The sequence below is a fragment of the Capra hircus genome, chromosome 24 (genome assembly GCF_001704415.2).
Source record: "Capra hircus breed San Clemente chromosome 24, ASM170441v1, whole genome shotgun sequence".
Lineage (NCBI taxonomy): Eukaryota > Metazoa > Chordata > Mammalia > Artiodactyla > Bovidae > Capra > Capra hircus.
Window position 1 is genome coordinate 57,772,052 of NC_030831.1, and position 288,358 is coordinate 58,060,409.

Below are 288,358 nucleotides of genomic sequence, written 5' to 3' on the forward strand. Positions count from 1 at the left end.
CCCACTCGCTACTGTGACAGGAAACCACTGCGTGAGTGAGAGCCGACATCCGAGCCCCTGTGAAAGCCTCTGTATCCAACAGCCACACTGAGAGTGGATCACAGCTTGTCTAAACGCTAGGTCTGTTCTCAGACTGCAAGGTTGCCCCCGGTTACTGATGAGGGACTGGGGTAGATGGTGAGGAAGAGAGGCAGGGGGGAGCCAGGACTCCAGGCGCATTATTACCATTGATGATGTTGCCTTCCACTAAGTATTTGTTTTCTAAAATCAGGTCCCACGAGGGATTCTTCCTCTCTCTTCGCCCTTTCAGAAAATTGATGCGAACAGATTTCCCATCCATTTCCGCAGGCAGTCTTCCTTCCCGGTGCGGGTGGTCGCAGATCACAGGCAACAGATCCCTTTATTAGCGTGTCTGTTCCACAAGTCCAACATCTTTATTTCTCTCCATTGCTCAAGATGTTCCCGACCTGTTATCCCTCTTTTTTGCTTTGTTCAGGTCTCTCCATGAAACTGACAAGATTCTCTGATGATGCTCAGAGACTCTGGTGGAAGACGGAGGTGAAATCAACACTTCCACGGCTACCCATTTCCCTTAGCAGAGCTGTGGAGTGTGACAATGGTGTTTGTGTCCAAACTATCAAACGCCATTATCACACTAAATAGCTACTGTTAGGCAATCCTTCCCGCTCCCTGAAGGTGCTGACATCTGCTTGGTGTGGGCAGGAAAGGCCATCTCAGAGCAGCGCTCCCAGTCCTGTGTCCTTGCTGAGAAAATTCTGGTCCTTTGTGCTCATAACCAATATGTCTTGTGAATGTTGTCTCTTCTCATGCTGTTGTTTTAAATAATTTAGTTGATTTTGAGTCTTTGTGTTTTCCCAAGTCAATAAAACGATTGCAGCGTCCCCCAGAGCACCCAAGCACCAGGTTAGTCTCGTGGTAATTGTTCAACCCATGCTTACTGAGCTGAAATGGAGAGGAAAATGGTAGATGCAGAAAACCAAAATCGGTTTAAATCTAGGGTTTGTAAACCACATGCTTATAGGTATGAGGTATGAAGGTATGACGATCTTCTACTTGTCATCATGAAGACAGCTTTCCAATAAACTTGTACATGGCTTAAATGAGCTTTCAGAAATTCTAGAACATGTCTGATTCCTACTGACTTTGCTCAGTCACCAGGCTGACGACTGAATTTGTATGCTAGGTCCTTCTTCCTTATGTTTCAATGAGTTTCCATCAGGAAATTACATAAACTACATATGGGCTGTCATAGCTAATCTGAGCATTTTAAACCCGGCGTCGAACCTGGGACACTTGGCCAACCGGGTGGCCTGGTCTGAAACATGTTCTTTCTGTGAGAAGCATTTAAAGTAAAAAGTAGGCTCTGTCTATGCCGGGCTAAAACTTCTCTCCTGTGACTTGGCTAAATGAACACATATATGTTTAATCAGGGGCTTCCCTAGTGACTCAGTGGTAAAGAATCTGCCTGCAATATAGATGAGGGTTTGATCCCTCAGTCGGGAAGAACCCCTGGAGAAGGAAATGGCAACCCGCTCCAGTGCCAGGCCCTGGGAAATCCTACAAACAGAAGAGTCTGGTGAGCTAGAGTCCACGGGGACGCAAGAGTCAGATTCAACTTAGCAACTAAGCCACCCCCAGGTTTAGTCAAGTTGAAAGGGACTGGAGTGACCATCAGAGGCCAGTTCCGATTTATTTATTTACCCCTCATTCATCAAGTAAACGTATTGAGAGGCTACCATAGGCCAGGCACTGCCCTAGGCACTGGGGAGGCTTTTAAATTAATGGGCTCACGACTGTCTGAGACTATTCTAATTGTTTCAGTTATGTTTTGGGAGGGAATCAAATGAACAAAACTTTGCCAAAGAGTTCCAGGTTCCTTGCTGGAAAGGACCACGTGAGTCCAGTACACATGTCTGTGTACACAGCACAGGTCCCGAGGGAACCATCCGGAGAAGAGGAGGGTCCTTTCCTGTCTGACCCCCAGCTCCTTCCCCTCCCATTTCCTCCCTCCTGACATTGTCCACACTCAAGAGGGGAGCCAGACCCCCCTGAAATGATTCACACACTGATACCTTTTTTGTGTGTTTTTCTGGAGAGTAGACAGAGAGCGCGACTATTACACGAGTCACCCCGTGCACAGTATTTCACTTGACCAGACAACACAGAACAAAGCTGCCAGGATTGGAATCCACAGAGACTCGGTATCCACTGGGACCGGGCGTGGTTCTGCAATGGTCTGGTCACGCGAGTACAGCTCACGCGGGTCTCCTGAATCTAAGATTCTGTCTCTTAGCTATTATCCTTCCTTGACCTTGTGGTTATTCCACACAGCCTCATGCTTCACCACTGAGGCTGCGTGGAAGCTGGGTTAACATCCTGGTATTGGGTCAGTATTCTCAGCCCCTGTCTGCTTTCTTGGGGATCTGTGGGAAGCCCCTAGGATAGGGGAGGGGGGTAAGTCATAGGACGATCTTTCCCTGTGAGGTCTCCAGATGCAGAGAAAGCCAAATATCACGAAACCCTGAAACCGGGAAGTCAAAGATAAGGGTAGAGAAGGAACATCTAAGCAGTAGTTTGGGATCAGGAAGCAGGTGGCCAAACTATTCAGACAAAGACCAGCAAACGGGGACCCAGCTAACCACGAGGCACTGCCAGCCCCAGAGTGCGCTCACAGGCTCAGCAACAATTCAGGCTGGCCTCATGCGTTCCTCCTCACTCGCACTCACCCTGAGGTTTTGCTTGTGGGTGCATGCTAGGTCACTTCAGTTGTATCTGACTCTTGGCAACCCTATGGACTGTAGCCCACCAGGTTCCTCTGTCCATGGGATCCTCCAAGCGAGAAGACTGGAGTGGGTTGTCATTTACTCCTCCAGGGGATCTTCTCCATCCAGGGATGGAACCCGTGTCTCTCATGTGTGTTGGCAGGTGGGTTCTATACCACTAGAGCCACCTGGAAAGTTTGAGATTATACCCAGATGGAATTAACCAGGGAATCCCAAAAAAGGACAACCTGCGTCCTTTCCGCCAGGTTGTCGCACATAACAGCTCATTGCAATTCCTGCCTGAGTTTCTGCCGCATTCAGGGCTGGCGACCCATTCTTCCTGCAGGTCCATGAGGAGCACACGTAGTGAGGCCACGTCTCCTCCAGCCTGACACCCACATCTCTAATCACAGCCTCCTTCGCCAGCCCAGCTTGCATCTCTCCAGCTCCCACTGGGATGATTACTGCTAGTTATCTGCAAAAAGCATCCCAGGGACACTTACTGACTCTGAATGTCATTTGCAAGATGAAAGGATTCACTTGGAAGTGCTGTTAAAATCCCACGTGGGCAGACAGCCCAGGCAGCCACGTTAAGACGTCTTCTTCCCCCAGGAGATAGGCCTGTACTTTGCGAGGCGAATCCTTTCACCTTAGAACAGTGGGTACCTGGAACGTGCCTGTTGCCACTGAGGGCCTGCCCAGTGTTCCATCCAGCCCCAAGGAGGGCCTGTGAGGTGGCATAAGAGTTACCATATATAGATAGCTATTCTACTCTTGTTTTTTCAATGCTTCTTAAATCTATGTTTTCTGCTTGGTTACTTCCTTGAATCAGAAGACAGTATATTATTAGAACTAGAAACCCATTTCCTCTTTGTTTCCATGAGTAAATGGAAGCCCAGAAGGTTAAGGTCTATGCTCAGGCCATCATCCCATCTGTCTGTGGCCGAGGTGGACGCTGGCCTGGCCGCTTCATCCCCGTGGTGGTCTGTTGAGTATCACCCGCCAAGAGTGGGCACAAATGGGAGTCAAGCGGCGCTTGCTGACTGAGTCGCAAGACGCCATGTCAGGTCCCCCACTCTTGTGTTCATCTGAGAACTGTCTTCCTCAGGCTTCAAGGAGACCCCCCTCCCAGGTTTGGTACTCTAGACTTCAGAGGACAGTCTGACGACACGCTCTCTCTGCATCCTTCCCATTCCCTGGACAGACAAGGCTTGTGCGGTGACTGTGTGGCTGGTATTGTCCTGGGCTCTGGGGACACAGGGAAAAAGGCCCCATCCCTTTCCCCAGCTGCTCTCCATCCAGGAGTTGTTGGGTAGTCACCCAGATGAAGGCACAGAGGCCTTAGGGCACCAGATACCATCACGGAGCCCCAGACAGGGCACCACAGACTTTAGTTATGCCCTCCATGTCTTTTCAGATGGAAAAACCCTGAATGTTTGAGGTTTTATATATATATTTTAGTTACTGTTGGGAAAATAATCACTCATGTATTTTGATGAGGCTGCTTGCCAACAGGTTGTAGGTCCAGGGCGATTTGTCGGGTTGGGCGGCAGGGCTGCGAGGGAAAGGTCTGGCTCTCCTTACTCCAGGCGCCAGCTTCAGGGGCAGCTCGGGATCTGCTGCAGGACCCGAGGAGGAGTTGGGGGCAGGATTCCAGTGCTCTTCAGTTACATGCATGAAGAACAGTCCTCACAGGAGCTCAGTGAGCTGTGAGTTGGTTCTTCCACGATGCAGCCTGGGTGCCTGTCACAGCACCCCCGCCTCTTTCCCTGTCGTGAAGAGCCAGCCCGAGACCAGCAGTCAGACGCCCATCTGCCCGTCCATTCCCCCTCCTTTGGCAGGGGCTCAAGGAAGCCACTGGGGGCAAAGCCATGGCGGGCGCCCCTAGGGCCTGTGGGGAGGAAGACTGGTGGGGGCATCCACTGTCTTCCCTTGAATATTCAATTTCCTTCTGGCTTTCTGAAGGAAAAGGAGGTTGCAAACTGCACAGAAGCTCACCAATGTGGATGGCTACTGAAATTCATTCCCAAGGGTCCGCTCATAAGATAGCCTATTTAGAAAGCAGGTCACTATGCGTTCTGGGAAAGAAAAATAAAAGGTTTGTGATGCATATGTATCATATACTTAGAATATTCAAACACTCTGCATGGGATTCCAAGATGAAGACATTCATTCAGCCAACATCAACCGTGCGTTCCTACTACACGTCAGGTGCCAAGCCGGTCACTGAGGCAGAGCTGAGGTAGTCGCCCAGGGTATGGAGGGTAGACTAGGCCGTCTGGTGAGAATGCAGCCAAATGAGGGCAGAGCTGAACTGCAGACTCTGAAGGAAAGAGAAGGGATACGGGGGCGGGGCGGGGAGGAAGAAGGACGAATCGCCATCCGCGGTGTGAGAGAAAGGCACGGATAAGGGTGAACACAGCACTCGGGGGCTTCAGGCAGCCACCCGATTAAAGACAATTTCAGTCGTGACCTTGACACGTGAAGTGTAGAAGTTTTCAGCTTGACAGAGGTTGGGTTACCTTTTGTCTCCAAAACGTTTCCGGGCAGTTCCCCAGAAAGCAGTGGAACTACGAACCTGGGATTTATCGGGGGGGGGGCGGGGGCGTTCCCCTCTCAAAAGTACAGCCAAACAGCCTCAGAAAAAAAGGCCACCTTTTAAGTGAAAGGAACACGTCTTACTATTTGGCAGGGGAGTGTGTGTCTGTGTGCACACCCATGCGTGCTTGTATATGTGTATTTATAGTGCACGTGTATGTGAGAAATTTTAAATGTTGCGGGAGCGAGGCAAAATTCCTTTAAAATCTCATTCAACTGGGACTTTTCCTTCCTTTCTAGAATGCCAGTGCGAAGACCTCCGACTAAAGAGATCAGGGGAGCATCCCCCATTCCCAGCTGTGAGCCCGGGACCGCTCTCTTCTTGCAATACTGCCCCCTACAGGCAGGACTTGTCCCTGCCCATCACAACCGCTGCGGTTGGCGAGGATTTCATTACCTGAGTATTCCAAATTAATTCATTCGGAGCTGCCTCAGAAGGGAGTCACCTGCTCCAATCGCATGAAATATTTCCTGGACCCTGTCTCCATAAACTGTGGGCACAACTTCTGCTGTCCCTGTCTGAGCCTTTGCTGGCAGACCAGAACTGACCACGACCCCAGCTCTGAGGAGCAGATCTGTGTAACGTACTAGGAAGCCAAAGGCCTCTTCTGTGAGGCTGACCAGACCCTGCTCTGAACGCCCCGAGCACGCAGCTCACAGCCACAGGGCGATACACAGGGCCTGCCGAGGAATCCCGGGAGAAACTTCTGGAGAGAATGGGCTCTTTACAGAAAATGAGAGGAGAAATGCAAATTCTGAACCAAGAAGCTGGAAAAATTCAGTCATTTAAGGAATATGTAGCCTTAAGGAAGCTCATGATTACAGCTTGATACCAGAGGATATACATTTTGCTTCAGGAGGAGCAGCAGCTGCCTCTGGAGGCCCTGAAGAAAGAAGCTAAAGACATTCGTCTATAACTCAAGGAGAGTGTGTTCAGGACGACTCAGAGAGAGAGGCTGAAAGAAATGTACAGAGAGCTAATGGGATGTGCCGCAAGCTGGACACGGAGCTGCTCCAGGGCTTGGAAAATGCGCTGAAAACAACTGACTTGGCACAGATGCAGAAGCCGCAGCCTGTGAACCCAGAGCTCCCTTCCTGGCCTGTCTCTGCATTCCTGCACGTGCCGAACACCTTCAGTGTGAATAATCTTCTGAGTCGGACAGCGACCGTTCACCATGCGATCCTCGATGATGCAAGTGTGATGTCTGAGGATGACCACCCCGCAACATCCAGACAGTCCTGGGGGCCAGGGGCGGCGTGTGCCATGTCCTGGGGGGACTTGGGCCTTCACCTCCGGGAGGCATTACTGGGAGCTGGACGTGGCACAGTCCTCAGCTGGGTTCTGCAGGTCTGTAAAAGCATCTTGACAAGTGATACCAGCATCAGTATTGGTGCTGAAGAAGCATTTTTTCTATATTCTACAAAGGTATGTTCTGTCCACCACCTCCCCACCCTTAGTTCAGTTTGTGAAAAGGCCTCCGGGTAGGATTGGAGTGTTTCTGGATTATGACAATGGAGCTGTGAGCGTCTCTGATGTTTTTGGAAGTTCCCTTCCTTCTGCCTTCTCCTCCCCTCTGATACCATTCCTTTGCCTTAATCTCCATGAATTGTCCATTTCTCAGACCATTTATTGAAGCTTCTTCTCTGGGGATATTGCTGCCTATCACTTCATGTGAGGCCACAGGATACCCAACTGTGTCCAAGCACATTGTTATTTAATGTGACATAGTGATTGCATTGGAGAAGGCAGTGGCGACCCACTCCAGTGCTCTTGCCTAGAAAATCCCATGGATGGAGGAGCCTGGTGGGCTGCAGTCCATGGGGTCGCTAGGAGTTGGACACGACCAAGGGACTTCACTTTCTTGCATGGAGAATCCCAGGGACAGGGGAGCCTGCTGGGCTGCCATCTATGGGGTCGCACAGAGTCGGACACAACTGAAGCGACTTAGCAGCAGCAGCTGATGGCAGAATCTAGCTTTAATTTTGATAAAATGAGTTTTCAAAGGCTTGCGGCAGAGGGAGAGGAGTGGAAGAGCTTGTTCGATTGAGTGTCTGCTGACCCATTAAACATGCCAGATGAGAACTAATCTTATTCCACCTGGAGAACCAGTCTCTTCACTTTCCTGGCACATTTAGCCCAGTTAAGAGCCAATTAAAGTCCTTCTCATTTCTTAAGGCTGCCTGTCTTCCGGACAGCATGTTCTGTCTTCCACTTGGCTCTCAATAACTGCTGGATACAAAGAAGTGAGAGATTCTCACCCACCCTTTGGATGGGCAGCTGCTGTATTTAGGGTCCCCCTCCCAGTGCCCTACCAACCTGTACCCGAGATTTTTTTTGGGCTCCACAGGTGGCTCAGTGGTAAAGAATCTGCCTGCCAATGCAGGGGATGCAAGAGACCCGGGTAAGATCCCTCGGTTGGGAAATCCCCTGGAGAAAGACATGGCAACTCACTCCAGTATTCTTGCTTGGAAAATCTCAGGGCAAAGGAGCCTAGTGGGCTGCAGTCCATGGGGTTGCAAAGAATCAGACGCGACTGAGTACACACACACCCGTGTCTCTCCACGAGCTCAGGCTCTTCCAGATAGGATCCTTTGCTCAGCAATTACAGCGATCGATGTGCTGAACTGTGGAAGACATGGAAAGAGCCCTACATTCATCCCCAAGAAAGTGGATACAGATCATGACCTCAGAATGTAAGTGGTGTGGCAGGAAGTTTTGATTGCAGGAAGCAGGTTTTTTTTGATTATCTCAAGTGATGAGATTCTTACACATTTCACATCACACACATACCTGCTATGTGTAAGGCGCTGAGCTGGGGAGAGCTGTTTTGGAAGGAGCTACATGGTGGTCAGAGGACAGGAATCACACGGAAGCCCCAAACAGTCATAAGGCAAGGCCTTGCAGGGAGTGGAAAGATAGTCAGGATTCAAGAGCACCCCAGAGCCTGGCGAGTCTGGTCGCCCCGCAGGCTGTAGCTATGAATCAAGTCTCAGTCATCATAACGGCTGCTCTCCCTGCTGCCTTTTCTGCCTCCATCCTCGCCTCCAGCTTCTGCTCAACCGTAACTACTGCTTACGCCTATGTTCTGCTTCTCTGGGGTCTCATGGCCCTACCGCTTCATGGTTTCTGCTTGCCTGCCTCCATGGGGCGTCTTTTCAATTTCTTCTTATGCTACGAAGTGACTTCTCCTTTCCCGTATCTCAGTTTGGATTCCTGAGCCAGAGAACTGGTTGTATTCCTACTGGAGCGTCTTTCACTCCAGCCCGGGACACAGGCTGCTGGTCAACCTTGGGGCAGAAAAAGCAAACGGCATGTGAATGAGAGAGTCTAAAGCAGAGAGTAGTATGTAACTTTCACTCTGAGCAGGAGCTATTCCTTCTCCAGATGAAAATGTAGGGGAAGAATTCCCAGGAAAAGGGGGCGGCACATGTCAAGTCTTCAAGCAGAATGGAGTCTGGAATAGACAAAGACCCTGAAGCCAGCTGGTGCGGCAGGAACATGGGGACCTGCAGGGGATGGGGCTAGAGACGCGGGCAGGGGCTGGGGTCCCTGGTGGCCCGATGGAGGGGGAACACAGAAGGGCAGGTGTACCTGGTCATGCCTGTCACTGACGGGTCCTCAAGGCCAGGGGTTGCCAGCCTACAGCCTGTGGGTCAAACGCAGACTTTTTGTGTGAGCGAAGCAAGGCTTTTATGTTTTTTTAAGTATTGGGGAAAGGATTAAAAGAATATTATTTCATGATATGTATAATATACACAGAATGTAAATTTCAGCATTCACAAAGGTTTCTTGGAATTTGCCAGCCATCCCCACTTGCCCACATTATCTCAGCTGAGCTAAGAGGCGACTCTTAGATCCCGGAAAACCCCTCAGTCCCAGGCAGGTTGGGATGGCTCATCCCCTAGAACATGGCCAGGGTCATTCATTTACCTGCTGCCAATGGCTGTTTTCAAGCTCCAAAGGCAGAGCAGAGTAGAGATGGCAGAGGCCATATGGTCCACAAAGCCTAAAATATTTACTATCTGACCATTTACAGAGAAAGTTTGCTGACCCCACATCAAGATCGAGGAAGAGTGAATAACTTATCTGACAAAGCAAGAGAATATGACTATTAATATTATCACGAGAATGTTTACCATGCCCATTCACTTTCTCCACTGGCACTCAGTTAATTTTAAAAACCTAAATGAGATCATGTTACTTCCCTGCTCACGATCCTTTAATGGCTTCTCATCCCACTGAGAACAAAACCCAAAGATCCCATACCTCCCTTGCAGACAGACCCCATCTCCTCCTGCTCTCCCTCTTGCTCACTTCACGGCACACCCACCAGCTTGCTGATCCTCAAACGTGCCAAGTGTGCTTCTGCCCCAGGACATGTGTACCTGCTGCTTCCTGTCCAGAACCTTTCTCCCAGACACGTGCACACTTCACTCCTTCACACTATTCTTGTATCTGCTCAAAGCTGTCATTTCAGTGAAGCCTTCCCCCCTCGTTGTAACACTCTTCACCACCTGACTTGTTTATTTTCCGTGTCCAGCCTGGAAGGTCAGGCAAATAAGGACAGGAACTTTGTTGTATCCTCAGCTCATACACAGTGGGTTTGTGATAAATATTTGTTGGCTACATGAATAATTGGTAAAGCCAAGAATTGCATGCCTGGCTCCAGGGACCTGTCCCCACTCACTGGACCATATAATTGCTAATCAATATTTCATTTTGGCCAATATCCATACTGTTACAATTATGCGGCTGCCTCTCTCATCCACTGGCCTCTTTTCCTGCCAAACACCTTGTCTTTAATCATCTGAACATCTGCTCTGTGGCTATCTCATGCCAGATGCCAGCCTGAGATGCTGGCACTTCTCTGGTCCTGAGGATGGATGCATTAAATCCCGAGTCCAGGGATGCAGCTAGAGTGATCCTCCAGCCCCTCGAAGTTGACAATGACCTTTTATGCATAGATGCACTTTCCTAGGGTGAGGGTCCAGAGCTGTCATCCAACCGTCACGAGGGTCCTTGACCCTCTGAGGGCTAAGGAGCTCTGACTTGAAGCAATAGTCATTCGCCTAAGCATACACCGAGCCCTCTAGTCTGCGCTTCAGGCCCTCCTGTGGGCATCCTTTTGCTCTCCAGTATCTTGTGATAGACATGTGTGTTCTTAGTGCTCAGCTGGTTCTCCTGGGATGTTCTCTCTGCATCTCTGGAGGGATCCTACCTTCTACACTACACTCTGAAATCTTGGAGACAAACCACAGCCTCCTCTGAGGCCCCTGGGCCCCCGGGGGCGGCCCCACAGAGGCTGATTTCTTCTGAGTGGCGAGGAGCGCTGCTCTGAGCCCCATACACCACGACGTGGGTCAGAGAAGCTCTTCTGAAAAGAGCTGCCAGCCAGGATCTGGCAGAACTTCAGGGCGCTTCTTCGTGAGCTCGCCCCGCCCGGGATCCATTTCCTGCCAGGGTTCCCGCCCCTTTCCCAGAGCCACTGAACTGAGGCCTCGCAGCGATGGGGCAGAGGCTTCAGTTCCCAAGGGTGCCCAGGCATGGTCCTTCCTGAGACCGTCTCTGCCAGTTCCTCGGCTCTGTGAGGCTTCTCCTTCCCAGCAGCTCTCCTACAAAGACGGTGCTGTCCCTCCGTCTCCGAGGTGCCAGCTCCGCTCAGCTGCCCCTGAGCCCGGGAGGGCGTGCCTCATGCACCTCCGGCCTCAGCTCAGAATGACTGCCGTCATCCCCACCATCACCAGCCTGAGGATTCTCAGCTGTGCCGGTGAAGACCCCTTCAGCCCACCCCCAGGAACTGTTGTGTTACAGACTGACCGGCACTAACCAACCCACCCAGCACTGGGCCAAGGGCAGAGGGGCCTCTCCACTCCCGGGGAGGCCTTTGAGGGGAAGGGTCTCTCAGCCTCGGCACTACTGACCGTTTGGGCCAGAGGATCCTCTGTTGCTGGTAGCTGTACGAAGGATGGAGGACATTGAGCCACGTCCCTGGTTTGGACCCGGTAGAGGCCGGTAGAGCCTCCCAGGTGTGACAACCAGAAATATCTCCAGAGGTGCACAGAGCCCCCAGTGGGGGGCAAAATCACCCCCAGGTGAGCATCACTGTTCTAAGCAACGACTCCAGGACCTGGAACTTCAGAACAAGAGGCAGAAAGGGCAGGAGGCTTTTGGTGCCGGCAAGACAACTTCTGCCGAGCGAAATAACACTGACAGTCCCCAAAGCAAAGTGTGTTTGGACTGTGAGGAAGACAGAGACCAGGGCAGTTAAGTCACTCAGTCACATCCAACTCTTTGAAACCCCATGGACTGCAGCACGCCAGGCCTCCCTGTCCATCACCAGCTCCCAGAGTTTGCTCAAACTCATGTCCATTGAGTCTCTGATGCCATCCAACCATCTCATCCTCTGTTGTCCCCTTCTCCTCCTGTCCTCAATCTTTCCCAACATCAGAGTCTTTTTCAATGAGTCAGCTCTTTGCATCAGGTGGCCAAAGTATTGGAGCTTCAGCTGAATCCCAGGCATAGAGAAAGCTTTATTTCTGTCTTAGGAGAAAAGGGATTCAACAAGGCAACTGCACTCAAGTGCAAAGAGACAGAGGGACCAAGGCCTCTGGGAGCACAGATGTGGGGGCTGAAAGGAAGACTTCCTGGAGGAGGTGACCTCTGAGTGGAAACCTGGAAGACAGTGAAGGTTTTTTCAGACAGAGGAGGGAAGGGTCTTGGCCTAAGCTTCTAGGGTGGTACTGCCTAAAAGTCCTTTCCGAGGGAGCAAGCTAATGTTCTGCTTTCCAAGGAGGGCACAAGAGTAGAGCAAAGCAGCACGTTCAGGGCCCAGAGGGGTGGCAGAGCAGGAAGGGCCTGGGAACGAAAAACAGATTCCTGGTTTTATTGCTCTGGCCCCTCACTACCACATCGACATCCTGGGAGCTTGTTAGAAATGCAGATTCTCCAGCCCACCCCAGGCCCCAAAGCTCTGGGCGCGGGGCCAGCAACCTGTGCTTTAATCAGCCCTGCAGGTGATGCTGATAAACCTCTGGGCTACGGACATGGTCCACCACGGTGCCCATTAGTGTTTAATGAGAGCAGAAGGAATCAATTAACCAATTATTCTTGGCTTGGAAACTAGAACAGCAGAGTTTTGGGACCCGCGGCTGGCTGCACATCATAATCACCCTGAGAGCTTTAAAAATCCTATTGCCTAAGGCTCTGCCCCAGACCGATTTACCTAAGGATCTCTGAGGGGGACCCAGGCCCTGACATTTTTAAAGCACACCAGGTGACAATAAGGCACAGCCGGAACTGAGCACCCCTGCTGCTGTTCAACGACATGTGCTGTTTTGAATGACTTTGGGAGCTTCATTTTTTGAGGAACATCTTATATAAAAGGATGTATCAAGTAAGAAGTCATTTAGACAAAAATGAAGTTTTTTTTTTCCCCCTCTCTCCTTTAGTTAAAAATCAGGAGGTAAAGCGCCTGGGGCTGGCGCAGCGGGATTGTAGTGTCTTCAGCAATTTATGTCTTTCCGGGTGTCCATCCTGCTCTGTCCTCAGGGTCGCAACATGATTACTAGAGCTCCAGCTATCAAGCTCATGTTCCAGGAGGGAAAGTCTTAAAGGATGAAGGGCCCAAACTGCAGTTGGACTCTAACTGAATCCGCTTTAAAGAAAGTTCCTGGAAGCCCCACCTCAGTGAGTACTTAGGCCTCCTTGGTCAGAACTGTGAGCCAGACTATGCTCCACTGCAAGGGAGTCTGGGAAACAGTATTTTAACTAAGCACTTTTCCTCTCTGAACAAAATTGGGTCCTGATTCTAGAGAAGAGGTAAAGAATCTGCCTGCAATGGGGGAAACCTGGGTTCGATCCCTGGGTCGGGAAGATCCCCTGAAGGAGGGCATGACAACCTACCCCAGTATTCTTGCCTGGAGAATCCCATGGACAGAGGAGCTTGGCGGGCTAACATCCACGTGGTCACAGAGTCGGACACGACTGAGCAACCGACACACCTTTCTAAAGGAGAAGAGGGAACAGATGGAGGGTGCTTTCTTTTTTCTCTCTTCCCGGAATGGACTGTCCTGGGGGAGTGGGGAGGCAGATGTGATGCAGCCTCGAGGACAAATGGATCGCTATACTAGGAACAGGAAACAAAGGCAAAATGAAAGTACAGTTTTTAATGCTTTCCCCCCAGACAGGCCTTTTAGAATCAAAGGAAAAAGGCTGGCCAGTTTTCTTCTCCCACCCAGGGAGGAGGGAGAGGGAAGGCTATCAGGCTGGAAGAAGCATGTGGACACACCCCAGCCCTTTCAGTGGCTACTGTGACAGTAACCTTTTCAGACAGAAGGGTGACCCCTGAAGCTGCAGTGGGTGCATAGAAGGTGAAGCCTGGGCTCTGGAGAGTGGCGGGAGCTCCCCACCCAAATCCCAGCCTAGACTAAGTATGAGGGGAGTCTGGTGGTCAGAACCAGCATCCTGGTTTTTACGAAACTGGGGAAGGGATGACTCACAACTTTGGGAGAACACAGAGTGACCTGCGAACCGCCCGCTCACAATTTATTGTGTATCTATAAATGGTGTAATCATATGCATATATTTGCACAAACTGTGGCCGTTCTTTTGCATTGTTACAGGATACAGATAGAAAAATAAAAATAGAACAGACTAAACTTATTTGCTGAAGCATCTTATAAGCACCCTGAGAAGTCAATGCTGACAAGCGGAGTGGCCCAGCCGGGAGGTGTTTCCGTCTCAGGAAACGTGCCGGAAGCACTGAGGCCTGAGACCCCGAGGCCAGCTTGGGGCGGTGATAGCAGGACCCCAGCACTGAGGCCTGAGACCAGCTTGGGGTGGTGATAGCAGGACCCTGGCACTGAGGCCTGAGACCCCGAGGCCAGCTTGGGGCGGTGATAGCAGGACCCCAGCAGAGTGGAGGGAAGGGCAACCAAGCTGGGCCGGGGGCCCCTTCTGCTTTCCCATTGCTTCGGTATTCCTCTTGAAGGTTGCTGAGGCTCAGCTCAGCGAGGGCTTTAGGGCTTCTCTTGGGGTATGCAGGGGTATACAGAGAGCAGGGTGGTAGTTACTAGAGGGAAAGAAGGTGGGGGAGGGCGACATGGGCACAGCAGCTCAAGTGCATGGTTGGAAACTGGACATGACAGTGAGCACACTGCAGGGCATACAGAAGGCAGACTCTCACGGTGGACACAGGGAGCCTGGAGACGGGGATGGCCGTCCACCCCAGGATTCTCGCCCAGGAGATTCCGTGGAGCCTGGTGGCTGCAGTCCATGGGGTCGCATGAGTCAGACACGACTGGCTGACCAACACATGAAACTTACGTCACGTTACAGATCAACGTCACCACAATTTTAAGAAGATTGCTGGCTCGGGTGCTGTGTCATAAACAGCCCCAGTAACTCACGAACACCTCCTCCACATTCAGTTTCCTTCTTGAGAAAAGGGGGATCCGGACGCCACGTGACTCTCCTCCTAGACTGTCATCAGGCATTAATGATGTCACCCACCCTTTGAAGACATCAACAGCGCTATGCACAGGGTGGCATCATTCTGCCCCATTGCCAGACTCCCTTCCGGCTTCCTACGCGAAGAGATGACAACCTGTCTGCGTTGTATCTTGAAAGGCAACATTCTCAAAGGAAGACTAACTTCCTGGGTGCGAGACGAAAGATGAAGAAAGTGTTCTGTGACAGAAGAACCTTTGGGTCTCCTGACCTCAGATCACGTGGGCAGAGGTTTAGCGTCCCTGCGATCAGGGCTGGACCTGTAAGGAGCACAGCTCCTCACTTTTAGAAACTGGTGCTTACATTTCTCAGCACCACTTGCAATTCGGTAGAACTGGAAGTTGCAGAAGCAGCTGCCTTCCTTTTCCAAAGCTCTCCACCTGGAGTGCCCCCTTGGTGATTTGGCCAAGTCCTAAGGGCAGGCATTCCGAGATGCCCTTGAGTGAGTTGTACAGGTCTTGTGTGCCGCTATACCTCAGGGACAGGAGATGAGCTCCTGCGAAGCTCTGCCCATAGCTCTGGGCAACTTTGTGATATTGTGGCTTATACAAAGTATATATTTCATCCTTGTCCCCATTCCTGCCGCAGAGCTTCTAAAACCCTTTTTAGCATTTCCCTAAGCATTGAGAGCTATAAAGGTGTCTTTTGTTATGTTAGCAAAGTGACTTTGGAAAGTTCTTAGGTAACCTAAGGATGGGGTTGGGTTGCCAGGGGTTCAACCCTGTGATTAGGTGAGAATGCTCAGCACCCCTCCACCCAATCTCTGGGGTGGGGAGAGAGGTAGGGGGTTGGAGATAAAGTTTAATCACCAATGGTCTTTGACTTAACCAGTTGTGCCTATGTGATAAAGCCTCATAAAGGTCCCTTCAAAGAAAAGCATCAAATCTATCAAAGTAACTAAAACTCAGTCCAAAAGTCCCACTGCCCACAGTATACCCCGGACCAGTTCAGTCAGAAGCTCTGGGGTGGGACCTAGAAAGTGAAAGTCGCTCAGTTGTGTCCGACTCTTTGTGACCTCATGGACTATACAGTCCATGGAATTCTCCAGGCCAGAATACTGGAGTGGGTAGCCCTTCCCTTCCCCAGGGGATCTTCCCAACCCAGAGATTGAACCCAGGTCTCCTGCATTACAGGCAGATTCTTTACCAGCTGAGCCACAAGGGAAGCCCGGGACCTAGAAAGCATCAATGTTTTCTGAAGGTTTCTGGTATTCCAAGGCACAGTCAAGACTGAAAACGCCTGGCTTAGTGGGCTGGAGGCCTGGGGGGATACCCTGAGAGGGTGAATTCTGAGTAGAGGTCTCAGAAAAGGTGTGAAGGAGAGCGCCAACAGAAGTGGTTTGAGGGGAAACCGCCAGTGAAAGGTGAAGACCGAGGGAATTACTCCAGTAACCACGGATGCCCTATGTGCCTCCTAACAATCATCATTCTTTAGGAAACACTGGCCTTAAGTATCTAAGTTAATGCCCATGTCCTCAGACATGGAAGCATCCAGAACTTCAACATTCCAATCAACTACAAGGATTCTTTGTTATTTTTAAGAAAGAGCTTTCTACTTCCCCCAGGATACTTAAAATTGGACTTGATGGAACAGGATTTTGCTTGATTGGGGTTTTGGGGACCCCCTGTGCTGCATAAAGGGACTGTCTGGAGGACTGGAACTCTAGAGGGGGCACGGTGAGTGCAGAGAGCAGGAAAGCAGAAGCCCTTGGCTCAGCTCAGTGCATCCTCGGGGGTAGAGGTGGGTTTTCTTGTTTATCGCAAGCGCGTCCCTGGGAAGGAGCATGGAGGAAGATGACTCATGGGCACAGGATCACATCTAATTCACACCCTCAGGTTGCTGCAGCGAGGGCGCTTTTCTTTCCCTGTTTATGACTTTTTTGGATAGTGAGGGGATGGAAGCAGAGAGGGGCTTGATTTACTGGCTCCTAGTAACGCAGATCTGGAAACAGCAGCAGAGACCGTTCTGATCTTCACGACCGCATCCCGGACTCTCTGAAGAAGACGTGGATAGACACACTGACAGGACAGTGCGGCCTCCTGGAAGCCGCAGCAGAGCCAAGTGAATCGGTTATCGAGGGTGAGCTTTTCCACGGTCTGTCAATTCTGAGAAACACGCTGAGCTCCCCGCAAACAGCAGCTGCCTCTAATGAACTGCAGTTGCCAGGATCTCCCCACCTCAGTTGGTTGCTGTCCTTCCAGGGGGAGGAGACCCGTGTGCTGGGCTGACCCCTGCTCTGTAGAGCCCTGGGAAGAGCTGCATTGGGAAGGAAGTTTCCAGGTGTGGAAATGGGACTGCCCGTTGGGCTTCTGCCTTGCCCTCACGTCTCCTTTCCATCTCTGGGCCCCTCCAGGCTGCCCATGGCTTGCTTCTGACCCCCTTAGGATGCCGTGTCTTTATGGTTTCCGGGTCCCCTCCCGGCTGCTTGTTGGCCCAGAGATGCTTTGTGTGGCAGGGAGCCCATCCCTCTGCTTCTCCAGCCTGCCTTCTTCTTGGGCAAGCACGACCTTCTCCATATTCTAGCCACTCAAGCTGTGTCTGTGCTAAGCCTCCAGCAACACGTAGAGTCACAAAAACAAGTCAATCTCTGACCAGTCAGCAAAGGCCCTCTGCTCCATCGTGCCCCCTGAGACCGCAGCTTTTCTCTCCCTATTCAGTGGAAGCCCCCTGTGTTTCCAGGCAGATTTGCTTGCTGTCATCCAAGGATGCTCTTCTGCTTGCTTCCGAACCCTGGCTCTTAAGATTCTCCCCACGGGACTGCCTTCCTTTCTTCTCTGTTCACCTGTCACTTCCTTTCATGATCTGTTCAAAATTCACCTCTTCCAGAAAAAAAGAAAGATGAAAGGGGAACTGGTGGTTGGAAGTGCTTTGATCAAAGCTGGCTTATCTAAAAGAAAACAGCAGGAAGGTAATGCAGCTGGGCTTGTCAGCAATTTCTGGACCAATTTTTTAGGCAGTGAAGGCTCCTTGATGCTTGAAATTGAGGATTTTTAAGAGACATGCAGAAAATTATTAAGACTTTGCTCAACCCCCTTAGTAGTAGGACTTTGTAGCCCACAATCAATAAAAAAACATGGTGAAATGACTTGAAAAGTGAACTCTGAAGAAAATACATATGACATGATTTCTTCTCATTTTTCTCTTTTCTCAGTAAGAAAAAATAGAATTTTTATCACAGTTGTAGGTCACTTTAGGTGCTGTTTGACTGTATTGTTTTCCCCTAGTAAAGAGTACAATGATTCATGAAACTCATTCCTCTATTATGACTAAGATACAGATATTTATAACTAACTTCAAGCTGGAAAGTATTTCGAAGCTTGGAAGTTGTAGTGATGGTTTGTATTTATTGACTGCCACCCTGTGTCAGCCATCTTTCTATGTAAATTAATTCTCACATCCTTGCAAGTTAGGTGTCATTCTCATTTTGTCACCAAGAGGGCCTTGCTGTGCCCTCTGCCTCTTGTCTGTGGAAAGACCTGAGCCTCCGAGGCCTTCCCTGAGTTCCAGAGAGCAAATTTAATCAGAAAAGTAAGGAAACACAGGAACAAAAGAAAAGAGTGAAGCAGGACAAAGAGCTTAGCCACAAAGCAAAGTCAAGGACCTTCAGTTCCCCTTCAAGGGCTATAGATGATATTCTGAACTGTATCCTCGGGTTGTTTAGCAGAGTCGGAAATCCCCAACAGGGGGAAGAAATCAGCTGCATGCTGACCCCAAGCACGCAGACCCTGGAGAGGCTGGAGCCGGAAAGCTGATGTTGGCGCTCAATCACCTCCCCAGGAAATCAGCAAACCATTCCCGGGCTGCTCATCCCTCCCTTACCCTGAAATCCGTCAGGAGCTCAGGCCTTTCGAGCACAAGCTACCTGCGCTTGTTGCTTGGCCTTGCAAGACAAGCTGTACTTTCCTCCACCACAACCCAGTGTCAGGAGACTGGCTTTATTGCAGGAGGGCGAGGGGACCCAAGTTTGCTTCAGTAACCACTTTTCTGTGAGGGAGTAGGTTAAGTCATTCTTTAAAGCTCACACAGCTGGTAAGTGTTAGAAGCCAAACTGGAACCCCCAGTCTCTGGAGGGGCAGAGACTGGATGCCACGTTGCTCACCACACTGCCTTCCTGCTTTAGAAGGTTTTCAGACCTAACAGTCTCACACCAAGGTGTCCAGGGAAGTTAGGTTTGTCTTATCACATTGACATACGTAAAAATGCCTTACAGGGATTTCCCTGGTGATCCAGTGCTTAGGAATCCACCTTGCAGGGCAGGGGACGCAGGTTTGATCCCACATGCCTCAGAGCAATTAAGCCCACACCACGACTACTGAGCCCAACTCAGCCAGATAAATAATTTTTTTTAATGCCTTATTTCTCAGAGGTGTTCGTTCTGTGAACAAATCTTTACATCACAGGGTCCTCTCTGTGCCAGGAATCTGGTATAGGTCTTGGGATGCAGCCGTGAATAAACCAGAAAAGAAAAATTCTTCCCTCAGGGGACTTACAGTCTGATGCAAAGGGGAAGAGACAACTGTAAAAACAAGTAAAATCTATATTATGTCAGCTGGTGGTAAAAGTCAGAGTTATAAAGCTCAGAGGGGAGTAAGGGGAAGCGGGAAGGGGGCTTGCAAGTTAGACTCTTTGGTCAGGAAGGACTCTCTTAGAAGATGACTTTCAGCAAAAACTTGAAAAAGGTGCCAGATTTCGGGAGAGCAACGTTTCAGATGGAGAAACGGGAAGTGCAAAGGCCCTGGGGCAGGAGTGTTCAGAGAACGACCTGAGTGAGCAAGTATGAGATGAGGTAAGAGGCATCTGGGGGACAGGGCGGGGTCTTGTCGGCCTTTGTAGTGGGTTTGGCCGTTACTCTGCGGGAGCAGAGATGCTGTGAGAGTGTTGGACATTTCTAAGACAAGCAGCATCTTACTCCCATTTTTGGTATTGACAGGACCACTCTGACTGCTCTGCTGAAGTAGGCTGAAGTGGGAACAAGGCCAGAATTCAGGAGACGAGGTAGGAAGCTTCTGCCGAAAGTCAGAGGGGTGGTGGCGGCGCCTTGGCCCCAGGAGGGAGGGACAGAGGCGATCGTGGGTGCGCACAAAGGAAGGGAACGGGACTGGACGGTGCCCTGGATGTGGTTCGTGGCGGCAACAGAAGGCACAGGGATGACTGCTGGGTTTGGGGCTTGACGGGCTGGAGGGCTGGAGCTGCCATCTTCTGAGATGAGGAAGACGGTGGAGAAACAGATCTGGGGAGAGTCCCCACCTTAGTGTTGTGTAGACCAGGTTTGAGGCTCACGGGAATATTACTCAGCCCCAAAAAAGAATGAAATAACGTCATTTCCAGCAACGTGGATGAACCTAGAGATTACTGTACTAAGTCAAAGAAAGACATTGTATGACATCCCTTATATGTGGAATCTAAAAGAAATGATACAAAGGAACTTACTTACAAATCGGAAACCGACTCACAGCCTTGGAGAACGAGCTTATACAGTGTGTGGGGAGGGATGAGGGAAAAGGATAGTTGGGGAGCTGGGAGGGACATGTAATCACTGTTATATGTAAAATGGATAACCAACAGGGACCTCCTGTATAGCGCATGGAACTTTGCTCCATGTTGGTGGCGGGCTGGATGGGAGGGGACTTTGGGGGAGAATGGATACATGTATATGCATGGCTGAGTCCCTTCGCTGTTTACCTGAAACTGTCACACCGTTGTTAATCGGCTATACCTCAATACCAAATAAAAGTTTTTTTTTTTAATATGTGGTTTTTGAGAAAAAGTCTGAAATGATTTCTACCTGGGTCCATGTGGGCCTCTCAGAAAGAACGGATTTTAAACAATTCTTGGTCTAGTGGCACAATCTGCTGCCCAGTCTCTCTGTCATGTCCGACTCTCTGCAGGTACAATTTGTACTTTAAATATTTGTTCATTGCATGTCAGGCTGAAGTCTGCTCACGTGACCACACAGATGAACCTGGGGTCCATCTTGCCTTTCAGCTTTCACAGGAGGATTGAGAACAAGCTGGTTTTCAGAGGATTTAGGAGCTGCCACCGCAGAGAGCTGGAAAACATACCCTTTGCAGGAAGGCAGAGAGGTTTTTGTGTCTCTGGCTTTTCAGAGCTCTAAGCCCAAGTGGCATCTGCAGATCTAACTGGAGGAGAAGCGCCCATCTGTTCCCCTTTGCACACGCTGGGCCGGCGGAGCAGAGCGTAGACAAAGGAAGCCAGCCAGGATGGGGCCAGGCCAGCGCCTCCGTCTGCAAATACTTGAACACGTGCCCAACACACACACAGAACAGGATGCATATTTAGAAGCAAGAACACTTTATAATTAGAAAATAATTGTTACTTCTTTGGGTATTCTTATTAAGAATCTATTAAAACCCTTTGCTATTAAGAGGCTCATCAGAAACACGGTCAGGGAGGCGCTGCGACAAGATGCTGTGAGATATTCACACGGGCTGGGCAGCCCTGTGTCCCAAACCATATGTCACCAGGACAGGATGCCAGCGGCAGCAAGTCCTCATCTGTCCACCATCCTCATGAAACCAGCTGTTGAAGCACAAGTGCGTTTGAATGAGGTGCTCATTTATTGTCATGTGTCTACCCATCACGGAGCTCCACTGCCGAGCCCTTTAGGAAAAGGAGATGCTTCCACGTGTATGACCACCCTGTGGGCATCAGGCACAAAATCCCCAGCTGGACCCACCAGGCTGTCCCAGCTGGGTCCCGGGTTGAGCATTTGTTGTGTTTATAGACCTAACAGCTCACACTTCCGGAGACAAACGGGGGAAAAAACAAAAACGGAGAACTGGATGTGATGCAAACTAAGCTAGAATAATGGCAATGGGCGGGGGCATTTCTGAGACCTTGGAACAACCAAGAGCTCATGGCACACACACCCTGTTATTTGACTGTGTGAGGAAAACGGCCTTTCATCTCAGAACAGAGGGTTAGGGTCTGGGTGGCTGGACAGACAGCCACACAGCCCACAAAGGCCATCCCCGGGCGCGCTGGCTGAGACAAACCCCACTGCAGGCACCCTTCTGTCCCTGGTCCTCCAAATGTTTATAGACAGACGAAATCAGATTCCAACAAACAATAAAGGCACTTTGAAAAATAATCTGAGCATCCATAAAAGGAAACAGGGCAGCTCCATCCAAGCCTCCCCGTGGGCTGCCTGCAAAATGCCAAATCTGGGAGGAAATCCTTTCCCTTCAACTGTCTCCAAGTCCAAATTCAAAGCCAGCTGGAGGGCAGGAAGGTTACTGGATGACCTCGGCTTTTCAGTTTGCACCTTTCCAGAGTTTTCTTGAATGCTTGTGTTGATATATTTTTTTAAATATTTATTTTTTGGCTGTTTCAGGTCTCAGCTGCATCATGTGAGATCTCTCCTTGTGGTGCACAGACTCTTTAGCTGTGGTGCAGGGCTTAGCTGCTCTGAGGCATGTGGGATCTTAGTGCCCCAGCCAGGGATTGAACCCACGTCCCTGGCATGGCAGGGCAGATTCTCAACCACTAAACCATCAGGGAAGTCCCAGTACTGATATTTTTATAGTTACAAATTACCAAAGAGAGGGCCCTTAGGTCACACGCTGACATACATGCACTATCTTCAATCAAAATGTGCCTTGTGCCCTGTTACCATGGAACGTTCTAGAACTTCAGTACCAAATACATCCACAGGATCTCCGTGGGGAGAGCAGGCTGCAGGCAGCCGTGTAGAAAAATGAGCATTTTGTAATCTGTAGCTGGGGGAATCATGTCAGAAGAAGAGCTGGAGAGAGCAGATTTTCTGAAAAGAGGAGCTGCGGCTAGCTGCAGTGTCTGCTCCTTCAAATCTCTTTTCAAAACAAGAATCACATCTATGCTGTCTTTTTGTTTTAGCTAAACCCCATGCGCAGGGGGAGCGTTTTCAAGCTGAAGCAGCCTGGAGACTCTACGGAACCCGAGCGAGGCCAACACGGCAGACCCCGCCCTGTGATCACTGCCGTTTCTGCCCTGCCCCAGGCCGCCGCCTCCCAGAATCCAAGGAGCTGGGGGCCTCCTCCAGCCGACTGGCCTGGGGAACTGTAGGTCTCGCTACTCCTCTCACCATTTCAGGATCCTCCTCCTTGTGATCTAGAAGCCCCCCATGCCAACAAGTGTGGTCCCCACCAGCATGCAGATTCCCGGGAAAGGTGATGGAAGTGCAGCCCCCAGCATCAGAGCCTGTGTTTCCACAAGACCCCAGGGCGTTCGAGTCCGATTTCAGTTTGAGGAGCCTCCTCCTCAGAGGAGGCCTAACCATCCTGCCAGATACAGTCAGGGAGTGGCTGAATCCTCTTACACAACAGCCAGTTGTCTGAAAAGGATAATCTCTCCCAGGGCTCCTCCTATGTGACCTCCGGTAAAAGCAAAAGTACAGAGACAGTAAAACCACCAGTGGCTCCCAGGAGCCGGGGCTCGAGGGAAGGAGGCAGGAATGGGCGGAGCGCAGAGGATGTTCGGGGCAGTGAAATGACCCTGGGTGTGCTGCACACGCGTCATCATGTGGGTGCCAAAACCCAGAGAGTGTGAGCACCAAGCGTGGACGGAAGTGTAACTATGCACTTGAATGAGTTGTCACGAATCAACATCGGTTCCTCAGTTATAACAAAGGTATCACACTCATGTAAGAAACTAATAATAGGGGGAAATATGGAATGGGGGAACAGGCCATACCGGACGTGTCCATGCTTCCCACTCATTTTCATACACTTAGAACGGCTCTAAAAGTAGTCTGTAATTAGTAACATGCTGCTGGGGCCTGAGGCGTTCTCACTCCGGGCTGAGCGAGCTGTCTTCAGAGCATCTCCTCTTGCCCAATGGGGTCAGCGGGAGCCACTCTGCTCCAAGTTGGGCAGGACCCAGACTGGCAGGAAGGAGCCCACTTGCCACCCCGCCCCCATGCTGAGAACGAGCCGTAGGCGCTAGAATCCTGTGAGCTTGTGTACCCCAGCCAGGATTTGTACACATCTTCCAGAAAAATCCCACATAGGGCAGGCAGCCCTTAGATTTAGAAAGCAAGGTAGGAAGTGCATTAACCTGGAAGCAGTGCTTATAAGAACAGGGAGAAAACACAGATGAAAATAGTTTGTGCTCCAGTAGACATTAGGAAAGTACTAAATTACTAATCCTGGGGGAAGGCCAAATACAGCACACATTCTGAAGAACAAGGGTCTGGGTGAATACATGCGTCTTACACTTTGTATCTAAAGATGAGTTTAATTAAACAGAACGTTATAATGGGATGTGTGAGTGCTGATGGGAAATGGCCTGACGTTTCGAAAGCCCCCTCCAGCTACAACAGCATCGTCCACGTCAGTGCGACAGCTCGGCCCAGGGACGGAATTCACATTTTCTGTCAGTGTGGCAGTTGGATGTGTCTGGAATCCTCGACGTTAGAAGGCGGTTGGCGAGGGACAGGGCTGTGGACAGAGTCTGCAGGGGGGCAAGTCCGCCATATGGCAACCACGTACAGATACACAGACACGTAACGTGAGGGCGTGCAAAGGCTACAAAGAGGGAATTCTTTGAGACGGACAGTGGATCCAGTCTCCCGTAAGTCTGGTCACCAAGCCGGCTCTGAACCCATAAAAGGGAAGACAGCAAGTGATAAACCATAAAAGGGAAGACAGCAGGTGATGCTTTTGGAAGCAGCTCGGAGAACAGGCGGGAGGGAAAAAGACGGTCACATCACTCTGCAGGCTGTGCGTTCCCTCCAGCGTGTTTTTAGATTTCTCGCCACGAGGCAGTGCGCTGCCAGCCAGTGACCGTTAGTTAACAGGGGACGTTAGCTCTTCTTTTCTGCCGGGCTCCTGGAGGCCGCCTTCTTCACGGCTGGGGCGCTGGGCTGAATCTTGCTCCGCCCGATGCTCGGCTTCTTCTGCTTCTGGCTGTTGTCCTGAAGCGACTTCAACCCCAGCATTTTACAGTACTTGTTACACTGGTGGAGGGCTTTAAACTGATCAATGAAGGTCATGGAACAGTTGCCTTTAAATCCTTTGTACCTGTGAGTTTGGGTGGAAGGGAACAATTATTAAAAAAAAAAAAAATCAGGCCCCTTCACCAGTATTAAAAGAAACATTTCAATGAGGAAACTCCTGGTGTGCAGAAAATATATTTTATTTCTGTGTGTGTGTGTACTAAGTCACTTCAGTTGTATCTGACTCCTTCGACCCCATGGACTGCAGCCCGCCAGGCTCCTCTGTCCGTGGGAGTCTGCAGGCAAGCAGACTGGAGTGGGTTGCTGCACCCTCCCTCCCGGGGATCTTCCCAGTCCAGGGATCGAACCTGCGGCTCTTAAGTCTCCTGCACTGGTAGTCGGGTTCTTTACCACTAGCGCCACCTGGGAAGTCCATATTTATTCCCACCGTAGGCCAGAACGGCCAATGGTTGACACGACTTGATAGAAGAAACAAGAGCTGTGCAGTGGAGTAAAGACCTCAAGCCGCTGGCGCGGGCAGTAAAGACCGAAGATTGTGATGAGACGGATGTCCTAGGGGCTGACCGTTCTGCTGTGTCAGCATCTTTAAGATTTTAATTGGAGGATAATTGCTTTTCAGTGGTGTGCTGGTTGCTGCCATTGGACACCAATCAGCCGTGAGCATATGCTTATCCCCCTCATCCTCCCCTCCAGGTCACCAGAGGGCACGGAGCTGAGGTGACCGAGCTGAGCAGCAGCTTTCCACGAGCTCTTTTACAGGCGACAGTGTATGCGTGTCCACGCTCCGCTCTCAGTCTGTCCCACCCTCTCCTCCCCCGCTGTGCCCACGAGTCCATGCTCCACATCGGAGTGTCTCTATTCTTGCCCTGCAGCTAGGCTCATCAGCGCCACTTTTGCAGATTCCATACACAGCCCTTTGCTTTTTAGTCGGAGTGACCAGTGCTGGATCATCTCCATAAAAATCTGAAGATCTCTTGGTGATCTGAATCACCCCTCCATCCCGCCCAGAGGTTCTGAATGAAGACATCTTGGAACTTTGCAGCTGGAAGAAATTGAATTTAGACCCTGGAGAAGGAAATGGCAACCCGCTCCAGTATTCTTGCCTGCAGAATCCCATGGACAGAGAAGCCTGGCGGGCTACTGCCCATGGGGTCACGAGAGTCAGACACAACTTAGGCTCTTCCTCTTAGCTGGGACATTTCATATTCAAATCATCAAAGACTACGCTCTCACAACTCGATTGTGGGAGGTGAGTGTCCTCCTGGATGGACAAGTCCCCAGGCCCTCACAGACCCTGAAGATCCAGCAAGAGTGGGCTGAAGGGCTGCTGAGAGGAGGATGAGAGGAGAAAATCCATACAAACCACCCAGGGCAGCGCATGACACGCAGAGGATGCTATTCCATTGATGTCGGCCAGGCTGTGTTATAATTGCCAGTGTTCTAACTGGTGCAGCTGGTGGGGGCTTTGTGTGGAGGCGATGCTGGAGCTGAGATGGAAAGATCTGAGATTTGCTGAGGGAGGCAGGGGCGTGGGTGGCAGAGGAGACCATCGACAATTCGCAGGGCCCAGTGCAAACTGAGAACACGGCTTCCCTGGGCAGTAATTAAGCCTTTCAAGATGACAACAGCCGCACATGCGTTAAGCGAAGCTCAGCGCCCCTCTGAGAGTGGGGACTTGGGCAACCGCACAGGCTGCCTGCCTAGGGAACTGGTCCTGCTGGGTGTGAGTGAGTTCTAGCCGAGTCTGATTAATCAGGCCAAACACAGATCGGCAGAAGGAAGCCTGCAAGGGCTGGCTTCATGCTGAGTCTGTAGCTAATACGATTCAAGAAGCTGGGCCTCCTCCATTTGCGGGCAGAAACCATAAAGGGCAACAAACTGAAATGAATGGGCTGGGCTGGTGTCTTCTTCCCCAGGAAATCCAAGCTGGGTTTTAAGCTGTTTGGGGCGTGAAAGGTTTCTTTTTATTTCTGAAGCTGAAGCATCAGTGAGTCGTTCCATTCAGCCTGCCCCTTCTTCCTCCCTGTGGGGGGACTGGCTCTTCCCTGCCTCCCTGGGGGCCCACAGTCTATTTTCTTGTGAAAAAATGACTCCGTTTTTAAAAGCCAAGCTCCTCTATTGGAAGAAAAGTCAGCCCAAGACAGGTGCTGACTCTAGCAGGGTAGGAAAAAAAAAAAATGCCACTGCCAACCATGTCATCTGGCCTGAGTTTCCATGGTGCCTGAACATCCATCCCCTGGAGGGATGCAAGGTCCCCCTGACCTGTGACTGTCAGATGGGATGCTCGTCTCATGGTGATAAACTGAGCTTCCCAAACTGGAATGATCAAAGCCAAGAGCAGCTTCCCTCGTTAAGCACGTTGGAAACAAGTCACAGTCATCTGTCTAAGGCTGTCTCGAGGCTTGCTTGTAAACACTGACAACACCTACTCTCTGCAGAGAAGAATCACTAATTCATACCGTGACCTCCCAGAAAAGTCGCTAGTCGCTTCAGCCCAACCTGGCAGCCAAGTGTGTGATGCTGTGTAACAAGCCCGCCCTTATAGCAATATAATGGTTCCCACCCTTGAGATGGGAAATGGCTGAGTCTGAACAAAGGAGCTGAACTTCTGGGCAGCCCAGCTCTGTCGGCCTTCTTGAGTACCCCCGGGAGCCCCACTATCTTCCCAGGAATGTCTAACCTTCTTTAGAGTCCTTGGGGAAAGTCAGAGTAGGCAGGAGAGACTGGGGCTGATTTTATTTGCAGAAGGCCACGTGCAGGCAGGGCATGACTCTAGCATGAAAGCAGCTGTGCTCAACCAAGGAGCCCCTTACTCAGTCCCCAACTCCTTTCAAGCCCCAGCTTGAGTGCACGTCTGCGGAGCCTCCCTGGCCCTCTGACACCATGAGACGACATCTCCCCAAACTTTCCTTCTATCTCGTGAGAACTACAACCAGTTCTCAGAATTCAGGGTACACCCTTCTGTGTACAGAGTGTGATCTCTCCCAGGACACTAGTTTATGCTCAGAATACCTGTCGGGGGAGGCTTTCCAATAAAGGTCCAGGGGACGGATGAATGGATGCTGGCCCCATCCTCAGAGCTAACTGACCTCAGCCCAGGGCGTCTCCAGATCGCATTGCTAAACTTCCCATTCTCTCTCCATCTAATTTTGGACCCTCACCTGGGCCTCCCGGGTAATACAGGATGTCCCACCCCTAGCCATGTCAGTTCGTCTATTTTTGCTGCCTAGCATCTGCAGGCCGAAAAGGCAATGGCACCCCACTCCAGTACTCTTGCCTGGAAAATCCCATGGATGGAGGAGCCTGGTAGGCTGCAGTCCATGGGGTCATACAGAGTCGGACACGACTGAAGCGACTTAGCAGCAGCAGCATCTGCAGGATTAAAAGCCTGTCTCCTTTTACAATTTGGTCTTTATCTCAGCCAGGGATGCTGGGCTTCTATTTGACCTCTTTCTCTCAGACGTAGTTTCTTAGGAGAAAAATAAGCAAAAAAATAAAATAAGACTTAGTTGCTTAGGGGAAAAATAGGGCCACATTCTTTATGTTTTTAGACTGCTGAACCCAAAGGTTTTCAAAGGACATGAGTTCAATCACTGCAAGCAGGTGTACACCCAAGAGGTAGAAGTACAGGCTCTCCTGCTTGTGGCCCACCGGCGGCCCTGTGTGCCAAACGCCCCCCTCGGCACTGGGGGGGCCACACTTCTCATCACCACACCTCCCTTGTCAGGTTCCCGGGGCAGACACTCGCCACTATTGTTCTTGTGGGATGGATGTAGTGGGGTAAACAGTACCCTCCTAAGGTCATGTCCTTCCTAGAACCTCAGGATAGAGCTTTATTCGGAAACAGTGGCATCACAGATGCCATTAAGATAAGGTCATTCCGGGGAAGAGTGGGGCCTTGATCCCATATTCCTGGTGTCTATTGAGAAGATAGAGGCACACTGGGAGAGCAGCAAGGGGCAAGGCAGGCAGGACGGGGGCCGCATGCCTACAAGCCAAGGAATGCCGAGGACGGTGAGACTCTGGACCAAGGAGAGAGGAGGGGACCTTCTCCCTCAGGGCTCTGGGAGAAACCAGCGCAGCCGATGCCCCGATTCTGAACTTAAGACTTCAGAGCCAGGAAAGGACACATTTCTATTGTTTCAAGCTCCCTGGTTTGTGGTTGACTCATCACAGAAGCCCAAGGAATCCAACACAAGGAAAAAATAATAGCCTTGCACTTGAGAACTCTCTCACACGTTTCTACTTTTAGACACCTTAGTCCTATTGAATTTTATTAACCGAATCTTCTTTATCCTTATCCTCAAATCAGTATAATTTTCTGTCCGTCACTTTAGCTCATCCATCTTCTCTCTCATGATCTCCAGGCATGGAACAATTATTCTGCTGAACATCACCCGATAAGAGTCTTTTCTTAAATATCTTGCCCCTTGGATGGAAGTGGGGCATACAGATCACTCAAGGGCCGTGTTCACGTGCTGGTTTGGATTCAGCAGGTCTGGGTGGGGTCCGAAATCCCGTGTTTCTATTAATAACTAGCTCTGAACTCCCACTGATGCCACTGGCCCAGGGTCCCCTTTGGAGGAGCAAGGAGATAAACCAAAGTGCGAATGATCTCACATCATCCTCAACTTCAGAAACATCTTTAAATTGGAACACAGATCTCTTTCACTCCTGACATTTCTTTCCTGACATTTCCTCATAAACATCACTCTGTCATGATCCACTTCCAGAGGAGCTAGGAAGCTGTTTATCCCTATGTCCTGCCTGTACTCCACACAGCCTTATCCCGCACTTCCCCATTTAGTACTGTGCCGGCCGTGGGTCTGTCGTGAAGGGCTCTTAACGTGTTGAGCTGTGTTCCCTGCACACCCACTTTGGCAAGAGTTTCTTTTTAATCATGAAGGATACCGAATTTTATCAAATGCTTTTTCTTCATCTATGATCATGTGTCTTTTGTCTGACATGGACTCGTTTGCATATGTTGAGCCATGCTTGTGACCCTGGAATGACCCCAACTTGATCGTGGTGCCTGATCCTCCTGACAGCTTGTGGGATTTGCTTGGCTAGCATTTTGTTGAGGGTTACACAGATTAGTTCAACACTTCCTATGTGTAGGAATCATGCTAGGCTGACTTCCTGCTTAAAAACAATTCCTCTTTTTTCTCATGTTGATTATGGATGGTGCGGCCTTCCAGGCTCATACCAAGTCGACAGCAGAGCCGGCTTCTCCTTCGACTTAGCAGGACTTCCCTGTGCAATTTTCTGCCTCCAAACACCTGGAGACGGGAGAGGGGCGGAGCCAAGCTGCAGAAACCCCTACCCCTGGCTGAGCGGAACAAATTAAGGTTCTTGTCGGGCTTGATAAAGGACTCTTCTAAAGACGATTTGGCGAGACAAGAAAAACCTACAGAAAATTCCCACAGGTTGGTAACCCCTTTAGAAGCCAGCCAGAGCTATTTATAACAGAGGCTTTAGTTTGAGAGCCTTTCTGAAGAAGGGTTTAATTTTTTAAGGAACGGCTAGGAGGACAGGATGGAGAAGGAAACGGCAACCCGCTCCAGTGTTCTTGCCTGGAGAATCCCGTGGACAGAGGAGCCTGGCGGGCTGCCGTCTATGAGGTCGCACAGAGTCAGACACAACTGAAACGACTTAGCAGCAGCAGGAGGACATGACACGCAGGCTGAGGATGTAGGGAAAGAACTGAAATAAAACCCTAGTTGGAGGCAGGGGAGCGTCTGTGTGTGAAATGAAACCAGGGCTGATGCACAAACAGGCGGAACAGACTGTCGCCCGCGAGTAAAAGGAGGGACACCAGGGGGCGCCCACGGGAGCCATCTAGCGATGCCTGCCGCTCCATCAACACCCTCCGTGTCTTCACATGTGTTCCTTTGCTTCTTCACTGGGCAACAGCTGCCTGGCAGACACTGCAGGGCGTTAAACAGGATTAAATAAAGGGTCGTGGCTCTTTCCCAGAGAGCTGGCTATTTTTCATAGGAAACAGAAGTGTGAACAAATTAAAAAATATTATGCTGTGATAAAGGGCTACATAAGGCAGGGGTATGATTTTCCCCCCACTGCCTGGTGGGTCCTAAGGCTGCCGCGGAGGACTAACAGCTCTGGCTTTATCTGGCGAGGGGATGGGTGAAAGTTCAGAGAATGTTCTGAGCAAAAGCAGGCATCCTGGGGAGATTTGAGGCCAGAGACCACTTGTAGAAGGTCATAAGCCACACTATGTTGTTCATCCTGTGAGAAGTCAATGCTTCCCAAAGTATGTTCCTAGGGTCTCACAAGATGCTTTAAAAAAAAAAATCTGGTGTAAATATTATGAAAAATGCCATATACTCTCTCCCCTTGCCTCCTGGGCACTCGAAATACACTACACATCAGCTCTGTAAAGACCCTGTGAAGTCTCACACTGAAGACACTACCTTTATTTATCCAAGTCAGGGTTTCCCCAGATTACTTGACAACGGCAATCTGTGAAAAATGCTGCTGTAAAACTGGTTTCTTTGAGGTTGCGGATGGGTGGCTCAGCTGGTAAAGAATCAGCCTGCAATGCGGGAGACTGGGGTTCGATCCCTGGGTCAAGAAGATCCCCTGGAGAAGGGAAAGGCTACTCACTCCAGTTTTCTTGGGCTTCCCTGGTGGCTCAGACGGTAAAGAATATGCCTGCAATGCGGGAGACCTGGGCTCCATCCCTGGGTCCGGAAGATCCCCTGGAGGAGGGCATGGCAACCCACTCCAGTATTCTTGCCTGGAGAATCCCATGGACAGAGGAGCCTGGTGGGCTACAGTCCACGGGGTCGCAAAGAGTCGGACACGACTGACCAAGTAAGCACAGGGCACACACACGTGTAACAGAGCTGAACCCGTTTCCCAGGCATTTCATCCTGCGCTGGTCTCCAAGCTGCCCTCTTCCCTCCGGACCTCAGCACCCACCCCCTACAAACACCTCGTCCAGCCACCCCGTCCCCCGCCTGTCAGAGCCTCCGGGGGTCATTCCTGCTTCTCCTAGGCCCGGGGTCTCCTGGCTGTCCCTGAGCTCACGGCCACACAGGCGGGAAGGCCCCGCGCCCCTGGGAACGCAGGCCGGCTGCTGCCCTCGGGGCCGCCCCGCCCGCTGCCCTTCTGGCGCCTCCGCAGCCTCCCTCGGGCTGCTGCTAGAGCAAGAGCCACGCTGCCTCCATGGAAACCAGCCCAGGCACTGTCTTCCCTGATGCCCAACCCCGGCTGGGGGAAAAGCGGAAGCTCATAGGGGAAAGGGGGCTGCAGCCACCCCCCATCTGGTTCTCTGCTGCTGGTGGGGCCGGCGAGCAGCCGCGCTCACGAGGTGCCTGTGTGGAAGGGCTCGGAAGGGCTTCCTGGGGCAGGCCCCGGAGCCCCCTGGGGTGGGGATCCTCTCCTCCCCTCGGCCTGCGTTCTGCAACGCTCCCCCACTCCCCCCTGCCCCAGGCGCCTTCCCCGCAGCCTTCAGACCCACTCACACCCCACGCCTCTTTCCAGCAGCAGCTCCCTCCTCCACCCCCGAAACCAGAGCCGCATCACTGCTGTTTGCTTAGACCCTCCAGGAGACACCGCGAGTTCCTTCCAGACAGTCCTGGTCTTCACCCAGCCCTATTGGCCCAGGCGCTGTGACCCCAGCTCTCTTAGCCATCACCTCCTCCTGGCTCATTCCACCCCCCTCCAGCATCCACCCACTGATCTGCGGGGGTGATCTCGAGTCCAATCTCTCCATATCTTTCCGTGCAGACTTGTCTTTCCATCTGGAAATGACGAGGAGCCTGGCTGTGCTCCTCCGGTCCTGAGCCTAGGGACCAGGCAGTGGGGTAACTAGTGCACAGAGCTGGGGAGGGGGCGGAGCCCTCTGGTCCAATTCCAGTCACTCCACGGTCCTTTACAAGGTTTTGGGGGAGGCTGCTGGACTGCCAACGTTACTCCCGCTCTGTGGATGGAGTCTGGGTCCTCCTGGCTGACTTCTCAGCCCAGGAGACTCTCAACACACACTAGGACTGCTGCTCGTGCTGATGCTGGCAAAAAAAAAAAAAAAACCTGTGAAAATAGGTGTTCCTGTCGGGCCTCCAGGCCACCTTGATGGCAAAGACTGGCCAAACAGGTCAGACGCTGGCCACCTAGCTCTGCTACATAAGGGCTTGATCGGATTTGGGACGGGATTCAGGCTGCTTTCCAGAGGAGGAGACCATGGCGGCAGGACCCAGTGGCAGGTGTCTGGTATCCAGGGTGTGTGAAAGCGCCTTTACCAGGCCCCTTAGGCCTGGGAGGCTGGTCCTCTGAAGCCTGGCACTGGGGAGTCAGCAAGACCACCAGGATCTACAGCAATGCGGCCTGCTGCGCAGAACAACGAGGTCAGGGGAGTGTGGTCTGAGCCCCTTGTTCCTCCCCCTCCTGGCAGACTCACGCATTGCAGTAGAGAGTCTGCCCAGTCACCGCACACGCACACGCACACGCACACCCACCCACACCCACACCCACACCCACGACCCCATACCCGTGTGACCACACCCCCAAGCTCGTTCTGAGTGTGTTTCTCCCGTGTCAGAGCCCACCCCCTTCCTCCCTGGGCACCAGGGTGTCTCGGGATTGAGTCTGGGTTAAGCACCCCCAGGTGGCATCACCCCCAAATGCAGAGCTCCCCAGGGGCTGCTCTTAGCTGGAGGGCGGGAGGCTGTGCTGATTTTTCGGGCTCCATGGCTCACGGGGCGTCACACTGACACCAGGAGGGCCTGGTTCCCTAAGGGAACTGCCCTCACCGTGCGTCCACCGCGATACGGGGGCCTTGTCCCCCCACGGCTGCCCCTCTGCAGGAACAAGCCATTCGTGATTCTGCCCAGCCCAGGCTCCCGGGTCAGGGACTGACACACGCTACGATCCTGCGGGCCTGACACTGGCTGACGGCCTGGTGGCCACAGAGAGGGGGTCGTCTGTGCCTATTTATAGCGACCCTAGTTTAGTTCAAGGCTCACTGCCTCCGAAGAAATCTGTTCAGGGTTCTTTTCTTTGTCTTTCACCAACATGAAGCGGGCTTTGGGGCAGAGATCACAGAGGACAAAAGCTTGGCTCTGCCGCCCTCTACTGGCTGGACGGCAATATTGCCTTCTCCCCAGAAACAGTGGGAGGACTGGGGCCAGGTGTGCGTTTGCCGGACCCACTGAGACAGCTGCGGCTCTGTTCCCAACAGGTGTTGGTTTACACGGACTTTGATTAGGTTAACTTTCTGAGTCTTATATTACGGAATTAGGCATTTTTCCTTCTCGCCCTTCAGAGAACTCTAAATGGCTGAACAATTTTCAAATCAGAAATATGTTCGACAGTGGGGTTAGTATCTTTTGTTTACCTAGAAGATGGATTATTAGATGTTGAAGCAATCCGACTTGCCACACGTTGTAACATGAAGTTTTGGTACTCAACATTGCTGAAGGAGTGTGGGGGTATGAAGTATTCCAGGAGAATATTCCATACTTCAGTGTTAAGGAGTTGCATCGGAATAAGCCATAATGGTCCCCTATTTTCTTTTCTATTATAAGCAATCTTAAAATACTCTCACACTTCCTGGCATCACTAAACAAGAGAATAAGTCAGGTCTCATTTACTGAGGTGTCTACAGCCAAACATATGGTTCTGGTTGAGACATAGGGACTTTCTTTTAATGAGCTAGTAGTTCCTCTTTCTGCAAAAGATCCTGACCACCAGCCAAGAAAGCGTGGAGCCCAAATTGGGAGACCTTTTAAGCTTCTGGTTTAAAGGTATTATTGATCATTGTTAAAGTCAGATTTGCCTCGTCACTGTTTCTCCCGCCCATGTCTGGGGTTCTTTTCAACGTGATTAAAAGAACACGTGTAACGATGCCCACACGAAGCACTGCTTCTCAGGATGGGGGTGCCCGTCCCCAGGCTTCAGTAGAGCAGGCAAACTGGCCGTCTGCCGCACGGATGCAGGAAGCCAGCCCTGGGGGCTAAGAATAAAGAGAAGGTGCCAATGGCACCCCACTGCAGTACTCTTGCCTGGAAAATCCCATGGATGGAGGAGCCTGGTGGGCTGCAGTCCGTGGGGTCACAGAGTCGGACACGACTGAGCGACTTCACTTTCACTTTTCACTTTCATGCACTGGAGAAGGAAATGGCAACCCACTCCAGTGTTCTTGCCTGGAGAATCCCAGGGACAGGGGAGCCTGGTGGGCTGCTGTCTATGGGGTTGCAGAGTCAGACACGACTGAAGTGACTTAGCAGCAGCAGCCTGGGGCCTGGCCACGTCTACCTACTCTCTGGAGCCTCTGACACCCGCCAGGCTCCCCAGCCTTTCTCTCCCCGATTTGAGATCATGTCCCACATGGACTTCTGTCTGTCTACGCTGCCTTTGTGCTTGAAACCCTTCCCTGAATCTCTCGCGTTGACTGCCCAGGCTCCCTTCTGCAGCTCTGACTTTTCCCCGAGTTCCTTCAGCAGAATCTCACGTCCTGGCCCTGGGGACCCCTTGCAGCCTGTGGTCAGGGAGCCCCCTTTCCCTGCACCTCCTGCTCTACCCTTGGGAAGAAAGACGACAGGATGGACACAGCCCCCAGGGACCTCCAAAGAGATCTCCCAAACCGCACGCCTTGTACTCTGATCAGAGAAGATTCCTCTTTTGTTTTTTCAAGCTGAGCTAAGAAACATTTCTTTAGAGAAAAATAGTGACTGCAAAAGTTTGAATAAAAGGTTTTTAAAGACACAACGGACAGGATGATCTAATACCCCTAATAGCTAATATTTCTTAGACATTTCAGAATTCCCTTCTCTCCCACCCCCTCTTTAGGGAGGAGGCAATAAGTAACACTTAAGAGACAACATTTTGCACTGGGTGCCAGCTCTCGGCTCTAATGGGTGCTGGGCAGCTGTCCCAGGCCAGATAAGTCACATTAAAGCTGAGGACAAAACCAAAGGGATTGAATTTCTTTTTTAAATTACGAGAAAAAAAAAAAAAAAAAAACATGGCCCAGGTTCCTGGAAGTTGTTAAGATGCTTTTTAAAAGACATCTTAAATCATCACTCTTATGCTTGTCTTAGTTTTTGAAACTTCTTGGGCAGGTTTCTGCTTTGTTTTGGTGGAAAGTGGTTCCAAGTAATGGTATGGAATTCGCCTACTCTGAGGTCAGGCTGGGGCGTGAGCTGAGGAAGGAGACCCAGCGTTAATCAAGCACGTGCTGAGCCTCAGGGACAGGATGCAGATGAGCTGGGGGATTCTCAGGACCAGCCTGGGTCCCCATCTGTGCGCCTCAGTGGCTTTGAGAACGTCAGGGTTCACGTCCATAGAGCCGGTGAGACAAGAACCCGGCACTCAAAGCAGGTCTGCATGATGCCTGGATCTGCCATATCCTACAAAGGACATGAGGCCTGTGAAGGAAGGCTCTAACTCAGGAAATTCTTCTGAGGTCCAGGAAAATCTCTTCGTAAATAAATAAATAGGGGCACTGTCCATTTTCTGAGCGGGGAAACTTGCTCAGGACAACTAACTAGATGGGATGCTAGGATGGCAGGCATGAAATGATGCTGCCCTGGGCAAACCAGGATGCCCTGTCGTCACTTTCATCACTGGGGTCAAGTGTCTATGATGCCAAGAAGCAAGGTTACCAATAGGAGAATCAGAAGCAGGTGGCAGGACCAAGATCTGACCCAAGTCTTTAAAAAAAAAAAAAAAATCCCTGCTCTCACTACATCATAGCCACCCCCCACGACATACGCTCTTGACAAGCCTACAGCCAGGACCCACGTCCCTGACTCGTAGACAGGTCAGCAGTGGGGGTGCAGCACGGAGATCTTTCTACCGCAAAATGCTATTATCCTGAGCAGGAACACAGTCAAGCTGCTTCTTTGTTCTAAAGCCAGATTAAAAACGTCTGTGTAGTTGCTGAAAACTTCATGAATCAGACTGGTTGATCTGGAGGTTAGAAGAGTGTTCCCCTTTCTACTTTTCTCAAATCCCTTGTTCTCTCCATCCTTCATACACTAATTGAAAACTGTACTTGTTAAAGGACTGCTGATGCCAATGGTCTGAAATCACCAGAAAGCTTAAGTAAATGCGTTGCTCCCAGCTGTAGGAGAGTAAGCTATGTCAGTTCTGCTGTTTGATCGTCTGTGTTTCTGATGCTTTGAGATCTGCAGCTCTGCAGGCCCTATGGTGGCTCCCCCTGCCAGAGTCAGCCAATTCCTAGAGACAACGACTGGCCTTCTAGAATGCCTCGCATAGGACGGCTAACCAGCCTGCAGCCCACTCCCACCATCTGCTCTACCAGGTCTCACACTCTGGGCCCCCTGCCCCAGTCACCACAGGGCAGGCACCAGGCAACGCCACCCAGCCCCACACCCCAGAGCCTCCCGGAAGTTTACAGACGACCCAAGTCCAAGCTCTCGCCCAGGTTTTCCCCTCCCCTCCTTCTGCCTGACTGACCCTGGGGCCTCCCTGTCTGGCCCCCCGCCATGGTCTGGCAAGCCCCTTCCTCTCGGGAACTGAGTAACAAACTCTCTTCAGTGGCGACTGTCTCCTGATCTGTCGGCTTCATCATGCCTGAACCATGAAAGAGCCTCGTTGTAAAACACAAGCCACCCTTCTAAAGCTCACTTGCCCCCACCCCGTGTCCCCTCCTTACAAACAGTCCTAGTCCACGGGGACATCAGCAGTGGGAGAAAGCCTGGCAGTTGCAACCCAGAGCTCTATTTTCACAAAGCAGCACAGACAGACAGCTTTCTCCTCACTGGTGGTCAAGCAAAGCAGAGAAGAGAGACCACTTTTTCAAGAAATACCCCAGTAAAACATGATCTTAGGGCCACCTGGGCACTGCTCACCCCATAGTGAGCAAAGCGATACCCGAAGTTAGGAAATCAACACCACTGATAACAAACCAGAGTCATCAATCACAGCCCTTCCATAGCCATCTGCCCTTTAATCAGTCACCACCATGGGAGTTTGGGAGCTGCCTAAAATACTCAGTATTTGGTGCAGAGTACAGGGGAAAAATACAGGTTTCCCAGGTGGCACTAGTGGTAAGGAGACATAAGAGATACGGGTTCCATCCATGAGTTGGGAAGATCCCCTGGAGAAGGGCATGGCAACCCACTCCAGTGTTCTTGCCTAGAGATTACAGGGAACAGAGGAACCTGCCAGGCTTTGGTCCATAGGGTTGCAAAGAGTTGGACATGACTGAAGCAACTTAGGACACATGCAGGGAAAATACATTAAAAATATACAAGTTGAATTCACTGCACTCAACTGCACAAATTTTTAAAAGAAGTTAATAGTCAAAATATTAAGTTTGGAAAAATGGAATATTCCTAGTGAAAAAAAATTCCCAATAATGCTGGCGTTCCCCTCCCCCCATTGCACTCCTGCAGATCATTAATTTTGAAATATATTCAGTTATTTGTTTCAAAGTTAGGAAACCACATGTGTCTCCTCAGGAGAATGAAGTCCATAAATATTTTAGGTAAGTGAGAGAAGTGAACGAATTCATCCCACGAGCATCTGTCATCCACGGTTGGGACACAAAATCGCCTCTGCCAGACGGTGTTTGGAAATCCAGAGTTGAGTGACAGGCACTAGATTTTTTTTTTCTTTCTACTCACCCTTTAGCCTCTGTTGCTATGCCAACGTCGGTTAACTTCATGCCTACACCTACAGGAACAGAGAGCAGAGACAGCACGTGTTACCCGAGGCTCCTCGGAAGAGAGGGACCACGCATTCACGGGGTGGAGGGGCAATCCCAGCCCCGTCTTGTCCCTTCCTGCAGAAACGCTTCCCTTCTTGTTTCCCTCAGTAGCAGCGGATAGCATCCCAGGCGTGCCTCCAGCCTATGGGGCCACAGTAGGGAAGGTGGGCTTTGGGGGCAGCCAGCCAAAGCACACACCCAGGGACGCTGTCCTCTGCCTGCCTGGCCCACATCTCTGCTGGAGCAGGGGGCCTGGCACCAGCCCCGGAGGTCTCTCCCCAGAGATGCTCTGCTGTGGGCCTAGGTCTACTCCGTGCTCTTCAATGAGAGTGGAAGCCCTTGTCCAATAGGAAGTGGGCTGGGTGTGGCCTGGGCGGACCAAGTTCAATAGTGAGGGTTCAAGACAGGCATCTGTTCAGTTCAAGGCCAGGCTCCGGACCTACACCTTCCCATCTCCATAAAGACAGCATCTGATTCAGGATAGAAGGTTTATCTGGGCCGGCTTTAGATCCAGGGAAAACCTCTTGAGTTATGTGTAGACTTTTTAGCCACTGGACTGGAGATGCAGACATGTGTCACCCATGGTCTAACCCTTTGATGCTTTTCCTAACTTCTATCCATTCAACCAGGGGTCCCCAACCTCCAGGCCATGGACCAGCACCAGCTGTCAGATCAGCGGTAGCATTAGATCAGAAATAAAGTCCACGATAAATATAATGCTCTTGAATCATCCTAAAACCAACCCCCACCCACGCAACCCCTGGTCCATGGAAAAACTGTCTTCCATGAAATTGGTTCCTGGTGCCAAAAAGGTTGGGGGCCGCTGCATTAAAGCATCGGAAGTTGGGCGAAGACGGGTGGAGCAAACCAACACCACAGCTCTGAGCATCCCACCCTGGGTCAGTGAAGAGCTCTGGGCATCCTTATTAGAATCCTAAACACACAGGAACCTTCTTCCTCTCCCCCAACCCCCAGCAGGAGCAGCTGGGACAATGGCTCGGGAACCGGGGATTCAAACAGAATGAAAGTCCTGTTGTGTTGCAAGGAGGAAAAGAGCAAGATTTCCGCCTTCCACCGTGGCGGGGTAGGGGGTGGGGAGTGCCTCTCTCTCAAGCACCACCTTGTCTGGAAGGCAGTCCTCTGATGCCCAGAGTGTGGGTAACCTATGGCCTTTCCAGAATCTCCTTTCCAGACCAGACACCAACCCTGTTCCTTCCTCTGTAGGGTGGTGGCTGTGGGTACAGCTCCAGCTCCACAGACCTCTGCCGTAATCTCACCCATGCCACCTGATGGCCGGTCCTTAACAGCAGGGCATGGGGTCCACGGACCCTGGAGGGCTACAGTCCACAGGGTCACAGAGCGGACACGACTGAAGCGACCTGGCATGCACATGTGGGCTCCGTGGTGCCATGCCACCTGGGTCTCGCCTTCTCGTCTCTGGCCCCTGACTCGCCCCGGCCAGGCCAGGCTGTGGCTAGAGGAAAGGTCTGGCCGGATGGCAACCTAGTTCCACGGTCTCCGTTCCTCGGAGTACTGCTCCCTGAGGCTCAGAAAAGCAACGGCTAAAGGGTTCGAGCTCTGATCCAGCAACACCTGCCTGGGCCGCGGTGAAGACACAGGCCGCGTGGCTGCTCAGGCTGGTCAGATAGAAGCAAAGAGCCGCGCTTTCCTGCAGGGCGCCTGGGAGCTGAGTTAGACACAGCACTTTGAGGCTGCCAGTAAGCATTCTAAAAGCCTCTTTCACTGTTGGCCACTAAAATGTGCCTCGTGCTTTCAAAGCTGTTAACAACGAAAACATATGTAGAAATGCTTCCCACGGTTTTTGTCATAGGAACTGTACTTGGGAAGGAAAAACACTAATCGCAAAAGCCCTCTCTGGACATTTTGTTTCGTAGAAAATGTTGTATTTAAAAATTACAGCTCTAAGCTGCAGAAAAGTCCAATTTTAAAGTCATTTGGCAAAAAGGTCCTTGAGCTTGGGAATTGCTTTTCCTCGAGTCCCACAATTACCAGCTGTCACCGATGCTGGAAAAACAATATGATTTTCAAAAAGAAACCTCTCTCTCACTCGGCTTAATGATTTGCCAACAATTCAACCAAAGTTATTAAGGGTCTCTATAGGACGCTAATTTGGATTATGGTGTGCAGTTATTAAAGCGTGTCGGGGATGACAGTCATCTATGGGTTGTTTCCGAGGGAAGGCAGAAGGCGGCAGTATCACAAGAACCCAGAATTTGAGTCCTCGGATTATCGGGCTGACAGCTTCTTAGGAATCACAGTGGTTTCAGTGCCTGTGGGCCTTGGGGCTAAATGGCAGGCTCACCTTTCGCCCCACAAACCTGCAGGACTCGCCACAATCCCATCACCACGTGAAGGCAACCAGGGAGAAAATAAGAGTCAGAAAAAGCAATATTTGAGCTTGGGTTTGTTTGGGATTTTTAAAATCCTAATTCCAGAGTCTCAGCAAAACGATAAAACGTGGGACTCGCTTAGAGAATAGGTGTTACCTAGGGCCACAGCGAAGATGATGGAAATCTTCCCCAGTAGCAGAGAGTAAAACACCCTTATGAGATACCATGCCGACACTTTAAACCACACATGCCACCATAAGGTGATGTAAGGTTCCCCTATAGCTGTTTACCGGTGCCTGGAAGAAAAGTTATGAGCAACCTAGATAGCATCTTCAAAAGCAGAGACATTACTTTGCCGACTAAGGTCCGTCTAGTCAAGGCTATGGTTTTTCCCGTGGTTGTGTATGGATGTGAGAGTTGGACTGTGAAGAAGGCTGAGTGCCGAAGAATTGCTGCTTTTGAACTGTGGTGTTGGAGAAGACTCTTGAGAGTCCCTTGGACTGCAAGAAGATCCAACCAGTCCATTCTGAAGGAGATCAACCCTGGGATTTCTTTGGAGGGAATGATGCTAAAGCTGAAGCTCCAGTACTTTGGCCACCTCATGCAAAGAGTTGACTCATTGGAAAAGACTCTGATGCTGGGAGGGATTGGGGGCAGGAGGAGAAGAGGACGGCAAAGGATGAGATGGCTGGATGGCATCATTGACTCGATGGATGCAACTCTGAGTGAACCCCGGGAGTTGGGGATGGACAGGGAGGCCTGGCGTGCTGCGATTCATGGGGTCGCAGAGAGTCGGACACGACTGAGTGACTGAACTGAACTGAAGCAAAATTAGCCATGCACGAGGCTCCCAGGGCTGCTTTCCCCAGTGTAACAACCATATTTGACACAAAGTTTTTAACTCAGAAGGACAAACACAGGCGAGTCTGAGAGTGGCGTGGACAGTTTGGGTGAGACAGCTGTCTGAAGACCATGTTTTGAGTGCACAGCAGCAGCGTCTCTTCACGAGTGAGTGGTTAGGGCTGTCTTCAGCTTGCAGGTCAGGCTCCCCTTCAAGTCTGAACACCACACTCTCCGGCTAGCCTCAGCGGAGCCCCTCACAGCAGCCTTCAACATTAAGGGATACCTGGGAAGCCTTGCAAATTTGTAAGTTTGAGTTTTCGTGGAGAGCGCTTGGGGTTCAGAAATAGCATGCTGCAGCGGGGAAAGGAGAGGGTGGGACAAGTAGAGAGAGAGAGTGGCGTTGCTGTAAACACACCATCACGTGTCAGATAGTTAGTGGGAAGCTGCTCTATACACAGGGAACGCAGCCTTGCCCTCTGCAATGACATAGAGGGGTGGGAAGGAGGCTTGACAGGGAGGAGACGCACGTATGCTTAGAGCGGGTTCCTGTGGCTGTCCAGCAGACACCAACAACATTGTAAAGCAATTACTTCGATTTAAAAAACAAACAGGGATGTCTGGCACTCAAAAAAAGAGTGGGTTGGAGTCTGGGACCCCTCTTAGCAGCTGACTGACAGCCATGATTAGATCCTTAACTCCCAGCCTCTGTTTTTCCATCTGTAAAATGGGGATCATGATGTCTCTTTGGCAGAGCTATCAAGACGAAACAAAACCAGGGGAAAATGAAAGCAGGCAAAAACTGATGAACTCCAAGTTAGGTCTATAGACTTGTTACATTGTGCTGATGTCAACCTCCTGGCAGTGTTATGGCTATGCAAGGCGCTATCATTAGGCGAAGCCGGGTGAGGGGTACCTGGAGACCCTCTCCACAGTCTTGCAACTTCCCATCCCCGTGGTTATTTCAGAAGATTTTAAAAATAGGGAACACCATGTCAGCGCTGTGCTAAACGTCTTCCTCTCTCGCGTAATCCTCACAGACACCCGCTGTGGAAAGGGCTGAGACACAAAGGTGAGCGGCCCGCTCAAGGCTGGGACGTGGAAGTGCAGGGGCGTCTCCTCACCGCCAGGCTCCAGAGCTCGGGGTCCTTGCGTGTGACAATGTCTGATATTAGCAGGTACCCAGTTATAGGTCAGGTTTTTCCTAAAGCATTGTCATCTGGGAAGGAAAAGGGAGGCCCCCGTGGCCGAAGCTGCTGGGGCGGCAGCCCATTGCCCTCCCTTCATGCGTGTGCATAGCTATACCCCCCACATGCCTCCACTAGCCTCTCTTGGCCTGAGAGCCTTTCTCGGGTCACACGCCCTCGCTGCGCTCAGCAGGGCTGGCCCACGTGCCGGCAGCAAACCCAGGGGAGTTCACCTCCCCCCTCGCAGTATAAACACCCCTGCTCCTCGAGTGTGATCTTTGCTGAGAAGCTTGTCCTGCTCAGCCTCCCAGACTTTCCCCACCGGGCTTCAGCTTCAGGAATTCACAGCGGTGACTGGCTATCAGACGCCGTATCGACTTTCTTTCCCTTCGCCTGCCACACTTTCTCAATCTCCTACCAGCATTTCCTGGGGTCCCCTCCCAAATACTTGCACTGGAACATTTGTGTGCGATAGAAGATGAACTTGGCCTAAATAAAGGATTTGTTTCTGCCCAGCGTTTTGGAGATAACTGCTAAGCTCTGGTAAGTCAGAGAGACTTCCCTGGTGGTCCGATGGCTAAGGCTCCATGATCTCAATGCAGGGGGGCCTGGGTTCAATCCCTGATCAGGGAACTAGATCCCACACTCCATAACCAAGACCTGGTGCAGCCAAATAATTTTTTTTTAAACTGTCCGAAGAGGCTAGAGGCTGAGGTCATCCCACGGGCAAGCAGTGATGGGTCCCTAAACAAATCTTGGCTGAACATTTCTGGATGGCAATGCTCCATGCACACCCCTCCCCGCCAGAAAGGGGCACTGACCCCTGGCTCCACCAGGAGGGGACACCTGGAAACTCCCACCTGGTCTCCCCTGGACCCTTCCCCAAGTGCCTCTTCCCTTTACTGATTTGAGTCTGTATCCTTTCACTGTAATAAACCGTAATCACGAACATAATGCTTTTCTGAGTTCCATGAGTCCTCCCAGAAAATCAGTGAACTGCAGGCTGGTGGTCTAGGGGAAACCCCAAACTGCAACTTGTCTCAGGGCCCTCTCTGTGAGAAATCTAATGATGACATCCCCATTTCATACACCAAATGCATTCCCCATGAGGTGGGTATAAATGGGAAACGTGCTGTAAATTCACCAGGGGAGCTTGAAAGCTCAAGCACCCGTGAAAGACCCTTTCACCTATTACAAATGAATTCTTACATTTTAATTAATCTTTTGGTATGTGTGGATTTTCATATATTCATGTATTCCTGATTTTGTGCCTATTGACACAGAGCATCAATTTTTGGTTACCTCTTATAATGGGAAGGCATTATGAATAATTATAATTGGAATGAATTATTAAAGTGTACTTTGTTACTCCATTGGCTGGGTCATTTCACGCTCCTTTGTCACTGTTTCTCATGAGACATTAGTAACACTTTCTGCTGGCGAAGATGCTGACAGTCTGCACCCAGGAGATCGCTCCTTCCGCCTCCCCTCCGCCCCCAGGAACGTTCCAGACCCAGAGCACCCCTGGAACCCAGGCCAAGCTGCTCTGCTCACCCTGCATGTCTGTGACCAGCAGGCAGCCACTTGTTTTCTGGTAGACCCAGTGCTGGAAGGTGCAACACTTCTGCCCAGCCTCCGACTCTCTTCTCAAGAAGTTTATCTCCTTCCCATCCCTGATGGAATACTTCACGAATTCTCCAATCAGCTCTTCCTCTACGGTTGCGTACGGGATGTTATTCTCAGGTCGATGGATGAGGAAAATAGGAATGATCCTGGAAGGAAAGAGAACATGGGCAGGATTGCATTGTCACATGGGAATAAAGACATGGGGACATTCTACCCAACCGGGAGGAGCAGTGGACTGCAGGATAAACCCCCGGGTTCCATCAGATGTAGACTAAATATCTGCCAGTGATTATTTAATAGGGGAGAAAGGGGGGGTGTGTGTTCCTTTTATTTGTTCCTAGAGTTGATGAGAAACTCTTCCTCCGATGGAGTTTAATTGCTCCTGTAGAAATGAATGTCTTTATAGCCATCGTTAGAGTCCATCACTGACCCACGGGTCAGGTGACTATGCATCCAGCCAGCCAGCATATATGCACCCTTGTATCCACCCTTCCTTTTATTCCATCAGCAAATATTCACTCAGCGGCTTCTATGTGTCAGTCTCCCTCCCAGATGTCCTTCTAGAAAACACTGAAGACGATGGAAGCTCCACTCTCAAGGATCTTACATTTAAATGCAGGCGCCAGGCAGCAAACAGGTGCAGCGCGCTCTGTGCTCTATAAGGAACCAGAGCAGTGGGGGGGAGGAGGCAGCCCAAGTGGGCTGTGATTTGATTTAGGAAGGTTGGAGATGGCCTCGAAAATAAGGAGCATTTGAGCAGACAGGCCTGTAGGAGGTGGGGCTTGCGGGGGGAGCCATGAGGGTGTCTCGGCAGGAACATTCCAAGTGGAAGGAACAGCAAATGGTGAGGTTCTGGGCGGGGGCCTGGGGGACGGCGTGTCTGGAGGGTGGCGGTGGCCGAGCAAGGCCAGGAGGGAATGGGGCGGGACTGGGGGCCCTGGGCCACTTGGGAGACTCCACCCTTTGTACTGGGCGGGGGTGAGAAACGTTGGAGGGTCTTGGAGGAGGAGGAGATCAAACTTGCATGCGACAGGGGCCGCTCTGCACCCCTGGTGGCATGTGTGAGGCTGGACGGGGCGGGAGAGGCAGCAGGGAGGCCAGGCAGCAGCGATGCGTGGGGGGGGGGGGGGGGGGGGGGGCGGGGGCGGCGGTCAGACCCTGCCCCGCCCCACCGCCCCACCGCCCAAGGGAATCCACCCAAGCCTGACCCTCCCTCCTCCAACCTCCCCCAGCCTCACTCTACGCTGAGCACCCGGCTTCCTGGTTGGACCGGGAAAAACGGAAACGCTGAGAGAGCTTCTAAAAGCTGCCACCACCACGCGCTCCCACCCCCGAGGACCAGCCCTTCTGGCTGCGACCCGAGCCCTCGCCCCACCGGCGCCCTGGATTCCCGGCCCCTCCCCGAGGCTCGAGGACACTCCGGCGGGAGGGGGCCCACTCTCCTGCATGACCGTCCCCCTGCAGACTCCTTCCCGGTGGGCACGCTGTGATGACTCCACAGCCTGCGGACCCCGCAGCCCACTCCCACCCCGACTCGCCATTCCCATCAAAACCCAAATCCGCCTACAACCCTTTCCCCCTCCCAGTCTCTCCTGAACCCAAAGCGGCCTTTCTGCTGAAAGAAACCTCGGTCTGGGGCACCACGTTGCCCAGCAGAGCAGTCCCCCTTTCTCCGCCCTCATCTGACTCGTTCTCAGTGGCACTGAAGAGTCGCTCTCATTTGTTTCTAAGACATCTTCCCCCGCCCTCCAGAAACTCACTTCCTTTTGGTTTCCTTTCTGCTTGCCTGGCTACTTCCTGTCTGCCTGCTTTGCTGGTTCCTTGTTTCTCCCCATCCTTTACGCCCTGGCACATCCTGGGACAGGTCTCCTTTGCTCTGCACTCAGTTCTCTAGTTTTAAATTCCCTTGCTTTAAATACAGTTTACGAGTTGACAGCTTCTGCATTTACATCAGCAGGCCCAGACCTCTCCCTTGAAATCCTGACACGTCTCCAGCCAACTGACTCTCCATCTACACTTGATGTCTAAAAGGCGTCTCGAATTTAACATGGCAAAGGCTGAACTACTTATTTACCCCAAGTCCAACATCTGTAGAGTCTATTGGCAACTGTACCTTTGCATTCTTTCCATTCAACAAAAAAAAATCAACTGGATAGCTTGTGCCTGTGCAGAGTGATCCATCTGCCATACACCTACACGAGTCTACCCCGCCTTCACTGTCTTCAAGGGGCCACTTCGTCTGCCCCGTCTAAGTGAAAGCGGCTCAGTTGTGTCCAACTCTTTGCGACCCTATGGCCTATCCCAGCCCGCCAGGCCCCTCTGTCCATGGAATTCTCCAGGCCAGAATACCAGTGTGGGTAGCCTTTCCCTTCTCCAGGGAGTCTTCCCAACCCAGGGATTGAAGCCAGGTCTCCTGCATTGCAGGCGGATTCTTTACCAGCTGAGCCACAAGAAGTTCACGTCAGGCTCCTCTCCCTTTTTGCTTCCTCCATGTTGTTGTTCTTGTTTAGTCACTAAGTCGTGTCCGACTCTTTTGCAACCCCATGGACTGTAGGCCCCCAGGCTCCTCTGTCCATAGGATTCTCCAGGCAAGGATACTGGAATGGGCTGCTATTCTCCAGGGGATCGTCCTGCTCCAGGGGATCGTCCTGCTCCAGGGGATCGTCCTGCCCCAGGGATCAAACCCGCATCTTCTGTATTGCAGGGGGACTCTCTATGGCTGAGCCATCACGGAAGCCCGGCTCCTTCCGTAAGTCTGATTAAACACACCTACCCCCGGAAAGTCAGGCAAGCCTGTTCTCTCAAACTCCCCACGCCAGAGGCTTAGTTCCACCGTCACTGCCCCCTTTTGGGGCTGTAGCAATCACTTGCAGACTGGTCTCACTGCATCCAGCCTCTGGGCCTTGTCCTTGGACATCCATTGCCCCAGGCAGATAGCTGTAAGAGCCGCATCGATGCAGAGGACTTTCAGGGCAACGAAACTACTCTATATGGTACCATATAACACATCAGTAGACAGTTGTCCAAGCCCACAGAAGGCACAACCTAATGTACGCTGTGGGCCTGCAGTGATGTTATGTCAATGGAGATTCATTGTGACAGACGTTCCGACCTGGTGAGGGGTGTGGATGGCGGGCGAGGTGATGGGGTGTGGAAATCTGTCCCCTCCATTCAATTTTGCTGTGAACCTAAAACTGTTCTGAAGATAAAATTATTGACATGTCTGCTCTGTGGCTCGTTTGCCCTGCTAAAGCTCCTGGTTAACCCCTGCCTCCTCCTCACCCCCGAAGCCAAGAGAACACTTTCCAAGCTCATCAGCTGAGCATTTAAAGTCCTCTGCATTCTGGCCTCCTGGCTTCCCGCCTCTTACCCTGCCCCCCCCCTTTTTTTCTGCCTCCCAGCACGCTAGATCTGCTGAACTTTTCCCGTCTCCTTGGAAACCTTCTTTCACGGCTCTTCATCTCTTTGGACATGCTGCCCCCTTTGCTTGCTAGTCTCCACCCTTGCCCTTCATCTGGAAGACTCCGACTCATTCTTCAACACCCTCCTCTTGGAAGCCTTTCCAGACCCCTCCTCCCTCCTCCGTGTCCCCATAACTCCTTGCACTCGACACAGTGGGCTTTGTCCTACATGCCTCACACTGCTGGCTGTGAGGAGCAAGAACCTGCTTCATTTTCTTTTTATCCTTTAAGCGCCCATCACCTAGCTTGGAACAAAGCCTGGCTCATAGTAAATGCTCAGTGTCTGGGGGAGAAGAGAATATGTATACAGGACAAAGTTTGAGTCTCGGCACGGACATCTGGGACCAGGCAATTCTTGGGCGGTGACTGTCCTGTGCATTATAGGATGTTAGCAACATCTCTGGCTGCTTCTACCAGAGGCCCGGAGCAGCCCTCCTAGTCACGACTGATACAGGATACGACCTGACAGTCAAGGAGAGGTCATCTCATTCAAGTCTGACCACAACAGATGCCGTTTTCGAGGGCTTAAAAGCAGAAATTATGATGGCCACCCTGAGGAAGAGGTAAGATGCTAATTTTCGATGTTTGTTAACATGAAGAATATGTTTAGTACAGATCGAACGGATAAACAGGAACCTGCATTAGGGACTTACACCTAACAACTATTAAGGCTTTCAAAGGCTCAGAAAGGAGGCTTCTGGAAGGGCCTAAGTGCCAGAATAAAAAAGTGATGGTGTGACAGTCCCCTGCACCAATGATGGTGACCGGGCGGGAGGCTGGGGTCAGCTGTGTTAGTAAGACCACACACAAGCCCTACGGTGAAGGCCTCGGAAGAGCCCCGGGTTTTCAGCCAGAATCTCTACAGGTAAGCACGTAGAACAATCCTGTGCGACGCCATGACCACAGCCAAGCTTAGGAAGAGTCATGCGGGCGGCAGGGCGGGGCCTCCTCCCCCCAGAGATGCCGTCACAGGCACCACCACCATCCCCACCTCCCTGGGGACCCGGGGCAGGTCCTCCCGCAGTGAGGTGAGACTTCAGGTCGGTCTCTCACGAGGAAGGGTTCCCTGGGCAGGTCTGCACTTGCACAGCATTGCGGGGGGCTGCTTCCCCAGCAGTGAAAGCAGAGCTGGAAGGATCTCCCAGAGCACCGAGGACACGTGGGCTCCACCCACGACCTGCCCTCTCCCAGAGTCCAGCTGGAGGCTACCCCCAGGTGTCGAGTCAAAGATCGTAGAGAAAACGTCAGCAAAGTGGGAGGAAGGATGCAACACTCAGTTGAGTTTTAAAAGACGCAAAACATAATGTTCCAAAGAAAGCCTTCTGCAGGCAACTCGGCCTTTGGCAGGTGCATTTTACCCCCTTCTGCCATTTATGAGTATTTCCTTAAAAAAAAAAAAAAAAAAAAACGAGAAGCGCACCTCCCCTCTTCCCCACCCAATTTCAGATGGCAGAGCACTTCTCTCAGGAGCAGGATCTAGACCAGGACACAGTCCTGAGACACCACGTGGGCAACCCTTCCACCACGGATGCTGAGTGCCAATCCCATGCTTGGGGAAAGACTGATGCTGAAGCTGAAATTCCAGTGCTTTGGCCACCTGATGTGAAGAACTGACTCATTGGAAAAGACCCTGATGCTGGGGAAGGCTGAGGGCAGGAGGAAAAGGGGACGACAGAGGATGAGATGCTTGGATGGCATCACTAACTCAATGGACATGAGTTTGGGTAAACTCCAGGAGTTGGTGATGGCCAGGGAGGCCTGGTGTACTGCAGTCCATGGGGTCGCAAAGAGTCAGACACGACTGAGCAACTGAACTATCCCTCCATATCCTGCCCTTGTCTATGAATGAGGTCAAACTCTCCCACAATAAGGAAAGGTATCTGGATTCCAAAACATGCACAGCCATTTCCAGAGCAGTGGCAGATTTGCTGGAAGCTGATTAAGCCTAAGTCCTTCACCCTTTCCAAGTCCCTGGCCGTATCTTGATATTCATAATTGTGTTCTTTTCCTTAGAGAAGCCCCCAAGTCCTGTATGAGTCAGTTCTCACAAAGCTTGGGTATGTCCCTGCAGGAGGGCACTTCGGTGCCACGCCTGGTGGACTGATTACTGGGTGGACTCTTCCTCAACCAGGAACTATAGAGAACAGAGCAGCAAGAGGGGCTGAAGAACGGGCTGAGCTCTACAGACGGCCCAGTCCAGACTACCTCAGTGCACTGAACAGAAAAGCAACTGAGAGTGGTTTTCTTTGCAGTATGTTCATTTTTCTTGAAGTTGCTGAGAATTGCTTCCCAGGTGGCACTAGTGGTAAAGAACCCGCCAGTGCAGGAGACGTAAGAGACGCAGGTTCAGTCCCTGGGTCGGGAAGGTCCTCTGGAGGCAGGCATGGCAACCCACTCCAGTGTTCTTGCCTGGAGAATCCCATGGACAGAGGAGCCTGAAGGGCTACCGTCCACGGGGTCTCAAAGGGTCCGGACACGACGGAAGTGACTCAGCAGGCGTGCACCGAGGACACAGGCAGACCTTGAAGAGCAGCAGGCATGAGACTCTGTATGGGGTGTGCCCGACGCACCTGCTCAGGAAGGCGATTTCTCTTCCATTTTGCGAGTTCAGAGATGACGCGGATAAGAAGCAGGCCCTTCCTGCTTTCCCCCCTTCCCCATTTGCACCGATGTGTAAACGGCTGCTCCGTCTGCAGTTTCCAACGGGCACTGGCACAGCCCCTTCTCTTCCCACGTGTGGTTTCAGCCAGATAAGAGATCAGTAAACACGAGCTCCAGACACTCCAGCATGCACATGGGCCAACAGATACTTGTCAGTGTAACTGACCTCAGTGGGTAAACACTGCACCTCCGTGTAGTGCTCCGTGGAGCAGGGACTACGCTCCTACTGCCCTGATTATCCAATTTGTTTTTCCCTGACGCACTCACCACTGTCTATTTCTTGTATCATAGGACTAAGTTTTTCACGATCTGTTCTGTTTATGCTTTAGACAACATAATACCCGTGAGTAGATACGTTTTCTATTTAACATGGTATACACGTTTATTGAATTATTCCATATATCCATACACTTTAATATTTCTCGATTATTTTTCTATAAGCCTCTGGGGACCCCAGGAAGAGCAGGGTGGCAGCCACATGTGCCCTCTTGGAGCTTACAGACCCGCTGAAACGCGCCCTGTTTCTCCCCAGCCTCTCATCCCTCCAGCCCGCCCACATCCCCAAGTCAGAGCTGGGCCAACCCAAGGGGGAAACACTTACTCAGGCACTTCCCCGAAGCCTTCCAGAGGCTGGGCTTCCGCGGCGTAGATCTGGGCATAGTGTCTGGCGGTGTTCTGCACGTAGCATTCCTAAATCACCCAAACACACAGGAAACCCCAGGGGTGAGAAGAAAGTCAGAGCGTTGCCCAGTGAGACTCAGATTTCCCAATGAGGTCGACTCAATGGATTTGCAATCCCATCCGGTGGTTGGGGGCACAGAAGCAATAATGAACGTAGCCCACAGTTGGTAGCTGCAGGAGCTCTGAGGCCTGCAGGAGCTCTGAGGCCTGAAGGAGCCGTGCAGGTGACGACCACATGGTCTCCAGGCGAGGTGTCCCTGAACTATGACATTTCTAGGACCCGTGTGGCTGAAGTTCACCTTGAGCTAAGGGGACTGGTCCCCAGACAGGGTTTCAGATGAAGCGTGGGTGGGGATGGTTGGGTTTCCCATGAGTTCTCTCAAGGTTCTTTTTTTTTTTTTAAAGGTATAACAAGCTGTAAGTAATGAACACCTTGCCAAGATTGTTGGCTTAGGAAAAGCAAACGGGATTCTGCTTTCCTACTCTGTAGGGCTTTTCTAAGTGGCATCTGGATGCTGGGGGATTTTCCATGACTGGACCAGCCGGTACTTGAGATGGAAGGAATACTCCCTGAAAGCAAACTGAGGAGGAAAGATTCGGAGGAGAAAGGATGTGTGTGGCAAAATCTTGTGCTCAGAGGAGACGGCTGTCTTCACAAGCACCAGGCCCACAGGACCATCGCCATGTCTGAGATAACCGCGGATGGATGATGTTTGAGAGCACCCAAGAGACCCGAGTCTGGCCTATTCATTTTATGGGTTAAAAAACTTAAGGGCCCCTGGTTTGTGAAAGAGCTACACCCAGCTCTCCTGAAAGCTCGGCCAGCCCTGGCATTGAGTGAAATTCATGGACTGGGTGGGGGTGATGCAGGGAAGCAGCCCGTGTTCCCCTCCCGCTCCCCTCTTGCCTCAAGGGTACCACCATGCAGCAACACAGGAAGGAACTTAGACTCAGCTCCATCTTCCTCCATAGCTTATGGGCAGATACTGAACATGACTCAGGAAGGCAGGAACCAGGACAAACGCTGACCCTTCGGACTGTACCCCAGCCCCCTTCTTCCCTAAAACCAACCAGAAGCCTCCAGAAATTACCCTTGACTTTGGCTGTCCTTTCCTGGAGAAGGAAATGGCAAACGTCACTCCAGTATTCTTACCTGGAGAATTCCATGGACAGAGGAGCCTGGCGGGCTGCCATCTATGGGGTCACTTTAGGCGTCCTTTGGGAATCCTGGCATCTAAGGTACCTTAGACACCCCACTCCCTGTACAATTCTGTGTCCAGGTAGATTCAAGACCCCGGGGATTTGATGGGGCTTCCTAGGAAGCCTTCCTGGAAGTGATCCCAGCCCAGGCAGAAACTGGCGAGACACCTCCACACACAGGCAAGTCCCAACTGGCTGGCACGGGGCCAAGACCAAGGTTTTGATTTCTCGCATTTGGCCTTGGTCTAGTAACCTCGGAGAAAGACACCCTTCTGGCAACGCTCGCATCAAGTTCTGAGTCGGACTTTCGTCTCGGGTTATCTGGGTCCGTCACCCGCCTCGAGGCACCCTCAGGACGGGCGGACCCACCTGCGCGGCGAGCCTGTAGTTCCTCTGGATGAGTTCGTCGTTGTTTCTGGTCCCGTAGGCGACAGCGTTGTGCACCTTGAGCACGCAGGCGTGGCCGGGCTTGAAGAGCGGCGTGAGGCCGCGCAGCACCTTGCTGCGGAACGCTCTCCGGTGGACCCCTTCCCCGAAGTGCAGCTCCTCCGTGGCGATCTGGCCGTGCAGGCGGCCCCCGAAGTAGCTGTCACGGAGGAAGTCCTCTCGGAAGATGAGCTGGCTGAATTCGATCTCTTCATATACTAGAACGCAACACAGCTTCCGTTGCACAGAAACATCCCCCAGCCCTGCTCACTGGCTGACGAGCATCCCCACACGGGCACAGCGAAGGACAAGGCTGACCCACTGACGCTGGGAACGGGAGCCACGCTAGTCTCCCAGCAGAGGCAGAGCTTGGTGGAGAGATGGGGGAGGTGGTCACTGAGGATAGAGCACAAGGCAAGGCCCCCAGGGGACTGGAGGAGAGGGGGGCAAAGCTGGGGAGGCCAGAATAAAGGACTGTAGACAGGTCTAGAAAGTGTGAACAGGCTCAGCCCAGGTGATTAAAGGCAAGTGGAAAAGATGAGCAAAATGTGGAAGAGGGAACAAGAACCGACAAGATCTGGCAGCTCCGTGCTTCCTGGGTTTCTTGTTTCATTATTGCCTCTTTGCAAGGATTCTTTTTAGCCTTCCCACCCCAATTGCTCCACATACGATGTGACTACCACAGAGGTGCTGTGTATCTGGTTATGTACCATATGTACGTATGTGCTTTATGAACAAAAATAAGTTTTTTGCCTCCCCAAGACCCAATTTTGTCTGCTTGTGGGTGTTACTGCCTCTTAAGGATGCCTGTAGTAGATTAAAGAAGTAGGCAGGTACAACCCAAAACAAGAAAAAAACGAGTTCCCTCTGAAGAGAAGCTGAAACACAGTAGAATCATCTTGGATCTCTCTGTAAAGTTTTCTAGCAGCTGTATCGTTCAGAGATGACAATGGCGCCCCACTCCAGTACTCTTGCCTGGAGAATCCCATGGATGGAGGAGCCTGATGGGCTGCAGTCCATGGGGTCACTAACAGTCGGACACAACTGAGCACCTTCACTTTCCCTTTTCACTTTCATGCATTGGAGAAGGAAATGGTACCCCACGCCAGTGTTCTTGCCTGGAGGATCCCAGGGACGGGGGAGCCTGGTGGGCTCAGTCTATGGGGTCGCACAGAGTCAGACACTACTGAAGCAACTTAGCAGCAGCAGCAAAGGTGAGGATGGGCAACTTCCCCTAAGGAAAGATACGTGACGAGCACGAACACGATTCTCAATAATCCTGTCCGTAACTTCCAGGAATGTCTACTTAGCCAGGAGAAGCTATAAGAAAGATGCATCTTAGGACTTCTCTCTGAAGCCCTGTGTACCGTCATTAAGTTGTTCTAGCTCTGAGTCATTCCTTTTGGGCTCTCCCACCAGCTTGGTTTTATTAGATTTTTAGTTAGAGATCAACTTTTTAAATTATGTATGCCTCTTCTGGAGATTTAGAGAAGGTGTCTAGGGGAGATTCCTCCACATGAAGTCACTTGACGCTTCTTTATCAGAAGGTACAGAGGAAGTTACGGCCTCCCCAGCCATAGAAATTGGACCCCTGGTCACATGGAGAAGGTGACGTCTTCAGGGTCCAGGCTCCCACCCAATGGTGGGAGTCATAGCGCTACACTTACAGAGACCAGTACCTCAGCCCCACTAGGGTCTCATTCCTAACTGGTAAAAGCCTTGAGAAACGAGTCTCTGCAAACCTAAATTGACGAGGTCAGAGCAAGAATCTGCGATGGGGAATGCCCACTGTTGCTAAGCAGTTTATGAGACAGAACCCCTTCTGAAGGTCATTTTTCTGATTGGAGTAAAGGATCTTCTTTTGCATGCTTAGACCTCTGGGGGATGGAGACAGATGTAGGGAGAGGACTATAAACTCACACAAGCATATGACACAGGTGTGCAGCATTTGAACGGTGAGGAGTTTGCATTTGAGTCTATTTTGGATAAGTCGCAACATTTAATAGACCGTTTAAGTCGAGATCCCAGCCCCTTGTCTTGAGTTACTAGATGTCACTGCATCTTGATGTCTGTACTGGCTTGTTTTCAAAGATCTCAGGATTTTAGTTGCCTTAGGGGAAGAAAAAAATCAGTACACATAGTAAAAATGGGCAGTGTAACCTTGGCCGTGGTGAGTGTCTGCATCACGGAGATTAGAAAACTACAAATCAGGGCCTCCCCGCCAGGCAGGTTGTGAGAAACTGGCCAGCAGGTGGCCAAGTGCAGCGGGCAACTGTCCCCAAGAGGAGACAGACACAAGGCCGCATGGGCATGACGGGCAGTCCTGGGGCAGCCTGTGTGTCGGGGGCGGCCGTTAGCTCGCTTCTACAGCAGCGGTGCGTTAGTGCCGTAGGAAAGCCCAGAAGTCCACCTCTCACTTCTACTAAGATGCAAATGAATGGACTTATTCTCCCAAATATGTGACTCTCTGAAAACCTGCTCAGCTAGTGCAACTGCTAGTCTGATTGAAAAGAAAAAAAAAAAGCAGAACGAAAATACACTGTGAAAGAGCCAGAGGCTGAAAAATCCCATGGAGATGGGCTGGATGCATAGCCGGTGCTTCACAGAGAAAGTTAAACCCCAACCCGCGCCCCGCTCCCCCCTACCACCACATGGTCCCAACAACAGCACCGCTATAATCAGTTCTTAAAAACACACGCTGGACACCTGTAGCCTAACCCATTAATCGTAGGCCCCGCAATTAGGTTGAAACAGCTTCTGAGTTATCTCTGGTTCTCCCAGGCAATTCCCGAGCCCTCTCCTGTTTCGTCAGAAGAGCTGATGGAACACTTGCTTCTGCCTTCATCTCTAGAAGCTCTATCTCATGATCTAGGGTGCACCCACTTCCGCTGGTGTTCGGCTCAGATTCGCTTACCTTTAGCATCTGGGTGACTTGAGAGCTGTTTGAGAACTGGAAGACAGGAGAGAGAGCCCTCAGCACCAGTGAGCGTCCCTGAGCTGCAGGGGCTAGCGGCTCTCACTGGGAATGGCGAAGCTGAGGTTTACCTTCGGCGGTGAGGTTAAACTCAGCGCTCACTTTCCCGTAGCTGTTCTTGATGCAGCAGTGATAGAGGCCCTGGTCCTTCTGGCTGGCTTGGAGGATGGCCACGCTCACCACGGAGTCGTCTCCTGCTCTGCAGTGGGGGACACGGACATGGGCAAGCATCATCGCTCTGAAGCTGCACTTTTAGGCAAAGCAGCTTTATTACAATCATAGCCCAGTTGAATTTTTTCTGGAGTGATGTTATAGAAACAAAACTAGAGTTCAAGTCTTCCATAGCTGCATCTGGAGCAGTTTACAAAGATGTGTTCCAAGCAGACAATTATACAGAAAACTGATTTGCCTCACTTTTTATGGAAAAGGAAATGGCAACCCACTCCAGTATTCTTGCCTGGAGAACTCCATAGACAGAGGAGCCTGGCAGGGTACAGTCCATGGGGTTTCAAAGAGTTGGACACAAAGACTAGGAGGTTAAGAACACTTGGGGAACTGAACTGGGATCTCTCTTGGCAGAAGCTTGTGAGGATTAAGTTAGACTGGTTTCCATAGAACCAGGGGATCTGTTTCTAGAAGGAGCCATATCTCCTCAGGTGCAACAGATGACTCCTGATTACCAGCTCACTTGAGCAAGCGTTTACTGCTAGAGAGGGGCTAATTTAGGGTGGGTAACTCTACCCGGGGGATTCTCGCCAACGATGCGTTTCACTCATCTCCCCCGCCCCATCTCCTCTAGTAAACCTGGGGCCCCAAATAGAAACTGGTATCTCCATCCTAGAGATGGCGGTTCTCCACCCTTGGGAGATGCCACTTTTCCATAAGCTCAGATTGGTTTTTCCTTTTGACTTACCTTAGCTTCATCTGAGCTTTTTGTCAGGTTAATGGGAATTTAAGAGGGCGGCAAGTTGCACTGGGCAATAGGAGAGTTCTTTAATCTTGGGACCACAGAGCCTCAGACTAGAAGATGATTGACAGGTTTCCCTGCTTCTAGAGGATGAAAGGGGTTCATGGCTGAGGCAGGGAGAGAGCCCTCTGCTCTTCCCTGTCTCTCTTCTTAGACACTGTGGGTGTGGAATTTCTGCTTTGACCTTCCTTCATTTCCTATGGTTTGCTGTTTTCCTTTAGAACCACGTTGTGAAATAAACTGAAAAGTGGCCAGGGCGGATAACGCACCTTCTCTGCACTTGGGCTATCGATCTTGAATCTTTCGTCCACGAGATGGTAGAATCTTCATGAATCTCTGCAAACTGGCAGCTCAATTTTACATTTCCAGAGTGGTCAGGGGACAGCTCAGCTTGGATCTTTTTCAGTAATACCGGAGCTGGAAAGGAGAGAACTGGTAGGCCGGTGTTCTTACGAGAAGTGCAGAAGAGCTTTTAGACTTTTCTGCTTTATCACATTTAATTCTCTCAACAAAGCCAAGAGACAGATCATTATTATCATCCTCCATTAATTGATGAGGAGACCTAGTGTCTGAAGGGAGATGTCGCTTTCCTAAACAGATAGGAAATGAACAGGTCAGTCTAATAGGAAACTCCCTTTTCAGCCCTCCCAATCCCGTGGACAGAGGAGCCTGACGGGCTACAGTCCATGGGGTCGCAAAGAGTCGGACAGGACTGAGTGACTAACACTCACAAACACCTTGGCATGCTCAGAGCAGACACGGAATTTGCTTTGAAAGTGTTAAGGAGTGATAAGCATGCTTTCCAATTTTGAAAAGGTCTTGGTGTAGTTAATCCTGTCAGGCAATGTGGAATGGCTGCCTATCAAACACTGCTCTCTGAAACACATCTACTTTAATGTGAAACAGAAAGTGACTCTTCCGTGATCATTAGGATTCTGTTTCTAATTTTGACGTGTGCCACCTTTTAAACAGTGTTGCTTCTAGTTTGGGAGAAATCGTGTAAGCCCTAATGTCTGAGGAAGCAATGAAGACTCCATTTTGAAAATTTCTTCTCTGCTCTTAGAAGATGAAGCAATTGTAGCATCTATTTACCACTAAACACATGCTAAAAGACCCTTGGCTTTATCTGAAGGTTCCTCAACCTCTTAATTTGTCAAGTTTCTGGTTTTGTAAATTTATTAAAGACAGCTAGTATAATTTGGATATGAGCTCTTAAAAAAAAAAAGTCCCACTTTTTGCTACCTAAAATTCCTTGAGCTCTGCAATGCACAAGGTGAAAAAGAACTTGAGATTAAAAATAAGGATGGGAAGGAGGGCTGTCGACACCTAGTGTACAGAACCTGGCCAGACTAAGATGCTGAGAGATGACAACCAGGTCAACGTCAGAGCTGGGGATTAGGGAGGAGGATGAAACCTGGACCAGCCAAGCAGCCTGGCTAAGCGCCAGGCACAAAAGGCATCTCAACAATAAGTTATTTGCTGGGGTCTTCCCTGGGGGTCCAGTGGTTAGGAATCAAGCCTACCAATGCAGGAGACACAGGTTCGATCCCTGGTCCGGGAGGACCCCACATGCTGAGGGGCAACTGGGCCCTCAAGCCACAGTTAGTGCGTCACGTACCACAACGAAAAGATCCCTGCGTGACACAAGCAGGCGTCCACATGGTGCAACTAAGACCCGACACAGCCAGATAAGTATTTTAAAAAAACAAACAGTAAGTTATTTGTTGAAGAACATTCATCCATCTTGCTCTTTGATCACAGTTGTCTTTGCTGAAGATATCCTAATGGATTTCAGTGATGTCTGCTATCAATTAGCAGAACTGTCTACCTGAATCACATAGGAGCAATACAGAAACAACTGCCAGGGGTTAGGTGACATTCAGTGTTCTTTGAATGTCACCTTTGAAAATCATGGATGATCATGTGTGTCTAAAGGTAGATTATCTAATTCATTCTAGACTTGATATTCTATTTTTTGCTGAAACTGTTTTTAGTAGTGAACTTATAATCCTCATTTTTTAGAAATTATAACAGGAGTAGGAATGTTAATGGGCTTTCCTGATAGCTCAGCAGTAAAGAATCCACCTGCCAATGCAGGAGACACGAGTTTAATCCCTGGGTGGGGGAGATCCCCTGGAGAAGGAAACAGCAACCCATTCCAGTATTCTTGCCTGGGAAATCCCAAGGAGAGAGGAGCCTGGTGGGTTACAGACCATGGGATCGCAGAATCAGATACACAACTTAGCCACGACAATGTGTATTAATAAATATCCATCCCTCTCAGGAAATTGTGATCTTGAAGAAAACCAAACCAGGGAGGAGAGCTTGGCACACCGGGTGAACATGTAATTACTCAGGGTAGCCACTGGGCAGCAGCATAGACCAGAGGAGGATGGCTAACACCAAGTGGTCAGAACAGGGCAGGTAGTGAGGTTACTGGACATGTCCGGGGTGGTCTATTACGCACCAAGTTCCACAATTACACAGCCGTGGTTGTGTTATATAATCCACAGCCAAAAGTCATCAACACGGAGGTGGTTTGCTCTGTTGCCTCAGATTCCACTGCTGTGAAATCTTCAGTGTGCCTCCCCTCTCTTGGCAACAGATTAGCTTGGCTATATAATGTGCATTTAAAAGCTAATTTTTCTTCCCAGGAACTAATATGGGATGCTCAGGTAATGAATTCTTCAGTTAGAGTGTATCTCCAGGCACTAACGATATTACGGGAGAAAGATGAGCTATACCGAGTCCTACGGATGACAAAACCCATCTGCAGGTGCCCTGACCCCCGCTGTCAAGATCTTGGCCCCAGGTCTTGACCACGCCCGTCGCCCCACTTGGGACACATTTCCTCCAGGACGCTTCATGGCGGATTTCCTGACTCCTAAGTGTTCCTAAGTCTGCCAGCCCTGTCCACAGCCTGCTGTGGGTTCTGAAGACGGAAACCGGGATGGGGGATTCAGGGCAAGGCATAATGTGGCCGGCTGAGCTGAATGAGGGTCACGGAGAGAGAGGCTTGATCAGGCGGCCACGGGGCTTTGGGAGAGGGCCCCCTTTTGTGTGGGATGGGTGGGGGGAAAAAACAGATGAAGGAGCTGAAACGAGGCCCAAGAGGGAAGCTGGGTTTATCTTCTGTGTATATTCTGGCCAAGGGTTGAGGGCAAAGGCTTGAGAAGTCCCCTGGTGACGATAAAGCTCTGGCTGCACTAAGCTTCGAGTGTCAAAGTGTACTCAGTTTGTCCTTTCCGTCATCCAAGTCATCCCTCACACCCAACACCGCCTCCCCGCCCCCAAGGCTGTGCTTCCTGGGGCTACAGCCCTTCGCCCCTGGGAGGTCGAGCAGCTCCAGATCAAACCCTCCGACAGCACCTGGTCGGTCCTCTCTCCCGCGGAGACAGACAATTCCAAATGTGACTCCCACCCACGCCGCCTCTGGGCTGAAACCACTCGATTCTTTAAAGCACAGTTCCACTCTATTTAAATGTTTTGAAACATATCACTAGAATACGGTTGGATACCTCTTTGGGAAGTCATTTCACGTGTGGTCCCTTTCTGCAGCCGAGGCTGCGGGCCCCTCTGACACGGATGGGGAGTGAGGTCTCCGCTAAGGAGCCTCTCCCTGGCGTTAGAGGGCTGCAGTGTTGTGCCCCAGTCCAGGGCTGGCGTGTTACGTCGCCACCATCTCTTCTGACTTTTACCAGGTTTTGTGGGAAAGAGCTCGGAAAGAGGTGGCTGCAATCTTGGGTTATGGGATGCAGTTTGGCATTGATGCGATTCCCCTAAGCAAAGCAAAGCTGACTGCAGTTACCAGGACTCTGAGCCCCCAGGAGTCTGAAACTTGAAACAGAGACCCCCGGGGACTTCAGACACAAAGGGCAGGGTGAGATGAAAATAAATTTTATACTTAAATTTGAAAGAAAACCCATGCCACTTTTAACAGAAACAAATGGTTACAGACTCCTGGATTGTACCTAAATGTTTTTCTGTAAATCTTCTTTAGCACGTGGTCTAATTATACCAGTCAGCTGCACTGGTTGATGTTTTGAATTTTTAATCTTATTTGAAGTAACATTATAACGGGCAGAAAGTATACAGCCACTCGCTATGCACTAAGGATTTCTTCTCACAGGGCCGCGACAGGTTCCGCCCAAGCTACCCGTCCCGGAGGACAGAGCCTCCTGGCCACGGGCAGCCCAGCCATCTTCTCCACCTTTTGACCTGCTCTGCCTCTGGAAGTGAGCACAGTGAAGAGCTGCAAGTGCAAGATACAGAATGCACTCTACACCAGAACCACTCCATCTCTTAAAACTGGCCTCGTCAACCTCCTTTCCAAATAAAGCTTTTCCCTCCCTCTCACCAAAACTCCGGCGTTTGGCTTCTCTGGTGGCTCAGTGGTAAAGATTATCCGCCTGCCAACGCAGGAGACACAGGTTCAGTCCCTGGTCCAGGAAGACGTCACGGAGCAGCTAAGCCCGTGGGCTGCAGCTACTGACGCCTGCACTCTGCAACACGAGAAGCCGCCGCACCGAGTAGCCCGAGAGCCGAGCTAGAGAAGAATTCTCGCAGCGGAGACCTCACCCAGCCAAAAATAGATGAAAAAATTTACAGCGCGTGTTGTCGTCTGTAACTGGGTTCAGATGTAACTATTCTTTTAAGTTAGAGACCTGGACTTGGATGATCAGTGTCCCTCTCCTCCTCTAAACCTAAGTCCAACCTTCTGCCTTTCAACAGCTCCTGATGCGGAAGTGCCACACAAAGGCTGAACACCTCTCTCATTGTGTCTGCAACACCTTCTTCCGTGGGAGTGAGTCAGTCTAGCAAACTCCTCCCCTCCCATCTCAGCAATCTTCAGCTCCCATTCAGACCTCCTTCTAGATACACTGCGCTCTGAGCAAACTTGGTTTCCCAAACTTTGGGGTCTGTTTTACCCCTAGAAATCGTTTTTAAACTTTCCCGCACCACGGAATTCCCATTCACCTCTCTGAGGGCCTCCAGTGTTAAAAGAACCAGCGAGCTCCTTGGTGGCTCAGCGGTAAAGAAAGCTCCTGCCGACGCAGGAGACACAAGAGATTTGGGTTTGATCCTTGAGTCAGGAAGATCCTCTGGTGTAGGAAATGGCAACCCACTCCATTATTCTTGCCTGGAGATTCCTATGGACAGAGGAGCCTGGCGGGCTACAGCCCATGGGGTTGCAAAAGAGACAGACCCAACTTAGTGACTAAACCACCACCAAGGCCATGACGCACCCAAGGGCACGTGCCCGTGTTGGTCGGAGTGACTGAAAGCTCAGTCCTTTTATATGCTGTGATACAGCCTCTTAGTACAAACCGTTTATTCATAACAAAGGAACAAGGCATTACAAAATTCACTGCCTCAAAAGACATCCAAAGGCTACATTAGAGATGGCATGAGCTTAATGTCAGTTACTAAAGTCCCCGAATTTCACGGCACTCCAACGACCACCTCGGGATCCCTGATGGCTGATACTGTGGTCCTTTCCCGGCCTCAGTGCTGGGCCCTGACACACTGCACACTTAAAAAAAGTTCTTTTTGGACTTTTTTTAAAAACAAAAACTAGCTCCTCCTCCAGTCTTCCTGTTTTAGTAAACAGCAACCCCGTAACTTAACAGTAGCTCAGGCTAACATCATGGAGTCACCCTTGCCTTCTTTCTCTCACAGCCTCCCTCCCATCCGTTAGTGGGTTCCCGTGGTTCCTACCTACAAAACTTCTACAGAATGTCATCACTAGTCACTGCTATGCATCGCTACCATCTTGGTCCAAGTCATCTCTCACCTAGATTACTGCAGGCTAATGCTTGTTTCTTTACTGTTTTTTGAAGGATAATTAAACAGGAAGCATCCTAACCACGTGCTCCCTCAGTTAAGCCCATCAACAGGCAGCCTGTACCAATGGTGCTCCCAGTAGGTCCCCAGGAGCTCAGTAGAAATGTACTTTCTCCTGAACCAGAAACTCTAGGTCAGGCTTCCCAGGTAGCTCAGCTGGTAAAGAATCCACCTGCAATGCAGGAGACCTCCTGCATCGGGAAGTTTCCCTGGAGAAGGGATAGGCTACCCACTCCAGTATTCATGGGCTTCCCTGGTGGCTCAGATGGTAAAGAATCTGCCTTCAATGTGGGAGACCTGGGTTTGATCCTTGGGTTGGGAAGATCCCCTGGAGGAGGGCATGGCAACCCACTCCAATATTCTTGCCTGGAGAACCCCCATGGTCAGAGGAGCCTAGAGGGCTACAGTCCATGGGGTCCCAAAGAGTTGAACATGACTGAGCGATCTGTCTAAAGAGCCCCCTAGGGGAGCCCAAGGTCACTCACGTTTGAGACCCACCAGCCTACACATCAGACGACTTGGTCCCAGCATCCAATGCCTGCCCAGCGGACACGCACCCTAAATACAAGGGCACAGGAGGATGCTCGAACTTGCCCTCAAGGTCAACAAATGCAAACTGTGATAGGAAGCAACAGCCCTCACCTCTCGCTTTGCTCTGGCAAGGTGGCCTCTGGGGCTCTCCTTTCTCATCTGTGCATGAGACTGACGTTTCAGGCTTAGGACTCTCAAAGACCGAGTTCTTTCTCACGTTCTCCTTCTCTTCCAATCTCAGCCTCAGGGCTGCCACCCTGGACAGAATTTTCTTCTTTACCCCCTCAGCTAAGTGTCCACTTCCTGGGGTTTTTTGCTTCTCCTTGACCTCCTGTGACTTCATCACTGCTGGCGGGGGTGGACAGCTAGCTTGGGCCACCATGGGGCCAACCTTCTCCTCCTCCCCCGACTTTTTCCCGTGGCCCAGGGTGGAGTCCTGTTGGTAGGGGTCCAGCAGCATCTTAGGAGCTTTCATTGAAGCACGTTCTCTGGAAACAGACGCCAGGGGCCCCGCCAGGGAACCAGATGTGCCTGTGGGTTTGGTTTCCCCAGCGGGGGGCTCCTCTGTCTTATGTTCCTCAATTCTGTGGCTTCTTGAAAAGTCTGTGATGCCTCTTTCAGGAGAGGGCGTAAAAGGCCCCCTGGTGAGACCACTGGAAGAGGGTGCTTGCTTCCACTCCCTCGTCATATCTCGCCTTTCCTCTGAGTCAGAAGAGGCACGCTCGTGGTTTCTGGGCTCCACGAAGTCCTCCTCATGGGGGTCACGACTCTGAGCTGTGAAGCTGTGAGTAGTGACTCCAACAGATGGGGGGGTCACCCTGGCAAGATGGCTAGAGAGAGCTAGAGCGGGGGAAACTAATGCTGCTCCGTTGCTTTTACTGGGTCCAGGCCCCCCTGAGCGCCTCCCCCTGCCTTCCTGTACTTGGCTTCTGATGCGTCCCCCTGGCATCACCTCCCCAGCCTGCACAGGGCCCGGGACTGCCAAGATGGCAGCACGCACGTCCCCCCTTGCTCCGTCCTGGCGACTTTGTCCTGCCCCCCACCCCACACGGTCCCCTTGGCTTTGGTTGGTGCCGTTCTCGTTTGGAGGGGTTTCCCCACTTTGCTGGGGACACGCAACTTGCACAATGGCAGGCTGGCCTTCCAGTCTCTGGTCCAAGTGTCCCCCCTTCGGTTTATTCTCCACTCTGGTGGCCCCCAGTGTGGACCCAGAAGGCTCTGGTGGCTCCATCCTGGCCCACCCCACACTCATTTCATCAGTGGGGTCCACAGAGGACTCCAAGATGTTAGGGCAGGACAGGAGCTGCTTAAAGAAAGTGGGGCGATCCCTCTTGAGTCGGTTTTCATCTCGATTTTGGCTCACATGGTTAGCATTTTCCTTCCTTCCGGTTCTGAAAGCCTCTGGGAGCAAGCCTGTGACACAGACTTTCTTTCCCTCTACAGGGTCCACAGAGGACTCCAGGAATCTGCGTTGGCTCAGATACTGGGAGGAAAGACAACTCCAACTTTTACAGCCAGCTCGTTCTTCCCTTCTATGGACTTTTCGGTTATTAGCAATTGCTGAGCTATACTCTACCTGAGGACTGCAGGCTGATGCTGTCTTAGAGGGGCCCGGTTTAGGCACGGCAGCACCCACCTTTAGAACATCAGGAATTGCCCGGATCCTGTCAGGAATGAGACCAGCGTCCATCCCCTTGAACCCAGAATCTGTCAGCTGTCCCACTGGCCAGGTTTCTGGAACAGAAGCCTCTAGAGTTATGATCTTCAGCTTTTTACCCGCTTCCCAACATCCTGGACTGCTCTCTTTCGACTCGTCCAGAAGGACGTTAGAGAGAGGGGGAACTTGGCTCAGAGGCTGACTGTCATCTTTCACTGTAGATTCAGCTACCACAGACACACGACTGCCCGAGCTCTGCCCTCCTCTCTCTGTGGAGCTGGCTGATGAGCAGTCCGAGGGCACCAAGTTTGTTTCCTCTTGTCCGACAGATGTCGTGGGCAAAGTTTCCTGGAAATTATCGTCAGGAGAACGCTGCTGGACCTGTGTTGTTTCACTTCCTTTTTCTTGGAAATTCTCTGCAAGGCTCCTGGTGTGTGCTCTGTGCCCAGTCTGGCTCTTCCTTCTAGACAGGTTACCAGTCTGAAGAGGGGAACTGCTACAGAAACCCTCTCCCTCTGGGAGTTGAGGAACTTGGACGTGGATTCCGGGTCCACTGAGAGCCATGTGTCCTAGCTCTCTTGAAGATTTGATTGTGGAGCCATTAAAAACATGAGCCAACTGTACATTGGAAGGAAGTTGAGAAGCATTTCCATCTGGTGCCAGAGGTGAACTCTCCTCAGGGCCACCTGCAGGGCTGACCCCAGCAGCTGAAACAGCAAGGGATTTGGGTGGGTGGCCTTTCGGGGCAACGGAAAAAGCAGATGTGTCCCCATTCGCCCCCGTCACCACAGCACACTCAACGTTAGCAGTTAGCGTTGTGGGCTTCTCCTGAGGAAACTTCGCTACTGAACTATGACCTGCCAGTATGTCTGCTGGGTCCGAGGCACCGGGGCTAGAGTTCTCGTCACCGCCCTCCTCTTTGGCCCAAACGGAAGAGTTGCTCTCTGGAGCTAGCGGCCATCTTTCCTCAAGGTCCCCTGAGTGGCTGGGGCTCAGCCTCTCCTGGCCAGCCTTCACTATGGAGGCCGGCGTGGAGGCAGAGCCCTCTATGTTGGCTAGATCCTCCCTGGTGGCACCGTTACTGGCTTTCTGTGAGATGTTCCAGGTGAAAGTGCTGATGAAAAGAGGGGAGTCGGGAGAAGTTCCCTTGTCACTGCTCCCGCACGTAGCCTGGGGAGGCTCAGGACCTCGTGTCTGAGAAAGAACGTCCAGAGTCTTGTCATCGGGAGGACATAAATCAGGCAGTTCACTTTGACCTGCCAGCTCTAAGTCCAGGGAGCACATTTCTTGAGGCAAATATTTACCGACTGGGGCTCCAACCGGAGAGCCCACGGTATCACATGCTCCCTGGTCACCTGCTTCAAGACGCTCCGAGCCACACGCGGCTGCTCCGTCCCCTGGCCCAGCGCACATGGTTTCCAGGGCGGGGATGGTGTGTGCAAATTCAGGGGACACAGAGGAAGCCTGGGGCTGGAGGGGAGGCCCCGACAGCTCACAGGGGGACATGGCTTCACTGCTGGCTTCTGGGATGCTCGGCGCACGCCCCATGTCTCCTGCAGAAGGTCTGAGCGTGTTGTCACCTCGGTTTTCTTCATGCCGTGCCCCTTGGGTACAGCCGTCTACCTCCGGGTGTTCCGCCAATGATGCACTTTCTTTGTCGATCCCTCCTAAGTTGGGGAGGGACTCTGTTGTGGTCCCAGGAAAAGTAGGCTCCTCCCCAGTAGGCTCCGAGAAAGCCGGCATGTGGCTGAGAGAGATTCGCTCCCTGACTGTTTCCTGAATTTGTACCTAGAAGATGAAAAGTGATATTAATAGAATTGTTCCTGGGAGATCCACAATAGGGCCTAAACTGCAATCCCAAGAGTGTTAATCCTCGATGACTCTAGTTAAAATTGAGATCTACGCAGTAATTCCCGAACTCTCTAGTCGTGAGACATCTGGAAGAAATGCAACTCTTGTGTTGCAAGGGATCCTCAAATTCCCCATTATAAGTAAAAGGCCACCTGACAATCGATTTTTTTTTCCTTCCCAGGAAAAAATACGGAATTTATGGTAAATTATTTGCTAAACTTTTAAGTCACAAGAGTTCATGTGAATCTTTTCAGAATGAAACTTCACATGATCATAAATAAAACATGCAGTGCCTGTAAAGTACCAAAGAGCAATTTTTAATTTTTCAATTGAAGGATAATTGCTTTACAGTATTGTCTTGGTTTCTACCAAACATCAGCATGAATCGGCCCTAGGTCTACACATGCCCCCCTGCCGCAAAGAGCAATCTTTGTCCCCTGAGGCCAGCTCGCTGGTTGATTACTGAGGAGGTGTGCCCTTGAACCCACCTCTAATGAGGCAGTGGCATTATGATTGGTCTTTGGCACTGCCCATCATTCCTGCCCCAGGTAGGTTAAAAAGTCTTGAAATACTGCTTGCAGCCACCAGTGATTCATCTTTTCTTGCCTTAAGGCTACCGTAAGTTAAATTTTCATTTACCTCAGATTTTACTGGTGTAGAAGTGCTAACTGAACAAGAAATTCTGTATGGCTTCCTATGCTATGAACTCCATGGGCGCTAGAACCATTCGTCGAGTCAACAGGCATTTAACAAACATCTCCAGGGTTGGGCTTCCCTGACGGCTCAGTTGGTAAAGAATCTGCCTGCAATGCAGGAGGCCCTGGTTCAATTCCTAGGTCAGGAAGATCCCCTGGAGACGGGAAAGGCTACCCACTCCAGTATTCTGGCCTGGAGAATTCCATGGACTGTGTAGTCCGTGGGGTCGCAAAGCATTGGACTGAGCGACTTTCACCCCAGTGTGTTAGAAAGAATCCCAGGTGACGGGGACATGTGACAGGCAAAGTGTCCATGTGCAGGGAGCGCCCGCTCTGCATTGAGACACAGGTTGTCCCTAGCAGGGGCTCCATAAGCATGTGAAGGAACCAGTATTGAACACCACACACCAGCTGAGTCAGATCTGCCCAACTTCACCCCGTTACACCTCTAAGTTTGAAAGACTTTGGGCTTTTGTCTGCTTCTGTTCTGGGGACAACTGTTTTAAGAGACTAACCACAAGCAGGGCCCACTGCTGGCTCACATCCTGGTGTTTCTATAGAGAAACAGTCTATATATTTTCCACTGTGATAAATGGAAGTGGGAAAAGAAATTTCCAGTAAGCAAGCAAGGTTTTTTTTTTGAGGTGTCCAGGAGTTTGTGTTCATGTTTTTCCCTCTATAATACCTATAACATGTAGAGAATGTTCTTTTCACTTACTAATTTGGTTCAGTTTCTGTGAGCTACAGCGCAAACCTTCTGAATGATTATGCATAGAACGTGTGGGCAGCTTCCCAGTCATGATTTGAGATGTGTAGGGAGATTATCTGATTAAAAACACCAAGACCCTCTTCTGAGCCTTCCTCCCCTGCCGGAGTTTCCACCACCTATGTCAGCCCTTTATTTTAAGATCTTGCCATCATCACAACGTCAGTGCCAGCCAGTTATGGATGGACTAGATGCCATGTGTAGAACTCCCTGCCAGGCACTGGACAGTTTTTTCCAAAGGGCTCCAGTTTAAAAAGCCACTGTGTTGTTCCCTGGCATGTTACCATACTTTCCTAGTTATCAGAGTTATGGGCAATAGCTAAGAGGCTAACGCCTGGGAAAGATGAACCTGGGACAAGCAAGCTTTGACTAGGATAGTTCGGTCCCTGGCATGTTGCAGCCATGGTGTGTCATGCCTTGATTTATGGAAGAGTCATGTTCCTACTTACTGCCATACACTCGTGCTCCTCTTGTCTACCTTTTAAAATAAAACCCTACTTCAAAATAGCCTAGTGAAGCCCCATATGTAGAGAAACATGGCAAATCCTTGACCATGTAGAATTCATCCACTGGAATATTTACTGAGCACTATGGTCATGTGTGGTTGTGAGAGTTGGACTGTGAAGAAAGCTGAGCAACGAAGAACCGATGCTTTGGAACTGTGGTGTTGGAGAACACTCTTGAGAGTCCCTTGGACTGCAAGGAGAGCCAAACCAGTCCATTCTGAAGGAGATCAGTCCTGGGTGTTCTTTGGAAGGACTGATGCTAAAGCTGAAACTCCAGTACTTTAGCCAGCTCATACGAAGAGTTGACTCATTGGAAAAGACTCTGAAGCTGGGAGGGATTGAGGGCAGGAGGAGAAGGGGATGACAGAGGATGAGATGGCTGGATGGCATCACTGACTCCATGGACATGAGTCTGAGTGAACTCCGGGAGTTGGTGATGGACAGGGAGGCCTGGCGTGCTGCGATTCATGGGGTCGCAAAGAGTCGTACATGACTGAGCGACTGAACTGAACTGATATACCAAGCTGCTCTAGGGACTGGAGAAGCATCAGCAAATAAGGACCGCTGGCCTTTGGGACGTTAGGTTCAAGCAACCGGCCATACAAACTGGTCCTACTACTGATGAACCATTTAGTCCATGTTGCAACCCATGGGATTTTTCTCAAAGTGGCACTTTAACAGCCCAATGCATACTTGCCGAGGCTCACAGCATCAGTTTCAAGGTCAGGCTCCTCGGAGCCCAGCTCAGAGAAAGGGAAACCACAGGCTCACACCTTTCGAATGAGTCAGACCTTTCTCTCAGGAGGCACTCTCTTAGTTAAGTCATTACAAAAGAACTCCAGCGAATGATTCTCCTGCTGCTCAGCTATTCTCATCATGGAGTGAGCAGGGAGACTTGGGCGATTGTTAACGTAGGAAATTTGTTCTCATTCAGGTGAGGACGAGGGTTTGGGCCCAGCATGGTGTGTGGACTCGGAGGGCTAGCCACCTCGGCTTCAGCTTAATCCCGCATTGCACACATGATCCCTTGTAACCACGTTAGCCTCTCTGACCCTCGTCTCTTCCTCTAAGGCTAACCACATGCACGTCAGCACTATCCTGCCAAGTGCCTGGCACCCACTCACACTCGCTTCCCTTGTTCTGTGAAAAGAAGTCATGGTTGCAGCGAGAGACACAGCACCTCTAAGGAGCGGAGCAGCGCTCTGCAGGCTTTATGCCGGCTTTCTCATTCGAGGGGTAAAATAAATCTGAGATACTGACGCTAGCATCTCTTCTTCGCTGGTCTCAGTGCCCTGGGTCCAATCAGGAAACAGAAGCCACGCAGTAGGTCAGGTAATGGAAGCTGAGTAACAAGAGTTGTTAACGGCATTAGAGGAAGAGCTGGGAGACCTTGGAAAAGCCCACGGCGCCCTAAGGGAGGGACAACCCTGAGAAGGGACCGCTTGCAAGGGGCGCAGACCGAGCCAGGAAAGGTGTGATCAGGCCACCAGGTAGCAGAGAATTTGCTGGTCTGGAATTGCTGGGTGAGCCATACACCACACGCTTCCGTGGGTAGGCAGGGCGCCAGTGGTCAGAGGGAGTCAGGGACCTGCAAGGGCAGAGGCCTTCTGAGGGTGGGTGGGCTACAGTGAGAAGGAATGAGAGGCCTGCGTCAGGAGACAGTGGATGCTGGTGCAAACGGGAGGGTTGCCCTGCAGAGTGTGGTTTCAGAGTAGAGAGGGTTGCAAGGCAGTCACATCCAGGCCAAGGCTACGAGGCTGCAGATGGACCAGGGTCTGGGTCCTGTGGCTGTGGCCAGCTCTGCAGGACGAGCATGCAGCTGTCTCCCCGACCCCTGACCCATGCTGCAAAGATGGAAGCCTCCTCCTCCCCCACCTCCACTGTGAGCTTCACGTGGTGCTTAAAGGAGAAGTGGGAGAATGAAACTAATCACCAAGCGTGTATTGAAGGGTGCTTCCAGACCTGAGAGGCAGTAACGGAGAACTGGCATGTGAGGTCACTGAGGTCAGAGTTTAGACGTCTGCCCCGGGGTCCCACGGTCAATGACAGAACTCGGATTTTAAGCCAAGACTGACTGATTCTAAAAACCGTAGAGAAATGACACTCAGTCATGTCTGACTCTTTGACAGCCTCCTGGACTTTAGCCTGCCAGACTCTTCTATCCATGGAATTCTCCAAGCAAGAATATTGGAGTGGGTGGTCATTCTCTTCTCCAGACATCGAACTTGGGTCGTGCGCATTGCAGGCAGATTCCTTACTGTCTGAGCCACCAGGGAAGCCCCAGCTGATTCTATAAGCCCTTTCCAACTCAGGTTTTCTAGCCAAGAAAAATTAAACCCCACCCAAGGGTTGGGAATGCCCTCTACTAACTTAAACCCAGAACTTCTGAACTGCTGAGACACATCGAGTAGGAGAGTATAGTGGTCCTGCTTCTTATGACTGCTTACTTATCAGCTTCCTCACAAGCTCTGAAGGTCAGTTTCAGTTCAGTCGCTCAGTCGTGTCCGACTCTTTGCAACTCCATGAATCGCAGCACACCAGGCCTCCCTATCCATCACCAACTCCTGGAGTTCAGACTCGCGTCCATCGAGTCCGTGATGCCACCCAGCCATCTCACCCTCTGTCGTCCCCTTCTCCTCCTGCCCCCAATCCCTCCCAGCATCAAAGTCTTTTCCAATGAGTCAACTCTTCGCACGAGGTGGCCAAAGTACTGGAGCTTCAGCTTTAGCATCATTTTTCCAAAGAAATCTCAGGGCTGATCTCCTTCAGAATGGACTGGTTGGATCTCCTTGCAGTCCAAGGGACTCTCAAGAGTGTTCTCCAGCACCACAGTTCAAAAGCATCAATTCTTCAGCGCTCAGCTTTCTTCACAGTCCAACTCTCACATCCATACGTGACCACAGGAAAAACCATAGCCTTGACTAGACGGACCCTTAGTCGGAAAAGCAATGTCTCTGCTTTTGAATATACTATCTAGGTTGCTCATAACTTTCCAAGGAGTAAGCATCTTTCAATTTCATGGCTGCAATCACCATCTGCAGTGATTTTGGAGCCCCCAAAGAATAAAGTCTGACACTGTTTCCCCACCTATTTCCCATGAAGTGTTGGGACCAGATGCTATGATCTTCGTTTTCTGAATGTTGAGCTTTAAGCGAACTTTTTCACTCTCCTTTCACTTTCATCAAGAGGCTTTTTAGTTCCTCTTTGTTATGCACCGAGCCCGTATCTCCAAACCAACCAAGAGAGCGAACAAGTCCACCGTGGTAATGCAAAAGCAAGAAGGGAATTTTTTATTTCTAGTGCGCTAGGGCTCAAGCCTCATCCGACGCAGCGGAATCAGAGCCCCGAACAAAGCAGTATAGCGGTTTATATACAGTCAGCTCTTTATCTCAGGTACAGGGTACTTGGCGATACCTGATTGGACAGGCAGAATGAGCTCATGCAACGCCTTCCTTATGCTATCGTATATAGAAATCTTTCCTTATTTGGTTAAGGAATGTTCAAGAAAACAGGAAACATGACTCAGGTCCCCGGCGCTGTTATGCACTTCATTGAGCCGACCACCCTGCCTAACATTCCCCCCTGTTCTTAGATCATACAGAGGAATCCTCCTCTGGGTCCTGAGATACTGTTTGATATTGCTGCCGAAGCACGAACAGCTGTACTGTATTAATGCGCTCTTTTACAAAGGCTACAAGTCTATTGATAATACAAGGGCCAAACGTAAGCATTATTAGAAGGATTATCAGGGGTCCTAGCAGGGTAGAGATTAAAGTAGTCAGCCAGGGGGATTGTTGAAACCAGGACTCAAACCATCCCTGTTGAGCCTCACACTCTCGTTTACGCTGGGCTAGCCCCTCTCTCACTCTGGCCATGGATTCCCTAACTATTCCAGTATTGTCTGCATAAAAACAACATCCTTCTCCTAGGGCGGCACAAAGTCCCCCCTGTTGCAGAAACAGCAGATCTAGCCCTCTTCTATTTTGCAAAACTACTTCAGACAGGGAAGTTAAAGATGACTCTAAATGACTAATAGACTGTTCTATACGAGTGATGTCTTCATCTATGGCTGCTCTTAAAGAGTTAAATCCTTGACTTTGCATGGACAAAGCTATTATTCCAGTTCCGGCCCCGGCTATTCCCAGACCGAACATAGTTGCTATGGTTAAGGCAGTAATGGGCTCTCAACTTTATAAGCCCTTTCTTGTTGAATAAGAGTCAATTTGTGGGCCCAATAATCATATACAGCTTCTTCTGGTCGATACAGTATCTTTGGTATCACAGCCACCATAACACAAAATTCTTTTTTAGGATCAAAAATGGAGCTATGTACACAGGGAGTCAACCCAGTGTGAGAGCACACCCACCATCCTCCCATCTGTGGAACTGACCACCTGGCTACAGGCAAACTCATGAGTTCAACAGTCAGGGCACACACTGAGGATCTGTCTGGCTGCACTTTGCCCATACATAGTCCCTTTCCCCACACTTCTCTCATTGTAAGGCCTACTTTTTGTTCTCCCCATCGACACTGGGGAGGATCGGTGCCGTTGGCCAGGTCATAAGGGGCGTTGAGGCCTACTGCCTCGTAATAAGGGGGAATTAAGTTGTAACATAACTGACAGGATTTAGTTGCCTCAGGATGGGTTTGATTTAAGGTAGCATAAGCTGCCTTTACTAATTTCCATAGTGGATCTGTTTGTCCAAGTTTAGCAAGGGGGCCTGCCTCAGGGTCTTTTGTTGGTCCCTGGGATGTAGGTAGGGAGGTTGTCGGGTAGAGAGTTGCATGGACCTATTCAACGGGGTTTGGACCGATACTACACATTTGTACCGGTTCTAAAACTTGACTCACAACAATGATCCCATTATAAGTAGTCAGGTCATTTCTGGTCTGAAGCCCCCATGATATCCCATTGACCCAGGCCTTTTCTTTTTCTGCTTTGTCAACGTTAAACCTTATTTTTACCTGGGCAAAGTTATGATCCTTTTCCCAATCGGAGTATGGAGGTACGGGTCCTACAAATGAGAAGTTAAGCAAGTCCCGATTTCCTACATCCCACCGTCTATACCCTGGAGTCTCCGACCCATCATTAGAAGTTACGCAGTCCCAAGATTTACAATAAGAGTCCTGTATCCCCCCACAGATCTTCCAGTTGTGCCTGGGTGCACCTGGACATACCCAGAATGCATGATTCCGGAGGTAGCCCCTTTTCCAAGGTACATTTACCACCGGCTTAAGGTCAAAGTATAAGTCTGGCCACCAAGTATTTGGTGGCTGTATTGCGGTGGTGGAGTTACGCGTCTCACGTGTTAGTCCATTTTGCAGTTTCCAGGTGATTCTGACGGGTTGGTGTGGGTTCACGCTGGCAGCTTCGGAGCAGAGTAACATGGTCATCCATAAGATGGTCCAGACGAGTTGCCTTGGTCCTGTCGACGACGCCAGAGCTTCAGCCTCAGGGGGTTGGACGGGTGCAGAGACGCTTCCCATTCTTTTTTAGCGTCTTCCTGCTCTGCTGAAGTGGCTGGGCGTACGTGGTTGCAATGCACCCAAGGCCCGATACCGTCGACAGAGAAGAAGATTCCTGGAACACCGGCTTAGGTCGTTTTTCGTCCTGTTTTTCTTCTTTTTCTTCAGAAGCTTTCATGACTAGTACCTGTGGGTTTAGCGAGGTTGGAGTCGGGGAAGAGGGACGGGGAGGTTTAGGAGGTTTAGAAGGAGCGAGAACAAAGGGTTTAAGCCGTTCCGGCTGGTTTCTCACTAGATCCTGCCAGACCAGAATGTAGGGAGTCTAGTCTGGGTGCCCAGCAGGACTAGGGGTAAGCACCCTCTCTTTAACTGCCTGGATAATTTGGGGATTGAAGGTTGCCTCTTGTGGCCATCTGACGTCAAAGGTGGGCCACTCGGCAGAACAGAAAGTCACCAATTTGCTCTTCTTCACCAGTAACAAAAGATTCTGAGCTCTAGACTTAAAATCAGAAAAATGGTCAGTCATCAGAGACAGCGGAGTAGAAGTAGATTGCCCCATGGGTACAGAGAACACGGACAATGACAACAAGACTCACACGGACAGTGCCGGCACACAGAGTCACAGAAACGACACAAACAGATTCCAACTCTCAATATTACTTTCAGTCTCCTTGATAGCACTGGAGACCCCTTCTCTACTTGCAAGTGTCTTACCATCAGGACGTCCTCAGTGCCAGCTGCCCTCCCGGTTCGCTACCGGGGACCCGGCCTTACGCTGGGCTTGCCTCTTCACTTTACACCTAGATGCCTCCCCAGTACGATACTGGGCCCCGGACTTAATCTAGGCCTCTGCACTGCTAGCACCGGTGCTCAGAGCTCTCAACTGCTAACGAGATTATTCCCTTCTACCAGGAGAGTTGTCCTCCCCAGTAGGCCAGAGATCCCGGACGAGCCCCCAAATGTTATGCACCGAGCCCGTATCTCCAAACCAACCGAGAGAGCGAACAAGTCCACCGTGGTAATGCAAAGCAAGAAGGGAATTTATTTCTAGTGCGCTAGGGCTCAAGCCTCATCCGACACAGCGGAATCAGACGAGAGCCCCGAACAAAGCAGTATGGCAGTTTATATACAGTCAGCTCTTTATCTCAGGTACAGGGTACTTGGCAATACCTGATTGGACAGGCAGAATGAGCTCATGCAACGCCTTCCTTATGCTATCGCATATAGAAATCTTTCCTTATTTGGTTAAGGAATGTTCAAGAAAACAGGAAGCATGACTCAGGTCCCCGGCGCTGTTATGCACCTCACTGAGCCGACCACCCTGCCTAACACTCTTCACTTTCTGCCATAAGGGTGGTGTCATCTGCATATCTGAGGTGATTGATATTTCTCCTGGCAATCTTGATTCCAGCTTGTGTTTCTTCCAGGCCAGCGTTTCTCATGATGGACTCTGCATAGAAGTTAAATAAGCAGGGTGACAATATACAGCTCTGAGGGTAGGAATGTGTTATTCTTTGCTGAATTTTCGGAACCTTAGCACCTAGCAGGGACCCTATTGTGGAATGAATGAACATGAATGGATACAAGGAGGGGGAAGGGTAGACCAAACTTAGTAACACCCCAAACCTGGTTTTAAAAGCAGCTTGAAAACTTAACACCCTGCTTGCACAATAGCCTCCAATCCCATCTCTAGCCAACATGCTGGGTTCCATAAACACATTGTTTCCATCTGTTAGCCTTTCCAAACAATTCTGCCTCCTAGGTGTGTCTCTGATTCCATGGAAGGTGTGTCGTCTCTTCACCTCCCCCCCCCATGAAGTTCGGGGGTTATCTTCATTAGTGGGCGTGTCCTGGATGCCACAGAGGGCATGACACTAATTTGAGTAACTAACAATAGAAGGTGGTATGAGATAAGATCCCTCTTCTCAGATAGCTTATAATCCAGCTGAAGAGACAAGATGTACAGGGGAAAAGATAAATAGCAATTCTTGACGAGTTTTGCTAGTGGCCAAATGGACGGAATTTAAACAGTTCTGTTCCAGGAGTGGAAAAATCATCACTGAATCCTCTTTCACTTGGAGAAGATTCCTGCAGTGCAAAAACCAGAGGGTGCTGTCTTCCACATCAATTCTTAAGATAATTCTTGGACACTTCCAGCGCAATCGCAGGAGACTTCTCTGCTTCATTAGAGTGGGCAGATATGGTAGACACTTCTGGTTGACTAACAGCAGGCTCAACCCCCTTTTCTCCCTTGCCACCTACAACTACAGGAAGCTGGAAAACCACATGTCCTCCCAGTTTCCTGCATAGCTAGAAGGGGCCCGGGGGTCAGTTCTGGCTAAGTAGTAAGGGGGATTCCAATAAGGAACTTTCAAGGAAGTTTTGCTTTTCTTATATAAGTAAAGATACAGACATCATGGGTAACTTGCCTAACCCCTTCCTTCTTCCTGTGATGAAGATGTGATGCCTGGTGCTGCAATAATTACCTTGTAGTCATGAGGTAACCAGCACAAGAATGAAAAGTCACACTATAGCTGGTGGAGCAAAAAGGATGGACTTGGGAGGTAGCATCTATCCTTAAGCCACTGGATCAATATTAAGCCCTTCTACCCACTGACTTCTTGGTAATGAGAAGTCCTTATGTTACGGCCACTGGCCATTGGTTATGCTATTAACTGCAGCTGAGAGCTTTCCTAACTGATGCTAGAGGAAAGTATATTTCTGAAGGATAAAAGAAAAGGCACATTAGGTTCACCTGGAGCCCTTCAGCAGGCACTGGGGCAGCTTTAGGCAGGGATTAGTCTGAAGGACAGTGTCAAAAGGGGCATCGGGTGTGGCTCCTGGACCGCGTGTCTTGGGAGCTGGTCAAAGTGCCAGGGGATCAATAGGGCCTGGGGCAAGGTGAACTTGAAGTAAGAGGTGGGGGAGGAAGACGGGGAAATGTGAGAAGACGGATCAAAGGAGAGGCCATGGTTCTAAAGGCCACATTCAGCCATCCAGAGCCAGGAGAGTTAAGCCCCTTAGATCTTTGCTTCAGCTGAGCGTTCCTGCCATAGGCCGCCATGTCCTCCCAGGCATGCAACAATTTTCTTTCTTTTTAGACGCTCCCTGAATGTTCTTTCCTCTTTATCTGGACTAGATACAAACAGCCCCACATCCTCCAACAGCTGTCTGCACACCAGTTTCCCCCTGCAGTTCCAGGAATCTTTAAATGGCAGCTTCCCCACTCCCCAGCCTTCTGGCTGGCTGCAGCCTCACCCACGGCTAACCTTTCCCAAGTTATCTGCTGAGCCCTCACTATGGGTCTGGCGTCATTTGTCATCCGATAGATCAAATCCATACCACCTGGGGACGTGGAACTGAAAATAGCCCAGGTCCCCTAGCCAAAGAAAGCTTAAAGGCAAACCAGAATATTTCAAGAACTTGAGTTTATTTTTAGAAGTTGCTGGGATGTCCAGAAATGAGCTTCACTTAAGGCTGTGAATGTGAAAACACAAGGTGGAGGTCCCACATCTGAAATCCCCAATCCTGGGAATTCTCTGGTGATTTAGTGGTTAGGACTCCACGCTTTCACTGCTGAGGGCAAGGGTTCGCTCCCCGGTTGGGGAACTAAGATTCCACAAGTCGCACAGCGTGGCCAAAAAATAAGATCTCCAGTCCTGAAACACCTCCCTTCATTTGACCAGCTTTCATTCTGGACCCTTCTTGCTGTTGGTTCAGCCGCTCAGTCATGCCCGACTCTTTGCAACCCCGTGGACTGCAGAACACTAGGCTTCCCTCTTCCCCTTTCACTGTTCTTCCCAGAGTTTGCTCAAGTTCACGTCCATGAGTCGGTGATGCCATCCAACCATCTCACATCCCTCTGTCGTCCCCTTCTCCTGCCTTCAGACTCTCCCTGGAGACAGGAAATCTTCAGCCAGCGGTGGTTGCCACCCTACCCGATTTCTTGGGAAAGTCAGGTTTTTGAAATACCAATTTGATTTCCTGGGAGAGGACTGGGTTTCCATGATGTACATACACCCTTTCCTAGAGCTTACGGGCTCTGTGCACAGAGCTATCTTTGCCTGGTAAGATTGTGTGAGCCAGGGCACAAGCCAGGAGCTTGCGTTTTTGTGCATCTCAGGTGATGGAAGTAACAGCACCACCCCACTAACGATGATCACCAAGCCCTGAGCTGCCCTTAACCCTCAGTAGGCACTGCTCTAAGCACTTTTACATTAAAACATTTAATGTTTGCAAAATGACACAGAAATGTGTGCCTTTAGGACTGGGTCATGTTAAAGAGAAATATACCAGTTATTCTAACACATGAGACCATTTCATGGCAAACTCCCCAAGCATCAGCTCAGTTTGTGACCCCATGGACTGCAGCATGCCAGGCCTCCCTGTCCATCACCAACTCCTGGAGTTCACTCAAACTCATGTCCATTGAGTCGGTGATGCCATCCAACCATCTCATCCTCTGTCATCCCCTTCTCCTCCTGCCTTCAATCTTCCCCAGCATCAGGGTCTTTTCAAATGAGTCAGTTCTTTGCATCAGGTGGCCAAAGCATTGGAATTTCAGCTTCAGCATCAGTCCTTCTCAAAGCATAACAGCCCAGAAAAGCAACTGTCTTCCTTCCCCTGGACAGCTTTGTTTTCCTGCATCTGACGGTTTGTTGGGAAATGAAGAGAGCTTTGATTTTCACATACACACGCATATGTGCTAAGTTGCATCTGACTTTGTGACCCCATGGACTGTAGCCCACACCAGACTCCTCTGTCCATGGGATTCTCCAGGTAAGAATATTGGAGTGGGTTGCCATGCCCACCTCCCAGGGATTTTCCTGACCCAGGGATTGAACCTATGCCTCCTGCAGCTCCTGCACTGCAGGCGGATGCTTTACCGCTGAGCCACTGGGGAACACACACAAACATAAGCAGAATCAGGAAGGCTAATGATTTTTCTTGCATGCCACCAAGCATCTCTGGACACTTGTGTGTTCTGCTACATGCCAAACATCCTGACACTTGAAGAGGTGAGAGGAAAGGGGAGCAGGGTGACGGATGGAGCAAGCGGGCCTCGGAAAACCCAGGTGTCATCCTGGAAGCACTCCCTCGTGGGCAGTGGTTCTGGCGAAGTCACTGGCTCTGAGGCGGTTTCTTCCACAGTAAAACGAGAGGGCTTGAGTGTATCTCCTGGCCTCCGCTCGCCTTGGTGTCCCATGACCTGCTGCCATGGCAACAATACAAACGTTGAAGTGGGGCTTAAACCTCACCTTCCACTTGAAACCATGTTTTCCCTTTGACTCCCTAAGGCTTCTAAGATCTGCCTCAACTAGGAAAGCTGATTAGGGGAAAGGACACATACATAGACTGAGGCAGGACGAGCCAGTGAGGGCGCCCAGCAAGGACCAGGGGAGAGAGTGGGCTGGAGAATGCCCCCCAGCCCAGTTCCCAGCTCGTGTCTGGCTCCACTCATGGCTGCTTCTCCTGCCTCTGTATACCAAGTGCCCCATCTTTTCAGAGGGCTGCACTGTGTCAGGGTGTGGGCCCCCAGTTGGTCCCGCAGTGTTCTGGAGACTCACAGAGCTGGTCCATGCAAATGAAAATCATCACAGCCACACAAGGCAAGACCAGCAGCTGACAGCCTCTAAACTGAATAGTCCTCACTAGGCTTGAGAAAAATTTTGGTTTCTTTCACCCAGTAACTCTTTCCCCTCAACTCAGTTTTGCAAAGAATTAAGAGCTTCTAGACCCACTTGAGCTCCTTGATTCCCCTCCCCCAGCCTCCCCAGAGGCCACAGAGTGAATCCCAGCTGTGGGTTTTTGGTGTGGTGGTGTTTACTTCCCACAGGCCGAAGCTTCTCTGCAGATCTCAGACTGGATAACGAGGGAAAAATGAGACCTTAGTCAGGTTCTAGGAGAGCATGTGAGTCAGTCTCCTTACAGTTTCTAGCACCTGTGAGCAAAACCAAAACCAAAGTAGTAGCAGTTACCGTACTGCCCTGACAATACGTGGTACGAAGCCAGTTCTTGTAAACTTTAGAAACAGGAAATACTTGTCACGTGGTTGCTACACTACTTGCCTACTCAGCGAAGCTTCAAAGTGTACACGGGTGGTGTTCCTTTGGCACTTGGAAAATCTTAAGGTCAACACGTAGGCAGGTTGCCTGTCATGGATGGCCATCACCAAAAATGAGAAAATGCAGGACTGGGGTTTGAAGAGCCCCTTATTAGGCCTTATATTTCAGGTAAGCAGCAGGACCGCTGTTATGTCCTTAGGTTTAGCTTCTGGCTAAACAAGAACTATCCCCCAAAAGCGTACAGGTCTAGCAGGGAACCATTACCTAAGCCCGCAGTAAGTTACCCCATCAGATTCAGAGATGCTTCTCCAGGAGAAGCCAAGTTCCCTGGACAGTGAGATCCATGAGAGGAGAACAGGGTTAGTCGTCTTATGGAGCAAGGCTCATAGTAGGCACTCAAGAGACAGGGCAGAGGAGTAGACATCCAGTCTGTTCTTAGTTCCATGTCCCTTTGCTGACAGAGGCAGGAGCGTTCATCCCTTCAGAGTCTGGTTCTCTACTTCTGAAGAGACGTTGATCTACCCAATAACCTCCCTGAGGGTCCTGTGCTTTCATTAATGTTGAGTCGCTAAGTCGTATCCAACTCTTTTTGTGACCCCATGGAAATCCCGCCAGGCTCCTCTGTCCACGGGGTTTCCCAGGCAAGAATACTGGAGCAGGGCGCCACTGCCTTCTACAGCTATCTTCTGAACCCAGGTCTCCTGCATTAGCAGGTGGATTCTTTACCGCTGAGTCACCTGGGAAGCCCTTAGTTAATATGCTCTTTTCCATTAAGCTCTTCTTCACAGCTAGTGACTTGGTGTGTTGGCCTCAATCTTTAGGTCTAAATGGAAGTCACCTGTTCTGAGTGGAAAAAGGTATCTTGTTTATCCATGACAAATGAGGTTCCCCACACCTCTGCCTCCAGAGGACGTTAGCATAGTTGCACCAGGGGAACCAGGTACCAAAGGTGGGGGGTGGGTCCAGCTGACGGGGCTGTGAAGTTCAAATATGCAGCCAGAGGGTTAAGTTTAAAGACCTGTACTTTAAAGATGAAGGGATGCAAAAGCAGGGTGAGAATAGGGAGGTGTGTCCTGCAGACTAGAAGTTCAGGAATCTTTTGATGGAGCAGTCAAAAACCGCCTTTCTCCTTGTAAATAGAAAGGAAAAGGATTCACTAAGAAGCTCCTGGAAGTTGAAGTTTCGGGAGGAAAGACTTAAAAACCATCTGGGACTCCACGCAGTGACTTGGAGCTAAGGTAAAAAAAAAAATGCTGAGCTGGTATTTGCACTCACGGTGGTTTGAAGACTCACACATAACTTCTCATACGTGTGAGTAAACGTGTTCCCACTATCTTCCCCTCTGGTGCTGATCTCACCTCCCTGGCCACGTGTGGGGTTCAGGGGATGAGTAGGGGACAATTACCTCACTAAGCAGGCCCTCAGTCACTTCAACCCTTGAGGTTCTGCTCACCTCTACAGGCTGACTGGTCCCCACACTGGGCTGGGCAAGTATCTTTGAAAGACTCATGCTCAAGCATGGCTAGGAGCCTCTGGAGCCCAGGGGCCTTTGAAGAGCCCCCCCTCCCCCAATGTCAGGGCTTCTGCCTGAAGCCCCGCTCTGCAGCCACTGGGCAGGCTTTAGTAACACCCTGGAGCTCTCTTCTAGCCTTGGACCAAATGGAAACACTAAGGTTTTTTGCAGCAAAAAAAAAAAAATTGAAGTTGGGTCATACTGGTAGGTGATGGGGGTGGCCGGCTAGGCTTGCCCCGAAAGGAAAGCAGAAAAACAGCCCCTGTCCACAGTTTCCCTTAGTTTGTTCTAAAACAATCCTGAAAGTCAGGAGATGTGAAATTGGGATGACATGCCCACGAGCCCTGACTATCAGCCTTTTTGTTCCAGCGCCTGAGGGCCAGTACCCTCATCCATACCCTTACATGCTGCCGATTTCTGACTGCACAGAAATAAGACTCTAAGAAGAAAGGAACTTAGAAATCTCTCAGTCTGACTTTAAAGATTATTGCCCTGCTTAAACGAAAGTTAACACCTGTTTCTCCTGTTTGCTTTCCTCAATACAACCCTAATCACCATTCCCACCATCACTGCCAAAGCCCGGCCTGCCTAGAGTCCCGAACTGCTCAGGAAGAAGATGGAGGCAAAGATAGACGAGAATTTTTTCCCCTAGCAAGCTCCCTGTACAACTAGGGATTTTCCCTACGACTTCGGAAACAAGTTATCACAAGCTGGATGACTTAAGAGAACACACATTTCCTCCCCACCCTCTTAGTTCCGAAGCTGGAGTCTGGAACCAGAGTGTTTCCAGGGCAAAGCTCCCTCCAAGGGCTCTAGGGAGAACTTTTGTCTTTTGACCTCAACTAATTAAGCCTGCAAGCACTCTGGTCGCTCTCACATTCTCAGATTCCAGGTGGGAGTAGAAATTGGGTGGGGGACACTTTTCAACCTACTTCTTCCCCAGCCTCCCCTACTGGCCCTCCCTCCCCGGAGTCTGACCTCACACTCAGCAGCAGAGCTTCACTTGGCTAGATGTGTGGTTTAGAGTGAGGAATGGAGACGCTGAGAGGGAGGAGGCTCTAGCAACAGGACAGAGGCTGGTTTTCTTCAGGAGGCTACGCTTATTTCTATGGTAAAAGCGAAGTCTGGTCAGGAAGGGAAAAGTATAGCAGAAGTTGTCACTTCTCTTGCTACTGAGGCAAATTCTCTTCCCCAAGCCCGGCAACAAAAACGCCCAGACCCCCCGAAGCTTCTAGAAAAGATGGTTTCTGCGTGAGATAGCTTAATGAAGCAGCCACAGGAGGAGACACAGAGTTGCCTGCGCAGACGCCAGAAAGTGAAGTTGCTCAGTCGCATCCGACTCCCTGCGACCCCATGAACCGTAGCCCACTAAGCTCCTCTGTCTATGGGGATTCTCCAAGCAAGAATACTGGAGTGAGTCGCCATTTCCTTTTCCAGGGGATCTTCTTAACCCGGGAAAGAAGCCAGGGTGCCTAGGGGTATTTATGGGATTGAAGCCTGGAGGGCGGTCTGAGGCGTGGCAAGGGTGGGGAAACCTGATTGGAAATAAGAAAAAGGTGAGGTAATGGTTCTCTCCACGTCCCAAAATGGAGGCTGTTAGCGGGATCTGAGGGTGGAGTTTCGGTATTCGAAGGTCAAAAGGTCACTGAGCCGGCCACTCGCGCAGGCCCAGTTGTGTGGGGGGTGGGCAGGGTGTTGGCGGCGCCTAACCAGTCTCCATCAGCCCAGCTCCAACCAGACCCAGCTGACTCCAAGTGCCTGGAGAACAGCTGGGCAGCAGGGCTGCTTGGAGGCCGTGGAAATCTCCAGAAACAGTGAAAACAACCTTGACTGGTGAAGGGGGGTGCAGTGGGCTTGACGGAGGGTTATGAGTCTATCCAGCCTCCTGAAGGCTGCTGTCCCAGGGCCCAGAGCTCATGACCAGCGGCAACCACTCCAGACTGGTTTTGGAGGGGGTACTGCTCAGAGTCTGAGCTGCAGGCTCGTCCACCTGTGGTGGAGCGGCAGTGACGGCAGAGTCCTGTATGTTTGTAGTCCGATTGAGACCCCGAACTAGAGCCTTAGAAGCTGAGCGGATCTCATGCTGGTTATTTTCCCACACAACACCATCAGTTTGCTGGTAAATGTGAAAGCACTTGTTTTTAAACCATCACTTAAAAAAAAAAAAATGCCCGAAATCTCGAGGCAGTATCAAAATACCTGTGCTGACTCAGAAAGATAATTTTTCAAGCATCAGCAGAAAGGGGAACTTACAGAATTTGCAATTTAAACCTCCTGCCCCGCCCCCACTCTCAGCTCTGTAAATACAGTGGAGACAGTACATTGAAGTGGGTGGGGGAATATGAGTTTTCACGTTTCTGTCTTGCCTCTGTAACTAGATTTAATTCAGTTCGACAGGTAATATTGGCAGGCACTGTGTGTGTGTGTTCTTGGCATTTACAGATGAATTAGACCCAGGGTCTGTTTCCACCTACCTCACAAAGCAACAGCCCTGCTGGGCAAACAAACAGCTGAAATCTACAGTAAAGGCTAGCAAGAGACTAGGAATGAAATTTTATTTGAGAGACGAGTTTTTCTTCAGGGAGAGGAGAAGGGACAAGTGAAGCAGGGAAAGAGCCAGAACTTGCAGCCTGTGTGTTTGCATTTATGAATTCCCTCATTCCTTTGTTCAGCAAAGAGTTGTGGAGAGCTCTCTATGTACCAGGCCTCACCCTAGCTCCTGGGGAAAGATGATCGCTGGGGAAGATTGTGTATTCTTAGAACCTGAATTCTGTGTGAGGAAGGAGACATGTATGGATGTGAGAGTTGGACCATAATAGAAGGCTGAGCGCCGTAGCATTGATGCTTTCGATGCTTTCCATTGATGCTGGAAAAGACTCTTGAGAGTCCCTTGGACAGCAAGGAGATCAAACCAGTCGATCCTTAAGGAAATTAACCTTGAATATTCATTGGAAGGGCTGGGGCTGAAGCTGAAGCTCCAATACTTGGCCACCTGATGCAAAGAGCTGACTCATTGGAAAAGACCCTGATGCTGGGAAAGGCCAGGAGGCAAGAGGAGAAGGGGGCGACAGAGGATGAGATGGTTGGATGACATCACTGACACAATGGACATAAGTTTGAGCAAGCTCAGGGAGATGGTGAAGGACAGGGAAGCTTGGTGTGCTGTAGTTGATGGGGCTGCAAAGAATCAGACATGACTGAGGGACAGGATGACAACAGGGAGGCAAAATCCAGGAGGCTGGCAGATGTCCTACAAGGAGAGAAGGTGGAGGAAACAGCACAAACAAAGGCACTGGGGTGGCCGAGTGTCCATTTATCTGGAATGACCAGGATGTGGGGTGTATGCAAAGGGAAGGGTGGGAGCAGGGAGTCGGTTGAAAGAGCCCACAGTGTGGTTCTGGAGACCCCAGCACATGGCATAGATTTACTCTTATAGCAAGAGGGTCCATTCAAGGTCGACAGGAGCCAGGAAAGAGATGCTGTCATTGGTTTAAACAAGGGAATGATGTTCCCAAATTTAGGATTCAGGAAGGGTGTTGCAGTAACGTGGACAGTATCTTACAAGAGAAAGAGTGGCCCGAGGGGTCTGTTGCAGTGGCCCAGAGGAAATCGTGAAGCCTGGGCTACGGTGGTGGCTGAAGGATGGAGTGTGTTGGGTGGAATCGTGTCCTCCAGAAAGCTATGTTCAAGTTCTAACCCCTGGCACCTGTACATCTGACCTTATTTGTTAATAAAATCTTTGCGGATATGATTAAGTTCAGATGAGGTCATACTGGATTAGAATGGAGCTTTATAAGAAGAGGGACATTTGGACCCAGAGACACGCAGGGAAACCACCACGTGACCCTATAGGCACTGATGGAGTGTGCAGCTACAAGGACGGCTGGTAGCCATCGGAAGCCTGGGAAGAGGCAGGGAGGGGCTTTCCCCTCAGAGAGCGTCTCCAGGGAGAACCAGCCTTGCCAACACCTTGACTTCAGATCTCTGACCTCCAGGAGCCACGAGAGGATAAGAACCTGTTGTTTTTATCCCCGCAAAGTGATAACTTATTATGGCAGCCCTCGGAAACCAGTAGGGAGAGGAAGGTTCCAACTCAGGAGCCGCTGTAGAGGGACAAGTAACAGGAATCAGGGACTGGTCAGATGCAGGGAGTGAAGATTAGGAGGGCAGCAGGACCATTCCTGGATTCCTGGAGTCCCGCCGCGAGGAGCTGCATTCTACACTCTTGTGGGACTGACACACCTGCTTATGGGAATGCTTGATACACTAGTTCAGTTCAGTTCAGTCGCTCAGTCGTGTCCAACTCTTTGCGACCCCATCAATCGCAGCACACCAGGCCTCCCTGTCCATCACCATCTCCCAGAGTTCACTCAGACTCACGTCCATCGAGTCAATGATGCCATCCAGCCATCTCATCCTTTGTCATCCCCTTCTCCTCCTGCCCCCGATCCCTCCCAGCAGCAGAGTCTTTTCCAATGAGTCAACTCTTTGCATGAGGTGGCCAAAGTACTGGAGTTTCAGCTTTAGCCTCATTCCTTCCAAAGAAATCCCAGGGCTGATCTCCTTCAGAATGGACTGGCTGGATCTCCTTGCAGTCCAAGGGACTCTCAAGAGTCTTCTCCAACACCACACTTTAAAAGCATCAATTCTTCAACGCTCAGTCTTCTTCACAGTCCAGCTCTCACATCCATACATGACCACAGGAAAAACCATAGCCTTGACTAGACGGACCTTAGTTGGCAAAGTAATGTCTCTGCTTTTCAATATGCTATCTAGGTTGCTCATAACTTTTCTTCCAAGGAGTAAGCGTCTTTTAATTTCATGGCTGCAGTCACCATCTTCAGTGATTTTGGAGCCCCAAAAAATAAAGTCTGACGCTGTTTCCACTGTTTCCCCATCTATTTCCCATGAAGTGATGGGACCAGATGCCATGATCTTCGTTTTCTGAATGTTGAGCTTTAAGCCAACTTTTTCACTCTCCACTTTCACTTTCATCAAGAGGCTTTTTAGCTCCTCTTCACTTTCTGCCATAAGGATGGTGTCATCTGCATATCTGAGGTGATTGATATTTCTCCCGGCAATCTTGATTCCAGCTTGTGTTTCTTCCAGTCTAGCGTTTCTCATGATGTACTCTGCATATAAGTTAAATAAGAAGGGTGACAATATACAGCCTTGACATACTCCTTTTCCTATTTGAAACCAGTCTGTTGTCCCATGTCCAGTTCTAACTGTTGCTTCCTGACCTGCATACAGATTTCTCAAGAGGAAGGTCAGGTGGTCTGGTATTCCCATCTCTTTCAGAATTTTCCACAGTTTATTGTGATCCACACAGTCAAAGGCTTTGACATAGTCAATAAAGCAGAAATAGATGTTTTTCTGGAACTCTCTTGCTTTTTCCATGATCCAGCGGATGTTGGCAATTTGATCTCTGCTTCCTCTGCCTTTTCTAAAACCAGCTTGAACATCTGGAAGTTCACAGTTCATGTGTTGCTGACGCCTGGCTTGGAGAATTTTGAGCATTACTTTACTAGCGTGTGAGATGAGTGCAATTGTGTGGTAGTTTGAGCATTCTTTGGTATTGCCTTTCTTTCGGTAGGTGTTTAATAAACATGCATTAAATAAGTGTGGGCAAGGATGTGGAGAACACTTGTTGGTTGGAACATAAATTGTTTTAGCCACCATGGAAAACAGTATGAAGGTTCCTCAAAAAAATTAAAAATAGAACTATGTAAGATCCAATCAGTCCATTTCTGGGTGTTTATCTGAAGAAAACAAAAACACTAATTTACAAAGATACATGCACTTCAGTGTTCATAGCAGCATTATTTACAATAGCTAAGATATGAAAGCAATCTAAGTGTCCATCAACATATGAATGCATAGAGAAGTTTTATATATATATATATATAGTGTGGAATAGTACCAGCCATAAAAAGGAATGAAATTTCCATTTGCAACAACATAGACGGACTGGGAAGGTATTATTCTTAGTGGAATATGCAAGACAGAGAAAGACAGATACTTAATGTTTTCACTTATTTGTGGAATCTAAGAAATAAATGAACAAATAAAACAGAAACAGACTTACAGAGAGAACAAACTAGTGCTTTCCAGGGGAGAGAGGGGTAGTCTGTGCGAAAGTCACTCAGTCGTATCCAACTCTTTGTGACCCCATGGATTATACAGTCCATGGAATTCTCTAGGCCAGAATACTGGAGTGGGTAGCCTTTCCCTTCTCCAGGGGATCTTCCCAACCCAGGGATCAAACTGAGTTTCCCACATGGCAGGAGGATTCTTTACCAGCTGAGCCACCAGGGAAACCCGAGAAGGGGAGGGGCAAAGTAGGTGAAGGGGACTGAGAGGTGCAAACTACTAGGGATAAAATAAGTAAGTTACAAGGATGTAACATACAGCACAGGGAATATAGTCAATATCTTATAATAACTTGGTACGGAATATAATCTATAAAAATAGCAAATGACTTTATTGTATACCAAAACCTAAAATAATATTGTGAGTCAACAATGCTTCAATAAAAAAATAAACAAACATGAGCTCACTCAGGTATCATCTCGGCTCTGTCAGAGCCACTTTGCAACTTAGTTATTTGTGTGGAAGTTGTGCATGGAGGTAGGGTGCAGGCAGTGTGGCCGGAGCTGCCAGGAGGAGCACAGGAGGTTTGGAACCATGGTGGTATGTCTGCCCCTCTGATGGCAGGTCCTGGGGAGGAACACTCCCCAACATGGTGGAGTGGGGTTAGGTGGACCCCATGCTTCATCTCTGTGTCACCGCAGGCCACACCCTGACCTCTGCTCTTCTGGCCCTGATCAGAACATCTCAGACTTCTGCTCCTCCCACCTGGTCTGGGGCCCATCCCCTGCAGCCTACTGTTCCTCTCGAGGATCCTGCCTGGGGTCCTCAGGACCCGTGTCCCTGCTGCCTCCGCTGGTTCTTTGGATCAGTCACAGGCCAAGAAGCTTCTCTGCCTCCCTTTTCCCAGAAGACTCTCCAAGGATCTGGCTGGGGAGGCGGGGGCGGGCGGGAGGCGGGGCGGGGTCGGCGGATGGTTAAGAAACCATCATACGCTGGTAGAATACCAGCTTCACACACGATGCAGGGCCTGTGGAAGCAGTCTTAGCAGGTGACATGTCAGGAGGATGGAAACGTGGAAATGCCCCCAGAAATTAGGAGGTTTGAGCTGATCTGAGCAGTTTTGCAGAGAAGATATTAAACATCCAGGAAGCAAGGTGTCATCAGATGGGCCCTAGGAGAAGCCGGCTGCTACTTCTCCTGTTTGCTCTCTGCCTTCAGGATTCCCGCGCTTGGCCCTCGTGATGAAACTGAGAAGCGAAACTGGGGCGTGAGGGTGCGTAAGGGGTGGAGGCTCGTGCTCAGGGCCCCTCCTGCTGCCTTGTGGCTTTGACTTACTCTGAGTTCAGATCCGTTAGTGTCTTTCCAAGCCAACCCTCAGTGTTTCTGGATCCTCTGAAAAGCTCAGCACAGTAACAGTGATGGACATGGAATGAGCATGTTCAGCCGTTCAAAATGGTCTTGTCCTCCCGAAGTCTCTGGGCTGACCCTCCCACCCCGTGAGTCCCCATGAGAGCGGAGCCGCCACCCAGAAACTTGAGATGGGGAGACGGAGGACACAGCGGGCCCCTGACGGAGGTGGGACACCCCTCGCTCCCCGTCCCCCCGCCGTGCTGTTGAAGGGATTTTACTCCACGGCTGCTCTTCTTGTGTAACGTTCTCTGGGCAGATGGAGAGGTTACCCCCCCGATGTCTCGGGGAGGGATGTGGTGAGGGAAAAGCAAAACCAGCCTGTATTCTAGATTCTGAGTTCCTGGGCATTAAAAAGCCTAAAATGTCAGGGTTAGAGTGTTTTCAGAACAGTTAGAAGATCCAGGGAGGCCAGACCCCCTTCCCAAAGCACCACCCCTCCCTGTCTGTCCTGCTGTGTCTGTCTCGATAGCACCATCGCTGCTGATGATACAGGCACACTGCTGCTTCTCTGTGCCCCCACGGGAAGGTGAGCACCCTGGGATGGAATGTGGAGTGCTTGGCCTTGCTCGCCTTTGCATCCCTGCCACACAGAACGGGGTCTAGCAGAGAGTGGGGGTTCATTCAATATTTGCTGGATGAACAGACTATTTTGAGCAGAGACAGACTTCCCCTAATGAGAACGGAATGCTGCTGGTCAGGGAACAAAGGAGAGGACAGAGGTACCTGGGGCATCTCTGCTGAGGTCCAGACATGGAATTAGCATATTAGCAAATGTGGAATTAGAGCATTAGCTAATATGGAATTAGCACTGTTGTTGAGTTGCTCAGTTGTGTCCAACCTGTCCTTCACCATCTCCTGGAGTCGGTGATGCCATCCAACCATCTCATCCTCTGTCGTCCCCTTCTCCTCCTACCTTCAATTTTTCCCAGCATCAGGGTCTTTTCCAGTGAGTTGGCTCTCACTTATATGGAATATGGAATTAGCGTGTTAGCTAGCATTAGCACGTTAGCTTCCAGGGGGGAAAGGCCGGGCTCCTGGGAAGCAGCAGGACTGGGCCTTGTGGGGTCTCCCCCGATGGCCCATCAGGTCTCGGTCCCTGGTGTGGCACAGAAAGGGCAGGAGCCACCAGACCGGAGGCCACGTGGGGCAAGACAATGGTCCCCAGCCAGCAGTGACCTCAGCGGATCAGCAGCACTGGGATGGCGTATGGGCTGATGTCACAGCCCTGCAGCTCAGCGAGGAGGACCTCCACAGACCAGGGAGGACGTCCCCTGGCATCTGCAAATGTGCCGTCGAAATGATAGAGTTACAGTCATTTTCTTGGCAACCCACTCCAGGATTCTTGCCTGGAGAATCCCTCGGACATGGGAGCCTGGTGGGCTATGGTGCGTAGGGCCTCGAAGAGTTGGACACGACTGAAGCGACTTAGCATGCACGCAAAGGCATTTTCTTACACTCACGTGTCCAGGCAGATTCAGGCCACCCACCTGTGAGGCCCCTGGCTTCTGTTGCACACATGTGCTGTTCTCCTTCTGTTAGTGACGTGAAGAGAGGTGGAGGGAAGGGGAAGGTGCATGTGGTTATTGTATACATGTGTGAAGCAAATGAACTTTAAACTAGTGGGTTGTGTTTTGGTGTTTGTTTTTTTTTTTTGGTGAGGGGAGGTGGGTGGAAGTATCCAAAGCTATTTTGAGCACAGCAGGAACATCATGCTATTTGCCCAGCATTGGCTGGATGTCTTTCCACTCCTTAGGCCAGGCCCCACAGTCTCCAGACCAACCTCCCTAATATTTTCATCTATACACACCAGGTTCCAGCCAGACTGGACCCTATGTCCCTCTGAGCTGTTAATCCTCTCCTATTGGCACTCTTTAAGTATGGCCAATTACGCAGGAAGTTTATGTGTTCAGGAAAAACTGGTTAGGTCAGAGTCTCTTTTTGTTGTGAGCATGCTCAGTTGCATCTGACTCTTTGCAACCCCATGGACTGTAGCCCAGAGAGCTTCTCTCTTCTCCAGAGAGCCTCTTTTTAGCAATTAGATTCATTCACTACGGGCTTCCCTAATGGCTCAGTTGGTAAAGAATCTGCCTGCAAGGCAGGAGACCCTGGTTTGATCCCTGGATGGGGAAGATCCCCTGGAGGAGGAAATGGCAACTCACTCCAGTATTCTTGCCTGGAGAATCCCATGGACAGAGGAGCCTGGTGGGCCCCAGTCTATGGGATCACAAAGAGTTGGACACGACTGAGTGACTAACACTTCCACTTCACTCAGTATATAGACTGTAAAGTAATTCACCTGAATTTCTTTAACATATACTTGAAAATTCACATTTCCAGGAGCATGGCAGTGAGCAGAGGCCAGTGGACTGGCAGTGAAGTTTGAATCCCATGTGGGCACCACGAGGGCTGAGGACAACCAGTTACTGATTAACATGATTTTTTTCCCCTCTCTGTTAATGTGTGATATCACAAAAGAACAAAGATAAGCACCATGGAATTCAGACCCATGCCAAGTTGTCTAAAGAGAAGGAATCTCACCTATGAGTTTGTAAAGCACCATTTTTACCAATATTTTCTACCCATTGAGTTGTTCCTAGAGTCTACCAGCTGTGGAGAAGTCCCCACAGGCCAAGTGGTAAGGGTTACATCAGTTATCATCTGGTGGGAGCTGAAACCAGCCTTCTTTATACGTTATGGAGGATGAGAAGGATATGGCTGTATCCCAAAGAACCTTCATCACAATCATGATGCTGAATGCCGAATGCCCAGGTTAGAGGCAAACATCTGATTCCTGATACATGGAATATTTCCTGCCATATCTGTAAACAAAGGACATCACAGTCCTCAGCGATTGCAGCCACCAGTGGGTGGTGAGCTGGTGAGCACAGAGGAAACAAACTCAGGATGTGAAAACACAGGATGCTGGCCCCAGAGAGCCGAGGTGAGAATCAAAGACATGATGTCAGTGAGCCCAGACTGTAGTATCTTCCGATACGTGTGAAACCATTAAATTCCTTAACTTGACACCTACTTTTCTATTAAACAGTCATCTTTTGTTCCTACTACCTGATCTTTGTTGCAAAACTATATATCCTAGCCCCCCCCTCCCAGTCCCCAGCTCAGAGCAGTTCTCTCAGGGTTACTTGAGAGGCTGCCTCCCAGGTTTGAAGTCCTAAAAATTCCCACCTAATAAAAACCCAAGTGCTGCAGCAGTAAAGAATCTGCCTGCCAAGTTAAGAGGTGCAAGAGACACAAGTTCGATCCCTGGGTCAGGAAGATCCCCTGGAGGAGGAAATGGCAACCCACTCCAGTATTCTTACCTGGAGAATTCTGTGTACAGAAGAGCCTGGCTGGCTACAGTTCATGGGGTTGCAAAGAGTCAGATACGCTTGATCACAAACACTTCAATGAAACACAACTCAACTTTTGGGCTGTGAATGTTTTTTAGTCTACATCCCCTTGAGAATGGGTCTAACACTGGCCCCTGTATATATTCTAACTATGAATAGGAATGCTATGGGCTTATTATTTTTTTACAACTATTTGTAAAATTATTTATTATTTATTTGAATAGGTAATACACACAGCACAAAATGCACAAAGTAGCCAGTGAAAGGGTGTGAGGTGACAGACAAGTCTTCTTTCTGCCCTTTACCCAGTCGCCCGTCCCCAGAGGCAACCACCATCATCAGAGTTTATTTTAGTTCTAAAGAGAGTGACGGGACTCAGCCCTACATGGAATTAGGAAGCTGTGTAACATCACAATTAGGACCTGGACCCAGGCAGATTCTGTTCAGAGCCAGGCTGCACCACATCCTGACCCAGGGCCCAGACGCCAGCAGGATTTGTCCCCTTGGATTGTTGAGATAATTAAGTGAGCAAAGCGCTGCGGTCTTAGCACAGCCCCCGGCACGTATTTACACTCCATAAGCGTTGGCTATTCTAGGCGCTGATAGGCGACTGAGCGTGGAGGAGCGTGGAACGGAGGAGCGAGGCACGCTGACTACTCTCCAGGGATATCCTTCAGCCCTTGTTACCCTAAGTGTGGTCCCCGGAAATCCCTGGGAGTTTGCTGGAAACTCAGGATCGCACACCCTTCCCCAGACCTGCCCGGGCTCCATGGGCGACCTGCACACGTGTGACAGTTTGAGAAGCTCTGTCCTCCACAAGCCCAGGGTCCTTGAGAGAACGGGCTGTGACCTCCACCTCTGGGAAGCCAGAGATGCTGTTTCTCCACCTTCGGACAGGAGCCCCTTAGAAATCTCAGGATGAAAACGCCAGACAAAACATGCTTAAGGGAAAAGCCTCTTCCCCTCCCACTCCCCAGCTTTCTTTTCCACGTTGGACTTCCCAGGCCCGATCACCTGTGACCTCCAGTGCGGCTGGAACGTGTCCTCTTTTGTCCTGCAGTTTGACAGCAACCCAACAGGGGGCTGGGGGCGGGTGGCGTGTTGTTTTCAAAGTGATACAGGAGACGCAGTGGAGCCTGCCCAACAAGCTGCAGAGCTGCCAGGATGCCAACTGGGGCGCCAAGGTCCTGGCAGTGGGGGGTTGTCTTAGTCAGGGCTTGTCACTAAAAACCAGGTCTGCGTGGGGTGAGAGATGGGAGGCTGGAGGGGCTCAGGAGCTGACAACTGCTGCTGTCTGCCATGTGTTTCAACCCTTAGCTATGAGTACATGACATGCAGAAAGCACCCCTTGCCTTTAAAATATTATTGCATACTCTGATGAGCTTCCCTAGTGGCTCAGCGTAAGGAATCTGCTTGCCAATGCAGGAGGTGTGGGTTCAATCCCTGGGTTGGGAAGACCCCCTGGAGAAGGAAATGACAACCCACTCCAGTATTCTTGCTTGAAGAGTCCCATGGACAGAGGGCTGGTGGGCTACAGTCCCGGGGTCACAAAAGTGACAGACACGACTGAGCAACTAAACAACGTACAATGATGGGGGATACGTGTCATTATACATGTGTCAAAATCCATTGGATGTACAGCACCAAGGGTCAACCCTAATGTCAGCTATGGACTTAGGGTGTTAACAATATGTCAGTGTAAGTTCATTATTATAACAAGCATGCCGCTCTGGGTGGGGGGTGTTAGCAGTGGGGGAGGGACAGGGGGGCAAAAGGGAAACCTCAGTACCTTCCTCTCAGTTTTGCTCTGGACCTAAAACTGTTCTAAAAGAGAACATGCAACTCGTCACTGGATCAGCTATAGACAAGAAAAGAAAACCAAAGTTGAGGCATGGGCAGCGTGTTTTTCAAAAATCACCGTTAAAACAGAAATAACTTAGAGCTAGGTTGTCCAGTCAAGAAGACTTCAATTCAGTTCAGTCTCTCTGTCGTGTCCGACTCTCTGTGACCCCATGGACTGCAGCACGCCAGGCCTCCCTGTCCATCACCAACTCCTGGAGTTCACTCAAACTTATGTCCATTGTGTCAGTGATGCCATCCAGCCATCTCATCCTCTGTCATCCCCTTCTCCTCCTGCCTTCTATCTTTCCCAGCACCAGAGTCTTTTCAAATGAGTCAGTTCTTCGCATCAGGTGGCCAAAGTATTGGAGTTTCAGCTTCAACATCTGTCCTTCCAATGAAATATTCAGGACTGATTCCTTTAGGATGGACTGGTTGGATCTCCTTGATGTCCAAGGGACTCTTGAGAGTCTTCTCCAATGCCATAGTTCAAAAGCATCAATTCTTCAGCACTCAGCTTTCTTTAGTAGAAGGAAATGGCAACCCACTCCAGTGTTCTTGCCTGGAGAATCCCAGGGACGGCGGAGCCTGGTGGGCTGCCATCTATGGGGTTGCACAGAGTCGGACACGACTGAAGCGACTTAGCAGCAGCAGCAGCAGCAGCAGCTTTCTTTATAGTCCAACTCTCACATCTGTACATGACTACTGGGAAAAACATAGCTTTGACTGACAGACCTTTGTTGGCAAAGTATTGTTTCTGTTTTTAAATATGCTGTCTATATTGGTCATAGCTTTTCTTCCAAGGAGCAAGCGTCTTTTAATTTCATGGCTGCAGTCACCATCTGCAGTGATTTTGAAGCCCAATAAAATAAAGTCAGCCACTGTTTCCATTGTTTCCCCATCTATTTGCCATGAAGTGATAGGACCAGATGCCATGATCATGGTTTTCTGAATGTTGAGGGTTTTTTTTTAATTTATATATTTTATTGGAGGCTAATTACTTTACAATATTGTAGTGGTTTTTGCCATACATTGACATGAATCAGCCATGGGTGCACATGTCTTCCCCATCCTGAACCCCTCTCCCACCTCTCTCCCCATCCCATCCCTTAGGGCCATCCCAGTTTTAAGCCAACTTTTTCCCTCTCCTCTTTCACTTTCATCAGGAGGCTCTTTAGTTCTTCTCCGCTTTCTGCCATAAAGGTGGTGTCATCTGCATATCTGAGGTTATTGATATTTCTCCCGGCAATCTTGATTCCAGCTTGTGCTTCTTCCAGCCCAGCATTTCTCATGATGTACTCTGCATAGAAGTTAAATAAGCACAGTGACAATATACAGCCTTTCCTGATTTGGATATACTCCTTTCCTGATTTGGAACCAGTTTGATGTTCCATGTCCAGTTCTAACTGTTGCTTCCTGACCTGCATACAGATTTCCCAGGAGGCAGATCAGGCGGTCTGGTATTCCCATCTCTTTCAGAATTTTCCAGTTTGTTGTGATCCACACAGTCAGAGGCTTTGGCAGAGTCAATAAGGCAGAAGTAGATGTGTTTCTGGGATGCGCTTGCTTTTTTGATGATCCAGCGGATGTTGGCAATTTAATATCCGATTCCTCTGCCTTTTCTACAACCAGCTTGAACATCTGGAAGTTCATGGTTCACATATTGTTGAAGCCTGGCTTGGAGAATTTTGAGCATCACTTTACTAGCATGTGAGATGAGTGCAACTGTGCGGTAGTTTGAGCATTCTGAAACTCCAGTACTTAGGCCACCTCATGTGAAGAGCTGACTCATTGGAAAAGACTCTGATGCTGGGAGGGATTGGGGGCATGAGGAGAAGGGGACGACAGAGGGTGAGATGGCTGGATGGCATCAGGGACTCGATGGACGTGAGTCTGAGTGAACTCCAGGAGTTGGTGATGGACAGGGAGGCCTGGCGTGCTGCGATTCATGGGGTCGCAAAGAGTCGGACACAACTGAGCGACTGAACTGAGCTGAACTGAACTGAATGGTCAAGTGGTTTTCCCTACTTTCTTCAATTTAAGTCTGAATTCGGCAATAAGGACTTCAGCCCTATGTGACTAGTGAGTGCTGGAAACATGCGTGGTGCCACTGAGGGACTGAATTTAAATTTTTATTCAGTTAATTTATTAACACTTGTAAAAATGTTTAAATGATGCATGACTGCATTAAGAAAAAATTTAAGTGGGTTCAGAACCATCTGGGTTATGTGAGTCTACTCCTTCAACCGTTAATATCATGAATCTCAATACAGATCAAGTGTTTCCGATGAAGAGTATCCAAATTGGGTATAAAATACACACCAGATTTTGAAGACTTGTTACCAAAAACGGTAAGGTATTTCATTAACAACTTTCATATGGTTTGTACATTGAGGTAATATTTTGGTTACACCAAGTTAATAATATATAATATTAAAGTTTATATTATTAAAGCTCACCTATGTCTTTAAACTTTAAAAAAATTTGGCTTCCAAAAAAAATTTTTTTAATTACATTTGTGGCTTACCCACAAACACTGCTGGTGGGAATGGAAAATGGTACAGCTGCTTTGAATAACAGTACGATGTTTCCTCAAAATGTTAGACATAGTTACCCAGCAATTCTACTTTTAGCTATTTACCCAGAAGAACTGAAAACATATGTCCACACAAAAATGTCTATACAAATGTTCATAGCAGCATTACCCATAATAACTACCAAGTGGAAATAGCCCAAATGCCTATCAACTGATGAATGGGCAAAAATAAGTGTGGTAGATTCATATAATGTGATATTGCTCAGCCATGAAAAGAAACTGAGAGATGCTCTAACAAGGGATGACCCTTAAGAACATTATGCCAAGTGAAAAAGGCAGACCAAAACCCCACCTATTGTATGATTCCATTTACAGCAGGCATCAGAGAGGTTGTGGTTCTGTTTTAGACCACCACAATAAAGCAATTCGTATCAATTTTTGGTTTCCTAGTGCACATGATGGAGAAGGCAATGGCACCCCACTCCAGCACTCTTGCCTGGAGAATCCCAGGGATGGGGGAGCCTGGTGGACTGCCGTCTATGGGGTTGCACAGAGTCGGACATGACTGAAGTGACTTAGCAGCAGCAGCAGCAGCAGTGCACGTGAAAGTGATGTTTACACTATTAAGTGTGTGATAATATTATATCTTTTAAAAATGCATATATGACATTAAAATAACACTTCATTGCTAAAAAATGCCAACTGTTATCTGAGACTTCCAGAGTCATAGTAGAGACAACAAAGATCCCTGATTACAGATCGCCATAAAAAATATAATAAGGATGAAAACGTTTAGAACATTGTAAGAATTCCCAAAATGTGGCACAGAGACATGAAGGGAGCAACTGCTGTTAAGGAAATCATGTTAACAGACTTGCGTGATGCTGAGCTGCCACAAACCTTTGATTTCTCAAAATAGAATGCAGTGTCTGCAAAACACAATAGAGGCAATAATAAAACAAGGTTCACTTGCATATGGAATGTCCAGAATAGGCAAATGTATAGAGACAAAAATTAGAGTTTGCAAAGGGATGGGGGACAGGAGAATAGGAAGTGGTATAGGGCTTCTTTGGGGGATGATGAAAGTCAGTTCAGTTCAGTTCAGTTCAGTCGCTCAGTCGTGTCCGACTCTTTGCGACCCCATGAATCTATTCTGGAAGTAAACAGAGGAAATGGTGGCACAGTTTGTGAGCATACTTGTCACACATGTGGCTTGCATGAAATCTCTATTGGACAGCGCTGATTTAAATGAAATTGGGGGCTTCCCTGGTGGTCCACCGGCTAAGACTCCACACTCCCAATGCAGGGGCCCCAAATTCGATTCCTCGTCGGGAAACTAGAGCTCACATGCCACAACTAAGGATCTGGTGCAGCCAAATAAACAAATAAAAATTTTAAAAGATAAATGACAGCTTCTTGGGAGGAATCAGAAGACTTGGATTGGCATATTTATACCATTGATACTATGTTTAAAATAGATAATGAATAAGAACCTACTGTACAGCGCAGGGAACACCTCACAATACTCTGGGGTGAACTAAACGGGAAGGAAACCCCAAAAAGAGGGGATATATGTGTATAAATATAGGTGATTCATGTTGCTGTAAAGTAGAAACCTAACATTGTAAAGCAACTATACTCCAATAAAACGTAAAAAAAAATAAAGTAAATGAAATAACAGCTTCTTTCCCAGCTGTCACTAGTGAGGGGACAGAATTTACCCAGAGCTAATCAACACATGGACTGAGTTTTGTTACACCCTGCCCTACCCCCTAGGGGATATTTGGCACTGCCTAGAGACATTCTTGGTTGCTAACTGGGGTAGAGATGACAGGTAGAGATTGCTACTGGCCAGAGATGCTGCTAAAAACATTCTGCAATGCATGTGTGGCTGCCCAGGACAAGGAGTTATATAGTCCAAATGTCAGGAGCATCGAGTTGGGAAACTGCTCCAGTAGTTGCTCGGAGTTTCCCAGCCTCCTTTGCACCATCTCAGCCTCTCAGACTGCCCTGAGGTCAAAAGGTATGTTCTGGGCATGCTCTTTCCAGGACGCTTTCTCCTGGAGTCCAGCCGCTTCACAGGCATTCTCAGGCTGGAAGTTCCTCTGGACACCATAGAGACGTTTGAGGCACCCTAATTCTCGTGTGGATTAGCTGTGGCGTCCATGACTCTATCCTTTCTCCCTGAGGCTTCCTGAATTCCAAAATGTTATGTGCGTACTAAGTCGTTTCAGTCGTGTCCAACTCTGTGTGACCCTATGGACTGGAGCCTGCCATGCTCCTCTGTCCATGGAATTCTCCAGGCAAGAAGACTGGAGTGGGCTGCCATTTCCTTCTCTAGGGGATCTTCCCAACACGGGGATCAAACCCGCGTCTCCTGCGTCTCCTGCATTGCAGGCAGATTCTTTACTGCTGAATAACTGGGGAAACTCCCCAAAGTGTTATACTTTATTTTTATTTTATTATTATTATTTTAGCCATGCAACTTACAGGATCTTAGTTCCTTGACCGGAGATCGAACCCTGGCCCCCTGCCCTGGAAGCACCAAGTCCTAACCACTGGACTGCCGGGGAGGTCCCAGCATACTTGCTTTAAATGAAGCTGGCCTGTCTCTTCTCGCTTTTTCTCCCGTGTCAGATTTCTAAGCCAAAGACAACTAGGATTTGCTAAATCTGTGTCATAAATGGGCTCCTGCTCAGATATCTGAAGTGATAATCTGAAGAAGAATATCCTTACTGGGAGGTTCTTTATTTTAAAATTATCCTTTGTGTCTGCATTAGTTTCTTATGGCTGCTTTAACTACCACAAACTTAAGTCACTTTAAATGACTCAGAATTTATTATTTTACAGTTCTGAAAGTCAAAAGTCCGACATGGATCTCGCTGGGCTAAAATCATGGAGTCGGCAGGGCTGCATTCTTTCCTGAAGCTCCAGAGGAAAAACTCTGCCTTCTCCAGCGTTTAGAGGTTTGCCTGCGTTCCTTGACTCGCGGCCACTTCCTCCATCTTCCAAGCTGGCAGCACAGCATCTCCAAGCTCTCTCTGACTCTCCTCCCTCCGTCGTTCACTTAGAAGGACTTTCGTGATCACATTTGGACCCCTGGGAAGTCCAGGGCGGTCTGTCATATATGTGTGTGCAAAGGGCATACGCTCTTCTGGGCTGGTTTGGAGGGCATAGACGGCTATCACGTGCTATGGATCAATCTACACTATGCCTTTGGCACTCTATGTTATGCTTTGAGATGCCCATCATTTGAACAGGTCACATTTATTTAGCTGTTTCCAAATAAGTCTTTCCTTAGACAAACAATTCTGAGAGACACCCGTATCTCCCTGGGTCTATGTGAAGGCTCTTCTCGAAAGTTAAAAGACATCCTCAAATTACATTCTTTCTGGCAATGAACATATTTCTCCATGACCTCAGTATCTTTTTTTTTTTTTTTTGACCTCAGTATCTTGATGTTATCATCTTTTAATATTTTTGTCTATCATCTGGCTGATATTTTAAAATTTTTATATTTTCCTAATTATTCACAAGGTTGGACAACTTCTCATATGTTTGTGAGTGAAAGTTGCCCAGTCGTATCTGACTCCTTGTGACCTCATGGACATCCATGGAATCTCCAGGCCAGAATACTAGAGTGGGTAGCCTTTCCCTTCTCCAGGGGATCTTCCCAACCCAAGGATCAAACCCAGGTCTCTTGCATTGCGGGCAGATTCTTTACCAGCTGAGCCACCAGGGAAGCCCAAGAATACTGGAGTGGGTAGCCTATCCCTTCTCCAGTAGATCTTCCCGACCCAGGAATTGAACCGGGTCTCCTGCATTGCAGGTGGATTCTTTACCAGTTGAGCTAGTAATCTTTTATATTCTCTCTTCTATGGACTTCATATTTATTTACTTTTACCTATTTTAAATTCAGTTTTTAAGGGTATTTTTCTTATCATTTTTAAATACCTTGAAAATTAATATTTGTCTATGATATATATGTTCTACATATATTTCCCAGTGTATCACTTTCATTTAATTTGATTTAAAATATTTTTTGTTATATGAAATTTTTCATTTTTGTTACATAAAATTTGAAATAATCAAAACTATCATGTTTTCTTCGTTTTTGTTGTTGTTGATGTGCTTTACATTCCAAATCTTATGGCTTTCGAGGTCATAAGAATAGTTTCCAATACTTTTTCCAGTAGTTTATAGTTTGGGTTTTTTATTTTTAACTCAGGAATCCAGTTAGTGTTTATTTGAGGTCCACTGGTCTTATTTTTTTCTCCACACAGATGGCTAATTGTGTCTGCTTTAAAGATTTTGCTTCCTTCCTAAAACATGACAGGTTATTTCTATCATAAACCAAATTCCAATATATTCTTAGGTCTCATTCTGTTTTCTCTACTCAATTTGGTTTATTTATTTATCTATTTGGGGCTGTTGTTGTTTAATCACTAAGTCACATCCAACTCTTTTGCGACCCCATGGACCGTAGCCCGCCAGCCTCCTCTGTCTATCAGATTCTCCAGGCAAGAACACTGGAGTGGGTTGTCAGGTCCTCCTCAAGGGGATCTTCCCGACCCGGGATTGAACCCATGTCTCCTGCATGGGCAAGCAGACTGTTTGCCACTGAGCCCAGGGAAGCCCTGGTTTGGAGCTACTACCGCACTGATTTGGTTACCTTAGCTTTACTGTCCATATTGATAGATAGTTGGTTAACCCATGTCAGTAAAGCAAGTTCGTTTTCAGTCATTGCAAAAAAAAAAGACCAATAACGCATGTCTCAGGCACTCAGCTCCCACTCGAGGCCGCGATGAGAGATTTACCGCCAGGACTAAAACCCACCCCCGAAGCCAAAGGACCCTCCTCTCCCCGGCTCCACTGCTGCCATCCAAATTCTTGTCCCAGCACCACGCCTCAAAATAACACTCAGCTGTAGATGGCACACCTGTTTGGGATTTAGTTACAATGAATCAGGATCTGTATTTATTTCAGTGGCCGGACAGGTGAAGCCCAAGCTGCATTTATAGCAAGCCAACTAGAAAGCAGAAGAAAATCCAGATCGTGAAGCTCTTTCCTCTTAGGGTGAAGGGGTTACAGCTGACAAGGCCTAAACTTCCTGTGTTTCAAACTCCTGTGATTCTTTACAGAAATGCCTCAAGTTGTAGCGGTCACACGAGGTCTCAGTCTAATTTACCCATGGCTTAAAACCTTTTGCTCATGAGAGTCACCTAGAGAGCTTATTAAAGGTGCGGATACCGAAACTCTGGGGTAAAATTCAGAGCTCTTTAAACATGCACCTTAGCACTTCCCTGGGTGTCCAGTGGTTACGACTTGGCCTTCCCATGAAAGGTGTGTGGGTTTGATCCCTGGTTGGGGAGCTAAGATCCTACGTGCCTCATAGCCAAAACTCCAAAACGCCAAACAGAGGCGATATCGTAACAAATTCAATAAAGACTCTAAAAGTGGTCCACATCAAAAAAAATCTTAAAAATTCACCCTAGCAGCACACATCACCCAGGCCCTCACACGGATGCAGTGCCCTGAGGACTCAGAGCCCCCACTTTGGGGTGCAGGGGGTGGCTCTGTGTTATAACACGTATTCTGTAATGAGGTAGCCTGATGTATTCATGGGTGTACATTGGTTCTTGGGAAATTTTGCCTAGGCTAAGGGCACAGCAACCCACTCCAATCTTCTTGCCTAGAGAATCCCATAGACAGAGGAGCCTGGCGGACCACTTGCAAAGAATCAGACACGACTGAAGCGACTTAGCAGGCCCAGCAAGGACCCCTGAACAGCTGAAGTAAATCACAGCCAACGTGAGCGGGAAAGGGAAGAGCCTATAACTCAGCGTTTGCCTTGGCAGCAGACTCCCTTTCTGGTTGTTTTTTAATAAAATTAAAAGTGTGGCCTCGGGGAACAGAGGAGGGGACAGAGAAGTTGGGGTTGGGAGCTGCAAACTGCTTCATACAGAATGAATAAACAAGGCCGTACTGAACAGCACAGGGGACTATATTCGGTATCTTGAGATAAACCATGACGGAAAAGAAGAAAATAAAGAATCCACCTATCTGTTTATCTCTATATGTAACTGAATCATTTTGCTGTAGAGCAGAAATTAACACCACATTGCAAAGCAACTAGGCATGCGTGCTAAGTCGCCTCAGTCACATCCGACTCTATGTGACCCCGTGGACTGTAGCCCACCAGGCCCCTCTGTCCATGGGATTCTCCAGGCAAGAATACCGGAGTGGGTTGCCATGCCCTCCTCCAGGGGATCCTGCTGACCTAGGGGTCGAACTTGCAACTTCTATGTCTCCTGTATTGACAGGCGGGGTCTTTACCACTAACACCACCTTATACTCTAATTAAAAAATAAATAAATAAAGTTTGAAAAAAAAAGAAATCTGCCCAGCTAAGAGGCACATTCCAGGCCTGGGCATCTGGAGGCGGGTGGCACCTCCCAGACCCAACCTCACAGAGACCCACTGCTGGCTTCCCGTCTCAGCCTCCAGCTGCTCTCACTAAGGGCTCCAGCACGTCCACCTGGTGACCTCGTGAACGTGTGATCTCTGCCGTGGCTGCCATTGGCCAACCTGAGCCACCTCCCTGGGTGGTCCACCTGAACTTCTTGGGTCCACTTTTTGCTTTTGTCTCTAGTTTTCAAATGGCCTGTTTCTGAAGTAAAATGCAGGGAGTACTATTTTCCCCAGAAGGCCTGATATTTTATGTGATTTTCTAGAATGTGAAGTGTTGCAGGAATGCATTTACTCTTCAGTTCAGTTCAGCTTAGTCCTCAGTAGTGTCCGACTCTTTGCAACCCCATGGACTGTAGCACACCAGGCCTCCCTCTCCATCACCAACTCCTGGAGCTTGCTCAAACTCATATCCATTGAGTTGGTGATGCCATCCAACCATCCCATCCTCTGTCACCCCTTCTCTTCCTGCCTTCAATCTTTGCCAGCATCAGGGTCTTTTCCCAATGAGTCAGTTCTTCGCATCAGGTGGCCAAAGTATTGGAACTTCAGCTTCAACATCAGTCCTTCCAATGAACACCCAGGACTGATTTCCTTTAGGATGGACTGGTTGGATCTCCTTGCAGTCCAAGGGACTCTCAAGAGTCTTCTCCAACACCACAGTTCAAAAGCATCAATTCTTCGGTGCTCAGCTTTCTTTATAGTCCAACACTCACATCCATACATGACTACTGGAAAAACCATAGTCTTGACTAGATGGACATTTGTTAGAAAAGTAATGTCTTTGCTTTTTAATATGCTGTCGAGGTTGGTCATAACTTTTCTTCCAAGCAGCAAGAGTCTTCTAATTTCATGACTACAGTCACCATCTGCAGTGATTTTGGAGCACAAGAAAATAAAATCTCTCATTGTTTCCATTGTTTCCCCATCTATTTGCCATGAAGTGATGGGACTGGATGCCATGATCTTTGTTTTCTGAATGTTGAACTTTAAGCCAACTTTTTTCACTCTTCTCTTTCACTTTCTTCAAGAGACTCTTTATTTCTTCTTCACTTTCTGCCATAAGGGTGGTGCCATCTGCATATCTGAGGTTACTGATATTTCTCCTGGAATTCTTGATTCCAGCTTGTGCTTCATCCAGCCTGGCATTTTGCATGATGTACTCTGCATATAAGTTAAATAAGCACAGTGACAATATATAGCCTTGATGTACTCCTTTCCCTATTTGAAACCAGTCTGCTGTTCCATGTCCAGTTCCAACTATCATTTCTTGACCTGCATACAGGTTTCTCAGGAGGCAGGTTAGGTGGTCTGGTATTCCCATCTCTTTAAGAATTTTCCATAATTCGTTGTGATCCACACTGTCAAAGGTTTTGGTGTAGTCAATAAAGCTAAAGTAGATGTTTTTCTGGACTTGCTTTTTGATGATCCAACGGATGTTGGCAATTTGATCTCTGGTTCCTCTGCCTTTTCTAAAACCAGCCTGAACATCTGGAAATTCATGGTTCACATACTGTTGAAGCCTGACTTGGAGAATTTTGAGCATTACTTTGCTAGGGTGTGAGGTGAGTGCAATTGTGCAGTAGTTTGAGCATTCTTTGGCATTGCTTTTCTTTGGGATTGGAATGAAAACTGACCTTTTCCAGTCCTGTGGCCACTGCTGAGTTTTCCAAATTTGCTGACATATTGAGTGCAGCACTTTCACAGCATCATCTTTTAGGATTTGAAATAGCTCAACTGGAATTCCATCATCTCCACTAGCTTTGTTCATAGTAATGCTTCCTAAGGCCCACTTAGGGACTATTTTTTTTAATAGTATATAGGACCTTTTTTTTTTTACTTTTATGCTGTATATTATACAGTCCATGAAATTCTCCAGGCCAGAATACTGGAGTGGGCAGCCTTTCCCTTCTCCAGGGGATCTTCCCAACCCAGGGATTGAAGCCGGGTCTCCCACATTGCAGGCAGATCCTTTACCATCTGAGTCATCACGGAAGCCCAAAGCACTTCCCAAAGCCAGACGTGCAAAGCTTCCCAAAAACGGTCTTGGTCACTGTTTGGCGGTCTGCTGCCCATCTGGTCCTCTAGAGCTTTCTGAATCCTGGCGAAACATTACATCTGAGAAGTATGCTCAGCAAATCAATGAGATGCATTGAAAACAGCAGTGCCTGCAGCCAGCATGATCAGCAGGAAGGGCCCAGTTCATGCCCAACTGCACATCACACAACTAACGCTCCAAGAGTTGAAAGCATCGGGCTATGAAGTCTTGTCTCATCCACCGTATTCACCTGACCTCTCACCAACCAGCTACCACTTCTTCCAGCATGTTGACAACTTTTTGCAGGCAAAACGCGTCTACAACCAGCAGGAGGCAGAAAATGCTTTCCAAGCGTTTGTCGAATCCCGAAGCATGGATTTTTACACTACTGGAAAAAACAAACATTTCTTATGGGCAAAAATGTGTTGATTGTAATGATTCCTATTTTGATTAATAAAGATGTGTTTGAGCCTAGCTATAATGATTTAAAATTCATGGTCTGAAATCACACTTACTTTTGTCCAACGTAATACACCAGAGAATACTCACTGCCTCAGTTTTGAAAAGTAGTACTGACTGACCTGGGGCTTTGTTCCTCAGCTAAGATGGGCGGAAATCAGGGCAAGGGGCTCCAGAATCCCTGGTGAGGGTGGCGGGGGGTGGGGGACAGGGGGCGGCGTGCCTTCATGAGCGGTGAGAACTCTCATGAAAGGTAGCCCCATTCTGCCAGTCTGGGGCCTGGAGCCCACCTTCATGACATGGCATTCCACTCCCCAAGGGCCTTACAACCACCAAAATTGGGATCTCTGGGGGTGGGACTAAGGTACCTGATATTTACAGCTAAGATTCTCGACCTCAGAGGTACAGAGAATCACTTGGGAGCTTTCAAAACCCTCAGAGCCCAAGCCACACTGCAGACAAATCACATCGGAATCTTGGGGTGGTGGGGAGCTGGGGATGGTACTCAGGCATCAGATGGTTTAAGGTCCACAGGCTTGAGACCCATTGCCTTAGGGTATTTTCTAACCTGGGAAAGATGTCTCCTTGCAGACCAAGACTTTTGGAACTTTAGCATGCTTATGAATTCCCAAGAATTGGGTTAAAATTGCAGATTCTGATTCAGCAAGACTGGGGCGGGGCTTGAGATTCTATATTCTGACAAACGGGTCTGCACACCACACGGTGAGTAGCAAGGCTGTAGGTACTAAGGAGCGTCCATGGATTACTTAACAAAGACTTGAGTCCAAGACCGGCAGCGAGCCATGATCTTGTAGGTCTGGGATGGTAATGGTTTTTGGCAGAAGGGGCAGAGTGGGCTTTGTGATCAAAAACAAAACAAACGTTTGTGTGACTCCCCGAGTCAACCATGGCGTGGTGCTGACAAGAGGTGTGACGGCCATGTGCTAAGAGATGAGTGATTATAAGCTTCTGTCCTTCCCATCATCAGCAGAGGGCTGGCTTATCCACCTCCCTGAGTCAGAGTTAGCAGTTGTTTGGCGGGGGCGGGGGCGGGGGCACATATTTTATTATGTAACTGAATGCAAATCTCAGATTGTTCTGTCCCAGATATGAAAACTACATGCCAGGCAAGTTTAGATGATCTGCTTATATTTTCTCTATGCTTTAAAAAAACTCACTGGAGACCTACTACCTGCCCTGTCACTGGTTGGCCATGCACGTGGCATATAGTTGGTGTATAAATCACACAGCCTGCCTAACTACTGGACTGAACTTAGATGAAGTGAAGTTTCTTATCACTTTTATTACATGAGTCCATACAAGTGATTCCCAGGTGGCACTAGTGGTAAAGAACCTGCCAACGGATGCAGGAGATGTAAGAGGCTGGGGTTCAATCCCTGGGGTGGGAAGATCCCCTGGAGGAGGGCATGGCAACCCACTCCAGCATTCTTGCCTGGAGAATGCCAAGGACAGAGGAGCCTGGCGAGCTAAAATCCATAGGGTTGCAAAAGAGCTGGACATGACTTGAGTGGCTTAGCGTGCATGCACACAAGTGACACATTTCTGTAGATCTTAACACACACATACATACACAAGTACAAGTAAAAAGGGGAAATCTGAACAAGTTCAGCACATGGTACCGATGCATCTTGGTTGTGAAAATTATGCCAGAGTTTGGCCAAATGTCAGCCTCAGGGGAAGCTGGCCACAGCGTATAGTGGTCTCTCTGTCTTATTTCTTACATCTATGCATGGACAATTATTAAAAATTTCAATTAAGAAAAAGCGTAAAACATCTTGTAGCCAGCCCTTAATGTTTTTAATACGGGGAGGAAGGACATAAGTATTAAGATAAATAACAAAACAAAAAACGATAATATTTATTAAATGTTAACTGCAGAACAGGTACTGTGCCGAGCATTTTACATGCTTGGCCCTATCTTTTCTTCTTAATGTTTGCTTACTTATTTATTTGGCTCTGCCAGGTCTTAGTTGCGGCATGTGGGATCTAGTTCCCTGACCAGTGATAGAACTAGTTTCCTGCACTGTGAGCATGGCATCCAGGCCACTAGACCCCCAGGGAAGTCCCTATACGAAAGTTTTAATTTGCACAGCACTCCGTGAAGTGGAGGTTGTTATTATTTCTGTTGTTATTATTGCTATCATTTTGTTTCAAATGAGGAAACTGGGGCTGGGAGAGCTTAACCAGTTTTTCCCAGGTCACACAGTCAGGAACCAAACATGGGTCCAGAGCCCACTACACTATACAAGGACTGCAGACAAGAATGTTGTTCCTCTGGAAGGAGAAATCACAGTTAAAGACGAGACATGTGCTTCAGGGAAGTGCAATTTGAAGGAGCCTGCACCTTGGCCTTGAAGGACCAGGTGAACTGAGCTGGCAACAAGCCAACCGAGGGCACTCCAGACCAGAAGGTGGAAGAAAACACTGCCCGTATGAGAAACTGCCTCCTTTTCCAGATGAGGAGACCAGTGCACACACCTGCTTCGCCTCTCAGGTAGACAGAGGCATAATCGTGGAAGGCCGCGAAAGCTTGGGGACATGGTGAGACCTTCCCAGATCTAGCTAGCAGTGAGTGAGAGCTGATAAGATACCGATAAGGCCAAGGCTGTGTCTGAATCACCGGCATTCGCAAGGCAAGCCAAGTGCAAGGTGTGGCCGGCTTGGCATAAACCAGTCAATTCCCGATGATGGGGCTTCCCCGATGGCTCAGCGGGTAAAGAATTCTCCTGCAATGCAGGAGACTCGGGAGGTGTGGATTCGATCCCTGGGTCGGGAAGATCCCCTGGAGGAGGAAAATGGCAGCCCGCTCCAGTATCCTTGCCTGAAAAATGCCATGGATAAGCAGGCTGGCGGGCTACAGCACAAAAGTTCGCAGAGCTGGACATAACCGAACGACTAAGCACAGCGTGACTCTATCCCCAGGGCCAGAGAGCAGCAGAAAGCACTTTCCTAGTGGAAGGTTGGTATGTGAAGGGAATCAAGGACTGTACTCAGGACGATGAAGACCACAAAGGCGTTGAGATCACTGATTATTAGAATCATACTGGACAATACCTGGAATTCACGGCAAAAGCAATTCCAAGAGGAGAGTTTACAGCAATACAATCTGACCTTAGGAAACAAAAATCTCAAATAAACAACCTAAACTTAAACCTAAAGCCACTAGAGGAAGAAGACCAAAAAAACTCTAAAGTTAGTAGAAGGAAAGAAGTCATAAAGATCAGAGCCAAAATACATGAAACAGAGGGGGAGACAGCAATAGCAAAGATCAGTGAAATTAAAAGCTAGTTCTTTGAGAAGAACAAACAAAAGTGATAAGCCTCTAGCCAGACTCATTAAGAAAAAATAGAGGACTCAATCTAGCAACCTAGTACCATGTGGCCACTTACTCATTCAGTTATTGAGCACATATTATATGACCAGTACGATCCCAAGGACTCGGGACGTATCACTGAACGAAACGGTGACCAGCCTGCCTACTGTCATGGAGCTCACCTTCTAAGTTTAGTGCTATATCCTGGTCAGGAAGAGTCTTAATTATCAGAACCTAAGAATGCATTTCCATACTGTATACTTGAGATCCCATCTCTTTAGAGAAATACAAATCTCTCTGGGGTGAGGCTGGGCAACTCTGCAGAAGAACAGACACAGCACTTCTGCTTTAAAAGCAAGGATGATCTTACCCCAGCGTGGCTACAGGGAAACTTAAGATGGGCAGACTGGCAGTCCTCGCCTCTGAGTTGGATCAAGAAAGCAAGATCAGAACCAAGGTGAAGGATTGGCAGTGTGATCCTTGAAGATGATTCAAGATAGCCTGGGGTACCCTCTCTGTTTTCCACTCCCAAACTGGGATTAATTTAGGAATCTTCCATAAATGTAGACACTGGGGGCTTTCCAATCTTAGCCTGGGCAAGTACTGCTCCAAGACAGATCAGAACAAGATGGCCTTGCTTTGTAAGAGTGGGAAAGGAAGACAGGAAATAAGGACCCCTGGAGAAGGTTTCGTTTACATGTCAGCCTTGTTGCTGTAATATAAAATTAGAGACATGGAATTTTTCTCAGAAGCTAAAAGCAACACACAGATGAAGAGAACATCCTAAAAGATAAGATGCTGGTTACTGTTTCTACTGCCGGGCACCTTAAAGGTAAGTGAATCAGGCAAGAGTCAAGAGTGGGCAAATTTGCTAATATTACCCCCAGCCAAGAATTTTTAGCCATTTCAAATTTTAAGTTCTCAAGAGCCTCAGATGTCTGAGAATAAATATTTTAAATGTCTTTTGACTTAGTTATGGGAGGATTCACCCCCATAACTTGGGCTTTTTTTTAAGCAACATTATAAAAAGTTTGATTTGGTTTTCAATGACCCTCTAGTGCTTTTGTATCACATTTGCAATATTTAGCCAGTTGCTATAAATCTGGCTATGTTGTGTCCATGTGTAAGAAGCACAGACATCTACAATCAGGGAGTAACTTTTTGCATGGGTAAAAGAAATCTGTGCTCACTATGCCACTATCCCTGTGGCATAATTTTCCTGCTTTAGTCAAAATTTTTCTACAGCACAAAACTGTTTTTGAATATACAGCTTCTACTCATGTTGACCTGGAGTGAGAGACTGGCACTGTGACAGAGAACAGCAAAGTGAGGAATGGTCCCTCCACCTGCAGAGTGCAAGCTATCTAAAAAGTCATGTTCATCGTTCTGAGATCGTTGCCTTGGTCATGCCTGAAAACACAGGTGGGACCTTGAGCTGAGAGCTTGCAAGGTGGGTGTGCATCCATGAATGTGTGAGTGTGTAAGCAAGAGTGCCCTAAGAAGTTCAATAGAGACGACAGGGTCCCAGAGACGGTCCGTTTTATTTCTCTGCATTGCCAGGAAACAAGAGAGCTTGCTGGTCCCCAGAGTTCTCCATCTCAGAATTCAGCTTAGAGCACAGGCTGAGGATGAGAGAGGGGGCTCCTTCCTTCAGTGCCTCTCAACTCTGGGCAGCTGAGGAAGCTAGGAATTGCCTTGCACAGCAATGGGTCTAAAACGAGCCTTGTCAATAGCCCCTTCCCCTCCACTGACTTTGGGGGGGTCACTTGGCAACACTTCCCCCTTCACACACAGTGCTTAATAACTGAAATAATTTGCCCAGTGAAATGCTCAGTGTGGATGCTAAACAATTGTGAAAAGGCACCCAGCTGAGCAAGGCAGAGTAGTTTATGAGCAGAAAAGGACATGCTGTGTCTACTGACGTGGAGAAATGAACGCTACAGCTTAACTTTGTATTACTCTTTGGTCAAAACACCTCCTTAAATTTATCTTGGGCATGAGTCTGTGGTCACTGGTGTGTTAGACAACCACATAGGGTGAAGCTGGCACTCCTGCAAAAGAGCAGAGTCAACGTGGCCCTTCCATGGCTGATTTGGCCAGTGGAGCAGAAGAATCTGCTCAGGGAAGAAAAACTACCTTGCATCTGGAGATTTTTTTCAGATTGGCTATTTTATGAGTGGGCCTTTAGAAATCATCAGTGCATTAAAATTTTACTTTTTCCCAAAGTGAATTCAATAACCGAATACACTTGGGAATATTTAGTTTTCTTTGGAGTATTATCTAGTCTTCTATAAAAACAATACTAAGTTCCTACTACAGAGTTGGGAGAAGGAAAAGTAGAGGCTGAGGAAATATAATGATAAATAACTTTTCTTGGGTATTTATTTACAGAAATCAAATCTTGACCATAATACAGCATCAGTTCAAAGCCCACTTAAAACCCTGTACACTTAAAAATATAATAAATTCATATATCACATAACATCCTTAGTATATTAATTTTTCCATCTCTTTCAAATATACCCCCAAATCAGTAATAGAGTAAAACTTTTTTTTTAATTACTTCCTGAAGTGTTTTCTTTGCCTCTTTTACACTATGTGGTCTAAGAAAAATAAAACAGAGATTCATTCAAAAATCTACTCAGATTTTTGAGTGCAGCAAAGTCTACTCTACTTTCTCCAGCATCATTAAGCAAATTCTGCAAATGCTTTAGACACACCAAAATCTCTCATTCATTCTATGAATTCTGATGGAAGCCAGCACTTACCAAGTTTCAAAAGTGTCCTGGAAAATCACCAAAAAGAATGTTTTGGTTTCTTTTAAAGACTACACCCGAAACATTTGCTTGAAAACTTTCTGAATAGTGACATTGCCTGATAAAATCCATGCAGTAGACAAAATATCAGATTTCTTTTTCCAGCTGTCCAGAATCCCATTAGTGCCTCTAACTTCTATCTGTCTTCTGCTATAATTAGGATGGCTTAGGGTTTATCTGGGCCTTTTTTCAAAACCAGATTTCCTTCCCAGCAGCAGCCCCTGTCATTCACAAGTCCCCTGGTGGTATCGGGAGAATTAGTTTGGTGTACACTGCGGTACAGCGATCGTGAACGTGAAGGGAAAGGAAATACACACCTGCACACACACACAGATACATTTGAGCTCACAAATCGTAAAAGCGGAGTCTTACCTGCAGATGATCACGCCAGCCTGAAACCCTGCGTGTTTCAAACGCGTCTGTAGCCCACACCCCTTCTCTCAGGAAGCGCAAGGTCTCTTCCCTGGCGAGCGAGCCGGGTGGAGTCGGCAGAGTTTTCGCTTCTGGCTCTGCTTGGGCTGGAACCGCAGGGCCTCTTGCAGGAAATTGGGACTTCAGATCAGTCCCCTCTGCTCCGGCTTGGGAGCTGTCTCTTTTGTCACTCGGGGTTAGTGGGTGCTTAACAGGTCCCTTGGGACAGAGGCGATCCAGGGAGGCTTCCGCTGTCCTTTCTTCCAGGCTGGAATTCAGCCTCTTGGCTTTTCCCTTAATTCCCGGTCGCTGCGTCCTGGCAGGGTTCTCAGAGCCCCTCCGGCTCCATGTGTCTTTCTCCCCTGCTCTCCTCTCGGCTGTGGTCTCCAGATGCCGGCGCATCCCGGGCTGTCCTGACTCGCCAGACAAGTGCTTCCCCTCTCTCCCTATCACCGCTTTATCCATGTTTAGCAGGTTGTCACCAGAGAATTCCTTTCCGGCCTGGTGGCTGTCTCTGGTTTCTCCTTGAATTCCTGGATAACCGTCTTCAGCAGCCTCCGAGGCAGCGGGTGGTTTGTACCTGCCTAGCTCTGTCACCGTAACCAGTCCATCCTGCTGAGGTCCCGGGGGCAGGGGCATCCCCGCTCGCAAGGATGAGGCTATGTGTGTGGAGGCCGGGCTGCTCCTTCCCCCCACTTCTTGGGGTGGTGAGTGATGACCAGCGGTGGCATCCATGGGCCCCGTGTCATCTGACACCGGGGGCCTGCGACCCAATTCACTGAAGAAACGCTCACACCCACCCAGGCTACACTCACTGAATTCCATCTCTTCGTCATCGCTTTCTAATAAAAAAACACGCTCTGTCCCCTGCAGGTTCCTCTGCCAGATCGCATTAGAGTAATCTGTCATAACGTCGGAACATTCCAGATACTCCAGGTCATCATCTGAAAACTCCTCGGCGCAGGTTAGGGTTATCTCTGGGCAAAGTTCATAGTCACTGTCAGAGTCTGTGCTGGAAGCCGGGGGGCTGACAGGCCTGGCACCTGGAGGAGTGGATGAGTCTGCCCGGGTCAGGGGCAGACTGCAGCTGAGGTACTTCTGGACTCTGGCATTTTGGTGACTAGAGTTCAAGCCTTCTTCGTTAGGGCCCTCAGGGTCTAAGGCACCATTTGTTAACCTTGGTACTTTGGAATGCACGGTCCTGTGGCCACACACATCTTGTTTATCGGGAGCATCACTTGAATTAGGAAAACGCAACCCGTCCGCAACGCCCTCTGTGTTAGCAGCATCACCAGCCTCTTCGGTTTGCCTCGTGTCTTTAACCGACAAGGGGTTGTCAGAGCCGGACGCACCAGGGTCATGGTCAGCCGATACCTGGAGTGAATGAGCACCGCTGGATTTGGAGGAGGGGGCGTCAGCTGATGTGGGAGGCCCCGAGGTGATACCCTCTCCTTCCTTATAAGGATGCTCTTCCTCATCAGTGTGGTTTGGGCTCTCCTGCTCATATGTCTCCGTGTCGCGTTTCCAACCTGTGTGCCCGTCATCTTTCGGGTTGGGAGAGAGTGGTCGGTCCTCTGACGGGCACTGCACTTCAATGGAAGCAGAGCAGCAGATCATCCCAAAACAGTTCTGAGCAGAGACTTGATAAACAGCAGCATCATTCTGGGTACAGCTAGGATGAAGAGAGGAGACACGTAAGTTTGCATGCTGACATGCCTTACATCATGGCACACACAGTCAATGACCGTGGTTTTCCTGCACACTCAAGATCTGGGGTCCCCCTGAGAAGGGGTTTGTGGTCAGAGGCAACAGGCTGAGATGCTCAGCATTTTCCCTTAAGACTTTCCGCAGTCTTACCCCAAATCGAAAATGCTGAAAATAACTCAGATGAATGGGGACACAGTTTCTAGTTTCTTCTCTCTTTTAAGTCATGTTATGTTATAGGAACTTGAAGCAGTATTACTTTCTGAAGGAAGGCATAGTACACAAAAAACTAAAGCACTCTAAATCTTATAGTGGACTACTATAAGCAGTAATTCTTTTAAAGACTGCTAAGAAAACATGGTTCTTGCCAGGAGGCTGTAAAGCTAATACCATGCTAGGACTGTGTGCGTGAAGAACAGTGCCCTTTCCTCTTTAATTTAACATGACTATAAAGTCTAAACCACAGCCACGAATCCCTCTGGCTGGAAACCAATGTCCACATGCCATCCTGACCAGTACCCGCCTGGTGTTTGGCTCTGACTCAGCAGGGAAGAAACTGAATCCTGGCTCAAGCCAAGCCTGCTCTCCCTGCTCCAGAAAGGATGGTGCTGGGGGCCCCTCCCTTTCTTGACTGGAGCCACATGGTGCCTGGAGCCTGACTTGCTTTGCTGACCTTTCCCCTTAGAACACTTCTCCAGGCTCTGCAGTCTCAATAAACACGTGTTGTACCTGCTCTATTTTTTTAATATTAATTTTTATTTGTTTATTAATACTTAGCAGCACCAGGTCTTAGTTAAGGCACATAGGATCTTTGATCTTTGCTGCAACATGCGGGATCTTTACTTGCAGCATGTGGGATGGTGGGCTGCAGCCCATAGGGTTGCAGAGAGTCGGGCACGACTAAGTGACTTGGCATGCACACATGCATACGTGCACACATGGGACCTAGTTCCCCCACCGGGGATCAAACCCAGGCCCCCTGCACTGGGAGCACCAAGTCTTAGCCCCTGGAACACCAGGGATGTCCCTATGCTTGCTTTTGAATTTGTACTTTTATTTATCTCATTTGATCATTGTAACACTGCTGGTGTATTATGTACTATCCATCTTCAGAAAGCAGGAGCTGAGGGTCCGGCTCAGGCTCAGAGATGATGGTCAGATCGTTAGTGACTCTTGCGTGTAAGAGATGCACAAATGTCTCCCCCCAGGAGGGTCAGTGTTAGATGTTTACAGCCATGGGACACAGTCTTCCTTATCCTCTCTCTTTCTTACTGGAGGGCCCTCTTTGTCTCCTGACCTCATGTGTGCTCACAAGCCTTCAACTGTTGGGTACCCACTCACATAGGCCTCAACTTCAAAAAGCACAGACTAATTTCAACTGCATTAATACTTTGTTTTGTTGGCAACTTGATTCTCAAGTAGAAGACACTCAAGGTGGCCGAGGTTGGCCAGGCCTGACCCACAGCCAATCTCTGGATTTGCTGTGGCCAATAGCATGGGGAGAATGAAATTTAGGGCAACTTTCTGGGGGAATGAGTAGCTGCTCCTGTCTATTTCACAAGATTATTCTGAGGTTCAAATGACAAAATCAGGGTGAAAGGACTTTGTGAAGCAGAAACTTTATGCCATATATACTCTATAAGAAAGCAGAAGTGATCAAATGATAATTACATGATGTAATAAGAGTGTTAGCTGACATGGCTATGGCAGTCATATTGTAACATAAAGGTGTCAGATCAATACATTGCACACCTTCAAAACTCAGTTTAAAAAGGGGAGGGGAGACTTCCCTGGTGGTCAAGTGGCTAAGACTTTGTGGTCTCAATATAGGGGGCCTGGGTTCAATCCCTGGTCAGGGTCATATGCTGCAACAAAGAGCAAAGATTCCGCATGCCGCAACTAAGATCTGGCACAAACAAACAAATAATTTTTTTTTTAAAAAGGATGGGGCAGCACTAAGACCAGGTTTTCTCTGGTTCTTAAGAAGTCTGCAGAAACTATCAGGATGACTTGTGAAGTCTTACATCAGATTCAAATTCTTGAATCAGAATCTGTGGCTAGGGACTTCCCTGGTGGAACAACGGCTAAAACTCTACACTCCCCCATGCAGGGGGTAGGGTTTGATCCCTTGTTGGGGAACTGGATTCCACATGCCACAAGTCAAGCTCCTGCACACCATAGCAGAGACCCAGCACAGTAAATAAATGAACAAGTAGTGAAAAAAAAGAATCTGTGCGTAGAGGGCCTAAGAAGTTACTTTTCAAGTTCCCAAACACATTCTGCTACAAATCGTCCTTGGCCTACCCTCAAAGACATCCTCATCCTCATCGTTAATTAGGCTGAAGTCTCTTCAGTTGAAGCTGAGGAGAGCGTGGAGAGAAACAGACCTTTGCATGACTTTCATATAGCCCACATCATTCCCTTCATGCTTCTTTTTGGTGTGTTCTTGGAGATTTGGCCTCAGTTGAGAGCTTAAATGGGGCTTCCAAAGTGATTCAGTGGTAAAGAATCCACCTGCCATGCAGGAGACCCAAGAGACTCAGGTTCAATCCCTGGGTCGGGAAGACCCCCTGGAGGAGGGCATGGCAACCCACTCTAGGTATTCTTGCCTGGAGAATCCCACGGACAGAGGAGCCTGGCGGGCTTCAGTCCATAAGGTTGAAGAGTCAGGACTGAAGCTACTGAGCATGCATGCAAAAGAGCGTAAACAGAGAATAAAACAGCCCCCAGGGGCTTCTGGAAAATCCCAAGTAATTCTGATTTCCTCTTCTATCCAGACCATGATCCGTCTGCTGAACGAACCAGCTACCCTGAAGGTACTATGATTCATGTAGGAAGAAGAGAAAGGAAGAGAAAAAAATGAGCCTGAGAGGCACAAAGGACAGGTAAGAAAGGAATAAAGGAGAGAACAGAGGCGATTCGCAAAACCCAAGAAGGGAAAACACAACAAATGTTAGAAAAATACAGAGAAAATCAATCGATTCCATGCACTTAATTTCTGAATGATGAAATTAACAGATATGGGAAAGTTATGATTTAGTAATGTCAGATTTTATGGAACATGTGTTTTAGCTGATAGAAGATTTTACAAGTCATCCTGAGTATATTAAAGAGGAAGAGGAACTGGATTAACTATAATTAACTTCTCACTGTCTGATGAGAGCCTTTGAGAGAGTTATGGTTTGCGGTTGGCATGTCCTAGATAATTATCTCTCCGCATCCTAACGAGGAGGTGGAGAAAATCCGGCAAGAAACCCAGCCTTGTTAAATGCCTCCTCTATTAAACAGTATGCTGGCTGCTCCGTCTGCAAAACTAATGCTCAAAGGAGTCATTTCCCCCAAAGTGACAGGGTTGGCAAGTGGCGGAGCTTAGAGAGGAGACAGGGTCTCTGACTCTCGTGCCTGGCTCTGCGTGTCCTGTTAGAAAATACACGTTCAGAGGAGGGAAATGACAGGGGCAGAGAAAGGTCACATCTGCAAGTAAAGGGTTTCTTTTCTGAGTTTGCATCTTCATGGGTAAACTGACGACAAGAGTGTGAACCAATATAACGGTAAGAGCTGATAGGGACACAAGGAGGGACTTCTCCAGTGGGTCCAGTGGTTAAGACTCCAAGCTTCCAACGCAGGGGGCTCAGGTTCAATCCCTGGTTGGGAAACTAAGATCCCACATGCTGCTCAGTGTGGCCAAATAAATAAATAAAATTTTCCAAAAAAAGAAAAAAGAGTCAAGGAGATGGGGGAGACATCATGCCCAGCCCTGAAATGACTAAACATCTCCAGGAGAGGTGTTGTAAGCTTCTCAGAGGCGCTTACAGTCAGTTCTGTGCCAAGTTGCATGGTGCATTCCAGAAGGGCAAAGGAAATTCAAAGCAGGGACTTCAGGGGTAGCCGTTGAAAGGGCATGAACACAGGGTTGGGGTTTAGAATCTGGGCGAAATGCTGGCAGAGTGGCCTGAAACCATTCGGGAAGGAACTCCCTGAACATACCTGCATACCTCTCCTTTTGGCTGAAGAAGACAGCAGCCTTCCTCCACCTTGCTGTGAAATCTTGCCTGAATACTCTTAGGTTCTTTCTAAATAAATCACTTCCATATTAGAGACAAAGGAATGTGTGAGACCTTAAGTAAATGGGGCTTCTTCTGAGCTTGAACTATTCAGTTTAAACCAAAGGCTCTCAAACATTTTGGCAACAGGCCCCTTTAAACTCTCAAAAATAATTGAGGATTCAACAGATGTTTGTTTATAGGGGTAATATCCACCAATGTTGACCATGTTAAAGTTATGGAAAAATTGAAAACATTTGTTTATTCCTTCAAAAAGAAGAAAAATTGCCTTATTACAAGTTTGCACAAATGACATATTTTTATGAAAAATACCAGGACAGCACCAGAGAGGAAAAAAAACTTTTTTTTTTTTTTTTTTGTAAAATAAAGTAACATTGCGCATGCTAAGTTGCTTCAGTCATGCCCAACTCTTGCACATTGGAAAAGTGGTATTGCTTTACATTTTTTTCATGTAGCTTGTGGCTTAATAGAAGACAGCTGGATTTTTGTATCTGCTTCTGTTTTCAATGTGATGCACTACAGTGTTCGGGTTGAAGTATACGAAGAAAATCTGGCCTCACACAGATACGTTGTTGGAAAAGGAACCAGTATTTTAGTGGTCTTTTTTATATGGTTTCAGATAACCTCTTTGATACCACACAAAGATTAGTTGCAATGTGGAATCCAAAACACGATCAATGAATTTTTCATACATGTTACACAGAATCTGTTGGTCTGCACTGCATTTTACATGGATCTTTAACCCACGCGTGATTTTGTATCATATATTGGTCATTTGGAAAAATTTGGTTCATGAGATCTTCCTAATATTAATATGGTTCAATATACAATATTTTTAAGAATTACATTCGTTAATATTACTCTTACCCTTGTCAGAACAGCTTTGAGGTATCGGGAAGCTATCAAACTTCCAAAGAGATACAAGTTTTCCAAACTTCTAAATTAAGGAAATAATACGAATATTCACTTATAACGATGTGAGTCAATTCTGTGCTAAATGGCATAGAAGTAGAAGATGAAAGCATCAGCAAAAACTGAAATAAAGGACCCCTGGAAGTTTCCTCCTTTACAACAAGAACACTGGCAGCATTTGTCTTAATCAACTTTTTCAGAACCCTCAACACCAGTCAAGGGCAAAGTGGGTAGCATTTGTTCAAGAAAAATGGCTGACTCCCAGCAAGAAGAGTGAGTTTTTTGCAATTTAATTCGCCCTAGCCCTCTCCCCTATCCCCAGTTGCACGGTAGTCTCAAGAACCAAGAGCCCACAGTCAGTGAAAATCTATAGCCCAGCAACCACTAAAGGAGAAAGAACAGGGTGGGAAGCCCTTGTTCCAGAAGCTGCCTTCCCCGGGAATCAGTATTATGACCCGTTTGGTGCTGACCTGGACAACCTCACCCACAAGATTCTCTTTACATGACAGAGCTCAATCAATATGAACAATATTTTCCCTGAGAGCATTTTTGTCCAAAAAATTCAGAGCCAACAGTTTCACATCTAGGCTGCCTGCAGCAGTGCTTAACAACTACGGCAAACAACAGGCACCCAATATGTTGAACTGGGAAGGAGGAGGTTGGTTTCCATTGACGCTGGGGGCGTGGGGTGGTGAGAGGAGGCAGGAGGCTGGGGATAGCGCTAATTCTAGAAGTTCCTTGGGATTCCACCTACTTGGGATGGTTTTGTGTCCTGTGAACAGTGTCATAAATGTGAGTGAGAACTAAGAACCCAGGAAAGGGATCCACAGGACTGGTGATGCTATAAAATTAGAATGTGAAGACACGGAGTTGGGGACAGAATGTATCAAGTGCAATAAAAGGCATGGAGTCATGTTTTTCTTTAGCTGTTGGTGCCATAGACCTATCCAAACGGACGCACTTTGAAGTCCCTCCACTTCTCTCCCCATCATTCTCGTCATCCCCGAAGGGCGTCGTGTGTTCAAATGCATTATTTCATGCATTTATCTTTTCCTGGTTGTTGTTATTATTGCTGTTTAGTCGCTAAGTCATACCCAACTCTTGCTATCCCACGGATTATAGCCCACCAGGCTTCTCTGTCCGTGGGATTCTCCAGGCAAGAATACTGGAGTGGATTACCATTTGCCTCTCCAGGGGATCTCTCCCACCCAGGGATCGAACCTGGGTCTCAGGTCTCCTGCATTGCCAGCAGATTCTTTACCACTCAGCCACCTGGGAAGCCCTCGTTCATGACTGCAGTGGCGTAAATAAAATGAGTTGCGTCCGTGTGGAATGCGAAGCCAATGACCCCGCTCCTGTTGCGGCTCCCTTCCTTCTGTCTCCTGGAGGTCTTTTGCCCGCTCCCCCAAAACGCTCCCACCATCGTTAAAAATGCTGAAACTCAAACTGTGAGATCTGGCCAGGTGCCCTGAAGGCAGAGTTGGTAGGAGAAGAAGCTGAAAGTGTTGGCTAGAGGTAAGATTTGGAACCCTCTCTGAATTTCAGATATGACTCTATTACTCATTCCATGTTCCAGTGGAAGAAAACAAGACCTGGGAATGAGCTGTCTCCCCGGCCCCTCCCTGACGCTGCCTGTGCAGCAGCGGGGGGAGGCTGGGCTCATGCATACTTACATGATGACATCCTTGTCCTTCCCGCAGTCAGAGCACAGGGTGAAGGTCATAGTATTTTCTGACACTAAGTGTCTGTATTTTATGACTTGCCTAACTACTGTTGTCCATTTTATGAACTGACTTACTCAGAATAACTGAAGGAATAAGCAAGGCTTGCGTTTCCTTTCCATGCCCCAAAGCTACATTCATTATGGAGATGGGAGAATTCTAACACTACAAACACACGGAATTTCTTGATAGATGTATTTTAAAATTGATGAAGAGATTCCTTGTACATGCACCAATTTATCTAGTTACTTATCCAACAGATGTACTGAACCGGACCTCTGGAGAGATGAAGGGGGCTTTGGTTTGTGCTGCTCCAGGGACCGTCTGCCCCTGTCCCCTCTTGTGCTCACTATTACAGAGCTGGCCCCTGGAATCTGCATCTCCCCCGCTCCCAGGGCCACTGGCTCTCTGCTGCACTTGACCCAAAGAAGGCAGGGCTTCCCAGGTGGCGCAGTGGTAAACAATCCACCTGCCAATGCAGGAGACACGGCAGACGCGGGGGCTGGAAAGGTCCTCTGGAATCGGACATGGCAGCCCACTCCAGTATTCTTGCCTGGAAAACCCCATGGACAGAGGAGCCTGACGGGCTACAGTCCATGGGGTCACAAAGAGTCAGACACGACTGAGAGCACACACCTAGGCAGGAGATGGGAGGGTGGGCAGAGGGGAGAAGCCAGCCTCAGGTGGCATTTCCAGCAGGCTCCACCCTTCCTGCAGCTCCAGTTCCCACAGGACAGCCCACCTAGAATGAACAGCCTGCCTCCCGCCCCCACCCCACCCCGCTTGGTCCCTGCAGGTAGGAGATGATGCTTCCTGCTGACGCTTGTCTCCAGGGACCCCACTGCCCCTGTCTGGCTCAGTCACTTGTATACAGCTTGGTTTTTGTCTTGCTGGTTAGACGCTGACTGATAGAATACTAGAGTGGGTAACCTTTTCCTTCTCCAGGAGATCTTCCCGAGCCAGGGATCGAACCCAGGTCTCCCACATTGCAGGCAGATTCTGTACTGTCTGAGCCACCAGGGAAGCATCAGTCATCTTCCTGGTTAGACCCTGACTGATACAGAGATGATTTATTTTACAGATCTTAGAACTGAGGTCCAAGGAAGGTGTGACTGTCTTAAGTTACACTGCCAAACAAAATAATAAGAAACATCTCCCACGTGTAAGGCACTGTGTTAGCTGCTGTGTAGAAGATACAAGTGTTAAAGTTTGAGGTCTTCCCTCAGGAGATCCCCGTCCAATGAGGGAAACGAGGTGTCCATATAAGCAGCCCCAAGACAAGACAGGATGTGCTAAGTGCCGTTAAAAGTCAGAACAATGCTAGAAATCTGGGGGTGGGGAGGTGGCAGGTGATGATGAGGGAAGGTTTCCTGGAACTTGAAAGCTGAAGCAGGTCTAAGAAATACACGGTAGGATTTTGGCAGGAAAGGTGGTACGGGCCTGAGGTTGGGGCCGATCGCTCTGGGTATAAGGAATGGCCAAAGGTGAGAGGAGGTGAGAGAGCAACACACGTGTCTCATTTGGAGCCCGGGGGAGCACTGGGCCGAAAGTTAGGGCAAGCGCACGATCTACTGTTAAAGCAGGAAGCAGGATGCTTTAGAGAGTGAGGAGAGACGCAATTAACTTTTACACCAAAGAAAGGGTTCCCTGCTGGCTCCGGTGGTAAAAAACCCGCCTCCAAGCAGGAGACTCGGGAGACACGGGTTCGATTGCCAGGTGGGGAAGATCCCCTGGAGGAAGAAATGGGGTACAATCCACCTCAGCATTCTTGCCTGGAGAATCCCATGGACAGAGGAGCCTGGTGACTACAATCCATGGGGTTGCAAAGAGTCAGACACGACTGAACATGTACACAGACATACAACACATACACGCACACGCACACAACACATACACGTACATGCACACATGTACACACACACGTACACGCACACGTACACGCACACACGCAGGCAGAAGGTGGGGCCGACCCAGGCCAATTAGGAGCAGGAGGAGTTGCTGACCAGGAGGTGGGGTCCAGGTCATGAATGGCTTTGCATCCCAGCCTGAGGGGTTTGGACCTCACGCTCCAGTTCTGTGGGAACGCAGATGAGAGTGCCCATTTCGGGAGGAGTGGAAATTGTTCTGTAAGAGGCTCACCATGTTGCACAGGGTACCAGGGTGAGGCTGAGAGGCCCCACTCTCCTGAGGCCTCCAGCTAAGCGGGAACATCCCATCCTCCCCTAAGTCCTGCTCGACCTACAAGCACAGACACCCGGCTCATGGCAGGCGCTTGAAAAAGGAGATGGAACGTGGATGGAATGAGACTTGCTTCCTTCCCTGGGGGAGCTAGCAACTTGGCCAAGAGATAAGACTTTCAGGTATTAAACAGGGAGCAAGATATGATTTGCAAACTTCAGAGTCATTGAATTCTCAAAGGCACCGTGGAGGTAGGGAGTGCTTGTGCCGGACTGGAAGGGAGAGGCCAGGGTGGCTTGGATCTCAGGGAACAGAGCCAGGAGCGGGTAACCTGAGCCCAGCGGGGAGGATTAGACTTGGCTGGACAGGGAGGAGAGGGGCACTCCAGGCAGATGTACAGGAGCAAGACCCAGCGGGTCACGGGTGAGGGTCAGCGAAGAGCCGAGCCGTGTGGGGAGGAGGCCCTGAAGGATGCGTGTCGGGGGCTGGAAGGCACGGAACTCTGCTCAGGAGCGAACTGCCAGGGCAAGTCTGCTGTTCCTTTTCATTCAAGTGCAATCCTGAGCGGATGGGAGAGGCAGGGGACAGACTGGGCGGCCAGCCTGCCTGGGTTCACACACCGTCCGTCCGCCATGTGATAGTGGACAATCACTGGATCTGCACCGGGGCTGACGTGAGGTTACGGAGCTAATTCCTGTAAAGGGCTTAAAGCAGGGCCCGGCGCACACGAAGCTCTAAATCAGTGGTTCTCAGCCCTGCCCTAGAATCTCTTACAGTGCTTGACAAAAACTGCCAGCGTCAGAAGAGTCTTAGGGCAGGGAGACCATTATGCAGGATGCAATATTGGTGGGCAGGTGTCATCAGGCATTTTCCCAAACCCATGGAATGTACAACACCGAGAGAGAGAGTGAGCTCTGATACAAACCATGGACTTGGGCTGGTAACGGCGTGTCCGAGAGTCTCAGCAGTTGTGACAAACTCCCCGCTCTGGGCAGGGATGCGGATGGTGGAGAGTCTGCACTGGGGACGGGGGGCGGTATGGAAACTGCTTTCGGCTCCAATGCTCTAAAAATTTAAGCCCGTTTGAAAGAGCAGAAAATATTCCCAGTGCCAGGGCCCCACCAAAACAAAACAAAACCAAAAACCAATGAAGCAGCATCTCAGTGATGGGCTGTGCTGCTGGCATTTTTCAGCCTCCCAGGTGACTGTGATGGGCAGTCAGGGCTCAGCAGGCACTGAGCTAAATGGACATCGGCTCGGGGACCTGGTGAAGCAGGTGGGGGAGTCGCTCAGTGGACGGCAGAGGAGGGTTAGGGCTAGGCCCGGGCATGCCAGGGGGTGCTCTCATTTGGCACAAAAGTGCTGAGCATGTGGCAGCTTTTTGAACCTCTAGGATCAAATGCAGACCAACCAGATATTCTGTGAACAAGACATGAGCACGCTGGTTTCAGAAAGGAAACCGTTTCATGGCCTTACTCCCAACAGGCTTAGTTAACAGACGACAGACCCCTCTTCTCAAAAGAAAATTCAAGCGAAGCTGGAAACCATCGCCACCGGCCTCACCGACAGGCCACCAAGCTGGCATAGGGTCCCAGAACGTCTCCAGAAATCTCAAAGGACATGATGACAACAGCAAGACTTCTAGATTAAATTGCAAATCCATCTATGAAAGACATGGCCTCTTGAGAGCAGGACAGAAAACCAGGCAACACTGGACCCTGGCTCGGAGGACCCAGTGCTCTTTCACGGAAGTCAATTAGCTTAGAATTCTGAAGGACTAACACTGTTATTTCATTTAAACACCCGACATGCTCCAAGACAAACCTGGATTTTCTCATCCAAACCTTTTTCCATCTCACCATTCCATTCTACCGGTTACTGGGGCCGTGCACCCTGGAGTCGGTCCTCCACTCCCTCCTAGCATCCGGTCCAACAGCAAAATATCCAGTTGTGTGAGATGGATCCAGAAGCTAGTGGCTTCCTGCCTCCTTCTCCAGGACCACCGTGGACCAGTTTTGTTGGTCTGTCTGAAGTGTGACTCCCTCTCTCTTGACCCTATTCCATGAGATCACGGGCTTTGCTGCTGCTGCCATGGGTCAAGGCCACTGTAGCAGGAGTGAAACAAAAGGGGTCAACCAGCTTCCTTGGGGAAAAAAAAGTGAAGAAAAAATATGAATGGGACATTTGAACAGACAGGGGAAACTGTGATTCTATGCCTGTCTGCTGTCGGTTAATTTCAAACCTTCAGAAATAGGAGTTGGAATAGTGACAGCCAAAACCCCTGAATTCAGGATCCTTACAGAGGCAGAGACTGACGTCCCCTTGTTATCCTAGCAGAGAGAGATTAAACATTGTAGTCAAAAACCCTGAATTCAGGATTCTTACAGAGGCAGAGACTGACATCCCCTGAGAGATTAAACATTGTAGTCAAAAACCCTGAATTCAGGATTCTTACAGAGGCAGAGACTGACGTCCCCTTGTTATCCGAGCAGAGAGAGATTAAACATTGTAGTCAAAAACCCTGAATTCAGGATTCTTACAGAGGCAGAGACTGACGTCCCCTTGTTATCCTAGCAGAGAGAGATTAAACATTGTAGTCCCTTTACAGTGATGCTGCCGGCATGTGTGTTTGGTCAGAGCAGACAACATTACAGAGGCCCTTGGTGTGGGGGAAAAAACTGTCTCTCCTCCTGCCTCTGAAGTGGTTAGGACTCTCTACAAATAAAAACAGTGCTTCAGTTCAGTTCAGTTCATTTCAGTAGCTCAGTCGTGTCTGACTCTTTGCAACCCCATGAATCGCAGCACGCCAGGCCTCCCTGTCCATCACCAACTCCCAGAGTTCACTCAGACTCGCGTCCATCGAGTCTGTGATGCCATCCAGCCATCTCATCCTCGGTCGTCCCCTTCTCCTCCTGCCCCCAATCCCTCCCAGCATCAGAGTCTTTTCCAAGAGTCAACTCTTCACATGAGGTGGTCAAAGTACTAGAGTTTCAGCTTTAGCATCATTCCTTCCAAAGAAATCCCAGGGATGATCTCCTTCAGAATGGACCAGTTGGAACAGTGCTTAGGAAAATTTAAACAAAGAAAAGCAAGATCTTCCTGGACCCAGGGATCAAACCTGGATCTCCTGCAATGGTAGCACATTCTTCACCATCTGAGCCACCAGGGAAGCCCCAGCGTTTGGACAATCCCCGGCATAAGATACGCCTTCCATGAATCTTTTTTTTAAATTTTTGTCTGTATTGAATTTAGTACAATATTGCTTCTGCTTTTTTCCCCCAGTGTTTTGTGTTTTTGGCCATGATTTTGGTTTAAGATCCTGGATCAGTGAAAGGTGAAGTCTTAACCACTGGACTTTTAGGGATGTCTGTGAATCCTTATTTTCAAAGGAAGTCCTCACGATCACTTCTTTTTGAGTTCTACTCTAGCAAGTGTGTCAGTAGACTTGTTTTGGAGAACAGCCCTAGCAGAATGAGGTGCAGTGGGGGACAGGACACAATTCTTGGGTAATCTTAGCTTTGGCCCTAACCAGTTCTTAGGAACTTAGATGGGTCCCACGATCACTCTGGGTCTTAGGTTCATAAAGGAACTGGACTGGACCAATTGCATTTGACCAATTAAATCAGCATTTCTTGGGAGTATCACCTAAGTATCAGTATTTTTCAAGAGTTCCCTAGGGGTAAGGTATAGCCAGGGGCCAGATAATCCATAGAACAGGGCCTCTCACACTTTAATCACCTGGGATCTCATTAAAAGGCAGCATCTGATTTGCCAGACTGTGGCATTCTAACAAGCTTCCAGGGGAAATCAACTTTGAGTGACAAGGCCTTGGAGTCGCTTCCAGCTCTGTGACTCCACCGTGTCTATGGAGAGTGAATGTCCCTTTATTAAATCCTCAGAAAAATACCAGCTGTCACTTGACTGGCACCTCCATTTGAGCTGAGTCTGTAGGAAATGCCGAGCAGATCCCCCTGTGAAACTCAGTGGCTGTTTTAATTGGTTTTGCCTTTTTTATTTATTTATTTTTTTTAAAAATTGAAGTATTATTGTTTTACAATGTTGTGATAGCTTCTGCTGTACAACAACATGAATCAGCTGTAAGTGTAAATACATCCTCTCTCTCTAGAGCCTCCTGTCCTCCCCTCTAGGTGGTCACAGAGCACCAGGCTGAGCTCTCTGTGCTTACAGCAGCTTCCCACCAGCTAGCTATTTTACCCGTGGGCTTCCCTGGTGGCCCAGAGGTAAAGAACCTGCCTGCCCATGCAGGAGGCATGGGTTCTACCCCTGGCTCAGGAAGATCCCCTGGAGAAGGAAATGGCAACCCACTCCAGTATTCCTGCCTGGAGAATCCCGTGGACAGATGAGCCTGGTGGGCTACAGTCCACGGGGTTGCAAGAGAGTCGGACATGACTTGACCGAACGCGAGTGTATACGTGTCACTCCTAATGTCCCAGCTCCTCCCACCCTCTCCTTCCCCCAGCTGTGTCCGCAAGTCCTTCTCTGAGTCTGCATCTCTATTCCGACCCTGCAGGCAGGCTCATCAGGACCATTTTTCTGGGTTCCATGCATTATGCACTCACATACAGTATTTGTTTGTCTTTCTGACTTACTTCACGCTGTATGACAGATTCTAGGTTCATCCACACCATTATCATCGACCCAATTTCATTCTTTTTTATGGCTGAGTTGGTTTCGCTTTTTTAAAAAACTAGTTGCTCGACCCAGCCAGGAGGAAATAGTGCAAAAACAGACCGGAGAACTTCTCTCTCAAAAGCAGCCTAGGAGACTGTGGTCAGGGAAGGACCCGTTCACAATGCGATTGCTTCTCTTTGCCTGCAGCTCTGTTGTCGGAGCCTTGGTGCCAGCTGCCTCCCGCTTGGTCCTCTTCCCTGGCCCATCTGCCTTGCTCCCATATCACCCGGAGCCTGCTGGGTGAGCCAGCCCGGCAGTTGGCAGCAGACAGGAAAGTGGGGAGCCGGCACAGTTCCCCGGGGGAGCAGCCCCTCACTGGGGGAGGGGTAGGCAGGAGTGGCGAGGAAGAAGCGTCCCACAGCTGGGGCAGTGGCACAGGGAACCGGGAACGACAAGGCCAGAAAGGGGGCGGCCACACAGCGACCAGAAGCTCAGGCTCCCGCAGCTTAGTGGGCGACCGAGGCGCTGGCGTGGTGGCCTGGTCCTGCGGCTCCCGCAGGAGGCCTCTTAACAGTCCCTATCTGCACACCCCCTTAAACAGCACAGCCCCTAAAGGACCGGCAGGCTAACCACCAAGAAACCACCATGGTTCAAATCCTTCCCCCGAAACTCAGATGGCCGTCCGGGGAATGGCTCTGTGGGGAGAAAAAAGCGAACTGACAAAGACAGAGGAACAGGAGAAACGCCTGCAGAGTTTATTGAACTCGCACATGTACGTGGAGCCTTCACAGGAGAATGGAGACCCAAAGAAGGGAGCAGAACAGGAGGCTTTTATGCGGGGTCGGCACAGAAATGATAAATTTGCGCGAAGGACTGACAAGACAGAAGGTGTGAGCTGTGGGCAGTGAATGGTGAGGAGGTCACGGGAAGACACGCGTGACTTTCATGAGGTTTGTTTGTACAGAATTCTTGCCCCAGTTTCCCCATCTCTGGTGATAAAAAGGCCTTCTCTCCTCCAGGTACAGGGAATGCACCTTTCATAGGGGAGTTTTATTAATAGAACCTCTTTCCGGGAAGAACGGTGATGGGGGAAGGTCAGAATGATCTTTCTGCTTCTTTCATTTTTTTAAAATTCCTTCAACTTAAGGTCTTTCACATGCCAAGGTATCGTATATGGGGGTGGCACATCCTACATGCCATCAGCTCTTTCCCCTCCCCTCAGATGAAGATTCAGTAAAGAACATAACAAATGCACCATATAGGCATTGTGTAATTCATCCCACAGAGCTCACTGTCCCGGGGGCTGGGGGTGCATCAGGGAACACATCGGACAAGTTTCTGCTGTCCCCATGGAACCTACCTTCAAGCTGAGGGGAAACTATGACAAACAAAAATATAAATAAATGCAGATCAAGGACTGGAAATAACCCCAGGTGTCCAAGCACGAGATAACAAATTCTGGGTGATCCAAACCACGAAACTCAGAAACATCGCTCAGCCATAAAAGGAGGGAACCACTGATACACCAAACGACACGGATGATTCTCGAATAATTACGTGGCATGAAAGAAGCCAGATGCGAAAGAGTACATGCTCTATGATCTCATTTAATTATAAAAATTCTAGAAAAACTTAAGCGAGTCTCCAGGGACCACAAGCTTGCTGTATTTGGGGGCGTGCAAAGAGGGCCAGAAAGTGGGGGTGCAAAGGGGCATGGAGAGGCCCTTTAGGAGACTAAATGTGTCTATTCTCTTGACGGTGGTGATGGTTCCATGGCTGCACGCACGTGTCAAAGCGCACCAAACTCAACACTTCAAATGGGAAGAGCTCACTCTGTGTCTATTACACCTATGCAAAGCTGAAATTCTGAGTGTGCGTGTGTGTGTGTGTGTGTGTGTATACCCATATGTACATAAATTACATCATGTGCTGCGTGAAGACTGAAGCAAGATAAGGAAGGCAGGACATGCTGGGGGCAGGTGGTGCTATTTTAGATGGTGGGTCAGAGTTCTCAGGTGATTTTGAGCAGAAACCTGAAGGCAGTTAAGAGAACTAGCCACGGGGTTATCTGGGGAGAGAACATTCCAGAAGAAAGAGCAAGGACCAGGGTCTTGTGGGAGCACCCTAGGCCTGAGTAACACTGGAGCTCAGGGATGGCTCAGAATCTAGTTAATGATCGAGGTCTGAACCGAATCATTGCCCCAGGCTTCACATACAGTCTTGCATCTGTTCTGTCTACCTGGGGAGACTCCATGCCTTTGGCTAGGCTTCTTAACACTTATAGGACTTCCCTGATAGCTCAGTTGGTAAAGAATCTGCCTGCAAGGCAGGAGACACTGGTTTGATTCCTTGGTCAGGAAGATCCCCTGGAGAAGGAATAGGCTACCCGCTCCAGTATTCTGGCCTGGAGAATCCCACGGACTGTACAGTCTGTGGGGTTGCAAAGAGTCGGACACGACTGAGCGACTTTCACTTCACTTCTTAACACTTATATAAGCCCTTGTCATTCTAAACCAGCTCTGGAATCACACTAAGATTCTCATTCAAGAATTCCAAGGGCTTCCCTGGTGGCTGAGTGGTAAAAAATCCGCCTGCCAATGCAGGAGACACACGTTCAATCCCTGATCCAGGAAGATCCCACATGCCAAGGAGCAACTAAGCTCATGACCACAAGTACTGAGCCTGTGCTCTGGAGCCCGTGCTCTGCAACAGGGAAATCCACCACAGTGAGAAGCCTGAGCACCACAACGAGAGAGCAGGCCTGCAGCAGCGCCCACTCGCCACAGCCAGAGAAAATCCATGCAGCAACGAAGACCCAGCACAGCCAAAAAATAAATATATTAAATTATTTTTAAAAAGAATTCCAAGATCCGTTTGGCCCCCATCTTCTCTAAAATGGGAAGGTAACCTAATCCCACTTTCAAACTCCCATGACCAAGAGTGACTAACAGTATCTAACAAAACACAGAAGACCCTGAAAAAAGTGAACATTTACCTGGCATTTGCTCAGTACCAGGCACTGTTCTAAAAACCTTCTATGAATTATCTCAGGACATCTTCCCCCAGCCTTGCAAGGTAGATACTATTATTATTCCCACTTTACCCTTTATGGGGCTTCCCTGGTGGCTCAGAGGGTAAAGCATCTGCCTGCAATGCAGGAGACCTGGGTTTGATCCCTGGGTCAGGAAGATCCCCTAGAGAAGGAAATGGCAACCCACTCTAGTACTCTTGCCTAGAAAATCCCATGAATAGAGAAACCTGGTAGACTACAGTCCACAGGATCACAAAAAGTCGGATACGACTGAGAGACTTCACTTTCTTTCTTTTACCCTTTATAGATACAGACATGCTCAGTCAAGAAGTAGGGCTAACAGTTGAACCTGGGAGGTTATGACTCTGAAGCCAGCCCTTGTTAAATACCCACTCATGGCCTTGCAGAGTGCTGCAAATCTCTGATTCTTAACCAGTGGTCCCACATATACCCCTACTGGCCTGGTCCAGGCCTGACCCTGTGCATGGTTGGGACACCTTCCAAATTTGGAGCAGTGCTATAGACTGAATTGTGTCCCCTTCAAATTTATGTGTTAAAGCCCTGACTCCCAATATGATGGTGTTTGGTAACAAGGCTTTTGAGAGGTGATTAAGTTTAGGTGTGAGCCGGGGCACTGAGCGCAGGCGGCTGCGAGCCGGCACACTGAGCGAGCCGGAGCACTGAGTGCGGCCGAGAGGAGCTACCCCACGTTTGAGGTCAGGGGCAGCGGCCTAGAGTGCCAGGCTGCAACGGTGCAGGAACGGCCAAGAGGAGCTACCCTGCGTCCGAGGTCAGGGGCGGCGGAAGGGAGGAGACACCCCACGTCCGAGGTCAGTGGCGGCCGGGAAGAGACACCCTGCATCCGAGGTCTGGGGCGGCGGCCAGGAGGAGCTACCTGCGTCCGAGGCCAGTGGTGGCCGGGAGGAGACACCCAGCGTCCGAGCTCAGGGGCGGCTGGGAGAAGCCACCTCGCACCCGAGGCCAGGGGCAGTGATCCTGAGGAGCCACCCTGAGCCCGAGGCCAGGGCTGGCGGCCGGGAGGAGCAACCTGAGGAGCTGGTGGCTACGCAGGCACAGGAGGGCCTAGAGGAGCTATCCCACGTTGAAGGTCAGGAACGGCGGTGGTAAGGAGATACCCCTCGTCCAAGGTAAGGAGCAGCAGCTGTGCTTTGCTGGAGCAGCCGTGAAGAGATACCCCATGCCCAAGGTAAGGGAAACCCAAGTAAGATGGTAGGTGTTGCAAGAGGGCATCAGAGGGCAGACACACTGAAACCATACTCACAGAAAACTAGTCAATCTAATCACACTAGGACCACAGCCTTGTCTAACTCAATGAAACCAAGCCATGCCCACGGGGCAACCCAAGACGGGCGGGTCACGGTGGAGAGGTCTGACAGAATGTGGTCCACTGGAGAAGGAAATGGCAAGCCACTTCGGTATTCTTGCCCTGAGAACCCCATGAACAGTATGAAAAAGCAAAATGATAGGATACCAAAAGAGGAACTCCCCAGGTCATTAGGTGCCCAATATGCTACTGGAGATCAGTGGAGAAATAACTCCAGAAAGAATGAAGGGATGGAGCCAAAGCAAAAACAATATCCAGCTGTGGATGTGACTGGTGATAGAAGCAAGATCCGATGCTGTAAAGAGCAATATTGCATAGGAACCTGGAATGTCAGGTCCATGAATCAAGGCAAATTGGAAGTGGTCAAACAAGAGATGGCAAGGGTGAACGTCGACATTCTAGGAATCAGCGAACTAAAATGGACTGGAATGGGTGAATTTAACTCAGATGACCATTATATCTACTACTGCGGGCAGGAATCCCTCAGAAGAAATGGAGTAGCCATCACGGTCAACAAAAGAGTCCGAAATGCAGTACTTGGATGCAATCTCAAAAACGACATAATGATCTCTGTTCGTCTCCAAGGCAAACCATTTAATATCACAGTTATCCAAGTCTATACCCCAACCAGTAACGCTGAAGAAGCTGAAGTTGAACGGTTTTATGAAGACCTACAAGACCTTTTAGAACTAACACCCCAAAAAGATGTCCTTTTTATTATAGGGGACTGGAATGCAAAAGTAGGAAGTCAAGAAACACCTGGAGTAACAGGCAAATTTGGCCTTGGAGTATGGAATGAAGCAGGGCAAAGGCTAACAGAGTTTTGCCAAGAGAACATACTGGTCATAGCAAACACCCTCTTCCAACAACACAAGAGAAGACTCTACACATGGACATCACCAGATGGTCAACACCGAAATCAGACTGATTATATTCTTTGCAGCCAAAGATGGAGAAGCTCTATACTGTCAACAAAAACAAGACCAGGAGCTGACTGTGGCTCAGATCATGAACTCCTTATTAGCAAATTTAGACTTAAATTGAAGAAAGTAGGGAAAACCGCTAGACCATTCAGGTATGACCTAAATCAAATCCCTTACGATTATACAGTGGAAGTGAGAAATAGATTTAAGGGCCTAGATCTGATAGATAGAGTGCCTGATGAACTATGGACTGAGGTTCATGACATTGTACAGGAGACAGGGATCAAAACCATCCCCATGGAAAACAAATGCAAAAAAGCAAAATGGCTGTCTGGGGAGGCCTTACAAATAGCTATGAAAAGAAGAGAGGTGAAAAGCAAAGGAGAAAAGGAAAGATATAAGCATCTGAATGCAGAGTTCCAAAGAACAGCAAGAAGAGATAAGAAAGCCTTCTTCAGCAATCAATGCAAAGAAATAGAGGAAAAGAACAGAATGGGAAAGACTAGAGATCTCTTCAAGAAAATCAGAGATACCAAGGGAACATTTCATGCAAAGATGGGCTCAATAAAGGACAGAAACGGTATGGACCTAACAGAAGCAGAGGATATTAAGGAGAGGTGGCGAGAATACACGGAAGAACTGTACAAAAAAGATCTTCACGACCCCGATAATCATGATGATGTGGTCACTCACCTAGAGCCAGACATCTTGGAATATGAAGTCAAGTGGGCCTTAGAAAGCATCACTATGAACGAAGCTAGTGGAGGTGATGGAATTCCAGTTGAGCTATTTCAAATCCTGAAAGGTGCTGCTGTGAAAGGGCTGCACTCAATATGCCAGCAAGTTTGGAAAACTCAGCAGTGGCCACAGGACTGGAAAAGGTCAGTGTTCATTCCAGTCCCAGAGAAAGGCAATGCCAAAGAATGCTCAAACTACCGCACAATTGCACTCATCTCACATGCTAGTAAAGTAATGCTCAAAATTCTCCAAGCCAGGCTTCAGCAATACGTGAACCGTGAACTTCCTGATGTTCAAGCTGGTTTTAGAAAAGGCAGAGGAACCAGAGATCAAATTGCCACCATCCGCTGGATCATGGAAAAAGCAAGAAAGTTCCAGAAAAACATCTATTTCTGCTTTCTTGACTATGCCAAAGCCTTTGACTGTGTGGATCACAAGTAACTGTGGAAAATTCTGAGAGAGATGGGAATACCAGACCACCTGACCTGCCTCTTGAGAAATCTGTATGCAGGTCAGGAAGCAACAGTTAGAACTGGACATGGAACAACAGACTGGTTCCAAATAGGAAAAGGAGTATGTCAAAGCTGTCTATTGTCACCCTGCTTATTTAACTTCTATGCAGAGTACATCATGAGAAACGCTGGCCTGGAAGAAACACAAGCTGGAATCAAGATTGCTGGGAGAAATATCAATCACCTCAGATATGCAGATGACACCACCCTTATGGCAGAAAGCGAAGAGGAGCTAAAAAGCCTTTTGATGAAAGTGAAAGAGGAGAGTGAAAAAGTTGGCTTAAAGCTCAACATTCAGAAAACGAAGATCATGGCATCCAGTCCCATCACTTCATGGGAAATAGATGAGGAAACAGTGGAAACAGCGTCAGACTTTATTTTGGGGGGCTCCAAAATCACTGCAGATGGTGACTGCAGCCATGAAATTAAAAGACGCTTACTCCTTGGAAAGAAAGTTATGACCAACCTAGATAGCATATTCAAAAGCAGAGACATTACTTTGCTGACTAAGGTCCATCTAGTCAAGGCTATGCTTTTTCTTGTGGTCGTGTATGGATGTGACAGTTGGACTGTGAAGAAGGCTGAGCACCGAAGAATTGATGCTTTTGAACTGCGATGTTGGAGAAGACTCTTGAGAGTCCCTTGGACTGCAAGGAGATCCAACCAGTCCATTCTGAAGGAGATCAACCCTGGGATTTCTTTGGAAGGAATGACGCTAAAGCTCAAAGTCCAGTACTTTGGCCACCTCATGCGAAGAGTTGACTCATTGGAAAAGACTCTGATGCTGGGAGGGATTGGGGGCAGGAGGAGAAGGGGACGACTGAGGATGAGGTGGCTGGATGGCATCATGGACTCAATGGACGTGAGTCTGAGTGAACTCTGGGAGATGGTGATGGACAGGGAGCCCTGGCGTGCTGTGATTCATGGGGTTGCAAAGAGTCGGACATGACTGAGCAACTGAACTGAACTAAATTTAGGTAAGGGTGAGGGTGGGGCCCCCATGACAGGATTAGTGCCTTCACAAAAGGAGAGAGCAGAGAGCCTGTCCTCCCCCAACCACTTTCTCTCCCTTTGCCATGTGAGGAGACAGCAAGAAGGCAGCTATCAGCAAGCCCAGAAGAGGGTCCTCACCAGAACCCCACCCTCCTGGCACCCTGATCTCAAGCCTCTAGAACCATGAGAAATAAACTCCTATTGATTAAGCCTCCCAGTCTGTGGTATTTTTGCACTCATACAGGCAAGGTCAACAGATAATGCCATATCCAAACACCTCTCATGTATCGAGCTCATTCCTAGGTTCAAGGGTGGCTCAGGTGTGGTTTGGAAGGGGTCCTGGGAGGGTCCAGAGCATCAGGCTTCCTCATCCACATGCGTGGGACTCAGCCTGAGGCCTGGGCTAATGGCTCAGGAGCTGAGAGGTTGAAGGTGCTGGGATTGGTCCAGCCTTATAGGATTCATAGAAAGGGAACCAGTGCCTGGGTTTTGGGTTTTGAAGCAGGCAAGCCAGGCAATCAGAAGTGATAAGAGTCTGAGGCAGGGGTCCAAGGCAAGCATGGAATTCTAAGACAGTGAAAGATAGAGGGTGGTGGGGAGGGCAGGAGAGGCTTCCAGGGGCGATGAAGCAAAAGTGGAGGTAAATTTCATGGGAGACCTTTGACAGGGAGAAAACAGGGCTAGGTTGGTCAGGACAGAAATAAGTTCCCAATCAAACTATGTTCTTAGTCCCGTCCCTCCCTGCATCTCCCCTCAGGGCTGAAGCAAAACCTTTCTGGGACTCATAAGACCTGATTCAGTTCCAGTTGCCCTAACTCACTGTCAAGTAACTTAAAAAAAATTTTTTTAATATTATTTATTTATTTGGCTGTACTGGGTCTAAGTTGCAGCACACAAGATCTTCAGTCTTCACTGAGGCATGCAAAGATCTTTAGTTGCTGCATATGGGATCTTTTTTTAGTTGCGGCACGTGGAATTTTAGTTCTGGTTCCCTGACCAGGCAGGGAACCTGGACCCCCTGCATTTCAAGGCAGAGTCTTAACCCCTGGACCACCAGGGATGTCCCTCAGGTAATGTCTCTATGAGGTTCACCTTGAAAGAGGACATCAACGTTGGTCAGGTGATCACTAGTGCAGGAATTTCTGCATCAGCTGGACTCTCCATCTTCCCAATTCTCAGAAACTCACCCCATGATTCTGGGATTACAAAGGAAGAGTGAACCCCACTTGGTCCATGAACTTCCCTCATGTTACTGGTCTTCTCCAAGTTCTCAGAAGGTGTCAATGGAGGGGCCCTTCCAGAGCCATTCAGCGTGTGTCCAGTTTCCAGTGCACCTTTCTCTGGCTATCCCACCATCTGGGGAGGGACTCTTGGACTGGTCTGTCACCTCAGAGCCGTGGTTCTGCCCTGAGAGCCAACACTGTGGTGGGAGCAACCACCCAAGTCCTGTCCCAGGAAAGAATGAGCTGGCACACAAGAAAGGTTGAGCATCCAGTGGCGTGGCCCTGTCACCATCCACTCCGCTGAGACACTCACCTCTGAAGTTAAAACCGGAAAGTGAAGACAGGCAGCAGATTATCAGCACGGCCTTATCATCCCAGGGACCAAATGGGTGCTTCTCATCAGACCCTTGCGACTCACTGAAAAACTGTTCCTGGCCGTGGTCGGAGGAACAGCCACGAAACACAGCGGCTGAATTCATTCAGGAAGAATGCTGCAGGAGCCCGCCCTGGCTCCATGCTCGGACACAGCGCCGTCCCAGTGCCAGAAGCACTAGCACTCATCTTTAAGATTTGTGACACCTACTTAAGCTCACGGGAACACAAAGTTCACAAAATGCTTTCCAACCTCGGATGAAATGCCTTTCCCTCTTAGCCAAATTGCAGCAAGCTTCAGTCATCTTTATTTCCACCCAATGAGTCCTTTATCAAACATGTTAATTACATTTTCTTCTCCAAGAGGGAAATAGCAGATGGGGGAAATGCTGCCAAACTTAGCTGCCTTTCTTACCTCTAAATTGCCCTGTTTTTAATCAGTTCCAAAATTATAGTTCGATGTCTGCCTGCCAATGTAGGAGACACAGGAGATGCGGGTTCAATCCCTGGGTCAGGAAGATCCCCTGGAGAAGGAAATGGCAGCCCACTCCAATATTTTTGCCTGAAAAATCCCACGGACAGAGGAATCTGGCAGGCTACAGTCCAAAGGGTCGCAAAGAGTCAGACACAATTGAGCATGAGCATGGCTTGGCGTGTTGGGGAGCATGTTCAAATTGCACAAAGTAACAATTATTTAAAGAGTATTCTAAATTCTTGGCATGTGTTGATTTAATCCCTGGGTCAATCGTTTAAAGCAGATACTATCTTTACCCCTATTTTATAAGTGAGGAAATGGTGACCCAGACAGCTTAAGCAACTTGCCCAAAATGATATGGCTTGTAAGAGGCAGATCTGGGATTTAAATCCATATTCAGTTTTGGATCCAAATCCTTGCTTTCAATGGTGGATACAATCTCCTGTCCTTTGTAAGTGAAGTTGATGGTGACCCTTCTACCTGTAGCAGGATGTGTTCCTTGAGGTGTTTCTTCCAAAAATAAAGATGCTCTCATTTTTTAATTAAATACTTTTCTATTTTTGACTGCCTCGAGTCTTAGTTTCCAGCATGCAAAGTCTTTCCTTGGGGAGCATAGACTTCTCTCTAGCTGTGGTCAGACTCTAGGGCACATAGCAGTTGTGTGTGTGGGCTCAGGTGCCTGAGGCATGTGGGATCTTAGTCCCCAACCAGGGATCTAAGCCATATCCTCTATATTGGAAGGCAGGTTGTTAAGCACTGGATCACCAGGGAAGTCCCAAGAATGGAGGTATTCTTAACTGACTGACCTCTTCTCGTTTGCCCAACCTCATTCATGACCAACAACTCATGTTTCTGAGATGTCTGAGAAAGAATTTGGGTTTCCCTGGGTATAGAGATAGGCTGAGGGCCCCTCAAGGGCCAAAGTTGGGCTCAGACAACAAGCACTTATGAACAACCCTCTGCCAGCTACAAACCAGAGTGGCTTCAAGAATGTAACAGTGCCCCCAAGACTCCTAGCATCTGTCCATCCAGACGTGAGGAAAAACTGAGAAGACCCAGACTTCACTGAAATCACAGATTCAGGTTCACAAATTCCACCTTTTAAAAACCATCCAAACAGAGTTTGTAGTATCAACATATGATAAAAACAGCTTCAATCCTGTGTTTGGATTATAGTTTCTTGTTAAACATCCATTTTCTTCTTGTCTTTGAAAATTCTCAACTGATTCTAACACTTTCAAAACTATGCATATAAAATTATTCCAGCTCTAAGCACACTTGGCTAAGACAAAGTAATTCTTTCAGATTAATTCCAGGAATACAAGACTTTCAGGGAGTGTTAACTGCTAACTAAAAACAACTAAATTTGTTGCAGTGACCTGTACACTCCACTGATCATTTTGCATAAATCATCTCAATACATCATCACAAACACTCATTTTACAGATGAAGAAACTGAAGCTCAGAGAAGTTAATTGACTTGCTTAAGGTCACATAACTCACAAGCAGCAAAGCTTATTATTAAACTCCTTCCTGCCAAGACAGGAAACATAATGAGATGTGGGTTTGATCCCTGGGTCAGGAAGATCCCCTGGAAGAGGGCATGGCAACCCACTCCAGTATTCTTGCCTGGAGAATCCCATGGACAGAGGAGCCTAGTGGGCTAAAGTCTACAGGGTCACAGAGAGTCAGGCACAACTGAAGCGACTTAGCATGAGATATAGTAGACTACAAAATGTGGCCACTAATTCCTTTCACTCGGTTATCTACACCCTGGTGCAGTGTGACTTTGCTACTGTTCAAGAAGTGGCATTTCTCTTCCTGCCTCTTGACTCTGGTCTGGCCCCGTGACTTGCTTTGGTCCAGAGAATGTGGTGGGGGTGGTATTGGGATGGAGCTCAACAAGAACGTTTCCTGGAGCTTTCTCCATATTGCTCCCCTGAGACCCACGTATAGGAAGCCAGTTCTAGCCAACTGGAGGATCAGAGTCCACATGGAGGAGAAGTGAGGAGGCCCAGTCAACAGCCAGCATCAACTGCTCCTCCTGGTGAAGCCACCTTGGTCCTCCCAGCCCAGCCAAGCCTCAGACTGACTCAAGTCCATGAGTGAGCATGAGTGAGCCAGGCAGTATCAGCCAGTGCCAGCCCACAGAATCGGGAGAACTAACCAGCTGCTGCTGCTTCAGGGCACTCTGTTTTTGGGTGGTTGATGACACCATTTCTCAGCCTCAGCACTACTGGCATTATAGAATGGGTGGTACTTCGTTGGGGGGCATTGCCTGGAGCAACATCGAACATTCAGCAGCATCCCTGGCCACTATCCGGTGGATGCCGGCAGCACCCCCTCCCAGCCATGACAATCAAAAACGCCTCCAGACATGGCCAGATGTTCCCTGGGGTCAAAAAACATAAGTGCCTCGGGAAACCCTCAGATGGATTTTTTTCCCTCCAAAATCTTGAGCAATCAATACCCAGCTTAGGGCAGAGTTGGAAAATGTTCTTTGCCCCTGGACCCACTGACACCTCCCAAGTGGCCTGGAGGAACTCAGCTGGTATCTTGGGAACAGCACTCTGGTTATCAGCAGAAAAAAAAAGGTCTGTCCTATACTAAGTAGGTGAAGGGCAGCGTTTTTTTAAAGAATACTCAGACATATCACGTATTAATGTCCTAGAGCCGACATAACGAACCACCATACAGAGAACAGCACAAAACAACAAAAATCTGTTCCTTCACTGTTCTGGCGGCCGGGAAGTCCACGCTGAAGGGAGGCCCCTCTGAAGGCTCGGGAATGATCGCTCCTCGCCCCTCCCCGCCTGGGGCCGCCAGCAGGCCTGGGCTTTTCCCTCCTCACGCGGCACCACGCCCATCTCCTCCTGTCTTCACCCGGCCATTTCCCTCCATCCGTGTCTCTCTTCTCTCTCTGTATAAAGATATCAGTCAGAGCCCGTATTCATCTAAGTATGATCTTATCTTGAATAAGTACGTCTGCAAAGACCCTACTTTGGGGCTTCCCTAGTGGCTCAGTGGTCATGAGTCCACCTACCAATGCAGGAGACACGGGTTCGATCCCAGTCCAGGAAGATCCCACGTGCCTCGGCACAGCAGAGCCCAGGCGCCACAACTGCTGAGCCTGCGCGCTAGAGCCTGTGCTCCGCAACAGGAGAAGCCACCGCAATGAGAAGCCCGAGCGCAGCAACGAAGACCCAGCTCAGCTGAAGATAAATGAATAAAGAGCCCTGAGCACCTGGTATTGGGGGAGGGGGGCGGGAGGGGGGCGGGAGGGGGGCGGGGGGGGGGAAGACCCTATTTCCAAACAAGGTCACACTCTGAGGTTCCAGGTGAACATGAAGATGGGGGACCCTAGTCGACCCACACACATACGAGCAAACTGCTTGTGGTGACTGCGGTTCTCCCGGCCACTGTCCCCACTAGGTCGTCTACAGGGTCCGCCTCCAGACCAGCCAACGCCAGGGCTGAGCCGACGAGAGAGCGAGCTGGGCTGCTTCCCGTCCCTCTGACCGGGGCTCCTGCCCTCCCCGTCCCCTCCCTTCCGCTTCACTCTTAACCTAGACTCGCCCTCATCACCGCTGGCCGGGACCGGGACCATCCAAAGAGGCCTCCATGCTGCGGAGACCAGTGTCTCTCTCTAGGTGTGGGTTCCTAGACACAGTGTCATCTGTTGCTTCACTGCTTATCTTTAAACTCCATTCATAAGAGACCACAGTTCCCAGTTTGTATATATATTGCGACTTGCTTTCAGGATGAGGTAGAAGACATCTATTTGCACTTTCTTCCCCTCCTCCCAACCGCTACATCTTTAGTCCTTATTGAATTGGTTACAATACTGCTTCTGTGTCATATCTTGGTTTTTTGGCCACGAGGCATGTGGGTGTGATCTTCGTTCCCCAATCAGGGATCAAAACCGCACCCCTTGCATTAGAAGGCCAACTCTTAACCACGGGACCACCACGGAAGTCCCAACCCCTGTATCTCGAGGAGGAAAAAAATGCTTTCATGCTACAGTACAAGCTCTACAGTTATTATTAACACTTCTCTCTCTCCCAACTCTTTCTTGGCTTTCCATGTCGTTGTCTCCCAAGCACACCTGACCTGTGGTAATCAGTCTCTCCAGATAGCCTTGTTTGCTGTAAATACACAGTCTCGCAGGATTAGAGTGATACAAGGAGAATGCAGGAAGAATGCGGGCAGAAGGACTCCCGCGTTCAGGAAAGAGGGAAGACGAGAACGTGGATAAACACGGCAGCAGCGCTCGCAGCCTCATGGCAGAAGCGCAGATGGGACACTAAGCCAGGAAAAGCCCTTGGGAAACACAGAAACAGGAGCTTTCAAATATCTAACAACTCTTTAGACTGAGAGACTAAACTCAGGTAGTTTACTATACACTAATCTGGCGATTTATGTTATACTGATAATGGCAAAAAATTTCAAGACTAATATGGTTACTAACAACTAACTTACAATCTTTGATAGGCATTTGCACAAAATCCTATTCATTTTCCTAACCAGCATGTAACATATGGGTAGAAGTCAAACTACTTTACAGATGAATATTTTCAGATTAAAGCATTTTGCATCTTGGACAACTCACTGGAATCACCTGGACTGGGGACTGACTATGTCAACAGTGAAGGACAAGTGTTAGTGGGTTTATTGCCCTGCTCGTGGGCAGCTACAGCTCAGAACTCCAAGTGCAGGACACCAGAACTTTTAAAGATTATTAGTGTCCAACATGTTTACCATGAAAGCAGAAAAAAAATGGAGCCACATCTATTATCATGTTGTTGTTCAGCCACTCAGTCGGGTCTGACTCTTGTGACCCCATGGACTGCAGCATGCCAGGCCTCCCTGTCCTTCACCATCATATTGCCCTACTATTATTCATCTGCGTTAGGATTGAATACCGTTCCCAGCAGGGGGGCTACCTTTCAAATGGCAGGAACTTGGAAAGAGCGCATTCAGTTCAATTCAGTTCAGTTCAGTCGCTCAGTCGTGTCCAACTCTGCGACCCCATGAACCACAGCATGCCAGGCCTCCCTGTCTATCACCAGCTCCCAGAGTCTACCCAAACTCATGTCCATTGAGTTGGTGATGCCATCCAACCATCTCATCCCCTTCTCCTCCTGCCCTCAATCTTTCCCGTAATCAGGGTCTTTTCAAATGAGTCAGCTCTTCACATCAGGTGGCCAAAGTATTGGAGTTTCAGCTTCAACATCAGTCCTTCCAGTGAACACCCAGGACTGATTTCCTTTAGGATGGACTGGTTGGATCCCCTTGCAGTCCCAGGGACTCTCAAGAGTCTTCTCCAACATCACAGTTCAAAAGTATCAATTCTTAGGCGCTCAGCTTTCTTTATAGTTCAACTCTCACATCCATATATGACCACTGGAAAAACCATAGCCTTGACTAGACGGCCCTTTGTTAGCAAAGTAATGTCTCCGCTTTTTAATAGGCTGTCTAGGTTGGTCATAACTTTCCTTCCAAGGAGTAAGTGTCTTTTAATTTCATAGCTGCAATCACCATCTGCAGTGATTTTGGAGCCCCCCAAAATAAAGTCAGCCATTGTTTCCACTGTTTCCCCATTTATTTGGCATGAGGTGATGGGACCAGATGCCATGGTCTTAGTTTTCTGAATGTTGAGCTTTAAGCCAACTTTTTCACTCTCCTCTTTCACTTTCATCAAGAGGCTCTTTAGTTCTTCTTCACTTTCTGCCATAAGGGTGGTGTCATCTGCGTATCTGAGGTGATTGATGATTCCAGCTTGATTCCAGCTAGTGCTTGCTCCAGCCCTGCGTTTCCCATTATGTACACTGTGTATAAGTTAAATAAGCAGGATGACAATATACAGCCTTGACATACTCCTTTTCCTATTTGGAACCAGTCTGTTGTTCCATGTCCAGTTCTATTAAACTTTTCAGTTTTAGGGTGAATCACTGCCCTGCTGACCTTCAGAGCAGAGAATGAGAGCCCTGACCTTTATGTAGCATAGCACCAGCTCCCTGGCTAACTTTCTCTTTCCTGTGTTGTGTCTCTCCCATTGTGACCCACCCGTCTGCCCCTGGGTTTCAGCCTGGCTACCCCTCAACTCCTAACACCCCACAAAATGTTTGGTTTGTCTATATTCCTCAGCCTGTGCAAACAGCAATTAGCAAATCTCAATTCCTAAATGGTAGTCCATCAGTAAAAGAATACACATTGAGCTTCTCTTCTGGTTACAAAGTGAGTATAATATTTTAGTTTAGTGTAAGACCCAAATTAATCAATCAAGAAACGTGTTGAGTGCTCAGAGGCTCAAAGGTAGGAGTGGAATACATAGGAAGTACATTATGTAGGCCCTGAAGGATCTTACTATCTAGACCAGGGGCTGGCAAACTATGGTCCACGGGCCAAATCTGGCTCCCAACTGCTTCTACAAATAAAGTTTTATTGGAACACAACCATGATTCTTTGGGGGATTTTTGTTTGTTTGTTTCATTTTTTTGGTCTATGGCTGCTTTGGCACTATGATGGCAGAGTTGAAGGGTTGTGATAGAGACTGTCTGGGCTTCAAAGCCAGAAGTATTTACTATCTGGCCCTTTATAGATAAAGTTTGCCAATGCTGATATAAACAAACTAATAACCACAACTGCAAATATATATAGGATAGACACATAGATGTATTAATATGAAACAGTTGAGGGTTCCTGCCATTAGCAGGAAGGAACACAGCCTACTGAGCAATCATCAGTCCTGAGCAGGAAATTAGCACCCAACGGGAGGCCTGTGCAAAGGAGATGAGGATGTTTGAGGATGTTTGAGGCTGGACAGATCCATGTGCAACAGAACTGCCCGCGAGTCATACAGGCAGCAGGCTTCCCTGGTAGCTCAACTGGTAAAGAATCCGCTTGCAGTGCGGGAGACACTGGTTTGGTTCCTGGGTCGGGAAGACCCTCTGGAGGAGGGACAGGCTACCCACTCCAGTCTTCTTGCCTGGAGAATCACCATGAACAGAGAAGCCTGGCGGGCTACAGTCCGTGAGGTTGCAAAGAGTCGGAGATGACTGAGCGACTAGGCATGGCAGAGCACAGCACACAGGTAGATTCTAAGTTGGCTGGCGTGACGAGGAGGGTGAGCAGAGCCTTGACGAAGTTGCAATGAAGAGGCAGGAAGCCCAGTCCGTGGCTGCGGGGCAGTGGTGGCAGGTGGGCTGCCTCCCAGTACTTGGGTCGAGAGGGGGAGATGGCATGGTTTGTTCACCGCTTGTCTTCCTTGACAGACTTGAGGTTTTCTGAGCAATATTCACTCTGTTCCCCTCGATGCAGGCATTAAGCTACATGCCTGCCATATAGTAGCTGCATAATGAATATCATTTACTGTGTGTGTTAGTCACTCAGTCGTGTCCAACTCTTTGTGACCCCACAGACTGTAGCCCACCAGGCAGGCTTCTCTGTCCATGGAATTCTCCAGGCAAGAATACTGGAGTGGATTGCCATTCCCTTCTCCAGAGGAACTTCCCAACCCAGGGATCGAACCCTGGTCTCCTGCCTCACAGGCAGATTCTTTGCCATTTGAGCTACAGGGAAGTCTGAATATCATTTTAAAATTAAATAATAAACCTGAGGCTTTCAAGGGCTAAAGTCTCTCTTGGTAAATGTCATGCTGCACTTGAAACAATATGGTTTATTGTCAGATATCTTTTGATGTTGATTTCTAACCTAATTTCACAGTGATAAGAAAACAGACTCTGTATGATTTCATTATCTTTGGACCATGAAATTTTTACATGTTACAAATTTGCATTGTTTTATGTCCCTGGATATATTATTCCAGTGTCTCCTGGTTTACAGTCTATGGGAACTTGAATAGAATTTGTATCCTGCTGTTGTGTGAAAACTGTATAAACCTTAACTATGTTGAATTGGCTCATAGTGCTTTTCAGGTCTACTATATCCTTCTATTTTTCTATCTGTTTATTCTATTAATTTTGGGGAGTTTGACATTGAAACTCCTAAGTAAAAATCTTAATTTATCTACTTAAAAAAACTGTAATATACAATCACTATATATAACTTTGTTCTGTATTTTCCAAGTTTCCTATAAATGTGTTATCATACTTTCATAATTTAGAAAAAATTTTAAAGAAATATTAATTTTTTAAAAATTAAATAATGAACGAATAAATGGATGTCTTGAACACAAGGTTAGACGGGCTGCAGGCCAGCTGAGTCAAGCATTTCAATCATGGTAAAGTGACCTCTGACCTTACTTTGAAACAACAACAAAGATCAGAGATCAAGAAAGCTGTTATTGAGCAACTACTAAATAACAAGCCTTTTACAAGCAGTATGTCATTTCATGCATTCAGCCACCCTTTGGAGGATGAAAAAGCTGAGTTTCAGAGAGGTGAAGTAACTGGCCAAGGTCACACAGCCCGAAAATGGCAGAGCTAAAATGCAAACCCAAGCCCTCACTTTGCTGTTTCCAAGGCTACTGGCACACACCCATGCCTCTCAGTCATTTTCATGCCACGCCCGCAGACCTCGGTCTCCTCAGAGCCACTGTAAAGGACATGAGACCGATTTGGCTGCACTGGGGAACAAGAGCCACTCAGCTTCCACCAGAGGAGTTCTCCTTTTCTCCACTTCACCTACGACGTTTCCTGATTTCACCCCAACCACACAGTTCTTGTGGGAACGAGAAAGAATGAGAAACCGGTGTGCTGGGCCACACCACTTCCTCAAACCAGGCCAGCAGGTCCGGTTTCCAGCCTCAACTCCACCACCAACTTGCTGCGGGATCCGGGCCCATCACTTCTTCCTTTCATTCTTACACAAGAAATGCTGGGTGACAGATAATGAAATCCCACGGTGCTTCTTAACTTTCCAGAGAGGACAAGACTTTCAAAAGAGCTTATTCAATGAATGGAAATGGTTGGGCCACCATGTACCATCCATGGCAGCAATTAGATGAGGGTGATGAATTACCAGGCAGAGTTTAGCAGTCATTGCTAGAGGCTGTGGCTGATGACTGTCCATCACATCTAACGGGACTCAAAAAGAAAACGCTAGCCAATCTTTTGACCTTACCCGATAGTAACCAGCACACGACAGATCATGGGGAGCTTAGTCAACAGTCCGCCGAGGCACATCCACTTACCAGTAGAGGTGTAATACATGAACATACTGATTCTCGAAGAATTCGTAACTGGAGACACTGCCACACTCATCTATGGTTCGACCATTCTTATACCAAGTTACCTCTGGCTTGGGCTGGCCTGATGATAAAGAAATAAGAATATTCTTACTAGGTGAAGTCTCTTTGGAAAATCATAAAGCTATGAATAAGAATGGATGATAAATAATCAGGATAAGCATGATGGACATGTCATTGGGGAACCAGAAAAGCTTCTTCTCATGGATAAAAACACTTCCTTCAATAAGCACTCTTGGGCATGTTACGTGCCTAAGAGGATGCTGGGCTGGAGTCGGGGCAGGGGAGCATGCAACGTGGAAAGTGCTGCTCCAGATCTCGAGAAGCTGTTAAGAGGGCTTCCCAGGTGGCCCAGGGACAAGGCATGCGCCTGCCAACGCAGGAGACATGGGTTCAAGCCCCGGTCCAGGAACATCCCATGTGCCTCGGAGCAACTGAGCCCATGCACCACAGCTATGGACTCTGTGCTCTACAGGCCGGGAGTTGCAGCTACTGAGCCCACAGATCACGGCTCCCGAAGCCCGCGCACCCTAGAGCCCGTGCTCCACGACAAGAGCAGCCACCGCGATGAGGAGCCTGCTCGGCAGCTAGAGAGGAGCCCCTGCTCGCTACAGCCGGAGAGAAGCCTGTGCAGCGACGAAGACCCAGAACAACCATAAACTAATAAATAAATAACTTTCTAAAAGACTGAGTGTCCTTAGCTACTATTTTTTTTTAAAAAAGCTATTAAGAAAAATTATCTACAACTTAAAGATAAGGCGAAAATGTGGATGGTATCTTGCTTCAATGTCACATGGGACAAAGGTCCGTCTCAGAGTTATCCAGGAGAAATGCCTTCTGCTTCATCAGTGATTACTATTGATTACAATCCCCAGACTTGAAGTTACATATAAACTTTTGAATTTTTATGCAACAGAGATGCAAATAATCTCCACATAGAAGACATGATAACCCCATAAACTACAGTTTATGGCCATGTAGGACAATGACCAACGTTCTATCTAACTCAGCAATCTTATCTTAACATTCGTTTATTAAGTTGCCTAGAAACACCCAGTTTCTCAAATGCGCTTTAACCAGGCCTTGATATTTTCTGGTTCTGTTTATTCAAAGAATTGAGAGACTTTCTCTGTGGTCCAGTGGTTCAGAGTTCCCCTCCCAAAGCAGGAGGTACAGATTTGATCCCTGGTCAGGGAACTAAGATCACCCATGCCTCTTGGACAAAAAAAAAAAAACAACAAAACATAAAACAGAAGCAATATTATAACAAATTCAGTAAAGACTTTTAAAAAATTTTCCACGTGAAATAATGGAAGAATAGTTCCTGAAAAAAAAGAATGGAATAAAATTTTTGACGTTCACTCCATATTTGCATGGGAATCACTTTACCTTTTGAAAATTATACCTTAATGGTGCTCAGAGTTGCTTTATATTGTGGTACGAAAAAGCAAAGAACAAAATAGATGAGCTAAAACCGTGTCTTCCTGAGGACGAAGGAGTCCGGAATGTAGGTTTCCCAGGCTGGTGCCGTGAGGACGTGTGACCGATATTATCACAGAAATGGACCTACGCTTTCCCTCTCAGGAGGGGTTCACCCTTCCCCTGGTGATCGTTAACCGGATAGACTGCTAATGGGCTAATCTGGTAAACCCCCTCAGGAATTCCATTCACCTCGTGGAATTTATTCCCCCTTGTGACAGACAGGGCAGGAAGGTTTCCAGTGTGTACCAGAGCTTTCTCGCTAGCTCCCATGTCATTGAAAACATATTAGATGTGCCACCTCTACTGGAGGAAAACCTGGTATTTGGAAGCAATATCTTCTCACCAGGGAGGCCCTCCTCTCTCTCTGTGTCTCCTCTAACTTGGGGTCTCCCCGCTGTGCTCCCACCTCCTCTTCCTCCAGGCAGGCAGACCGACCAGGTATCGGTCCCTGGTGCAGGCAGCAGACAAGCCTGCAGGCAGGGACATCTCCAGCAGCTGCTTGGCTGAGTCTCTTTCAAGCAAATGACTAAACCACCAAAAAAAAAAAAAAGCTTCCCTGAAAAACCATCAAGGAAGCTGCTGATCATATTTCATTTCTGCCTGTTCTTATCAGACTTGTGTTCCCCTTTGGGTCAGTTTTACCGAATTTCTTCTTAGGAAGCATTTAATTGCTCCTCCATGGTGTGTTCCTGAATTTATGGAAGCCATGATGGCAAGTATGCATAAGCTGAGCCTGGGTGACTCATTCTGATTTCTCGGGCTCCAGTGTTTCATTTCAGGCGTAAGCGGGGCTGATTGAATCCCCCGGCTTCCTACTGACTGACCATTTTTTTCCCTTCATGTGGTACAGAGCTGAATAATTGGCCCCAGAGGAGATTTGCACAGAGAAGTGGTATCTTGTACCTAGTGGGTAGTTCTCTTTTCACCCTCTACTTGCTGCAAACCTCACCCCAAAATCATACCCTTGTTTTTAAGCCTACCTGCAGGTCGCTTATTGAGAGCCACCTGCAGAACATTTCACAAGTATCTGACTTATGTGTGTGGGGACCAGTATCCAACGTTAGGGCCCATCCAAACCTTGGGCTTCCTAGGGAGACAGGGGGCTATTCTGAAGGCTCAATAGTGAGCCTGAGCCCGTCTCTCTATCTGAATGGCTGTGGACAAACACCAAGGAAGGGGGGGTGCTGTCCTCTCGGCTTGGGGAGTCAGGTGCCCAGTCCTATACCCAAAGATCCAGACTGGAAGGTGAGATTTAATTGCAACTTCTGCTAAGGAAGCAGAGCCATTTTAGAGACTGACTCTTCCCATCTCTGGACATAGAAAAAGGGAAAAAGGGGTGAAAAGTTTTCTTTCATCCTCTAGACAAGACCACCAGTGCCTCCATATTTTCAAGGGTAGACATAATTCAAGAAAGAGAAGAAAACAACTCACAAGGTACCAAATACTGCTTCCCTGCCCAACAACTTTCCTTTTAATACCAAATCCTGGGGACTTCCCTGATGGTCCAGTGGTTAAGACTCCACGTTGCCAGTGGTCATGGGTTCGATCCCTGGTCAGGTAACTAAGATCCCACATGCCGTGCGGTGGAGCCCAAAGATAAATAAATAAGTAATAAATCCCTTTTCCCAGGGTGAAAGTTGTGGACCAGCTCTGGGTTATTTATGCTCCAGACGGGGAATTCCAGCTCCTGATCTCACTCTCCCTCCACTGGGCGTGTTTGTATTGGTTTTGACCTTTTCACTGCTGACCAGCAGAGCTGAAAAAGGCAGACAGTGGGGAGATGAATTTAGCCTAGGTGGGGATATCAGTAAAAGGTGATGAAGAAGAGTTAGGTACATTGTCTAGAGTGAAGTTATTCACACCCTTCCCATGCGCCACAGGAAATTTGAGTGGATTATCTGAAGAAAAAAAAAAAAAAAAAGGACAAGTGTGGGAGTTGCCTAAACAAGAGTCACAACAGGACATGGAGAAGGGTCACCAAAACGTGTCCAGAAAGGTACTCGAAGAGATCTTCTGGAAAGAGAAGTCATAAGGATTTAATTGCTCAATCAGTTACTCAGAACTAAACTTCCCAGGAGATGTTTTTAACAGTGCCCTTGTGAGCCAAAGAAACCTGGTCTGCACGGAGATTTCAGAGGGTGAAGAGCTAGAGATGCTTACCCGATATTATACAACGAAGCACGGCGTCGGACTTCTCGGGAACTTTCTGGGAAAGCAACGTAGATAAAAAACAAGGTGCGTGCCTCTGAGGCCCTCCTGAGTCTGCCATCCTTTCCTGCCACATGAGCCTGAAAAATAACAATCCCCAACGTCACCATCCATTCTGGGACATCTCTGATGTTTCTCAGGAATTCCAGAAGTCCCACCGCCCTGTGAGTGGTCCTCAGGGAGAGAAGAAATGAGGTCCCTTGGCCTGTGGAAGATGGGGTGTTGCGGTCATGCTGGTGGGCAGGTTGGGGGTCCTTGGGTGTGCTCTCTCACCGGCCACTGGTTACATTAGGGCCAGAAATGTTCTGGGGGCAGGGGCAGGCCTGGGCATTAGCAGCATTCCTGGCTTCCACCCACTAGATGCCAGGTGTATGCTCCCCCAGGTGGTCACAACCAAAATCTGCAGAGGTTGCCAGTGCCCCAGGGAGCGCAGAAGCTGTTTCAGCCTCGCTTCCTGGTGGATGACAGGGCGGCCACAGCCCAGATGGAGGGAAAACTGAGCCTACAGCCAGTGCCACCTCTTTCAAAGACGATTCCTACTGGACTCAGGAAGTGTGTGCATCTGGGACTTCCTTGGTGGTCCAGTGGCTAAGACTCCACGCTTCCAATGCAGGGGGCCCCAGGTTCAATCCCCGCTTGGGAAATTAGATCCCAGAAGCTGTAACTAAGAGTTCACATGCCCAACTAACGATCCCGCATGCTGAAATGAAGACCTGGTGCAGCCAGATAAATACATTTTTAAAAAAAATGAACTCAAGAAAGATGACAATTAAAAAAACAAGACAGTGTTCATGCATGTTTGCCTCCCCAAAGTGGAGTTGACTCAATACAAAGGAATCACCAGGTGGGACATGTTTCTTCCAGGAGAAACTGGGAAACTACCATTCCTTCCGAGCAGCAGGCAGGTGCCCTAGGGAGGGCAGCAAGTGGGCTGGCATTTCTGAGCAAGTACGGATTCATCAGTACAAGTCGGCATTCAACGCTTGGTTAGTCACCAGGTATGTTATGTCACTTAATCTCCTTTAAGTGACCTAAAAGGTTATTAATACCACCTACATCTTATGTGTGTGTGTTAGTCACTCAGTCATGTCTGACTCTGCAACCCCATGGACTGTAGCCTGCCAGGCTCCTTTGTCCATGGGCTTCTCCAGGCAAGACTACTGGAGTGGGTTGCCATTTCCTTCTCCATCTTACAGATGAGGAATCCGAGACTCAGGCTTAGCAATGTGTTCAAGATCACACAGTTGCAGCAGTCACTCCCCTGGGACCCCCATCACAGCCACACGGGCTGACATCTTCAGTGTGAGAGATGACCCTGGAGCCGTGCAGTGCACATTTCAAGGCAGCCGTAAAACCACCAGTCTGTCTGCACCCAAGAACCCGCCCCACTCTGTCCTCTGGGCACAGTGCTAGCATCACGCTGCCAAATCTATCCTGCGTGGAGGACCCCATGCTTGGAAATAACGTTTCGATCTACAGAAACAGTAGACATTTAGAGACAGAGTCTTCCACGTAAATATATTTTGTGTATTTATCTCTGGTGTGATAAGTTTTCCAAAGATGAGAACTTACATATTTTTGATCTCCACCTAGTATATTGATTTGGACATGGCATATAATTAGGGTTATCCAAGAAAAGCAGTGGACTCAGAGTCAGAAGTTTTAGTTCTAACCTTTCCGTTTGTCACTTCTGAGTGGCAACATAGCATAGGTGGGTGAGAATTCTAGAGCCAGAAACCTTGGGTTCAAATTCTGACTCCACCTCTTCCTAACTCAATAAGCATGTCATGACTACCTCAGTTTCCTCATCTGTAAAACAGAGGCATAATTGTTGTATATACTTCAGAGGTTGTTGTGAAGATTAAATGAGTTATTGCCTATAAAGCACTTAATCCTCTATAGATCAGAATAATGTATGTAAATAGTCTAAGGAAGAATCTGTTTTATAATTGGTTTTCAAGATGGTAATCAGTAGACTTTAAGGAGAGACTTCACTCATCTCATCAATTTCCTTTTTGCTGTGGGTTACCATGATGATTTTTTTAAAGTGATATACCAATTAAGGTCTAAAGATTTCTCCTGGAATAATATTCACCTGTAATAGTAATTTACAAGACAAGACTATTCCCATTCCCAGGGGGTCACTGCTGTGGAGGGAGAGGGAAGAAAGGACAAAATCAGACTATTAAGAGTTGAAATTCTCAAGGCAAGATTACTGGAATGGGTAACTATTCCCTTTTCCAAGGGAATCTTCCCAAGCCGGGGCTTGAACCCAGCTCTCCTGCATTGCAGGCAGATTCTTTACTGTCTGAGCCACAGGAAAGCCCATTAAGAGTTGGGGTGATGTCAAAGACCTTATGTGCCACGCATGATTTCTAAATCAGGTGACGGCTCCCTGACAGCAAAGTCCCACAGCTTACAACACTTGACAAACACCCTATTTGACTCACATAATTGGTTCAGTCACCATGTGTCCCAGCCATGGGGCACCGACTGTTAAGTTAAGGACGGTTAAGTCAGGCTGTGGGTCGTGTTTCCTCACTTCTCTGAAGGTGAGAACCCTTGAAGACAGATTTATCATTCTCTGCTAGAGATGGACAACTAATGAATTACTGAAATTAGCAGAGGGGGCCAGGGTGTGGTTCACGGACAGCCTTGGAGCGATCGGATGGCACCTGGAATGTACACAAGATCTGCACGTTTCTGTTATTTCAGCTGTGTTGTCCAGAGTAAGTTGCTTTTTTAAAAAAAAATTTTTGTTTACCTTTAATTAGACAGAGTCTAAATGCAGACACTTGTATTCTGTAAAGTATACCCAAAAAAATGGTTTCCCACAAACTATCCTCCATCTCAGAACTTTCCCAAGAGGAAGGACTTGCTTTCCTGTCAGGCATTTTTCTATCCGTTTACACATATAGTCATCTAGACACTACACACACACAAATACACATATAATCTTATTGTATGTACGTCATTAAATTGTACATATTTGCCATGCAGTTAGCTTACCTTACTTACCAAGTTTCAGCAGTCTTACACAGTCAATTCAATCCACTATGGATTGCATCATTTTTTAAAATGCTTGATGATATCAGTATCGCATAAAATAGCAATACCATGTTTAATCTGTCTGTTCTTGTGTTGATGATGAGTAGCTTGGCTGGAGTGTTTCAGACTTATAAATGTGTCTCAGAAAACATCCTGGTACATGCTTCCTTGGGCTCCTCCAGTGGTTCACCAGTAAAGAATCTGCCTGCAAGGCAGGAGACTCAGATTTGATCCCTGGGTCAGGAAGATCCCCTGGAGGAGGAAATGTTACCCCACTCCAGTATTCTTGTCTGGGAAATCCCATGGACAAATGAGCCTGGTGGGCTACAGTCCATGGGGTCGCAAAAAGTCAGACACAACTGAGCGCCTAAACAACAATAGCAACATGCCTCCTCAGGCATGTAAGTGGCTCTCTAGACTAAATACAAGAAATGTAGCTGCTGGATAAGAATATTTACATATTCCATATTGATAGATAGGCCAGGATAGGCAGCACCCTTAACAGAACAGGAGAAGGATGTGGTGATGAAGGGCCCGGGTTTCTGGGTTCAAATCTTAGCTCTGCCACATACTAGCTTAACTTCTCTTTTTCTCAGTTCTTTCCCCTGTAAAATGATGAGAATAGCAGTAGCTATCTCATTTAGTTTTTAAGAAAACTGAGTCGGTGCAAGCTCTTCTGAATTGCATACCAAAAACTAAGTATGAAGTACTACCAAGAGCTGTGGGTTCAACATCAGCAAAATTATAAACATCGTCCTCTCACATCGCTGGAGAACAGCTAGGAGGTGATAGGAGGACTCTTTGGATGTTTAAAGCCCTTGACTGATGCCTAGCTTTATTCTGGCTAGTCTGCCCCCACACAGGCAGCCGGTGGCGTGGCTGCTGTCAGCAGGAAGGCTGAAGGGGTCGGGGAAGAGCTCTGAGCCTACATGCAGAGAGGAGGCACCTGGTTCTTCTGGGGCGAGCAGCAAAACCAGCTGTCAGAGCTTTCTCACTGGGACAGGAGGCGTCAGTCCCGATGATCCAGCCTAATCCAACAGCAGTTGGGTTCCTGAACCTGCCGTCGTCGGTGACTCCTGATTTGGATGTCACGCCCACCATCACCCAGTCCCCTGTTAGGGAAAAGCACCCTTCCCAAAGATGGGTTCTGGGGAATTCCTGGTGGTCTAGTGGCTGAGGCTCTGGGCTCCCAATTGCAGGGGGCCTGGGGTCAATCCCTGGTCAGGGAACTAGATCCCAGATGCCGCAACTAAGAAGAGTTCACATGCCACAGTGGAAACAGCATGTGTGCTGCAATGAAACATCCGCTGTGCTTCAGCTATGTCCCGGCACAGCCAGACGAAGAAAAGAACCATCTTAAAGCAGCCCACAGAGATGGGCTCTGGCAATTTGGGGTAGGGAGAGGGGGCGGCCGACCAGGCAGAGAGAGACAATTACAACATGTTTGGGGTAGCTTCCGGGTGTCAGCCCCCAGGCTGGGCACTTCACACCCACTGTCTCGTTTACCTCACAGTTAAACCACCAGATGCGTTCTTTCCCCTTTCACAGACAATGACTTGGAAGCTTTGCCGTTGCTTAGTTGCTAAGTTGTATCTGACTCTTTTCCAGCCCTGTGGACTGTAGCCCGCCAGGGTCCTCTGTCCATGGGGTTTCCCAGGCAAGAATACTGGAGTGGGTTGCCGCTTCCTTCTTTAAGGAATCTTCCCCACCCAGGGATTGAACCCGCGTCTCCTGCTTGGCAAGTGGATTCTTTATCACTGAGTCACCACCTGGGAAGTCCAAAAGAGTTGATGTAACAAACCTAACTCCTGCCTGACTGCAGGTGGCAGGACTGGGCTATGAGTCCAGATTTGCTGGAGCGCAAGCATTGTTCTCTTTCCTGGGCAAGATTTTCTGGGTTGTATGTGAGAAGTAGAGGCAATAAATTATAAAAAATAAACCCATGAAAAGACGCTCGACAGCACTACTCATTAGGGAAATACAAATTAAAACCACAATGAGATCGCATTTCACACCCACTAGGATGGCTATTACAAAGCAGAAAGTCAAATGTGGGTGGAGACTGTGGAAAAAAACAACCCTCAAACGGGGCTAGTGGGAATATACAATGGTACAGATGCTTTGGAAAACAACTTGGAAGTTTCTTAAAAACTTGAAACATAAATTTACCAGAAGACCCAGAAATTCCATTCCTAGGCATCTATCTACCCAAGAGAAGTGAAAACGTACGTCCACACAAACACTTGCACACAAATATTCTTAGCAAGATTACTCATAATAATCAAAACTTGGAAATAACCTAAATGTCCATGGAAACAACCTAAATATACAACTAGTGAATTGATAGACAGATTGTAGTGCAGCCACACAATGAAACACTCTGGATAATAAAAAGGAGCAAACAAGGATGGTGCAACGCAGATGAACCCCCAAAGAGCTCTCATTATCCTCAGTGAAAGAAGCCAGAAACAAGACAGTACGTAGTTTATGGTTCCATTTATACAAAATATCCTAAGAAAGCTGTTGAGACCAAAAAGCAGATTAGTGGTTGCTGGAGGTGGGGAGTGGGGAGAACACCACTTAACAATAAATGTGCATGAGGAATATTTTTTAATTTTTTATTTTATACTGAAGTATAGTTGATTAACAGTGTTATGATAGTTTCAGGTATATAGTAAAGTGATTCAGTTATACATATACCTATTCTTTGGAAGAAAAGGCATGACCAACCTAGACAGCATATTCAAAAGCAGAGACATTACTTTGCCAACTAAGGTCCGTCTAGTCAAGGCTATGGTTTTTCCTGTGGTCATGTATGGATGTGAGAGTTGGACTGTGAAGAAAGCTGAGCGCCAAAGAATTGATTCTTTTGAACTGTGGTGTTGGAGAAGACTCTTGAGAGTCCCTTGGCCTGCAAGGAGATCCAACCAGTCCATTCTGAAGGAGATCAGTCCTGGGATTTCTTTGGAGGGAATGATGCTAAAGCTGAAAGTCCTACTTTGGCCACCTCATGCGAAGAGTTGACCCATTGGAAAAGACTCTGATGCTGGGAGGGATTGGGGGCAGGAGGAGAAGGAGACGACAGAGGATGAGATGGCTGGATGGCCTCACTGACTCCATGGACGTGAGTCTGAGTGAACTCCGGGAGTTGGTGATGGACAGGGAGGCCTGGCATGCTGCGGTTCGTGGGGTCACAAAGAGTCAGACACGACTGAGCGACTGAACTGAACTGAACTGAACTAATTCTTTATCAAATTCTTTTCCCATTTAGGTTATTGCAGAATATTGAGCAGAGTTCTCTGTGCTATACAGTAGGTCCTTGTTGGTTATCCATTTTAAATATAGCAGTGTGTACCTGTCCATCTCCAACTCCCTAACTATCTGTACCCCCAACACTCCCCCTTAGTAACCATAAGTTAATTCCCCAAGTCTGAGTCTGTTTCTATTTTGTAAATAAGTTCACTTGTTAATAATAAGTTAATAATAGACAAGTTCATTTTTTTAACATTCCATATATAAGCAATATCATGTGATATTCGTCCTTCTCTAATTACTTCACTCAGTATGACGATCTCTAGATCCATCCATGTTGCTGCAAATGGCACTATTCCGTTCTTTTTAACGGCCTAATATTATTGCACGTGGGACTTTCCTGGTGTTTAAGGAAACACTTTCCAGTGTTTAAGATTTCCAGTGCCTTCCAATACAAGGGGTACGAGTTTAATCCCTGGTTGGGGAAATAAAATCCCACATGCCTTGAGACCAAAAAAAACAAAACATAAAAACAGAAGCAATACTGTCACAAACTCAATAAAGACTAAAAAAAAAAGGTCCACATCAAACGATCTTTTAAAAGATTCAATTATGTATGTGTGTGTGTATAGATACACACATACACACTCTCTGCATCTTCCTCATCCATTCCTCTGTCGGTGGACATTTGGGTTGCTTCCATGCCTTGGGTATTGTAAACAGTGCTGCCGTGAACACTGGGGTGCACGTATCCTTTCAGACTATGTTTTTCTCTGGATATATGCCCAGGAGTGGGACTGCAGGATCATATGGTAGCTCTGTCTTTAGTGTTTTAAGGAATCTCCAACTGCTCTGCATGAGGAATCTTTGGTAGGCGAGAAAAAATGTTTTAAAACTCATCTATAACAATGGTTTTGAAACTTGATGAATTTAACAACATCGCTGAATCGAACACTTAGAGTGAATTGCACAATGTGTAAAACATCCCTCAGTATAGTTAATTTTTAAAATAGAGATAAGAAGACAAACACACCTAATAATATTCATTGTGGCATTGCTTGTGATAGCAAAAGACTGAAAGTGCCCTAAATGTCCACTGATAGTACCTGGTTACAGTACATCTACACAATGGAATTTAAATTTCTAGGGGCAATGAGCATTTAAAAAAAGAATAAGGCTTCTCTGGTGGTCAGGGGTAAACAATCCTCTTTGCAATGCAGGAGACACTGATTGGATCCCTGGTCCAGGAAGATCCCACATTCCATGGAGCAACTAAGCTTGTGAACCCCAGCAACTGAGCCCACGTCCTACAACTACTGCAGCCCGAGTACCCTGGAACCCACCCTCCACAACAAGAGCAGCCACCGCAGCGAGAGGCCCACGAACCACACCTAGAGAAAGCCTGCATGCGCAACGAAGACCCAGCACAGCCAAAAAATAAAAACAAATAAATACATAAACCTTTTTTTTTTAAAGAATGAAGCAATTCTGTATGTACTAATATGGAATAATCTCCAAAATACGTTGTTGAATAAGATAAAGTATAAATGAGAGTGTTATTCCATCACTTGCATAGTGAAAAAAGGAAGAATAAGTATTATAAAATGCTTATTTATACACACAGTGATTTTAGAAATTACAAGGAGCTTGTAATCTGGTTGCCCCTGGCGAAGAGGTCTGAGTATCTGGAGAAAGGAAGGGACGCAAATTGTGAACACTGCTGGTCTCTGCATTTCCTTTGGGATGGTTTAAATTTATGTACACATGCTCAGTTGCTATGTCATGTCTGACTCTTTGCAATGCTTTGGACTGTAGCCCGACAGGCTCCTCTGTCCATGGGATTTCCCAGGCAGGAATGCTGGAGTGGACTGCCATTTCCTCCTGCAGGGGATCTTCTCAACCCAGGGATTAAACACGTGTCTCCTGCATTACAGGCAGATTCTTTACCACTGAGCCCTCGGGAAAGCCCTTTTTAAATGTATATATGTTACCTAATAAACAAATATAATGGCTTCCCTGGAATCTCAGATGGTAAAGAATCTGCCTGCAATGTGGGACACCCAGGTTTGATCCCTGGGTTGGGAAGATCCCTGGAGAAAGGAATGGCAACCCGCTCCAATATTTTTGCCTGGAGATTCCCATGGACAGAGGAGTCTGGCGGGCTACAGTCCATAGGGTCGCAAAAAGTCTGACACGACTGAGCGACTAACACAAACACAATAAACAAATATAACTTAGCTGTTAAATATTAATAGTGAGCAACTCCAGGTGTCCAGCAGGGTGCCTGGCACATAGACATGTGAACACACTGGGCTGTAGCTGCTGTTTGCTCTCTCTGGGTTTCTTCCAAACTTGTTTTTTAGATGGACTTTGTCTTCCCACTCCCCTCTCCTTAAAAATCTGTGGCAGTTTGAAATCCTTTAAGGCAGGGTTAAAAAAAAAACAAAACAGCTTAAAGTTAGTGAGACCTGTAACAAAGTTGAATAACTCCTTCGATTTTATCATTTAAAAGCACCCCTGAAACACAGGCGGGTCAAACAACTTTTTCAAGGTCATGCAGCTTATTAGGGGACAGAGCCCAGGTTTCTAGATTCTAATTTCCAGCGTATTATGCTGAAAGGATACATCCCTCTCTTTCTTATCTTTGTCCTCCTCCCTCAGGGTAAAAGGAGAAGGGCAAAGATCGCAATGCCACAAACACACAGGGTGGGCTTCCCAGGTGGCGCTAGAGGTAAAGAGCTCCTGCCAGTGGAGGAGAGGGAAGACACGCAGAGCGATCTCTGGGTGGGGAAGCTCCCGTGGAGGAGGGCATGGCAGCCCACTCCAGTATTCTTGCCTGGAGAATCCCATGGACCGAGGAGCCTGGTGGGCTACAGTCCATGGAGTCGCAAAGAGTCACACACGAATGAGGCAACTTAGCACATAACATGCAGGACAGTGTTGTAAAGTGACGAACTTCAGTGGCTTCACTGGCTACAGCCACTGTGGTTTGAAGTTGAATGAGGTGAACTGCTGCGTCCTATCTAGGCATATGTCGTCAAGGTCACTGTGGAGAACATGCATGGTGAAGAAAGCCCCTCTCCGGTTGGGCCTCCACATTCTCCCAGGCTCCCTGAGTCCTCGAGCTCACCTTCCCTGCAACAAAAACCCCAGAGCAACCCCCAGAGTCATCCCTCTTTGGAGACTGTTTATTATAGATGGACCTAGAGGTGCCATCCCGTGGAATCTGAGGCATCAGCCAGGGTCGGGGAGGACTTGGGGGATGTCCCACTCCCTGCCCTGTGATGGGCAAGAACAATACTGCCTCTGGGGAAATGAGCTGAGCCTGCATTAACTATGCTGAACAAACCACCTGTCAGTGAGCCAGGGAGGAGAAAACCATATGTGTGGAGATGGAGGGCAAGCGCTGTGGAGACTGTCAGTATTATCTCAGCCACCTCCTTCCATCCTCCTCAACATAGCCAGTTAGAGGGGCTTAGGAAAAAACTTTCTATTTTTGCCTCTACTTGGTTTGTTTTCTGAAGAATTGTTTAAATTATTCTTTATCTAATTTTTTTTTCCCTAGTAAAGTGTGCCTTAGAGAGAAAGAGCTTCATACCCAGTGGTTCATTCCATTCCAGAATAGAACCATTTTGTAGAAGGGCTTTCCAGGTGTCTCCGTGGGAAAGAATCCACCTGCCAAGCAGGAGATGCAGGTCAGGAAGGTCCCCTGGAGAAGGAAATGATAACCCACTCCAGTGTTCCTGCCTGGGAAATCTCATGGACAGAGAAGCCTGGCAGACTCCAGTCCATGGGGTCACAGTCGGACACGACTAAGTGACTGAGCACATCCTAAACCTTTGAAGCGTGAATGCTGCCCACTGCCAAACTTACGCCTAAGGGAGGAGATGGTATGACTTTAGAGGCCTTTCTCCAAAATGTCCAAAATCTCCCAAAGTGGCCACTTGCTTGTCTCCCTAACTCCATTGCCTCTCCCATCACTCACACCTGCTGAGGGTGAGCTAGACCGCCCCCTCCCTGCTCTGCAAGCTCTGATGGGTCTAAACTGATCAAGTACTCTTGCTGGGTGCCTGGTTGCTAAGGTCTAGGCCAATCAGCCCATGGATTTCTGCGGAAAGCTCCACGGTTATCCAGTCAGTGGAAAGCTGAGGTCTTTTGCCCTGTTCTCTAACGAGGAAAAATAAAGCAGCAGATCCCAAGGGAGGCTGATAGCAGACGAGACTGGCAAAGCCAGCCTGAGGCTGAAACCAAAGCGCACAAAACAGCAGTCTCCAGAAACGCAGAGACCAGAGCTGGGGTCCCAGCCACACTGCTTGAACTTTATAGTTGTGGGAGCAAGAAGAGCTGATGTTTAATTCCGATGTTTTTATTGTTTTTGACTTCTGATGTTCTAGAAAGCACATGGATGCGTCCATACTTCCCATTCCCTGGCCCTTGGTGTTTGAAATCCCTACCATTAGCCCTCCATTCTCAAGATCTATGTGGACAAGCCAGGTTACAGACAGAAGTTAAGGATTTAAGATTAGATGGCTTCATCAAAGAATGCTTGTCTAAGAAAGTTCTAGGGACAACTGACCAAACCACCCTAATGAATTTCTGAGTTCCATTGGCATCCTGTCTCTTTCTGCCCTTCATGTTTTGTTCAGGGTTTTTTTGTTGTTGTTGTTTCCTTTATAGAATGAGACCACCTTCCATCTCTGTATATTCAAATCCTACCAGTTTCAAACTCCACCTTAACTGCTGGCTTGTCCTTGAAACCACCCCGCTAGCCTCAGCTGGAAAAAACAGCCCACTCCTAAGTAATGGACCCCTAACCTAAGCAGGAAAAAGCAGCCCCCTCCCAAATAATGGACTGCTCAGCTCGGTGTGTCCTCCCCAAGCTCAGTTTCGCCAGCAGACACGCTCCGCTGCAGGCTGTTTGCCTGCAGGACGCCTGATGGGTTTATCTTTTGTGTTCTCCACAGCTGTTGCTTATTGTGGCTTAGCCTTCTGCATCTGAGAAGTAGGCAAGGTTAGTGTTTGAAAAGAACCAGGGCAGAAATTACAGGCCAAAAAAATGGCTAAAGTGGTTCTCAAAGTGCTGGTCCCTGGACCACACTGTCAGCCTCACCTGGGAACTTACCAGAAGTGCAAATGCTTGGGACCTTCAGAATCAGAAACTCTGGGAGTGGGACCCTGGAAAATGTGTCTGTACAAGCTCTCTGGATGCTGCGGCTCTAAGAGTTTGAGAAGTTTGAGAACCACAGGACTAGAGGAGGGTCTTAAACTATTGACTGAGGAGTGAATGACCCTGGTTTTCTAAGAGCAGGATTGAAGACCAAGTGGCAATCAAGGTGAGCTAGGTGGCCCCGGAAGTGCTGGTAGCAGCCACGGAGGAAATGGCCCTGGGGGGCTAGGTGCTATGTACTCAGTAGTGGACAGTCCGCACCTGATGCTCTTCAACCTGTGTCCATCTCTTTGCCCTGATGTCCAAAGTCTCCTGAAGGGTGGTCAGGTGGGTGTACCTGGGCGGAAACCTCAATGAAAGCTCCAAACACCTTTTAATGCTCTTTCTCTCACACAGTTGGACATTTATCCTTTCATTTTTACCTCCTCAGATGATATGATCACTTTCTTCCAAGCTTCTTTATGTTTCTGAATTTGGGGCAGAATTAAGTGTAAATTAACAGGGTTCCTTACAAACCTATTGGTAACTCAAGCAAAGAATTTATCCAGAAACCCTGAGATGCCTGGACAAAAGCTGTGGGCTGTCTCAGTCAAGGGCACAAGGGCTCTGTATAAAATAGATAACCAACGAGAAGCTGCTGTGTAGCACAGGGAAGTGTACCTGATGCTCTGTGGAGGCCTGAATGGGAAGGAAATCCCAAAAAAGAGGGAATATGTGTGTAGGTATAGCCAATTCACTTTGCTGTTCAGCAGAAATTAAATAACACTGTAAAACTATAATAAAAACTTAAAAAAAAAAAAGACCAGGGGAAAATAATAAAGACATGGGTACAGCTCTTCGGAGCTGCCCCATGAGACCCGCTTGTGATTCTTGCTTGCTCTATCCCTCTGCACCTGTCCCACCCTCACTCCAAAATAAAGAAGCCCCCTGTTCACTGAGAACCTTCATCACTGGCCTTGAAATCCCAGGCATGGCTCCTGAGATCGCCCCCCGCCCCCTACCCCCACCAGCTACCGTCTCCACTGAGTCCCACAGTGCATGTTCATTTCTGCATTGAAATGACCGGCCACTCTACAGTACCCGTGTCTAGTCAAAAAAGGGAACCGATGCAAGACTCAGCTATAACCTTTGAGGGAAGACGGGTTTGTGCCTAAGTTTCCATACGAATCACAGACATCATCTTCTATACATAGATTTACCTTTACCTTCCATGCCTATGGATTCATGAAAACTCCCATTTAAATATGGCATGGGGGGGAGGGGGGTTGGTGGCAAGAATACTGGAGTGGGCTGCCATTCCCTTCTCCAGGAGATCTTCCCGACCCAGGGATTGAACCCGGGTCTCCCGCATTGTAGGCAGACTGTCTGAGCCACCAGGGATGTCAATATGGCACTAATATGTATTAAACAGCACCATCAATGATGCAGATGAATCTCGACCTTGCTTTTTAGATGGCACATACCCTATCAACCATTTCCAGGCAAAAAATAATTTTTCTTACTTATTGCAGATGCATTCTAAATTATAAACTTTTTTCTTTTGTTCTTGAATGTTTTCAAGTATAGAATTTTCTTCAAAATATATAAATGTCTATGTTGTTTTATCATTGCCCTGGTGTCAAACATGTGTCGTTTCTATTACTGTGATAGTTTATATTAGGAAAGCATTCTGAAATTTTAGCAAAGAGAGAGTTGTTCAGTTGCTCAGTCGTGTCCGACTCTTTGCGACCCCATGGACTGCAGCACGCCAGGCTTCCCTGTCCTTCACCATGTCCCAGAGTTTTGGGTTTTTTTTTAACAGTATGAAAAAAGCAAAGAGAGAGAGAAGCTTTTTAATTAACCAAGGAGGGGAACTAGCCTTTGTGGAGAAATTACGATTTGACAGACACTTTAGGTATATTTGCTCGTGTGATTCCCCCAATCAATCCTGTTAAGGTGGATGTTGTTATTGCCATTTACAGGTGAGAACACTGAAGTTCAGACTGGCTGGAAACTGTGCTAAAGTCAGGATCTGGTTCCAAACCCTGCCTCTGAGCCTGGACTCTATCCCTCAGCTCCACTCTGCGTCCTGCACCTCCCTCCAGATTAGGACACTGGACGGCATCCTCCTCCCACAGGCTGATAGCTGCACGTAAGTATGTGTGGGGTGGTGGAAAGTAAATTAAATTGGGAGGAGGTGTCTTTTCAAAGTGATGAAAATTAGGAATTCCATCCTACCTAAAAATCTTCCCCAATTGTGACTGCATGTTTTGCAAAGAACTTCAAAGGACAATGGAGTTTGGGAGATGAAATCCTTTTAAATTTGTTTTAAACCTGGATTTCAAGATCTGATCACTCTTCTCGAGCATCAGTGCCTTTTGCTACAGATTTGTCCCTCCGTCCATTCAGAAGGCGGCTCACAACATCCGGGCTTTTGGTTCAGAAGCCCAACAGCAAAGGAACTGGCTTGATCTACCCTTGACTGATATTGCTGGTATAAAACGTTTCTGACCACTCCTGGTTAACTAGTCATTCGAAAATGAGGGCTGCCTTTACCTGAGGAGAAGGCTGTGGAAGGGAAATAATCACAGCAGCAGCAGCTCTAAATGCCGCTCTTATCTATTTTTAAATGCCTGCCAGATGTCTGTAACTGACACCCTCAATCAGTGCTTTGAGTTCGGATGTGTTCATCAGAATGTGACCGTGCTGCTGTTTCATCGATCTTTCTGGGGTTGACTTTTTGCCTTCGATTTTCAAAAACATCCTAGTTAGCAACTCAAGTACAGTGTCATGCCAACAGTTAACAATACTGTCTTCTTTTTCTTCCGTTTTGGTTTTGTTTGCTCTATTTTTTTTTTAAAACAATACGGTTTTGTGCACTTAAACAAGTATTAAGATAGTAGATCTCAAATATTCTTACCCCAGTTTTTAAAAAGGAAAGAAAACCTGTTTCAAAGACTCAGGGAATGTTTGCACCGGCCATTTTGAAATGCCTGATAGCTGTGCAGCTCCTTTCATTCCTGTCATCAGACAAGGGACCGCTGGGTCCCTTCTCAGAGTTATTCCCATAAAAGGAATGACTTTTGACTGAAACACTCCAATAGATCAGGCAGAAGTACCAACAGGGGGCTGCATCCCCTGGGTTGTTACCTCAGATTTTCACGATATTTTTCTTTGCAAAGCCTTCACACAAATCATTCTTTTCATTAATCCTTCATGTTTAGTTTTTTTTCTAACTATTGAGATAGCCATGAGGTGAAAGAATCTTTTAAAATGGCTGTCAAGCCAAAATGGTCATCAAAAAATAATGATAATAATAGATTTGCAAAAGTGTCAGAATGGACTGAAATGAAAAAAAAAAAAAAAGGAGCATTTGGCCACTTGAAAACCCTGCAATGTACCCAAGCATGCTCTGTAGACCCTACTCATTCCATCCTGTTCAAGTTCCTAAGGAAACAGGGGGCTTAGTTCCCTTTTGCAGAAACTATAAACAACGGCATATGTAAAGCACAGCCATTCCTGAGGTTAAAAACCGGAGCCGAGATACTCACTTTTCAATACTTGCTGTCCAGGAGGCGTGTCAGGAGGGCCAGCTCGGCTGTGGGTCCCCAGACTGTGTGCCAGGCATTGAGTGGGTGTCCCTGTTCCCGGGACGGGGGACACAGAGGAGTGACAGGGTTCGGGGTCTTTTCCCAAGTTTTTCAAAGCACAGTTGGGTCTGCTTCCAGGAAAGCTCCTGTCTTCCTAAGAGGGAAAATTCCGTGCCCAGGGACGTTCTGGAAGAAGAGCATGTTTTTTTTTTTCCCCTGCCCCTGAATGAACTAGGTCATTGCTGAAGCTGGAGAATATTTTTTAGCATCACAGTGATGAAACTTGAGGGCTGTTTCTGCAGAAGGTGTGACCCTTGTTGACGCTGCCGGGGAGGCCCTGGCAGAGGGGCCTGGTGAAACGCAGCCCCGGGCGAGCTGATGAAACGCAGACGAGCTGTCCCTGATGGCTCGGAGACAGCCGCGTTTGGCAGAGCCCATGCCAGATCTCAGGTTCAGGTGCTCGTCTCAGAAAAGCAGGATCTCGCTGCCTGATAAGGTGTTTAAGGCCACAGGCACATCAGCAGTTCTCCCACCAAGGCTATCAGGCACTTGAAACACACATAGGAAACCCAAAGAGCGGGGGAGGGGCAGGGAGGAGGGCAGGCGAAAAATAAGAGTCAGATGTTATTTATTTAGAATTGGCATCACCATCACTCTCTGAAGTTCTCTGAGAAAAGCAGAAGCCACAGGAAGGCAGGCTCCACCCTGTCCCCCGGTGGTCCCCTCCTCGCCCCTAAACACCCCTTTCTCATACACACAAACACACACACTCACACAAACACACACACTCGCACATGCACACACGTGCACGTTCTCTCTCTGTCTACTTTGATTGCCAGAGTAAGAAGAAAAGAGAGGAAGACCAGAAGACATCCAGAGAAGAGCTGCCATGAGCCCTGGTTTGTTTGGGTTTTTTTTCCCAAATTGTCAAGAATTGTTCTTGCTGTCAAAGTGGGTTTCATAACGTGGGCATTTCTCTTCTTGAATGTTGTCCAGTTCCAAGAAAGAACATAGAAAAATCCAGAAGTATCGCTGTGTAACCACTTTGCCTCTTTGCAAAAGTATTTTAATGCACCGTACCTGGAAACTGACAGCTTAGACGGAAACCTTTTACGAGACTCATGGCTAAAATTAGCAGCTTCAAGTGGGTGACTTTGAAAGGGACACAACTGCAAATATTCACTCCCTACTGAGCAGTATAATCCTCAAAAGCAAATTGTTTTAACACAGCGCAGTGTGTGAATCGCTATACTTGGATGGAATGTAACTTCCCACAAGATGAAAAATCATCATCTAAATTATTATCAAGGGTACTGTTGATGTATTCAGTTTATTTCACTTGTACCTTCATTTGAGAAGAAAGATACTGAAAACTCAGAGACTTTAAAATAATGACTGTCTCTTGGGGAACACCTTTCGATGAAATGCAGTAGAATGTAGAAATCACCACGTATTTGTGAATGTGGATATCCACTGGTTTTATTTAAAGCCTGATCCTCTTCACAGCAGAAGGTCATTTCAAGATAAGAGGAGACAATGTTAAGGTGACGGTGAAGAGAGAAAAAGGTTGTGATGATAAAAAGTCAAAGTACCACACACAGCAAGACAGGATAAACCCAACAGAGCAGATAAATGTGACGTGACCTTGAAAGAAGAGTTGCCTGGGAATTCTTAAATGGAAAAGTTGACATTCATTATGAAATTTAATTTTGGTCTTCACAAACAATTTGAAAGACAAGCTCCCTCAACTTCTATTATCCACCTCCTAGCAAAATAAATTTAAGGAGCAGAGAATTTAAATATATATATATGGGGCTTCCCTAGTGGCTCAGATGGGAAAGAATCTCCCAGCAACTCAGGTGACTTGGGTTTGATCCTTGGGTTGGGAAGATCCGCTGGAGAAGGGAATGGCTACCCACTGTAGTATTCTTGCCTGGATACACACACACACACATATAATGGATTAGCCATCCCATTAGCCTGCAGGCATCGAATTTCTGACGTTGGTGTTAAATGCAGGCTGGGTCACTCTTCTGAATTTTTTATGATTATCAGAAGGAGAAAGAATAGAAGGAAGGATGTTGAAGAGAAAAAAAGGAAGGCATATGTTTGTGTCTCTCGCATAGCATCCAAAATACGTGTTTGTGATTAAAAATAAAGACCTAAGAATGTTTGGCATCATATCAAGTGAAGTAGTATGGAATAGAGAAAACGGTTAAGTAAGCTCTTTATCTAAAGCTGCAAGAAGAAGGAAGAAAACTCTCTTCACGTGAGAGATTTTTCATCTAAGGAGCAGAGTTGGAAGTGTATGTTTAATCAGATGCCATTTAATTGTTTCTCTGAAAGGCTTTTGAGGCTGTTTTAGTTTCTTGGCATGTGGAATGAAATGGGTGCCGTGCGACGCACCGGCAGCTCTGGGCTCGCTGGGGAAGGGGATCTAGTCAGTTTCCAAAGCGTCTGAACATTTCAAGCAAATCCAGAGGGTCCTTTAGCTGCTCTCTGCTCCCATAACTTGGGCTTGGATTGATCTGTGAGGGGTTTATCGCTCACCTTATCCCTCCTGGCACAGGAGGTCTTTGAATGCTCGCGTCTGACGGTCTGAGTGACAGATGCCCTTCCCAGCACAGCACATTCTTGGCTGAGCTTTGGTACCAACCACATGTCAGGTCAGATCAGATTTTCTGCCAGGGTCCTCGGGCCAAGCTGGAACTGAGCAGGTCAGTCCAGCTTGCAGGGAGCTGTGTGGGGAGAGTCCCCCCACCGTGGAGAGCAGCACGCCATCCCCATCCAGGGTCCAGGGATTCTCAGAGCTTCTGCACCGTGTGCGGTTCCTTGGTCAGTGGGCATGACCCGAGTCAGGCCTTTTTGACCTGCATTCAGTTCCCTGTATACCAAAGGGCTGCTGGTCACTCAGGTCACTTGGGCTTCCCAGGGGGCTCTGCGGGTAAAGAATTTGCCTGCCAAGGAGGGAGATGCGGGTTCCATCCCTGGGTCAGGAAGATCCCCTGGAGGAGGAAATGGCAACCCTCTCCAGTATTCTTGTCTGGAAAATTCCTTGGATGGTGGAGCCTGGTGGTCTACAGTCTTGGGGTTGCAAAAGAGTCAGACACGACTGAGCAACTGAGCGCACACAGTCACTTAAGTAGGTCAACTCCACGAGTACTCCTTTCCCTCAAGTACAGAAGCGAAAGAGCTAGTGAGGTCCACAGAACTCCTTACAGAAGCATTTACTCCAAACTTCCCTGGCATTTCAGTGGCTAAGACTCCATGCTTCCAATGCAGAGAGCACAGGTTTGATCCCTGGTCGGGGAACAAGGATCCCACATGCCATGGGATGTGGTCAAAAATAATACATAAATAAATAAATAAAAATAGCATAAAATAATAGCAAAGTATAAGACAAGGGGAAACTGTTACTATATTAGGAGTTTATGATTAACATGTACACAGTATCAATAACCTCAGATATGCAGATGACACCACCCTTATGGCAGAAAGTGAAGAGGAACTCAAAAGCCTCTTGATGAAAGTGAAAGAGGAGAGTGAAAAAGTTGGCTTAAAGCTCAACATTCAGAAAACGAAGATCATGGCATCTGGTCCCATCACTTCATGGGAAATAGATGGGGAAACAATGGAAACAGTGGCAGACTTTATTTTTGGGGGGCTCCAAAATCACTGCAGATGGTGACTGCAGCCGTGAAATTAAAAGATGCTTACTCCTTGGAAGGAGAGCTATGACCAACCTAAACAGCATTTTAAAAAGTAGAGACATTACTTTGCCAACAAAGGTCTGTCTAGTCAAGGCTATGGTTTTTCCTGTAGCCATGTATGGATGTGAGAGTTGGACTGTGAAGAAGGCTGAGCACCGAAGAATTGCTGCTTTTGAACTGTGGTGTTGGAGAAGACTCTTGAGAGTCCCTCGGACTGCAAGGAGATACAACCAGTCCATTCTGAAGGAGATCAGCCCTGGGATTTCTCTGGAAGAAATGATGCTGAAGCTGAAACTCCAGTATTTTGGCCACCTCATGTGAAGAGTTGACTCACTGGAAAAGACTCGGATGCTGGGAGGGATTGGGGGCAGGAGGAGAAGGGGACAACAGAGGATGAGATGGCTGGATGGCATCACTGACTCGATGGATGTGAGTCTGAGTGAACTCCGGGAGTTGGGGATGGACAGGGAGGCCTGGCATGCTGAGATTCATGGGGTCACAAGGAGTCGGACACGACTGAGCGACTGTACTGAACTGAACACACTACCATATATAAAGCAATCAACAAGGACCTACTCGATAGCACTGGGAACTCTACTCAATATTCTGTGATAATCTAAATGGGAAAGAATCTGAAAAAGAATAGATACATGCGTATGTGTCCCTGAAACTAACAGAGCATGTAAATCAACCATGTGTACAGTCATTCAGTCGTGGCCGACTCTTTGTGACCCCCTGGACTATAGTCCACCAAGCTCCTCTGTCCATGGGATTTCCCAAGCAGGAGTACTGGAGTGGGTTGCCATTTCCTTCTCCAGTAAATCAACTATATTCCAATATAAAAATTTAAAAAAATTTTTTAAAGAAGTATTTAATACATCTTGTTCCTAAAGTACCTAAAAAGCTACCTAAAACCGCAAGAATCAAAACCAGGTTAAAATTCAATTTCACTGTGTATGACAGTCTAAGTACCCAAAAAAAAAAAAAAAAAAACCCAAACCTCTACGATAAGATTCTACCACAGTTATTCCTATGCTAGGTTTCACTTCAAAACAGCCACCAAAAAAAGTATAACAACTGTCAGAACAGGAGAAAATATCAATTTTTACAAATTTATAGATTGAGCCCTAGGCCCAATTTCACAAATACTAAGTCAAATTAATTATTTGATTGGTGTATGGAAATTTAAATTTTTAAAAATATTTGTGTATGGTAAGTATATTAAGTATTTTATAAATGTTTCATTTTAAGGCTTTCCTTCTGATTATCAGAGTAATATGTACTCGGGTTTGGTCACTTAACACGGGCCTGTCGTTAAGAATTCTTTAGCCTACACACTGCTCTGGCAGATGACTGTGTCATAGTACTTTATGTGGCCAGTGTTCCAATCCTAGATGTTTAGGTTGCTTATACATTTTTGCTTTTATAACCCATGATGTGATACACATTATTGTAAATAAATCTCTGGGTGCATCACTCTAGTCTAAGGATAGGATGTTAGAACTGGCACCGAGGAACTGATGTAGTGGCACGTTGGAGGAAGCAGCTGCTGTTTCGCCGGGCCCTGGTCCTGAGGATGCGGTCCAGGTGGTCCCTGGCTGCTTCCTACCGCTCCTCTGCCCGCCTTTTCCCCGCTCCTCTGGCAGGATGAGGCGTGCAGGCCTGGGTGAAGGAGTACCCCCTGGCAACTATGGGAACTGTGGCTATCCTAATAGTGGCGAGACTGCCCGTGAAGAGAACGAGAGACTCACGGAAAGTCTGAGAAACAAAGTAACTGTGATAAAATCTCTTTCCATTGAAACAGGGCATGAAGTTTAACATCAAAATAAATTATTAGCTGAAATGGATTCACAGTTTGACTCTACAACTGGATTTCTAGGTAAAACTATGGGAAAACTGAAGATTTTATCCAGAGGAAGCCAAGCGAAGTTGCTGTGCTATATGACGCTATTCTCACTGTTTGTCTTTTTTGTCATTTACCGGATTGTTAAACTGAGGTGATGCAAGTCAGTGTGAGTTTGGAATTTGTTCCAACTTAACAGCTTGGAGTACCACATCAGTAAAAAGAAAAAAAAAAAAAAAAAACCAGCATCAAAACATTCCTAAGTTTCAGCTACTATGGCTCTTCCCATCAAAGAGCACTGAATCTTGTTTCATAAATCACACCAGATAATACAGTGCTCTTTGGATACTGTTTCTTAATGATTCACTTTTTGCCCCGATTTTCAGCAGTACTGAGATGTTCTGAGGGTCACTCTGGCCCTAACAAGTTTTTCCTGTTTTTTGCTGTGAGATTAAAGAGCAGTTATAAAATTCTGTTGTGACCATAAATGTGGGTTTCTGTTCCACATAAAGGAACTTCGTGGGAGAGTAGCAATGCCTAATGGGGAAGGCAATGGCAGCCCACTCCAGTGTTCTTGCCTGGAGAATCCCAGGGACACGGGAGCCAGGTGGGCTGCCGTCTATGGGGTCGCACAGAGTCGGGCACGACTGAAGCGACTCAGCAGCAGCAGCAGCCGCAATGCCTAAAGAGCCCGGTGCTGTGCTCTTGAGTTGGTGAGCAAGTCTGTGATGGATGGGAAATGTGTTTTCCTGAATTGTCATCGCCCCAACGTTGGACTCTTCTTTCCTCCTTTATTTTGTTTAAACTGTCGGCTGTTTTTTTTTTTTACCTACAGTTTTCCTAATAATTTTTGATGATATGACTCTTCTTCCCCTCCGCCTCTACCCAAGGACCTCAGTCTTGACTAAAACTTGTTAATTTGGCATATTTCTAGTAGGATCCAAAACAAATGTGTACCAGTATAGTTGTCATTTTATATTAGCTTTATATATATATTATATATATATATATAATACATTGACTTGGCTTATAATAGTTTTATGATTTTGGCCACTTGGATAGGCCATTTGGTTATCATTTATAACAGAATAATGTGAAGCTAAAGTAACTGCCAAGTTCTGATTGGAAATAAAATGTTCAGGAAAAGCAGTTGCCTCTGCTGTATTATGTGCTCAAAATAAATATTGGAAATACTCAGGCATTGAACTTAGGGTTAAGGGCACTGTTGTTTTAATCCAGTGTATTTGTTTATAGGAAACAAAATGCAAAAATGGACTGCTAAGTAGATGTCAAAATGTTGTGAAATTGTCTGTATTGCTACTGTTTTGGAATTTGCTCATTTATGGGCTTCAAAAATAAAATTTTTAATAAAATAAACAAAAAAAGTGGCACCAAGGGGTCAAAAGTTACAAAGATTTTAAGGTTTTGAAATATACTGCCAAAGAATACTCCATCAGCTGTACTGCGTTTTGTCTCAACCAGCACGAGTAAGCCTGCCCATCTTACTTTGAGAGTAGTCTCTCTTGGCACTGAACCCTATCACTGACAACGTTTCTGCCAGTCTTAGAAGCAGGATTTCGATTGCCAATGAGGTTAAGTAGTGTTTTACAAATGCTTTGGACCTTCTTTCATGAGTTGAATTTTCAATTTCTGGGGTCAACTTTGCTCACTGAGTGTTTTCCTTTTGCACATATTAAAAACACTTCTTATATAATTTGCTACAAATAAGCTCTATCTTCCAATTGGTGGTTTTGACACATAGACATTATAAATTTGTGAAGTCTTGAAATGTAGAAGCTATGAGTTTTTATTTAATAAAAGCTATGCAGGAAGGAGGAAAAGGGAGTTGGTTTTTTTTTTTTAAGGGTACAGGGTTTCAGTTTTGCAAGATGAAAAAGTTTTGAAGAGTTATTTGACAACAGTGTGAATATACTTACCACTACTACATTGCACACTTAAAAATGGTTAAAGTGAAAATTTTTATGTTATTTTTTAACCACAGTCTTTAAAAAGCAATCTTTTTCTTGTGGTTTCTTCCTTTGCTTATGAAGCCCTGTCTCTATATGCACCTTTCCACTACCCCATGGCAGAATAGAGAGTAGTAATGTACGCTAATGTACTGGATCACTTCATGGCAAATAGATGGGGAAACAGTGGAAACAGTGACAGGCTTTATTTTATTGGGCTGCAAAATCACTGTGGACAGTGACTGCAGCCATGAAATTAAAAGACGTGTGTTTTTGGAAGAAAAGCTGTGACAAACCTAGACAGCATATTAAAAAGCAGAGACGAAAAAAAAAAAAAAAAAAGCAGAGACGTTACTTTGCCTGCAAAGGTCCATCTAGTCAAAGCTATGGTTTTTCCAGTGGTCATGTGTAGATGTGAGAACTGAACAGTAAAGAAGGCTGAGCACCAAAGAATTGATGCTTTCGAACTGTGCTGCTGGAGAAAACTCTTGAGAGTCCCTTGAACTGCAAGGAGATCAAACCAGTCCATCCTAAAGGAAATCAACCCCGAATATTCATTGGAAAGACTGTTGCTGAAGCTGAAGCTGCAATACTTTGGTCACCTGATGTGAGGAGCTGACTCATTGGAAAAGACCCTGATGCTGGGAAAGATTGAAGGCGGAAGGAGAAGGGGATGACAGAGGATGAGATGGTTGGATGGCATCACCGACTCCATGGACATGAATTTGAGCAAACTCCAGGAGATGGTGAAGGACAGGGTAGCCTGGTGTGGTACAGTTCATGGGGTTGCAAAGAGTCAGACATGACTGAGCTACTGAAGAACAACAATAGGATCAATTTGTGCCTTTTTCCTTAACCCAGATAGCTAGGATTCTCAGTATCCTTGGTGCTTTAGGGGCTTCCACCCTTCACAGCTAAGAGAGTGATACGAGTATAGGTACAATAGTAGGGTTTTGGTTTAAAGACTCGATTTTTTCCCCCCATTAAAAAAAGAATGAAATGGGAGTTATGTCTTTCTACTATGACTCATGCGAAGAGTTGACTCATTGGAAAAGACTCTGATGCTGGGAGGGGTTGGGGGCAGGAGGAGAAGAGGACGGCAGAGGATGAGATGGCTGGATGGCTTCACCGACTCGATGGACGTGAGTCTGAGTGAACTCCGGGGGTTGGTGATGGACAGAGAGGCCTGGCGTGCTGCAGTTCATGGGGTCACAAGGAGTCGGACTCGACTGAGCGACCGAACTGAACTGAACTATGACTCAATGAGGAGGCTAGAAAATCTTCTCCCTCAAAAGCAACTATAAAGATAGACAGTGTAGACAGCCATTTTAATGCTCTTAAAATCACCGTTTGATTGCTCATGTAACAATATGAGAAGCATTTGTGGTTGAGAAAATCTCAACTTTGGGTACTAATAGCAAGTCTCTATGACATTCTTGTTGGTCATACAAGATGGACAGGGAGGCCTGGTGTGCTGCAGTCCATGGGGTCACAAAGAGTGAGACACATCTGAGCAACTGAACTGAACTGAACTGATGATGTTCTTGACTGGTTGTTGTTGCTCAGTTGCTAAGTCATGTCTGACTCTTTGCAACACCATGGACTGCAGCACACCAGGCCTTCCTGTCCATCACCAACTCCTGGAGTTTACTTAAACTCATGTCCATTGAGTCGGTGATGCCATCCAACCATCTCATCCTCTGTCATCCCCTTCTCCTCCCGCCTTCAGTCTTTCCCAGCATCAGGGTCTTTTCCAATGAGTCAGTTCTTTGCATCAAATGGCCAAAGTATTGGAGTTTCAGCTTCAACATCAGTCCTTCCAATGAATATTCAGGACTGATTTCCTTTAGGATAGACTGGTTGGATCTCCTTGCAGTCCAAGGGACTCTCAAGAGTCTTCTCCAACATCACAGTTCAAGAGCATCAAATTGGTGATTTTCTGACACCAATATCACAATCCATAAAAAAAAAAAAATTGGGAAATTGAGTTTTATTATAATTAAAAAGTCCTTTGTTTTAAAGGACATCACTACACACCACAGACTTGGCTAAAGTGCAAACCATTATATATGATAACATATTATATAAATTATTTAAATTAATCTATATATATATGTATACTTGAAATGTATATATTATTGAAATCTCTCAAAACTCAACAATAGAAAGACAAATAATCCAACTAAAAAATAGACAAAAGCGTTGACTAGACATTGAACTAAATAAAACACACAAATGGCTAATAAGCACATGAAAGGATGCTCAGCACCATTAATCGTTAAGGCAATACAAATGAAGACCATAATGAGATACCACTACACACCCGGTAGGATGGCTGTAATAAAAGAGACAGACAATACCAAGTACATCCCCGTGGATCTGAAAAAGCTGGAACGCTGATACACTGCCGGTGGCACAGCCGCTTTGGAAAACAGTTTGGCAGTTTCTTAAACCATATCATACCGACCACACAACCAAGCAATTCCACTCCTAGAAATCTACCTATAAGAAATGAGAAAACACATATCCAAAGAAAAGCCTGTATGCCAAAAAGTGGAAACAGTCCAAGTAGCAGTCAACCAGTGAATGGATAAAACAAATTATAGTACACCCATCCATACTAGACAACAGTAAAAGCAAAAGGACCCAGATACAACTTGGAAGAAAGGCAAAAACATTATGCTAAGTAAAGAACTAGATGCAGGGGCTTCCCTGGTGGACCAGTGGTTAAGAATCTGCCTGCCAGTGGCAGGGACACGGGTTTGATCCCTGATCTGGGCAGATGCCACATGCCCGGGGGCAACTAAGCCCTGGGTCGGAACGACTACGCCCGTGTTCTAGAGGCCGTGCTCTGCAACGAGAGAAGCGACCACAGTGAGAAACTCACACACTGAAACTGGAGTGGCCCCCACTCACCAAAATTACAGAAAGCTCGAGCGGCAACAAAGACCCAGTACAGCCAAATATCAGTAAATAAATAAATCTAAAAAGTAGGTGCAAACGCCTATATAATGAATTGTGCCGTTTGTATAATGAAATGTCCAGAAGAGACAAATTTATACGGAGAAAAAGATGTCAGCAGTTACCTCGGGCCAGGGGCAGGTGGGAAGATAATCTTCAAATGGACACAATGGGACTTAGGGAAAGGATGAAATGCTCTGAAACCGGATGGTGGTAAATGGCTGCACAGCTATCAATATATTAAACATTGTTGAGTCATACACTAACATTTGGACGATTTTATTTTATGTAGTCTATATTTCAGTAAAGCTTTTTAAAATGTATAAGAAAACCGTTAATGGCTCCCTTGTCTATCCTTTAAAATTATTTTTGATTTGAATTTTATATTCTTTCCAGAATACTGAAGTATAATTTATATAAAGTTTGCAAACCTTTTCTCGCATCCTGCAGGTTGCCTTTCCACTGTTTCCTTAGCTGTGCAAAAGCCTTTTAGTTCGACTTAGTCTCACTTGGGTATTTTTGCTTCTGTTGCTTGTGATTTTGGTGTCATATTCAAGGTATTATTGTCAAGATCAATGTCAAGAAGCTTTTCCCCTGTTTTCTTCTAGGAGTTTTGTGGTTTCAGATGTTATTTACATTCGAATCTTTAATCCATTTGAGTTACTTTTTGTGTACGGTGAAAGCTAAGTGTCCAGTTTCATTCTTTTGCAGGTGGATATCCAGTTTCTAAGCACTATTTATAGAAGAGACTTTCCTCATTGTGTGATCTTGGCACCTACTTGTAAAAATTTAGTTGACACTATACGGGCGGTTTTACTTCTGGGCTCTCTATTCTCTTCCATTGGTCTCTGTTTTTATGACAGGACAATACTGCTTTGATTACTATTACTTTATAATAGAATTTGAAATCAGGCAGTATAATGCCTCCAGCTTTGTTGTTCTTTCTCAAGTTCACTGTGGCCATTCAGGGTTTTCTGTGATTCCCATATGCATTTTAGGATTACTTTTTCTGTTTGTGTAAAGAAGTCTTTGCAATTTTTATAGAGGTTACATCGAAATTGTAGATTGCTTTAGGTAAGTATGGACATCTCAACAATGTTAATTCCTCTAATCTGTGAATACAGGATATCTTTCCATTTATTTGTGTCTCCTCTAATTTCATCAGTGTTCTATAGTTCTCATGGTGCAAGTCTTTCACCCCCTCAGTTAAGTTTATTCTGAAGTATTTTATTCTCTTTGGTGCTATTGTAAATGGGGCTGTTTCTCAATTTTCTTTTCACCTAGTACCTTGTTTGGTATATAAAACTGACCTTTATATGTTGATTTTGTAGCCAGCAGCTTCATTGAATTCATTTATTCTAATAGTTTTTTTGTGGAGTCTTTAGGGTTTTCTACATATAAGATCATGTCATCTGCAAACAGACATAATTTGTGCGAGTGTGTGTAACTTTTTATTTTATATTGGAATACAGTTGATTAGCAATGTTGTGATAGTTTCAGGTGTGGAGCAAAGTGACTCGGTTATACATGAACACGTATCTATTCTTTCTCAAATTCTTTTCCCATTTAGGTTGTCACTCAGCGTGGAGCAGGGTGCCTGTGCCCTATGGCAGGTCCTTGCTGGCTATCCATTTTAAATAGAGCAGTGTGTACACATCAGTCCCCATCTCCCTAACTGTCCCTTCCCCCAATCCTTCCCCTCTGGTAAAAACAGAGATAATTTTACTCCCCCGTTCCAATTTGGACGCCTTTTAACTGACCTTCATAGTGACGAAAACCACAGAACCTATTTGGTAAACCTGTGACTTTGAATGGTTACCTTGGATTTCAGTTCCCATGGGTCCAAGAAGCAGACACCCGGTGAGTAAATCCTCCTGAACATGATATTCCTCGTGACAGATATCCAGGGAGCCAAAGGCCTGGGACAAGAATTAGCACCAGCCACCTCGTGTGACGCTTGCTCAACTGAGTGTCATGATGCTGCTCTCAAACGTAACGAGACACCACACGAGACCATCCACCAACGAATGTACAGGTGGGGGGGGGGGACCATGTGTGCCCCAAGGATCTCTGCCAAGGTCAGGGGGACAGCGCTCCTGAACTTTTGTACCACGTGTTGCCTGCTGGTCAGGTAGCCTTGAAGACTTCAATGCCCCAAATTCTGCATTCATAACATTTTTTTGTTTGTTTGTTTTTGGCTGTGTTAGGTCTTCGCTGCTGCACAAGCTTTTTCTCTGGTTTCTCTGGGCTTCTCAGTGTGGGGGCTTCTCTGGTTGCAGAGTACAGGCTCTAGGGCGCTCCAGCTTCAGCGGGTGTGGCTTGTGGGCTCAGCAGCTGCAGCTCCTGGTCTCTAGAGCCCAGACTCAATAGCTGCGGTGCAGGGGCTCGGTTGTTCCACAGCATGTGGGATCTTCCCAGATCAGCACTGAAGCCATTTCTCCTGCATTGGCCAGTGGGATTCTTTACCACTGAGCCATCGAGAAGCTCAATAACATTCATTCTAAAACACAGAAAAGCTAATCTGATCTTAAGTCAGGGTTTTGGCAAAATATGATGTTTCTTGTTCCTATCATTTAGTTTTATAGTTATGCCATCAATTAAGAGGCCAATCGATTCTACCTAATTGCTAAATAGCAGGAAAAGGGTAAGTTCCTTGCTGTTGTTCAGTCGCTAAATCGTGTCCAGCTCTTTTCCACCCCACAGACTGCAGCGCACTAGGCATCCCTGTGTTTCACTATGTCCCAGAGCTTGCCCAAACTCATGTCCAACGAGTCAGTGATGCCACCAAGCCATCTCATCCTCTGTCACCCCCTTCTCCTTTTGCCTTCAATCTTTCCCAGCGTAAGAGTCTTTTCCAGTGAGTCAGTTCTTCACATCAGGTGGCCAAAGTATTGGAGCCTCAGCTTCAGCGTCAATCCTTCCGACGAGGGCTGATTTCCTTTAGGATGGACTGGTTTGATTTCCTTGCTGTTCAAGTGACTCTCAAGAGTCTTCTCCAGCACCACAGTTTAAAAACATCAATTCTTCAGTGCTCAGCCTTCCTTATGGCCCAGCTCTCACATCCATACATGACTACTGGAAGAACCATAGCTTTGACTATATGGACCTTTGTCACCAAAGTAAGGTCTCTGCTTTTTAATACGCTGTCTAGGTTTGTCATAACTTTTCTTTCAAGATAGGTTCCTTACCTGGAACAAAACTTCACAAAGGCGGTATCCCCCCCAGCTCATAGCTTTCTGAAGCCCACTCTACCCCTCATTGCTTCTCTCACTTTCTTGAACTTCAGAGTCCTACACAAACTCCATGCAATGAGATTCCTCTCTTGGTGTAAAAGATTTCTGTGGCTGAGTTCTGGGCTTAGTTTTCCGGCATGTTTTCACTGCCTCCATGAGAGGATTTATGCCTACATCCCTTGAAAACATGGCCCTTCTTTCTCTTTATTTTCTCGTAAGTTGTACAAACCTATCTTCCTGAAGTTAGAAAGTGAACCTCATACCAGGGTGAAAAATATCACCTCCACCTGCAGGTGTCTCTACATGTGATCGTGACGGTAAAACCACCAGTTAGCGTGTGTGTGTGTGTGTGTGTGTGTGTGTGTTACCCAAGCATTCTCCACGTTCACTTACTCCATGAGTGTTCACTGGAGTCCATTTGTTTCTGTCCAGCTCCCCCGACCCCTTAGTGATGGGACCATGGCCACATGTACCAGCCGCCTCTTGCCAGGTCAGCCACCTTCACCACCACTTCCCAGCACCCCAGCTGCCCCCTGAGGCTGCCAGCAGAGAGCCATGGAACCAAACTTCTAGAAACACTGTTGCTGGTGTTCATGTCTCCCTTGCTTACAAGTCTTCTAGAATTCCCCATCATTAATTTGCCGCTGTTGTTGTTTACTCGCTAAGTCGTGCCCATCGCTTTTGCGACCCCATAGACTGTAGCCCGCAAGGCTCCTCTATCTATGTGATTCTCCAGGCAAGGATACCGGAGTGGGTTGCCATTTCCTTCTCCAGAGGATCTCCCCGACCCAGGGATCAAACCCAAGTCCCCCTGCATTGACAAGCGGCTTCTTTACCACTGAGCCACCAGGAAAACCACCCCTCCCCGACCCCTGCCCATCATTAATGGAACAGAGCTAATGAGAGGCTAATAGAACCTCTCAGCCTGACGCTCCTGAGGCCTCTCTTGTCCTGTGATGAAAGACGACCTAGAAGCAAATTCTGCGGGAAACGTAGGTCTTGTTTCAGAATTATCTGCTCCTGTGTAGGAGGATGCCAACCTTATCTTCAAAAGTTCCAGCTGCCCAGGTTCCTCGGCTTTGTCCATTTCAGCCATACTGCAGCTTTATCAGCTGACAGGGGGTACGGATCAGAGCTTAATCGATGACACAGACTGTCCGTGGCATGTATCATCAGCAGTTCCAAGATCTCCCAAGGCGAATACATTTTATACTGCTGAGAAGCTGGACCACCCAGGAGCTCCTTCCCGGGACCAGAACACCTTGACCCTTCGGTAGAAATGCTTCCCTGAACTCTGCTCCTCCCCCGCTGGCCCATCTCTTTATTTTCCCCGAAACACACCCTGTTATCATCTCTCCCCCTGTAGCCTTGCTGACACCTTCCTTCCAGCTCCTCCCAACCTTCCTCCTTCTCCCTCCTCTGAACTCAGGATTTGTCACTCACTTGCTTCGAAGTCTTGAATTCCTGGAATTCTTTTATTTGTATTTCGGCTGTGCTGGGTCCCCATTGCATCACGGCTTTCCGCTTGTTGCAGCGAGTGGGGGTGAGTCCCTCGTGCTGCGCGGGCTTCCCACTGCAGGGGCTTCTCTCGCTGCAGAGCACATGCTCCTGGGTGTGCAGGCTCAGCAGCTGCAGCTGCCGGGCTCTAGAGCCCAGGCTCAACGGTTGTGGTGCCCGGGCTTAGCTGCTCTGCAGCACATGGGGTCTTCCCGGACCAGGGATCGAACCTGTGTCTCCCACACTGGCAGGTGGATTCTTTACCAGTTAGCCATCAGGGAAGCCCCTGAAATTCTTGAAGTTGGTGGTGATGGTGAAAGTTTTTTTTAGCAAATCCTGGGCAGGAAGACATTCTCTTGAATTCTCTTCTTGTTTTAAAATTTCTTTTTTTAAAAAAAAAAGTTACCTAAATCTTTGGTGGGAGAAGGCAATGGCACCCCACTCCAGTACTCTTGCCTGAAAAATCCCATGGATGGCAGAGATTGGTAGGCTGCAGTCCATGGGGTCTCTAAGAGTCGGACACGACTGAGCGACTTCACTTTCATGCATTGGAGAAGGAAATGGCAACCCATCCCAGTGTTCTTGCCTGGAGAATCCCAGGGACGGGGGAGCCTGGTGGGCTGCTTGGAATTTGTTCTGGTGTAATGCATGAATCAAGGAAACAGTTTTTCCCATTTGTCTCAGCACCTACTTATTCAAATTTTCCCCAGTGATTCTTTTTAATATAAATTTATTTATTTTAATTGGAGGCTAATTACTTTACAATATTGTAGTGGTTTTGCCATACACTGACAAAAATCTGCACGGGTGCACATGTGTTTCTCATCCGGAACCCCCCTCCCATCTCCCTCCCCATCCCTTCCCTCTGGGTCATCCCAGTGCACCAGCCCCAAGCACCCTGTCTCATGCATCAAACCTGGACTGGCGTCCCCAGTGATTCAAAACGCCATCTTCATTATAATTTAAGTTCTCATCTATCTGGGGTCTCTTTTCATGGTTCTATATTCTGTTCCACTGATTTGCGTAGCCATGGAATGACATGAAACCATTTTAGTACTTACGGCTTTTTAAATCTACTTTGATATTTGCTAGAGCTGGTCTTTTCTCACTATGCTTGCTTTTCAAAAACGTCCTGATTATTACCGTTTACTTTTCCATATGAACTCTATAATCATGTCTGGTCACCTTCCACCAAACCGCTGTTGCTGACATTATCAGATCTGAATTTCAAAACTGATTCTGGCTACAGTGTGAAGAACAAGGCTACATGAGTGAAGACCAGTGTGAATGCTATCGCACGAGTTCATAGGAGAGGTGAGGGCCGCCTGGACTAGGAGGGCGACAGCAGAGACAGAAAGAAGGTAGGATCGAGTGATGCGGAAAAAGTAAAATTGGCAGGACTTAGTGACAAAAGTAATCTGATAGCTTAGGAAGAGGTAGGCGGCTTAGGTGGTTTTCTAGTCTTGCCCAGACAATGCTGGGATTTAGTCCATGTCTGTAGAGATCCAATCCGGATCAATCCAAGGATGCAATGTTAGTTTTGGGGTTGCCCTGAAAATCAGGGTGCTTTTGGAAAAGACTTGGAGTTCTTTGTAAAGAGTTCATCATGGGTTCAGACAAGATGCCCCAAAGTGAATTGCCTCCCCCAGCCGGTATCAGGTATCAGGAATGCTAAACCAGCTTCTAGAACATTTCATGGGCTGTGGGGGGTGTACCCATGACCTCAAACTACATAGCTCTAAATGGCAATAGTGTATTCTGAGACATTCCATCACATCATATTTGGGGACTGCAGAGGCAACCGGTGGTTAGTGAAGAAAAAAAATACTTCAAAAGTTTTCCTTTCTCCAGTTCCTCAAAAAGTGGTATTACCGTAAGTCTCCACTCCTAGGTATATTATACCCCAAAGAATTACAAATGAGAACACAAAGAGATCATTATATACCCATGTTCATAGCAGTGGTATTCACAACAACCCAAAGCTGGAAACAGCCCAAATGTCCATCATCAGATGAATGGACAAAGAAATGTACCACATCCGTACAATGGACTATGAAGCAGCCTTTGAAAGGAAGGAAATGCTGACACATGCCTCAACACAGAGGGTCCAAGGAAGCACTCTGGGGAAATAAGCAAGAAACAAACGGACAAATACAGGATTCTGTTTATGTAAAGTACCTAGACTAGGCAAATCCATAGAAACAGAAAGTGGAATAGAGGCTGCCAAGGAGCTGGCGGAAAGGGGAAATGGGGAGTCACTATTAAATGGATATAGAGTCTGTTTGGGATGATGAAAAGCTTCAGGGAATAAGCAGTGGTGAGGGCTGTATTGTACAACGTTGACAACTTAATGCCACTTAACTGTGCACTGTTGCTGTCGTTTCACCGTTAAGTCGTGTCCGACTCTTTGTGACCCCGTGGACTGTAGCCCGCCAGGCTCCTCTGTCCATGGGATTTTCCAGGCCAGGATACTGGAGAGGGCTGCCATTTCCTTCTCCAGAGGATCTTTCCCACCCAGACATTGAATCTACATGGCCTGCATTGGCAGGTGGGTTCTTACAGCTGAGCCACCTGGGGAGCCCTAACTGGGCAATTAAAAGTGGGTAAAACGATAAAAAATGTCACTTGCATTTTACCATGTTTGAAATGGATAGAAAAAAATCCCAGGAACTAACATAATATGGTAGGTCAGTTATACTTAACAAACAAATAAACAAGCAAACAAACTCATAGGAAAGAAGAGATTCGATCTGTGGATACCAGTAGTGGGGAATAGAGGGGAGAGAAATGGAAGGAAAGCAATCAAAGGGTAGGAACTTCCAGTTATAAGATAAATAAGCACTAGGAATATAGTGTACAACATGGTTAATGTAATTTACATTGCTGCATGTTACATACCAAAGTTAAGAGAGTAAATCCTAAGAGTTCTTATCAAGCAGAAAATTTTTTTTCTACTTCTTTAATTTTGTGTCTCTATGTGATAATAAATGTTCACTGAACTTATACTGATAATCATTTCATGACGCATATAAGTCAAGTCATTGTGCTGCACGCCTTCAACTCATAAATTTAGAATAGAAAGTCTTAAAGTGTACCTCGATAAACCTGGAAGGAAAAATGATTCACTTTATGTTGAGTGTATTTTACCAAACTAGAAAAGAATATATGTTTTTTTAAAGTTTCCTTTTCTTATGAAAGAATGTGCCATAACAGAGGGGCCTCCCCTCACCACTAAGACAAATTCTGACCACGTGATTACAGCTATATGTCATATTAGCTCGCAGAGACCCAGGTTTTGCAAAGTAGGCAATGCACTCTCTCACTCAAAACAATGCAAAATATTTTGGGAAACAAACTATACTGCCTGCATCTCCGGAAATCCCCTCCCAAGTGGCTAACCACAAAGGGAGGAAACAGAACTCGATGAAACCAAAAGTTTGCAGTCAAAACCTAGAGTCCCTATTACCTCGTTCTGTACTAGAGCACGGCAGTGCAAGCAGGCGCTTGGGAACGATGTGACTGGTTGCAACGGGTAAGCCTGTTCCGCCCTGGTCTTTCTTTATGCCATCATGTAGACATAATCTTCTTTCCAAATGTATTTTGAAGCAAATAGGTCTAAGGCATTCGATTAAACAGAAGCTATTTAAAACTCACTTGGCAGATCACCTGAAAATTCAGTTAACAGAATTAGGCAGTGTCCTTTGAAGAGCTCTGAAGACAGCTGGGGATGAAACTGTATTACTGTTGGTCAAACTGATACTACAAATAACCGCTGAGCTAGATTACCAAGCTGCCAATGCTACTTCCATGGAAAAAAGGAGAATATATATATGTTTGTTCCAGAGGACACCCTAAGAGGAATCTGCCATAAAATGCAGGAGCATCTAAATGCAAGAACAGAGACCTCCCTAGTGATCCAGCGGTTAAGAATCCACCTTTCAATGCAGAGGACACAGGTTTGATCCTTGATCGGGGAACTAAGGTCCCACATGCCACCGGGCAATCAGAGAGCCTGTATGCTGCAACGAGAGAGAATCCGCTCACTGCAGTGAAGACCCACCGCAGCCAAAATCATCACCACGATAGAATGAATAGACAAACATCTCTAATCCTCACAACGACTGTACAAGACATTCTTCCCATTTAAATAAATAAATAAATGCAAGAGCGACCTATCCATTGAGTGAAGAGTACCATGTTTTCCAGAAGAAAAGAAAGGATAATTGATTAATACTGTACAAATAAGCAGATGGAAATTATTTATAGTGATAAAATTCTTGGGGAAATTCTACACAGGTGAACTTTTCTAACCACCTAGTCATTATGATATTAAAGAGTGTGCAGAGCTCCAAGTGTTGGCTCAGTGACAGCAAATGACAGGTAGGAATAAAAGGAAATGCTTCTCAAGGGAGGAAGGTAATAAGCCTTCCAAGTCATTGCCATATAACATGAAGATGTGCGAGCTTTTACACCTGCAAGTTTATGGATATCAGTGAGTTTGGGGAAATACCAAGTCAAGGAAGATAAATGTAACAGGATGGTAAAGTGAAATTTTCAGCTGAGGCCCCTGAAATCGACTTTAAGCTTAAAGAGGTACAAGGATACTTAATAAAGGATTTATAAAGCAGATGACGTAATTTTAGAAAGAGTCACTACACACCTATTCAGTTCAGTTCAGTCGCTCAGTCATGTCCGACTCTTTGCGACCCCATGAATCGCAGCACGCCAGGCCTCCCTGTCCATCACCAACTCCCGGAGTTCACTCAGACTCATGTCCATCGAGTCCGTGATGCCATCCAGCCATCTCATCCTCTGTCGTTCCCTTCTCCTCCTGTCCCCAATCCCTCCCAGCATCAGAGTCTTTTCCAATGAGTCACACCTATCAGTCACACCTATTAGAATGACCAAAAACTGGAACATAGACAATACTAGGTTTTTGCCTGGTTGTGGGGCAGCAGGAACTCTCATTCATTGGTGTCTTAGTGTTAGTTGCTCTGTTGTGTCTGACCCCTTGTGAACCCCTGGACTGTAGCCCACCAGGCTCCTCTGTCCAAGGAACTTTCCAGGCAAGAAGACAGGAGTGGGTTGCCATTTCCTACTCCAAGGGATCGTCCCGACCCAGGGACTGAACCCACATCTCTTTCATCTCTTGTGTTGGCAGGCAGATTTTTTTTTACCACTGCACCACTTGGGAAGCCTGAATCTGTAGAGTGAATGTATAACATCCAGAGTGAAATTTTTTAAGGTAAACTGTGAACTTTGGGATAATGATGTTGTGGCAGTATAGGGTCATCAATTCTACCAAATGTATCATTTTAATGAGTGATGTTGATAACGGGGGAAGCTATATACATATAGGTACAAGGGGTATATGGTGGTACATTTGAGATTCAACAGATGCAAAAAAAAAAAAAGCCCTCAGATAAGGAACTTTCCTTATCTGGCTAAAAGCAATAACTTTGGGGAAATAAGGCTTCCATAAATTCCTCTTCAGGGTGGACGTACCCCCAACAAGGGAGAAGCCAAATAAAACCTAACCCAATTCCCTTCTCCAGAGAAGGAACAAGGAAGTGGTTGCCAGGGATGAGGGTGGAGCAGGTAACCAGCTGGAGCACAGAAGACTTTTAGGGCACTGAGAGTGCTGAGTGTGGTAATGATGGCTGTGTCCCTGTGTGGCACTGCGTGTGCCTCAAGAACATGCAAGGCCACTCACACCTGCATAACATTGTCGCACACTTTCACATCTCCCGTCTCTTTTTCTAAAACCCATTTGCCTTTCCAAAGAAGCCTGTTCGTTTGTTCTTCCCATAAGACTTTCTTCCACTAAATTAGGTATATAATTCTTTAACCATTTAAGAGGCCAGCTATTTCCTTTGATGGTTCCCATGTGCATTGGAAACAAACCTTTTCTCCTGATCATTTGTTGTTTACCAGTGTAATTCACAGGCCCCAGGTACAGAACAGAAGAGGGTAGAAGGAAAGTCTTTCTCCCTTCCCCCACAGCAAAAAGGGGAAAATCTGTCAGCTCAGCCAACTGCAGTGCAGGAAAGGTGAGTGTGAGCTGGGCCTCGGGGACAACCTCAGGCAAGGTGGGAGTGCCGCCTTCTCCATCTCTCATTGCTGCTTCCCTCAGGGTCACTCTCTCCCTCTGTGGACGGGTTCTTCCCCACGGCTGGCAGGGACACGGCCGTCGGAGGGCTCAGACTCATACCTCATAGCCTTGCCAACCAAGAGAGCCGGAGACCCTCTTCATCAAGTCAAAGGTCAGAAATCCCAGGACTAGGCTTCCCTGGTGGCTCAGTGGTAAAGAATCCGCCCACCAATGCAGGGGACACGGGTTCCGCCCCTGGTCCAGGATGATCCCACATGCCTCAGAGCAACTAAGCCCGAGCACCACGACCACTGAGCCCGGGAGTGAAAACGATTGAGCCCGCAGGCCCTGGAGCCCGTGCTCCGCAGCAAGAGAAGCCGCCACAGTGAGAAGCCCTCGCCCCTCCCCTGGGGAGCAGCCCCCTCTCTCCACAACTAGAGAAGAGCCCTCATGGCAGCAAAGACTCAGCACATCCAATAAATAAATAAATTAAACCATTTTTTAAAAAAGAGAGAAATCCCTGGGACTTAAAGCAACTATGGCTGCTCTGTTGCTTCAGGCATTTCTGACTCTTTGCAACCCCATGGACTGTAGCCCTCCAGGCTCCTCTGTCCATGAAATTCTCCAGGCAGGAATGCTAGAATGGGTTGCCATTTCCTTCTTCATAAAGTAACTATACTCCAATTAAAAAAATAAAATTAAAAATCCCAAGGACTGGCTGATATTGGGGATCATACCTAGCTCCAGCCAATCATTAGGTAAATTAAGAAAGCAGATTGGTAAGAAACTGGGGCTCCCACTGAACCATGTGCAGTATTTCTGAGAGGAGAGTGCCACTCCAGGCAGACAGAGCAGTCCTTCCAAAGAGCATGGTGAAGACCTCAGAAACACAGTCAGGCCACCTAGATGGCTCCCTTGGCATCCTGAATCCCCATCCCTGAGGACCTGGGCTTCTTCCCTAACATTGGGCTGGCAGGAGTGGATGGCGAGCAGCAGAATCCTGCCCTGGACCACAGCCAGTCATCTGGAGCCTTTTTCAGCTTGTCAGTGCTCAGCTCCAGGAGGGCTGAACCTTTCTCCCTTCTGGGTCACTTTATTCAGACCACTTCTGAATGGTGTCAATCAGCCCATGAGACACCCACGTCTCTCCCGTATTTCTCCTAACATTTATCTGCACTCTGTACCCCCTCGACTCAGAGTCACTTGTCTTTGAAACCCAGACCCCAAATGAGCTGTGCTGCACTCCTCTTTGGAGTGGATCTTGGTCCAGGAAGCTATCGCTGAGCAGGAATGGGAAGGGGCGAAGACTAGCCCTGTTCCCCGCTCACCTGCCTGCCACCAGCCCTGTCTGCATATCCCGCTTCTGCTGAACCCCACTCTCTGCTGTTACCCGTGAAGGTGCCTCTGCACTCGTGCAGAGTGCATGCCACGCCCTGCAAAGCTTTACAGAGATAAATTCAGACATAAAACAGGAAGTAATTCTCTGTGTCGCTGAGAATGATCTAAGAGAAGTTATTTAAAAGCTGAAGTGTGGGGGTTTGGTTCTCAGACAGTGTGGATCAGATTCACAGGAGGGCTCGTTCAGGTGACAGAACGGGGTCCACGCGATGAGTCTTCTTCAGTAGGTTTGGCGTGGGGCCCGAGAATTTGCATAGCTAAAAAGTGGATGCTGTTGGGCCCAGGCCCACACTTTGAGAACTTCTATGGCAGAGGCTTAAGAAGAGAGAGAAACCATCTTTAGGCCACAAGGCTCTCATGTGAAATTGTAGCTATTGGCCAAAGTCTGCTAAGGCGCTCTTTAGCGCTGACTCTGACAAGTGTCGTATTCATCAAACGACCCCATCTGCACTTCTTCACGCTGTTCCCACTTGTCCTTGTTGTTCGGTCGCTAAGTCGTGTCTGACTGTTAGCAACCCCATGGGCTGCAGCAAGCCAGGCTTTCCTGTCCTTCACATCTCCCGAAGTCTGCTCAGACTCGTGCACCTTGAGTTGGTGATGCCATCCAACCATCTCATCCTCTGTCGCCCCCTTCTCCTTTACTATGAAATAATTATTGACTATCTTTACTAAGATACCATAAAAATTTCTAGGAGCCTCAGTGTTCCGATCTATATACAGATAATATCTATATCTATATATATTTAGTGAAGTTTTCTAATAAAATTCATGAGTTGCTCAGTGAAAAGCTTAAATTATAAAATTTTTAAAAGATTCTATTGATGTGGATCATTTTTAAAGTTTTTATCAGATTTGTTACAACATTGCTTCTGTGTTTTGATTTCTTGGCCACACAGCATGTGGGATCTTACTTCCCCTAGCAGAGATTGAAACTGCCCAATGGACCGCCTGGAAAGTTCCAGGGCAAAGGTCCCTTGATCAAGATACTCTTAACAGCCCTGGCTCTCTGGAATGCTGGCTAGATAGGTCAGCTCTGAGCCTCTCTTGGGGAGAGGGAGGAATCTAAGTGGGACCAGGGCTGGGCAGGGGAGCTAGTGTCCATCTTAGAAGCTGGGAGGAGCCAGATGCCTAGAAGAATAAAGAGCCTTTCTCCCTCAGGAATGAGCCAAATGGTTGGACCTCTTTCTTCTGGACCCTCTGCTGGTTTGCTCTGTTCTCCTACTTTTAACATTCTGACTGTAAAGGGAAAGAGAAAGAATCAAGTGGCCTTGAAGAAGTAGGCCCTCTGACTCATCAGAAGCTCCTTTCCCACCATGCCCTTGGTTTCATCACTGTCGGAAACAGAAGTGCTAGTTCTCCAAAGGTGGAATGAAAGGCTGAGATCCTGGACTCTCCCAGAGCAGCAGGTCTCACCTTGGCTGCATATTAGAAACAGATGGGAAATTCAAGAACAAATTCTCAGGGACCAGGGAGCATTGTCAAGCCAATTAAATTAGAATTGTGGGTGTGACCAATATATTTTAAAACTCCCCAGGTGAGTCTAATGTGTAGTTGAGGCTGGATGCTACCGCCCTGAAGACTAAAGCTGGCTGTGCAGTCAAATCACCTGAGGGACTTTTAGAACTACTGTTCAGAAAAAAGAAAAAAAAAAAAAAAAACTAAAGAAGACCTCAGACCAAGTAAAATAAGATCTCTGAGGATTGTGGCCAAGTATCAGTATGTTTTTAAAGCTCCTCAGGTTTCTAAGTTTCCTTAGTGTATATGTGGTAAACCATATACAACATGAAGTTTACCATTTTAACCATTTTTAAGTAAATAATTCAATGGGCTTCCCTCATAGCTCAATTGGCAAAGAATCTGCCTGCAATGCAAGAGACCCTTCCTGGGTCGGGAAGATCCCCTGGAGAAGGGAGAGGCTACCCACTCCAGTATTGGGCTTCTTTTGTGGCTCAGCTGGTAAAGAATCCACCTGCAATGTGGGAGACCTGGGTTAGGAAGATCCCCTGAAGAAGGGAGAGGCTACCCACTCCAGTATTCTGGTCTGGAGAATTCCATGGACTATAGCTCATGGAGTCACAAAGAGTCGGACACGACTGAGCACATTTCGCTCATCACGTGTCAATTCAGTGGCATTAAGTCCATTCACAACGTTTTGCAACCATCACCACTATCTGTTTCCAGAACTTTTTCATCATCCTGAACAGAAACTTGACATTCATTCAACAATAACTCCTCATTTCCCCAGCTCTGCTGACCTATACTGTATTCTACTGTCTGTCTCTATGAATTTGCCTATTCAAGGGAATATAAATGGAATGATACAATATTTGTCCTCCTCTTTCCGGCACATACCACTTAACATAATGCTTTCTAGGTCCCTCCGTGTTAGAGCATGTGTCAGAAATCCCTCCCTTTTTAAGGCTACCTTACATTGCTTTGTATGTATGTGGCATGTTTTGCTTTTCCATTCACCTGTTAATGAACATTTGGGCCATATCCACATTTTGGTTCACTGTGAATAATGTTGCTACAAACATTGGTGTACAGGGATCTGTTTGAGTTGCTGCTTGCAATTCTTTTGGGTCTGTTCCAGAAGAGTGATTGCTGGGTCATATGATGAGTCTATGTTTAACTTTTTGAGGAACTGTGATGCCCTTATGAGATTCTTACACGCAGCCAAACATGAGGAACACTGCTGTGGCCAGCAGTGTTCCTCATACAACCTAAGGGAGCGCAGATTAGTATAATAGTTGGTAAATATTATTAGATAAATTTCTTCAGAAACTACATCACAGTCCAATGCAATTGTTAGCATCACAAAGTCAAAAGACTTGGGTAGATTAACATAGCACCCTTTTGAAAATGCCAACAAAGTGTCTCACAGCCATGAGAAAAGTCACATCAATTGCAGTTCCTAGCTTCGATTGAAATGGATGCCCAGTGATTTGCTAGTGCTAATCATTGATGTATCAGCGCTTCTGATTTGCTTTGTAGATAAGAAATGATTGGTCTTCCCTGGTGGCTCAGTGGTAAAGAATCTGCCTGCCAATGCAAGGGTCATGCGTTCGATCCCTGGTCCGGGAGGATCCCACCTGCCATAGAGCAACTAAGCCACAATTACTGAGCCTGTGCTCTAGAGCCCGGGAACCACAACAACTGAGCCCACGTGCTGCAACTACTGAAACCCACATACCCTAGAAGCATGCTCTGCCAGTAGAGAACCCACTGCAGTGAGAAGCCTGTGCACTGCATCGAAGGGTGGCCCCTGCTCGCCGCAGCTAGAAAAAGCCCTCGCGGCAACGAAGACCCAGCACAGCCAAAAATACACAAAATTATAAAGACGCTAGATGACTGGCATTAGAGATAGTAAATTCGACCCGATTCAAGACTTTTCCTATTGTAATGCTGTATCTATCTTGATACCTGGTAATATTGCTCAGATACGTTTTCTTGACTAGGAAGGAGACAGTGGCAATGTCTATGGGAGTGTGTTGTACATGGGAATGTCTTACATCTCATAGAGTTGCTGCTAACTAGCTGCTGACAGCCTTTAGGAATTCCTTTGTGTGTGAGTTTTTGTTTCTGCTTTCCCCTCTCTTGATGCTCCACATGGTACCTTCCCCTTCATATTTTCAGCCTTCCTTCTTGCTGCCAACAGACTACTCACTCCCCACTCCCTTTCTTTGCCATAAGCAGAGATTGTATTTAGTCAACCTTGTACTCTAAGCACGGGCTTCTCTGGTGGCACAGTGGTAAGGAATCCACCTGAAAACGCAGGAGACACAGGTTCAGTGTTCCTGGGTGGAGAAGGTCCGCTGGAGGAGGAAGTGGCAGCCCACTCCAGGATTTTTGCCCGGGAAATCCCATAGACAAGAGGAGCCTGGTGGGCTACAGTCCATGGGGTCACAGAGTCAGACACGACTTAGTGACTGAGCACGAACGCGTGTACTCTAACCACCCTAAGAAAGAATTACCAAAAATGTAAATCGTAACGGGAACCCTAACTAGCTCATCCATCTGGGTTATCTCTGCCTTTGACTAAGGTATTTCGCAACTCAGAGATAGAAGTTGCAGAAAACTGATAGTAATGCAAATAGTTCTTGATTATAAATAGATAAATTCTGTCTGGGAAGGTTCAATGGATTTCCCTCCTCCACTGTGGAAGAAGCTGCTTTGCATCTATTAAGCTAACACATTTCAACTCCCTGCTGAGTTTATATATTGTTTCCTCCATTCACGAATGTGTTAAATAAAATCTTTGCCTTGTGTTCACTGCACATTTGTTGAGAGTCATGGTTTTAAGTTTCTTATTTTTTAAAAAAACCCATCTTATCCAAAATCTGAAACACCCAAACACCAAGTGCTGGCCAGGTTTTATGGAGCAACAGGAACTCTTCATTCATTGTGGGTGGGAATGCAAAAGGATCTAGCTACTTTGGGAAACAGCCTGGAGTTTCTTACAAAACTAAACACACTCTTACCCAGTGATCCAGCAATCACTCTCCTTGGTCCTTAGAGGAGTTGAAAACTTACGTCCACATGAAACCTACACAGAGATATTTACAGAGGTTTTACTCACAGTTGTTGAAACTTAGACACAACCAAAATGAACTTTAGTAAGTGAATGAATAAACAAACTGTGGTACATCTAGATGACAGAACATTATATAGCACTAAAAAGAAATGAGCTACCAAGCCATGAAAAGACACGAAGGAACCTTAAATACATGTTAAGTGAAAGAAGCCAATCTGAAAAGGCTGTGCGATTCCAACTATATGGACTATTCTGAAAAAGGGAAAAATAATGGAGACAGTATAAAGACCAGTGATTGCAAAGGGTTGGGAGGGAGAAGGGATGAATAAGCAGAGCAGAGAGGATTTTTAGGACAGTAAAAAATACTCTGTATGACACCATAGTGGTACAAACATATCATTATACATTTGTCTAAACCCACAGAATATATAACACCAGGACTGAACCCTAATGTAAACTACAGACTGATTATTACATGTCAGTGTAGGTTCCTCAGTTGTAACAAGTGTACCACGCTCATGGGCCATATTGAGAATGAGGGAGGCTATGTATATGTGAGGACAGAAGATACATAAGATATCTTTGTACCTTCCTCTCAGTTTTGCTGTAAATCTAATACCACTCTAGTTAAAAAAATGCAGGCTTAATAAAAAGAAAACAAAATTAAAACCATCCTTTAACAGTATTTGGGCCAAAACATGGTACAAGGCAGGTATTGAATAAATATTCGTGAATGAATGAATGTAGGCAAGTGAATGTAGTCTCTGGCATGGATGGTTCATCATGAAGGAAGGCTATGGAATATTAACACATACTCAGCTGCTATTCCAAAGGCGAAACTGAAATGGGAAAATCCCCCCAATCCTTTAGGAGATGGTGGCAAGAAGGGGCTGCAAGGGAAGTGGAGAAACTTGTGTCAGAAGGTAGACTGCATGGACTCAACACAGAGGATGAGTCAGAGGTCACAAAGGGTGCTGGGCATGGAATAAAGCCAGAGACGAGGAATGCCAGTTAAGTTTCCTTTCCCTCTGTCATATACGGATCCCAGGACCTTTTGAAAATCTGTCCAGATATAAAATAATGGCATTCTGGCATTTTGGGCTAGAGTACACTCCCTAGTCAAATTGTGTAAAGGAAAAAAATTTGTCATCTTCCAGATCTGTGTTTCGAAGATGACATCAATGGATTTCTATAGAATGAAACCACAGGCTTCCTGCAAATTGTCTGGATTCACAAAGCCCTGAGTCACTTTCCACCACCGAGGAAGAGCTGCCAAGTACATCATCTGTAAACGTGCATGAACGTCCAAGAGGCACTGAAAAGTCAGATCCCCGCTCTGTTTTTCTCCTGTCTTTATAGAAATACAACGGCGGATACAGAAAAGGCAGTTGAATTATTGTTTATTGTGTTTTCCCCAAAATTAACGTGGCAACTTTGAGAGTACTATAAAACTGCATCTACTTCTCCTAGACACTTTCTAAGCATATATATTATTTCTCATTTAATTCTCATAACAATTGTTTGAAACAAGTACTATTATCTTCTACTCTTTACAAATGAGGAAACTGAAGCTGAGAGGTTAAGTAATTTGCCTGAAGTCACACCGTTCATGACTGGCAGCATCAAAATTCAAATTCAGGGCTAACTCTAAAGGTCACAGTCTTTTCTACTGTACCACCATGCCCCATAAGAGAACCCTAGGAGTGAAATTACATTAGAAAATATTAACATTTGATTAGGAGGTGGAAAAGATCAGTTATGAAATGTAATGTTAGTCCAAGGTACAGGTTGGAGGATGATGGATGGGGTGAATGCCTAGGACACTTGTTAGGTGAAAAACAGGGCCCTGACAAGAGTGAAATGAGGGAGGCACTTGTCTTGGGGCAGAGAGGAGAAGCAGGGGAGGGGGTGGGAGGTTACAGACATTATCAGTACCCAGCTGGGCTGTATTGGATAAAATGTACTTGATCAGATTGGCGAGGTTATTCACAGGGTAATGACTATGCAGGTGCACAAGCAAACACTTGCATGTAGCACACTTTTAAAAACTCCCTTGAATCTCAAGTTTAAAAGCCTAGAGGACTAAACCAATAATGATGAGATCAATAAAGACCAGAAGAATTCATTTCCATAATTGGTACCTGCAAGTAATAGACTCTAATATTTTTTCACTGCTTGAGGACAAAACCAGAAGACACTAGAAGTAATTAGAAAAGGTTTACCATGTCTAACTGAGTATGACACGAGCATTTGCACTTGTAAGAACAACAGCCAGCATTTATAATCTACTACCGACTCAGTTCTTTGGAAGGAATGATGCTAAAGGTGAAACTCCAGTACTTTGGCCACCTCATGCGAAGAGTTGACTCATTGGAAAAGACTCTGATGCTGGGAGGAATTGGGGGCAGGAAGAGAAGGGGACGACAGAGGATGAGATGGCTAGATGGCATCACCTACTCGATGGATGTGAGTTTGAGTGAACTCCAGAAGATGGTGATGGACAGGGAGGCCTGGCGTGCTGTGATTCATGGGTTCGCAGAGAGTGGGACACAACTGAGCGACTGAACTGGACTGAACTGAACTGAACCGACTCAATTAGGACTTCCCTGGTGGCTCAGACAGTAAAGTGTCTGTCTACAATGTGGGAGACCCGGGTTTGATCCGTGGGTCGGGAAGATCCCCTGAAGGAAATGGCAATCCAACCCAGTACTATTGCCTGGAAAATCCCACGGACAGAGGAGCTTGGTAGGCTACAGTCCACGGGGTCGCAAAGAGTCGGACACCACTGAGCGACTTCACTTTCACTTCACTGACTCAATGGACATTAGGTTTAAGTCAACTCTGGGAGATAGTGAAGGACAGGAAAGCCTGGTGTGCTGCAGTCCATGGGGTCGCAGAGTCAGACACGACTTAGCAACTGAACAACAACATTCTAAGCAGAGTTAACTGATTTACATACATCAACTCCTTTAATTCTGGTAACAACTCTATATGTACTGTAGAGGAATAGCAATTAGCCAAGATGGTGATGGTCAGGCTCTCTTGCCCACATCCTCTCGCTCTTCCCCCATGTTCTATAAACATGACTTGGCATGGTAGCTGGCATCATGGTGTACGTGCTTGGCCACGTGCCACCTTTGTTCTGTATAAGCACCACTTGAAACAGCCCGGGGAACTGTCCACGTCTGCCTTCTGGCCGGGTCAGCCACTGCGAATAAAACATGCCTGCAGCTCCTACTGCTCCTTGTATTTTGTTCCAGCTTCCCTGCTCATGCCTTGTATACCTGGGTTCAGGCAAAGAGTGATTCATACACTATTATACTTTCATTCCCATTTTAGCAGATGAGGCAGATAATTAAGGACCTTATTAAAAGTCATAAAACTAGAATCCAGCATGTCTTCTTGGATTCAAAGGTTGTAGCTTAGTCATTATACCTCATTCTGAACCCTGAACCTACTCTGAATTTTAAAAAATCACTGGATAGTAACAACAGAATATGATGGAGACTGTATGGAGTAACCACGCTGACAAAGGAGAACCTGGGTGTCCAAATTTCTGCTAAGGGAAACCCTGCTGTCCTCGTGTGATGCGAAAGTTAATACCACAAGAAATTAGACCAGGAAGCCTGCTGTCTGGGAGCTACCTGGCTAGTCACACTTCATTAAGTTGCTTGCTCGCTTTTGTCCCAAACTACTCTCTAGTTTTCAACGGGGCAATGGCCTGGAAGTGAGGGAAAGCGCGTGCAGGTGCCGCCTACGTTTGTCATTTCATCTATTCTGGAGCCTTCCAGGGAAGGGCATCCAAAGTTGTCTGCTTTGATTTAGGACGTTTGTGGGTGGCAGTCTGACTTGGAGGAAACCAGATGATTCCTGCTAAAAACAATCATTTCCAAGATCTAACTAAATACACCACAGCCCAGGGTTTTGTTTTGGTTTGGTTTGGTTTTTTTTAAGTCTAGGCAGAGATTTCAGACAATTTCCATTAAGTATCTGTCTGGATCTCTAGCCCTACCTCCCTCAGCACTGCCATACACATCTAAGCCGTAAACGAGGACGCCTTCGCTGAGGTGGCCCGACGCGGGCGCCGGTGTCAGTGAGTCAGCCGAGCGCGCCTCTGGAGGAGCAGCCGGCCGGGCGACGGAAAGCCGCGCGCTCGCTCCTTGACCTGAGGCATTCCTCCTCGCGTACCCTTGGGAAGCCCCTGCGCCGCAGGCTTCCTCGTCGTAGTAGAGCCGCCCGGGCGTAGTTCCTCCGTCGCTTCCTCCTCCACCTGCCACGGCCCGGCCCTTCCCGCCCAGCCCCAACTCCACCTCCCCGGCGTTTGAAGGGCGCGCCCCCGCGGCGACGGCGCTGAGGGGGCGGCGCGGAGGGCGAGGGAGGCGCGCGCACGCGCGCAGTGGGCGGCCCCGCCCCCGCCGAGGCCCCGCCCCCGGAGCGGCGGGCGCCGCTGGCCAGTCGGGCTCCCTCAGGCAAACCGGTCTCGGCGGGGCGGGCAGGGGCGCTTCCTCCTCGGAGCTCCGCGCAGCGCCCTCCGCCTCGTCCTTCCGCCCCTGCCTGCGCAGCGCTGCGGCGAGCGGAAGGCGCGCGATGCGGCCGACGGGAGCCGCGGCCGGCTTGGGATCGCCGGCGCGGGACCTGTCGCTGTGCGGAGAGCTGCTGCAGGCCCCGCCGCCCCTGACCTCGTCTCCGCCGCCGGCCGCGCCCTCGGGGCCGCCGCTCCCCGCTGCAGCCGGCGCGACCCTCAGCCGCCTTCCGGAGCCGCTGCTGCGGAGGCTCAGCGGGAGCTTGGACCGAGCGCCCGAGGGCCGAGGATGGAGGAGGCTGGCCGAGGTGGCGGGGAGTCGGGGGCGCCTCCGGCTCAGGTGCGGCCCCGGGACCCCGGGGGGTGGGGGGTCATGTGGGGCGGGGTGAGGCGGGGGGCGCCGTGGGCTGGGGCGGACGCGGCGATGGAGGGTTGGGGAGCCTCGGGGCCGCGCGAGCGGTGCAGGGGCCGCCGGTGGGAAGGGGTGGGGGAACTTGAGTTGCCTTCCAGGCGGAGAATCTGGACCCACAGAGGTTCTAGGTTGGACTCCGGTCGTCCTCTCCCTTTTCCTACTTTCCTCTTGAGATGAAAGAGAGCGGGGTTAACCAAGAATACCAGGAACGGTGTCTGGGGACCATTACGTTAGGGTGGTCATTCCAGATAACTTCAAAAGCGCAGACCTAGATGAAGACCCTAGCAAAGTTAGGTAGGGTTCGTGCAGGTAAAGAGATGGCAGAGGTGAAGGGTTTGTTTGAGATGAAGGAATTCGTGAGGCTTTAAGGTCGAGAGAAGGATGGTGGGAAAGCCTGAAACTAAACTCCCCGTCTTCCTCCACCAAACCCATTTGATTTCACCGTGAACATTCGAGTATAAGTAAGACCGTTTTCTTGGAACTGAACTTCAGGCTCTCAAGACTCCTTTACACGCTTAAGAATTATTGAAGACCCCAAAGAGTTTTTATTGTGGGTTCTGTATGTTACATGCGTACAAACATAAAGTTCAGAATTTTTTAATATTTAAAAAGAAGAATTTATTGCATGTTAACAGGAATGACATGTTTCTATGGAAAAACAAACTTTTCCAAAATGAAAAATGTTAGGAAAAGTGGCATTGTTTGGCGTTTTGAAAATCTCTTGAATGTCTTATCTTAATCCCAGACAACCAGCATCTTTTGTGAGGTCCTACATGCAGTCTGTCACAGGTCAGGTAACACTGGACACTCCAATGTGCATTTCTGAGAAAATGAGTGAGAAACATAACATCTCGGTAGTATTTTGAAAAATTTTGACCTTGGAGATCCTGTGAAAAGGGTCTTAGGAACTGCAGTAGGATTTCCCAGAGCACACTTGGGAAGATCACTGTTATGATTTGGGTCTGCCTTTGAATCCCTTAGCAGTTTTGTAACTTCTCTCATGACTAAACTTTGCCTGTACTGTAATTATTTGTACATGTCTTTATAAACTCCTCAAGAACAGGAAACGTCAGGTAAGATCCTATGTGTTACGCATAGAACCTCTCTTAGTCTATAAATCTGAATTGAGAGAGGAAAATTCATGCAAAAACTCATGCAAAGTTACTTTTTTTAAGTGTCCAATTTTGGCAGAAAGTTTCAGAAGATAAAAAAGATGTCAAACATTTAGCTCCTACTCATAAGGGCTTGGGCTTCCCTGGTAGCTGAGCTGATAAAGAATCTGCCTGCAATCCAGGAGACCCTGGTTCAATTTCTGGGTCAGAAAGATCCCCTGGAGAAGAGATAGGCTACCCACTCCAGTATTCTTAGGATTCCTTTGTGGCTCAGCTAGTAAAGAATCTGCCTGCAATGCAGGAGACCTGGGTTCAATCCCTGGATTGGGAAGATCCCCTTGAGAAGGGAACAGCTGCCCACTCCTGTATTCTAGCCTGGAGAATTTGGTGGACTGTATAGTCCATGGGGTAACAAAGGGTCAGATGCAGCTGAGTGACTTTCTCTTTCACTTTCATAAAGGCTTATGCAGTGATAGACTGTTTATTCTGAGACATTTACAAATAACATGCTAAGTGCTATGTTGCAGGTGATAATAACACCAGGTTTTTATCTTATTAAGCGCTTAATGTATACCAGACATTGTACGATGTGTTTAACCCTCACAACAACCTTGCTTTTCAAAGAGTTGGGGGTTAAACCTGAATAATGACGATTTGGGAATATTTGGCTCTTTAGGGGGAGTAATGATGTGAGGATGGAATCACAAAGTGGTAAATTTGCAAAGTGGGGCAGATAGATGGCATACTATTTTTTTTTTTTCCTGTTCTGGGAAGAACACTGCTTTTGGCTGTTCCAAAAAAAAAATCCAAAATATATACAGTTACTCTAGGTCTGTAGGTTTCTGAATTTCTAGACTTAAAATAAGATTAAAAGTTGTTTTTGTTTGTGTATATGCGGGGTGTTGGGGGTGGCAGGGGGTCAGATTACCAGATCTATGATTGGTTAATTTGTGAAATTAACTACTACTCTAGTTAAGGAAGCCTCTAGCCTTTCATAAAGAGGGTTCTCCGAAGTGAGTACTCCTCTATTTGGCTATGAAGGACAGAGAAGAACCTCAGTAAGGCCCTGCCCTGATGAAACGACTGATCTAATCAAAAAGTGGTGCTTACCTACCTGACATCGGGTGTTCAGTTTTCCTCCCCAAGCCTTCAGTTGCCTACATGCGTGCTAAGTTGCTCAGTCGTGTCCAACTGTTTCTGACCCTCTGGACTGTAGCCTTCCAGGCTCCTGTGTCCATGGGATTTTCCAGGCAAGAATACTGGAGTGGGTTGCCATGCCCTTCTCTAGGGGATCTTCCTGACCCAGGAAACAAACCCTTGTCTGTTATATCTCCTGCATGGCAGATGGATTCTGTACTGCTAGTGCCACCTGGGAAGCCCAGGCCTTCAGTTAAATTTTGTTACAAGCTACATAATGGTATTCACTTTGTTTGAGAACTAATGGAAAAATCGGGGGCCACTTATCTGGTAAAGGGAGGGTAGAGAGAGGACAGTTGCCCAGCCAGAGGAGACAAGCTGCAAAAGGCATGCATTTGTGATGCTGGGGATTTCACAGTAGGAAGTCTGCTGGAGACAGATGGAGTTGGACCAGCCTTCCAGGATGGTGAAGGTTAGCTCAGAGTAGGTTAGTTGTGCTGGGGAAAGTGGAGGCCACCCTGAAGGTTGGAAAACTGGAGAACATTAAGCTCAGATACCTATTGACGTCAAAAGAATTAACCTGACTTAACAAAAAGTTAGCCCTGAGAACTTGGGGAGCTGGGGAATGACAGCTTTTCTATTGGGGAATAGATGCTTTTTCTTTTTAAGACTGAAACAGTTATTTTCATTGTTGTTGTTTAGCCATTTTAAAGTTATTTTCATACCGATGGCAAAAGAGCATCTATGATTTTAATAGTAAAAAGTCCTAAAGGTATTTCTCTCTAGCGTTAAACCCAGGAGCTACAGTGAGTCTAGTCCAAACGGATAGCAGTTCCCGCGAGGATGTGCAGTGCTTTCCTCAGAGTCGCTGGTTCACAGACATAGAACCCCAAAAGGTTGCCTGTCCTGTTTCTTTTCACCTTTTTTCCTCTATACGACTTGCCTCAGACCAGATAAGAATTTAATAAATAAGCCACAGATGTTCTCTCTCAACTGACCATGAGGAATGAAGAATGTTCCCAGATGGTTGTTAGTGATTCAGGATGAATCCTTGCATATAGTTCAGCTTCCCAAAACCATGTACGTATGGGCATGCCCTAAATATAAACCCAGCCCTAGTTCCAGTCCAGTGTTAACTTTTCAGAAATGCACAACGTGAGCATTGTGAGTTATGTTATATTTAGGGGCAAGATGAGGACCTTGGTCCGGGAGACAGCATTTCAGATGGCTCTGAGAAACTGCTTCCAGGAGACGAGGGAAGGAGCTAGCTTATATAGAAGTTTTGCAACAAAGGGCAGGCGGTATGAACATGAAAAGATTATTGTAAATTAAAGACAACCAAATGTCCCAAGGTGGCGCAGAGGTTAAAGCGTCTGCCTGCAATGTGGGAGACCTGGGTTCAGTCCCTGGGTTGGGAAGATCCCCTGGAGAAGGAAATGGCAACCCACTCCAGTATTCTTGCCTGGAGAATCCCATGGACGGAGGAGCTTGGCGGGCTACAGTCCACAGGTTGCAAAGAGTCGGACACGGCTGAGCGACTTCACTTCACTTCACTTCACTTCACTTCATGGAATTTAGCGCTTTCCTATCTATGGGAAGGCTTCCCTGGTGGCTCAGCAATAAAGAGGCCGCCTGCCAATGCAGGAGACACAGGTTTGATCCCTGGGTCAGGAAGATCCTCTGGACAAGGAAACAGCAATCCACTCTAGTATTCTTGCCAGGGAAATCCCATGGACAGAGGAGCCTGGCAGACTGTAGTCCCTGGGGTCACGAAGAACCCATGACTCGGTGACTAAACAGCCGCAGCAAGGTGTACGGGAAGATGCAGGTGTTTGGATTCGGCGCAGTGGTCCCTGTGATATGCGCCCCAGCTGCCCGGGACCAGTGTCCTGTGTTCTCCTCATCGTGAGCTTCCTCTCCTGCAGGCTGGTGGTTGCTAGATGGCAAGTGTTCTTTCCTGAGTTCCCTCAGGGCTCACCAGCACACCCTCCTTGGTGGCTGCAATTGCTGATGACTGTGACATCCTTTGTTTACTGATCCAGCAGGCAATATTCCATTTCTCACCACACTCACCTAATATTGAACACCCTCTGCTGTCAGTGTAGATAAGCACAGGTTCTGAGCATCTTGCCCAAGCTAGTGAATCCTGTGGGAGATGTGGAACATTCTAGCCCCCAAATGGCAGAGCTCTCAGGAGGCTCTAATGCCGTGTAAACTGTCAAGAAGGAGGAAGCTTAAAAATGGGGCTGTGGGACGTGGACCAGGGAAAGCAGTCAGCCACCGCTTATTTGCCATAAGTATGGAAAGGGCTCTTTCAGCTACAAAATCCTGCCCCCGAGCACTTTATGACAGGTTTTCTGCCTATCTCCTCAGTCTCTGCCTCTTCATCTCCGGGTTTTGGGATGCCTGAAGGCTCAGGCATTGTGTCTCTTGATTCGAACTTCTTCATCTAGTCCCTGCCCACCTTGGTGGTAACCTGCTTTACAGATACATATTTAGGTTCACTGCGCTCACTTCACACCTCCAACCCGCCTCTTTGCCTTGAACTCCCAGTGGTGATCTCCCAGTGCAGATCATACGCATAGCACTCCTCTTGAATGACTGATAGGCATCTTAAATGCAGCGCATCCAAAACTCAGCACGCCCTCCGCTGTAAACCTTTCTCTTCCGCATCTCAGCGAAGGGCAGCTACAACCATCCAGGTGCTCAGGCCAAAACCTGCAGTCATTCCTGACTCCACTGGGTCATGCCTCATCCACTGGGTCAGCCTTCTGCCAGCCCTCCAGTGTGTGTCTGGAACCCAAGGTTCTCTGTGACCACACGGGGCCAGGCCACTGTTAGCTCTCTGCACTGTTCCAGCAGCCGTCTAACTTCTCCGCCTCCTTCTTTGCTCCCCACCCCAGTCTGTTCTCTTCAGAGCACGAAGAATCCTTTGAAAACATTAAATCAGGTCTCATCCTCCCTTCCTTCCCATTGGCTTCTCTGTCTCAGTAAAAACACTGTTTAACTCCCGGCTAGCTCTTGAGATGGCCAAAAAGTTCGTTCACATTTTTCTGGCAGATGTTACTGAAAAACCCCAATAATTTTTGGCCAACCCCAAAACATCTCCCTCCCTGGCTCTGCTCTAGTCACACGTGCTTTCTTGCCCTTCCTTGAAGACTGTAGGGCCTTTGGACTTGCTGTTTGCTCAGCCTGAGATGTTTGCCTTTATCTATTCAAGTATTTGCTTAAAACTCACATTCTCACAGAGAATGACAAATAGCATATGATATCACTTGTGTGTGGAATCTAAAAAAGTATAATACAGATTAACTTATTTACAAAAACAGAAGTAGACCCACAGACAAAGAAAATAAACTTACGATTACCAGAGAAGAAAGGAGGGAAGGATAAATTAGGATTTGGGGATTTAAATATACACTATCATACAGTAAGTAGATAATCTACAAGGAGCTATTGTATAGCACAGGTAATCCAGTGGTTAAGACTCCAGGCTTCTAATGAAAGGGGCACAGGTTCAATCCCTGGTCAGGGAACTAAGATGCCACATGGCCACATGTGTGGCCAAAAAACCACAACAAAAAATGAAAAGACCATACCCCAATATAAAATGAAAAGTTTTAAAGTGATTTTAAAAAGTTTTTAATTTAAATATTCAAATGAACTTATTTACAAAACAGAAATAGACTCTCAGATGTAGAAAACAGACTTATGGTTACCAAAAGGGAAAGGAGGGAGGAGTAAGTTTGGAGTTTGGGATTAAAATATACACACTACTATGTATAAAATAGATGACCAACAAGGGCCTACTATGTACTCAGTCTCTTACAATAACCTATAATGGAGGAGAATGTAAAAAGGAATAGATATATATTTGTGTAATTATATACAATTGAATCACTTATCTGAAACTAGTTTAGTATTGTAAATCAACTATATTTCAATGAAAAATTTAAAAACAAATAACATTGATTACATTTTTCTAAAAAGGGTCACCTCAGTGAGTCATCTTCAGATCACACTGTTTAAAATCATCTCCTCCATCCGCGCTAGCATTACCTGTCCCCTTGCTTTGTTTTTCTCCGAAGCACTTATGAGCAGAGGATGGATGAACACAGAGACCTCTGTCCCTCTTCTCTAGAAAAATCTGGGAGGATGGGGGATGTTGTTTGCTGCTGTAGTCTCAATCCCTGGCAAAAATGGCCTGTTTTAGATAATTAAAAAGTAGTTATTGTATTAATTAATAAGGATTCTAAAGTATAAATGTATCAAGAAGAGAAACAAATGACTGTAAAAGCAGTACCAAGGTTTGTACCCTGAATGGTATAGAATATGTTCTATTTGATTACATATTTTTAAAAGTAAAATATAGTTATTTTAAAAAGAACAAGGTAAACCAAATGTGTCTGCATTAAACAATATAAAAAGTTCATTGAAAAAAAAAGTTCAGAGGTTTCCAATTCCACATTTCAACTAACCTTAAAGAAATTACAACTTGGTGGGTTGGTAGTACCAAATAAAAATATCTACAATTATCTGAAAAAAAATACAGATTTTGTTTTTAAGCAAAGTCTGTTTGTTTCAGTAAGAAAACAGTGTTTTTAATTAAATCAGAAATTTCAAATTAGGGCTGGTAGAAACCACTTCAAAGCACAGCCTTACAGGAATGTAACTAAAAAAAGGAAGGAAAGAAATATTGAGTATATATAGACCTCATCTTAACTGATAGCTGGTGCCCATGTGGAAAAATCAGTAAAAGGAAAAGAGATAGAGAACCTTGTTTTTCTCCAATGCCTTTGGTATTGAAAGAGAAGTCGTCGTCTGCATCAATGTAATTTTTCTTCGTTTGGGTTGGGGGGAAGTAAAATGGTCTTTAATTCTCTCCATATCAATATAAAAATTAATTAAAGCATCATTTGGCTGCATTTGACAAGATGACATCTTAATTTCATATATCAGATCTTGATAACCTTTATGAATCATAAAGTGTTAAACATAGAGCATCCTTGTTTTTATAAATTTCATATTAAAATTATTTGAAAAATTGGTAATACTTATGTTGAATCCAATACTGGTTCCTTGATTCAGGCATTACCTGGACTGGTGCAAAAACACTTTACAAGATAGAGGATCGACAGGCATCTTCAGCTTTTGTTTTTGCAATCATCACAGTTACCATTATTTCATAAAAGAAAGGACACTTTGACACTTAAAAATAGGAAAGACAGTCTTAAAGTAGAAGACGATCTTATTGTCCTCACTTTTATGATTTCACCATGGAATTCAGGTTGTGCCTCCAGAACTGGGAACAGTTGACCTGGAACATTATTGTTGACATTTTAACAAGAATTAGTTTTTAGTTTAGTTCAGTTGCTCAGCTGTGTCCAACTCTTTGTGACCCCATGCACTGCTGCATGCCAGGCCTCCCTGTCCATCACCAACTCCCAGAGCTTGCTCAAACTCATGTCCATCAAGTCGGTGATGCCATCCAACCATCTCATCCTCTGTCGTCCCCTTCTCCTCCTGCCTTCAATCTTTTCCAGCATCAGGATCTTTTCTAATGAGTCAGTTCTTCCCATCAGGTGGCCAAAGTATTGGAACTTCAGCTTCAGCATCAGGACTGACTTCCTTTAGGATTGACTGGTTTGATCTCTTTGCTGTCCAAGGAACTCTCAAGAGTCTTCAACACCACAGTTCAAAAGCATCAATTCTTCAGTACTCAGCTCTCTTTATGGTCCAACTCTCACATCCATACATGACTACTGGAAAAACCATACCTTTGACTGGACAGACCTTTGTTGGCAAAGTAATGTCTCTACTTTTTAATATGCTGTCTAGGTTGGTCATAGCTTTTCTTCCAAGGAGTAAGCATCTTTTAATTTCATGGCTGCAGTCACCATCTGCAGTGATTTTGGAGCTCAAGAAACTAAAGTCTGTCTCTGTTTCCATTGTTTCCCCATCTATTTGCCATGAAGTGATGGGACCTGATGCCATGATCTTAGTTTTCTGAATGTTGAGTTTTAAGCCAACTTTTTCACTCTCCTTTTTCACCTTCATCAAGAGGCTCTTTAGTTCTTATTCACTTTCTATCATAAGGGTGGTATCATCTGTGTATCTGAAGTTATTGATATTTCTCCTGGCAATCTTGATTCCAGCTTGTGCTTCATCCAGCCCAGCATTTTGCATGATGTATTCTGCATATTAAGTTAAATAAGCAGGGTGACAATATACAGCCTTGACGTACTCCTTTTCCTATTTGTTGTTCCATGTCCAGTTCTAACTGTCGCTTGCTGACTTGCATACAAGTTTCTCAGGAGGCAGGTTAGGCGGTTTGGTATTCCCATCTCTTTCAGAATTTTCTACAGTTTATTGTGATCCACACAGTCAAAGGCTTTGGCATAGTCAATAAAGCAGAATTAGATGTTTTTCTGGAGCTTTCTTACTCTTTCTTTGATCCCGCAGATGTTGGCAATTTGATCTCTGGTTCCTCTGCCTTTTCTAAATCTAGCTTGAACATCTGGAAGTTCACAGTTCACGAACTGTTGAAGCCTGGCTTGGAGAATTTTGAGCATTATTTGCTAGTGTGTGAGATGAGTGCAATTGTGCGGTAGTTTGAACATTCTTTGGGATTGGAATGAAAACTGACCTTTTCCAGTCCTGTGGCCACTGGCTGAGTTTTCTAAATTTGCTGGCATATTGAGTGCAGCATTTTCACAGCATCATCTTTTAGGATGTGAAATAGCTTAACAAGGATAGAGAGTTAAATATACAAATTTTTAGCTAGAATACTAGTGATAGTAAGCTTTAGAGGATACCACCAGGTTACCAAAACAGTAGCTACTCAAAAAAATTTTTTTTGAGGAAAAGCTAAAACGGTTTTAGAAATAAGCATAACTGAGAAATTAACCTTAGTATTCTTTTAATATTCCCATTTTTTAATATAATAGCTAAATTTTATTGAGTGCTTTTTTTTTTTTTACTGTTTTGCAAGTCATTTATTACATTTTAATCTTTTAGTTATAAGCTACATATTATGTCAGTCTAACCCAAAAGGAAAGCAAGCAAGAAAAAAATTATGGGCCACTGACCACATGCCAGACCCCGTGATTCAATGACCACAATCACACTCTGAGTTATGGTGAACATCATTTTCAAATGAGCAATCTTAGACTTTAAAACCACCTGCAGTTCTCAGGCCAGAAAGTCTTGGAGGTGGGATTCAGAAGACCCGCCAGGTTAGACCTCACAGTCTCTAGAAATATCAGCCGCCCCTGCCACTTGCCTCCCAGTTTCACTGAGGGGTTGAGGATGTCACCTGTCTAGTTTGAGATTAAAATGTAAAGGAAGAATCAAATAACTGGAATCTGAACTTTGTAATTCCAGAATTACAGAGTTTTTAAACTGGAAAGGAATTTGGAGATTTTAAGTCCAAGGGCCCTTCTTTACAGAGGAAGCAAATGAAACTCACAGAGGAAAACTGATCGATTCAATTGAGCGCTTATTATTTGGCACATACTGTGCTAAGTACTTTTAACATGGATTGCCTAAATTAATTCTAACAACCCTATGAGGTAGAGTATTAGTGCTGAAGTTATTTTGGTTGGATGCATGTTTTTCTTTATGAAATAACCAACCTTATCACAGAATTATAAATCTTGGGTGACCATTATATTGTAAAAATGCTATGGCAGCCTTTTACTAAAACTAGTCAAAATGAACGTGGATTAATAATATTTTTAGCCAAATGAAAGCTTGCTCACCTTGTCTCTGCCACAGCTGGGGTACCATATTTATGTTTGACCCCGTCCATCCAGGGTCCCAGGCATTTCAATTATGATTAAAATTCACTCAATAGCCTTTCAGTTATGAATTATTAATATGGGCCAGACAAAATTTTAGGTATTGAGGAATTAAGACATATATTGCTGCTGCTGCTAAGTCGCTTCAGTCGTGTCTGACTCTGTGCGACCCCATAGATGGCAGCTCACCAGGGTCCGCTGTCCCTGATATTCTCCAGGCAAGAACACTGGAGTGGGTTGCCATTTCCTTCTCCAGCGCGTGAAAATGAAGTCACTCAGGCATGTCCGACTAGTAGTGACCCCATGGACTGCAGCCTACCAAGCTCCTCCGTCCATGAGATTTTCTAGGCAAGAGTACTGGAGTGGCTTGCCATTGCCTTCTTGGGTTGGCCAAAAAGTTTGGGTTTTTCCATAAGATGTTACAAGAGAGGGCAGCTGCTGGAAGCCCTGGGGCACAGATGAGGTGTTCTGGGTTGAGGGCCTTGCACAGAAATTGGACCCCAAGGAGGTGAAACGGAAGATGATCGAGGGTGGTGATCTCCATACAGAACTTCCTCATCGGTGTGGCCCTGCTGTGAGTCACCCCCTTTCATCTTAAGGAAGGTGGGCAGCATAGGAAGACTGAACATCACATATGACTGCGTGGAACGAAGAGCCTGGCTGCAGTTTCTGCTCCTGTCTGCAGGTGGATAGGCCCAGGAAGATGTAAGAGCCTCTTTGATTGAATGGACATAAAAATTCTACTTGTTAAGAACAAGTCAATTGACTCTGGCCATGAAATTAAAAGACACTTACTCCTTGGAAGAAAAATTATGACCAACCTAGACAGCATGTTGAAAAGCAGAGACATTACTTTGCCAACAAAGGTCTGTCTAGTCAAGGCTATGGTTTTTCCAGTGGTCATGTATGGATGTGAGAGTTGGACTGTAAAGAAAGCTGAGTGCTGAAGAATTGATGCTTTTGAACTGTGGTGTTGGAGAAGACTCTTGAGTCCCTTGGACTGCAAGGAGATCCAATCAGTCCATTCTGAAGGAGATCAGCCCTGGGATTTCTTTGGAAGGAATGAGGCTAAAGCTGAAACTCCAGTACTTTGGCCACCTCATGAGAAGAGTTGACTCACTGGAAAAGACTGTGATGCTGGGAGGGATTGGGGGCAGGAGAAGAAGGGGACGACCGAGGATGAGATGGCTGGATGGCATCACGGACTCGATGGACGTGAGTCTGAGTGAACTCTGGGAGATGGTCATGGACAGGGAGGCCTGGCGTGCTGCGATTCATGGGGTTGCAAAGAGTCGGACACGACTGAGCAACTGAACTGAATTGACCTTTATAGCTGAAAGATAAAAACTGGGAAGTATGAAGAGAGATCTTATGGTCATCAGTTCAGTTCAGTTCCTTTGCTCAGTTGTGTCTGACTCTTTGCGACCCCATGATCCTCAGCACGCCAGGCCTCCTGGTCCATCACCAACTCCGGGAGTTTACCCAAACTCATGACCATCCAGTCGATGATGCCATCCAGCCATCTCATCTTCTGTCATCCCCTTCTCCTCCTGCCCCCAATCCCTCCCAGCATCAGGGTCTTTTCCAGTGAGTCAACTGTTCGCATGAGGTGGCCAAAATATTGGAATTTCAGCATCAGTCCTTCCAATGAACATCCAGGACTGATCTCCTTTAGGATGAACTGGTTGGATCTCCTTGCAGTCCAAGGGACTCTCAAGAGTCTTCTCCAACACCACAGTTCAAAAGCATCAATTCTTTGGCACTAAGCATTCTTCACAGTCCAAAACCTCACATTCATACTGACCACTGGAAAAACCATAGCCTTGACTAAATGGACCTTTGTTGGCAAAGTAATGTCTCTGCTTTTGAATATGCTATCTAGGTTGGTCATAACTTTCCTTCCAAGGAGTAAGTGTCTTTTAATTTCACGGCTGCAGTCACCATCTGAAGTGATTTTGGAGCCCCAAAAAAGAAAGTCTGACACTGTTTCCCCATCTATTTCCCATGAAGTGATGGGACCAGATGCCATGATCTTCGTTTTCTGAATGTTGAGCTTTAAGCCAACTTTTTCACTCTCCTCTTTCACTTTCATCAAAAGGCTTTTTAGTTCCTCTTTACTTTCTGCCATAAGGGTGGTGTCATCTGCATATCTGAGGTGATTGATATTTCTCCCGGCAATCTTGATTCCAGCTTGTGCTTCTTCCAGCCCAGCGTTTCTCATGATGTACTCTGCATATAAGTTAAATAAGCAGGGTGACAATGTACAGCCTTGACGTACTCCTTTTCCTATTTGAAACCAGTCTGTTGTTCCATGTCTAGTTTTAACTGTTGCTTCCAGACCTGCATATAGGTTTCTCAAGAGGCATGTCAGGTGGTCTGGTATTCCCATCTCTTTCAGAATTTTCCACAGTTTCTTGTGATCCACACAGTCAAAGGCTTTGGCATAGTCAATAAAGCAGAAACAGATATTTTTCTGGAACTCTCTTGCATTTTTGATGATCCAGTGGATGTTGGCAATTTGATCTCTCATTCCTCTGCCTTTTCTAAAACCAGCTTGAACAGCTGAAAGTTCACAGTTCACATATTGCTGAAGCCTGGCTTGGAGAATTTTGAGCATTACTTTACTAGCGTGTGAGATGAGTGCAATTGTGTGGTAGTTTGAGCATTCTTTGGGATTGTCTGTCTTTGGGATTGGAATGAAAACTGACCTTTTCCAGTCCTGTGGCCACTGCTGAGTTTTCCAAATTTGCTGGCATATTGAGTACAACACTTTCACAGCACCATCTTTCAGGATTTGAAATAGCTCAACTGGAATTCCGTCACCTCCACTAGCTTTATTCGTAGTGATGCTTTCTAAGGCCCACTTGACTTCACATTCCAGGATGTCAGGCTCTAGGTGAGTGATCACATCATCATGATTATCTGGGTCATGAAGATCTTTTTTGTACATTTCTTCTGTGTATTCTTGCCACCTCTTAATATCTTCTGCTTCTGTTAGGTCCATACCGTTTCTGTCCTTTATCGAGCCCATCTTTGCATGAAATATTCCTTTGGTATCTCTCATTTTCTTGAAGAAATCTCTAGTCTTTCCCATTTTGTTGTTTTCGTCTATTTCTTTGCATTGATCGCTGAGGAACGCTTTCTATTCTCTCCTTGCTATTCTTTGGAACTCTGCATTCAGATGCTTACATCTTTCCTTTTCTCCTTTGCTTTTCACTTCTCTTCTTTTCACAGCTATTTGTAAGGGCTCCTGAGACAGCCATTTTGCTTTTTTGCATTTCTTTTTCTTGGGGATAGTCTTGATCCCTGTCTCCTGCACAGTGTCATAAACCTCTGTCCATAGTTCATCAGGCACTCTATCTATCAGATCTAGTCCCTTAAATCTATTTCTCACTTACACTGTATAATCATAAGGGACTTGATTTAGGTCATACCTGAATGGTCTAGTGGTTTTCCCTACTTTCTTCAATTTAAGTCTGAATTTGGCAATAAGGAGTTCATGATCTGAGCCACAGTTAGCTCCCGGTCTTGTTTTTGCTGACTCTATAGAGTTTCTCCATCTTTGGCTGCAAAGAATGGTCATAATAGTCCCTTATACCTGTGATATTCAACCTTGACGAATGTTGGTGTAGTTATACATGATGTCAAACTCCCATTTTCTAGCAAGTATTAATTATAAGGGAATTATGTCTACCACCCTCCCAGAAAAGGGTATAAAACAACCCAAATGAACTTTTTGGCCAATCCAGTGTATGCTAGGGTTTCTGTTTGCAAGTAGTAATGTTATCTAGTTGAGTAAAGAAGACATGGCAGCCCACTCCAGTATTCCTGCCTGGGAAATCCCATAGACCAAGGAGCCTGGTGGGATACGGTCCATGGGGTCGCAAAGAGTCAGAAGAGACTTAGCAACTAAACAACAACAAAAAGAAGATGTGCTTATGAAAGGAAAGGTCATGGCTCTAAGGCAAAATGTGTCAAATAGAGCAAGGGTCTGCCACCAACAGCCTATGGGCCATATTCAGAGCACTGTCTATTTTTGTACAGCTCATGAGCCAAGAACATTTTTTTTATATTTAAAATATTATAAAACAAAAACAAAAAGGTGCAAAGATCCTGAGGCCCATATAAAGCCTAAAATATTTACACTTTGGCACGTTACAGGAAAAGTTTGCCAACTTCTGCTATACAAGGTGAGCGTCATTAGGAGACTGTCTGAAGGGATGGTAGCTGTTTGTCCTATAAACCATTTTCCACCACTCGACTGTTTATTCCCTGCCACACCCATGATGGGGCCAAACATATATAACAGGCAGATCGCACTGAAGAAAAGGTGCTGACCTGACTTAAATCTGTCGTTGGCAGTTGTCTCGATTTGGAGCAGTGTTCTCTCAAGGTCCTGGAGCCCGAAGGCAGCCCCAGCCTGTGTTTACTGAAGCTGCTGGCTGAGAAGGGCTGTACGGTCATGGAGCTGAGCGACTTCCTGCAGGCCATGGAGCACACCGAGGTCCTTCAGCTTCTCAGCCCCCCAGGTAGGCCTTCCCCGTGAGCACGTTCTCCAGGAGGTCAAAGAGGCCCACTCAGAGGGAAGTGTCTCATTTGACCAGATGAACTGTGTGAAGAATTGTTGAAACATGGACACATATGGAGCCTCATTTATCCCCCTGGGTTGTGACTAAAGAATGCACAAAAAGCAAATACATAAACAACGGTTGGATTGCTTTTCAAAAAAAAAAAAAACAGCTATAGAAGACATTTTGGGGACAGTTGAAACAACTTGAATATAACATACATGTTAGATATTAGAGAATTATTATGTGATGATGGTGTTGTCATTCTGTAGAAGAAAGTCTTTATTCCAAGGAGGTGCATGTGAAAGTGTTGAGGGGTAAGGTTTCTATAACTTAATGTTGAAATAGTGCAGCCAAGAAAGCAAATACACATGTATTTATTTATGTGCATGTATGTGAACGAGATAAAGTATGACAGGTGTTTATTGTTGAAGTTTTCTGCCAACCAGCATGGTCCTTTTGAAATGTTGAGTAACTCAACCAAATGATTTTTTTTTTTCCCTGAATAAAGCAATATTGAGTGAAGTTGCTCACTTCAGGGTCAGATGTGATGAATAGGAAACAGTGCTTCCTTTCCACAGCTGTGGGTGGAGTTGGTCAGTTACCATGACATCAGTAGGAGGGACCATGTCATCCAGGTCATGTGACAGTAGCCACACTGCAGACCTTTCTCAGGGATGTGGGAAATTAGGGACACGTGGTATAGTGGCGTACTGTGAAGTACATGGACCAAAAACCTCGGTGCAGGTTGCCGTAATAAAGGGAGTGTTTTGGTTCCATCAAAAAGTCTTGCAGCAATTTCGGCTTCAGGAAAGGCAGGGGGCAGCCCTGTTTCCAAGAAGGTGGATTTCATCTCTGCCCTTCCTTTCTTATCATTGACTTCCTCCCAGGACTGACTTTCTACATAGTCATAAGGTGTCTACTAGCTGTTCCTGGCATTTATCCTTGTCTCAGCAAAAATCATTGGATTCTCTAGCAAGTTAACTGATTTTGCTTATGTGCCCATCATCCCTGCACCTGTCACCACCAGCATGATGGAATATGCGAGTTCACCTGGCAGAGAACCAGGAGGGAGTGGGTTAATCAGCTTGCCAGAAATTGTCTTGTCTCATGGATCACCAGACAAAACTGGGTGCTGTGGGGTAAGGATGGGGAAGTGAGAACTCTACTACCAATGGACCCTGGATTGTAAGCCAGGAAGCTTGGCCTCTCAGGCTATCCCCTGCTTTTCCAGGCCAAGTGCAGATGATGAAACAGCTTCCTATAAACACCTCCTTTGTGTTACCCACTATATCGAACACTTGATGAGTGTTTCTCAGGGCGTTTTCTCGGAAGAGGCCTGGTTAGGAATAACTGACTGCTAACGCAGGTCCCATCTAGACGCGAGTGCTCTCCGTCACCAAACAGTAAACCACTCCTTCAGGTGGCGCTTACTAGTGTTTATATCCCCAGTGTCTCAGAAGTACCCAGGCGTTGTGGTGATTGAAACCTACCACAGCCTGGGGCACTCGGCTGTAAAGTTCTGCTTTACAGGGGCCTCTGAAAACTTAAGAAACTTCTGTGGGTGTAAATATAACTTTAACATCTCATTAGGTTTTTTAGCAATTGTACTTAATGACTCTTGTCTAGTCTAGAAAATGAGAGTAAGTGTTCTTTACCCCACAGACCTGGGGGAGCTGCGGAGATGAAGCTTGCTGATCTGTATGAGGCTGCACACTCATCTCATGGTCTATGTTGTGATCGCTGGCCTGAGATGGAAGGTTTTCAGAGTTTCTGTGTGTGAAACAGGGTGGACCGAAATGGAGTCACATATTTATTTGTGTATATAGATATGCCTGAAGGTTTTACCTATTTTCTATTTCGATATGATAAGCCAGCAGCCAGTACAGTACCATCCTAGTAAACTCAGTCATCTTCTTTGGGAAAATCTCTGTTTCTGCCCTTTGTGTTTCTCTCCAAGTAGTAAGATCAGCGCTTTGCCATCAGTGTTCCTTTGCGCAAGTCATTCAGATTTCAGGCCTATAGGCTTTTTCAGTTATACGCTGGGGCTTTTTCACATTTGAGGGGAGACTAGGAAAAAGAGAGCAGTTTCTGCATTACCAGTGAGGCACCGTTTCTGTGAGGTTTTATGTTGGATTAGCCATACATTAGAAATCGGTTGTTACTTGAATGTTCATTATTGATTTAAGAGGAAATAGTTGGGGATCTAATAAAACTCAGTAATTTATAGTTAGCTTTCCTCCTGAATCTTATGTGAATAGTCTAAAACTTACTGTATTTACATTTGTTAGAATATAGAAATTTAAGAATTAAAGAAAAACTTTAATATTTCAATAGGGACATTGAAAATAAAAACCATTGTAATTAAGAATGCAAGCCCTGATAGAATCAGCTTAATGTGGGGTTTTGCCCACTCAGTCAACTTTGCTGTATTCTAATTGTTTTGCTATTCCAGGCATTGTGCATGGTACTGTGAATTCAAAGACGACTAAGACGGTAGTTCCTGTGCGTTCAAAACTCATCATCTAGGAGGGAAGACAAACATGTAATTCATCAAATCCAGTGTAATCGTAAAACAAGTATAAATCTCCAGTTTTTCCTTTTCCGTGTATTCCTGAATCGTGGTGAAAATACAAAGTGGGAATATTCTAATATTTTCTCTCTTTTTTTGATAATACAGTCTCATAAGAGGATATTAGTTCTTATTCCACAAAAAAATCTGATGACTTTACTCTGATTGTCCTTATAGAGAGCTCTGGTTTGAGAGACCAAAATGCTGTAAACCTCCAAACAGGCCTCTCAGGCCTAAATATAAGGAGAAGGGGAGACTTCAGGTTTATTCTAGCCTGAGTTAGCCGTATTCGATTCCCGTTGTTTGTGGGAAGACAGCCACAGATGGCCATTGGAGATGGCTATGGGACCGCATTTCTCAGATGTCTTTGTTTTGGTGGCCCAGACGTAGATGGGGAGGGCTCCCCCGTCTCTTACTGCAACAGTTGCCTTGATGAGGAACTAACTTCTGTGGTTGCTCATTTGAGCTCTAAGCCAAGGGTTATGCACCCCCAAATTCTTGTGCTCTATGGGCTTGGATACCTCATATATTTTGCAGAAGATTGTGATTTATCCTCTTCTGCCTTCCTTCCATTTGGGCTTCTCCATAGCACATGGGCTGGCCAGCTTGCCTCTTAGACTGGTCTAGTCTGCACTTTATTTTAGAAAAGTGACTTATGATTTTTATGAATGGACGGTGTCCTTCCGCATTGTCCAGCTCTGACTCACTGTTTTCCTATTTTTATTCCTCTCGGCGTTTCAGGGGAAATTGGAGAAGGACGGGCATTAAATGAATTCACTGAAACTGTTTTGAACCAGAAGTCTGTAATGATTTTTTAGACCTTTTTATTTTTTTAATTAAAAGGTCAAAGACCCTGGTCTCAAAACAACCACGATTAGCATCTGTAGCCTTGGCAAACACAAATAAACCTAGGTGCGCTATTTGAGATGTTTTTGTCTGGAGTGCCAAGGTATAAGCACCGTCCATTAGGGTTCTGTTTTAAGAGAAACTGTTTTGAGTGCAGACTGATCGGCTCTATCAGCTAGGGTCATGCTCATCACGAGATTTGTTGCCAAGGAAGCCACGCTCTGACCTGGAATCAACTAAGCAGGGGCTGGAGGGTGGGGGACGTTTAGAGAGAATTATTGTGTTACTCGGGCTTCCCAGGTGGCGCTAGTGGTAAAGAACCTTCCTGGTGATGCCGGAGCAGTAAGAGACCTACATAGGGTTGCAGTAGATGGACCCCAGGGCTCTTTCTGCTCCAGTTTTGTGATGCTGCCATTTTATTTTATTCTGACATAAAAGGAGCTTTGCCACGGGTACATTTCAGCCATGCTGGCAGAGTCACGTGGTTTCACTGCCGTCTTTTCCATTCTTCCCCACTCCTTTTTCATGTCAGTTCATTTTTCTTCTTTGATTCCCTGTAACATATTCATGGTTATGTTTCTGATATCAATTTTATTTTTTATTACTTTTATTGTCTGTAAGATAAGAGCAAAGATGGCTATTATTATTCAGTTTCCAAGATAGCTCTGCTTCACGTTTTTATCTTCACAGTTCTGTGAAGGACCAGAGCAGATCTGTCCCGAACATTTAAATTTTCAATGTGAGCACACAGTTATGTGGAAAAGGAGATTACTGGAAGTTATCATTTGGCCACAATCACAGTTGGTTGTTGACAAAAGTAGGATCAGAACCTGACCTGGACTCACTGTCATCTCCAATAATGCTAGGAAGATTCTAGATTGTTTGGGAAGCTTAACTACAGATTATCATACTCAACTCCCTCTTTGACCTACTGACCTCAGTTTTTTTCTTCTTGACAAGTTAAAAAGTACTCAGGTACTAGATCTTCCTTATAAGGAACTCATCTTGTTTCGTGAACAACAGAAATTCCTGAAAGCAGGATGTTAAGAAGGAAAAAGAGGTAAAACTGGAAGGAAGATTAAGAAAGTGGGGAAACAGAAGGGGAGTGCTGGTGAGGGCTGGGAGGGTGGGTTTCGGTGCCAGGACACTGCAGGGGGCTGGTGGCGTGGAAGCATGAGCAGAGTGAGCTGGGAGACCAGGTTAAGCTGCAGCAGATACGAATGTAAATTAACCTGTAGGAGGAAAGTGCATGGACACACACTAGTTGTGTAATGAGGGAAAATTGTTAAAGGAAGAGGGATGATGTTTATTCTGGGACTCTCTGGGGTGCTTTTCAGTAATAGCCTGCTGCTGCTGCTAAGTCGCATCAGTCGTGTCCGACTCTGTGCGACCCCGTAGATGGAAGCCCACCAGGCTCCTCTGTCCCTGGGATTCTCCAGGCAAGAATACTGGAGTGGGTTGCCATTTCCTTCTCCAAGTAATACCTACAAATGCTCAAAATAAAACCTCAAAGGGAGGGTTTTAAATGGAAGATGGTGGAAACGGTTTTTTTGGTTCATGGCCTCTGAAAATAGATGCACTGTAATGTGTACAACAGATCTGTTCCTGGAAAACTTGTGCATTGCATCAGCGTCAAGGGCTTTGTAAGAGAGAATAAGGCAAAGGGAGCCGATGAGGAATCCTTCTGTCAAGTCAAGAATCACCCTTGTTTATCTATGTAGCAATTCCAGCGGGGGTTTTATTGTTAAACGTCTTGAACCGGTTGTTCTACCCAGGTGTGTGTGTTGAAATCACAATCCTCGTGTGCCATCAGACCCAGTCAGATTGTCCCCACCTTACAGGAAATCAAGTAACTTCTTTGACTTCTTTGCAGATGTTATCTGAAAATAGGCTTGTTTGCCAGGAAACTGCGATCGCCCTTTAAAATAGAGCTTTCATTTGTGTGCCTGCGAACACCCTCCCAAGCTCTGTGCCATCTGCCCTCCCGACTTTGTTTCAGCACCTTCTAGCAGGCACCACACGAGGGTGGTTAGAGCTGACCATGGTTCCCTGTCGTGCACTCACATACAACGTGGGAGGAAGGAAATATATGTGGTTGAAACATGGGAGGTATTGTGACTTCTCTCCTTACTACTCACCCAGGGTGGTTTTCAAGTCACACTTTGCCTTTTAGTTCTCAGTCTTTGAAGCAATAAATAATAAAGACATGTCCTTGCTTGCTTCCTGAAGACTTAGACAACGAAAACTGTTGGCACAGGACCGGTGTATACACTGTGAGTTTGAATGTCTGTTAAAAGTTACTTAGTCTTGTCTCCTACAAAGGAAGCTTCTGGAACATCCTGGTCACATGGTCTGCTTCGACTAAAGTCATTCATTGCTTTTTAAGACCTTCTAGAGAGAAAGATTTTCTCCTCTCTTCTCTCTTTGTGTAATAGCAGGGAATCTTCACCAGGGTAAATTCTGAAGCACTGTTGCGGTGCAAGACACACTCCTTCCAGTAAGAGAGACTCACTCTGGCAGAAGGTGGGATTAGTGTGGGAGACACATTAAGGATCTCCAGAAAACTGGGACTTCCCTGCCAGTCCAGTGGTTAAGACTCTGCTTTCCAATGCAGGGAGTGCGGGCTTGTCCCTGGTTGAGGAACTAAGATCTCACATGCTGTGCACTCAGTCGTGTCTGACTCTTTGCAATCCCATGGACTGTAGCCCACCAGGCTCCTCTGTCCATGGACTTTTCCAGGCAAGAATACTGGAGTGAGTAGCCATTTCCTCCTCCAGGGGATTTTCCAAAACCAGGGATGAAACCTGCCTCTCCTGTGGCTCCTGAATTGGCAGGCAGATTCTTTACCACCGAGCCCCCTGGGAAGCCAGATTGCCCATGCTTCAAGGCCCCAAAAAAAGAATCACTGGAAAATGATGATGTGTGAGCTGATGAATGTATCCATTAACTTATTGTGGCAAGCATTTCACAGTGTATAACTGTTAAACCCTCATGTTGTATGCAGTTTTTGTCGGTTATTCTTCAGTAAGGATGGAAGGGAAAAGATCACTGGGATAACAGAAGGCTTGAAAGAGTTTTAAAGCCTAGGAAAACATAGGTTTGCATCCTGGTTCTGCCATTTTACAGTGCGAAAAAAATTAGTCCTGGGGAGGTTAAATAATTTACCCAAGGTAACTCGGATGACTTTATGCAAATGACTTAAGTTCATTTCTCCTCAGTGTAACATTGATCTAATTACCATGGTTATTTTGAAGGTTAGAAATCAAAATGGCAGGCAAATATAAAGCAGTCAGTAAAATCGCTGCTGTAGTCATTTTTATTATTATAATACACATTTGTTCAGCAAATATGTGTTGAACACCCACTGTTCCACTGTGCCAAGCACTGTTCTAGGCATCAGGTGAACCGATGACTAAGACAGGAACTTCTGATTGAGTCGGTGAGATAGTAAGAAAAGAGACTTCAGGGGATGAGTGCAGTGAAGCCCACAAAGCTGGGAGACTATCAAAAGGAAAGAGGGTGGGGGCTTACCCATGAAGAGACCTTTCCCAGAAATGCTGAAGACCTGGATGTTAAAATTGTCTGCCATGAGACACTGGCAGTTGGGGGTTGGGAGAGAAATCCAGCAGAGAACTGGGAAGCGAAAAGGCAGGAAAGAGCTTGTCTTCTGGAGGAAAGAAGCCTGCATGGCTGGAGCGTGGTGGGCAAGGAGCCGGCGGGACAAAGGCAGAGGGGTCCGTTCACAGAGGGCCTTGTCGGCCATATAAGGAGCTTGGGTCGTATTCTAGGTCCAGTCAGAGGTCCAAAGAGGGTTTTTAATCAGAGGAGAGCTGTGGATCAATTTGTTTTAAAAAGATGCTGAGCTGCTGGTTGGAAGTAAGGAAAGAACCTTAGCAGATTGTGGCAACAGTCAGGAGGGGACGGTGGCTTCAATTGGGATCACGGCGTGGGAGATGGTGAGACGTGGGAAAGCCTAACTGACAGGACTTGCAGCTGAATTACACGTGGAGAGGAAGGGAGGGTGCGGAGGGTCTGTCGTGAGTCATTGGAGGCCCAGGTCTGGCTGAGGCCTGGTCTGTCCTCCCAGAGATGGGGAAGCCTGGGGGGTCTAGGAGGGACGGAGCCTCTGTGTCCGGAGGGCTTAGGGACAGTACATCCGAGGTGGCTATAAGGCACCCACATTTTAAAGCCAATTTAGCTACAACGCCTGGATTTATAGTCCAATTTATACTTGTTCCCTTCTGTTGTTTTTGCAAATTTTTTTCTTCCCTCTCTTATCATACTTAAACGTTGGAAGTGAGAATCCTTGCATCTTAAAGTTGTAAGTCACTCCTGGCAGATGAACAGTATATGCAAGCATTAAAATACAGTGTGTGAATTTTCTGGCTTAAGTAAGAGTGCTCATCCCATTTTCTGACTTCAACATATACTTTCCTACTAACATGGATAACAGAATTCAGGAAAGCTGTTACTTCAGCCATCCTGTGCCCAGTTGGCATCCACATAAAGGATGAATGAATATGAAAGCTTTTCCTTGGTAGGAGTTTTAAATTTTTTTTTGAGCGGCTCTGCTGTACTTACTGATTTTCCAGACCCTCAGATATGATAGGAATGCAATAAATGTTTACTCGTTTTGGATTTTGGTTTTATTCAGTATCTTTCCTGCATGGATTTCACATGCCTATTTTGTCTTATATACTATTCTTTCCCTTGAAAGTTTAGTACCTTTCATATATTAAGACTGCTGTTCTTTAGGACTGTCTCCTCTTCAGTGGTAATCTTGTTTTGTTCGTTTGCTTTACTGGGTTGTAGAAGAAAAAGATATGAGATCATGTTCAGGATATGTGAGGAAAAATAAAAATAGGTGTGGGAAATTATGTTTTATAAGTTTTAATGATTATTTCTCCTTTCTGAAAGCCAGCTGGTCTTCCCAGGTGGTGCTGGTGGTAAAGAAACCGCCTGCCAATGTAGGAGACATGAGACATGGGTTTGATCCCTGGGTCTGGAAGATCCCCTGGAGGAGGGCATGGCAACCCACTCCAGTTTTCTTACCAGGAGAATCCCAGGGACAGAGGAGCCTGGCGGGCTACAGTCCATAGGGTCGCAAAGAGTTGGACACGACTGAAGTGATTTAGCACAAACGCCAAGATTTATGTATTAAAACACTGGCAAGTGTAAAATGTCCTAGCCTTGGTTCCTTTTGTATCAGTTATCTGCTGCTGCATAACGAATTATTCCAAGACCAAGAATTTTAAAATCAGCACTCACTGATTATCTCGGAGTTCCTGAGGGCAGGAATCCAGGAGTGTTGAGCCGCTGGTTTTGGCTCAGGGTCTCTCGTGAGGTGACAGCCCAGCCGTCGGCCGGGGCTGCAGCTATCTGAAGGTCCAGGTGGGGCTGGGTGATCCTCTCCTCAGATGGTTCATGCACATGGCTGCTGGCAGGAGGCTGGCACTGCTTTCCTTACGGCCCAGGCCTCTGCAGAGCCATGCAGGTGTCCCCGGGACTCTCAGCGGGCTTCCCTAGAGGGAGTGATTGAGCGAGAGGGAGGGGGAGGCATTCCATTATTGACTCGAGGATTTTTGACAAGAAGCTCCTCTCAGAAGTTTTGCATGTTTGGGGAATTCCCTGGCGATCCAGTGGTTCGAAGTCCAGACTTCCACTGCTGAGGCTCCAAGTCAGGGAACTAAGATCCCACAAGCCATGTGGCACACCCCCTCCCCCGCAAAAGAAAAAGTTTTCCAGGTTTTGATGCTGGTAGTCATTTCTCAGATGAGAAATGTTTGCATCCCATGTATCAAATTTTTATCGGGCTCTTCTGTTTCTCTGCCTTTCTGCTTACAGAATAGTTTTATTTTAATGCTAAACCATAGCATTGGAATTCTTTTTTTTTCCCCCAGTGGACCAGTTTTTTTTTTTTTAAGTCTTTATTGAATCTGTCACAACTTGCTTCCGTTTTATGTTTCATCTTTCTTGGCCAGGAGCCATGTGGGATCTCAGTTCCCCAAGCAGGGGTCTAACTCACATCCCCTGCGTTGCAGGGTGAAGCGTTTACCCCCTGGACCTCCAGGGAATGTCTTTTGAAGACATTTCAATGGCATTTAAACTCTCACTTGTCTTACAAAAACCATGCCCCTACCTGAGTTGAAGTGCTGACCGTGTAAACACTTGTGATCAAGTAGTACCGGGACGGGCACCGATAGCGCACCCCGACTGCTCCCTCAGACAGTTATTAAAGGCACATCCTGATTTCAGAGGCGTTAGGACCTGGAAAAAATATTTCTCAGAACTGAAGAAATACGGCAAACAGTTTTCTCCCCCAGTCGTGGGGGGTGAGGGGGATGTGGTCAATCAAAGTCTTCTGCAGGTGAGTTTCTTTCCTCCTGGTTTTACAGAGCCTGGAACTCACAGACTCACCATCTGATGGGGAAGAGATCTGAATGAGTGATTTATAAAAAGAATGAATATGCAGGTTATTTCCAAAATATTTCTCTTTTTGGTTTCAGAAACATGAACAAGGAAAGCCCCTCTTCTCTGATTCTATTTATATAACTTTTTTTTTTTTTTTTAAGGAATAAAGATCACTGTAAATCCCGAATCCAAGGCAGTCTTGGCGGGACAGTTTGTGAAGCTGTGTTGCCGGGCAACTGGACATCCTTTTGTACAATATCAATGGTTCAAAATGAATAAAGAGGTAATTTTCATGTCTTTTAAATGTTTTTTAATTCCTCTGTCAAAAGAAGAGAGATTAATGCTGGGAAAGATTGAAGACAGGAGGAGAAGGGGGCAACAGAGGATGAGATGGTTAGATGGCATCACCAACTCAATGGAGCTGAGTTTGCTCAATCTCCAGGAGATAGTGAGGGACAGGGAAGCCTGGCGTGCTGCGGTCCATGGGGTCGCACACAGCTGAGTGACTGGACAACAACAAAAAAGAGAGAGAGAAAATCAGTTAGCCTTACTGCCTTTAATATATTTACAGGAATTTTGTTAAAGGACCTGATAGGTCCTTGTTAAAGGGTCAGTGTTATTACTGATGCATTCAATAATCATTACTTTCTAAGCAGTAATAAAATCAGTTCTGTATTCTGAAAATTGTGGAAAATAGGAGTACCCGGGGCAACAATGTTAGCAAACGGGAAACGTCACCAATGCCTTGTGACACAGATATACAGGATTCTTTACAACAGATCGTTCCAATCATAGTCTTTGAAAGGTTTCCAAAGCAACATGAAAGGCAGTATTGTTTTAAGCATTCCACATAACTGTATTGTATCAAAAGATTAGGCTCTTATGGTAGTTTCTGAAGTGAAATTCAGGTTGGTAGAGAGAGACATTTGTTCCTTCCGTGAAAGGGTTATATCCCTGAGCCACCGGACAAATAATTTAAATTTGCATACTGAAATTCTCTTTTCTTAAACAGTCTTTGAGAGGACGTCCCTGGTGGTCCGGTGGTTAAGACACCAGACAGACTCCCAATCTGTGAGGCACAGGTTCAGTCCCTGGTCAGGAAACTAAGATCCCACACGCTGTGCAGTGAGGCCAATTTTAAAAGTAATGATGATAAAAAAAAAAGTCGATAAACGTTTTTTGAGCCACTCTGCCGCTGGGGGTTTCTCAGTGGTCCTGCCACGTCGAGCTCCACTCTCGCGAGCTTCTCTCTTCTCCCTCATCCACCCGCCTCCTTGCGTGCCCTCCAGATGGCACCTTGAAACTCCATTATTCTTTTCAGCCTGTGAGTCACATAACCAAACTTTCTTCTCAACTCAACACTAAAACTCCATTTGCAAATCTGAATTTAAGCTCAAGAGTTGTTCCAAAATGACGTTCTTTCCTCTGATGGAGTCACCCTGTGCCTCAGAAGAAGCATGGGGATTTGCACAGCTTTTAATGTCCTCGCTCACACCCGGGTGAGCCAGGGCAGCCATGAACCACAGCAACAGGACTACGCAGGCACCGGCCGCAGACAGGCCTGTGCTGGGCGCTCGCCTGTTAGGAGCCCCTCGCATTCCTATCACTGGGCATCGAGAGCCTGACTGAGAGGCCATTTTACGTGCCTAGGCTCTCGAGGGGTGGTAACTGAAGTCACATTTACCATAGCTTCTCAGCTGCAGAGTGGCTTTCATTTCAGTGAATGCCTTGGAGGAAGAAATCATGGGCAAATCTTACTATGGTAAGTAGTGGGTTGGCCAAAGAGGTCTTTTGGGTTTTTCCATAAGGTGTCACAGGAAAACCCCAAGGAGCTGTGTGGCCACCCCGTACATCACGTGTGAACTGTATCCTGATTTTGAGAAGGGGAGAAACCGAGGGGAAGAGGCGTGCCCACTGGATTTGAAGAGCTATGAGGGGTTCTAAGGCTCTCACCAGTCAAGTTCTGTCTCAACCCTTAGATTCATAGTCTGTTTCAGGAGGCATTCGTCTCACGACCACTTGTTGGGCACCTGTCCGGGTTCTGAGGCCCAGATGGTGAAGCCTGATGTCCAAGGGCTCTGCCCCCTCCTCTGACAGACAGGGAGTAAATGAGATAACTGTGAGTTAAGAGCTGTGAGGAAGATAACCAGGGTGATACCAAGGGAGACGACACTCAAAAGTCTTAAACAGGAGAAGTAACGGGAGGATTTATGTTCTTAAAACACCAGCTTGCTGCTGCTTTTCAGTCTGTGTGTATTTCTCTGCGCCGGGTCTTAGTTGTGGCATGTGGGACCTAGTTCCCTCACCAGGGATCGGATCCAGGCCCCCCGCACTGGGAGAGCAGAGTCTTAGCCCCTGGACCACCAGGCAAGTCCCCCGACTTCGCTCTTAAATGGAAGCAAGAGCATAACAAAAAGACCAGTTACCTAATGCCCACACTAGACTGGAAATAGCAGTAGTGTGAGCTCAGACAGGGCAGGGCAGACGGAGCAGCGTGGGTGCGTTGCTTTATTTTAGAGACAGGGCTCATCAGATCTGGCGGGCTAAATGCAGAGCCCGAGGGGAGAGGAACAGAGCTCAAGGACGACTCCGGATGCTCCACTCCAGCCTCTGGGGACCTCTTACATGCTGAGGTATTGGAGACTGGGAGAGGAAGAGACTCAGGGTGAAGAGTCCAGAGTGTGGTTTCAGACACATGAAGTTTGCCATGCCTGTTCATGTCTGAATGCATCTGAGTCCCCCGAGGCAGCTCTGAAAGTATGTAGAGGAGAGGAAGCAGCAGTAGAGAGGCTATGAAGAATTCACGAGAGAGAGTGAGCACGGCCAGGAGAGGCTGGTCGGAAGCCCCTGGGAAGGTATTTCAGGAAGAAAAGGGTGGTCAGCGTTTCCAGTGCTGCTGAGAGGTATACGGGTCCGGGGCAGGATATTTGGGATTTTTTTTGTTTGTTTATCTAAGATGTACAGGTACTAGAGGATGTTTTTGAGAGCACTCTAATAAAAGAGATGCTGAAGTAGAGAGAATTGCAGGAGCAAGGCCAGAGGGGGTCAGATTGTCAGACAGGAAAATACTGTACCCTCTCATGTTCTGTCCCTGGGAGCCAGTGAATCAACTGACAGAATACAGATTAAGAAGAGAAAACTTATTCATATGGGAACTTACAGAAGAAGTAGTTCATGCTGGGTTAAAGTTACAGGAAAGGGATGAGAAAGAGCGAGCCTCTAAGGAAGAAACATGGGTTTCTTTAGTAAATACGTACAGAGGGGTTTCTGGGAGAACAGACAGGTGATAAGAAAGTTTGTGATAATATCTATTCATGCGGGTGCAAGTGGTCTTTCCATCTTCTTCATGGCCATGAAACTCCTGTGGAGAAGAGGTTTATAGTGGGTTTGATCGCCTTCCTGGAAGTAAAAGCCACCCTGAAGACGGAATTTATAGTGGCCTCATCCCCAAGAAGTTTCTACTTTTGTCAGAAAAGGAAAGCTCTGAGAAGCCTTCTTTCTGCATCTGTTGAGTCCAAAACGTCTTCAGCTTGAACTAATCTTTGTAGCAACTGTGGAGTTCTGAGTGGTTAGGATCCTCACGCATCCCAAGCCCAAGAGGCCTTTAGTAGGAAGACAGGTTTTTTCCATTTTCACAGGAGAGAGGAGAGCAGCTCTGAATAGGCACGGGCTCAGATCTGTGGTTCGGTAGCTGGAAAAGGTGGAGAAGGCAGTGGCACCCCACTACAGTACTCTTGTCTGGAAAATCCCATGGGCGGAAGAGCCTGGTAGGCTGCAGTCCATGGGGTTGCTAAGAGTCGGACACAACTGAGTGACTTCACTTTCATGCATTGGAGAAGGAAACAGCAACCCATTCCAGTGTTCTTGCCTGGAGAATCCCAGTGACGGGGGAGCCTGGTGGGCTGCCGTCTCTGGGGTTGCACAGAGTTGGACACAACTGAAGCAACTTAGCAGCAGCAGCAGCTGGAAGAGGAGAGATTCCTATCTGAAGTCAGTGGCTGAGAGAAGTGGGGTCGCAGGAGAGAGGAAGTACCCAGGACTGTTCTAGTAGGAAGGCAGGCTAGGTGGGTTCATGTGGGAGGGTGGGCAGGCAGTGCTCAGGGCAGTCTCCATCCCACCTGTCAGATCTTGAGCAAAACAGTCTTGCTCTGGTGCCAGTTCTGAGAAGAAAGAGAGCTGAATTCAGTTGGTTGGGGCTTGAAGAGGGGGAGTGTGTTAAAGTCCTTTGCAAGGGGTCCCCTGTATAAGGAGGCACCTAGTGAAACCTTGGCAATGTGCAGAGTTAGGTGGTGGTGGTAAATTGACGGGAGCAGCTGAGATGACCCAGGCCCGGGAGGAAGGCTTGGGATACCCCTGAATGGCCAGTCCTGTCACCAGCACGTTTCCCATAGCTCTTCACCTCCCAGGCCTCGAGAGAAGTGTGCCGTCAAGGCCTCTACCCTCCGAATAAACTCGGCAGGTGAGAGACTGGGGTCTCGGTAAAACTTACTCATATGCTCACAGCTAATTTGATCAGAGCTGAGATGTGCAGCCAGGCCTGACTTTCTGTGATCTCTTTACTCCCTCATGGTTTGGCTACTGAGCTCATAAATGTTGTGGTTCTCAAGCCTGTAAATACTAATGATCAAACGATTTTAAAGGACAGAATAGACACTTTACTATTAGTGAGTTTTTGGAAGATATATGGGATAGAGCTTAACTCTCTGGTTAACAGATTTGTAAAAGACTGGATTTCAATGACTTCAGTCCTAAATTACTCAACATGTTATTGTTTGCTTAAGGAACAGATATTTTAGAACCGGGAGAAAAAAGATACACTTGTCAAAGCTCCCAGGAAATCATACATTTTGCACAGCACAGTTTATAAGGTGTATTTTGGTGAGTCATTCACTTTTATCCTCTTGTTGATTCTTTCACAGATTCCGAATGGAAATGCATCTGAACTTGTTTTTAACACAGTGCATGTAAGAGATGCGGGCTTTTATGTCTGTCGAGTTAATAATAATTTCACCTTTGAATTTAGCCAGTGGTCACAGCTGGATGTTTGCGATGTCACAGAAGTAACAGAAAGCTTCCAGAGTAAGTGATTAATTGAGTGCTGAGATGGGAATTGCCTCTTTTAAATTTTACTTTAAATGTTTGCTTTTAAATCATTTCAAAGTATCAAAGCCAGTACTCACCCAATATAATGTATATGTACTTCCCCCAGTATAATGTCACCAGTCGTTAAGATTTTATCCCATGTGCTTTCATTCTTTTTCTGTATGGATGGATGGACAGACAGCTAGATAGACAAAGAGAGACATGCAGCTGTTTGGGGAAAAAATGACCTTTCTCAATCTGGCCCTGCTGCTGACCTCTGGAAACTTGCCGCCTTTCATGGGTCTGAATGTTGTGGTCTCTGATTTTGGAGGAGAAAAAAAATCTAATGCAACCTTGCTCACTTTTGAGTTCCTTTCTATACTGTGTTTTTTTTCTCCCAAACTATTGCATTACTCCTGAAAGTTGTGTCATGGAGTAAAGTCTGTAGAGTTGGTACTGGCGTGGCAGGGCATATAGTGTGTCAGTCACTACAATGAAGCCTTTCATCCAGCTGGTTTTCTACTCTTGGCCGGTCTGCTTTTTAGTTCAATAACCAATATTGATCACGGAAAAACCCCAAGGTCTTCTACAGAGTAGCCATCAGGTATTATTTTATTTATTCACATACACAATCAAGAACCATGTTTGTCATTTTTGCCGGACAAACAGCATGAGGGAAACAGACTTTTGTTTTCAGTTGTGTCTTCCATTCTTCTTCTCAATTTAGCTTTTCCCACAACTGAAAAAAGTCTCTAGGAATAGTCATGATTAATTAAGAGAGTGGTTTATATTTTTTTAGAATATTTCAGTGCATGTAATGAACTTTCATGTTTATGAATAGAATATTGTTCATTCAACAAATATTGTTGATCACCTGCAATGTGCTACACACAGAATTTCATTGTTACCACATCTGATTGACAAGCCCTCTGTCCTCAAGGCTCTTAAAGACTGACAGATGAGCCTTCAATAAAAAATGCTTTCTGATATCTGTCTTGGGAAGAAAAGCTAGGGATAACCCATCCTTATTTATTCAGTGCTAATAGCAAAACTCCTGATTTTAAGAAGGCAAGTTAAATCAAACAGCAGAACATAGAACTTTCTGTTTTTAACATGAATGTCATTAAGATGTTCAGTCCTTTGCTGTACCAAATATGGCTAAGCACATTTAGAAACCACGTGAACTATTCCCCCCTTGAATATATAGTGCATGCGAATACTTTGAGAAGTTCTGCAGTAAAGAAATCTGTCTAACTTTGTTTAACCCAGAATGTTCTAAACTTATTTGTCCCTAGCATCCTTTTATCCATAGAACATCTCTTAATATTTCTAGAAGTGCAGCAGTTTTCTGAAATATCGTTTGGGAGATTCTATTAAAGATCGTGGGAAAAAAAATGAAGGATGAACATGAAAGCATTTTTTTTTCAATTAAAGTTTTAAAAGTTTTTTTTAACTTAGAACTTTATGTTCATTGCTATTTTTCTTTTAATTTAAGGCAGTTGGGATGGCATCTCTGAATCCAAGTTGCAAATCTGTGTTGAACCAAAGTCCCAAAAGCTGATGCCTGGCAGCACGTTGATCTTACAGTGTGTGGCTGTCGGAAGCCCCATTCCTCAGTACCAGTGGTTCAAAAACGAATCACGATTAACGCACGAGACAAAAAAGCTATACATGGTAGGAAGTTGGTCTCGGGGACATTTGGGGTGGTTAATATGTGAAATAAATAGTATAATGAAAAATCACAGTGAATAGTGATTCATATTTGGGGTGTTTTCAAGTTTTGTATTTTTTCAAGTTCTTTATTATCCACTATTAATTGATTCTTCTATTTACAAAAGGACTAGAACACTATGCCAGCCCATATGTAAGTGCTTACGTGAAAGGTGTCAACTGGTATCGCATCAGACTCACTACCGTTAGATGCACTGTATTATTTGCTTGCTAATACTTGACCTAATGTAAGGAATGGAAAAAGTGGAGGAAAGTCTGCAACGTTCAGTTCTGTAGGGCTTAAAAAAATAACAATTTTTCTCCAAGCCATTTTAAATTAAAATTAAAGAGTCTGTCAATATGTGCATGTTCTGATACTGACTTAGGTACCTTATGTGGATTTGGAGCATCAAGGAACCTACTGGTGTCGTGTATATAATGATCGAGAGAGTCAAGACAGCAAGAAAGTAGACATCATCGTAGGTAAGCAGTACCACTCGGGGTTCTGACCAGTGGAGCCATATAAGATGAAGGATGCTGAGCAGTGGAAATTTTATTCACCCATTCTATTTAATGGTATGTTAAGCATCCGGAATTATTTTTGCTTAAATAGAAATTTGAGAGAATGCATCCTAAATTCATAATGAGGATTCACACATAAAGAACAGAAAAGAACCCAAAAGGATTATTTATTTAGATCTTTTTAGTTTTTTATAGTTTATATTAAACATTTATGGCAAAAAATGTATTCCGAGCTTTAACTAAAAAAAAACTCTGGGTTTAATGGAAAAAGATTTTTAATAAAACATTATTAAAGAAACAAACATCACAGATATATGCAGAATGATTATTAATCAGTAGTGCTGCTTACGAAATACATAATTTAAGAGTTGGTTCTATTTCAGCTTCATGCATTTAGTGATGTTGTTAATAGTAGGTGATATTAATGCAGTTGATATGTATGTTGGTTTGCCAGCATATTTCTATGATATTTATCTCTGTTTGCTTGATGGCCGCCCTTCCTAAGACCATGAATCACAATGTATCCCATTTGTTTTCTCTGGAACAAGGAAGAGCAGATGAGGCCGTGGAATGCACGGAAGGTAGCGTAACCCTTTGGTTTGGAAGCGAATATCCTGCGTGCTGGTTCCTTGGGGTTGGTGGAGTGCCCTGACCTACTGAGTCAGTGATGGAAAAAATGCTAGCTGCAAGAAAAGATTTCAGTGCAAGGATACTGTATCTTAGTCTTCAAGGGTTCATAAATTGCCCCAGACACTATTCAGTTGACACGTTATTAAAATAACTAATTTCCAACAATCTTACGAATAGTGAACAGTGTGATTAATTCTTAATGTTCATTTTTGTCTTAATAAAATTTAAAAAAATAGATGGCTATCCTGTCATGGATAGTTGTTTAGATCATTTTATTTATCTGTTTGCCATGATAAAATGCCTCTCAAATGCAAACATAATTTCTATAACAGTTTCAGGACTGGAAATTTATTGTTTAATCCATTTTTATGTAATAATAAATATACTGTTTTAATATAAGTTTATAAGATCCATTCTTTGAAGTTATAAGACTGTAGATTAAGGTATCATGTCACCTTTACCACACTACACAGAGAACTGAAAGTTATTTTAACATAAACTTCTAATTTGTTTTGACTAACCAAAGCCTTGCACGTGAGTTGTAATGAATAAATTTTAAAACTTAAGTTACTTGCCCCTAGTGTGGTGTCACACTGTTTTGCAAAATGAGATTTGTGGAAGCAAAGTATTTTTTCAATTTCTGCCTCTTTAACCTATTATAAAAATCTTTGGCTCTACTTGGGCAAAGTAAGAAAATAATGTCACCTCTTACGTTTCTTGGTTTCCCTGTCCTTTGGATTGCTATGGTGTCACTCTGAAGTTCTGAAATTACTGTCTTCGTCCCAATCATAGTTGCCAACAAGAATTCTCTAGCATAAGGGTGCACTGTAATCCTGTGGTCTGTGGGCCCTGCATGAGGGAATCTTTGTAAAGAGATCCTAAGCAAACTCCTCTTCCTTCTTTTTCACCTAATTGCATGATTTTAAAATCTCCTAACATTGCAGACCTCTAAGAAAAAATGTAAACTAGCATCGCTAGTTTCAGGGTGATGCATGTCAGTTACCACCTAGCTGGTTTTTTACCTGTAAGATTCTCCCTATAATTTTGCAGTGGCAAACACACTATTAGATAATAATTTTCAAACAAATCTGTTATTACTCCCAGAATTTCAGATGGAAAAATTAGATCCAACTTTTCTTTCCAAAAAGTCTGCAATGTTGAGGCATTTTATAGTTGGTGGATGGGCACACAGCAGCAATGTCCTAGAGCATACCTTATCTTTTTTACCTATAGAAGCTGATGTGATCTGTTTCATTTTATGTGCTTTGTTACAGATCCCTGATTGGGACGGAGGGTAGGGGTTCAATAGGTGGGATTCAGGGTTTTTTTAAGGGCGGTGAAAACACTGACAGTTGTAGTGGTGAATACATGTGTGCAGGGTTTAGACCATTTAGGAGGTCAGAGGAGGGGAATCCCAGAATGGAGTGAGACTATGACAAAAGAACCTAAACCTGGACTTGGGTGGTCCTGTGGTTAAGAACCCACCTGTCAACGCAGGGGACACAGGTTCGATCCCTGGTCCAGGGAGATCCCAGATGCCTCGGTGCAACTCAGCCTATGCGCCACGACCGCTGAGCCTTGCTCTAGAGCCCGTGGGCCACACCAGAGAAAGCCCTCGCATAGCAATGAACGAAGACACAGCACAGCCAGATAAGAATCTGAGCCTGTTAAAGTGGGTGAAGCAGCCTCACTGACTACGGGATGGAAGAACAGGTGCTGGCCTGAGTACCTGGAAAGGAGTGAGCACAGAGGATGGAAGAAACTATGCATATGACCCCGTGTTCTAGCAAATACCACTGTGCAGTGGGTTTTGTATCACAGAAATTACTGCACATTCTATGAGCAGTATAGCATTTGTAATTTATTGTGAATGGTAACTTTTATCTTCATAAAATTTGTAAAGGAAAAATAGGTAGCTGTAGTGTCATAAGTATTTGCTTAGATGATTCTCTCTCTCCGTTAGCCAGAGGCTGTATGCTGTGTGTAGTCACTCAGCCTTGTCTGACTCTTTGCAACCCTACAGACTGTAGCCCACCAGGCTCCTCTGTCCATGGAATTCTCCAGGCAAGAATACTGGAGTGGGTTGCCATGCCCTCCTCCAGGGGATCTTCCCAACCCAGCGATCGAACCCATGTCTCCCACATCACAGGCAGATTCTTTACCATCTGAGCCACCGAGGGACTACGGGTTAACAATTCTGAAACCACAATACCATTAAAAACACATTCCACCCTTCTAACATCAGATATATCCTGATTTAGAGACATTCCACAAAATACCTAATCGGTAATCCTCAAAATATTCAAGGTTATCAAAAACAAGGAGGGTCTGAGAAACTGTCACAGCAAAGAGAAACCCAAGAAAACACAAGTAAATGTGACGTGGTGTCCTGAACAGGGTCCTGGAACAAAAAAAGAACATTAATGGTTCATTAACTGTGACAAATACGCCTTCCTAACGTCAGATGTTAAAAATAGGGAAAGTAGGTGGGTGTATGCAGAAACTCTGCGCTGTCCTCACAGTAGTTCTATACATCTTAAACTGTTCTAAATTCAAGTTTATTTTTAAAAATATCATTTGAGGTTTTTAATTAGTTTCAAGAAGTGTATAGTTGAGGCCATAGACAAACCTGTCTCTTGATTGTTTTTGTCCCATAATTAGCCAGAACATCTAAAAAACTTTTATCAAATTAAAGATGAGTCTGTTCAGCTTTTTTGTCATTTGATGAACATAGTAATAGCTTAGGAGTCCTAACTGATGTCCACAATAGCATACTCCCCTCCTCACAACGTTCATGACTTCTCATTTAAGGTATTTAAAAAATTCTAACCTGATAAAACATTGTAACACAATTTAATAGCACAGAGTCAACTTCTTTGATCAGTCTTCCTAAATGCGCTAAATTGGCAGTTAAATTATTTAAAGATTATTTCATCTGTTTTCTCTTATTTTATTTTAGATGAATTGACGAATCTCGGGCATCCTGGTGAGTAAGGCAAACATAAAGCACTCATGTTAGAGTTCCAGGTTATTGAATGCAGCAACTTAAAAAGACACTAGCAGTGTTCTTTTGCTGTAGCAGTACTATGGGGGGTTTTTTTCCCCTTGATTGACATATCATATTTTAGGGTTGAAATCAGTACTTAACATGAAGTTCAATTTCATGCAAGTGAAAATATTAAAAACACTCTAAATTGTAAGACTGTAGTGTAGAAAAATAAATATACTGAGGCAATATAAAATATCAGTGTATTTCTTTATCATTGTGAATGACTGTAAATAAAAAAGGTAGGTATATGGAGAAATGCATGAAATTAATTTGAGAGATGCGAAGCAGCCAGCCTATGAAAAAGTGACAGAAGTGACACTTCTGAGCTCGCCAGACCCCTGGGTCCCCGTTCAGAGCTGCTCGGGCATTGAACATGTCTGAACTAGTTGGGTGGGTGTCCGTATCGGAAGTAAGACTACTGTCAGTGGGGACTGTTGGTGCTCTGCAGACGAGTGGTTGGTCATTGGCCATGAAGAGACTGATAGTTGGCAGGAATATTTATCATTCTTTGGCCAATTTTGTGAGAACCGATTTCTGAACAAGTGAAGCTAAAGGGCAGGCTTGCCTGAGGTGAAAGGCATAGTAATCGTGAAGGCAGAGGGCATGCGTCCAGGCTGTGGGCATTCCGAAAGGCACTGAGGGAACCTCTGACTCTGAAAATGAAACCTCGAGAGAGTGGGATCAGACGGGAGCTACATCAGTTAATATTTGTAGCGATCCCTCTTATTTCATGATGTGTTGTTTCTCGTTGTTGTCGCACCATAACTAGTTTGCTTAGTTTTGCGCCTATGTTTTGTTACTAAACATCTCTTCTTGTGAGCGATGGTTGGGCTGTGCTGATTACTATAAGCCCACGAGACAAAGCAGAAGGGCCCTGTTACCAGGGTGTCATTCCTGCTGGGCCAGCCTCGAGCTCCAGGAAACCTCCATGAGATTTGCTTCCAACACTCAAAACTAAGTGATGTTGGAACAGCCATCCTCGTCTTGTAGCTGATTGCTTCTCTTGACCTGGTTAGAGTTCCCCTTCTCCTAAATTTGTCTGTTATTTCATGCTCTTCAGTGAGCCTCATGAAAAGCTGTTTCAGGAAAACTTTTGCATACCAGCACCACTAAGCTTCTGAAATTTCCCCAACATTTTTCATTATATCCTTGCTCCCCAAGAATTAGAAATACCAAATCATGTAAGAAAAAATTGTATGTACTTTAATTGGACTCTTAGAGCATATATATTATTAAAAATGCAAACACTTACCCTGTCTATAGCAAGAGACACATGACCATCTGAAGTCCATCTTCCCCAGCGTGTCTTCCTGCATGGTCCCTGAGAGTTGGAGGTATTTCATATTGTGTACAGATGATGGCAAAGAGCATGACCATGGAATGAGATCTCCTAGCTTCCTAACACGGGGCAGGTGACTCAGTCTTTCTCTGCCTTAGACTCCTTACCTATATAGTGGAGGTAATAACAGTATATACCTCACAAAGTGTGGTTGTTTAAATCAGTTATATTTACAACACATGCAACAGTCCCAGGCCAGCATTCAGTAAATGTTAACCATTCCTGCTGCTCTTCATGGCCACACCAGCTGTTTTCAGGCTGTAATTTCTACCTAAATGTTAAAGAGTATCACCCTCAGCTGTAGTAATCAGTTACCAGAGCCATTCCCTGCCCCTGACTCCGACCCCCATCCAGGTACAAGTTTTTAATCAGGAGCCTGAACACCTCAAAACCATAAGCTAGCTGCAACCATCCTGCGTTTTGGCGTACTACGGTGGGACTGTCACTGCTGCTCTCTAGCCCCGGAGATGCGTCACGGATAACAGCTCGCTCACCCTTTTTGTTTTTATCTTTCTGTAGATAATCAAGAGCAAACGGTTGACCAACCTTTGGGTAAGTAGAGCTTTAAAACGCTTGAAAATGAAAGTGTCACTCAGTCGTGTCCCACTCTTTGTGACCCATGGACTGTAACCGTCCAGGAGCCTCTGTCCCTGGGATTCTCCAGGCAAGAATACTGGAGTGGGTAGCCGTTTCCTTCTCCAGGGGATCTTCCTGATCCAGGGACGGATTCTTTACCATCTAAGCCACCAGGAAGGCCCTGTAACCAAATATAATTGTAGCATACAACTCTTTTATGGGGCTTATGAAGGGATTTGAGACTTTTAAAATTGACAACTTGTATAAACATTTGAATAATATGTTTTAGTTTGGATATTTATAAAAGAAAGTATATATAACATTGTAATTAGCCTCCAATTAAAATAAATTAAAATTTAAAAAAAAGAAATCATAGGAGACTTTGAAAAGATTATGAGGGACTTCCTTGGTGGTCCAGTGGCTAAGACTTCATGCTGCCAATTCAGAGGGCCTGGGTTCAATCCCTGGTCAGGGAACTAGATCCCACATGCTGCAACTGAATATTTTCTTGCCACTACTAAGACCCATCACAGGCAAATAAATAAATAAAATTTTTAAAAAGATAAAAAATAAAAAGATTGTGGATTCAAAAAATAAATAGATAAAAAGATTATGAATTCAGTTTCTGAGACCAGGTCAGCTTCTGTGGAGTGATTTCTGATTTGGCAATGTACAAAAAAATACACATAAAAGCAAAAAGAAGCATGTTTAGGTCACACAGAAGTGACTAATACTGTATCTTGATGGGGTTAGAGGTTAGGAAAGCACCTGAGAGGTTGCAATAGCAGTTCTGCATGTTGAAGGATGGATAGGAGAAGGGCCTTCCAGACAGAGGAAACGTGAAATCCTAAAGAAACGTCGCAAAGAAGACAGGGTGTTTGTTGTATTGGGGAAGGTGCAAGTAACACACCATGCCCACAGAGCGGTGGTCCTCGGCCTTTTGGGCACCAGGGACCTGTTTCGTGGAAGACAGTTTTCCCATGGACTAGAGGTAGGGGGATGGTTTGGGGATGATTCAAGCACATTACGCTTATTATGCACTTCGTTTCTATTATTATCACATCCGCTGCACCTCAGATCATCTGGCATTAGATCCTGGGGGTTGGGGACGCCTGCCCTAGAGTGGGAAGAGCAGGAACTTAGAGAAGCAGATCAAGACCAGGTCGTGAGGAGCCCTGTTTCTCAGACAAGCCACTGGAAGGAAGCTTTGAAAGAGGGGTGAGCTTGTCCCTCCGAAAGACCAGACTTGTATCAGTGTATAGAAAATGAACTGGAAGGGAGACATTGTTTAAGTTAAGAGAAAAATTGAGACTGTTGCAATAGTCCAGATAAAGAAATGATGAGGCTCTAAACCAGGCTAGTACGAAGTCAGTGCAGAAGAAGACAGAACAGGTTCCGGAGACCTTGAGGTGATAGAATCGGTAAGCTGATTTCATCACCTCACTCTAGGGTACAAAAAATACAGAGGTGTCACCATGCCTGCTCAGATTCTTGCTTGGGCCACTAGGCAGGTGGTCGTACAGCCCACTGAGTTAGAGAACACAGGATCACAAGCAAGATTCAAACAGCAGCGGACTCTTACTCTGGGCCTAACCAGCTTGGGGTGTTTGTGTCATGTCTAGGCAGGGTACAGCAGGCACCGGCGCACATGGGTCTGGAACTCTAAGGAGAGGCCAGGCTCAGAGACACGGTCAGGAGTATCATTAGCATGGAGGCGAAGGCTCACAGCAGGGAGGGGAGCTTCCATGGGACTGTTCAGGCTGTGCAGAAAGGGCACGAACTGGGGCAGGCGGTCCCGCACAGTGGCTTCAGACAGAATCAGCTGCAAATTCAGGTTTATAAGCTCTCTCAAAAATGGTAGCTTTTGAGTGACAGCTGTAGGCTGTGACTAAATAGTAGCTGTCCCCTTAAAAGGGCATATGGCCCTCTATTTTCCTGTCCTGTAATATTCTCAGTCTACTTCACTCTCTCCTCTCCTCCCCGACCCGTGGTCTCACGAGGTGATTCACTTTCTTTTGCACGGTAGTTGAGTCCCCAGACCGGAAGCTCTCAGGACTTCTTAAGGTTTGACCCAGAACTGGCAGAGTGTCCCACTACATTATGCTCAGAGAGGGCCACAGGGCAGCCGAGACTCGGAGCTGGCGGCAGGGGGCAGGTGAGGGGGCCGCACTGTCTAAGGAGACCGTGAGGGGCCACCCTTGGGGGCCGTCTCTCACCACAGCTGGAAGGGCAGCCTGGACTAAAATAGAATGGCTTTGTCGCCAGACTAGGGAGCTTGGGCTTTATTTTGAAGGACGTAGAAAGACGAAGATCTGACGCACGGGACCACCAAGGACTGCTGGTCACTCAGACGTGGCATCAGGGCTGTCACCGACAGAAGGCCAGAGGCTCTTTATTTAACAGATGCTGACGGACCGCTCAGTGTTACCAGCTCCTCCTCCAGTTGCTCATTTTTGGATGAAATGAGTAGCACACTATTAGAACAATCAGATGTGGAATTAATGGTGTAACTTGCACCAGTGTTTAAACAATGAATTTCATTATGCTTTAGAAGATGTCTAGGATCATACAGTGAAAATATCTTTCTGAAGTGGTTTTATTCTGTTGCTTAATCAGCTGGCGTCTCTGTTCCCTTTTTCCAGTGAATGGTATGTGTTCAAGAAGTTGTGGGTGGCTCTTACAGTAAATGTTTTTCTACAGAAAGTTTCATTTATTTTTAATCACTTGAAAACCCATCATAAGTTGCTTATATAGTTGTTATTTTGAAGTTTTCTTTGATTCCTCATTCTTATCTCCTCAGCTTCAAATTTCACTGTTTCTTTCTCTGTCATGCCTCTGACTTTTTCTTTCCCTTTCTGCTACTAATTCCTGGAACCAGACCTTGTCATCTCCTATTTCGGCCACCGCAGTCTACTTCTCTGTTCTAAATCCACCCCAGTTCAACTATCGTTCAGGAACTGTTTTGCAAGTAGAGTGGGCAAGGTAAGTTACTGACCCATCATCTTTATTCCCAAACTCAAGAAGATGCCTCAAGACATTTTAGGAACTAAGCCTTAAAATTATCATTGGGGGACTCCCTGGAGGTCCGTTGGATAAGACTCTGCACTTTCAATGCAGGAGGGGCAGCTTCGATCCCTGGTTGGGGAAGGAAGATCCCACATTATCACTGGGGAAAAGTCTTTGAAGAGTTATGGTCAATTATTGATACATAGATTTTAAGCCCCATGGTTCTCAAGTGGCTAAACCCTTACATCTATGTACTGAACCAAGTGTCCTTTCCAAACAGATGACAAAAGTAGGGATCCTAGCAGGAGCAGCCTATATGCTTAGTCTAACAACTGTTTCCTCCCCACTAAAGACCCCAGTGATTTTTTTCAGTTACATATCTCGTAACTTTTTTTTGCCAGTAGAACTTAGCATAGGATATATACTAAATTGTCATAATATCCCACCAAGAAATCTGTGCAACACAGACTCTACTCTGAGGATCTCACTGGGAAGCCCTGGTTGGGGCTATAATGACGAAAGGCTGGAACCCCAGGCTCCAGGTCCCCTCACTGAGGAGCAGGTTAAACCGAGTCTGAGTCCATCAGTATATTAAGATTGGCTCTGAACTCTGATAGGGTTAATGGGCTCAGAAAACAATGCTCTGAAATATTTCTGTGGATTAGCCAGCTAACGTCTTGGTATATAATGGGTAAATTAGTGTAACAGTACATTTCTAGTTTATTTAAGAAGAAACTTTAAAAAAAAAAAAAAAGGAAATAGAGGTGATAATAAATCTTATACTGCCTCCTAATTGAAATCCACCCTGAGTATTCTCAACATTTTTTTTTTTGAGTTTTAAAATGAAGGACAGTAGAGGCTTTATGTCTGAATTTTCCTATTAAAATAGTCTTGAAAACTGGCCTTTTCTTTGGGATAGGAGAAGAAATTATCATTTGTACCGGACTTAAAGTGACTTTTATTGAATCAGAAATGTGGCTTAAGTGCCATTTAATTTTTTTTAATGTGTATACTCATAAGAATAGGCAGTTTGCAAGGTCTCTCTGAAAATGTGAATATAGAGCAAAGATGCCAGACAAGGGGGATTCTCTGGCAGTCCAGTAGTTAGGGCTCCACACTTTCACTGCAGGGCCCGGGGTTCAATCCCTGGTTGGGGAACTAAGAACGCACAAACTGCACGGTGAGGAAAAAAAAAAATAGTATTTGAGTCTTCTCACAAAGTAGGGTATTTTGCCACTTTGAGGGAGACGCTGTCTGAGTTGGTGCTAATTTTTCTCCAGACCTTGTTTAACCCTTGACCTCAGTGTGGAAAAGGAAGAAATCTCCAAAGAGATTTTTGGTGACATTAGTCATCTTAAAGGCCTGAAATCAGATCACGCATTGTAGCATTGAGTCAGCAGTGTGGCTGTGCCTGTTTCATGTAATTTATAAGTGATCTCCCTAGCGCTTCGTGACGGGGGTTGGTCACCAGGTCCTGGCCAGCGTCAGGAGGTGGCTCTGCAGCCGGCCAGCTGGGGCTGCCACACCCTCCTGTTACACCTTCTCCGCTGCTCCCTGCTGTTTCCATCACAGATTTAGACCCCGGCGTGTGCTGGACACACCCTGCTGCCAGCCCTCGAGGGAAACCTCAGATTTCTGGCATCACGCAGTCTCAAGTCTTTACTTCTAACTCCTCCCATGCTAGCAAGAGTATGGTTCTGAAGACCTCTTAAGCACTAGACCGTGCTCAGCCAAGCTGTATACCAAATAGGGAAGGGAAGTCGCTCAGTCGTGTCCGACTCTTAGCGACCCCATGGACTGCAGCCCACCAGGCTCCCCTGTCCATGGGATTTTCCAGGCAGGAGTACTGGAGTGGGTTGCCATTGCCTTCTCCGTATACCAAATAAAGCCAGCTGATACTTTTGAAGGCACAGGTGTGCGTCTTTTCAGGCTTCCCAGGTGGCTCAGTAGTTAAAGAATCGCCTGCCGATGAGGAGATGTGGGTTTGATCCCTGGGTCAGGGAGATCACCCAGAGGAGGAGATGGCAATCCACTCTAGTATTCTTTCCTGGAGAAACCCGTGGACAGCGGAGTCTGGCGCGGCTGCAGGCGATGGGGTCGCAAAAATTCGGACATGACTGAGCACGCAACCCATGGATCTTTTTGCCCCTTACGACAGAAAAGCTCTTTGTATGAGACGACGTCTTTAGCAAACCCTCAGTTCACTAACGGAGAAGGCAATGGCACTCTACTCCAGTACTCTTGGCCTGGAAAATCCCAGGGACGGAGGAGCCTGGTGGGCTGCAGTCCATGGGGTCTCGAAGAGTTGGACACGACTGAGTGACTTCACTTTCCCTTTTCACTTTCATGCCTTGGAGAAGGAAATGGCAACCCACTCCAGTGTTCTTGCCTGGAGAATCCCAGGGTTGGGGGAGCCTGGTGGGCTGCCGTCTATGGGGTCGCACAGAGTCGGACACTGAAGCGACTTAGCAGCAGCAGCAGTTCACTAAGGTCAGAAAATGAACTGCTAAGATAGTCATACAAGAACTCTTCACACTGCCCTGAGGCAGCCGCATCTCACCCAAGTGGGAGTTTTCTTTAAAGAAGGAGCGAAGAGGAGACAGCACAGCAACGGAACCAGAGAGCAGCACGTGTGCAGCGGGTGCCGCTCTGCTCTCTGCCTTGCTTTCCCCTCGCCTGCTCTGATGGGGACTCTTCCCGTCCCTCGTTTAGGTATTCCTTTTGTTTCTGGCCTCTTCCATTATCAGCAGAGCTGAACTGAATTTGGTAGGAACCCAATTCCACACATTCTTTATTTAAATTTGCTCTAAAAGTCTATACTGAGCATTCTTTCCTTCTGTTATAAATCAGTACAAGTATTACTGTGATGTTAGTTACTGCAGTGTTATGCTTCAGGTACAGCTATTATCCTTTGCCCGATTTTCCAAAGCATCAGTTACGTTTACTTTCAGTTGTCTGACTCACCAGTTCCTGAATTCCTCAGTAGAGTGCGTTGGTCTACTACATAAAGTGATAGCCTAGCTATAAATGAAATGAAACGATGAAATCTTGTTTGTAAAGCCTTTCTATTGAGTTTTATTTTTAGATTTTATATTCTCCTTTAAATGTCTCCCCCTCCTCTTTTTTTTTTTTCAACAGCAAAGGACAAGGTTGCTCTTTTGATAGGAAATATGAATTATTGGGAGCATCCCAAGCTTAAAGCTCCTTTGGTGGATGTGTATGAATTGACCAACTTGTTAAGACAGCTAGATTTCAAAGTCGTTTCACTGTTGGATCTTACTGAATATGAGATGCGTAACGCCGTGGATGAATTTTTACTACTTTTAGACAAAGGAGTCTATGGTAAGATACTTATCATCTTCACTTTTGTAATTATCCCCTTGTCTTTTAGTTGTACAAGTTAGGTTGAGAATTGAAAAACAGAGAAAGGCATGGCAAATGGACTGTTGAAAAGTTTTATTCTTGTAATAAAAGATGGATTTGATCTTCATTCCTTAGTTCCATATGACTAATTAACTTGATGTCTTTACTTTCATGTCTCAAAACAATGTTGTTCTTAGTAGAATTCTTAACCTATCTTACGTGATTTCGTTTCATTGACTACAAGAACTACAGTAAAGTTCAGTGACCAGATAGCAAATTGTATATTCATATATGTAAAGTACTAATATGCATGTGTGTGTGGAGCATAAAAAGTTGTGCCCGAATGTACATTCCCCATGTTTGCTTCCGTTTTCTAACTGTTGCATGGCATTTTCTGGCCTTTTAGTGGGAACTAAAATTTAACAAGGAAATATTGGTGAGTGAGACATATGAGAACAATCAGTAAACTAAAGTTCTACTCAGATACAGTTAAAGATGAAAGTGTTAATTGCTCAGTTGTGTCCGACTCTTTGCGACACAATGGACTATAGCCCTCCAGGCTCCTCTGTCCATGGAATTCTCCAGTCAAGAGCACTGGAATGGGTAGCCATTTCCTTCTCCAGAGGATCTTCCCGACCCAGAGATCAAACCCGGCTCTGCAGCATTGCAGGCAGATTGTTCACCATCTGAGCCACCAGGGAAGCCCGGGTTAAAGATGGACCTCCTCAAAAATACTAACAGTAAATTTTTTTAAATGTTTTTTCTCATTCTTTCATTTAAATATATTAAGAACCCTACATTTATGGTAAAGATTCTTTAAAGAGAGAGTATGCTGTCAGTAATAAGCCGTTTCTTTGGTGATTTTCTTTTAATGGGCATAGCCACAAATATGGGACAGCCAGCTGTCACTCTCTGAGCCGTATTTTTCAGAGTTGTGCTCCCTGCGATGCTGTGTAATAACATCCAGCTGCCAGGAAAGTAACATTTCCAGACCTGCTGTCAGGATGCCGCACTAAACCAAGTCGATTTGGCTTCTATATCTTTCCAGTTACTTACTTCAATAATTCCTTTATTTAGCCTTTTTACTTCTAATTAGACTAATATGATGAGGCAAACTTGATAGAAATGCTAAAGGTTCTCAGAGTAGAGGTTTTTATTTTTTAATTAAATAAACAAAGATGAATATTTTTTAATGATAAAAGGTACAATTCACAAAGAAGATAGACATCGTTAGACACCTAACAACAAAGAAACAAAGATACTCAAAGTAGAATTTTTAATGGAAGAAAAAACTAATTTTCTTTCAAGATTTAGCACATTACTGTATATAGGATGGGGGAAAATCTTAAAATCTCAGGAAGTTTTAAATGAGTTTCTTCTTAAGTAATAACGATTACAGTTGCTACACAAGTGAATCAGCAAAGTAAATATCTCAGATTTGGGACTTCAACATTATTCTGATGTTTTAATGTAATCTTAATTTATGAGTATATAAAGTAATCTCTGAGAATCCATTTTTCTTATGAAAACAATAGAATATACAATACAAATGTGCCCCTGTGGTACTTGGTCTATAGTTTTAGTCTCTAGTAAGGTGGTTGGTTGATTAATTTTATATTACATAACTTATCTCAGTTGTTAAGTGCATAGATGGCTTAAACAGGAAAAGACTTCTAAAACTTTCCCAGAAGTAATGAGGTGCAAGGAAAAAATATTTACCAATTTGGGTTTTGAGATTGGTGAAGTATTTTAAGAGTTAGGAAATTATATGAAGAATTATGAATTTGATTATTTACTCTCATTTCTATTAGCATTATCACCTTGACTTTAAATCCTTTTTAGCTTTTTAAATCCTTTTTAGCTTTTTAAATCAAAACTTTAAAAAATAAAATCAAAACTTTTAATTGCCCCTGCAAACTTGAGAACCAGAAATATTAAAAGTTCTAGCAAGAAGAATTTACCTTATGCTGAAGCTTTGCCCCAAAATAAAAACAGCTTGAAATATAGAGTAAAGAGGCCCGTGTTCAATCCCAAGTCAGGGAACTAGATCCCACATGACACAACAAAGATTCAGTGCAGCCAAATAAAAATAAATAAAATATATATTTTTTAAAGCTAGAAAAATGTTTAAATACAACTGATTGATGTCTTAACAGGGTGGTTGCATTATATTTTGAAGTATTGTGAATATCCCAAACACCAGACACACCTTCTTTCAGTGTAAGTGTGGCAGAGGCCAGAGGGCATAGGCATGTCCCCTGGGCTGGGCCCTCACGTCCAGCTGGCAGCCCCGGGGACCAGGAGTACTTTGGGGGGCAGGAGAGGCAAAGCCAGAGTCACAGGAGTTTCAGAAGAGCAGCGTCAGCCTGGAAAGCATGGGCACTCAAGTTTATGCCCTTCTGTATTATACTGCCCTTGGGTTTGTGAAGGAAATAAAAATTAGCAGAACAGAACATATGTAATTCAATGTTTAATCATATATAAGCATTAAAAACACAATCTAAAAACAGGAATAACTGACCTATTTGTTACCTATCTTTGAAAATAAATAAGGATAAAGGTTTCAGTTATATAGAAAGCTAGGATGGACACTTGGCTTAGTGTCTGCCCCACCTAACACTTCTCTACATTCATCACTTGCTGCAGCTGAGCTGTGCTTCAGTAGAAAAGAGGGTTCAAGGAACCTGGCTAGAATAGGGCCAAAGCCTCACTCATGCTGGAATCACTCGCGTCAGTGTAGCTCAGGGGTTAAGCAGGAGACCCAAGAGTCACCAACCCCGGGCTCAGTGCTCTGGCTTTTCTGCTTACTTGCTGTGTGTCTGTGACCAAGTTACTTCACTTTCCTAAGCCAGAAAGGATGTATACAATGGATAGACAAGTTAATGTGGTTGTTACAGGACAAGTAAGATTAAAAAAACCACCATGTGTCTGACATGCTAAAGCCTCAAAATACTGTAGCCGTTGTTGTCGTAGTTTGCTGAATTCAGATTTTCCTTCACAGATAGGGGATTTGGGTAACATTCCACTTCAGGCCTCAATAGAGAAATCAGCTTTTATCTCTCATTATGTATTAAGGTTCACCCTAAGATTTCATTGGGGGCAAAAAGTTTTTAAAGATATGGCATGGTGAGATCATGGAAAAACCAGTATACCAACATTTTTTTATTTTCTGAGAGTAACAACGCAAAAGCCAGCAGAAGATTGTAAGGAGACAGTATAACCTAGCGCAGCAGCTGATCCAGCTGGCAGCTCACTTCTGGGAGTACCCCTTATTAGTCTTGTGAAGTGGGTGAGCTGTCGAATGCCTCCATGTCTCAGCTTTTGCATCTGTAAGGGGGAGACGATAACATTTGCTACCTCACTATGAGGTACATGTCGTGAGAAGCCTATGAGATTATTGAGGTAAAGCGCTGGCTTCCAGCAGCGCCTGATGCGTACATAGTAACCGCTCTGAAGGTTGCTGGCGGTGGCAATGCTCATGTTCTAATAAAAGCCCTGTGCCAAGTGCACGGCAGCGCCACTCAAGTGGGAAAGTCTTCCATGTAGTGCCGCTCAAGTGGGAAAGCCTTCCATGTAAGCAATTGTTTTCTTTTTAGACAAAAAATAAATATCTCTGACAGACTGTATCCTTGGGAAACATTCCCAAGAAATAAAATTCCTAAAAGATCTATTTTATAAGGTTTTATTTCTAACCCCATTGAATTATTTGATATTTTAAAAGAGATCCGTTTTGTCCTTCTATCCTTGAGTAGTAAGAGTGGTTTAAATATACAAATAGTACTAGAGATGGAGTTTTTAAGATACAGTGATTTGGTCTAGTTATTTTACATAAAAATGCTTACCCTCCTGCAGTATAATTTGTGTGTAGACTTTGATGCAAAATGCCTATTACATTTTTCATGAATTGCTCTGTGTTGGACAAAAGGTATTTTGTTGTCAGTGCCTTAATTTCAGTGATTGCAGACCTGGGCATACAGCATTGAAACACTGGACCACGCCTAGCTTTTCCTGCATGATGGAGGCTAAACCCTCCCTCCCTTGAAGTTGCCTCCAAGTCAAGCCTTTCTTAAGCCAAATGTGTTAAATGACACAATGGGAGCCCGCCAGCCTCCTCTGTCCACGGGATTCTCCAGGCAAAAATACTGGACTGGGTAGTCATTTGCTTCTCCAGGGCATCTTCTCAACCCAGGGATTGAACCTGGGTCTCCTGCATTGCAGGCAGATTCTTTACCATCTGAGGAAATTATAAGCCCCCTAATATAATGGGACGGGGAAAACACTGTGTATGGAATACAAATACCTATCAGCTATATGATTTTAAGCAAATTATTTAATGTTTTAAAATTTTATTTTCTCACCTATAAAGTAGGTCATTTAAAAATTGTTACAGGTTAAAATCTGATCATGTTTATGGAGGTGCCTTGAAAATAATGAAAATGCCATGCAGATGTAAAAATCTCTTTATTACAGTTACTTTTCTCAAAGAAACTGTGTCTACATAGAACTGCAAAGTGTCCGTGAAAGCCTGTGTGTGATTTGAAGTGTCAGCGCTGCCGTAGGATTTCCCAGCAGGGTGGGGCTGAAGTGTGTTTGGAAGCTGGAGACAAGTTGATAACTTGCCCAGGGTCTGAACCTGGGATCAGCCCAAGCCTTGGCGAAGATTTGGGTAGAGGGGAGAGAGCGCGACCTGAGTGGGGCCATGGAGATCGCAGATAAGCGTGTCTTGCTCTGGAAGCAGGAAAGAGACGGACGGGGAGAGGAGTCAGATTGTGAATACTTGACAGTGTAAATCTGCACTTTTAGAGAACACGGGTCTTTTCCTCATTTTATAAACATTTTTATTTAACTATAGTTTATTTCCCACGTTGCATTAGTTTCTGCTGTTCAGTGATGATTGGCTCTGTATACACAGACCCTCTCCCTGCCGGACCTCCCCCCCAATCCCCCCGGCCCTGCGGTCCCACTGCTCCAGGTCACCACATATCCCCGAGTGAGCACCCTGCCCCGCGCTGCACAGCAGGTCCCAGTTCAGTGGTTTTCAGTGTCTGCACAAAGCCATTCGGTCACCTAACTCCAGAACTTTGTCATCAGCCCCCAGACCCCGTATCCACGTGTGGTCCCTCCTCTGTCCTGCTGACCCCAGGCTCCTGACAGCAGCAAACCGCTTGCTGCCTCTGGGTTTGTCTCCCGAGGACTCTGCTAGGAATGGGTCACTCCCTGCCAGTCCCTCTGGGTCTGGCTTCAGTCACTTCTGGCACAGTGCATCCAAGCTTCCTCTGTGTTGTAGCGTTATTTTTATGACTAATCATCCATTGTGTGGATAGAGAACGTTTCGTTTATTCATTGATCAGCAAATGGACATTTAACCATTCTCCACTATTTAGACATTAGAACTAGTGCCACTGTGAACATATTGCGTGTGCATATTCTTGTGTGGACGCGTGTTTTCAGTTCTCCTGGATATTTACCTTGGAGTGGCATTTCTGGGTCATAGAATGCTAAGTTTTGCTGAGGAACCGCCTGATTGCAGAGGGCCTGCACTGCTGTATACTCCTGCCAGAAGCAAACGAGGTTTCCACTTTCTCTTCATCCCTGTCAGCCTTCGTTCACGCCCTTTGATGGCAGCCGTCCTAGCAAGTGTGAAGTGGTGTCTCGTTGCTCTGTTCTGTGTCTCCCTAATGGCCAAGAATGTTGGGCGTCTCCTCCTGTACCTGTTTGCCATTCATATGCTCTCTTTGAAGAAATGTTTATTCAAGTCTGTTGCACGTTTTAAAATTGTCTTTTTATTGTTGAAGAGTTCTTCATACATTCTGGATACAAAGTGTCCTTGCAGATACATAATTTGTCCTCACAAATACTTATCTATGTGGACATGTTCTCCCATTCTGTGGGTTATCTTTTCACTTACTTAATTTTCATTGATTCACTAATTAAACCCACTGTGTCGTGATTTTCTAAACACTCTGATTGACAGTGATAATTTAATTCCTTCTAGGCTGGTCTCCTTTCTGTTAGCTGTCATTCCAGGGCCAGGCCCTGTTGGTCTCTGTGCCCGCTGCCTATAACGCACCTTCCTTCCTCCCTGCCTTTCCAGACTGTTCCCTTTCGCTCAGGACCATCTGTCGTCGCTTCCCCTCACGCTGGTGCTACCCTCGGCACTTTATGCATCTTGTACAGCATTGCTCTAATGCCGTGATGTGTGCTATTTAATTATACGCCAGCTTTTCTGTGCGTAACTGATAAGGTGAGCATGCCTGAATGAGCTGCAAGACCCTCAGGGCCAGGAGCTCTGTGTTCATTTCTTTTTCGTCGTCCTTGCCACATACATGCTGATGAACACCCACAATGAATAAACCAGTGTGTGTCCATTTTGTCATTTTTTTACCCAAAATGATATGTATGAAAGAACCATTTTTCTTATTTAAGTAGGAATTCAGGAAAAGTTGACAACCTGGATCCTGCCCTGTGGGACCAAAGGAAGCAAGTTGTAAAGAATTAGCTTTTTGTTGTTGTTGTTCCCCTTCTAAATGCCTTTTTACTGTTTACTGTAGAATACTAAATGAAGAATTCATCACTTCAGACCGTTGACAGAGAAGAATCAGTGGGCACCCGAGAGTGCCGGCCTAGGGGACTATGTTCACAGCCATTCCTAGCAAATAGGAATGTCAAACATTTTTATAAGGACGCCCACACTGAGTTTTTTAAGAACAAAAACAAACTTCTTTCCAAGGAAGTGTTTAGAGTTGCTTGGTGTGGTTTTTTATAGTACCATTTCTCAGTAAAGAAATAATGACTCATCTGTGAACACTAAAACTAGCACAGATTTTAGATTAATTCAGACTATAAAAGTAAATTATATGTATACCTGCATAACAAAAAGAAATAGCAATCTATGAAATGAGATTTCCCTTCTCTGCCTAGGAAAAGCTACATGGGTAATTTTCTAAGCCCTAATATCGTAAGGAAATGCTGTGGGATCTCTTACACCTGGCGTGGCAGTGGCTGCTCCCTGAATTGTGTTTATTCCTTCATCAGTTAAACACCCACTAAACCCCTGCTGTGTGCCAGGAACACACAGATAAAAGTGAGACTGCCCTGCCTGGAGAAGCCCTGGTTTCAGAGACCACAGATGAGTCACAGGAGTCCTCAGCCTTGTTTGGTTTTAAGCATCCTGAGGTGAAATTGCATTCCGCGTTATACCATTGGTTACAGATGTGTCGTTTTCATGAATTAAAATACACTTCAGAGGAGCATCTTTTTTAAAATTTCTTACATACGTATGGTTGAATTATCGTATGATAATCACTGCTGTACAGCAAAGTGACTCAGTTATACATATATATGTGTGTGTGTGCTTTCTTTTTCATATTCTTTTCCATTATGGTTTATCACAGATTACTGAATATAGTTCTCTGTGCTGTGAGTAGGACCTTGCTGTTTTTCCGTCCCGTATATGCCAGTTTGTATCTGTTAACCACAGACTCCCAGTCCAGCCCCTCACACATCCAGCCCCTTGGCCACGAGTCTAGTTTCTGCATCCACGTTTCTGTTTCATAGGCAGGTTCATTTATGCCACATTTTAGATTCAACATACAAGTGATCATCTGGTATTTCTCTTTCTGACTTGCTTCTCTAGTTGCACAGGATAGCATCCTGATGTTGGTTTAAAATTCAGTACTTAAACGAAGACTGTTGCCAAGATAATTATCAAGGCAAATTCAGTTAACACTTGAACGTGTTTATAGTTGCATCTCTCTTAAATACGTATGCATTCATGTCAAGAAAGTAAGTCGTGGTTTTGTTTTAAAGACTGCTGCCTGCTCAGATTGCAGTTTCTCCGTTCTTGCTTTTCAGGGCTGTTGTATTACGCGGGACATGGATATGAGAACTTCGGGAACAGCTTTATGGTCCCTGTGGATGCTCCAAATCCGTATAGGTCTGAAAACTGTCTGTGTGTACAGAATATACTGAAACTGATGCAAGAAAAGGAAACGGGACTCAACGTGTTCCTGCTGGACATGTGCAGGAAAAGGTAGACTCCAGTCTCCGCATGGAGACTTGTTGGTGGCAGGTAGACGTCAGCCTCGACTAGCTAAATCTGATGGCAAACCCAGGAAGCCTTCGAACACTTAGAGCTGCTGAATTTTAGATTGTGGAGTGAGACTGATTAAGAAGAAAACTAGAGAAGAGATTTTCTCTGTGTTTTCAACTTCCTGCCTGCTCTAGAAGTGACGAGCAAAAGGGCATGGGTACTAACTCATAGTAGAAAAGATACAGCCCCTCAGCCTGCCTTTAGAACATCTTCTACAATCCCTGCAGCTGTTCCTCCAGGAATTAGCAGAATCAAAACTCAAAAGAGTGGGGGCCCTTGGCATCTTCTTGCTTGCTCAGCTTTAACCAATCGAAATCCAATGCCCAAGTTCAAATGTAACTCCAGTTTTAAAAGCTAACAAGGAAAAAGGGGTGATTCTCTGCTGTCTCAGTCACTGGGGAGTCCTGGATTAAATTTGGTAAATACATAGCTAACTAGATGATTGAAAGTGATAGGTTCAAAGTTCCTTTATGTGTTACAGAATAGTATATTTTTTCACTGTATTATTATTTGTGCTCTTTTAAGAATGCCATTTTAACTTTTTGTATTTGTATCTGTCCTTTTCGTCTTCTGCCTTTTAAATAGAAATGACTATGACGATACCATCCCAATCCTGGACGCCCTGAGAGTCACCGCGAATATTGTCTTTGGATACGCCACGTGAGATTTCAATGTTGGGGATTCCGTCATTCTTTGATGACTGTTTTTTTTAATACAGCAGGGTTCGTGTGTGCGTGTGCGTGTGCGTGTGCGTGTGTGTGTGTGTGTGTGTGTTTTACTGTCCTGGCTCTTCGATGCTGCACAGGCCCTTCCCTAGTTGTGGCAAGTGGGGGCTACTCTAGTTGCAGTGCGTGGGCTTCCTATGGTGGTGCCTTCTTGTTGCAGAGCCCGGGCTCAGGACTCGCGGCGCACACACTTAGTTGCTCCACAGCATGTGGGATCTTCCCAGATCAAGGATCAAACCCATGTCTCCTGGCTCGGCAAGTGAATTGTTTACCACTGAGCCATCAGGGAAGCCCAATGACTTCTTTTTGATTGTAGATTAGAAGCCTAGAAATATCCATAGCCATCTAGGCATCAATTTGCCTCGATGTTCTTAATACAAAATTTTAAATAATTGACCTCAGCGCTTTAGAGCTTGGCATCTTTATTCTAAGCCCCAAAGCACTTAATTCTTGCTTAAAGGTCAGTTCTTTAATTAAGATGCCCTGTGAGAGGCAGGATAGTACATGAAACTCATTAGTTTTTATAGGAGCCTCATGGGGCAAGTGTTTGCTTTTTTTTTTAATGTCTGTCTTTTCAGGTGTCAAGGAGCAGAAGCTTTTGAAATACAGCATTCTGGGCTGGCAAATGGAATCTTCATGAAGTTTTTAAAGGATAGGTTATTAGAAGAAAAGAAAATTACTGTGTTACTGGATGAAGTTGCAGAAGGTAAAGTAAAAACTAAAGAGAATGCTACTTACGGTTCTGAGTATTTTAATCCTACAGTCATTGTGTGGGTTTGGAATTAGTATCTATTTCATAGAACAATGAAATAGTTTAGATAATGTTTATAAGACTCTGCTTTCCTTATTGGCTTAGCTGTATGTATTAGCATAGCATTACTTTGACTTGTAAGGCTGAGCCCAGACATGATTGTGAAATAAATGAAGTTTAATCCTCAAAACTCTCTACCTTGTTTTAATACTTAGTGCCTGATGCCACCCAGTCTGCTTATTTGGAAAAAGGAGAAAAACAGTTGTCCAATGAGCATTTTCTTTCAGGGTCAAACAAATGAAACTCTGTGGACATCTCGAGGCCCTGTGGGAAAAGGCTGGGTTCTTTTTTTTCCCTTTGGCGAATGTGGGAGTTTGAAGCCCTGCTTGAAGGACGGGACCCTGCGGTCTGCCGCCACGCGGGTCCACCGTCCTGCTGCTCCCTGCCTTGCCGCCTGGCAGTGCTGTGCTCACGTCGCTCCCCGAGAAGCACCTGTTACAGCAGTAGATCGACACGTCTCTCTTTAGCACCATCAGTCGCTCAGCTGTGTCCAACCCTTTGCTACCCTATGGGCTGCAGCCCTCCAGGCTCCTCTGTCCGTGGAGTTCTCCAGGAAGAAATACTGGAGTGGGGTGCCATCCCCTTCTCCGGGGATGTTCCTGACCCAGGGATCGAGCCCAGGTCTCGCGCATTGCAGGCAGAGTCTTTACCTTCTGAGCCACCAGGGAAGCTCTTAAGTCATATTAAAAAGAAGGCAGTTATTTTGCAAACTGGCTCCCTAGAAAATAGAGCTTCATGGATGTTCCAGAGATGGCTTCTGAATGTTTCACGACCTGCTCATTAGTCACATTCATTTATTTTCATGTTTTTATCAGTGTAGATCCCTTAGCTGGATCATTTGACTTCATTGCTTTCCCCTTTAATGTAGACAGCCAGGGCCCTGACCCTCCTTCTTCAACCAAAGAAGTTCTGCTTTTATCTGTTTTACATATTGTGTGGGCTTCTATTTAAAGTTCTCATTTGAAGACAAAGTTCCGGTGCCTAAAAAAAAAGTCTTTGGAGTGTCAGTTATTTTCAAAGTGAAATATGCAAACATGCTCCCAAGACTCTAAAATGTTTTATTCTAATTTTAATCTATCCTATCTTAAAACTTAATAAAAAGCACCAGTTCACCCACCTGTTGTTCCGTCAATAAATGGCATCCCAGTATATTTGAACTTCTGGATTATATTTTTATTTATATTTTATTATACATTTGAGCTTTGAACTCTTCAGGATAATTTATTCCGAATACTTTCAGGCTTTCAAAGATCATAGGCCAAACAGTTGAGGAGAAAAACCACCTTTCCAGTTTCAATTGTGTGCCAGTGAAACAAAAGGGGAAATAAATTGGTTGCTGTTATAAGGTTCCTGCTATCAATCTGTGACCCCAGATTTTGGGTTTTGTACTTGAAACAGCATTATTATGTTGCTTGAAACTGCAAGATAAATTCTTTCCTATGTAGTTCTGGCAATATGGCATTTAAGGTACCTGAATGCCATCTTGCTCTATAAAACTCCACGATCTGCTAGAAAAAAATATTTATTCAATTAGTGATGTACTTTTTAATAAGTCCCTTGGAACATACTTCTGACGGTTTTTATTATGAGTTAGATGTTCAGCATGAATCTCAGACTTTGACAGTAACCTACATTCGATTATATGTTCCCTCTATCTCTTTCCTTACTCCCCTTTCATGGGGTTCAGTTCAGTTCAGTCGCTCAGTCATGTCCAGCTCTTTGCGACCCCATAGACTGTAGCACGCCAGGCCTCCCTGTCCATCACCAACTCCCAGTTTACTGAAACTCATGTCCATTGAGTCAGCGATGCCATCCAACCATCTCATCCTCTGCTGTCCCCTTCTCCTCCCGCCTTCAAGCTTTCCCAGCATCAGGGTCTTTTTAAGTGAGTCAGTTCTTCCCATCGGGTGGCCAAAGTATTGGCGTTTCAGCTTCAACATCAGTCCTTCCAATGAACACTAAGGACTGATCTCCTTTAGAATGGACTGGTTGGATCTCCTTGCAGAGACTCTTGAGAAGACTCTCAAGAGACTTCTCCAACACCACAGTTCAAAAGCATCAATTCTTCAGTGCTCAGCTTTCTTTATAGTCCAACTCTCACATCCATACATGACTACTAGAAAAACCGTTGCCTTGACTAGATGGACCTTTGTTGGCAAAAGAACGTCTCTGCTTTTTAATATGCTGTATAGGTTGGTCATAACTTTTCTTCCAAGGGGCAAGCGTCTTTTAATTTCATGGCTGCAATCACCGTCTCCAGTGATTTTGGAGCCCAAGAAAATAAGGTCTGTCACTGTTTCCACTGGTTCCCCATCTATTTCCCATGAAGTGATGGGACCAGATGCCATGATCTTTGTTTTCTGAATGTTGAGCTTTAAGCCAACTATATCACTCCTTCTTTCACTTTCATCAAGAGGCTCTTTAATTCTTCACTTTCTGCCGTAAGGGTGGTGTCATCTGCGTATCTGAGGTTATTGATATTTCTCTCGGCAGTCTTGATTCCAGCTTGTGCTTCATCCAGCCCAGCGTTTCTCATGATGTACTCTGTGTATAAGTTAAATAAGCAGGGTGACAATATACAGCCTTGACATACTCCTTTTCCCATTTGGAACCAGTCTGTTATTCCATGTCCCATTCTAACTGTTGCTTCATGACCTGCATATAGATTTCTCAATAGTCAGGTCAGGCGGTCTGGTATTCCCAGTCTCTTTAAGAATTTTCCACAATTTGTCATGATCCACACAGTCAGAGGCTTTGCCATAGTCAATAAAGCAGAACCAGATGTTTTTCTGGAACTCTCTCACTTTTTCGATAATCCAGCGGATGTTGGCAATTTGATCTCTGGTCCCCCTGCCTTTTCTAAAACCAGCTTGAACATCTGGAAGTTCGCGGTTCACATATTGTTGAAGCCTGGCTTGGAGAATTTTGAGCATTACTTTACTAGCGTGTGCATCCTTCTAAATCTTATCATTCCCTTGATTTGCTTCTAACATAGTTTTAATTGAGTTTATATATGTCTGCAAAAAGTAGGAATATTTTAATTTGTGTGCTTAGTTGTTCAGTTGTGTCCGATTCTTTGTGATCCCATGGACTGGGGTCCGCCAGGCTTCTCTGTCCATGGGGGTTCTTCAGGCAAGAATACTAGAATGGGTCGCCATGCCCTCCTCCAGGGGATCTTCCCAACCCAGGGACGGAACCCAGGTCTCCCACGCTGCTGGCCGACTCTTCACCGTCTGAGCCGCCAGGGACGCCCTGACTTTCCGTAGTTGTTTTGTAACTCCCCTCTCCCTCCGACCTTCCTGTTATTCGTGAAAGACAAACATTTGGAATCTCTTTCTGAGTAAAAGGGATCAAATCTTAGAGTTTTATGTCTGTTTTCCCAGATAAGAAAGTACTTTCCAAGACCAGATGTTATTAGTTTATTTTTATTAACAATATTTACAGAAATAGGATGAATTTCAGAGAAGGCAATGGCAACCCACTCCAGCACTCTTGCCTGGAGAATCCCATGGATAGAGGAGCCTGGTGGGCTGTGGTCCATGGGGTCGCTAAGAGTCTGACACAACTGAGTGATTTCACTTTCACTTTTCACTTTCATGCATTGGAGAAGGAAATGGTAACCCACTCCAGTGTTCTTGGAGAATCCCAGGGATGGGGGAGTCTGTTGGGTGCCGTGTATGGGGTCACACAGGGTCTGACGCGACTTAGCAGGATGAATTTATTTAATGTATTCATGCAAAAGAATGGAATATGGTTTTATAAATTTAAATTGAGATTTGTCAGTATTCATGTCTTAAATTATGTTGCATGAAAATAATATATTAGAAAAGCTTATGTATAACATTTTTAGTAAGTTCAAAGCCTAAAACATTCACATATACTATTTACCAATACTTATATGAGTTAAAAATTATAATATGTGTAAGAATATACCCAGTTCTTTGGTTACTTTGAGTTGGGGAGACAGTAATGGTGTTTTAACATTGTTTGTTTTAACATGTTATTTCTTTTCTAAAAAAGAAATCTGAGATAAAGACACCATGATATTTTAACTTTCTCTTAGCTGTGTAGTCATTTGTTTACTAACTGAACGTATTTCTCCACAGAGTACACATAAAATTATCATGACTGCTCTTACAGTAGAGTAATATACTTTCACTTCTTTGTGAACTTCAAGGCTTAGCATATTAGGGACTCATCAATAGAATTATAGAAGATAAAAGCTAGAAAGGGGCCTTTAGAAGTGAGCTGGTCCAGTATTTTTATCTGTTTGTTCACACCATATCCTTAGCACTTGGAACCATGCCTGGCACACAATAGGTGCTTGGTAGGTGTCTGGAGTGAATAAGTGATGTTGAGAATATAACCTGGTTTGTAGGAGGGTTCTTGGCCAAAATGAAAGGATATGGTCTTAAACATAATATTCACGTCTTATCTTTTAGATATGGGTAAATGTCACCTTACCAAAGGCAAGCAGGCTCTAGAGATTCGAAGTAGCTTATCTGAGAAGAGAGCCCTCACTGACCCAATCCAGGGAGCAGCACATTCCGCGGAGTCTCTGGTGCGAAACCTCCAGTGGGCCAAGGCGCACGGTACCGTGAGATCTTCTTATGCTCTCTCTCTGATATATGTTCATGTAAAACCATGAAGTCATCTTTCACTCTGAATTTACAGCTTTCTTCCAGACTTTGCTATGAATATGTTTTAGCCTAGTGAGTGGGATCTTAGTTCCCTAACCAGGGGTTGAACCTAGGTGCTCAGTAGTGAAAGCAGAGTCCAAACCACTGGGCCTCCAGGGAATTCCCTGCAACATTTTTAAGCAACAGAAATAGCTCTAATAGTATTTTGCCCCATAAAGAATATGTTTGCTGCTTATCATCAGAAAACTCACCAAAAATTCTTTAGTTATTGATACAAGTTTTATTATTCTTTTTCAGAGCTTCCAGAAAGTATGTGTCTTAAATTTCAGTGTGGTGTTCAGATTCAATTAGGATTTGCAGCCGAGTTTTCCAACGTCATGATAATCTATACAAGTATAGTCCACAAACCACCCGATATATTAATGTGCGATGCCTATGTTACTGACTTTCCACTTGTAAGTCTCTACTTTTTTCTTTTATTTAAACTATAATGGTATAGCCTCACTAAAGACTAAATTTTTGAAAACTTAAAAGTTTATGATTAAATATAAAGTGTGTATACATATATTACATATATAAAAATATTTGTACTTAATAATACTGATAATATTTAAAAACTAATCGCCAAAATACCTTAAATATGTTAAATTTAGGAGTGTCTTAAGTTCACCCAGGAAATAAGCCTTTAATTTATCTCACCCTAAATAGTATTTCACATATGAAGGAATAAAACATGCTACACATAATGTCCAGAATTAATCTCTTCTTAAAAACTTGCCCCAAAATAGTTACTACAACAGCGGGAGTCGTATTTGTCAAACTATAGTAGTGTATTGGAATAGAAACCTAGCTCTTTCGAAACACTTAGATATGATATTCACTTTGTTTTGGCCTAAAGGAGCCACCAGACAAAATACCTTTTCTTGCACCATTGCGGTAAATTCAGCCGTAAGCACGGAGTAAGTCACACACCCCAGAACGTCTCCCTCACTTCTGATCAGGGCTTCCTGGAGGGCGGTGCTCAGTGTGAGAGCCTGCAGCCTGCACTGACCCCAGAACTAAACAGATCCATCCTGCGGCCCTGGTAGCCCAGGCCCAGGATGGGGCCCCAGATGCTGGGCCGGCTGAGCCTGAAGGCTGCTCTCGAGTCACAGCGCAGATCGCTTGCTCTTGACAGCAATTGGCTGCAAAAGAAGAAAGAGGAGGGGAGGGGAAGCTGCCTTTGGCACGTCCATTTATTCTGTTATATATACAAGTCACATAAATGCACCTGCACCTTCCCCACAGTGATGACTAAGGAGGGAGGGAGTCTAGGAGCCAAACGCTCATGGGGCCCAAACTTAGAGGAAACTTGAGGATGCTTCTTCAAAGTGCTTGCAGAAACAGTTTGAAAGGAACTATCCTTCCAGAGCTAACTTTTTAAGTGTATCAGTGAGGAATTTAGAATTCCGTTTATTATTGTGATGATTCTAGAATGTTATCTCCATTGTTTCTTTAGCCCTGGTAGGGTTTACCTACTCAGATCACAGTTCATTGGAGAGCAGCACCTGTTAAGATGTTTCATGGTCACAGGTGATGTTGTGACTTTCATTGATTTCATTAATAACGTTTTCTGGTTTTCACAGGATCTAGATATTGACCCCAAAGATGCAAATAAAGGGACCCCTGAAGAGACCGGCAGCTATTTAGTATCAAAGGAGCTTCCCAAGCACTGCCTGTACACTAGACTCAGCTCACTGCAGAAATTAAAGGTTACTACTTTTCCTGTTTATAACTGGGCTGCCCTGGTGGCTCAGACAATAAAGAATCCACCTGCAATGCAGAAGACCCAGGTTCAGTCCCTGAGTGGGGAAGATGCCCTGGAGGAGGGCATGGCAATCCGCTCCAGTGTTCTTGCCTGGAGAATCCCATGGACAGAGGAGTCTGGCGGGCTACAGTCCAGGGGGCCGCAGAGAGCGACTGAGCAGAAGGCAGACTTTCTGAAAGTGACAGGCGTTTGTGCCTGTGAACCGTGTGTTGGGCCAGAGATGTGCTGCTTCATTGCACACTGAGGCAGAGAGAACGGCTTTACCACGAGTCTCATCCGTGACCTTTTTCGCATTTTGTATTCTGTCCTTAATAATGGCCCGAGGATTTGTATGTGAGAATGCATATCATTACCCTCCATGTTATTAAAAAGTTAGAGACACAGAGCATAGTCTACTTGTAAATACCTTAGCATTTTCAGATAAGCATTTCCTAGCTCAATGACTTTCTGCAAAACATGACAAATTAGAATGGGAGTTTATTTTTATCTTTTTTCATTTCTCGTTGGCCTCACACACGAGAAACTACATGATTTTCGTGGTCTATAGGGTTGAGCTTTGCAATAGAACCATGTTCTTGCCAGACTTGAGTTTTATCTGGAGCTACATGACCCTGGGAGGCCTTAGCCAAACCTTGGGGCGTGAAGTGAGTACTACTGACAGTCACACCAGGACGGCAGTCATAAACCTGCCCGCCCTGTTCACGGCTAGTCAGCCGACACTCGCCTTGTGTCTCTGAACTTCTGTCCATTCTCCGATTCAGGTATACGTCTCCACTTGTGGTTGTGGGTTATTACTTCATAATATTTTTAAAACAGCCAAAATTTTCACCTTGATGTTAAGCTGATTTTGGAGGCGGAGGCGTGCTGGGTCTTGGTGGCCGCACGTGGGCATTGCGCTAGTCACGGGGGGTCTTGGTGGCCGCACGTGGGTGTTGAGCTAGTTGCGGGGAGTGAGGCTGCTCCTGGTTGCATTGCTCAGGCTTCTCACTAGGCTGGCATCTCTCATGCCAGAGCACACGCTATCGGTGCACAGGCTTCAGGAGTTGCAGCTCACAGCTTCAGTGACTGCCACCCGCGGGCTTGGTGGTTGCAGCCCTGCAGGCTCGAGAGCGTGGGCTCAGTAGTTGCGGGCACAGGCTTGTGTGCTACTTAGCACGTGGGATCGTCCCTAACCAGGGATCGAACCAGCATCCCCTGCAGAGGCAGGCAGGCGCCCATCCACTGCACCACCAGGGAAGTCCCATAAAGCCAATTATTGTTTCGTTAAAAGATCACTCCCCATCTCCAGTAATAGGGAAAGACAGTTTTCTAAGCCCCACTGCTTGAAAAAATCTCTCTTCACTGTTCATCAGGAATGTAATACAAGATCTCTGTGATTCTGTCTATACTAATTCAGTATATGGAATGAGGAAAGTGGAAGCTGGTTCTAGCTAGCCTTTCTTAGTATAAGGCAAATGTAAAGGGTACCTTGAGGGTCTGGAACCTGGGAAAGGAGAGAAGAGACTGGCTTTTTTTGGCTGCTGTTTGGCTTTGTCTGGATGTGTGTGTGAATGGTACTCTAAGACTGATACACTCTCCTGGCTGATGAAAATGACTAACGCCATCCCTTCTCCTTCCCAGGAACACCTGGTCTTCACCATCTGTCTGTCGTATCAGTACTCAGGACTGGAAGATACCGTAGAGGAAAAGCAGGAGGTGAATGTGGGAAAACCTCTCATTGCTAAACTTGACATTCATCGGGGTTCAGGGAGGAAGACATGCTTCCAGACTTGCGTCATGTGTAACGGCCCTTACCCCAGCTCTGCCGCCAGCTCCGCGGGGGCGGCCCGCTACCGCCCACCTCAGGACTCCTTCTCCGGCGCTTACCACTCCCACCTCAGTAACTCGAGCAGCGTGATGCCGTCAGATGGCTGTCGCTGCAGCCGGACTGCGGACACCTTCCTTTCGAGCCATCACACCCACGGTTACTCGCGTCAGTTTGGCAGAAGCAACGTGCCAGTAGAGACGACTGATGAAATACCGTTCACGTTCTCTGATGGGCTTAGAATTTCTGAAAAGTGACTTCTTTGTTCTCGAAAGTTCTCATAATTAATAGATGTCTCATCCAACAGTACTTACATAAAGTGAGATATTAGGGGAAAAGCAAATAGATACACATGTAGCAAGAGAAAATTAGTTAACAGGCGTTTCATGGCAAACTCAGGACTTTGAGATGTTGGAATTATTTAACTACAAACTTCCTCTTAAGATTTTGTGGATGGGTTAATTTCTTCTGTAAGTATGAAGTATGGACGTGTATATGTTTGTGTACATAACAGTGTTTTCATCTTGACCACTCTGAAGTAAGAACAGTGGGAACGGCATTACTATAGAATAAGTCATTGTATTTCTAGAACCAGGAAAAGAACCTTGGTGATCAGGCTTCACCTAATTTTTGTCAGTGGGAGAAACACACCGAGGCATCTTCTGTAAGTTGGAGCCGAGACCTCCAGGTTTGTGCTGCAGTGTGTATTCCACTACACATTGCCTTCCTGACACCTTCCGAGACAGGCATGATTTCTGTAGATAGACTCTAAGACATGTAAATAAGAATGTCTGTGTATAATCTAGAAGCACATGAACTTTAGTTTGTGATTATAGGACTTTGCTACGAATACTAGTTAACGTCTGTGTATAAATCTTTGTAGAACGGGCTGAAATGTCTTATTCCTTAATTTGTAAGGTCATGAAAGCACATGAGAAGTAATAAAATGTTTTTCTATGGTAAAGCTTTAGGCAGCAGGATAATATTGCTACTGGATAATCTTGGTAGCTGTTTACCTGAATCTTACAAACCCTGGACCTGACTTCCTTGATAACATGTATTTTCTCATTGAATTTTACTGGCCTTAGGAGATAATCACCTTTGGTTCTGCAAAAAGCAAGTTTAAAAAGCAGCTGGCAGTATTAAGAAACGGTTGAATTAGTAATTTTAAGACATCCCCCAAGAAAATCGCAGGCCTAGATGTCTTCACTGCTCTATTCTATAGACATTTAAAGAAAGAGCACCAATTCTTTGTAAATTTCTTCCAAAAGTAGAAGAGGAGAGAACATTCTGCGACCCCATGGACTGCAGCACGCCAGGCCTCCCTGTCCTTCACCATCTCCCAGAGTTTGCTCAAACTCATGTCCATTAAGTCGGTGATGCCATCCAACCAGTTTATCCTCTGTCGTCCCCTTCTCCTGCCCTCAATCTTTCCCAGCATCAGGGTCCTTTACAATGAGTCGGCTCTTCTTCCATCAGGTGGCCAGCATATTGGAACTTCAGCATCAGCATCAGTCCTTCCAAAGAATGTTCAAAGTTGATTTCCTTTAGGATTCACTGGTTTGATCTCCTTGCTGTCCAAGGGACTCTCAAGAGTCTTCTCCAACATATCAGTTCAAAAGCATCCCGTAATACAAAATCAGAGACATCACAGGAAAACTGTAGAGCAATAGCTATTATAGACAGAAAAAATCACCAAAACCCTAGCAAACAGTTTAGCAGCATAAAAAGGGTCATACACCATGAGCAAATGAGATTTATCCCAGGAATGCAAAATTGGTTTAACAAGTCATATATAAATTATCTTGTTATTCGCCACAGTAATAATCTACAGTGTCACTGTGAATACTAAATTAGCAAATACAGAGCCATTGCTCCTAGGGGGAGTGTGTGTGTTTTACATATATACATATCTCAAACCCTGGAGAAGGAAATGGTAACCCAATCTCAGGCTATAACCTTAACTCCTAAAAACAGTTTATCCTGGTAGATCTGTTTTGCTGTATTAAAAAAATGAGGTTCAGAAGTATTAAGTGACCTGGCTGAGGCCCCCTGGCTGACGGGCCAGCATGGGACCCAGACCTGTCGGGCAGGCCCCAGAGGCAGAGCTCGCCGTGCGCTGCCTGCATCCTCTGGCCGTGTCTGCAAGGAGCTGAGACAAGGCAGGGCGCAGCCTCGCTTCTCCTCAGCTGAGAACATGCGTGTCGGGGAGACCAACCCGTCAACCAGTCTGCACACATCCATGAATGGTCATCGAAGGGCTGCAAGTATTGACTTGGGGATTATAAACAAACTGTAAATAAGTAAATTGGCAAATTCACACAGAACTGTGAGTGAGGACCCTGTTCATAAAGAGAAAAGTTACCATTATTTTGCTTAAGTTTTTATCATGTATTGGGGTATAGCTGATAAACAATGAGTTAAAACTGGATTTTACACTTTGGGGTCACCTGACCTTGTTGTGGTCCCAGGAAATGACCTCGTTTCGGGGCACACAGCGGCATTCCCTCCGGGAAAATGAAGTGAAGTGGACCAGGGGAGACTCTGATGGAGACACTGATGAATCCAGGATCCAGGCTGAACTGGCCCAGACAGCCATCTCATTAACCAGTGTTGCCGGCAAGCTGGACACTTCAAGCCCAGAGTCCCGTCAGCAGCCATGTCTGCTGCCAGCACCCTCTGACGGGGGGTCTTTAGCAGTCGGAACCCCAGTCGGCCTGAGGCTCGCCTTGCTGGTCTGAGAGCCATCCTAGCCGCTGTCTGCTTACTCCACACATCTCAGGCCTGACCCATGAAGTGTCCGTGTCTTCAAGTGACCCTCAGGGCCAGCTTTCCCCTCAGTGTTACACCCCAGACCCTTGTTGGCAGATGTCACCAACAGATGTGACCAGGGCCCAAGCCGGGGCTGCAGAATGGTAATGGTGGTGAGATCTCAGCGCTGCTTTACCTGCCGACTGAGACGGACGTCCCCAAAGACTGCAGTGAGGAAGGAGAAGGACGTCACGGTGTCCTGCCCACCTGAGCTGCATGGCCAGCCTCCTGCCGATGACCGATGGGTGGACAGAGGCCTCTTTGCGGCTGGGCCATGGGCAGCTTGCTTCCAAAACAGAAGGGTCGGCCGGCGCTGCCTGCCTGGGAGTTAGTTCTCCAACCATGCACCTGCAGTCTCGGGGCCCCAGTTAGCCTGGGGCCAAGCTCCCGAGACCTCGTCCCAAAAGCCGCAGCCCCAGGGAGGACAGCGGGGCCGTGAGAGGACGGAAGGGCCCTTGCAGGCCCCAGGCTCCCAGGTTTCACATCTGGTCCAGAGGATGTGAGCATTCCCGAGGTCGTCGCTGAGCCCAGCCTCAGATGCCCAGGGTGGCTAGGTGGAAAGACCAGGGGTCTCCAGAGTCCCCGATTCCTAAATCAGCCCGGGGGGAGGACTTCAGAGAGACCCCGAGCCTGAGGCACAGGCGCCAGCAGGCTCGGCCGACCCCGGACACGTCCGCCACGTGCCCCATGTCTGCATCCAGGGTTGCCTGGGGCCACTGCTGCCCTCGTGGGTGAGCGGCCGGGACCTAGGGGAGAAGCCGTCAGGCCATGGCTGCCCCAGCCCTCCCTGAGCTCGGCCAGCTTCCTTAGTGCAGGGCCCGGTGTACCCTGCAGGTGCCGCTCATGGGAAGAGCAGAAAGGCTGCTCCTTGGAGCCCGCCACCCTCAGCCTCCGCCCGTGGCACCTGGGCATGGACTGAGCTGCCCGGGCACCTGCTGCCACCCCCACGTGGGCTGGTGACTGCGGGCATGCTGCCGGCGGCTGCCCACCAAGAGGCTGCCCCCTGCCCGGAGGCAGCTCCCACACTGGCGCCCACAGGCCTGAAGTCGAGGACACCAGGCACCTGGCGAGGGGCAGGCAGCTCTGCGGGAGGACAGAGGTGTCCTCCCCACGCTGTGCGTTCTGCACCCTCTGTGACGATGCTGGTGACAAGGCTTGCTCTGGGATTATAGGGCTTAAGCTGAGAAGATACAGTCCCACTTTCCTCCACAAAACTGCTGATTTCCTTAGCCACTCTGATGCTTCTAGCCGCAGCAGCCTTCCTGGTAGAGACGTGATCCCACCAAGAAGAGGCAGCATGAAATTAAAAGGCTTAGGCTCAAGAGGACAGCTCCCCTGGGTTCAAAGCCCAGCTCTGCAGCCCTCTCATCTCTTAAGCCTCACTTTTCTCCCAAGTACCATCTGCCACAGGGCTCCTTGTTCTTGTTGTTCAGTCATGTCTGACTCTTCGCAACTCCATGGACTGCAGCACGCCAGGCCTCCCTGTCCATCACCAACTCCTGGAGTTTACTCAAACTCATGTCCGTTGAGTCGGTGATGCCATCCAACCATCTCATCTTCTGCCGTCCCCTTCTCCTCCTGCCTTCAATCTTTCCCAGCATCAGGGTCTTTTTCAGTGAGTCCGTTCTTCACATCAGGTGGCCAGAGTATTGGAGTTTCAGCATCAGTCCTTCCATTGAATACTCAGGGGTATTAGTAAGCATTAGATAAGGTCACCCAATAAAAGCATGAGCAGGCATATAGTAAAAATAAAACATAGGTCACCCACCAGGTTATTAAACTGCAGACAAAAGAAAGGTGTAGTGGGCTGAATAGCGCCCCCTCCCCCACCCCGCCCCGCCAAATGTATCTCTTAATCCCCCAGAATCTGTGACTGCAACCTTATTTGGAAATGTTGTCTTAGCAGATATAACTAAGTATCTGGAGGGAGTTCCCTGGTGGTCCAGCGATTAGGGCTCTGTGCTTTCACTGCTAAGGAAAAGCACAATCCTTTGTGCTCAATCCCTGGTGGGGAACTAAGATCCTGCAAGCCGCGTGGTGCAGCCGAAACATGTTTTTTTAATAAAATAGGCACACACACACAAAAAGATCTGGACGCGAGATGGTCCTGGATGAAGGCGGTCCCTACCCCAGTGGCAAGTGTCTGTGCGTGTAAGGGGCGGGAAAGAAGACAAGGAACGGTGGAGGCCGCGTGGAGGTGGAGGCGGGCACGCGCGGCACAGCCGCAAGCTGAGCGCGCGCCCTACACGCTGCAGACGCACGGGGAGGCGTGCCCTCCAGACTCTCCCACGGGAGAACGGCCCCGCCAAGACCCCACTTTCTGCCCGTTGATACGAAGTTTGGATTTCTGGCCTCCAGAACTGGAAGACAATAAATTTCTGTTGTTTCATGACGCCAAGCTGGTGAAAATGGGTCGTGACAGCTCTAGGAACCCGCACAGGATGGCAGCTCCGACTCCAGCCCCGAGCGGCCTGGGAAGGACCCGGAGCAGCGCGGGCGGAGCCAGCCGAGCCGCCGCTCCCCGGCTGCTGTCAGTCTCGGGCGCCCCCTCCTGGCCCCAAGGCGGACGCGCGCCCCCGCCGGCCCAGACACTCACTGTCTCTAGAGAAACGGCAGAACGGAGGGGATCTCAACATTTGAAACAGAAGCTTGTCTCCAGGGAGGTGCCTGGTGGCCCAGTGGTTCGGATTTGGCGCCTTGGCCGTCGTGGCCTGGGTTCAGCCCCTCGTCGGGGTCCTGAGATCCCACAAGCCGCACGGCGTGACCCAAAAAATTTCTAAGAGAGGATTTTTAACCATGCGTTCTTTCCCCTCGTCCTGAATAACACAGCCAGCTCTGTATCCCGTGTCTCGCTCACACGCTCTGTCTTCTCCCCCTTCTCCGTACGCTCAGCTCCGCCGTGATGACCCAGCTTTCCTCTCGCTTCCTTGGCCCGCTCCTCCCGGACGGAGGACCGTTCCTGGTAGCCCAACCACGCACCTCCCGGGGGTCCCCTCTACCTTGTCACACAGAAATGAACTCAAACCTTCCCCCGCTGATCACAAACTACTGTCAGCTCACTTCAACCTAATCGGGTCCAAAACACACGAACAGCTCGTGGCGAAGATCCCCCTGGAGAAGCAAACGGGCCGACAGGCTACAGCCTATGAGACCGACAGACTTAGTGACTAACCCTCCCCAGCAGGGGAGCAGCTGACGCTCCCGGCCAGGAGGGGAGAGCCGGGGCGGCTCGCTGGTGGTGACATCCGCTGCACCCTCAGAGGAGGGATCCGACCCCAGTGAGAAACTCTGGGGCCTGAGCAGCAGCGACCAGCGGGCCTGAAGGGGTTGGGAGCCCCCTTTAAGGACTCCGGGTCTGCACCGTCCTCTGGGGCCTGCCCAGCTCTCTGGACCAGGCCTTACTTTGTTTTGTTGAGTTCTGGGTGGGTTCAGTTCAGTTCAGTTCAGTTCAGTCGCTCAGTCGTGTCCGACTCTGCGACCCTATGGACTGCAGCACCCCAGGCCTCCCTGTCCATCACCAACTCCCGAAGCTTGCTCAAACTCATGTCCATCGAGTGGGTGATGCCATCCAACCACCTCATCCTCTGTTGTCCCCTTCTGCCCTCAATCCTTCCCAGCATTGGGGTCTTTTCCAGCGAGTCAGCTCTTCCCATCAGGGGCCAGTGTTGGAGCTTCAGCTGCAGCATCAGTCCTTCCAGTGGTGGGTATGCGCCGGGAGCCCAGCAGAGGGCAGCGCAGGCTCGTTTGTCCTTCACTCTGCGTGGGTTTTTTACAACCTGCGAGCTTGCTTCCTGCTGCAGCCCAGAGCACAGGGAAGGCCGGAGCCTCGGGAAGGGCTGCTGGAGCAGCGGAGCAGCGGTGTTTGCAGCCACTCGGCCAAGCCACAATGAGGCCTTGCCAGTGGCCATGCCCCTCCTGACCTCTCACCGCTTGACTCTGGTGCTGCAGTCCGTGGGGTCAAAAAAGAGCCAGACACGCCTGAAGCCACCTAGCACTCACATAACTGGGATCCAATATACCTAACCCTGAGCATCCCCGTCTAAACCATTTCAAGGGCACCGTTCAGTACTGGCCAGTGTGCACAGAATGCTCCCACTCTAGAGTTTGTGATTTCTCATGGACAGAACCCGAGGCACAGCTATGGTGAAAGTCAGAGAAAAGGCCAAGACCTGGAGATTGCTTCTGTTGAGAAAGGAGGAATTCCAAGGTGCGACCCAGAGGCTTCTCAGGCTATGGTACACCTACGCACTTTCCAGACCCCTCTGCCTCGAGGGGCTGGGTGGGGGTTTCCTGTCCACTTCAGTCTCATCTGCCCCCAGCCCTCCCCAGACACTAGCCGGACAAAACCTACAACTCAACTGGGAGTCACGGGGAGCACCCCCAAAGGGATCCCTGCCCACGTTCAGAAACAGGACCAAAGGTTATTCAAAGTGAAAGAAAGTGAAAGTCGCTCAGTCGTGTCCGACTCTTTGCGACCCCATGGACTATGCAGTCCATGGAATTCTCCAGGCCAGAATACTGGAGTGGGTAGCCATTTCCTTCTCCAGGGGATCTTCCCAACCCAGGTCTCCCGCATTGCAGGCAGATGGGAATGAGCCACAAGGGAAGCCCACAAGTTATTCAAAATCCTCTCAAATATCACTCTGAAAATAATCTGTACAGTACGTAAATGGAATGTCAATGGGAAGTGATGATAATTGTGCCCCCAAAACATTTTAGACTTCCCTGGTGGCTCAGTGATAAAGAATCGGCCTGTCAGTGCAAGAGACAAGGGTTCAATCCCTGGATCGAGAAGATCCGCTGGAGAAGGAAATGGCAACCCAGTCCCATGTGCTTGCCTGGAAAATCCTAGGACAGAGGAGCCTGGCGGGCTATAGTCCATGGGGTCGCAGACACGACTTGGCAACTAAAATGGCAGAACACTTTAAGCCGTAAGATGCATTCAGGGTCCTTGGCCTTTGATGAGCTCCAAAGTGAGCAAGACAGAATTTGAATCCCCAATAATAACAACAGCTAGTATTTAGGCAGGTCCTGTGAGCCTGACACAATGTCAGCTGCTTTTCTCATTCAGGCTTTTGTGATGGATGGAGGTATTGTGTCCGATTCACAAAGGAGGAAACTGGAGCCCCCAGGACTGCTGGACTTGCTCAAGGTCACAGAGGAAGAAAATGGTGGAGCCTGCATTTGGACACTTCAGACCAGCTCCAGGTAACTGGCTAGTGACCTCAGCTTTGCCTGGCTTGACGGGGGTGAAGTGCAGTGTCTAAGAGAGAACTGCAGGAATTCTGGCTCAGGGAAGCCGAGAAGCCTGGGGAAGGGTGAGTTTCCCATCTTTGAATAAGGTCAGAACCACCACCAGTTCCAATCGCCCTTAATCTGGATTGGTAAATTCGCACATAAAAAACGTTAACGGGGCATTCACGCACACGCTCACCAGCCAGACCACCTCTTTCCAACACGTGCCCTCCATTTCCGCCGTAGTGCAAAAAAAAAAAAAAAGTTGCCAAAACATCTCAGAACATCCAGGATGCTTTAACCCTCCAGCGGGAAGACCTCCCGAGGCCTGGCCCTTCGTCCGTTTCCCACTTGCCTTTGCTGCCAGCTCTTGAAGGGATCTGAACCTGAGAACATCTGGCGAGGAGGTCGTGTCATCCTTGGATCCGAAAGCGCCAAAAGAAAAAGTAGAACAAGGAATGCCGAATGCTTTTCGGAACTGATTCGCCTGCACTTCTTTTGTTTTTGCTCTCATACGTTTTGGCTCTTTTATTTCAAACTAGTGGTAGGTGGTGGGAAAAAAAGGTTTGAAAGTACTCACCTGCGCCAGGCAGCTGAGCCAACGATGAGCTTAATTAACCTCTCTGTCTCTCTGACCTTCCCCCTCAACCTCCACCCACTTCGCTGGCACAGGCACCGGCGGCGTGGAAGGACCTGTCCGCCACTCTAACTGGTGACGACCTACGTCTGTTTATTCCCTCATCACCCAGCTACACTCACAGACCAAAACCTACAGCCTTCAGTGCCCAGGAGGCGACTGGTTTTTAGCCAAGGCATTTGTGAACACAGTTTCCATTTTCCCTTTGTTACCTGTTAATTATCTTTTGTAATCGAGGCCTGCTTTCATGTGTAGGTACAAGTAGGTGATATTTGAATGTACTTTGAGAGAAGTGTTTCAGCAGATATTGGGTACTAAAAAAATAATTGGAACAATAAAAGCCCCGCCTGCTCTCTCCCAGGGGGCCCTGTCTGCCTCTGATGCTTTGAATATTTATCTTGCGACGTCCCTGGCAGTCCAGTGGTTAAGACTCCGTGGAAGGCTGGACTTCAAAGGCTCACCCTGCTTTCTGGAGGAAGACGTGTGTACAACTTTAGGGTCTCACCACCCCTAGCTCAGGAGAGCCCCAGCTGTGACCTCCCTTGCCCCGAAGGTGGGGAGCATGTGGAGAAGCGTAGGTCCCATCTTCATATTTCAGAACCACAAGGGCAACTCGTACGTAAAATGGTCCACAGTCCTTGGACTTAGAGAAACTGATGTGATAGAAAGATTTCCATATGATAGAGGTTTCTCTTTGCAATGTCACTGAGTCTCGCTGCCCTGATTTCTCAGTGTGAGAGGCAGAACAATGGCTCCCAGAGGTGTCCAAATCCCCAGGACCTGGGGATGCTGCTTCACATGGCAGAGGGATTTTGCAAAGGCGGTTAACCACCTTGAGATGGAGAGATGATCCTGCATTACCCCAGTGAGCTGACACCATCACCAGGATCCTTATAGCAGGAATGTGGGGAGAGCTAGTTCAGTTCAGTCGCTCAGTCATGTTCAGCTCTTTGCGACCCCATGGACTGCAGCACGCCAGGCCTCCCTGTCCATCACCAATTCCTGGAGTTTACTCAGACTCACGTCCACAGAGTTGGTGATGCCATCCAACCATTTCATCCTCTGTCATCCCCTTGTCTTCCTGCCTTCAATCCCTCCCAGCATCAGGGTCTTTTCAAATGAGTCAGTTCTTTGCATCAGGTGGCCAAAGTATTGGAACTTCAGCCTCAGCATCAGTCCTTCCATTGAACATTCAGGACTGGTTTCCTTTAGGATGGACTGGTTGGATGTCCTTGCAGTTCAAGGGACTCTCAAGAGTCTTCTCCAACACCACAGTTCAAAAGCATCCATTCTTCAGTGCTCAGCTTTCTTTATAGTCCAACTCTCATATCCATACCTGACTACTGGAAAAACCATATCTTTGACCAGACGGACCTTTGTTGGCAAAGTAATGTCTCTGCCTTTCAATATGCTGTCTAGGTTGGTCATAACTTTCCTTCCAAGGAGTAAGCGTCTTTTAATTTCATGGCTGCAGTCACCATCTGCAGTGATTTTGGAGCCCCCAAAAAGAAAGTCTGACACTGTTTCCACTGTTTCTCCATCTATTTCCCATGAAGTGATGGGACCAGATGCCATGATCTTCGTTTTCTGACTGTTGAGCTTTAAGCCAACTTTTTCACTCTCCTCTTTCACTTTCATCAAGAGGCTCTTTAGTTCCTCTTCACTTTCTGCCATAAGGGTGGTGTCATCTGCATATCTGAGGTGATTGATATTTCTCCCGGCAATCTTGATTCCAGCTTGTGTTTCTTCCAGTCCAGCGTTTCTCATGATGTACTCTGCATAGAAGTTAAATAAGCAGGGTGACAGTATACAGCCTTGACGCACTCCTTTTCCTGTTTGGAACCAGTCTGTTGCTCCATGTCCAGTTCTAACTGTTGCTTCCTGACCTGCACGTAAATTTCTCAAGAGAAATCTGGAGAGCTAGAGGAGAAAGGAAAAGGCCACGTGATGACGGAAGCAGAGACTGGAAGGGCGCTCCTTGAAAGTGGAGGAAGGGGCAACAAGCCAAGGAACCTAAGCAGCCAACAGAAGCTGAAAAGGCAGGACACAGACGCTCCCCCAACCCTCCTGCAAGCTCCCCCGGTGCCCTTTACATCGCTCGTCTCTGCGTCTCTTGATTCCCACTCTCAGCTGATTTCACCTGTAGTCAAATGGTGGGCAGGAGAAGGTACAAACAAGAACCCTCCTCCCTTCTCCTCCCTATTATCCTGCTCCTGGCCCATCTACAATTATTTTTCAGAGCTTTATTCCTTCCCCACCTTGGGGCAAATAAAGAGTCTCCCTTACCTAGAACTTACAGTGCCAATCCAGGTTGTTTGCAGGGGAGTTTTACGGCTCCAGACTCGGGGGCTCCAGACTCGGGGTCGGCGGGTTAAGAACGGCTTGTTCCCTGCCCTGTCCTGACTTTACTGCCATATTACTCAGATGAACGGTTCATCCATCTTCCCTTTTTTGGCCAGTCACTTCCAAGGGATTTTGTGAAGATTCACAAGCTAGCATTTAAAAAGCACTCTTTGAACTCCTACATAAATAAAAAAATCTCACAGTTGGAAATCCCGATGCCTTTTAATGAGTCCTTTTAAAATCCCAAAGCATTTAAAAATTCACGTTACTCCTTAGAAATAACTTTTAGTTCTGATACATACACGGAGTTCCAGACATATCAGATACATTCAGAGCTGCTGTTACAGAACAATTAGGAGGCACAGGCAGTGAGTTAAGCTCAGAGTATGCACAATCTCATTGATCTTGGACAAGATAAAGATAAGACAAAGATCACTTGTGACCTGGGCTGTCTGAGTTTCTAAGAGGAAACCAAAGCCCCACAGGTATGTCTGCATTCACCCTGATGTCATCAGCTCGCAGGCACAGTGCCTCTACAGGATAGGAATTTGGAGAGGCAAACGGATGGCATTTCTTTTAATTGTATCAAGGGGAGACAAACCATTACTAGAGAGATCAAGCTTAAGTCAGAGAAGCAGAAACTGATGATATTGACAGTACAGGGTTCTCTGCTCTTGCTACAGCTTACAGATAAAATACACAGTGGCTGGAATCAATTCCTGAAATCAAGACTTTCTTCACCGATCCCTTTTGCTTAAGCCTGCTGCTTCTTTCCCAAGTGAGCACAAAGCCAGGGACTCAAGATACCAAGGATATGGCATTGTTTGAGAGCTGTTTTCTAGGTATTTTCCGCTCACCCTGATGACCCCGGGAATGCTACAAAACTCTTCTCAGAAGGATGTTTAGGGCTCAGTTCATTTTCCAAGAAAAGGACAAGAGGGCCATGGGGCACTTTCGACTGCCCCCTTGTAAATTACTACAGAGCAGCCCAACTTGTGCGTTCTTCAGTGGAAGTTTAGAGGTGTCTTGTTTGTAAATAGCCACCAGGGGGCACTGTTATTCTCTTTAAATACTGCGGGGGGAGGGGGAGGGCGGGAGTCTGCATATGGGGTGTGTCTGCGGCATTTGTGCACACACGTGTGTTGGTGGTTTGGTCTCTCAGTCATGCCGACTCTCGAGACTTCAAGGACTGTAGCCTGCCAGACTCCTCTGTCCATGGGATTTTCCAGGCGAGAATACTGGCGTGGGTTGCCAGGGGTGAGACACAACTTCCCTCAGGTCCATTCACCTCCATTCAGCCAGGCAGCCAACCCTTCCCTTGTTAAGTCAATACCTTTTTGCAACCCCATGGACTCCAGCCCTCCAGGCTCCTCTATCCGTGAGATTTCCCAGGCGAGAATACCGGCGTGGGCTGCCATTTCCTTCTCCAGGGGATCTTCCGGACCCAGGGATCGAACCCACATCTCCTGCACTGGCAGGGGGCTCTTTATCTCTGAGCCACCAGGGAAGCCCAATGCCTCCCTTAACCGCCACCCTCCACCCACACCCCTTCATCTGTCATCCCTCTTTCCCCTTCTGGGTCAAAAAAGGAGCAGACAGCAGCAAGAAAACCCACCAAGATCATGAAACCAACATCAAATCAAAGATACTCCCCCAGGCCCCCCGGGAAGAACACCGAGGTGGCCGCCTCTCTCCTTTGTCGTGTGTTCTCTTTCCTCCCCAGCCCCGGATGCTGATGCTTCACTGTCCTGCAGGGAGATGGTCACCCTGGTGCTTTCCTGCTTGTGGGCATCTTCCTTTGAAAAGAGGACTCTAGAGAGAAGAAAGACCTCAAAAGAATAATTCTTTCATGTTGCCTCTTCGGATGCTTTCATATCAGACCATCTGGATCTAGAGGATTCGCTGTAGGGAGCCTTCCTTTTCCCTGAAAATCACAAGAGCGTGGAAACAGCCATCTCCTCTGCCTTTGTATGAAGCAGTTCTCCTTGGAGGCCTTAAAGCCCAGCCTTGCCGGAGAACCTGGGCGGCACAAGGAGCCTGGCTGGAGCTGCAAAGCGCCCCCGGTCACTGCTCTTCTTTCTCCACCTGCTCAGGAGGCTCTGAAAGCCGCGCATCGGAGGACTGCCTCCAGCTGATTTCAAAGGTGTTGACATAATGGACTTGTCTCCACAGAACAAACCTCCGGGGACTCGGGCTAACCAAACCATTTACCATACTGTCACGACCGCTGGAGAGACAGCGAACGCTTGGGACAGAGCTTGTGTGATGCTGAGCGCTTTGAGTTCAAACCCGGACGGCACTGTCTAACTAGCGGGGTGACCCTGGGCCGTTCCTGAACCTGCCTGAGCATCCATCTCTGTGAATCAAGGTTAATAACCCTTGCACTAGTTTATGGCAAGCATGGAGACAACAGAGGTTCATTCCCGTGGCCAGAAGGTCAAAGGCGATATTACTATTTCTATTACTACTGTTCACTGTGCACCAGGCCCTGAGCTCCAAGTTCAGCACACATAAACTGTCTTGATCTTCACAGCAACCCTACCTGCAGAAGTTGGAAGTGAAGGGCTGGGGACCGAGGTGCTGGCAGGTTTAAGAAAGATGCTGGCTGGTCTAGCGGTCCCGTTCCTCCCTGTGAAAAACAAACTGGCATCTTTTTATCTCGGTGTGGGTCAGGGAAGTGTGGGGCTCCCTGGCGGCCCAGTTGGTAAAGAATCCACATACAGTGTAGGAGACCTGGGTTCGATCCCTGGGTTGAGAAGATCCCCTGGAGAAGGGAAGGGCTACACACTCCAGTATTCTGGCCTGGAGAATCCCATGGAGTGTGTAGTCCATGGGGTCGCAGAGAGGTGGACACGATTGAGGGACTTTCAGTTCACTTCAGGGGAGTAGGTTCCATGTGGGTTTACATGCTCCGTGCTAACGGATCCTGAGTATTCTTGGAGATGCTCCAGCAGCAAAAACCTACCTCGTGAAAGGGTGACAGAGGCCCCCTCAACGTGACACTTCACATCATGACATTTCCCAGGTTGAAACAACGGTCCCTAAGGAAATGGCCAGTGAGAGTCACTTAAAACAGCAAGGGGTACCTGCAGAAGACGTTAATAGTATTTCTGAGAATGTAAAGCGTGTGAAATACACTAGCGTCTTTCTCCTCGGGTGTGGTCAGGAAAAGTGGTCCCTTTTGCAGCAGCTATGTTTCTAGATCTGAAAGCTCCCATCGTTCAGTACCAAGACATCCAAACATCAGTAGGGACGCAAGCTCTCTAAAGCGGATGGCCTCACTGGTTCACAAAGTTTGCCAATGTCTCTAGGCCTGGATGGCTTTATCGACTCCCCTCAAGGCCATCAGAACTGTTATTTTACTGACAGAAAACGGAGACGAGAAAGAGGATGGGAGGCTTTTCGTCTTTGCAACGGGGTGTGTGTGTGTGTGTGTGTGCCTGTCTGCGCGCACGCGTGAGAGAAGGAAATAAAAGAGAGGTGGCGAGAAGCAACGTGGGGAGAGAGTGAGGCAGCGGGGAGAAAGGACGCGGCAAAACCCAAAACGCTAGAGGAGGTGGAGCGGGCGGGCGGAGGCCTGCGGATCCCGCGGCAGAGGGGACTCCGGTGGGAGAAGCCATTAAGAGGCCCTGGGAACAGAAACGCTGAGAAGGATGCTTAGCCGTTTCGACAGGCTGGTCAGAAAATGGCCAGCGCGAGCTCGGGGCGGCAGGCCAGGGGCAGCCGCCGGCAGCGGGGCCGCGCCTCCTGCCCGGAGGGAAGGCTCCCCCCGGGCTCCGGCCGCCTCCTCCCCTGCCGCCCGCCGCGCCCGCGCTTCGGCGCGGAAACAGCGGGCCCGGCTGCGCCCGCGGGCCGCTCTGCCGCCTCCTCCGTCCAGGGAAGGGCCGAGGCGCCGCTCCGCCCGCTGGAAGCGGGCGCCCGGGGTGCCCGGAGGAGGACAGGCCCGGAGAGGCCGCCGCTCGCCCCGCTCCCGGCCGGGCCCCGCGCGGGGAGCCGGGCCAGGCCCCGTTGCTGGGGGAACCGGCGGCAGGCCCAGCCCCCTTCCCGCAGGAGCGGCCGGAGGGGCCCGCGGAGGCCGGAACTGCCCTGTCTCCAGGCTCCAGAGGGCCGGGAGCCCGGCCAGCGCGAGGTGGCCGCGCCCAGTGGCCGGCGGCGAGAGGGCCGCACACGGCCTCGTCCTAACGGCTCCCTTCGCCCGACCCCCACCAGGCCTCTCCTCAACCACAGGCCCCCCAAAAGCCAGGCCCCGGCCCCCCCCACGGGGTGAGCCGGGGGGCGCGAAGGTGCCCCTCTGACCCCCCTGCATGAAGGCGACACCGGCGGCCCCGGTGGACGCGCGCTTTTGTGTGGTTCTGACTCGCTGTCTGTGCACGTGGATCACGCGTCTCACCTCTGCCTGCAGCTGAGACGCGGGGAGAACGCACAGTGTGCCCGCAGTGGGGCTGCAACTCTGCTGGGAGGAGCGGCCCACATCCCGAGGGGCCTTCCTCAGAGGTTGCGGTGCGGGGTGCTCGCCCCGAAACTGCTCACTAGGGGACATGAGTCGCTGTTTAACGGAGAAGGCAATGGCACCCCACTCCAGTGTTCTTGCCTGGAAAATCAGGGACGGGGGAGCCTGGTGGGCTGCCGTTGGGGTCACACAGAGTCGGACACGACTGACGAGACTCAGCAGCAGCAGTGGCTGTTTAAAAATATCCATGCAGGTGCCGAACCCTATCCTCCCAGCCCTTACAAGTTCAGATTCAGATTACCTGGGAAGGACGTTTGTAAGTGTTCAGGTGATTTTCATGGTTCTCTGAGCAGAGACCCACTGGTGGCTGGTGCAGATGGGCCAGCCCAAAGCCCAGCAGGGCTGCCTGGCCTGTGCGAGCTGACCCTGCCAACAGACACCTGGGACAACACCATTCTCTTTGACTTGAGCAGTGTTCTTTCTGTCATATTCCTCTTTCTGCTTAAAAATTTTTGTTTTGAAAGTAATGTGCATCCTATTTAGGAAATTTATATAGAAAGGAATAAAGAAAAACATTCTGTTGCTAAGTGGCATCCAGCCCTTGGCAACCTCATAGACTGTAGCCCCCGGGCTCCTCTGTCCATGGGATTTCCCAGGCAAGAATCCTGGAGTGGGTTGCCGTTTCCTTCAGATTACCTGTAAACCCTCGTCACCCAGAGTTATGCAGTTAACATTTTGAGTTATTTTCCATCTATTTTCACATATTTACAAAAAGGTCAGACAGCACATAGTTTTATGCCTTCTTTTTATTCGTTTGTAACCTGAATAAGAATGGCTGGGGCTTCTTGGCCACAGCTGGACAAAGTGTGAGTGGGCAATTTTTTTTTTAGCAGGCTGCTTGGCAATGACTATCAAGAATATTTTTAAATGTTCGCCTTTCAGCCCACTATTCCATGTCTAGTCATCTGTCTTCAAAGGATGATCAGATGCATGCAAAAACTTTTTTAGAGACTTTCATTTTAGTGTTGCTTAAAATAGCCAAAATTATCAGCCTCATCAATGTACAAAATTACAGGGATAGGTTAATAAATTGTGGTTATTCATGAGACAGAAAATTCTGTAATCATTAAAAATCACATTTTCAAAGAATGTGTACTGGCTGTGATCATCCTTCTCTCCCACAGTCCCCCTACGTTGGTTTTCCAGTCTTTCAGGGAGAGCCCGCCCCTGATTCTACTGCAACCCCTTTGGAGGCTGCAGAGCCATCATCTCCCCTTTCCTGATGGTTCGCAGCGTTTATTCTCAGTACCCAACATTTTGGCAGTTCGTTCTTTTTATTGTTTTTTTAATATATTTGTGTGTGTGCGTGCTAATTCACTTTAGTCATGTCCTGCTCTGTGTGACCCTATGGACGGTAGCCCACCAGGCTCCTCTGTCCATGGGAGTCTCCAGGCAAGAATACAGGAGTGGGTTGCCATGCCCTTCTCCATATATACATATGGGCTTCCCAGGTGGTGCTAGTGATAAAGAATCCACCTACCAATGTAGAGACAGAAGAGACCTGGGTTCCATCCCTGGGATGGGAGATCCCCTGGAGAAGGAAATGGCAACCCACTCCAGTCTTCTTGCCTGAAATTCCATGGACAGAGGAGCCTGGCGGACTACAGTCCAAAGGATCACAAAGAGTCAGACACAGCTGAGTGACTAAGCGCGCGCACACACACACACACACATATAAATATATATATATATACTTTTTTTTTTTTTTACTGTGCTAGGTCTTCATTGCTGCGTGGTAATTTTTAGAACTTCAAGCCCAGTAGGCAGCACCTCAAGTAACCCTGAGAGAATGTCAGGTAGTCTGAACATCAAAAGATTATTGTTAATTAAGGAAAATCAGACATCTCAAGTTAAGGAAATGTATTACTTTTCTATATGTGAGAAGATGCAAGAGGCTGGGCTTGCTGAAACCCTTCCTTTCATCTGTATCTCAGCTGTCTGGGGCCAGTATCCTGTGATTTGATTTTTCACATTCTTAGCTCCTTAACTCACCATAGGGAGTGGTGGTGGCTCATGGCAGCAACCGCCTGATAGAAGACATTGTCCTTCCTGGGCTCAGAAACACATGTGCAGGACCAGAGTCCCTGATGGCTGTGGTGTTCTTGTTTATGATATGGTGGGAAATACTCCATTTCACATGGGCGCTAATGGGTTCCAATGTCTGCTGGGTTCTTAAGAGAAAAGAAGCAGAAATCACCAGTCCCTTTAAATTCTAGGCCTGGAGCAAACTGAAAAAGTCACTCAGTTGTGTCCAGCTCTTTGCGACCCCATGGACTGTACAGTCCATGGAATTCTCTAGGCCAGAATACTGGAGAGAGTATCCTTTCCCTTCTCCAGGGGATCTTCCCAACCCAGGGATTGAACCAGGGTCTCCGGCATTGCAGGCAGATTTTTGACCGACTAAGCTACAGCTGGCAGAGCATAATTTCCACCATTTTCTATTTGTCAAAGCAGTGAGAGGCCAGCCCAGATTCAAGGAAGCAAAGAACTAGACCACACTCCTCCAAGAGGAAGTGGCCTAAGTATAGACGGAAGGAAAGAACAGATGGGAACCACCTTCTGAGACAAGTTACCCCCGAAGGGTCTTTGCAATCCCTTATCTTATCCAACAGGTCTTCCCAGGTGGCGCTAGTGGTAAAGAACCCACCTGCCAGTGCAGAAGACGTAAGAGACGAGGGCTCGATCCCTGGGTTGGGAAGAGCCCCTGGAGGAGGGCATGGCAGCCCACTCCAGTGTTCTTGCCTGGGGAGTCAGCAAGGGAAATATGTGTGTATGCACGCTCAGTTATGTCTGACTCTTTGTGACCCCATGGACCATAGCCCACTAGGCTCCTCTGTCCGTGGGATTCTCCAGGCAGAAATACTGGAGTAGGTAGCCATTTCCTATTCCAGGGGATCTTCCTGACCCAGGGATCGAACCCCCGTCTCCTGCGTCTCCTGACTGGCAGGCGGAAGAGATGCTCAAGGAATATCTAACATTTCCTGAACTCTTAAGGCCTGCGACATCCCTCTGTCACAGGATCGCTTGGATTGCAGTCTTGAATTGTGAATTAATTTTCCCCCTGTGCTCTGATAAGCAATGGTATTCCAACAGGAAGCTTTTTGAAGGCAAGGCTCCTACTAGCTACAAGATGCACTTCTGTATCCCCCCCACACACAAATGTGGGGTTCAGTTCAATCAACACTCTGCGACCCCATGAACTGCAGCATGCCAGACTTCCCTGTCCATCACCAGGTCCTGGAGCTTACTCAGACTCATGTCCATTGAGTCAGTGATGCCATCCAAACACCTCATCCGGCCGTCCCCTTCTCCTCCTGCCGTCAAATGTGGGGTACTTGATTTATTTTCTTTCCTCTGATAGCCCTACCCGTGGGAAGGGAGCATAAAGAAGTGCTTTCACTGAATTTTTGTACCCCCAGAGGGCACGCTGGGCTCCAAGGAAAGCTTGAAACAGCCCCTTTGTTTCCCTGAGGTGGGGGTGGCGGGGGAAGCAGAGCCTTCCAGAGAGGGAAGTGCCATGAAGAGGTTGCGGCCTGGAGGGCGTGAGGAGGAAATTCCATTCTAGACCCTCATTTCCGAAACTGCTCTGTGATTAGCTGGGCTTTGTGCCGGCTGGTCCAGAGGCAGAGAGAGGCCAGGCACAAGGTCATAAAAGCGCCAGGAAAATACAAACGCAGGCCCCTTTACGGCCCGGACAGGAGGTTAAAGGATTTGCTATGTTGTCTGTTTATCTCTCAGACTGAAGCTTATTATCCCAATCACTTTTTTAAAGAAGTTTTACTAGCGATTGTATTTTAAGTTCATTTCTTCTCAAAAATGGGCCTCTACACACACTTTTTTTTCCTTTGGTTCCAAGGACTCAAGGCCCGGCTCTGAAGCAGGGAGGGCGGCCCTGGGGTCACAGGTCAGAGGTCAGGGGCCTGCTGATTGTTCCCAAATGCACTTCGTTGTAGCCATAGATTTGAACTTTGCATTGTTGCTGGGGCCGCTGGGTGGGGACAGGGGTGTGGGGCTCCCCAGGAGGAGAGAGCCTGGGGGAGGGGGCCGTCTCTCCTGTTCAAAGGCAGCCGCCGGCTCAGGCAACTCTTCACTTGGCTCATGGTTTCGATCTTTGAGTCAGTCTTGAACCCGTCCCTGAGGGGCTCCCCTGGGTGGGAGGTAGGGGTGGGGCGGGGATGGATGCTCCTTTAGCTCAGAGCTGCCAGCCTTGAAGACTGACGGTAGCCTCGGAGCTGGAAAACACTCAGGATTAGCAGCAGAGGCTGACAGTTCCCTGGGTTGCTTTCTGGAAGCCCTGAGTGTCTGCCCACATGCTGGTAAAGTATGCTGCTTGCCCAGAACCAACCACGGGCTCCTCCTCGCCCAGCCCAGGCAGGACTCTGTAGAGTGTGGCTGAGGCAGGCACTGGGGTTTAGATGAGCCCCAGGCTCTGGCCTTACCCAAGGGTAATGTTTGCTTAATAGTGCAAGTCGAAATGGACGTGAACGGTCCCAGACCATCCCCTCAAACAAGCATCTCCACCGATACCTAAAAACTTACCATAAATATGAGGTGTGTTTACATTTATTGACTTCAAGGGTATGTTAACACATATGGTTAAATGCAAAAAGCAAGCTACAGAGTAATATATGTATTACTATGAGCCCCATCTATGAGATGCACACACACAAAATGTGGGAGAATTCACGTATCGAAATGTTGTTAGTAGTATCCCTGACTGGTAAGATTTCCAATGATTTTTTTTTTCCTTCTATTTCTCGGCATTTAGAATTTACACTACACATGTTCCTTAGGTGGTTTTTTCAAAGGGAAAGATCTAGTATTTGTGAATCATTTCTTTAGTTCAAAGTTTTTCAAAGTGTGATCTCAAAAAACCAACATCAGACTCAGAAAAGCTGCTGAAAAGGAAGACCCCTGGGTATAGCTCAGAGCTAGTAGGTCAGAATCTGGGGATAGGGGGGTAACCTGAAAAACAGCATTTTAAACACCCTCTCCAGGCAATTCTAAGGTCATGAAGCCACCTGTGTGGATGTTTGCTCTCTTTAAATTTCTGGTGCCACTGTGAGCCGTCTCAGGTGGGACCATTCAGCCCCTTGGCCCTGGGGGGCCCTTCCCCCTCCCCCCCTCCTTTCTCTAGGAACCAGAAATAGCCCATCCACCCGGGTCAGCAGCCCTGGCCCCGCCCCTTCCCTTGGCAGTCCACAGGCAGAGCTTCCTGCCACGTCCAGGTCCTCTCCCTCCCCCTTGCTCTTGACGTTGTTCGGTGGGCCGGTCGTGTCTCTTTGCGACCCCACAGGCTCCCCAGGCTCCAGTCTCCCCTTTGCTTCACTAGCTTGCTTCTGGCTGGAGGAACTGGCAGCACAGGGCGATCTGCATAATCATGCATGTCAAACCAACTTAAGCTATGCCGGGGGCATCGGGAGAGTAGAAGAAGCATAGACATGTGATCCTAAGTCATCTAATCGCTCCAAGCCTCAGTTTTCCCTAGCTGTAAAATGGGGATAGTGAGACCTACCTCTAAGAGTTGTTGCAAGATTTAAAACTAAGATCATGCAAATATGCAAAGCATCTGGGGCATGGGAGGTTTCCAATGAAGGCAGTTATTACATTTGAAACAAAGGACTCATGAAGAGTCTGAAACAGCAATTCTCAAACTCCTCAGGGAGGTTAGTAATAATGCACCTTATTAAGTCTTCCCCTCAGGTATTCCAAATTAGTCCCGCCAAGGGGAACTGATATTAATTCTAACAGGTAACCCAGGTGTTCTGATCACACTTTGCAGGTGATCCCTGACTACACTTTCCGAAACACGGTCTAAGAGTTTCACTAGTAAAACAGATTTTAAATAACTGCAACTACTGAATTCCCCTACTTAGGCAGTTCACACTTAAGCAGTCCATCATCCATTCTCCCTGGAGGAGGGCATGGCAACCCATTCCAGTGTTCTTGCCTGGAGAATCCCATGGACAGAGGAGCCTAATGGGCTACAGTCCATGGGGTTGCCAAGAGTCGGACACAACTGAGCGATTAAGCACAGCACAGCATCCATTCTGTCCATCGCAGGCTAGTGACGGTCTGTCTGATCAAAGCTGGGCCCACCTGGCATGGTTCCGGTTCCACCCTGGGCTCTGGGTCCAGGCCTGCTTCATTTGTCTTTCATCTTTCTCAGACCAGCTGCTACTCAAGCCTGTACTTTTCAAGTCACATCTGCCAACATTCCACTGGCCAGACCAGCACGAAGCCATACCCAGCATCAGTGGGGAGAGGGGCAAATATATTCTGCCTCAGAAGCACGAGCGAAAAATAAACACGTTTCTCTAAACCAAATCTAGCCGGCAGCCTCTTTTTGTACTGTCCACAAGCTAAAAATGGCTTTCGTATTTTTTAGGAGTTGTAAAGAAAAACAAAGTAAATGGGAAGAGAAAACACATGTGGTACACAAAGCTTAAAATAATTACTACCTGACTCTTTTAAGGAAAAAGTTGATCTCTGTTGTAAGCCATCAAAATGTCAAAGGTTTTTTTTTTTTCTTATTGTTACAGAGCATAACTGCGCAAACAAGTGAGCAATTTCATATTTTTGTTTCTGTTTGTTTTTAAAGTGAACAGGGATTTGAAGATGTTTCTAAGCCATGGAGCAGGAACCACAGGGGAGGAAGGAGGAAACCACTGAAAAAAATAAGAGAGGAAAGTTAATTAAGGGAGAGTGGCCTTGGAAGAGAAGGCCAGGCTTTTCACTAAGGATCTGGTCCAGAGCAGAAGAGGGTGGGGTGAGGGGGTTGGGACAGATGTGAAGTGGTTGTCAAGGAGAAAGAGAGGGCTAGAGAGGATTGTCCAGGGCCCACAGTATCCAGCTATTGGGTGTCAGGAATGGGCAAAAGAGAACCCTGGCATCCTTGTAGCAGAGCGCTGGGGCGTTTTTAGGGGACCTTCCAAGGATTGTCTGACTCCATTTATTGTGCACTTTGGATGGATTTTGCTGGACTAAGCTATTTAACAGCTCTGTAGGGATAGAAGTTAAGTTGCAGAAAACTGACAACACATTTTTTTTTCTATTCATGACAATACAAAGGAATTATGTCCCAAGGAGAATAAAAATCTCTGTAGGTCAAATTTTCGTTTGAGCTAGTTTGAACATCTTACTGATCTGCACAATAACCAATGACTTAAATAAAATTTGACCTTTGTTTATTTCATAGTTGCATGAAACATGATTTTGCCATTGAAAGAAAAGATCTTTTCCCAATGTCTAAGGAGTCTCATTTGACAGTCACTACAGCCCTGTGGAGCCATTACTGCTGTCTTTGTTACACACCATTTTGAGGATGACATCTTTGAGAAACCAAGAGCTTAAGATAAGGAGTTCCCTGGTGGTCTAGTGGTTAAGATTTGACACTTTCACTGGGGAGGCCTGGGTTCAATCCCTGGTCAGGGAGTGGCAGGCCAAAAAACAAATAAAAATAAATGTGGCAGCCTGGATGAGAGGGGAATTTGGGGGAGAATGGACACATGTATATGTATGGCTGGGTCCCTTCACTGTCCTCCTGGGACAATGTCCCTCACAACATTGTTAATCAGCTATACCCCAATACAAAATGAAAAGTTTAAAAATAAAAATACAGCTTCAGATCACACAAGCAGAGAGTCATGTCTAGTCCCATCCACGGTGGGCAAACTAGCAATGAGTTAAGATTACAACCCCTTAATCCTACCCAGCACTGGTCACACCAGAAACCTTGGGCACACCCATCTCCAGTCCGGGGGTCCCAAGAGACCAACCTGCCTTGACCTGCCTAGGGATCTGGTCCTCGAAAGGTTGTCACGCCTCAACCTGCTCGGGGATCCACCAGCCCCAGGGGTCCCAGGAGGTCGTCACGCCTTGACCTGCCCAGAGACCCAGTTCTCAGGAGGCTGTCACACCTTGACCTGCCTGGGGATTTGCACCCTGACCCGGGGACGCCTGGCTCTCAGGTTGCAGCAGTACTGGGTAAGATAAGCTTCAGAAAGACTCTCCCCTGAGGAAGCCCACCCATGGAAAGTGAAGGAGGCCTATTAGTGTTTTCTTTTCCTTTACCTCCCTGTCATGACTGTCTTTCAGGTGGGAAACAACCAATCCACTTCCCGGTAGACGCCCTTGAGATGCATCCTTGATAACTGGAAGCTGGTGGATCCTCTAACTCTGAGAAGGAGTTGCTTAAAATTCTTCTGTGCCGCTGTGTGGCCACAGTGTCCACTGGAGGACGAGGACCACTGGCCTGAGGAAGGGAGTTTAAATTACAACACCCTCCTGCAGCTACAGTTATTCTGCAAAAGACAAGGGGAATGGACAGAGATCCCCTGTGCCCAAATTTTCTTTCGATGAAGAGATAGAAAGGAACTCTGTCTTAGGTATGGGATTGTTGCACGCCTTAAAAGTGAGCCCACTAGGCAAATGGTGTTAGGCATAGGCAACCAAGAGGAGGAACCCCCCCAGAAAGGCTCACCTCCCATGCCCCCAAGGAGGCTGGAGCCTCCCATAGCTCCCGAATTGTCTGGTGCTTCTTCCTTGTATCCAAACATGCCCCCATACCCTGGAGCACCCCCTCCACAAAAGCCAGCTCGAGTATGTCCCTTAGTTGAAACCGGAGGAGAATTCCGACCAACCCCGGTCCATAAGCCCTTCTCCCTCTTAGAACTAAGACAGATCAAACAAGACCTGGGAAGCTATACAGATGACCCAGGCAGATATATAGATACGTTCCAACATATTACCTTGGCCTTTGACTTGACGTGGAAGGACATCATGGTCATATTGAGTCAAACTTTATCTGACCCTGAACATACTAGGGTCTTAAAGGAAGCCTGAAGGTACGCAACGGGGCTTCACATGTCCAGTGATAGATACCCAGTAGGCGAAACTGCAGTCCCCTCCTCCGATCCTAATTGGAATTGTGATGACCCTGAGCACGTCTGGGAAAGGGATCATTTTCTAATCTGTGTGAAGGCAGGACTGAAAGCAGCCCAACAAAAAGTAATCGACTATGCCCGGGTCTCAGCAATAACTCAGGAACCCAATGAGAACCCCATTGCCTTTCTGGAAAGTCTAAAAGAGGCCCTTCAAAAGTTTACCAATCTGGACTTAGACTCTTACGAGGGCCAGGTGATTTTAAGGGACAAATTCCTGTCCCAATGTGCATCAGATATCAGAATTAAGTTACAACAGCTACAGCAGCAGGACCCTGCTGCCTCTTTAGATGAGATGGTCCAGACAGCCACCAATACCTTTTATAACAGAGAACGGGAGAAGGAGGCCAAGGCCCAGGAGAGGGAGAGAAGGAAAGAGACAAGGCTTGCCCAGATGCTGGCCACCCTCCAGAGAAGCCCTATGGCAAACACCGAGTCCTTGAAGGACAAGGCACGAGACAAATGCCTGATCTGTAGACAGGCGGGGCACTGGGCCAAAGAGTGTCCAAACCGTGACAAGTCTCCTAGAACGGCTTGCCACAAATGCCATCAACTGGGATACTGGGCAGCACTCTGCCCTCAGGACCCAAGAGCCTCAAGGTCAAGGGCCAAGCCTACCCTCACGATGGTTCAAGAGGACTGAAGTGGCCCACTCCAGCCAGCCCGCCTGTCACAGATAACCATCACGGGGCTGGAGCCAAGGGTGCAACTGAGTGTGGCAGGTAGGTCCGAGAATTTCTTGGTTGACATAGGGGCTCCCTACTCTGTCTTGATCTCCTACTCCGGAGCCTTCTCCTCCCAAACCTGTACCATTTTGGGTGCTACAAGAAAAGCAACTACTAAAAGATTCACCCGAGCACTTCTTTGTTGCTGGGATGGACAAATATTTTCCCACCAGTTTCTGGTGGTCCCTGAGTGTCCTACTCCCTTATTGGGAAGAGATATACTCACTAAACTGGGAACCGCCCTTGTGATGGGAAGCTTTTCAGCCCCTAGGGCCCTACAGCTCCTGGTTACTACTGAGGAACCCATTACACCTTCTCCAATAGAGAGGGACCACAAACTAAGGGAGGACAAAATTAACCCCCAGGTGTGGGACCAGGGGGCTCCTGGACGAGCCCACCAAGCTGAACCGGACTTCATTGTCCTCCGCGATCCCACTCGGTTTCCCAACGGGAAACAATATCCCCTCAAAAGAGAGGCCCGGGAGAGACTACAGCCTTTAGTAAATAAATTCTTTGCTTGTGGGCTATTGGTCCCCACCAGTTCACCATGTAACACCCCAATCCTCTCAGTAAAGGAAAAGGACGGAACCTGGCAAATGGCTCAAGACCTCCAGATCATAAGTGAAGCTGTAGTCCCGCTCCATCCCACAGCACCCAATCCCTACGTAATCTCTGAAATCCCACCCAGTGCCACGTGGTTTACAGTCTTGGATCTCAAAGATGCTTTTTTTTTGGCATACCACTGGCTAAAGAATCCCAGTATCTTTTTGCCTTTGAGTGGGAGGCCCCAGGAGAAAAACGCCAGCAGATGACTTGGACAGTAGCACCTCAGGGGTTCAGAGACACCCCCACCTATTAGGACAGCCCCTTAGCCAGGATCTCCTAGATTGGACCTAATGGGAAAATATTACAATACGTAGATGACCTACTAATCTGCTCTCCAGATGAGGAAAATGCCCAACAACATGCAATTCAGGTTCTAAAACTTTTGGCAGAAAGGGGATATAAAGTCTCCCGTGCTAAGGCACAGATGGTCGAGACAAAGGTTACTTACCTGGGAGTTCAGATAACACACGGGTCTAGGAGGCTGTCCTCTGATCAAGTACAAGGAATCCTCCAGTTGCCCTCCCCCATGACTCAAAAAAAATTGCAAGCTTTCCTGGGGCTAACTGGGTATTGTAGAATCTGGGTACCCAACTATTGTCTAATTGCCCGGCCCTTATATGAAAGCTTAAAGGGATGAGATGATTCAATCCCACTGATGTGGGGAACTCCTCAAAAGAAGGCAGAGGCTACACTAAAACAGGCCTTAACTCAGGCACCTGCCTTGAGGTTGCCAGACCCAGAAAAAGCATTCCAACTTTATGTCCATGAAAGAGAGGGGATAGCCTTGGGAGTGTTAACTCAAAGGTTAGGATCTGAGCCCCAGCCTGTAGCTTACTTATCCAAGAGGCTTGATCCAACCACCCGAGGCTGGCCCCCCTGCCTTCGAAATCTTGCAGCTATTGCAATCATGATAGAAGATGCTTTAAAACTCTCCTTTGGGGGCAAACTAACTATTTTTACCAGCCACCAAGTAAAGCAACTCCTAAATGTGAGACACCATTTATGGATGTCTGATCAAAGAATCCTCAGATATCAAGCAGTGCTGAGGGAAAATCCAAGCCTCACTATATCCCCTTGTGAGGTTCTTAACCCAGCCACTCTCCTGCCTGCCCCCAAGGTCTCTCTCCTCTTTCACTCTTGTCTAGAAACCTTGGACCACTGGACAAAACCCCGAGAGGAATTGTCAGAAGATCTTCTGACCGATCCTGAGGAAATCTGGTACACTGATGGAAGCAGCTTTGTCTTAGATGGAAAAAGAAGAGCCGGGTATGCAGTAGCCTCCAATTTTGAGACCATAGAGGCTAAGCCTCTGCCATCAGTTACTTGAGTCCAACTGGCTGAGCTCATAGCTGACTCGAACTTTAGAGCTGGGAAAAAGAAAAAGAATAGCCATTTACACTGACTCCAAGTTTGCCTTTCTGGTGCAAAGGCACAAGCGGCTATTTGGAAAGAAAGGGGCCACTTGGCCACCCAAGGGTCCCCAATCAAATATGGTGATCAAATCCTTAGGCTCTTGGAGGCAGTCCATCTGCCCGCTGAGGCATCAGTCTCCCACTATAAAGGACACCAAAAAGAGAGCATGGAAGTGGCATGAGGGAACCAAGCAGCTGATCAGGCGGCTAGGAGAGCAGCGTTACAGAACCATGACCCAATGGGGGCTGCCACCTTAGTTCCACAGACTGATTTGCCAGAAACCCCTTCATGTACTGAAGGTGAGACTCCTAAAGCTAAGAGTGAGGGCTTTCAAGAAGATCATATGGGGTGGTTCCAAAAGGAGGTTCTCCGTTTTCTGCCTGGGAACCTCCAATGGAAGTTGGTTAACTCCTTACATGCCACCACTCATTTAGGGAAAAAGGCCCTTCAAAAATTACTAGAAAGGTCCTTCGGAAGAAAAGGCCTCCAAACAACTATAAGGCAAGTGGTCTCTTCTTGTCCCACTTGCCAGTTAAACAACCCCCAAGAAGCTCAAAGACCCCAGCTGGCCCAGCCCGTCCAATGACGTGGGACCTACCCAGGAGAGGACGGGCAGATGGACTTCACCCAGATGCCAGTTTCTCAAGGGTATAAATACCTATTAGTCATGATAGATACATTCACAGGATGGATTGAAGGCTTTCCCACCTGGACTGAGAAAGCTGAAGAGGCAGTAAAAAAAACTGCTCCATGAAATCATTCCAAGATTTGGTCTGCTCAGGTCATTACAAAGTGACAATGGGACATCGTTTACTTCTAAGGTCACCCAAGGGGTCTCTAAAGCATTGGGCATTACTTATTATCTCCATTGTGCCTGGAGGCCTCAATCTTCAGAAAAAGTAGAAAGAGTCAACACAGCTTGACAGAGATTGTACTCCAAAATAGACAGGAGATAGACCTTCTGATCCCTGAACAAGGAGGGACTTGAGCCATCCTGGCGATGTGAATTTAAAATTGGCTAGAGAGGCCAAAAGCAAAGGAGAAAAGGAAAGATATAAGCATCTGAATGCAGAGTTCCAAAAAATAGCAAGAAGAGATAAGAAAGCCTTCTTCAGCGATCAATGCAAAGAAATAGAGGAAAACAACAGAATGGGAAAGACTAAAGATCAATTCAAGAAAATTAGAGATACCAAGGGAACATTTCATGCAAAGATGGGCTCGATAAAGGACAGAAATGGTCTGGACCTAACAGAAGCAGAAGATATTAAGAAGAGGTGGCAAGAATACACGGAAGAACTGTACAAAAAAGATTTTCACGACCCAGATAATCATGATGATGTGATCACTAATCTAGAGCCAGACATCTTGGAATGTGAAGTCAAGTGGGCCTTAGAAAGCATCACTATGAACAAAGCTAGTGGAAGTGATGGAATTCCAGTTGAGCTCTTTCAAATCCTAAAAGATGATGCTGTGAAAGTGCTGCACTCAATATGCCAGCAAATTTGGAAAACTCAGCAGTGGCCACAGGACTGGAAAAGGTCAGTTTTCATTCCAATCCCAAAGAAAGGCAATGCCAAAGAATGCTCAAACTACTGCACAATTGCACTCATCTCACATGCTAGTAAAGTAATGCTCAAAATTCTCCAAGCCAGGCTTCAGCAACACGTGAACTGTGAACTCCCTGATGTTCAAGCTGGTTTTAGAAAAGGCAGAGGAACCAGAGATCAAATTGCCAACATCCGCTGGATCATCAAAAAAGCAAGAGAGTGCCAGAGAAAACATCTATTTCTGCTTTATTGACTATGCCAAAACCTTTGACTGTGTGGATCACAATAAACTGTGGAAAATTCTGAAAGAGATGGGAATACCAGACCACCTGACCTGCCTCTTGAGAAATCTGTATGCAGGTCAGGAAGCAACAGTTAGAACTGGACATGGAACAACAGACTGGTTCCAAACAGGAAAAGGAGTACGTTAAGGCTGTATATTGTCACCCTGCTTATTTAACTTCTATGCAGAGTCCATCATGAGAAACGCTGGCCTGGAA

At 47.2% G+C, this 288,358-nt stretch overlaps 2 protein-coding genes, 1 non-coding gene and 2 pseudogenes across 4 annotated transcripts; 4 read left to right on the forward strand and 1 right to left on the reverse strand.

Moving 5' to 3' along the window:
• Positions 591-685, forward strand: MIR122 (microRNA 122). The gene has a single exon (NR_129561.1). It is a non-coding gene; the product is annotated as a microRNA 122 (primary transcript).
• LOC102172957 lies at positions 5,841-11,208 on the forward strand (annotated as a pseudogene).
• ALPK2 (alpha kinase 2) lies at positions 24,045-146,710 on the reverse strand (the record flags this gene model as incomplete). Its single annotated transcript, XM_018039363.1, has 11 exons — positions 24,045-24,908; positions 38,458-38,506; positions 44,473-44,690; positions 51,268-51,356; positions 52,917-53,191; positions 55,888-55,923; positions 56,019-56,146; positions 57,184-57,331; positions 63,401-66,734; positions 112,525-114,235; positions 146,541-146,710. Coding segments are annotated over 11 exons (6,375 nt in total), but the record flags the coding sequence as incomplete, so codon positions are not given.
• On the forward strand, positions 169,925-171,036 carry LOC108633765 (annotated as a pseudogene).
• MALT1 (MALT1 paracaspase) lies at positions 197,042-260,053 on the forward strand. 2 transcript variants are annotated; one of them, XM_018039647.1, is made up of 17 exons: positions 197,042-197,416; positions 211,899-212,065; positions 222,095-222,216; positions 226,853-227,012; positions 228,511-228,689; positions 229,112-229,208; positions 229,796-229,828; positions 232,837-232,863; positions 234,785-234,817; positions 240,986-241,189; positions 249,065-249,242; positions 249,888-249,962; positions 250,606-250,733; positions 255,281-255,430; positions 255,776-255,933; positions 257,104-257,229; positions 258,906-260,053. In XM_018039647.1, the coding sequence occupies exons 1-17, from the start codon at positions 197,142-197,144 to the stop codon at positions 259,344-259,346; spliced, it is 2,553 nt and encodes an 850-aa protein (XP_017895136.1). In that variant the 5' UTR covers positions 197,042-197,141; the 3' UTR covers positions 259,347-260,053. The 2 variants fall into 2 exon arrangements, with proteins under 2 accessions (XP_017895136.1, XP_017895137.1); XM_018039648.1 differs by lacking the exon at positions 229,796-229,828.

Coding starts and splice junctions, on each gene's coding strand:
- MALT1 (XM_018039647.1), top strand. CDS start 197,142: ATGCGGCCGACGGGAGCCGCGGCCGGCTTGGGATCGCCGGCGCGGGAC. Junction 241,190..249,064: donor TTTAGACAAAGGAGTCTATG/GTAAGATACTTA, acceptor CTTGCTTTTCAG/GGCTGTTGTATTACGCGGGA. Junction 249,963..250,605: donor ATTGTCTTTGGATACGCCAC/GTGAGATTTCAA, acceptor CTGTCTTTTCAG/GTGTCAAGGAGCAGAAGCTT.